Source organism: Cygnus atratus, chromosome 4 (assembly GCF_013377495.2).
Source record: "Cygnus atratus isolate AKBS03 ecotype Queensland, Australia chromosome 4, CAtr_DNAZoo_HiC_assembly, whole genome shotgun sequence".
Lineage (NCBI taxonomy): Eukaryota > Metazoa > Chordata > Aves > Anseriformes > Anatidae > Cygnus > Cygnus atratus.
The window spans coordinates 34,162,633-34,396,360 of NC_066365.1; the positions used below are offsets into that span (position 1 = coordinate 34,162,633).

Sequence of the window (233,728 nt, forward strand, 5' to 3'; positions counted from 1 at the left end):
ATTTGGAGGGTGCAGAAGATACCTGAGCTCCACCTGAACTAGTGCAACCTCTTCTGCAGGTGCATGAGGAAGGGAATGGCTGAAAGATGGTTTCAGTCCCAGCTCCCTTTCCTCTCCCCTGTCTTTCTTTTCACTTTAAGAACCAAGAAAGAGCTCATGTTGCTTTATTCAAAGCCCTTCAAGTCAGCAACCGGCTGTTTATCTATCAGGAGCCTCAATGCTCTGACAGAGGAGATGAGTGAAAACTGCCACCATCCTCCTATTTCCTTTAAAACCTCCACTTGAGGCCCTTCCTGATCAGAGGGAAAAAAAAAATCTAAGTACTCTGAGCCACAACACTCCATTTGAACAGCTCCCTTCAAAGCCGCGGTGTCTTTTTATACAGCAAGAGACTTTTCTTCATTTAGAAGAAACTGCTTCAGCTCCAGGAAGCAATAACAAACCTTTGTCCCATGCTGCTTCCTCAGCAGCACTCAAGCTGGGGCTATTTCAGCCCCATGGTCACCACTGAGCCTGCAGGACTTGGGGTGGCTGGGGATCACTGCCAAAGGCCAAAAACAGAATCCAGTGCAGGACAACTACAACATCCCTCCCATCCAGCATGGGCACCCATGCATCCTGCCCTGTGGCTTATAATATTTGAATAATCATAAATCTCTCTAGATAAGCTGTTATTTAGAGAGCCTTCCTCCTTGGCTCCCTCTCCAGGTTGCTGCCTCATCCCCTTCCCAGCCACTCCCTGTCCAGATACTCTGGGGGCTTCCTGAGACAGCATCGGCCCCAGTGATGCTGCAGACACCCCGGCACAGGTCCTGGGCTAGTCCCCATGTCCTGAGAGCCTTGCACGAGTGAAAGGCTGTGGGATATTCTCAGATGCTCCTGTACACTGAAAATAGTTTTGTTTATCCCTAGGAAAATATTTATTATTATTCAGGTAAGCCTTCCTTAATGCTTTTGCTCCTCTGTTTGCCACTTTAAAAACAGCAAACTGAATTAAACCCTTAGACATCTGTCGGAGAGGGAGAGGAAGAACAAACAATGACTTGTACCTACATACTTCATAAGGACACGACTTTTATTTTATCAGAACAGCCTTCCATTATTCAGCCTTCATAAGTCTTGATGATTTAAACAAAAGTCTGAGTCTGCACCACTCCTGTTTCCCTACCTGGTACTTGAGGAGGGCAGAAGCCTTCCACCCAGCCCTTGACCCACAGTATTTGTTCATCATCTCTGATTCAAGCACACAGAGGCAAAGCCTAAAAACTACTAGCAGAGTCTTTTTCTAGATACTTCCCATAGGGTCCATGAAGCATGGGACAACTAGTTCAGCAGCAGAGGACACCGCAGAGCATGGAGGTACCAAGAACCCTGAGGAGACACCCCCCTGAAGACATGGGAAAGTGTTGTGGTTTAGCCCGGCTGGCAGCCAAACACCACACAGCCGTTCACTCACCCTCCCCCCTCCCTCTCCGGGATGGGGGAGAGAAACGGGAAAGTGAAGCCTGTGAGTTGAGATAAAGACAGTTTATTAAGACGGGAAAAATAATAACAATAATAATAATAATAATAATAGTATTAATAGTAATAATGTGTATGAAATAAGTGATGCACAATGCAATTGCTCACCACCCGTTGACCGATGCCCAGCCTATCCCCGAGCAGCCGGCCCCCCCACCCCGGCTAGCCACCCCTATATATTGTTCAGCATGACGTCAGATGGTATGGAATACCCCTTTGGCCAGTTTGGGTCAGCTGTCCTGGGTCTGTCCCCTCCCAGCTCCTGCTGCACCCCCAGCCTGCTCGCTAGCAGGACAGAGCGAGAAGCTGAAAAGTCCTTGGCTTGGTGTAAGCACTGCTCTACAACAATTAAAACATCAGCATGTTATCAGCGCTCTTCTCATCCTAATCCAAAACATAGCACCCTGCCAGCTACTAGGAGGAAAATTAACTCTGTCCTACCTGAAACCAGGACAGAAAGCAAACAGCCACTCATGAAGAACAGGGCCCAGCCACTGCGAAGTCACAGGGCCTACCTCAATGTCCTCATGCCACTGCCACAGCCCACATGGTGTAGGAGGCATGCAAGTGTTTCCTTGTGAGAACTTTCCCTCATGGGGCAGCCGCCATGCTGGGTGTCTCCTCCTCCCACAGGCCCCTGCTCTGGACAGCCATCCATGGGTGTTGGCTTTTGCTTCAGAAGCTGAAACGTTTCCTGAAAGGTTGTCAAAGCTTGTCATCACCAAATAAGTCAGACTGGCTGGAGCACTGCGTTGGCTCTTCCTGAAACCCTGCCGATGTGTCTTAACCAGCAGTGTTTCATTCGCGACCTTATTTTGCCGTGTCCAAACCCAAGCCGTATTGACCAAAAAAAAAAAAAAAGTTAACTCTGAAGCTCACTCTAACTTTTGTCCCAGCATGGCTTTGAGCCAAAGTCAAAGAGTTAGTGCTTTAATCCATTTCACCATCTATCCCTCTGGGGGTTCATAACTCAGCCATGAATGTTTGTTTTGAGCTGAAACTTGCAGTGCAGGTTCTCCACCAAAGAGCAGCAGCGGGGCGGCGGGCAGGCACTGACTGCAGGCCCCAGCGAGAGTGTGTCTTTGGGGGACACGGGGGAGAGGAAAGGCAGGAAGGCAAGAAACACAGCAAGGTGTGGTGGGGAAGGTGAGGGAGGGAAAAACTGCCAGACAAATCTGTGATGAAACCCTCATATTTGGCTGGCATATTCTTGCTCTGCTATAGTTTAGCTGTCTTGACTTTTTACTCTGCAAGCTGTCTCCACAGTGGCTGGGGCTTTCTCCTGATCCTGATTAGGCAGTGTTGGTGTCAATAGAATGCTATGAATCATCATAATAGCAATTATAGCAATGTCACTATGACTGGCTCTTATTTCTAAAACTAAATATTTTTGTATTTGTAAGCATACACTTTACATCTTTGCAAGCTTTATGCAGATTTTTAATGCAGAATAAGATTCAAGTGAACAATACATTTTATCTGGAGTCCTATGTTGTGCTGCCTGAATATATCATGATTTTTCTTTTTTTTTCTTTTTTTTTTTTTCTTATAATGCCCTTGCAAAGAGTAGAAATGCTATCTCCATTTTACAGAAGAGGAACTGAGGTACAGAGAAGCTAAATGACTTCCCTGAGGCCATGTGGGATGTCTCAAGCAATGCAAAGAATGAAATTGTTTCATAGCATTCAGATCACTGAACTACTGCGGTGGATCCCCAACCACGGAGGCACTGAGATGTGCACTACGACCTTTACTGGCTAAAAAAATAAAATCAGTCATCTTATCAGAGCACAAATACTTTATATATGCCATGTTTACAGATGGATTTCCTTAGTTTCAATTTCTGAAGTTACATGTCTAATCTCTGTAATACAAAGCTTGTTGGAATTTTATTAATAACGAACCTAATGAAAGATTTTCCATTTCTAAAATCCTTTTTCTGTTCTGACATGCACCTTCAAAGCACATCTTATTGAACTGGTAATAGGTAGCTACTCCTTTCTTTAAAGATCTTTCCATGGGTAACAGTTAGTTAATTTAATTTCACTAAATCTGAATTTTGAAATTCCAGAAAGTAAATAATCTTTCTAGCGTACTGTCATATCTGTATGGGTATACATACCTCCATGCCTGATCAAAAGTACACCAGCAAAAGATTGTTATGGCTGTAAACATATGAAACAATTTTTTGCAGCAGCCCGATTTTCAGCCTCCCCTAGCACTTGCTACACAGAAGGTCTGTGTGAAGCTACAAGCAGGATATAACTGTTCCCAAGCTGGTTGTACAAGTCGTACACACACTAGCTAATGTAGCAAAATTATCTGCTGGGTACCCTCACTCCATTCAAGGACCAGGATGCAGAGGTTTCACCACACAGGGACAGCCACCCAAGCTGTGGATTTTATGACAGAGTTGTGATTGATTCGAGCAGTTTTATTTGCAGCAGGGACCAAGCTCCAGTACAAAAGTACATGGGAAAAAACACATTCTTTATCAACTACTGACGAGTCAGGGTAAGGATAAGCATGACTAAGCAAGTGCATGAACATGAATAGATGAAAAGTTGAGGTGTTCTTGGAAATGCAGCTCTCAGCAAGCAATGCTGCACAAAGATCTGCCCACTGAATTCTGGCTGAGAGAGCATTAAATGATCAGTCAACAGCTCACCCACACAGCCATTTACCTTCAATAGAAAAAGGGACAGAGCTTGCATGGGAAGAAGAGCCACTTAGGCAGTTGCAGAAGGTGGAAAGCTGAAGGATGAGCAGTTCTGATGAGAAAAATGTATGCCAGTTACCGGTGGTACCTCAGGATAGTCTGTGAGAAGCTGTGTCAAACGGGATGATTGACACAGCCTACATAGTTATGTGCTTTGTATAGGAAAATGACCACAAAAAGGTGTCAAATGAGCACAACAGTCATGGTCAGCCACCTGCACAGGCTCTTGCAACAGAATATAATCACTAGATTGGCAGTTCCTTCTGTTGTAAGTCTACATCGTGCTCCCATCAGTATGCAAATAGTAGCACTTCATGTGTGGCCACACTAATGAGGCATGTCTTATTGGCCATCCAGCTACGTCCCTGACTTCCTGTCATCAACAAGCCCACTCTGGCCAAATATGTTGCACAAGAGTGGCTGTTGCCAGATGCCATTTAGCAGATCAGAAAGACAATAGGTGGTCACTCCCAGTTCATGAGATGTTGAGTCATTAACAGGAAAAATAGAGAATGATTCACCATATATGAATGAGATATGTGCATTGTGGCAGCTATGCTCTGTCTTGTAATGAGATATCATGTCACTGAGAAAAATCAATGCACACTTTCCAAACAGTATTTCACTGTATACTAGTATTTTGCTATATGCTAATACATTCAAGATTGGAAAGTTTACTGAGATACCACCACTGATGTCTACAGATGACCCACAAGTCTGAGAATCATTACATATTGGTACTTTGCACTTCAGGCACACACACCAGTATACCATTAATAAATGCAGATGTGCAAAGGAGACGTAGTTGGGTCATCCTAGCTACATTAACCTAAACTTCTCAAAAAGACATGCTCACATATTTCAAGCACGTCTGATAGCTGTGAATGCACGACTGATTTCTCTTGTAGATCTTGTACATCTTACCATGTCCCATTCACGGCATTGCAAAAAGTGGCTCAGCATTACCCTGTAATGTATTCCACTCAAGAATCACCAGTCCAAGTAAGAAACAGAGCCCACAGGTGGGCAGAATAAGACATTACTGAGGATTCTTTCTGAGAAATTAAAATGAGCAATCATCAAACCTAGTGATAATGCGGAACATCAAAAGACGCCTCATCAGAGGTCATGCATCCTAGATACCTGTCCTCTCATTTCCAAAGCCAAATTAACACACACGTTCTTTGAAGTACCAGTTTTTACCCAAGAGCCGTTAGATCATTGCTGGGTACTAGTAAAGATATAATGGCTAAGCAAAAGCATTTTCCACCTTCTACCTGTGCATGCTGCTTTGCAAAGGTGCATCACTAAATGTGCTCTAGCCTGCTGATGACCAACTGCACTAAATGGCTTGTGGCTCACTGAAGAAAAGCCCATTCTGGACAGCATTCAAGACTCAAGTTCACATGCTGGCAATGACCTACGTGTCAGCATAAGAAATATGTCACCTGCTCCTTCAGGTAGAGAAGAAATCAACCAAAAAAAAAAAAAAAGTAGTCCACAAGCAGAAATCAACAACAAGACAAAACAAAACAAAAAAAAAAGGTTTGAGACAGACAGGAAAATGATCCTGTCTCAGCTCTCTTATTCATGGGAACTGGTACTTATTCTTCCAGGTGGCTTTCTATGAACATGGCAGGATCTGCCGACATAAAGTAGGGCTTTGTGCTCTGTTTTTTTCAGTGTTTTTCTCTTTCATATTGTTGATTATTAAATGTGTTCACTTCTCAGATATTTCTCTTTTTGCTCTAGAAATAGCACAGAAATAATATTTCAGCTGAATGAGAACACGCTGACTTCTGATGTTTTCAACAATAGATGGGTTGATGTGAATATGAAAGATGATGTACTTGATTTGCTTCATTTTTACCAGCCTCTAGAGAGTTTAATCTATCCAGAAAAGAAGTGTCTGTCTGATTTTTTTTTTCCTGTGTGACTGTCAGTTCATCATCTTGTAAGACAGAGTTATTCTAAAAACAAAAAAGTAGAATTCATAATGCAGTTTGATCATGGGCCAGATCCTATCACTTTTACTCATCTTATCAGTAAGTCAAACTCCTCTATGAGATTATGTTGAGATATCAACCCACTGTCATCAAAATGGTGACACCTGGATTCAGTGCCCAAACTTTGAAAGGAATAGTTTTTCTGAATGCTTATCAATATTTACTGAATTGGAACTGTCAGATTCAGCTTTACATAACTGGCCTAAAGCAGCATATGTTTACTTACACATGTAAGCTTATTTTGCATACTTCCTAATATTTATTTTCACTCATTTTATTTCCCAAAGGAAGGAAGAAAAAATGCTTCAAACATTACAATGCCAAGAAATATTTCTCATCTCCTCACACGTGGAGCCCCAGTCCTTTACCTGCAGGAACAGTTGCAACTCTTCAGCTTCAGGTTTTCCATCTGAAAAAAAAAAAAAAAAAAAAAAAAAACCAAACAGAAATTTGCTTCCTGGTACCTCTAGCTCAACTTCTGGTAAAAATGTCCTTTTCCTGCATTTATCAGACACATGAAGCTCTGACTGCCGCAAAAATATGTAAGGGCATAAAACAAATGGGTGTTGAGCAAGAGCTTCTGCTTTTCTTCTGTAGTCATATAAGGATAAGGTGACATTCAATTACATTAAAAATTGGCAGCTTTGACTAAAGGAGGTCCTTTTTCACATGATTAATGGATGGAAGTCCTGGCCACAGAATGTCATTGAAAAGAAGTGTTCCTCCTTGACTTCGATGAATCTGCAGTGATCTGCACACACGTCAAGTCTGGCCCTGGAACTTCCCAGAACCAACAATCTGCAAGATCCAAAGATGACTCTTGGAAGGGATTTTGTAGGAAAAGAACCAGAGAAAAATGCCACCTTTGACATGTCACTAAATGGTTTTTACATATGACATCTGTAGAGCAATTGTGAAGATTTAATTCACCAGCAATAACTACTGGCATTTGCAGTTTTTCACAGCCAGTAATATACTGACAACTCTGCTAGAGCTAGCAGCTTCATCACTAATGATTTAAGCATTAAATGTGATTAATACTTTTAGACAACACTTATTAGCCACAAAATCATAAGAACTTCTACATTCTCATTTCCGTTATAACCTGCATTTTTCCATTGACTTTGGTGTTTACCAAGTTAGATTTGACACCCACTTTGAGTAGTTCTTTGGCAAAAATAATAATAAAACAAAGATCTGTCAGCTGAGCATTTTTCAGAGAAATACTGAGTATAACATAGGACTTGGGACAATTGTTAAGTTGGTTCATTAGCTACTTGTAACTTTTTGCCATGCTTTTTAACAGACATATTAAGCCACATCTAATTGCATGATAAAAGTAGCATCTTCAACAGGTTGTAAATCACTCATGAACCAGTCTGATTCACCTCACCAAGACATAGAATTGTATAAATTGAATACATTTTACAGTTACACAATTGCCTTTCATTTCAAGGTTTGTTTATAACAGAATGAGGTGCCTCAAAGGCTGCTTGCACTTAGGCAACCAATGGGGAAAATGCATCAACAGGTGGAGCCAGCATCTGCCCAAATGTAACGTAAGAGCAACAGAGATGTTGACAGGGAGTCCTCTTCAGAGCATTTGAAATACCAGAATATAATTTAATTTTGCAGTTCTAATAACATGAAAGTACTGTACAGTGCAGGTTGAGTAAGAAGAGGACCACATTATGTGGGATATCTGTGCTAGGCACTGCACCTATAAAAATTTGGGCCGAAGAACAGTTTTTGCAGGTGAGACCAAAAATTCATCTCACCCAACATCCTGCCTCTCTCTAACTGCTGATCTAGCGAATGCCCAGGGAAGAGAAAGACAAGAAACAGCTCAAGTATATAGATGTGCTACTTTGTTTTACAAGACCAGCTGCTGAATTTCTGCACTTCAAAGTAAGTATTGGAGCAGCACGTTTGAGGACATTTCTTCCCTCAGAAATATTCATGAGAAGTAGATATACAAGCAGAGGAGTCATTCTGAATGCTGTAATCCACATAATTTAAATTAAGTACAGCTGTATTGGTAGTGGTTGAAGAGGATACATGATTATTTAAAAAATCGGCTTCACTATAAAATTTTCCTTATTTTCTTTGCTTTCAGAGGCTAAGATCATGATACTGTGGTCTCTCCTTTAAGAGACAGGCAGTTGTAGCTTTTTCTCCAGGCTCATTAGAGCACATGAGAAAACTGCAACCATTAGAGGAAGGGTGCAATGTGCTGTTACTTGCAATGCCAGTGGTGGGTACAATGACACAAGGCAACCCGAAAAAAAGACTTCGTCTTGGAGGTGTTTGTATCTTGAATGCGCTTGTCCTACTGGTCAGAGTACTCCATGCTCTCCAAATACCACCTCTTGCAAGAGTCTTGAGTGGTTATAAAAATCTCATGCTTATAAGAAGGAAGAGATGTTTTAGCCAAATCAGCTTCATATAATTTTAATTGATATTTGCACTTCATGGGGGTCCAACCCAGCACTTGAAGTGCTGAAATACCAAAATAAAATGCATGTTGCAGTCCAAAGGTCAAGATAAGCACCTCAAAGTCAGAATTTCCATGTGAATTAAAGCACTATATCTTTAGAGGTTTGTATCTCACTATTTATAGTACAGCTCTGTGGGGCCTGGTCTTGCAGCCCTTAATCATATGAATAGTCCCATTCACTACCACCACTCACGAGAACAAGGACTGCAACAGCATCTTTCTCTGCCTCTTTCCCCATCAGCAACTGCTAGCGCAGAGGCTGCAGAGCAGATGCCATTATAACCCGCAGCCTGATCCTGATCTCCACTTACAGTGGCACATCATGGGTAAAACCACTGCAGACACTGGCGTTACCACAGGAGTAAAACAGCTGTGAGCTAAGTAGGATCAGGATCAGATCATCTGCTTACAGCCTCATATGTTTCCAAAACATTCTCTGATGGGGCTGAAATTTTCCATGATTGATCTCTGGCCAAAGGCGACTCTTCTTTTTTCCTTTTTTTTTTCTCTCTCTCTCTCTTTTTTTTTTTTTTTTCAGTATAAGCAAGCCCTCCATTTTTGAGAGCAGAGCAGATTTTGGAAAGAGGTCAGAGCAGCACTGTGAGGAGCAATTCTATAACCCGCAGCCCTTTTGTTCAAGTCTTTACATCCCTGAAGTGCAAAATGTGATTTATTACTGTAAGATAGTTAATTGCTTAAAGAGGCCAGAAAAAAAAAAAAAAAAAGTGCTATTGGACAAAAATACTGTGTTTTTTTCCAGTTTCTTATTCAAACACAACTCCTGCTTATATTTTCCTCTATTTTTTTATATTGTGCAATAGCAAAAGCCAAAAAGATACCACCATACAGCTGGTTGCAGAAAGGGAACTAATAAACCTGACTACAAAGCAAATCAATCTTGCTCTGTGTGGTTTCAAGAGTGTAAAAGAATCCCACTGCTTCACAGAGCCTATGCAAGGAGCTAACTCACGGGTCCCAAGCCCAGGAGAAAGAGCAAGCTCGAAGCTGCTCATAAGAACAGAACCAGCAAGAGGGCCAGCTCATTTGCAAGCGAGCAGTTTATATAAACACATTGAAAAGCACAGACATTTTTTTTAAGTTTTATTAGTGTTAAAAATAAAAAAAAAGGTATGAATGAGTCTTCTACCATTTGCCTCTGGACAAAGCCTCTCTTTACTAAAGCGGAGCAGGAGATGGAGAGCCTGCTTTAGTTTCTCCAGGTTTTTGTTTCTGGCTCAGTGGTTTCTGCCTGAGCGCAGCCCAGATTCTCCGAGAGGTCAGCAGCCATTCAAAATCGCTCCTGCTCCCGAGGACCAGCCAAGGCTCATTATGTTTCTGTGCAAACATCCTCCTGAAATCACAGCTCCACTGACAAACAGTTTTTGCACAGTAGAAAACAACAGGGTAAATCACACGGAGCTAGAAGTTGTCACTTTATAGTTTCCAGCCAATCTATAGAAAAGCTTGTAATAGCGTTAGGGCACTAAGTCTTGAAATGGGACAAAAGCAGGCAGTGCCAGTCAAGTACATGTGTTGTCCTAAGGAGGATCCATGCAAGGGTCAATTTGATAAAATGGTCACATATTTAATAATTTTCAAACACACACAGTGAGGGCCCAGCCCTTGCTCAACAGCAGAATGATCTGTTCAGCAAAGAGGTTAGTCTACAGCAGGCATATAACACAGATGGGGAAAAAACTTACTCCACAATGGAAAGATAAAGAGCTGCTTGAAGGGGAGGTCTCGTCTCACACCACTGATGGTACGTGCTGCCCCACCTCCAGCAGTTCTCTCCAGGAGTTCACCTCTCCATCCTGCACTGAAAAGAAAAGTCATGGATTTTGTTAGATTTCCATTATTTAGCATGTATATATCCAAGGGCAGAAATCCTGTTACTCTCATGGCAGACCAAAGCCTGTGTGCCACTGGCACCATGACAAAGTGATGGTATCTATGAGATACCAGTGGAGCAGCTGTGAACCTGGAGCTTTGGGGCTCAGTTTCCTTATCAGTCACAGACTGCCTCAGAAATCATGGGCAAATCACTCACCTGTCCCACAGGACCACGGAGCAAGACTGTCTCGGATGCTTGTATCCCCAAATCCCTGCCCCACCACCATTTAAGTGCTGTTACAGTGCAATGCTGGGCTGTTTCAGCAATGCCGACGTCTTGTTCCAAAACCCCACACAAGCTTTTCCTCAGCTGCCCTGACAGCCCAGTTAGACACATTTCACATTAAATGAAGGAGAATGAGGATTTCCTTCCAATCCAGGGATGCCAATAAACACAAGGCTTCAGAACCGACCTCATGGACGTTGGAAATCTTTGTCTCTGCACCACATTGCTTTGGCAAAGGCCACAGGGAATGCAGCCTCCCCTAGTGCATGCTGGCTGGTCGAGGCTGTGGACCCTCGTCTCCATAAAACATGGGATGCTCGGAGCCCAAGCTTCCCGCATCAAGTATTCTGACCACTGGAGGGCCACCCAAAAAAAGAGAAGGGGTGCTGCTCCTGTGGTGTGGGTTTCTGCCAGAGTCCCAAAAGCATTACCCAGCCCTTGCAGCTGTAGTGATGATTGGCGGTCCTGACTCATATGAGTAAGCCAAAAGAGGACTTTGGTTTATGATTCTGGATTTCATCAAGAGTCCTTCCTCAAGCCCAAATTTAAGACTCTGCCTTCTGTTGGCAAGCTGGGTAGAGCTCCCTCCTCTGCTGTGGGGACTGCGCGCAGGGAGCGGGTTAATGCAGGGAGGCACAAAAATAGTGCGGCGATGGGTGACCACAGAAGCACCATAGTTAGACATGGTTTGTTTAGTGCCAGAAGTATGCAAGTCACTTTGCCAGACAAGAATCCTCCTCCCAGTGAGGCTCCCAAAGAGCCTATCATCAGTTTTTTTAAGTGTTTGCAGTTTGCTGGCTGAAGCTTTCCACTGGAGTTGGTCTTGCCTAGGGGCTGTACACTTGCAGGGTTGGAAAACACAGGGCTGATGTATTCTTGCCAAATCCAGCTTGTTCCTTGGATTGTTTCCTTTCTCTAATCACTGTTTATCTTTACACGGGCCAGATTGGCCCATTTCTTCCACTCTTTCACTAGTCTCTACAGCAGATATATGATCTCTGAAATTCTTCCTTGGCTGACCACAATTCATTCATCAGGGAATAAATTTATCCCTTTCTTGGACAGTCAGTAAGCACTCAGTGAATTTCCAAAGGCATTTCTAAGGCCTCAGCCACCTTGGGTGTCCCAGTGTCACATGAGCAGCACCCTCAGTGCACCCATGCTTTTCTCTTTTTAGCAAAGATCCTCCCACCCATAGCCTACAGACGAGCTGTATCTCTGGCTCTTGGAGGGGAATGAGCTCCTCCCCACTACCTCCATTTCGGCAAGTAAGGAGGAAAAAAAAAAAAAAAGAATGGAAAAAAAGAAGAAGTACCCAAAACCTGCCCTCTGCTGAGTTTCTAAGCAGGGAATTTCAGTGAGCCAGCCGTGTTTGTGATTTCTGCTCTCTTTCTCATGATATTTGTTTTGATTCCATCTAACCACCTCTGTAGCTTCTATACTCCCAGACCCATTTGCTTAATGTTCTGTTATCACTGCTTATATTTCAGTATATGTTCTACTCTGAATAGGTGAGATGGATGAATAAAAGATTGTCATCCCTTTCTACAGATAGACAAGTGAGAGAGTGGAAAAATTGGGTTATTCCTCTGAAGTCTGCAGCACGGTTAAAAGCAGAGCCTCAGGCCCCCCAGCTTGGTACCCTCATAAGAATCTCTCAATTTTTCCCTCCAGACCTATTCCAGCTCCTTCTGTTCTTGAAGGGGTGGATGGACGTGCTTCAGCAGTACCTCTAGCTGCCTGGGACAGCATCAGCAACACTTTCACACCAAAGAGAGAGGAAGTCACTCGCCACTAAAGCACTAGGAGGCAGATTCAACCCTTACATAAGTGAAAGCAGCTCTGTTTTGCCAAGCCTGAATTTGCCTCTGTATCCATAGCATTGCATTTTTGAAGTTCTTCTGGCCATAATGAAAAGGGCTCTGGTAACCCAAAGAAACCATAAAGCCCAGCTCTGAACTGGCTATAACACAGTCAGCTGCCATCTCTGACAGCTGGAGATCATTGGGCTGCGGACGCAGTGCCAGCATGCAGATCCATCACCCGTTGCCCCCCGTGGGGATGCAAGGACCATCGCCAGACTATTCCCATCTTGCAGCCAGAACTGTGGGGCTGAGGCAGCTCTGCTGCCATCTCATGCTGTGCTGCTTCTGGCCTGCCTCCGTCGAGAGCCTGCTCTCCACCACCGGGAGCGGAAAACAGGGCTGAGCTCTGCAGTGATGCATGGGGCCCTGCCTGCTTCGCCGTGGGAATTTTCACACGTTAGCCTCTGCAGAACTCCCACTTAAAAATGAAAATCTCAAGTTTGGGGCAAAAAAAGTATTTGCCAACACACCGTAATTGGAAGTGTTTGAGTTCAGGTTCCCATTGGCTGCACAATACATTTATATACAATTTCTAACTTTTCTCCTCTCAGACATTTGGGCGTACAGATCTTTACAGAAGAAAAGCACTATGATTTTATAAAAGTCTTGGAAATGCAGCCTGTGTCAGTGCACAGGGTGGTGATGTCCAGGCAGCTGATGTTACTGGGCAGGTCAATGTCATTGCTAGAGTCATCTTTGTCAGTGATGAGCGATACTTCATTCAGAGTGGTGACATCAACTCACAGGCAGTGAAGACAACAAAGTTTGCTTGGAACTTCTGATCATGCTGTCTTGAAATACTTAAGCAATGTTATATCACTCTGATCTGTGTTTTTCTCCGTGTAAATAAAATTACCAAAGCCACTTTTTTAATAATCTTAGTGACCAATTAAAAATAAAAAACAGCTGATTTTTTTAAGAACTTTCACATAGCCCTCTTTCCATTTTCCACAGTGAGGCACAAATGCAGCATACACAAATACTATAGCCTTTACAAAACACAAAACTCGAGCAAACACAAAATTATGCCCCAGAATTACTTTGACTCTACACAGCAAATGAAAGAAACAAAAAAAAGGGTGCTTGAGCCTTGGCATGCTAAGGCAACAAAACCTCTCTGCTGACCTTGAGAAAGAAGCCCTTCCTGTCCTCTGCCCTACATCAGCATCAGCCACAGCCAAAGATACTGCAGATGGCAACATGCCCCTTGGCCACAACTCATAACCAAAAGACTACACCCTTCTGCAGTCATTATTCCAGTGGGCACAACGATATTTCAACTTAGGCTCTAGAGACCTCATGAAAATCAAGCTTGCTTGCTAAACATAAAAGGGTTCCTATGGCCCATTTCCACACTAAAACACCTGCACTACAGAGAACCGTATAAAAGGCCAAAGGTTTATAAAAAATAAAAATTAAAAAAAATCCAGTAAACATTTTCAATAAATGGTCTAATCGCATTCAGTTCCTTCAGAGCTTGCTGGAATAATCATGAACTCTGTCAGTGTTAATGGGGGTGTTATAAGTATCTGTGTAGGACTGCCTCTGTAATTCAGCATTAATTAGCTGAATCATTATTTTAGAGTGTTACTGAATTATCTTATAATTACCACCTAACTTGGTGCTTGTAAATGAGGCAACAGAAGGAAATGGCAATTCTTTTAAATGTACTTAAAGTTAAGAAGGCATAATAAACACTCCATTCTGTCCTTTTTAGAAGCTTTTTTATCTTCTGTGAGATGTAAGGCTAGTACAACGGCTTTCATCTATGCCTTGTAGATTTATTACAATCATTATAACAAATGGAAATGAATATTATTCAGGTTTATTACCCTATAGTATATCTTTATGAGCACACAGGAAACCATGTTGCTTCTTTATCCAGAGCCTATAAAGAGAATGAAAGACCCTGCCCTGGAAAGCAGAATATTGTGATTAAAAAAAAAAAAAAAAAAAAGATAATTTGACTCTCCTAATTTAACTGTTTTGCTAATAACTTATCTGCTCTGATTCCCAACACAATCAGGACTAATTGTTGCACACTAAGAAGCCTCATTACTGATTGACTAGGAAGGTAGTTAGGAAATACCACATATGTTTTGCTGTCACTGATTCTGCTCTGCAAGTGCTAATGCTGTGGTGCAAAGTCTACTGGACCACATCCCCCCGCCTGAAGCGTACAGAAGCAACGGGAAAGAAAGGGAGTATGTTTATCACTGGGCAAAACAGAAAAGCTTGTAACACCTGGCTGGCTCGGGTTCAGGCTCTAGGGATTAGCTCTGAATGCTGTGGACAAGACACTTTGCTCAGATCATCATGTGTTCCCGCGGGAACTGCTACTGAGAGCAAGATCTTCTGACGGCATAGGCACGTTTCTAAAATCATAAAGAAGCATGTTAAGTGAATCTCCCCTTATGCTCAGGGTTTACGGGAAGGTACTTTTCGTAACTTCTCCACTTCGACTAAAAGAGATTGTCCAGGTCAACAGATCTGAGGTCTGCTAGACCAAAGGGGAGTCAATGTTGTGCAACCAGTTGTACTAGCAACCAGACATTTCTTGCATGCTTTAGTTTCTCAGGGTGTATTCAGAGATTTGCAGCAGGCAGTTACAGTCTGCATTCTCTTACTTTTACCACATACTCCTCCTGTGGGAGTCACAACATACCTGTAGCCTCCATTTTACCCCTATTTTGCAGGCAGAGCTGGGGCATGTTAGCACTTGACTTGTTTAACTGCTAAGTGATTCTAAATATGAAACAAAAATCAATATGCATATATGAAGAATGAAGATACTTGAAAAATCTTTGTTGTGAACAGATTTTCAGCCTGACTATTCTCAAATACATTGCTTCCTCAACACTAAATATTATATGCAGTTTGAAATAATGTAATAGTTTACTGTGGATGATTGCTGGTAGGATGTTACTGATACACCTAAGATATGAAACACTAAATCACACTTTACTTCTAAATCTATGAGAAGGGATGATTTTCATATCCTGGCATGTTTATTGCTCTGAGACTAAGCCTGTTATTTATTAGGGTTTACTCTGTAGTTCTAAGAAATGGCAGAGTATTACTATTGTGATTGCTCTTCTTGCTAGAATCACGATGGCATTCACTCTTCATACAGAGCAGTTTAAATCACAGCAAGAATTCACAGTACAGTTAAATAATTTGGTGGCAAACATAGTCCACAAATAACCACAACTTACTTATACTAGAGTTTTACAGGTACATAGGAGAATGTTCTTCTTTACTTGTCTTTCTCTGCCTTCCATACCAAGGTCCACTGATTAAAAATGTGTGTCAAAACTGTTCTTCAAAAGCAGCATTTTAAATAGAAATTAGTGGTCCATTATTTGGATATACAACCATACTGAAAACTAGAATATAAAACACTTGAATGTTCATATGGTGAAAATATGAACCATGGAAAATTTTTGGTTGGAAGGAACCTTGGAAGCTGATCTAGTTCAACCTCCTTCTCAAAGCAGAACTAACTTTAAAGCTTGATCAGGCACCTCAGGACCTCACGTGAGAAAATTTTGCTTACTTCATGAACTTTCCGAAGCTCCAAATAACAAAATGTAGCTCTTTGTTCAGTTAACATCCATAAACCCACTCATTTGGAGGCATTTAGATTTGTTATTCTTACCCACACCATTAGTATCAGCACAAGCGGTAGTTTTAAGTGTTGGTATGGTTGCCAGCCAGTTTGCAGATCCTACTTCCAATTATTCATAACACTTGGAAAAACTATAAAACATTTCCACACCGAGTGGATTCTTGACTTCATTTTTGTTTTAAAATACAAATTTCAGCTGAATTAGCTCTTGTGTTTCTAAGAAGCAGACTAAGGAATAAGCTTTCTGCTGAAAAAACTAGTGCCCTCCCATAACTTTAGAGCAAGGACAAGAAGCTGTGCCAAAAAACAGCTTCTCTATGTTGTTTCTGTGCAGGTCCACCAACATTTGGTTAGAGGATGAGCCTTATAAAAATTGTAATTGAACACACTCGGTATAGACTTGCTATCCTTTAACAGATACCATCTGTGAGGATACCAGCCCCATGGAAATGAACCTTTTGATGAAAATAAGCTGTCCTCACAAGGACTGTGGCCAGGCTGTAAATGAAAGCCAGAGAAGCCTTACTCTCTGGAGCTGCTAACGGCTGTGCCTAATCTGCAGGGTGAGGGAGTGCTTTTCGGGTCTCCAGTGGGGGCAGATTGCAGCTGCGTGCTAGGCCAGGACCTGGGCACAAGCAAGGTGTATGCCAACCCATGCGCCAATCCCCACTGCCAAGGGAAAGAAAGTCTGGGCTGAGGGAACAGCTGGGAGGTTGCTGTCAGATGGACGGCGTTTGGTGCAGGACACGAACACTGAGTGGAGGATGATGCCACATGCTGTGGATGGCAAGGGGCTGTGGCACAGGAAGGATGGAGGCTGGGACAGCAGACTGGGGACTGCTGCTGGAGGGACCAGAAATGAGCAGACCACAGATTGGGATGCTGTCAAGACAGAAGGGTGATTTAGAAAGTTACGAGAAGGATGAAACAGCAGGAAATATTATTAATATGTTGCACAGTGTGCTTAGTTTCCTTCACTGCTACAGCACCTCACCATTTCAGTTAATCTGCATATCCAACTTACTCCAGGACAGCCAGGACCCAGAGAGCTCTTAGCTGCGTCTTCCCTGCTCCCACTAGCACAGACATCGAGCTGTCCAGAATAAATCTCCCAAGAGATGTTTTCTTCTCTAGCCCACAATTAAATGACTTCTTTGCTCTCTTTTCCTGTTTATGTATTCCTCCTCCCCTGTGATTGGGCTTGGTGGCTGAAGAGTCATGTATTGCTGCACGGAGTGGCAAGCGTCCTTCCCTCCCTCTTTACAGCTTCTCCCTTAACATTTCTCCTGTGTATCCTAATTAGTGCATTGCTGCCTTTGGGCTCCAGGTCACTTTCTCCAACTTAAAGCCTACTTAATGTACCATTATGTAACTTTGCACATTATAGAGTATGAAAGTATGCAACAATGACAGCTCATTTTAAGGTTTATTCTGTTAAACTTGAAGAGATTTTCTGTACCCCACTGCATTAAGTGTCGCAGTACATAGACAAATGCAAAAGGATACTTAAGAATGAGATTGTTCACACTACCCAGTCGGCGCCTCAGGTTGTTAGATTAGGAAAACCACCTTGCACCTGCCCTGACTGTAGCATCAGGAGGTTAACTCCAGTGTTCAGGCATTAGCTTAAATGCAAACAAAATGTGTTTACTTAGTTCAGTTTGAACATGTGCAGCCTCAGTTGCCTGATAGCCTACATGATACCACAGCATTTGCAGTTGTGTTGATTTTTACTGCCAGGATAAATCTTAATACTCTCCCTTTTGGTTCTTTTGTGTGTGTATGTGTATGTGTGTGTAAATGTGGAGGGGAGGGTGAAGGAAAGCAGATGCAAAAGTACTATATATTTGCGTTCTCTTAGGTTCATCCTGAGCTCATTTAAAATTATCTTATTTACTCTCAGGCTTTTTATTAAGAATCCAGTTTCAGGAAACATTTTACGTCAATTTCACACTCTTCCAGGCACGTAACTATTTGCCTGGGAGCTGGTGCCAAGACCACAAAATACATAGTTTCTGATGATCATTTTGTTGGGATCTACTGCTGGCAGCCATCGCCCATCCCAGCACACCACTTTTGCAGAGCACTGGCAAGGTCAGCTCCTTGCAGCCCACCAGGAACAGGCTCTCCAGCAAGCTGTGCCCAGCGTTCACCATAACTATGGAACAAAACTCAAACAACAGTTCCTCTAAAAAGTTTGTCTGACAGCTCACAGATCCGGATACGTCATTTCTTGGCATCTATCTGTCAAATTATTTGGCAGTTCTCTCTATATGAATTGTAGCAGTTTAGCTGCAACAATTTCCAGATCAAAGCTGTCAATCACTAGGCAATTCCCACAAGGACATGCAAAAGGACCTGACTGGGAAATTACCTGAAGCTGCAATAATCTAAAAGATGTGATAAAGAAAAAAAGCAAGATTTCCCAAATTATATGGACAGAAGTTCAATTACTGTTTTCCTTTGTACGGTTTAAGATGGCAAGCTATCATAGCCACAAGATCTGGAGGCAAAATCTAGAAAGTGAATTGCAATTCATCTATTTCCTTGGCATTCCCTCCCTTTCCAATTAAATATGCTTTTCTTTTCTTTTCCATTATTCTGAGGAGGCAGTAAACCTCAGTCTAAATGAGCATTTACATGAAAATCAGAGCTCTCCAAGGCATCCACTGAAACTCCTTTAATACAATATTTGCGTTAATTTGATTTTCTGTCTTGCCTGTGGGAGAGTTTCAATCACATTTGGTATGATTTATAAGTGTACTCACCCCTCTCCTGCAGAGGTCATTCCCTTTCCTAAAACCGCATCATTTGACCACTAAGAATTCCTTTTACGAGTAAACAGCTGAGTAACCAATATCATCCACAGACAACAGTAAGCACAGTCCAGTTTTTATTAGGGTCTCTCAAATGTCAAAAAGCTCACTTTAATCTCCAAGAAATATAATCTGTTTACATCACCTGCAGCCTCTTGGTTGTCTCCTTCATAAAGACTGTTTTCTTGGGCTCACTGACTAATCTCTTCTACCTTATCTTATGAAGAATCCAGTCTCATCATACATATTTCAAGCAGTCTTTCCCTTCCCGAACCCAAGTGAACCAGGGAATTGTAGTCAGTGATTCTCATTTATTTATCTCGCCTCTTCGGAATTTAAAATCACACACAAAGGGTTAGGATACAAGCACCTTCTTAAAGATATTTAATCTTGCTCTCAAGATATCTATCTCACTTTGTTTTATTAAAATAATCTGCCACATGCTATTGAAACTGTCTCTCAAATAAACAAATACTTTTTTTAAGAGGGTACATTGAGTAAATGTATTGCTCAAACTATTAAAAACAGCATTTAGTATTGTATACATGGATTTATTAAGCCTTTATCAAACATGGAATGATGTGCAACAAAATAAAAGCTAAAGTCAGTGGCAGAACAGTAAAATTTATTAATAATCAATATAATATTTTTCTATTGTTAATCTATCCTAAGACATGCCAAAGTACTGCCACACCTGATGTAATACTGGACCCAAAGTAATTTTTTTTTTGTTAATCTCTCTGTCCGTTCTGTCCCCACATTTATCTCTGTGGCTTCACAGTACTACATAAACTTATCAAGAATTTGTACATACATAGAGAGAGTAAAGTAAGCATCTTGCCATGTTTGGATGTTTATCTTCTGCTTGGCTATGTATGTGTGGTTGTGTGCTTGCTGATCAGCCATACAACCCTAAAAAATTAGTGTCATTCAGTCAATATATATCTTCAGGATCTTGGGTTTTGAATTTTGTGAGATTCCTCTTTCTTGCAATCTGAAGCTCTTACCAAGTCATTATTTATCTCCTCGGCCAACTTATTTCCCCTATTCACCTACATCAGTTTCAAGTCTCAAAGCTGTGGAAAAACCCAGAAGATTTCTACGTGCTTGTTTGGCTTCTTTTGGGGAACTTTGTCTTGATTTTAGAAACAGCATGCATTACCCAGCCTCAGGTCAGCTCTTCCATCTATATTACCAGTTGGCTTAAAAACGTTTCCTCCCCTACACTGCAACAGACAGAAGTCTGCCCAATTTTTCTTCTCTTCTTTGTCTTTACAGACTATCTTTACAAGGAAGATAACAAACTTTGCATGTGTGCATTGCATGATAACGAGCAGTGCAGAGGCAGCTAACCTATCTCCAGAAACCAGGTAAGGGACCAAAAGTATGGTACCTCCTGAGTTAACATACCTGTAAAATAAGTTAATACGCGTATCTGTGATGTATGTACTCCAACTTGTTTTACTTGCTTTCACAGTGGCTATAATCCAGCTGTGCACAAAAAATATATATTTACACATGGCTTGCAAGGGCCATGCAGCTTCGGTTGACCGTGTTGTTAAAGACAAAGCAGAAAACCACAAGGAAAGCCTGCCAAACACTGGGACAGGGTAAGCTTTGTGGCTGTTCAGACTTGAGAAGCTCACATCAGGGGACATTCCCAAAGAAGATCCATGCACATCATCTGCCTGAGAGTTTCCTCAGCAGAAATCCCCTGCACCAGGCAGGAAATCCTACCTGTCTGCAGCAAAAGGCCCAGAGCTGTTGGCTACCTGAAGGGTGAGTGAAGCTCATGCACACCGTGCCAGAGACACTGTCTTACCACCTGGTGTTTAGTGAGAGGCTAAGCCCACAGTAGCTCTCTTCCTGGGTCAGTGGCTTTTGGCTGCACTTCTCTAGATGACAGGGCTTAGCCGTCATGTCACTGGTCACAAAATCACTTGTTGGTCTCTGCGGGTAAACAGTGAGAGACCCCAAAGTACATCATCCCAAATCACAGCTGGGTACCAACAATGCCACTATCCATACCACTACCCATCACTCACAGAAGTTATGGTGTCAGCGGACTAATGCTGATATTGAGGGGAAAAATCAGAGAAGTGGTATCTACCAGTTCTCTGGGCCACACATTTTTATGGGTCACTGCCTGTCCTCATAATGCACCCCAAAACCTAATCCACCTGAGCTGTGGGATTTACCTAATGCTTTGTTAAAATTTCAAGTCCAACCGAAAGCCTGTCAGCCTGCTCAGTTTCCCACTTGCAGAGTGTTCCACCATTTCATTACCGTCCTAATAAAATGAAGCTTCTTGTTTCTAGATGTGTCTACAGTCCTGATAGCATGAGGCACCCCAATGGGATCTGTGTACAAACTTAGGTGTTCTGTGACCCTGTGCTGCTGCCGTACAGTAACTTCCACTGTGTCTTTGATTGACTTTATCAATGTCTTTGTGGTATTAAGCTTTTTCCTGTGATGTGCAATACTTTGAAGAGTGCCCATTTCAATGTACAGGCATTAGCTATGGGACAAATCTCCTGTTTTTTCTCTCATGGAAAACCTGTTGTCTCTGAGAAGAAGATATGCATTCACCTGAACCAAGGATAATGTCAAAGTATTATTAACTTTAAATCCAACAAGTAAAAATAGCAGGGATGCACAGCAATAACTGGAATCAGATTTAATATTACATTCTAGCAAGCCCTGAAGCAACATAATTATGTGGCCACTGCTGCATCAAACAAGGAATAACCACTGAACACTTTTGAAGACATACACTGTCATTTACAGATGATCTTTGGATAAGATTTGTAACGTGTGTCTGCAGCCTCCCTCTTCCTTTTAGATTTTACAGAGGTGCAGGGAACTGGGGAAGCAGAGGAAAAGGAGGATGGAGGAGATATATTTCTATGGTTTTGACAGACTGTTTTATCTGTCACTTCAAACAAAGGTTTCTCTGAACAGCTCTCCTGAATGGTCCACAACAAGAGTGTTATGTCTTATTTCTTACCAAGGCCACTGGGACATAATCTGGGAGGGCTTCAATCCTGGCTATGAAGACACCTGACAAGAAATACCTTCCTCTTTCTTCATGTGTACCATATCACATCACCTTTCCACTTGGGGATCAATCCATCTTTGCCAGCCCTTTCCAAACTCCATAGAAATGTATTTCAGTATCAGAGTTGTGAATGATTGCCCCCCTGTAACAATTTCGAAGGCAAAAGTCAAAGACTCCTAACAGTCTCTGCCCACCAAACCATAACCCTGAAGTCAAAACCCAAACTAGCTAAGGGGAAATTGAAGGAGGTGCTTCATATGAAACACATTTCTGCTGCCTTCTTTCTCCAGTTCCATTTCTATCCTATTTATACACTATTACTGTCCTCAGCCCTCTGCCTCCCTAGAACTGTGTCTCGCCATTGACTCTCTACCTGCTGCAGATGAAGGTGCCTCACAGGGAGAGGGGCCAGCTGAAGACCACAGACACCTCCCTGCTCTCCTGGCCAGGGTGCTGAGTCTCCCCACACCAACTTCTTTTTTTAAAAAACTCAGTTTCTCCTTCCTGAGGGAGTGTTCCAAGTCCCCTATTTCATTGGTCCATTTCCGAAAGACTTGTGGTGCCTCCCCAAGTACTGCTGCCCACCTTACTCAGTAGATAGCATCACTAAATCCTCCACAAAGACTGAAAAGGAAAGAGAAAATGACAGGCTTTCATTTGTTTACTTCAAGACTTTGATACAGCTGAGATGGGTGGATGAGTGTCCCTCTGCACCTTACTGCTGTCAACGAGGAGATACCATTGTTCTCCATGACTGCATCCACTGCCTTCTCCATTTTACCTCTACAGCCTAAATTGTAGTCACCTTATAATGTCATTACTGGCGTGAAACCCATCTTGACAAGTTTCATGCACTTTATAAAGGTCATAGATGGCCATCGTTTTATACCACAGCTGCTTTTAATTCTCAATTTCACAAATACTTACTACATTTTATATACATGTTTTCTGGGTTATTTAACACCAAATGAATTTTTAGTGTCTCTTAAAAGGAAATGCCTTCTCCATACTGCACTAAGTACTTAAGTTCTCATATCAATCAACACCTGAATTACCTGTAAGCCCTCCTTCTCAATTTTCATTTTACAGGTTATCAAACTAGATGGGGTAATTTTGAACTCAGTATCTTTTTCACATGTAAGAAGACAGGAGGTCACATAATATCTTTTAGGAATTATTCCAGTAATTTGTGGATTCAGAAATGTCTTGCCTGTGTCACTTTATCTCTCAGATCTGTCTTCTTCTTTATTTTAATCAGAATTGGCATGGCAAAGTGCCTTAGGCTTTTTTGACCCACTGCATCTTCAGTCCTTCAAATCATCTTTCTGACACATTTGATTAAAATGGATCAGTTAAAGGGGACACTGCCATTCCTTGACATAAACTCCTCACTTTTGGTCCCATTGCCTATTCAAGTTCCCAAGAGGCATGGCACCATTAGAGGATTTTCTTCTGTAATCAAACTGTGATAATTCTTTTCATAATGGTGCAATTATCTACTCCTTTCTGGTTTCACCTCAGAAAGCTCAGTGAGTCATAGACCTTTACATCTACTGCATCTACGCCCACTGATGATCAACAAGGAGCGACAGTCCCCGGGACTCATTTACTCTCCACACTGGTTTACAAGGAAGCCCCTGCTTGGAACTAGGCACCCTTCAGTATAGGCTTTGACATAAAAATGACTAGTTCATTTATTCATTTTTGATGACTCCCAGCAAAAAAAAGGCCTAATCCTTTCTGTCTTAACGATGTAAATCATGTTACAATCACTATTGTTACAATTATATAAAAGTAGCATAAATGCTGCAGTCCAGCTCAGTTCCTTAAATATTCCTGTGCTTCCTTTCATTATTTTATACATTCCTCTTACTGAAAAGAGCAATGCTCAGGACATGAAAAGTGAAGCTCATCTGCAGGACGAGTATCATGATGGAAGCTGTCCTTTGCCTGGAAGAGAACCAAAGAAAGTAGATGAAAAAATCAGTACCTAATGTTACTTTTAGAAGTAGCCATGTCTTATGCATAGCTGTCTAACACAAATGATTTCATATTGGCTCAGTTCTTCAAATTTTAAGTCATGCATAGAGAACAAAACTGAAACATGCTGGAAGAGCAGTACTGGTTTGCTAAACTCTCCATCATTCCTGCCCTGGACCAACTTCGACTCCTAAATAAACAAGATTTCCTTTGAGTCCTGGCTGATCTTCCTTTAGAAGTCTGGAGAGGGATACATAATTTCTGCTTTGCAACTGTCTAGCCAGAGCTGCATACGTAATGCAAAATAAATAAATAAATAAAAACATTTTAAATTGCTTCAATTTGGCCCCCTTCCTGCCTCTTTTGTGTTTGCTTTCAATGTATATATGAGGGACTGAATTTTGTTGTTGGAATTACTCATGAAAAGCAGAGTTCAAAGTGGCAAGAGCAAGAACAGCATGCGCAGAAGCCAAAATGTAAATGTGCATGTACAAGAATTCATGCCAGAAATTCTTGCACATTTGTGGAATGTGCCTCTTCTGACAAGGCTCGAGCAGGCAAGGTAATGTCAATCTTCAGGGGCTGCTGCTAATCCATACAGCAAAAAGCCCTGACAATGTGGGTTTTCTAAATTCATTTCGATAATGAATGCATTCAAACAGACCACGGTGTGTTTGCCTTCCCCAGACAACAACCAAATGTGTTTTAACCATACGTCATTAGTGCTCATGCAGCAAGGATGGGAAGGCAATGGCTGAAAAGGAAATCTGGTCCTGTGATGAAAAGCAGGGAGCTGGGATTTGGGAAGCACCAGGCTTTGTCATTGCCTCCTGAGGTGACCTCAGATAAATCCTTTGTTTCTCCACTCCCTGCCTATGAAATGGGAACAATGCTTCCCTTCTCTCCCAAACTCGAAAGAAATACATTTGCACGGTGACTGGGTGCTGCAGGAGCCAGGATTGTACAAGCACGGACACACCAACAGCATCATTTTTTGAAACCACTCTGGTGACCATCGCACTTGCACAAAAGAGAATAAACCATAGCCATGCAACTGGGTTGGTAAGGATACCTGCTCTCATGGGCAGGTGAATCACTTGGTTTATTTGCATGTGTCTGGGACTATCAGAGACCAACCCATCAAACGAGGCAAAATTTCTGTCATACTGAAACCCTGTCCTGGCTTGTGGGACAAGTATCAGAGGGCACAGTGGGAAAATTTTGCAATGCATTACTTTGGGTTACCAGACACTTAGTCTAGGCCAGACAAATCCTGGTATGACCTTCGTCTTCAGAGTTAGGATACTTTCTTAGAACACAGCTTCATTGCATCACTCTCTTCAGGCTCTTCACTGTACGTGTCATGGAGAGCCCACCAGAAATCTCTCTTTTCCAGGCAGGAAATAAAGGTTTTTAAGAATTTAGAAAACAGATGTCTTTTAATTCTCAAAGTGAACATGATCATGCAGATAAATACCAAACCGTCCTTCACTGCACAATATCTGAGAGCAGGTAATTTCAGGATTATGGAAGAATCTGGAAAATTGCAGAAGGATTTTCCTTTTGCTATCAGAAATTCAAAGCTGCACCTTCATTTAATCAAGAAGGTAATTTCCTCTATACAGCGAGTTTCAAATTCTACTTACGACCTTGATGTCATGACAATTTTGGTACTAACTTGTTCCTCGGTAAGTATTTCTACAAGAACTGTGAATAATCATCAAAATTAACTAGCCTATAGAGTGATTAAATAATTTCCTCCAATTTGCATTTGATATGTTTATTAAGTGCTGGAGGGTGTTCTTTGCTCTCTTATTTTTACTGCTGTTAAACACAATGTCTGGATTTTTGGCATAGGTGCAGTACTATTATGGTTACTACAAAATTTTAATCAGATTACGGTATGAGTTACCATTTGATACTGTACAAATGCCAGTAGGTAGTAGATAAATATTAAGATACAATTAGCTGCCACTACCTTTTATTGTTGGAATTCATTAATATCGAGGTAAGTCTGAGTTCTATGGCAGTGACAATGTTTCTAGTGTGCTGCTTTTTACAGGTTGTAGTTTTGAACAATAGTGCAGGTAGTAAACAAGCTAGAAGATGAATATAAACAACATAAATAGATACAGCAATGTTAAAGCTACAAAAAATATAAATTCCTGCCTGCGTGTTATTACCTGTGCTTCATTTACCCTACCATTGTCAACGGGACCCATGATTCAAGACATATAATTCCTTGTGAGACATTTTCATTTTGAACCAGATGAAACTATCAGTGCTGATCATCAATAAAAACTGTGATTTTAAACGTATTGGAAATCTGTGCTTTCAAGTGCATGTCTTGGCCCTTTACATAAGCAAGTGGTTGCTAAAGCCAATATGCATTAGAAATGCAATTGTACTATACTTAGATGTGGTTCAACCATGGTTATAACATGGGCCATTAAGAAGCATTAAAAATTAAAAAAAAAAAAAAAAGAGAGAGAGAGAGGAAAAAAAGAGAGAGAAAAAAAAAAGGAAAGGAAAGGAAAGAAAAGAAAGAATCCAGGTTAAAAGGGAAAATGTTCTGTTGCTCAGCTAAAAGACTTAACTATAATTAGAAAATAAAATTGTTCAAAATTAGTCCAAACAGATAAAATATTGATGTCTGGGAAAACATGAGCATGCCATACAGAAAACACATTTACTTACATTTTCCCAGGGCTTGTGAAACGTTCTCAAGACTTTTGCTCAGGAAGATGGGATGCCATTAACTGGAGGGTTAGGGGAGGCTGTAGGCTCCTCTCTCGGAAAACTCGCACCTTTTGAACAGGGAAAGTAACCCCTGCCCTGTCATGCCCACCATTTCCCCAGGTTAGCAGCGGTCTTCCCAAAATGTTACCTCCCAGTCAGCTATAGTAATCAAAAGCACGCAAGGCAAATAGCATAAAACGTAAATATCCAGTGCATAACATCAGTTAAAGGACTTAGATATTTGCCCATGTGGTCGCCTGCTTTCCGAGGCTGGAGCTGGAGTGCAGTGGGAAATGCCCAGCTGCCTTAGTTGGAAGCGACTCAAAACTTCATCCGCTTTGGTTCAGTTCTCAAAATAGGGCACATGACCTCTAAGCGAGACAGTACAGTAGGCTGCTTTTACAACGCACCGCTGCTCCTGCAGCCCCTGATACAAATTCGCTCGCTTTCCCGAGCTTGGGAGGAGGTAAGATTTGACACTCGCCGAGCTCCAGCCTTATCTTGTTTAGTAATGCATTATCCACAGCAAATTTGCCACTATCTTTAGGAGCAGAGATGACATCTGCTACAGAGTGGCTTACACTTGTCTGTCTGCTCCTTTCAGTGCCACGTGTCTGACATGAGTTAACCTCGTCTAAAATACAAGGCAAGGGAAGAGAATTGCTCGTCGGAGGTGTCCACGCTGTTCCTCTTGACCTACTTGGAAAACCACGACTGAAACTCTTTGCATTTTCCCCATCACGACACAGCTGCAGAAGGCAGCAAGGGGATCACTTTGAGCAGAATTCGAAACGCGATATATATATATATATACATACACACACATTTGTATGTGCTTAAACAGCATTATTTCCAAACCTCACAGATTCCATGTGTTATTTTATTGAGCCCACTGTAGGTCCTTTTTTTTTCTTTTTTTTTTTTTTATTATGGAATAGGCACAATGAGAAAAGATAGCCTTTTTCTTTTGTCAGATAGAGATCCAAATTGCATTTTATAATCTGACAATTATGTAGTTTGATTTTTTAAATAAAACAGATAATCTCCCTTCCCCGTTCAAGATGAGATCTTAGTTGTTAGTGACAGCTGTTAAAATGCTGCTAAAAATAGATCTAGTGTCAACCACTAAAAAGCTAAGTGCTCCTGTGAACCACAAGCAGAAAACAAATGAGGTTTCTACTGAATTTGTGGAAAATCTGTGAGCATCTTGCATGTGCTGGGAAGGGTGCTTTATCCTTCCAGCAGCCATCTCTGGGTGTAACACAATGGGAAAAAAAAAATCAAACATTTGGTATATTGGATATATTCCCTAAACTTTATTTTCTCCCTCCTTTCTGCTCATCAGCAATAATAATAATCATGCCACGCTAAGGCTGAGACTGCCTCCAAGCATTTCAGATGCCTTTTTCATTTACACCTTTGCCCTGAAAAAAAAAGAAAAATAAATAAATCAAGCACACAAGAATAGCAGGAAGAGTAAGACAAAAGAAGCGCAACCCATCAGCCAAACACCCCGCTCCTATAAATTGCCATAAGGTAATTGTGCTCAGCATGGCAGCTCTCAGAGCAGCCGAGGTGCTCGGGTGCTTTTGGCACCCCTGGGATTTGCTTTGCGTGGAGTTGTGGGGAACTTTCCTCTGCCCTGGGACTGCAGCTTCCACACCACCAGAGGCAGCTCTGCCGGATTAATAAATGATCTGTGTTCCAAAGCAGCTGTATGACACAAAAGGAGTAAAAGGAGAGAGAAGAGAATTGTTCGCATTCTGTGTTATAATACGTCTCGGTAGGTTCCTCCTTTTTAGCTACATTCTGGCTAAAAATAGAGCGCTAGTGTAGGCACAGTGAAATATGATTTGCTTCCAATAATATAGCAAACTAATTGTGAAATTAAGCTACTGAATGCGCCGTTATCTCGAAGTCTGGCCTTAGCAGCACTTTATGCTTCCCTGTTTAACATTTATCAAGTTACCCGCAAACTTTGACGGATGCAAACAACAGCTGAAAAAATAATCGCCTTTTTTAAGGCCCCGATGCTACCGAGGCTTTGGCACAGGTAGAGATCCCTCTCCGCGAGCGGTCCTTTTGCATGTTTAAACACTTCACCGAGGGTATTAAAACACGGCCAACTTGCCCTCCCTCCGACGCTTCATTTTTTTTAAAGATGCTTCAACGAAGAGACATTTAAAGCCCCGAACTTCAAAATAATCGGCATTCAGACATCGTAGCCACAAGCGAAATATTAATTTAAGAACCCGTATCGATGTTAGCGCTTTTTATTTATTTTTATTTTTTTAATTAACGGGGAAACGTTTTTCTACGTGCACATTTTTCGCATTCTTTTACGAAATCGGGACGGATTCGGTGCTGCCCGGGCTGACCCCGAGGGCACGCCGCTAGGGGGGGGACAAGGAAAGGGGGGTCCCCGCGTTTGCCGGCAGCCCGGCGGAGGGGGGGAACCGAGCGCGGCGGGGGGTGGGGGGGGGTGGGGGTGGGGGGGCTCCTCCGCCGCCGCCGCCGCCTCCGGGGCCGGGAGAGCCGCTCGGCCGGGGGAAGGGCGCGGGGAGACACTCCTCCTCCCCCGCCGCCCGCCCTCCTTCCCTTCCTCCGGCGGCTCCGCGAACCAGGAACCGCGGCGGCGGCGGGCTCCGTGCGTGAGAAACCCCGCGGCGCCGCTCCGCCGGGAGCCGCCGGGAGCCGCCGGGAGCCGCCGAGTGCCGCCGGGCCGGCCGGGCGGCGCGGGAGGGGGCGGCGCGGCCGCCGGGCGCTGCGAGGGGCCGGGCAGCACCGGGGAGGGGGGGGGAGGAAAAAGTTTACACCCTCGCCACTCTCCTCCCTCCTCTTCCTTGGTGGCGCAGATGGGAGTTTTACCTGGAATGACATAAGTTTGGCTTTTTTTTTTTTTTCCCCTCCCGTGGCTTTTTTATTTTTTTCTTTGAGGGTGTCTCTCTCCCTCCCCCGTCCCCCCCCACCACTTTTTTTTTTTTTCTCCTTTCCTCGAACCCCCCGCCCCCCTTCCCTGCTCCTGGATCCACCCCCCGCTCCCCTCCGCCGGCGGGCGAGGGTGTGACCCGCGGGAACACCCACCCACCTAGGCGTCCATGGTGGGAGCTGTCCGCCCGGCCGCGCCGAGCCGCTCCGAGGGCACCCCGCCGCCTGCCGCAGCCCCGCTCCCACCATTTCCTCCGCACACTTTTTTTTTTCCTCCCCCCTCCCTCTTTCCCCCCCCCCCCCCTTTTTTTTTTTTTCTCTCCCCGGTGCCGGTGCAGGCTCGCTGCCGGATGGTTCGCTGGCAGTAGCCGGGGGCCGTGCCTCCTCCCGCCGCGCCACCATGTCGTAGAGGAGGTGAGTGCGGCGCGGACCCTGCGGGGGGCGCGGAGCGGGGCGCCGGGGGCCGGCCGGGCGGCTGCCACCCGAGCCGGCGGATCCAGGTCACGGCCGGTCCCGTCCCCGGCGGGGAAAACTTCGCAGGAAGGGCACGGCCATTGCTCGCCGGGGGAAGCGCGGAGGCAGCCCCGCGGGTCTCACCGCCTCCTTCTCGTCCTCCTCGGCCGGTGCCCGATTTCGGGGCACGGCGCGGAGATGGGCGAGGCACGTGAGCCCCGAGCCCGGCCGTGGTCGCGCCTTCGCCGCCGCTACCGAGTGCGAGCGGAGTTCCTCGCTGCTCTCAGGGGATGCGCGGGGGATGCGAGCCGGGGCCGAGGTGCGCGCAGCCCCGCGGCAATGCGCGGCCCCCGCCGCCGGCTCCGGGCGGGACGCGGGGGTGCGGAGCCCTCCTCGGGGGGCGTGGGGCGCTGCGGGGGCGGGGGGCGAGGGCTTGCGGAGCGAGTTGGGACCGCGGGCTCAAAGTTTGCTGGGCGCTCGTTGGGGTTTTTGGTTTCTTTTTTCGTTTTTTTTTTTTTTTTCTCTGTTTTCCCCGCTTCTCCCCGGGAAGGGGGCACGCAGCCCGCGGGACGCCGTGCCGGTGCCGGCAGCCCCTCGCCGGCGGAGCGTGGCGGGACGAGCCCGGCGGCGTGCAGAGGACGAGTCCTTGAACCTCGGCGCTTTTTTTTTTTTTTTTTTCCCCTTTTTCCCTTTTTTTTTTTTTTCCTCCCTTTTAACCCATCCCCGCACCGGCTCTGCATGCATATTCATGCGCTGCCGACAAACGCGGAAATCCAGGGCCGGTGCAGAGGCGATGCCCGGCCCTGCGGGAACCGGGCGGGGGCAGCCGCGCCCCGCGCACCTCCACCTGCCCGCGGGGAGCCGCCCCGCGCCCCCGCCCCGCGGCGCCCCTCGGGGGCGCGGCTCCGCGCGGGGGGACGGCTCCGGCGGCGGCCGCGGCGGCCCCTGCGGCTTTAAGGAGCCGCGCCGCGCCGCCTGTGTCGCAGCAACTTTGTATCAGTCATGTCGCCCGGCGGCTGAGTGACGGCGCCGGCCGGCCAATGGGGAGGCGGGCTGGCCCCCGCGGCGCGGTGGGCGGCCAATGGGGGCGCGCGGCGGGCGGGACGTCAACTTGAATTTATCTGGGCATGTGACATGTTTTTAAAGGACTTGGCACCTGGGGCCGTCCCCTCCCGGCTGCCGCGCCGTGTCACCGGGCGGCGCGCCGCGCCTCGGCCGGCCGGGCAGCGGCAGGGGCCGGGGCAGGCACCGGCACCGGCACCGGGGCAGGCACCGGGGCCGGGGGAGCCGCCCCGCCCCGCTCCGTCCTCGCTCCCTCCTGGCAGGAGGAGGCGCCCCGCCGCAACAGGTACCGAACCCGGGGGGCTCGGCCGGCCGCGGGACCCCCGGGGCAGCGCGGCCGCGGGCTGTGAGGGGAGCAGCCCCGGCGGGGAGGTTTTGGGGGGTTTGGGTTTTGGTGGCGTCCTGGCCGCCGGGCTTCCCGGCGGGGTAGGAGCGCAAATGGCCGCCCTCGGGGGGTGCCGGGGGCAGTGGGGCCGTGCTCGGGGCTGGGGGAAGCACAGCGGAGCCCCCCGCTGGGACAGCCCGGGGATGGGGCGAGCGGTGCCCGGCAGCCGCCGTGCTGCGCCCGCGTATCGCCGGGGTGCGGAGCCCAGCCGAGCCCCGCGAGGCTCTCCCGGCCGGTTCCCGGTGCTCCGGGATGCGCTGGCCGAGCGGCGCCGCTCGCTCCGTCAGCACGGGACCGGGCGATTTCTTTTTAATTCCCTCCCGCGGGTGACCCAGATCTCGGTCTGGTAAAGTTTCGAAGCGTGCCTGCCGCTCGGCTCCGCGTCAAGTTTGAGCTTTGCTGCTGCTGCGTGAGGGATCGCCCGCCGGGCGCTGCCGAGCTCATGCACCGGGGTCGCCTTGGGCCTGTCCCCGGAGCTACCCCGTGCACCGAGCTGCTGCCGGGGCTGTCAGGGTTAAAACTCACTTGCACCCTCCCCTTAAGCCTTATAACCGAGTCCCCCGGTTTTCAGAAATGCTGGTCACCCGCAGCTGCAGTTGATTTCTCGAGGAATTAGGCTTGCTCAGCACTTAAATCGGGGGTAAGTGATTATCCGGGAGTGACTTTCTGTGAAAGCAGGCACTTCTGGCTGAAAATTTTAGGCTAGAGGGATGTGATTCGGTACACACGATCATCTTGTAATAAAACTTGCCCCTGAGAGGAACGTAGGTATAGGGACGTAGCCCTAAGTAAGGGCAAAGAACTATTCCAGTCTTTCTCTTTAAGGGTTTTTTGTTTTATTTTTGTTGTTTTTCTTTTTTTTGCGGTTTTACTTAAAAATTCTTTATAAGTAGTGTTAAGGCGATGAAATGCTGTTAAAATTAGAAAATTAATACTTCTTGAAAGGGGAAAAATCTTTGCATAATGTTGGTATCACAAATAACGGCAGTTAAGTTTCTGCAGTTTTAACAATATGATGATGAACTAATTCCTTTCAAGAAAAAAAAAGAAAAGTTGCTGTTACCTGTACACAATTTTCAGAATAATGGAGAATATTTTCAGAGTAACGCGTGATCACTCAGAAAATGGGCACGCATCTTGCTCCCTGCCTAGGGAGAGTGGCGTGGTGGGTGGGAAGCTTTTTTAGGGCCTTTTTTATAAGAAGGTTTACCTTCCTTTACGTATTCCTCTTGCTGTCTGCCATGGAGGTTGGTGGAATTACGGACCCGTTTATTAGTCCTGCATCCCCTTCCTTCTGTGGAAGAAACTTTTGTGATGCTTTTCTCCCCGCTCAGCCCATCCTTCTGCGTCCCCTCTGGTGGCCGTGCAACAAGCTTGCGTGGCTGTGTAAGGGCAGGTCTGTGCCCAGCCCCGCAGAACTGCTGCTTTCTTTCAAAGCATCATTTCTAGCACTGGAGGATAAAGAGAAACCCTTGTAGCTCACCAGCCTCTCCTGTTTTGGCATCCCTACAACATGACAGTGTGAGGTCTTTGGTGGTGCTGCTGGCACCGGCCGCAGGGTTGTGCTGGTGCTGCCCAGCTGTGCCTTTCAGGGCAAGGTGAGGGCAGGAATTGGGGTTGTTGCAGTCTGTTGGCTCATTTTCTCTCTGAACCCATAGGACTGTTGTATCTGTGACACCTTCTCCCTTGGTTTGATTGAAACTGGACAAATGGTTTGAGAAGTGATTGATGGGGCGGGAAGCGGGACTGGCAAGCAGACGGACGGGGATAGACAGAGTAAGCGGATACGCCTTGTTTCCTTAGGAAATTAGGAAATTTCCTTAGGAAATTGCACTGTCCTGTCACTTATTAATTTTACTTTTTTGTGTATGTCTTGTCTAGTTATGGAGACAAAAGGATACCACAGCTACCCAGAAGGCTTAGAGATGGAGAGACGGTGGGGTCAAGTTTCTCAGTCTGTGGAGTATTCTTCTCTAGGTGCTGGAGAACAGGCTGGTGACAGTAACTATATGGAGATTGTAAATGTAAGCTGTGCTGCTGGCGCTTTTGCAAACAGCAGCACTCCAGGAAACAACAAAGAAAAACCCGAGCTCCTCTCTTGCCTGCAGCAAGACGGCCGTCAGCCTGGTGTTCTGCCCTCTGACATCAAAACTGAAACAGAGTCGAAGGAACTGTCGGCAACAGTGGCCGAATCTATGGGTTTGTATATGGATTCAATACGAGATGCTGACTACCCCTACGACCAGCAGAACCAAGGCAGCCCAGGAAAGATCTACCAGAATGTGGAGCAGCTGGTGAAGCTCTACAAGGAGAACGGCCACTGCTCCTCTCCCCTCCATGGCGCCGGCAGGCCCTTGAGGTCCTTGATGTCGGACTCGGGAAGCGCTATGAACGGTAGTGCCATGCACGCTATTGTCAAAAGCCCGATCGTGTGTCAAGAGAAAAGCCCTTCGGGCTGCAGTCCTCAGAACATGACTTCCTCAGTGTGTAGTCCTGCTGGCGTTAACTCTGTGTCCTCAACTACTGCTAACTTTGGGAACTTTGCTGTGCACAGCCCCATCGGCCAGGGAACTCCTTTGTCACGCTCGCCTAATGTTGAAAACCGGGGGTCGATGTTGCACAGTCCTGCACATGTTAGCAATGTAGGGTCTCCACTTTCTAGCCCTATAAGTAGCATGAAATCACCAATTTCTAGTCCTCCCAGTCATTGCAGCGTGAAATCTCCCGTCTCAAGTCCTAACAATATCACTATGCGGTCTTCTGTGTCCAGCCCTGCAAACGTGAACTCAAGAAGCTCTATTGCCAGCCCTTCCAATGCCAACAGGTCCACTCGTTCCAGCCCAGCGGTTAGCACTGTGGGATCTTCGATCTGTAGCCCCATCAACAGCTCTCTAGGATTCCCCACTTCCAGCACGCCGGCTGGACCTAGCAGAAGCCAAGAGACTGTTCCCAGTCCAGAAACAAAAGACAAGGGTGCTCAAGAAATCCCATTTCCCAAAATGGAGGAAATGGAGAATGCCATCTCAAACAACAGCCAGATGAACCTCGTTCAGTTCATAAAACCCGAGCCAGATGGTTCGTTTGGTAGCGCGTGCATTGGAGAAAACAGTAAAATAAATCCTGATTCCCCTTTTTCAGTACCAGTGAAGCAAGAGTCCACTAAACATCCTTGTTCCGGTGCCTCTTTTAAAGGGAATCAAACAGTAAATCCTTTTCCATTTACAGATGGCTCATACTTTTCTTTTATGGATGACAAAGACTACTACTCTCTTTCTGGGATTTTAGGACCACCTGTTTCTTCATTTGATGGAAATTGTGAAGGTAGCGGTTTTCCAAATCCAGGCCTCCCTGTGGGGATTAAGCAGGAGCCTGACGATGGCAGCTATTACCAAGACAACAGTATACCATCCTCTGCCATTGTTGGTGTAAATTCAGGTGGACAATCCTTTCACTACAGGATCGGTGCCCAGGGCACGATATCTTTGTCGCGGCCGGTTGCAAGAGAGCAGACGTTTCCGCACTTGAGCTCGTTTCCTCCCGTCAGCACGCTAGTGGAGACCTGGAAATCGCATTCGGAGCTGGCATCCAGAAGAAGTGATGGCTACCCAGTTCTAGAGTACATTCCAGAAAACGTGTCCAGGTGAGCAAGCAAGTTATTGCTTTTTTTTTTTTAACACGTTTCCGTGTTAATTAAACAAGATGTGAATTAAAATGGGGGCTGGGGTGGTATTTCTCAGGCTGATGTGTAATTCTGTGTTTGCATTTCAATTCCTATTGTTAGATTGGCTGGTTGCTTGCCATATTTTACTATGGCTTTAATAAAAACAAAGTGATCGCTTTAATATTTAAAAAGAACATATTATATTCTATTGTTATTAGGTTTGAAAGTGTAGCTTTAGTATGTTTATGAGCTCTTACTACTACAAATGTTGCTTTTCCCATAATGAGAGCTTAGCAAAATTGCTCTCATGTGTCCCATAAAGGGTATTCTTTCTTAGCTGGTGCTCAAATGTGTTGTACCTCAGATGAAATGTTGAGATGAGTATGAGATGGTAATGTCAGGAATCCATTTTTTCAAGGATGCATGGTTGTAAGTTTGCGCCAGGCTTCAAGTGGTTAAGTTTAAAAACTAAACCTTACAAGCCTGTGGCAACGTATTATTTCTGTATTGTAACTGTAGGAACATTTGGTTTGTATATATAGAAAAATGCCTCCAGAAGGAGGAGGGCTGTTAAAACTTGGCGCATTTGAAAGGGATAAATGGATGAACTGATCTCCTCACTTTTGGTGAAAGAAATATGCAAGTGTCCTTTGATTTTGTATCTCTTGGCTGATTCGTGGAAGCATATACTTCTCCAACAAACAGGTGTTCATGTATTTTATAAAGGACACTTAGTTACATAAGCTATTTAATTTCACAGTCAATTTTACAAATTATTAAATGCATCTGGCAACATGACTGAGTTACAGTAGCTACATAGCCTCTTCATGTGTCAAACTGGCTGACCCAAGGTTTGTGCTAAAGCTCAGTGAAATAGCTGGTAACAGAATTTGCATTTACCTTTCTAGGTCTTTTTTATTTTTTTTCTCTTTGAAAGATACACAGCTTCTACCTTATTCTTGGATTGGGGTGAAGAGGATGTGTAGCTTTTTCTATTTTTGTACGATTTTAAGTATTTCTGGAAAAAATAGTGTTACAATGAAAAACATAATACCTAAAGTAATGGTGCTGTGGGGGAGGGAAGACAATCTATTGACCTAGAGTTCACAGGAGGAAAAAAATATTTTAAATATTTACATTTTATTCTCAGACCTGTCCAGTTTCTCTGCAATCTGCTTACCAATTTGCAAGCCGTACTTTACTTTTTCTCTGTCTATTTCAAATATCATCTGTAGAGAATATACTTTTTAATACGCCTTTCTTAAATTGAAAGGGTTGTATCCCACCTTCGTGCTGAACTTTGCACATAGCTGTATATTTGTTATCACCTGTGCTTGGATCAAATGTACTTTCTGGATGAAGGAAGATGAAGTTATTGTTTTCTAGTTATTTTGCCTGATGAAATTTTCATAAATTGCATTATTTATATAGCGGGAAAAGTTCAGCAGAAGACTGATGGGTTGTCTGAAAACAAAGGCCCAGTGTTTAATTGCCATTGTGGATGAGCGCTGTCACTTGGGCAACTAGCTCCTGCCACCCGTGAGAGCTCTCGTATGAGTGAGTGCTGCTCAGGTTGAGTCAAGGTTGTCATCTGCTGCAGGATGTCAGTCGCTGCACGGTAAACAGGGAAGTACTGGTAGGAGCAAGGTCATCAATAATTATGTTTTTAATGACAGTTTCTCATAAGGCTTTTGAAGGAGTACCTTCTGATCTGACATAACTCCATAGTAGCTCTTCTCATCTAGTTTGCCTCTGGACCAGTAAATGGATAATCTGTCATCAGGCTTGATGTGACTGTACTTTCCTACCTTTGTTTTCTAAGCTGATACCTTAGTAAGATATGCAGCTGAGTGTAGTTGTTGCTTTTCATGATTATAGTCCTGAAATTTTTAGCGCTCAGAGCGATTACTGCATGTGTGGAATTCTGTTTAGGTAGTGGTGATCTGCAAGGTTGCAACACGTCAGACATCCTGATCTGTGTTTCAGATTAGGACATGTGTCATCATTTCAAATCTCTAACTCAGCCCCATTATTTTATTAAATGTTACTGTTAATCTGCTTGGCAATGGCTTTCTGCTAACAGGTGCAGCAGGGGACCTGTGCGAAACCCTTTCATGTTTCAAAATAAATTAACGTAGAGGTCATCTTAGCAGTACAGATTTGAATGTGTAGGTGCCCGTTCAGATATTTGTCTACTGACAAATCACAGAGGCTTGTAAAAGCTCACTCTTCCTAATGAGCCTCAAATTCATCTTCACCTTTCTACTTATTCCTGTGCCACGTTCCAGCTAAAGCCAAGGAAATCATGTTCAAGTTTGTTCATCCTCCAAAGTGCTGTAATAAAACATATATAGTTTACAGCATGTATTTCAGCTGTCCCATGTCAACAGGGTATTGGGATGACAGTAAAGTCACTTTGTCTTCTTTTTTTTCCCCCCACCAGCTATGCTTTTCCTACAATATAAATTGCCATAAGCAAACGCTAAGATGAAGGGGGAAAAAATAGTCTACGTGGTTCTCTAAAGCCAATAGATGATCCACATTGAATATATTTCATTTTGACAGCATTATTATCTGAACCTCAATATTGTACGCTTTTTGATACACTTCTGCCTTGCAGCTTACATGGTTGAAGGGCCTGGGTGACCAGGAGTGAAGAAGGTTTTTCAAAATGGATATTTAGAACGTTACTAGAAATAATTCTCTTTTCCTATTAGAATATCACCTGTTATTAAATTGGTGCTTTCTAGAGTCAATTATATTTGCTGATAGTTGTCTAATAAACATAGTTTAGGCATTTAAAATGTCTTGTTACCTTATTGAACAAATACCCACTGTGAAATGGAACATTATTTTTTTTCTCCTTTTAGTTACTTTTATTTGATGTGGGCAATTATGGTTATTTTTAAGGTGGATGGTGGTAACTTTGTTTATAACATTGCAATTTGCAATGTTTGGGGAAGGAGAGCTTCTTAAGCAAAAAAAAGCCCACATTCCCCTATTTCTTTTGACATGTTTCCTATGCTAATATGTGTGCAGAACATATCTTTGTCTTTGAAAGACTGAACATGTTTTATTTTTAATAGAGGGTGAATCATACCTGTGTGTCTGTGTATGTAGATCCCCCCGCCCCAACCCCAATGAATGACATTTCTAAGAAACAGTGGTTTATAAAACAAATAATAGCAAAGTGGGCTTGAGAAATAAGGTATGTGAGACCATGTGATGTCATTGACGAAAATCTGCACTAAGAATCCAAGTAAGATTTTGCTTCAAGGTGATTGCTCATCTGAATCAGGGTATGAGCCTGAGACTCATGATCATGCCAATTATGTAATTTTCAAAATGGCCCAGGAAAATGTCATGGTTGCTTGAAACAACAGTATAAATTGAGGAGGATGACCTTTCTGCTGCGTTAGTTCTTACCTAAAGCTTTTTCTGCAAATGTGCCTTTTCCCTCTAATTTCCATATTAACTCTTGTATGTACAAGTACATACTCACTTTTTGCAGCAGTTGTAGTGCAAACCAAGGGCTGATGTGCTTACTGTGGAGTCTTCGTGGCAGTTGCAATTGGATAGTTTTGAAATTTGGCTAGAAATCAGACTCTTTGGTGCCATTACCTGTTAACGTTTCCTTGCACAGCCTTGCCATGCATCTTCCCCAAATCTGCTTTCTTCCCAGGCCAGGAACAGGAGTAGGGTCCCTGCCAAGGAGGGGAGGACCTCTGGAGATGGGTGCATCTGCATGCTGGGGAGGTCTGGGAAGACTTTTTCCCTATTCCCATGTGTGATGGCGATGTGGGGGCCACTGCAGATGCAAGGTATTGCTTGCTGAGACAGGTAACAGATGAAAGGGAATCACATGCTTTTTTATTTTCTCATGATTCAGCAACAGCTGTGCTCAATACCTTTCCAAACTTTCACGTTGCTTTTTTTTTTTTCTTTTTAAGTCCTTTTCCCCAATGGCTGTAGGGAATGTTGTACCATTTGCTGATCTGGCACATACTTTGTTTTGTTTTCTTTATTTTTTCCTATTAGTGTTTTTAGTAATAATAGTAAATCTTTCTGATTTTGATTTAGAAGCTAAACAAAAATGCCCCCAAACCTATTCTTCCAAGGTGGCATTTAACTACATGTCTTAGCTGGTAGACAGGTCAAAGAATTGAACTTAAAGTTGAAATCTACGCACGTAATTGAACTGACTGGAGCCTGGGTAGTCTGAAAGGAATTTAAGATACAAAGTTATACAGGTTCCTAAACAGTTGTTTCTGTTTGCTAGCCTGTTTATCCTGGTGAGGCATGAGGTGTTACTGTTTCAGCAAAGGTTCACTGGTGTGATGTAGTGTGGGATAATTCACACACTTACACCGTGTTGTTACTAAATAATAAATTTACTATACTTATTAGTTGTTAGGTTTTAATTGTTATCATTCAGACGAGGAGATATCGTGAAATAATGTATTGATATTCTAGAGTTTAGATATGCTAAAATCAGTTGAAAGACTGTCATTGACTTCTTAGGGTTTACGGTCCAATCTTTGATCAATGTTGACAGTGTTTAGGGACTTCTTACACCTATCTGTTCCTGAGCGATTCGCATGGATCAGGACATTTTTTTGGCTTTGGTGTGTGGTCCAGAGCCTGCAGGCTGGGCTGGGTGGTACATTTGCTGCTCAAAAAAAAGATAACAACAACAACATAGCCTTCATTTATGCGTAACCCTCACTGGCTTGAATGGGTGATTCGGTTTAAAATCAGATTTCAGGCTATTGCAAGTATTTTCTGTAAATAAACTTTTGTGTTAAAAATTATCTAGAATAGTCACTTATCAGAATGATACCTGCCAGAGAGATAAAGGTCTGGTAAATATTATTTTTAGAATTTATGATTGGCCTTCACCTCTGTTTATTTGCTGATGGACTTTATGGGAAAAAGACCAAGCTGTTAAAATATTCTCCATGCTTTGGTAGGGTTGTTTTCCCCTTTAGCTTCCCATAAGTTTCCTGTGCAACCTTTTTAACAGTGTTTCTTTTATCTTGTACACTATAACCTTAAATCTGTACTTTTCTTGTTTTAAATTTAGAACATAATACTTGTTTTTTGTAGTTTAATGTACAATTTTATGTAATTTTTAACAGTTCTGGGTGTAATCTTGACATAACAGGAACCTCTAAATGTGTCTTTATTTCTCACTTAAAAAAATATGAGCCTGCATTAATAAATCAAGCCAGAAGGTCTAAAGGTTCTCCTCAGCATACCAGCATGCATTTAACAGCCTTGTACTTCCTACAGCTTTGTTTATCCTTATTTTGTTGAGGGTGCTCTGTTTTGATTTGCTCATCTTAGTGAGGAGTTCAAAATCTGTATAAAGTATCTTTTAAAGTTACTCCTAATGATGCTTTATTTTTCTCTTAAATTATACACATAAATTGTCTTCTGTCCTAATGGCAGAGAGAAGTCCACATTGCGGGAAAACTTGTTCCATGAACGAGCAGATCTTTGAAATCTGTGGGGATAAGAGCTCTGTTCTCAGTCCCTGTGCCATTACCTGCAGTTTGGTTGTGTGGGGGGTGGGGCGTAAATCATGTTATATATTACTGAAACATTTATGTGGTCAGTTGATACTGCTGAACTTTACAAAACTTGGCTGTTAGAAATTGTTTTGTCATAGGAAACAGTTACCGACTATTAGCAAAATAAACTAGCTTTTACATCACTTTTGGTGATACAGAATATCACTGTGATATGATCTCTTGACTGCCCTCTGGAAGAGGGAAGGTAGGATCATCTTTGTGCACAGATGTTAAAATAAACAAGAAGAAGAAATTTTGATTATCCGTATTTTGACAGTATGGGTCCATTGCTTTTAATGAGCACTGGAAGACACTAATATCTGAAATATTACCATACAGTGAAATGTTCTTGTTCTATTGTATGGGATTTGCATCGCAGTTATGCAGGTGAGCATCCGTACAGATTGTTGCAGTGGTATCAATAATCATGCAGTACTCATATTGTCTGCAGAGGGAGTAAATTGTTAAGTTCTGATTCAATAACCTGTCCTTATTCAACAAGCACTTAGCATTAATGGAACTTAAACGTGCTCTCAAGTGCTCTGCCGGGTTGAATCAGATTTCTATGTACGTATTGGTGCTTTGCTGATCTTAGGCTTGAGTAGAGATTGCTGTTGGATGTCATCTGCGGTTGACCAATACATTGTTTTCAGTGACGAAACATACTGTTGGGCAATGCCCTGGAGTCTAGTCTGGTCTGACGCTGTTTTTGCCGTTGATTTGGGCATGGTGTGTGTGTTATATGCGAGAGCCAGATTGGTTTCCTGATCCAGTTCACTCTGAAGGTCTAAAAACTGGCGGGTCAATGCACCTCGGTGAGTGGCGCAGTGTGACACGGGCATGAGAACAAACTTAAGGGACAGAAAGGGAAAGGTGCCTATGAAATATCACAAGTGCATGTTGCTGCTCAAAGTTAATGCAATGTCATGCTGTAATCTCAGCATTTGTATTTTCAGGGTATGCTTTTCAAAAATAGCTTCTGTTTTTTAACCATAGATGTCTGTATATATCAATGTCTGTGAACATAGGTGTAGAAGCTGGAGTTATAATGGACTGATTTCAATCAAAATCCCTTGGAGAACCTTGGAGAACAGTGGAGTGTTGTGATTTCAGATTTAAGCCCTGAGAGGTCAGAAAATGCTACAGTGTAGGGTGAACATAGAACCTTGACTTGTTCTCTGGCAAATATGTGTGACGATATGGTCTGCATAAGAGTGATAAAGATGTCTCAACAAGGGAACTAAAAAGGGACTATGAAAAACAAGTATTAACTATGCCTAAGTTTAGTAATTTTATCTGCTTTCATGTGTAGCAGGTCGCTACGCAGTGCTTGGTGCTCAGCATATGAATTACCTGACTTCAGCTGCAGTCTCCTCCAGGTGGAATAATCTGTGGAAAAAAAGCAAGGAGCATTTCCATTGCATGCAGCTGTCCAAGTCTCTGCAGCAGTTACTGGGCATATTTGAATGCACCCTAAACAGACCCTTACATGACTTGACTTCTGCCCTGATAGTGCGCAATGCAAGGGAAGATCACCGCTTACTGGAGCTATGCTACAGCCCCCTTCTTTCCTTTCCTGCTGGAACCACGTTGGTTTTGCTGCTGGAGGAGACATGCTGACCTTGGAGGAAGGCGTGTTTTTTTTTTTTTATTTATGCCACAGGGGAATGGCTTCATAGGCCAGAAAGTCCCTGAGCCATGCCAGCAGATCTCAACATGGTCTGCTTCAGTACCACTACTAGCAGGAGCAGCAGCAGCAGCTCTTGGCTTTGTGCCAGGCTGTGCCTGTGCTTAGGAGTTGTCTGAGGACTTCCCATAACACTTTGAAGCAGGGTGCGTGCACATCTTTAATAATATGCATGCATCTATTCAGGAGCTGTTTTACAAATTCTTAAGAGTTAATGTACTTACTGGACAAAGTTTTCAAATAAGTTGCCTCTTTAAATAGGAAGTTTAGATTAGTATATATATTTATTTATTGTAACTGAGATTTATTAACAAGAATTACCAGTGCTTAACGATGTGTTTTCTGAAGGGATGTGATCTGGGTAGTCTCCCTCTGCTTTACTGAAATTATTGAAGTAGGATTAAAAATAAATAAATAAAATGGTGATTCTGGATTCTTAAAAGAATATCTAACATTGGTTTTATCTATTCAGTATGTGAAAAATATTTTTCAAGGCAGTGTTTCTTTATTGAGTCGTGTTATAACAGAAGTTTCTAGACTGTAGGTAGATCACAAGAGAATAACTTGAAGTTGAATTTTATTTCTTTATCTTAAACTGTGAATTACAGTCCTGCAATTACATTAGAATGTGTTGTTAGCTGCTTGCTAAATTAAATCTCCGTGATTCTGCAGTATGTAAGCAGCAGTGCTGTGCATTTACTTCAGGGGAAAAAAAAAAATCTTAGACTTCATATTTGGAAGTGAGGTAGCTTAGGGCTAATATATCAAGATATTTCTTTAAAAGGAGAAAAAAAAAAAGTAAGCTTCAGTTGGAATATCTGAACAGAAACTTAATCCAGTATTTGTAATTTTACATACAAGAATTTGTATGTTCTCGGAAGATGCATGGTAATGCAGCTGATTGTGGTTAGTGATAATTAATAATAGATCAAAGAGTTGTAGCCCTGAGGTTGAAAAGTAAATTTCAGGCTAATTGCTGAATGTTTCTGATGATTTTTGTATCTCTTCGCTCATTTACATTCTCTTTTCTACATGATACGTTTTGCATGAGTATGGAGGTGTAGTAAGTTTTTGAATGGACTTTCAGACTGAAATTTGGAATGATAACGTTCATCTTTTCTATTCTGCTTTTCTTTCCTTGTCTGTTTTTGAGAAGTAGTGCCCCAAGTTTTGAAAAATGATAGCTTTATAAACCACTTTCCCCACAATTTGGCTTCTGAAAAGGGGATTAAAAAAAAATAAATCTACCATTTTCACACATGTCACGGTGGTCTGTTCCGTGTGCCTGTTGCCTGTGAGTGAATTTTGATGCTAAACTGGTGATAATCTTCCCGTGTAATTAAATAATGGTAACAAATCTGAGTAACTGGGCACTTATGGGTCTGTGGTAGGAAAATGACGCGTTGAATTACGAGTCCCCCAAATTGGTTTGAGCAGGCAAGGCAGCACTTTGCTCAATGACCTTTCGGCTGTGCCTTGCTTCTTGGTGGCAGGTTGATGCCACGTACGAGACAGGGCAGCCGCTAAGCTCCGCCGGCACTGCCCTGCCTCACCGGCGGCTGCGTGCACCCGCGTGCATCCCCCGGAGCTTGCGCAAGCCAGCCGCGGCCGTGTACCTGTGTGACTGCGTCACCCCGCCGTGTCCTCACCCAGTCCTGTGCTCCCGGAGCCCTTGGGGAACTCGGGTTTCGCAACCCATGGGTCCTGGTTTACTCTGGCAGCGTCTGGCCATGGAAAACCAATCATGTTTGTGTACGTGGCTCTCCGTTGGTACTGCTGCGGGTCAGGGAGTGGGGAGGGGGCTCTTAGGCACCCAGTTAGCAGCGCACCCTCGGCCAGCAAGGCTGGAGGCCAGACCCAGCCTTCTGCATACGTCTCACATTGACACCCTCAAACTGGGAGCAGGAGAGCTGTCGCCTCTGGAAGCAAGCCTTGAGGTTGGGGCATCGAGATGGGGGCTTGAGTTCAGGTAGCTGCCCCAAAAGGCTGGAGGCCCCACTTCCAGCACCACGGAAGGCTGGTCTCCAGAAACCGGTCGTGCACATCAGGTGTTTTGAAGCCTGTAGTGCCAGGGACCTTGTAAATGAAGGTGGGTGGGAAACTTGCCCTGTTTCCAGGAAGGCTTTATGACCTGTCAGTTTCGGTATTTTAAATTAAATGAAATTCGTGCTCCAAGAGTGCAGCATGTGAGAGTGGTTAGTGAGCTGTTCCTCCAGTGTTAGGTAAAGATCTACTTTGCTACCTCTCACTTTATTACATTTCAAAGCTGTTTGGATAAATAAAATTATTGATAATAATAAAAATAAAAAGACTGCACAGATGTTCATCCTGCGATGTGTGAAAACTTCCAAAAAAAAAAACCACCAAGTCACATTTGAAGACAATAAATATAGGATTAAGGTTGGTGTGTCTAAGGATCAAGGTCCATTTCTTTGTGTGTGTCTTTTTTGTTTTGTTTTAATTTTTGAATAGAAAATAAACACACATCACAGTTCTGGCCCATTGGGCAGGGGATGCTGTAGGTGTTTCTTTCCGTAGCTGGCAGGAGCCGGTGTCCCAGAGCTGGGCAGAGTCCTGTGTTACGTGCCAGTACACGCACGAATGTTTGGCAGTAGATCTGCCCTCTGGAGACACCTGTGTGGATGGGGGAGAGGTGCCATGCCCAGGGGGTGTCCCTTGGCTCTCCAGGCCCCCACAGCCCAACAGGGATGCCGGGGGGATTGTCCCCTCAGTTCTTGGGGACTGCCCCCCTGTTGGTCACTTGTCCGCTTGGCTTTAGGGTGGGGGAAGGCTTGCAGCATGTTTTGCTTTTCTGCTTTTGCTTTAAATTTGTTTGTTTGTTTATCTCTGGGCACTAAGGCTTTCTTAAGTTAATAATTAAAAACAAATATTGGCAAATAAGCATTCCTTAAGGATTATATAGATTTAATAAATGTGACTGGCTTGTCAAAATTCAGCACTGAAGCTTTGTTGTAGGCTGTCCTGCTGTAAAATGCATCAAGTAAAACAAACATTTCTGTCGGATTAGCTCTGCGAACCCTTTAGGATGTTACCATACTCTTCCTTCAGATGCACTGTAGGAAAATTGAATCATCTAAATGGACTCAATTAGAATTTTAAAATTCTTATTTTAATCTGAATTCGTGTAAACTAGCTGGAAGATGAGCAAAGTGAGGGTTAGACATGTCAGCTTCTACTCAGCGTATGGAAGTAAATATTGGAAATGGTCCAGAGCTTTATGACTGCTGCCAACTAATGACATAAGATAATGTTGCAATGAAACAATGTACTTGATTTGCACTTGTTTCCCAGCTAACCTTTCTGTTTCTTGAGACTGTTTGGAATTTATGTTTTTCAAGATTTGACAGTAAAAAGTAGATTAGGCATTGAAATTTTTGACTGATTAAATATGTAGTAATGACAACTTCAAACTGCACAAGCAGATAATGAGATAAAGGACTGTTACTCACTTCATATTAAACCCATTTGGTGGAAGACGCAAGAAGGATGAGTGTTTTGGATGGACATATAATTTTAAAAAAGGAAAAAAATTAGAGGAGCTAATTTATATAGAAACACAAAGTGAAAAGAGCAAGTTGCTGATTTAATGTTGTTATTTTTTTGTTTTGGTTTGGTATTGCTGGGACCACAACTGCAGCCATTGTAGGCCTGCAAACAGTCCTGTGTTTCCTTTCTAAAGGACAAGAGTTAACTGTGTGCAGAAGGCTGTTAACAAATTTGCTAGACACGTGTTCGCATTTTTATTTGGATCAGAAATGTACTTTTGAAGTGAATCTTCCAGTTGCCCCCATTTTGTGTGGGGTGGCTGTGGAGTGAAAAAAAAGAGACTTCTTAGAGAGCAGTGCCTGACAGAAGTGCTTCAGGAATTGCTTACGGCCCTCCAGACCCTGATGGCTTCGGCCTGTGGGACCCTACTGAAGCTGCCATGGTCCCCATCCTGCAACATGAGTGGTGTGGGTGGAGGATGCTCAGCACCAGCCTCTCCTCTCTCTAGAGCTTTGTATTGCACCATACTGTCTACTAATGGGGATGCCGACAGTATGTTTATTGCGGTTTTCACCTGCTAACTCAAGCATTTGTAATTGAAAAAAGATTGAGTTACAGGCAGAGAAAATCATTCCAGAGAAGAGTTGGAGGCGCTATTTTCAGCAGATGTATTTATGTTTCTGAGCTATATCCAGAATGACCAGAATACCTGCTTACTCTTCCTTCTCAGCCCTCCAGAAATCTTGGAAACAAGTAAATTAAATCCAGGAAGTAGGAAATGAGACTGAAGTGACAAAGACGTTCTATCCTGGTGTTGGTTTTGCTTTGTTTGTTTGTTGCTGAACTTCGCTTCTTTTGAATTCGTTGGAAGATCTAGATAAGGTCTGCAGATATTCTCATTTATTATATACTAATCTGCAAAGGGAAACGCAATTGTTTTTTATGGTAGACAGTTTAGTGAAGTACTTCCAAGCAACTGTAACTTATGCAAACTAATTTAACAAGTTAGAATTATGGTTTCAGGAAAAATTCTTTTTTTTCCTTTTTTTATGTAAAGCAAACTTTTTGATTTGCAACTAATTATATATTGCAGATGTCTGATAAATTAATTTTAATATAAGGCTAACAGAGTCAGATAGGTGATGTATTAGTGGCTTGTAAATGACTCACAGCTATTAACTCTGTTTATAAGATAAATAAATCAGTACCATAATTCCAGGATCTAGATGAGTTTTGAACTCATTCACCACCTTACTAAGAGGATCTTCCGTATTTATTTTTTTTCATTCCCTCTGTACTATGATGAACAAGATACTTCATGTCCTCCAGCGTTAATCCCTGTCCGTCCACTTGTATTAGCCCTTTACACGATCTCAAGTTACTTCAGGTTCTACTTGCTTCAGTACATACACCTGATGTTGTGCTTATTAAAAGGGAGATCTCGCTAAGGCTCAAGCGAGGTGCATGAAGCTAACTCTGGCGCAGCGTGGAAGACAGGTCTTCCATCTGCCAGATGGATGTTCAGAGTTTGGAGGCCTGAAGATATGTCAGCTCTAGCCCTGCTTTTGGGTGGTAGTGGTGATAATGGGGTTGGTGGGTGTTCATGGGGACTTCCCTATGCCAGCCCCAGCAGTGTCTATCCCCTGATCAGAGTTAATGGGTATTAGCTTTTTTTTTTTTTAACATCATGAAGTGTACCCCAGACTCTGAGGTGGTATTGATGTTGGCCTCACATCAGTAAGTCAGTAGAAATGAACGCAATTTTCATGCTGAGCAGAAAAAATATTCAGGACAAAACAGGAACAAGCTTGAGATCAGGAATGCAGAAGTGTTAAGAAATACAATTTAATGGAAAAGAAGAGTAAGATTGTAGGAGCAAGGAAAAAAGCAGGTATTGGTACAAGATGATGTAAGCTTAATACTGTGCACCAGATCCTAGGAAAACTTATGGTTTTGTCACCAGCACTAAAAATTGAGAATATTCAACATCCCATTACTTCAGCTTAAATGGGATAATTTGATTGATTTTATAGGTGTATTTCATATAATCAGGTTGAAAGACAGCAGTAAATACACACATTTCACATTTAGTACAATCTAGCCTTTGTCTGACACTTCACACGGGCAGACTAAGGTGCCATCTACCTCTGCACGAGGTTATGAGAGCTGATGATGGAATACATTAAATAATCCGTTGTTCAAAGGACAGAAACATAACTATCATCTGCCACTTTTAGAAAACCTTGCATTAATGATTTTTTTCATTAGGTGTGCAGAAAAACAAACAGTAGAGCAGAACTTTATGTTTTTCTCTGTTTCCTTGTCCGCGCTGCACGGAACATCTAAAATACCTGCTCATACAGGTTCTGCAAATGGAAGGTAACTGCATAGCCACAGCTTAATCGTGTTCCTTACGTATTATGTTAGGTCTGCAGATTAAGAAGGGGAGATGACAAGAGTAAATTTAGGCTGGGACTTCTCCGCCAAGTCCTCAATGCTCCCACCAGTAGCACGATGAATTAGTCTGTTTCTTTAAAGGCTTGAAGTAAATATTGAGTCAGGTTTCCTAGCAACAATTGTAAGGTTAAGTAAAAATCAAATTTGCCAGGTATTGCTTCCAGAGCATGCTAAACTTTTTCTTACAAAATTTTTGCTTTTGGTGCATTATCTGCAGTATGAAATGCTCAATGAAATCTGTTAGTATTGTAAATAAAGAACTTCAGAGAGTGATATGTCCAAGGACAAGTCACCTAAAATATTATTCTTACTTTGGGACACAGATTTTCTTTAGGCACAGTACAAATACACAGCAGAACTAATGAGGGCTAAGCTTAATGTGAGTTCTGCAAGTATTAGCTGTGTGTGTATAAATAACATAATAAAAATAAAACCCACTACATATCTTCCACTGTTCAAGCCTGCCAAAAAAAAAAGTTCTCATTTATTGTTGGTTTTGTCAAAGTAAACAAAGCCGTGATATACAGGTCCAAACTGGATTTGTAATGACAGGAGAGAAGATCAGCACCAGTACTTTCTGAAGTGACATGAAAGCAAAGGATTTGTATTCTTTTAACCAGTTTAGTAAATTTCATGCAGGGACCTCTACAGGTGCTTTGGATTTTAAGGTGTGTACCCACCTAAGACAGACCTGTTCTGGATAGAATGATTTCCCCTGGAGATACATGCAGGCCTGGAATTTAGGTTAGCCCAGGACAGATAGATAGATAGCGGAGGGGAGCAAGGAATGGAAAAATTTGGTTGGCTGCTTCCAGTCCTAAGTTTTTGAGTCTATAAATAGAGTCTATCAGAATATTTCTAGTTAGTTCTGGGGAAAGTCAGCTGCTGTGCTGGGGATTGGCTGTGCTCCCAGAATAAGGAGGAAAAAAAAAAAAGTATGATAGGAGGCCTATTGAAAATCTACCAAATGACACCAGTGAAATCAAGAAATTGGACAACTCCTGTATTTGGGCTTCAGTTTATTTTTCTTCAGCCTGTGTCAGCCTGTTCATACTCATACAGTATCTCTGCCCGTAGCTGCGGGAGGTGGGTCTGCATGCAGCCCGGCAAGGGGCTGTGGCTCAAAAGCTGGGACCACAGCCTCATTAAAAGCGACCTGGAAGCAGAAGGAAGTGGTATATTAGACCTGGCTTTTGTGCTGTGTTGTCCAGCTTGCGCAGTCTGTCCTCTGTCTGGATTAGATGCATTGTATAAAGGGAAACAGCAGAATGCAAGCAAAAGATGAATTTTAAGTTAATAGGATTAAGTTATCATGTAAGTTGTGACTTTTCTTTCAAATAGAAAAGAGAAATGTCTGCTGATAATTTAATGTGCAAACTCGTTGAAGTATGTTATGATACCAGAAATAGACATTTAAGGGAGTCATGATGAGTTTTTCAAACACTTAAGGTGCTTTCTAGGAAACATAAATTATATGCTTGAAAAATACTCTGAATTGAGGTTTAATTACGTTGTATAAATAGAGTATAAGTAACAATTTTTTAAATTATTTTTATAGTATTTTTAAAGGTTCTTGTAGTTACAGTAAAAGGTTATCTTTTACTGTAAAAGATAATCTTTTACGGTAACTAACCACCTAAAAGCAAAACTTTTTCCCACCCAATAACTGCAGAAGGATGATCCTTCATACTGTAAGTGGTCAAATGAATAGTGTTATGCATGAAAATTGGACCAGACTACTCTGACATGTGAATAGATGCTCATCTGAATTCATAGGAGCTGAAATTTATCCTAACAGTAAATGAGATTTTTTTTTAGTACTGACCTAATACCAGGAAAAAAAAGTCTTGAAAATAAAACAATACGTGACAACTGTATTGCTGTTTAGGCTTTGTTGGCATCTCAGTTTTCATTTATCATATTCCAGATATTGGGAAAAGTGGTTATACTAAATGTGTATGGCAGAAGGAGAAAGGATGGAGCATTGTCAGTGCTTTTAAGAGTTCCATTCTGCCTTTTGATGTCTGTAGGTATCACATATCAGTAAAATGCTTAAATGCTTCTTCTAGATTTCCATAAACATTAAATAAAGTCAAACCAGTATTTAAGTTTTTTAATCATTTCTCAATAACTTTTGTTTATATTTGTAATAAATCATGAAACCTATAAGGCACCATTATCTGTTGCATCTGTAGGTACTTCAGTTTCTTTATATTAATTAAGATAAGATCTTGAGCTAACTGATATCCTCAACTGTCTTATTAAATGTTTTTTATTTAAGTATTCATAACAGTAGAATTTCAGACATTCTTAAGTAATTTTAAATGGGCAAGTGGTAGGTAAAACTTTCTTCAGGTGCTCAACGAAAGTGTTTTCTTTTTAAGTAAATGATATTTATTAATATGTTGTTATTGACAGTTCTTGAAAAAAATGGGGAAAAATGATGAACAAATATTTTATCTCATTAAGATGTGGGGAAACATCTCTTTCAAAAACTTGTGCTGTTAACATTTGAATCAACAAGGAGGAAAATCTGTCAGGGGTTGAAATCCACTCTCATTAGAATCGATGGCCCTTCTCTGCTCACTTTCTGTAGGACTAGTATTTCAATAGGTATTTCACCAGAGGATGACTGTGGGAATTAAAACTCTAATTCATTCTGACTGTGTGTGTTGCCTTGGAGAAATGTTGAGGAATATCTCATCTGTGGAGGGAGGAGGGGAAAATAAACTTACGTACAGCCAAGGTAGATTTAACTTGGAATAATACACCAAGTTTTGAGGGGGAAAAAAAAAGTATCAGCTATGTGTGTCAGTAAGGCTCCAGGAATATTTCAACTTACAAAGCCATTTGTCAAAAACCAAAGTATTGGAAAAGGAAGATAAACAACTTATTAATATTTTATTTCTTTTTCAGATCATTTTCTGTCATGTATTTGGAAACTTTACTGAAATATTAGTCTCATTTGAGGAAGCAGCTCAAAATTCATGTTAACTATTAATTGTGCCGCTTCACAATTTAGATTATGCAAACCTATTTGACAAATTGATCTTGAATGAGATCAGAATAGAGATCTAAAAAGGTGACTGTAAGTAAACCTGATGGTAGAGGATATTTTTTTCTTTGAAAAGAAGCAAAACATTTAAGATGCTTGTCACACCCCACCCCACCCCTACCTCTGCAAAAAGCTGCAGCTCTGGATTTAACATTGCTGTATCATCCACATTTCCTGAATTAGGGTCTGCTCAAAGTTTCAGAAGCACACAGTTGTGCTTTTAAACTAAGGACTTGATCAATTAAAGCCCTGATGGCTTTGTGCTAGCGGCCCCGTTAGAATCAGTGGGACTGGCCATATACAAAGGCTTTGCTTAAGCCTCTACAGATTGAAAGTTTTCAATGTTTCTAACTTACATCAACTGTTTTATATTATGCTTTCTTTCCTGAGTTGTTCTGGCACTTTGATTTGTGTCATGCACAGCGTGCATCTTTTCACACTTTCAAACCCTGACTGTGATGGCTTGAATCCTTCATTATTTTGTGATTAATTGTAGAGATACAAACATTATCAAATCAAAATCCCCGAAAGGCCTCTTTTAAAGGATCTGCCTAGCTTTTGATTTAGCTGCCCCACAAATTACTTACTGGTGGCTGTGTGGTTTTTAACATCCTGCTAAATTTGGAATAAATCCATTAAATACTTTCTGCAATGTCTGGGGAATAGAAAGCTTGATAAGTTATTTCGTCCATTGCTTGGGTCAGACCTTTCAAGAGACAGCAATGCTGAGTGTTGAATCCATTAGGTACGAATCAGTGGGTGTGCAGGATCATAGTTTGTATTGTCAGTTATTATATTAGGGTGTTCAGTACAGATTTAAAATTGCTAGAAGTCCAATTTTGTCTTTCAGATACGTGTAAATTCATAAACCACAATTGTAGCTGTATAGGAGAAAATTGTGATTCAGGTGAGAAAATAGCACAGCAAGGAAAGCAGTTTGCATTAGCTATTTTATGCGTAGCTACATGTGGTGGTTTTATAAAACCGATTTTGTCCATTGGGATCTAATAAAAGGCTAGAGACTTATTTGGTTTATAAATCCGTGTGGTATATTATTTAGATATCCAGAGAGAAAAGGTTGAAGTCTCTTGTGTTATCAATTCCTCCATGGGAAACTATATTAAAAACTAAAAAAATATAATAGTATATAATTTAGAAACGCAATATATAATGTAGGTTGAGAGACAATTACTGTGTTTTCCATTTTACTGAATGCGTTTCAGCAACAATTGGGTTTTGGCTGTAATGCTATTTGTAGCAGTTTCATGAAGCTGCACAGCAAATTACTGTGGTATACCAGATCAAATCAGCTCTTCACTTCATTTGTGAAAGTTGCATTATGAAAAACTCTTACTACAGCCTTATGTAGGTAACAGTGGTTTTGTCCATATTTATATAACTTTGTGTATGTTAGCAGGAAGTTCTAAAGTAGTTTTAAGATGGACATAGCTTATATAGCTTGTCTGACATTTTTCAGCATTTGTTCATTTAAAACTGTCTGAGTTGTACAGAAAGTGCAGAAAGTGTTTTTCTCACAAAATCCTGTCACCTGGGATGCAAATACTGAAGGAACTGGCCTCATGTATCTACAACTTCAGCGGCGACACCTGACAAGAAATTGTATGCTGGTTATAAGTGTTTAACGACAAAAATATTTACTGCCATCTTCTTGGCATTAGCATTCCTGTGTACCTAATTTGATGCATATTTTCCTGCTTTTGATGACCTACTTTGGAGTGCTAAATGGCTCACACCAACATGTAAGAAATGTTAGGCAGACTGCAAAAAACGAAGTTCTGTGTGGCTGTTAGGTGGTAGCTTATCTCAGGAGCTTGGGAGAGCATCACTACTAGTATGCATCCTGAACTAACTGCTTACATGGGGTTTGCAACAAAGTCGATTGCAGAAAGAGAGCAAAAAGACTGAGTATTGGCAGAAAGGATTAAGGTTTGCTTCAAAGAAGTCAAATTAGTCCATTTGGAGAAATTAGGAAGAGGTGCTAGCCGTCCATTATGATGGGATTTTTTTTTTTGTTTCCATTTTCAAATGTCTACTGCTTAACATTCTTGTAGGAAATCTAGAAACAGGCTGTGTTTCCTCAAGTTCATGGGGGGCATTTCTATGGACATGCTGAAGGAACTTGCATGGTAATGGTGGACCCCCCTCCTCATCCTCAGCACCTATGAGAATGTCCTGATGATGGGCTTGGATTAATGGACAATGTTGCGTTTTTTTTAGCTGTAGGGTGTTAGTGGCTTGTGGAAATATGTGAGAAGGGGGTTTGCTCCACCTGCTACTTAAAAAAACTTCTGGAATGCCCAGAGGGGTTTTTGGAGCTTACTTCTGGGGGAAGCAGAATCTCTAGAGACAAAGAGTGAGTCTGGAAGGTGGCGTTCGGGTCTTGTTTTCGGCATGCAAGATGTCATTTAAATTTAGGCGAAGGCACTGTGCTTCTTTTTGATGATGGATTTGAGCATGTTTTGGCTCAAGTGGGCAAACCAGATATCTGAGGTCGATAATGACTGTAAGTAGCTTGGGATAAATCATGCTGAAATGGAGTCTGTATTCTCTGATCTGTATCCTGGAAATCTACCTTTCATTCCTGTCTCATTGCATGGATTTCACTTTTCTTTCTCCCTGTTCAAAGCAGCTGTGACAAACTACCATTTGATTTTGATACTGTTGGGGAGTACTTGTGCCCAAGTATTCTTTACGCTTGCATTGTGTTAAGAAATCATAACGGAGGTCAGGATTTCAGAAAATGGGCAAAAACTCCTAGGTGCCAACACTGCAGTCATATATGCTGTTAGGGCCAAGCACCAGTTCACTGCTTCTATGCTTGGAGAAAGAGCATTTTTTTTAGGATGGCTCAATATAGGCTCCATCAAGCATCCTGAATGAGAATACCCGTGGGAAATATCTGAAGAGTGATTTTTAACATAAGGGTGTTGGTCTCTTTCATTTAGAGTCAGTGGAGAGAAGGAGAGGGGAGCTATTCAGAGCAGAAGTTTAATTTTGGTGGCTGAGAGATGCCCTCAGGAGGAGCCCATATCCTCTACTGCATGAAGGAAGAATGCAAGGGGACACTTGGCCAAATATGACCTTTGTGAATGCTGTCCCTGTATTGTCATCTTCAGCTAAGATTGCGTGTGTTCCTGCATGTTGTTCCTTCAGGTTTCACTACTGGATTAACATCCTGATGGCCTTTTAATAAGACCAACAAAGAACAGGTCTGTCCAGATTTTCAGGTCTCATTGGGAAGGCTTTAAAAGACTTTCTCTGCAGCAAAAGCAAGCTTCTGTACATTTAATTGCTGTAGTAGCAGCAAGGGCAGAGCACTCCAATCCACTGAAAAGTCTGTTTGATCCCCTATGGTCATTTGCTGGATTTTCAGTCTCCTCAGTATTCTGGATACAAAAAGTGATTTATTTATTAAAAAAAAAAAAAAAAAAAAAAAAAAGGCAAGAGGTTCTACTTTAGTGTGTATGTCTTTGAGAGATGTTCCTATCTGATTTTTTTGGTAGGAGTGGCCTGGGGTGGGGGTCATTCCCCTCCCTATTCCCTTGTGCAGAATCGCTCCAGGTCAGTGCACCTCATTTCTGCCACTGTTAGCCTGGCACTTCCCCAGGCATGGCAAATGGAAGTTTTAAGGTGGCAAGTAAACAACTTTAGTTCCCACTAAACCAGACATTGTTAGATCATAAAATCAACATTTGTTGTGTCCTAGGACTTAGTTTTCAGTTAGAGTGGGTTAAGATTGGTTTTGCTTCCACCTTTGCTTATATAAAGTCAGCGTGGTAATGCTTGCAAATAATTTTCTCCATTATGTAAACAATTCTTCTTGGCACTTTTGGCGATACTGATGGTGCTACAAAACCAAGCCTGAGTGGTAGAAAAAATTTTCTTGCACAGTAGTTTTCAATTTTTCTTGGTAGTCAAGGTCTATTTTATCTTCTATCCAAGGACTATTGGAGAGCAGTGTTGTCTTTTTCTTTTAGGAGCTGCTAGGTTTAATTTAGTCAAATCAATACTTTTTGAGAGCATTTGGTAAGAGTTTGCCTGTTAATTATAAGGAAATGCATGCTCATTTTGATTTTTTTCTTCAGGTTTACCATGTGTCATAAACTCAAAGTACCTGAAAATTAGCATGTATTTTTAGTATGTAGCCTTTTCATTGTCTTACTGCTCTTTCTCTGCCATGAAGGCAACCCTTTTTGGATTTTTATAATCCTTGGCATCACAGATGACACTCTTCCGTTTGTAACTAGAGTTCAGGAAGTGGGTATATTTTTGCAAGGGGAAGTAGAAAGGTGGAAAAAATGGTTAACATCAATTTTCATTATTTTGGTAGAATAAAAATGAAAAATGTATAGAGCACATACTAAATCATTTCAGATCTGTTCTGTTCTTTTTTTATTCCGTTCTTTACCAGCATTTCAGTGCAATACGCATGCATATTTTCACTAATGAAGTTTTAAATGTGGAATCTTCCTCAAGTTGTTGGCCACAAAATAGTAAATGGGTCTTTCTTACTTCAAGAAACTATTCTAGTTAACCTCCCCCATGGTTTTTCCAAGTCCACAGCAGGACATAAATGTCTATGATCCCACAGAAGAAAAAATTAAGAACTGTGGATAATACCAATCTAAGCTTGTCCTGTCCTTACGGCTCTGTATTTCTCCATTAAACCCCAAGAACAATTTTATTTATTTGCTAGGGATTCAGGAAGCGTACTTAAATGACAGTTACAGCATAGAAGTTATTTTATGGCGCTATCACCTTGTTTGAACTCAGTGAGTTTCTTTAAGAAAATACTGAGCTAGAGTGAGTTGCTACTGCAAATGAGACAGGAATAAAAATTACTCTGGCTGGCCAAGAAAGAGATGCAGTTGGTTGAAAACTTGTGTGTGTTTGTGCGAATGCTGGAGCAGATGAATGTGGACGCTTGGAATACCTTCAGTAGAGAGATGGTGTGTAGGGACCCAGGCTGGAGATTGTGTGAACAAAATTGAAAATAAAAAGTATGACAGAGCCATTAGTTTGTGAACATAATTTATGTTTTGGAAAACACAAACAAAAGCCAAAGTTTAGACGAGATTTGTCCTTGAATTGGTAATAGCATTCAAATGGAAATCTTAACAATGTGAGGTTGCTCTATGGAGCATAAGAGGAGCTCCAATGAATAATTAAACAAGTGATAGCTAATAAAATATACAGCACAGTGCTTCAAACTTAGAAATTGTAACTGTGCCTAAGGGATGAATGTTTTTCATTACTTTTTAATTGTTGCCAGCGTTGACCTTCAAGGTCTTTTTCTGGCAGATAATTTGTTATGGTAAGGATGAGATCATTAAGTATTTTAGCACAAGCCGCATGATGCAAATAGTTTCCTAATATTATAGAATGCTGATGTGGTAAGAGTTTGTTTTCTTAGGAATTTGTTCTCCATATTTAGTGATTTTTCAGATCATATCTTAAAAGAGCAATTCTACTGTAATCTTGCAGGACAGTGGCTGTAGGTAGTACAGTAGCAGATGTCAGCAGTTTTTGCTGTGAGATTTTTGTGGCAGGTTTTGCATTGTAATAAAAAAAGTATTACTGTAAAGTCTTGGTATGATTTTTTTGGCTCCTAATAATATTTGTTTATACTAAGAACAAACAACGGCTTTTCGCGTTTGCATGATTCATGAAAGCATCTACATGGGAGCCTGCAGGCTTTCCCGTGCTGAGATGAACCTCTGTGGTGTATGAGACTCTGGGGCCTGTATTCAAGGAATTAAGTGTTACTAAATTTTGTTGTTTTTATACTGTAACTCTGTTTTTACTATTTTAGTGCTTGCATAGGTAGGCACTAAAAATATGTATTGGGCAAATACCAAATACTGTCAGGATTTGAGTTTACAAGTCTTAGAGTAAATTTTCTCCAGGTAGATGTTTTATTATTCATCTTTTTGTCAGACAGAAGATATGCCTACTCAGAGGTGAATGGTGGTGCAGAGAAGCAAGCCAGTGTATTACTTCTTTTCTTTGAGCTCACTTGCCATTATTATTTGTCGAGTCTAAGATGCTCAGAACAAACTGGGATCAGTTGTTTGTTCAAACATTTGCTGATAGAAATGTTTATTGCTCGTGTTGATGCTGACGGAAGATGAGCAGAGCTATTGTCTTGTGTTAATCTGTGCTGTAGGCAGTCACTTGCAGGAAGTCGATAAATAATTCTTAGGATAAAATTTACCTTGCTCCGCTTATAATCTAAAGCGAAAAGCCTGCAGACGCGTGGATGCAGGGCAGAGAGCTTCAGCATGCAGCGCACCTCTCTGCCAGCAGTCTGCAAAAACGACTCCCAGGTCTGGCCGGCTGGTTCCTAAGGAAAGGGTGGAAGGAGTAGAGGAAGGGCCGTGAGCAGAGCATGTACTCAGATGGATAGATAAGGGTGACCAGCACCGGCAGCTAGCACTGCAGTGACGGGGGGAGAGAGACGGCTGCAGGACTGAGAGGCGACTGCAGAAAATACCCTGCCGTCTCCTGGCGTGGTTGGTGCTGGGGTCCTTCTCTGGGCACGCACTCATGTTTGGGCTGTTGTACATCAGGAAGAGCCCTGGCAGGGAGCGGAGTGGACTCTCCCAGCTAATCCTGATTTCTTTTATTCTGATGTGCCCTTAATGAGCCTCATGAATAGCTCTGTTTTGTGGAAATGATTTGGGTTTTCTAAATTTGCAGCATCCTATAGATCAAAAAAATAATAATAATAATTGCTGTGAATTACATTCATTTGGCCTTTGCTAATCTGTAGACCCAATAATTTTCACTTAAAAATATTCTTCCTCTGCTCTAATGATTGAAAATCCAGCATGTCATTTTCTGTCTCCTTGTGAAGAGATACCAGCATCAAGTCTGTCATTCATGCTCATGAGTAAGCCCCATGTTCTGTAGGGAGCTCCGTGTTCCCAAGTCAATAAAGTTGTAACATTTTCCCCCAAATATTATTTCAGGAGACTATTCCAATTAATGTAAGTGGAAACAGAAGCCTTGTGATGGTAACCATCAAATATATTTTAGCATTATTATTCCAAAGATAATGAGTTAATGAAAGCCTGCGAGGTAGCTGAGGGAGTAATTCAGCTGTGATAGTGGTTTGTTTTTTTTTTTCCAGGGGGACCTGGTGCGGTCCATTGGTGTAGCTGTGGCACCCACAAATATATATTGAACAGTGTGAACATGGAGAATTGAAGCACATAAACTTGGCTGGTGATTCCCCTGGCAGTGGGGGACCTCTCCACTTGCCCAAAGTTTGAAGTAGCGTATGCCCCTTTTCACATCTTTGTGGTGCAAAGGGTTTTGGTGGATGTAGGGGACATGGGGCACAGGTGGGAAACAAAGCTGGAGTTTTCCAATGCTCAGATATGTACACAAGTAAAGGAAGTTGATTTGAACATGTAAATTGTTTTGTTTAGTTACATCCAGTTTAGTGATTTCCCATTCATGTTTACCACAGGTAATATATGTATGTACACACATATAGCTTCTTTATGGTCAGGAGGAAGACTAGAATCCTTTGGACCATCAAAATTATTGATAATATTAGAAGAGGAAGCAATGCTGATCAAAATGAGCCCAGTTAGTTACAGAGGTCTCTGACAAAGGAGGGATTAATGCTTGCAATGATACCAATATGCTGTATCTTTTTGAGAAAGGTAGGCCATTTAGTCACAGAAATATGTTGCATGTAGTGGAGGCCATGCAGGTTCCCAGCTCCTTTCAAGGTGTCCCACCTCCCAGGGGGCTGCAGGGAGTTCAGCAGACCATCCGTCTGCTATCATGCATTTCTGTCACAGCGAGTGGCTGCAGCTGAGGACAAGGGGAAGAACTGGGAAGTAATAAGCTCCCTGTAAAGACTTGCATTGCTCTTTGTATGCATTACTTGTCATACCATCCAAGCTTTTGTTGTTGCTGTTGTTGTTTTTTTTTTTTTTCTTCAGCAGGGTTGTGTTCATGATCTAAATATGACGTGTATTGTTACGCTCAAACAAGGATGTGCGAGTCCATCAGAAAATGTTCTTTTTGGAACATTCACCTCAAAAGAAGCCAAATGCTGAAATTAAATAAACTTGTGACTTTGAACCCAAATTAATCAAGTGTTTTGAATAACATATTGTGGAGACATACTTTCTTATGTTGACAAGGAAAGATACTGCATGGCGCAGCATCCATAATGATGATGAACCAAAGGAACTATCAGGAATGCGGTCTCAGAGCACAGGCAAAATTAAGAGTTGTCTAACCATGTTATACACCCTGCAAAACAGTAGATTAGAAGTAATGATAATTATTATCAAAGCTATCATTGGATTAAAAATAGTATTAACTCCTTAAGAGGAAGCACTGTTAATCAACTTGTACTAGAACAGTGAATTCAAAAACACTGGCAGATATTTTACTTTATTACTTTTAGGAAATACACTATTGCAAAAATCCAGAAGCATAAAGATAATAATTTATTATAGATTTGTATGTGATAGAGAACTTGGATGCCTTTACTTCTTGCTTAACTTGAAGTGCACTTTATAGCAATGAAATTCCATGTGATTGTTGAATTTATTTGGAGGTAAAATTAAAAAACACTTAAAAAAAAAATCAGACCCAAAACACCATAAATGACACCTGAAATGAAACACCTTGAGAAAATAGTCAACAGCTGTAAAAATGCCCGATTGACATGTAAAATAATCCCCTTTACATGTGAAATTCTTCAGTTATACTGTTGACATTCTCTACTCTGCTTGCATTTATTTCTCAAATGCTGCAAAAAGCATTGCAAAATCAAAACCATGATTTAGCATACTACAATTAATTTCTGTTATAGTATTCATATAAAATGAAGAAATTCACCAATTGTGTATTGACTGGAGCTGTTACACAGTATCTTCTTTGCCTGTGGCATTGTAGGGTGGTTGTCCCTTATATTTGTCTTCTGAGCTTGGTTCAGCTCCCTACTGCCTACTCTTCGATTTCTGTCCCTCCCCTTCTCTTAGTGATAAATCAACTTAATGTGTGGCTGCAGTCTAACAAGAGAATAGAAATCTGTTTGAGAGGATGTAATGATAATCCCCTTTTATCATTTTTTTGCAAACAATTTATTATTTGTTTATGAAATGAAATTAACTATCCTAGTGTTTACTTATATACATGCAGACATATGTATACATAGATACCCAATGTCTGTGTGTGTATATCTATGTACTGTAGCACTTAGGATTTTTTTCAATATCTAGAGTTACATGTGTTTGTTCCCTGTTTGTGTAATCCAATAGTGACTTCTAATAAATCACAGACAAAATGCAGTGTGACAAGGGAAGAAGCCGCAGCCTCTCTGGAGTGCATAGTATGTGCTTGAATTTCTTCAGCATATGAGTAGCCTGCAGAGCAAATTCTTCACAAAGTTGCTGATTCTCAATCTCTTGCATTCCCCTTATTTTGAGCCTTGGGTGTTCACAAGGTGATTGTTTTTCTTTTTTTAATTTTTTTTTTTATTTATTTTCCTGCCTGTGCTTGTATCCGTAAAGTGGGTGCAGGGAGAGCAAATGCCTGAAGTATCAGGAACTGAAACGGGATGTCTGAAGGCTGGCTTGGGGCCAAGATGAAATACATCTCTGTTGGCAGCAGGGGTGCTTGAGAGAGCCCTGTGATACCGGATAGCTTATTTTTTTAATCAGTTAGGCTCATCCCTACCTCAGCTGACCTCCTTTACCGGGCAGCAGGCAGGTCCTTGTCCCATACTCAGCTGCAGGGTCCCTGAGCATCCCCACCGGTGTGGCAGGAAGAGAAGGAAGAGGGGTGCAGAGGAGCAATGTTCTCCCTGCCTATGGTGGCATTGGTTAGAATGTCCACATGCCCCAGGAGGAGCCAGCCCAGCAGAGATCACAAAACCTACCATTGTCAGAAATTGCTCCTTCCTTCCTCGCCATGCATGCTGGAAATGATGCCTGCTGGCTTTGTGGTGCTACCCTGACTGGCATCCCACAGCATCCCCTTGTGCCACAATTCCTCACCCCCATCCCCTGGTGGGCACCCCCAAACCCCATGCCCGGCTGGCCGGGGTGCTTTGGTGTCTGTAGTGGGTGGCAGCTGCCATGGTGCCTCACCCCATCCTCGGGACAAGAGTACGCTCTGCTCGATCAGCAACGCGTTTCAAGCATGTTTTGCATTTTGTGCCAGAGGCAGTCAGTGAGGAATATGGTTCGGGTCAGTATTTTCTTAGGGGCCTTTCCAGAGAAATGCAGCCTATGGCTGCTGGCCCAGAGGAGCTGTGCAGCCCATTTGAGCTGTGCAGCTGTGGGGAGTGGTGTCAGGCCCAGGAAGATACTCCTATGGAAAGGACTGGTGAGAAAGTGAGGAGAAGCAGCGGTTATTGACAATAAATGGCTACAAAAAATCTTCTATGAACTCTTTTTTTCTTAGAAGTAGAGCTGAGTGTCTGGCCTGTGTGCTTGGCATCCTTCCTCTCCAAGCTGTGGAAATTTTGCTGGAAGTTGATGCTTCTACTGCTGCTTTTTTTTTCCTTCTTTCCTTCCCCCCCCCCCCCCCCCCCCCCCCCCCCATTTTCTAGTTCTGCACGTGGTGCTGGTAGGGAGTGGGGTTCAGGTGAGAGCAGGGAAGCGTGCAGGGTGACTGCTCACGGAGCCACCTTGCCTGGTGAGGGAGCGTGGTCATGTCCTGCTCTGCCTGCGTGGTCACAGCTGGTTGGTGTGTGCACTGATCCACCCCCTCAGGACTGCGAGAGCTTCACCTCGGTTTTGGAGGGACACGCCATCTCAGTCTATGGTTTTAATGACAAAAAGACATGGGTGGGTTAGGGTATTAATCAGCTAGTGCCTTAAAACATTGATTACTTACTTGCTGATTTTAAATGAGTTTTTAAATAAAGAAATACCTTAAAAGTAGTTGCTGCTGGTACCGTGCAGCATATTCATGTACTTCATAGAACAAATTATCTGGAGAACCTAATGAGTATATTCAACTGAAAATTTGGAAACTTTTACTTATAGCAATTCATTGCCTAGGATGGAATGAATGGCATTTCAAAAATTATCTCATGAACAGTAATAATTAGTGATGTAGTAAAAGAGTCAATGTTCTAAAAAACTTCTCTTTGGTTAATAATGATATATATAGTAGAATACTACAACTGTTCTACTATAGCAAAATATACATTATTGTACTGTATAATAGTACGGTTGTATAATAATGTGGAAGTTGCATCATTATTTAAAGTTTCCAAATACTATATTTTAAACTCTAGCATTCCTTCTTGGAGTCCTACGGACAAAGATTACCAGATTGGAACAACTTTTTTATTTTTAAATAAGTTTTGCAAACAATTGAACACAAAATATTTCATGTTTCAGATATAGTACAGATAGAAAGCTTAAGAAACAAAGTTTGCTTTCATAGAGGACACTGATTACTTGAAATTTGACAGAACAAAAGTATTCTGGTGTTTTGTCCATTAAAGTAACACTTCGCTTTCATTTAATTGACAAAAGGCTCAGGCAAAAAGAGAGGTGCTTAACTTGTTGTGGGATAATGAAAATTGCAAGCTGGCAAGATGAAGTATTTATTGTGTAGGTTATTTGTTTGTATAAACAATAGTGTGCTGTTATAGCTGATGGCACTTTAAAGAATCCCAACCTTGAAAAGAGCAGCAAGAGTTTAAAAATCAAACAACAAACAAAGACCCCACCCTGATACCGTGCATGTGCATGAATTAACGTACAGTTCGTGAGGCTACGCGGGGCAGTTTTCTGACAGTTTTCAGAAGCACGCTGAAGTTAACTGGAAGTCGGCTGTTAATTTCTACTATGTTTTGGATCAGAGCTCTAGTGAATTCCTTTCTTCTTTGTTGGAGACAAGCACTGTGTCAGAGTAATTAAAAAAGAAAGTATTTGCAAGATTTATTTTATTTTTGATTTAAGCAGCGAAGGAAATCTGTAATTGGATACAGTAATCAAAATATGTAAAAATGGTGCCTAGAAATATGTTCTTATCTCATATAATTGCTTTATAATTGTCAGGGAGGGGAATCAGATTAGGAAAGATAAATATTTCCAATGCTGAAGTTAATACATTTTTGCAAATGGTGGCTGTAAGTCTGCATTCCTTGAAGTTGGTGGGTGTTTAGGGGTTTTGCAGGATTGGAGCTAGTTTTTGCAAATTTTCAGCTTTATGTAAGCACATGTGGTCTTTTTTATTTTATTATTATTCCTTAAAAAAAAAAAAAAACTTTTAATCAAAGCTTTCGTTTATGTTTAGAGTCTGTTTATAAGTAGGACGTGTTAAACTTGAAGGTATAACTTTTTTTCTTGACTTCTCTTTCTCTCCTACTCTCCATTATCTCATTTAAAAATAAAATACAAGAACGTTTCCATGAAGCTTAAATATTGGTGACTGCTTCAACTCTTTCATGCACATGTTGAAAATGGACTTTTTTTTCCCTCAGGTGTCTTGTTATGAGACTCACTAGGGCTTGCTGCATTTTGTACCTGAAGTTAAAACATTTGTGGGACATTAGGAAAACATCAAGCAATTTTACTACTTTTAAACTAAATTTTGCATACATAAAAATATTGTCACGTTGTCAATAACTTTATTATAGAATAGAAGAATTTTTGAAAATGCAGAAAGTCTTTAATGCCAGTTACTTTCCTGAACTCTCCAAGGATAAAAAGAGTATGTAAATGCATCAAAATTTGTGCTGTGGGCTATGGCATAGATGAAGATTAGAAAGGTAAAAACTGACCTTCTCTGGAAGGAAATTGTGCTTCCAAATCAGTGTGGGACTCCTGAAAAACATACCCCAAATGTTTTGTTTACATGCTACTTCCAGGAAGGAGGTCTTCCTGTTTTTTTTCCCATTCTGTGAACGCAGACATGGAGACAGGGAAGTGGTTTGCTGAAACCACCCTGGGCTGAGCTGCGGGTTAGGGGTGGAATCACACAAGCAGCGTGCGTGCACCCGCACCTGGAAGATGCGTGGCGGCCAGGTCTCTGGGGAGGGGATGGGTCCGGTTGTCGGTTCAGAAATCCCAGCTGGGGAAAGCATTGCTCAGGCTTCTTTACCCATGTTAGGGGTGGTTTGTTCTGGAATATTTCTGTGTTGTTGTTGTCTGCCTGTGCAGTCTGGGAGGGAATCGGTCGTATGATATTCAGAATTTATGCTCTGTATTAAAGCATTTTTACTGTTAGTTTCTTAAATTTTTGGTGTGAAAAGGAAGCGTGCTTATCCTGTATGCTAGATTTGCCAAAATAAAATACTTTGTAAAGCAAGATGCATTTCAAACAGTGATCTTAGTATCTCACCTGAGCCTAGTATAGGCAAACTGTACACCCAAGTACAATCTTCACTGGTTTCACTCAAGATTGGGATCCAACATGAGAAGTTTATTAAGATGTGAAGGTCATTTAAACGAGGCTGTTTCTGATTTGCAGTAGTTTCTGATTCTGATTTCTGGACAATTTTACTCTGGGGAAAAAAATAAAAAGAATGGCAAGAACTTGAAAATGGGTGTTTCAAGCCCTTCCAGGACTGGAAGGAAAGCTGCCTGTTTATTCGAAAGCTACAAATGCCACCGTTTTCTTCTGTATACGTTGAAAATACAGTTTTAGAGTTGAGAGACTACAAGATATCAAAGTTTAACTGATTGAATACCGTCAAATATAGAACTAAATTAAGTGTTTAATTTTTGGAAACTGGGTGTGGAGTATGAGAAGTCAAAGATTACTTCAGTTTGGATAAAGAAGAGAACCCTTTTCTGAAAGAAGAAATTTTTTTGGAAGATGTCCTGAAGCTTCTGGGGATAATGGAATGTTTCCAACATAAAGTGAGGAGGGTAGAAGTGGTCAGAAACTGAGAGTAGGTTGCAAGGCCACTTAATAAAAGGAAGGCACATTACCTGAATGTTCACTTCATGTAGGTGGCTTGCTGTTCCTGTTATTTTTGTTTAAATTACAGAAGGGTTGCTCAGGCTGTACTTACAATCGTTGATCCCTGACTCGCCTCCATATTCACTGTATTTAAACATGCGTGCAATTTTCTTTGTCCTTTAACAACTTGTTTCCTCTTCTTTCATGCTTTCATTCAATTCCTTTTGGCTCTCTGTTAACCCTAGCCTATTCTAATTCCCTCTCCTTGCTTCCTTTTACCCTGTCCTTCCTTTTCTCCCTAGCCCTTAATTTCCCCCCCTTTCCTCCTGCTCCTCCATCCTTCCTGCCTCCTGCCACTGGGTCAGATGCTTTCGAGCGATGAAGGTGTGGGAATTTTTCCATGTCTGTAGGGTAGAATATGAAAATGCACTGAAACTTATCCTCAGAAGTCTGTCTATACAGATTTCAGATTTCCTGATTGTAACTTGCTGGCAAATGACTGCCTTCGTATACTAGTAAACCCTTGAAGTGAGCCCCCAGAAGACATAGATCCCCGAGCTCCTCTTGAAAGCCTCCTGTGTAAGTGGGTGCTGGCATCCCTACAGCTTCTTGAGTATGAAACAATAGAGTATATGCACTCGTGTCATGGGTAAATATGAACTGAAGTACTTGACCTAGTACCTTATATTTCTGCTGGAGCAACTTGATTTAATAAGTTAAAATGTTAACACTGTGACTCCAACACGTCCATTTCCTTTTTGTGCTTTCTTTCTGAACATGCTCAAGGGCTTTTAAAAACATCCACTAAAAGAAGGAAAGACCATGAGAAATACAGTCTTAATTGCACACAGTTTAATATTCCTGTGCTCTGTTTTGAAGGGTACGCTTGACACAGAGAAAAGCAGCAGCCCCACACTGAATCCTTTGTCCTTCCTGCCGGGTGAAACAGTAGATAGCTTACTGTAAATATGGCCGTCTGCCAATCCGTGGCGCAGATTCTTTTTTTAATACTGTAAACTGGCAAGAAATCAAGAATCGCTGTTCTTCCTTTTATTTACTTTCCCTTCTGTATTGAGGAGTTCAGTAAATAAGAGAAAGTTAAATGTTGAATGAAGGTTTCATATTGATTAGTTGTTGAATAACAAAGAGTTATCAGCTTGTTTTTCTTTTGCCTCCTTTTTCCATTTCTTTTTGGTGAAACTAGAAATATCAGTTGCTTCATCTGGAATAGATTATAGCAGTGAAAAGTCTGTGCAGAGTTTGAAATGAGGACAGCGCAGAATGCATCCATCATGTGTAGTTTAAAATAATCTGCAGGGCTGCTGCTGATTTGATCCATAGATGTACCTCCTCATGATTTCTTCCAAACTTGCGTTAATAATGAGTACTTTGTCTCTAGAAAATACTTTTTTTGTAAAGCGTACCCCAGCCTCTGCTTGTAAGTATTTTCTTATTCGTACAACTGAGCTTCCTGAAATAGCTGCTGAGTTTTTTGTTTTGCTGTTATATATAAAAGTGGTAGAGAGGGGTGTGGAGTTCCTTCTGCTGCTTTTCAAACACAAGGCATGCCTTTAAAGCTGTTTTGCTTTCATGCTAGAAAGAGAATCGGCATTATTGCTTTTCTGACAATTGCATTGCTAAATTATTGGCAAAATTATCCTTGCAGAAGATAAGTAATTATGGTGATATTTAGATTGTGCACATTTTAATGACTTATCTGGAGAGAAATGCATTTCTACATGAATGATATGGGAGGTCAAATTAAATTTAAAAATTCCTGTTGCTGTTAAATACTAATTTAATGTGAAAGATCAGCCTGCAACAAAATGTTCTAAATCCCAAAATGTACCCTGGTTAATTCAGAGATCTGTCTATCTATCTTAAAATATATTAAACATTTATTATATCAATGTATATCTGTTTCTGACTTGATGAAGCTTAGAGCATACCATATAGGTCACGTATGCACAGCTCTATTCAAGGTTTTGTCGAAGAAAAACATGGATTTGTGTTTCTTACCTTCTATAGTTTATGGTTAATTGAAAGTTAAGGTTTCTGGAAATTAAAAGGAATATTTTTGTTTTTTAAAGCAGTGGACTGTGACAGAAGAAATCTGGACTTAGTTTCTCGATTTGCCAGATTTCTTGAAATAACTTGGTCAAGTCATCGCTATTTTTTTTTCCTGAGTTTTTCATTCGTAAAATGAAGATAATCCTGTTCCTTAAAAGATGGCAGTATGGTAAAGATAAATGCATGAATGTGTGTGAGACAATGCAGTGGTACTTAATGGGTTCAGTATAAGTATTCACATTAATGATTCATGTAAAAGAAAAATTGAAAAACTGCATTAACTTGAGAGTTTGGAGTATGTTCTCCTAGAAGCAGAGCATTTCTAAGGCTTAATTTCCAATCTGCAATGCCCAAACGAGAGACACAGAAAATATTTATGCACGAAACTTAGTAGTTTACAAGTTTCCTTCCCTTTAGTTCCTTCCTTCCTTTAGTTAGATTTATTTTTTTTTCAGACTTGCAGGACAAGCCTTGATTTCTGGAGTAAATTTTTTTCAAATATGAAAGGAATGGCACATTTTTTTTATATTTGCACAGGTATCTTGGAACAAAAATTAATGAAATTAACTATTTTAAGATAATTAAATTTGAGAGATGATCCAAAGAATAAAATAATATTTGTAAGCACAATGTATAAAAAGCTCTCCTGCAAAAGCATGGATCAGGAAATAACCCCCGTCTCAATGATAGCCATCAGAAATTTTCCCTCATTCTAACTTTTCTTTTATCTTGAAACTAAATCATTCAAGATATGTAAGGAAGACTTATTGAAAAAAATGACAAATAAAGCTATCACTAACTTGTTACCATTTTAAGGTTGCTGGATGAGATGCATAATTATCTTGAATACAGTTTCAGTTTTGCTGCCGTTTCAGTGGAGCATATCGCATGAAAACTAAAATTCATTCTTTAAGCACCTCTGACATCAGAAGGAAAAATAAGTAGCTGATGATTTTGTTTTCAGTCGTGTTTTACAGTCTGACTTTGTTTTTGGTAAATGTGGTAGTTTAAGTGGAAGTGACATTACTTTCATCCCTGTTGAGCACCCACATTAGGGGAAAATTAAGAAATATCTCTACAGAGTTTGAGTTATAATGTGGCCATGTGACTTTAGAGTACGCTGCTAATATATTTCTTCTTTGATACCGTGAGCAGATTATCTTGAATAGCTAGCAGATGTCAGTATACATTTTAAATACAGGAATAAGTGCTTGATATAAATATTACAGTGACTTGCTTAACAAAGAACAGTGTTAGGACTGCAGAGTGACTCTTACCACTTTCAGGTATTTCTCATGTGGATCTGAAAAGCTAGATTTTTGAGCTGCTTTAAATTTATATTTGGAAGAAGCAGAAGACAGCTTTATCACTTGCTTCTTACTGACATTGTCAGTCCTTACAGTAACAATTTTCCTTGGCTGTTGCAGTGTGTGCCAGGAGCTTGCAGGTTCTGTGTCTGGCTGTAGACCCAATGCCTCAGATGCTGCCTTTTATCTGATACACCAGTAAGACAATTACCATGAGTCAGATGAACCCTCCACCCGAGGTTCCTCCTTATGGGTCAGGCCAGAGCAGGACCTTTTCTGATCAGGGAGCCAGTCTGTGAATTAATGTCAGTGAGAATTACTGGTAAAATCCCCAGTGATGGCTCGTGTCCAAAATCAGTAGCAAGACAGGCCATTTAAGTGTCTGCCCCTTCTGAAAAGAAAAAATACTGCTGGCGTCTCATTCTTTCTCTCATCCTAACAAGGGTTATTTCTGATTTGTCCAAGTAAAACCAAGTAAGTAAGTTGGAGGAGGAGTGGAAAAAAAGAGCGTCTTCCTCCTTCCCTTCAGTAAGTCTGCGTTTGTCCTCACCAGCAGATCTTCCACCCTTGTTCCCCAGCTCCTTAGCCCACAAGGGGAATGTCCCACTGATCTGCTCTCTTTCTCTCAACAGGTCAGGGCATAAGCTGCTCTCTGTTTTTATTCCCCTGGCGAGGCCACATTGTATTCACTCTTTCACTTCCTTTGCCAGGTCGCATCTCATTTTCTCCTTTGTAACAGGGCTTAGACCAACCACAGTCCTGGCCAGCTCCTTGCTCCCTTCTCAGAGCTGGGTGCTACCCTGTGCAGAGAGCAGCTCACGGCCCTCTACTGCACCTTCACCTTCCTCTCTTCCTCACCTCCACTGCCGTACCTGCAGTGGTATCTGCCGCTAAGGGATTTTCTTTATTGTATTAAGCATGTGAGAGAAGATTTAGTAGGTGTGCTGCAGTGCCATTAGCCTCCTGTGACCCTGTGGCTCAGCAAATCCTTCCATGGGTATGAAGAATTTGTTTTGGGTTGAGTAAATTCATCTTGAAGTATTAAAGCTATCTGGGGGGAATCGGCTTTCTCTACCTACAGTGCCATTTTCTTAAATCTGGGTGGTGGGACCTGCTAGTATTTGAATCATGCCATAATTGAGTAACATCCAATCTGGCAATGGGCATAGAATACAGTTAATTACCTTTCTTTAAATCATATGGTCATGAAATCTTTTCTGACTTTTACACAGAAATAGAAGTGTTCTGTTTGTGGTAATGTTCATAAAAGATGCTTCGGTGTACTTGGTGCAAAGTAACATCTCAACTTCTGGAGGATAATCACAAAATCTATTTAAAAAATGTTGCCAGATATATTGACAACAGAAATCCATCAAAGTTGGCCTATGGTGCAAACCAGTTAACAAATTCTTTCCCTACACGAAGGAGTAGCGTGTATGCATGCAACAGCTTGAAATCTGTAAAGAATTTAAATGCTCTTTTCTTCGATGTGAAGTTTGCTTTGTGACACTTACATAACAGGGATGTCAGTTAATTATTATGTTTATTACAGGTGTGGCTCTGTAGCACACTAATACTGTTTGGGTACATGCATGGAACACGTATCTGTTGTACTTGAGCCACCTTCGGATCAGGTGTGCTCATGATGAATAGCAGAGAACATCTACAATCCTTCATGTCCTAGACAAAGCTCTGCAGAAATGTCAGGGAAAAAGATCCAAACCTAGTATGAAAGCAAAATCAGATTTTAAGGTGGGATGTGGTTAGGACTTGGGAGCAGCAGTAGAAAAATGAGATCTGAACTGGCAGGTTAGTCTTCTGCCAAATTCCAGATGACAATACCTAGAAGTGTTTTGGTTTCTGTTTTTTTGTTGTTGTGTTCAACAAACAACACTGTTCCCTCTTTGACTGCTGAGTTGTTTTTTTGTTCTGTGAATTGCTCGGTCATCATATCAATTGGATTGGATTTCATATAAACATATTTGTTGAGGTTGCTACTTCCTTTAGAAAAATCACTGAAAAAAGGGGGATAACATACCTATGCTACAGTAAGAATTGTTGCATAGTATTTGGGGTCCGAGGTCCAATTACTGCCTTTGCTTTAGAGCATTCAATCATCTTTTCACAGCTGAGTGTTCAGGGGCTAGAGTCAATCCCAGAGCAAGTGTACGTGCCATCTTACTGAAAATAATTCCTTTTGACCCAGTAAATCTTCATTTATCTCAGGCAGAGACAGAGGCTTGCTAGAGCCACGCGATGAGGAAGGTGACTCATGCGTTCCGGTTCCTATTCCAAAGAGCATTCATATATTTGACATGCATTAGCAATTGGATAAAATGTCGACCCTAAGTGGAAGGGTGTACTGTTAAGATGGACTTTATTGCCAGACACAGGAAGGATTTAAGACTTATTCTCAGCATTTTTCTACTGGCAAAGATAAAAACCTTTCCATTTCACACAATAAACTTGGGGGATCTTACTCTAAAGTTTTCATTCTCCTCGTGCATAGTTTAGGAAGACTGTGAATGCAACTTTTGGTTATGGATGATCATTGATGGAATATAATGTTCTTTAATTGCAGTAATCAAAAGGTCAAATAATGTTGTGAATTGGTAGGTATTGCTTCATCTACAGTACAGTAAATATGGTTCCTGGGGTTGAAGAATGGTGATTGTTACAGTTCTTTTACCATCTGGCACTGTGACAAAATTACCCTATCTTCTGTTGCTCTAGCATGATGAAAAATGGATAAATAAATAGAATTTACGAGTGTTCTTTACAAGGCTTTTCCACAGGGCAACTGATTTTATTTTAGTCTGTACTAGACAGACCAAGATGAGAGAAAAAAAAAAAAAGTATTTCTTTCTTTCTCAGATCCAGTTTAAATGAAACAAGTCTGATATGTATTTACAGATCTTTAAAGTACCTTAACAGTTGTTATTTGGCTTTCTGAAGGGAAGATTCTGGTCCTTTATTGTTAGTTACTGCTGCAGAAAAAATAGTTTTCATGCCCTTGGGCCCTGTTATGCAGAACTTCATAGTAGTTCATGATAAGCACCGGGCACAAAGCTTTTGGGGATGGGAACCTTTCTTTTTGATTAGGTGGCAGGTAACACAAAGATTCAGCTCTGTCATGTTAATCTGTTGGAAGTTTCTGCAGTGACTTTTGCTATCAATTGTGCATTCCGTGTCAAGGTCAAAAGTGTCATTGTATTTCAAAAACGAACACACAACCTTTTGTTTAAGGAAGTGGTAGTCTGCTTTGGAAAAGACTTACATGAAAGATTAAGCTGGTAGAATGAGGAATTCAAGGTAAATCAAAAGGCTTTTTATACGTGTAAAGACGTTCCATTTAATATGCAGTTGAGGTTTTCCACATCGCATGATTAGACAAATGGAAAATTAAATAACAGAAGTCAGAATCAGATGCATTTTGAGAGTTTTTAGGGGTGATTTTTTTGTGTTTTTTGTTTGGTTGGTTTTTGTTTGTTTTAAATGTATTGTTCGTTCCAGGATAATATGCTTTGGGTAGATATCAGACCTGTCTGTAAACTGCAAAATCAGCTTGTCATCTTACTTAAAAGGTACCTTTATATTAAAGACAATATACTGTCATAGAAGTAGTGTTTGCCATGAAGAAAATTTGCAGTGTAATAGTATATTTAACTACTTTGTGGGAATTGAGCTGCTGTGATGAGAGAATTTCAATAAAGTTTCTAATGTAAAACATTTTGCAAGTATATGAACTGCTTAAATATCCACAACTTGGAGTTACATATTGGTTGGCTATATTTTGCCTTCTTGAAAGGTAGCATGGATGTCTTTATTTTCAAAATTATGAGTAGAATTGCACGTTTTTTATTATTAGAAAGGTACCAGTTCTATTTTTTTAGCATATAGACAGATAAAAGTTGGTATCAGTATATTAGCCATGACAAAGTAGTATGTATGTATATTTGTGAGGTGAATGGTTCTTTGCTTTAATAAAGTAACTACAGTTGGAAAAACTGCTTCCTAAAATGTGCAGTAGAAAGCCTCCTAATGTTGGTAGCTTCATGCTTAAAGGACTAATTGTACAATTGTACCAAGAGAGCATTAAGTAGAGTGGGATGTAGCTGGGAGGATGCTGCAGGACCAGTCCTGTAGCAAGGCTCAGTTTGGTCACGGTCACCCATTGGGGCACCTCATGTTCAGAAGCGCATCTGATGGATTTAGAAGGGTCAGTGATTCAGGAGAGCAATCAAGTTCTCAAGGCAAGTGCTCCAACAGTTGGGCACAGATATATCTGCATGAGCATTTTGGTTTAGGCCAGGAGCATGTTTCAGAAGCAAGTCCACTCATTGTTCCTGCTTCCTGCAGACACGCGTGTGTTGCAAAATGGCCTCCGAGCATGCAAACAGGCTTCTTTTTGGGTGACACTAAACCAAAAGATGTTTTCAAATAGGTAATACCCATCTGGCCTGTGGGATCAGACTGGCTCCAGCTGAAAGTGACACCATCTGAGCGAAACATGGATACTGGGCCCCCACTACCGTATGTTTTGCTCTCTGGATTGACTCCTACAGCGTTGTGCTGCTGTTGTTGTAACCTATTCTGTCTCTGCCAGCAACCAGGAGCAGATGCCATGGGAAGACTGTAAAAGGCAAGCACGTAGTAGTGCTTTCCCAGTATATTTTCCCAGCTTTCAGCAATCTGCATCTCACAAACTTCCTGAAACAGAGATGGTATCTTGGGTTTAATAGCCCTTGATAGATTTTTCTTCCATTAGTTTGTCTGATTGTTTTTAAATCCATGTGCACTTTTATCATCCACAATATCCTGTGCAGCGAGTTCTACAGTAGAACAATGTATGTGTTAGAAGTGCCTTCTTTTGTTTTGAACTTGCTACCTGATAATTTCATTTGATGCTTCTTTGTTCTTATAAGAGACAAATGATCCCTTATCCACTGCTGTTAACGCTGCTCTGTTTATCACAGATGGCTTTGATACCAACTTGGTCGCTTGTCTTCCAGGTTGGAAATATCCATATCTGTTTAGCTCTTTGTACAGGAGCCATTTCATACCTTTGATCATACTTGCTGTTCTCTCTGCCTTTCCTAGTTCTGCTACATCTTATTTTGAGACTGGAGGAATGCATGCAAACTATACAACGTAGTGTGCAGTGCCTGTCATTTAAATGCTGACATGGTATGTTCTGTGTTGTTCTGTGATCTTGATGATTTTTAACAGTATTTGATATTTGACTGCTATTGAAAGTAAGCTGACATTTTCATAAATAGGACCCTTATAAGTGTCAGATTGCTCTCTGTGGTGGTGAAAGCATATCCAGAACCTGTATTGTATATTATAGGGTTAGGGTTGGTTTCTTCCCCACCCATCCTCACCACCATTCCATGCAGTTCTTTATACCCGTCAACATTGAATTTTATTTTCAATTTTTACTATTTATTCCCTTCTTATGTGAGATTATTCATAATTCTCTTACAGCTTTTTTTTTGTATTGATATGAGTAACTTAGTATCAGCAGCAGACTTCTGTACATCATTCTTCCCCCTCTTCTAACCCGTTTACTCAACTGTGTCCCATCAAAACTCCTGTGGAACGCCAATATCGACCTGCTTTCATTAAGAAAAAAACAAATGCTTAATGCCATCTTTTATTTCCCATCTGTTAACAAGTTATTTGCTTGTTTGGAGATCAGACTAGTTTATTGATCATGCTTGTCCTCACATACATTGATTAGCTAGCAATGCTAACAGATTTATGAGGCAATTCTACAAATGCCATGTTGACTCTTCCCCAGCATGTTGTATCTAGCTCTGTGTTTAAAGAATTCTATTCTTCCTAACAGTTCCTATCAATTTGCTCAATATGTACATCAAATTAATTGTTTTGTAGTTCTCTGGATCCCCCTGGGAGACCTATTAAGAGATTGATATTGTTTGCTCTCTCTCATTTTTCTGGTATGGAGATGGGTTTAAACAAGATTAACATGAGCAGTAATAGCTCATCAATGCATACGTGAGTTCCTGCAGAGCTTGTGGGAACGTCATCTCATGCTTGTGATCTGTTACCTTTCATTTTGCCCATATTTCTCCTGTGTCCTCTGTCATTGATGCTTAAATTTCATACTGGTTCTCAACCCCCAAAAGGTGATATTCTAGTCAGAGGATCATCCACCTAACCTCTTCCACAGTGAGCATAGAAGCAAAAAAAAAAAAAAAAAAAAAAAATTAGGTGCTGGTGTTTTGTTGTGTTTTTTTCTTCCTGTTTTGGTTTATTTCTTCTTTCTTTCTTCACCTGCTTCTGGAGTGGGGTAGGCACTGTGCTGAGACTTCATAAATGATGGGGAATTAAAGGTCCGCTCAGAAAGAAAGCAAAGGATCTACAGAAACTGTATGGTGCTACATTTGCTGTGATGAACTCCATAAACACGGTATTTGGAGTAAAAGGCAAGAGCTGTTAAAGCTTTAGAGTCTTCAAGTATCCTGAGTGGAAGAGAATGTGAACTGCACCATTATCTATAAAAGTCTTCATAGGAATAGGGAAAGAAAAAGCCTTGACACCATTGTGGGATGGTATGGTCATCCTGACAAAGAAATGAGTAGCAGAGGTGTTCTCTGACTTGTAGGACTTTGAGGGCAAAGAAGTGCCCAAACTAGTCACCTGGGCAAAGATGGGGACTAGACTTAAGACAGAAACCAAAGTTACATTTTGCATAACAGGGGTCATTGTGCAATGCACAGGATGCCAAATTTCTCATGGATGCTTCCAAGGAGGGTATTTGTGCACTGGGCACATGTGAATGAATGTATTTACAAGCCTTGACAAGAGAAGTGCTGGTCTTTCAGGGAATGCTTGCAGATCTCCACAGTTATTTGAAGTCTCAGAGACTAATTGAACATTTTATATTTGTTTAGTTAATAGGGACTTGTAATTTCTGCACTATATCAATGTTGATGGTTAATTACTTGTACATTTCATTAGAAAAGCAAAATGAGACTGTGCCTGTAAAATCCATGGCATGATCTGTTTGGTGTTGGCTATCATGTGGAAGTTAATATTACTCATGAAAAAAATCAAGACATTAAATGAAGCCAAAGCATGTGAGACTGCTGGGCTTTGAGTGATTCTGAACAGCTCCATGCTACCTTTGCCCACTTCAGTCTTAATATTTTGTTAATTCTGTATGTGGTTCTTTTGTGGCTCAGATATTTGAATTGTGATGGCATTATTTTTTTTAAAAAATTGTCCCATATTCATAACTCAGCAGTGAGTAAATGGTCCATAGATCCATTATTTTTCTGTCTTCTGTCATTTTCAAGTAATCCCAAGTGCAACTCCTTTATAATATGAATGGTATATATTTCCAGTTGTGACTTAATGGTTTGGATAGTGGCGATGGTAATGAGCTGAAGAACTCAAGTTGATGATCTCATCTTTCACCCTGCTAGCTGGTCTGAAATTCTTAGCTAATCATTGCTCACACATGAATACACACTTACCTAGAATATTTCTTGGTACTTAAAATTTTTTAATATAAACCAGGGTGAGTTTGATAATGGATGAAATGTGACTTTTATTATCTGAAAGAATTTGCTTTTACTTTTTTAAGGTAAATGAATTCTCTCCTTTGTTCACTTCCTAACTTCAGAGAATTTCTGAGTGCTGAAACTCAGGCGTAGCATTTGACCAAAAAAAAAAAGTTCATGTGGGTGATGTTTATATCTGATTATGCAGAACAGCTCACAGTGCACTAAAACTGTTGGATAGCATATTTTGTAAAAGTAGTATTTGAGTAAAGGAGGATTTTGGATGACACTGCTTTTCATCGTTGTTGAGAAACAGTGATTCTTGTTTGGGTCTAAGCGTAACAGAAAGTGAGTCAACGCAGATTTGTGGAATGAATGTTTGTAGACTCAGAACTAAGTTTTCAAGTACTTGTGAGGGTTTTTTTTGTTCTTGTTGGGTTCTTTTGGTCATGTCCCCCTCCCCAAGCCAGAGTTGACTGAGAATAATTGGTTTAGCTCTGCATGTAGCACACAGATGTTTAGATAGGTATGTTAAAGGTTGGTGTTCATCCCACAGAGGGATTTCTGGACTAAACTGAGACATCCAAGTTAGCAATGCAGCTGTTGCAGTCTCTATCTTCAAACCACAGAAGCAGAAAAGTGCTGCCAAAGGATAATTCACAGGTGCCTTTGTTTCTCTTTTCAGTGCGGACACTATCAAGAGAGAGCAAATTCCTTCCCTTCCTTTTTAATTCTAAAGTACAGTCATCTTTTCAGCAGTGGGGTTTGGCATCCTACCTACAGAGAGCTTTGCTCAGTCACAGCCTGGTCTGTGTAGGTTGCTGTTCTCATACTGTTGTTTTTTTCTTGTTAGAGCTTTGATACTGCGACTGTCGGGTTGGTATCTCACTCTGTTTTGTATCTACAACCAGCACAGCTTCGCTTTTACATCCCTGTCGTGTACTAATGAACCGAGTCTTGAATTCTGCTGCTGCTCCTTGAAAACTAAGTGCCAAATTTGTTTCCACACAGAGCTCCTTCACTCAAGATGTGAAGTAGATTCAGATGTGCTAGTGTATACAGTTTGTAAAGTCTGTGTTTGGTACTGTCTGGCTACTGATGGAAAGACTTGATTGCAATCCACTTGCTTGCTTTGCAGTCTTCCTCTATAGAGAAGTTTATAAGACTGATAGAGTTGCTCTTTATCTACACTAAATATTTTCAGTAGCATATGGCCATATGGCACTTAGAAACCTTTAAGTATAGAATAAAAACTTCAGGCAGATGCCAGCATAGAGAGATATTATCCTCCAAATAATTTAGCATCAGTTTGGAAATAGTAGCTTTCAGGAACAATGTCTCTACTGATTTCTTTGTTGCAGTATGCTTTACTGGCCTGACCATATGACATTTGTAATATGACTACTGCAATTTTGCTGCTCTTTCTAAAAATGAACACTGAAAACACATTACAAGAGTCTGTAAATAGTCTTGCTGTTATCAAGTGATAAGTTCAGTGGCAGTGTATGATAAGTATAAGCCTTACATGATGCTTTTAGAACTAGCTGTGGAGGGGATGACATGGTTTAAGGTAGTCATTTTGGATTAATGTGTTAGAAGAGTCAGGCTACAGACTACAGACCACAGGCAGGTTTTGGAAAGTTGGGCAGCTGAGATCCGTTTCAAGGGCTACATAAATAATGTGGCTTCAGTACTTCAGTGGAAACCTGGTGCTGATCCTTCAGGATCTAGCAGAATGCCCATTTTTTCCCCCCTCTTACACATACACTTATTATGTTTGGTTTAGCTAAACTAGCAGGTTAGTGCTGCCTAACTTTTGTCATCACCAACCACCCAGAAATACTTAACAAAGAAATGCAAGTGCAAAGTAATGCTCTCCTTATGCTGCCTGTGTTATTTATGATAACTTTCTCAATATCCAGATTTCTCTCTGACTGCGTATCTGTAATTATTCATAATTTTATCAAAATGAAACAGCAAGACGGTGCTAGTCTCAGGTGAAGTAGTCAGACCATTGAACAAAGAAGTCTGCCATAAGGCAAATTATAAAGCTTTTGGGTAGAAGATTGTGGTTTCTCAAATGACTTCCTAGTCTCAGTGTGAATGGCAGAAAGGACTATTGCGTAATATAACTGAGAAAATGTTGTCTGTTGGCTTGTAACTGATGAGGTTTTAATGTAGCCCTTTGATAGGCAGAGGGATAGAAGGCTTTATAGATTTTAAGATGGAGTTTTATCTACTTTTATAAAAAGGATGACAGGACAGGCCTGATTACCTGTCAGGTCCCATCCTAGCTAGAGGAGAAAGATTACCTGCCTTTGTGAAGCAGGTCCACATTGTCACCAGAGAGACATATAAATAGGGAAAGTCCATGAGAGGAGTGCATTTCTTTGGAGAGAAAAATGGACGAGTTTTTGCAATTCCCTATCTGATCCATATTAATGTACATTTGGTGTTAGTGAAAGAATTTTCATGATTTTATAGGGAAAATGATATTTTCAAATATTTATAAAGGCCATTTTCCATCTATTTGTCCAAATATTCTGCCCGTATTAGTTTGTAACTCACTGTCACAGCAAATACTCAGTAGAGAAAGACTTGCCAGTGCAGAGAAGGATCACTTGGAAGATCAAGAAAGAGATCTAAATCAGATAACAGCCAGTAGAAATAAAGTTTAACTGCACCTCACTTTACATAATAAAAGGTTTGGGGCTTTTAAAATATATTTTTCTGTCTTACTGTTTTCCAAGGATGTGTATTTGCTCCTAGATTTTATTCTTCTAATGGTCAGTGAAATACCAAAGATATACGGTTTGATAGACATGGTTCTATTAGGTTTGCTGTACATAAGATGTAAACTTCAAAGGAAAAAATGTTGGTTCCCCTATAAAAGTAATACTTCCCACAAATGGAAGTTTTGTTTTTTGACTTTAAGGGACTTTGATTCTTTCCATTAGCTTATTAGTCTTCATCCATTCATTTTAATTTTTTATTTTTTTTTAGTTAGAGATAAGTTAGGAGCTGAGTTTTGCCTTGAAATTAACAACAACAAAAAGTATTTTGAGTGGTGTAGATTGGAGGATTTTTTTTTTAGTATTATGTGTATCCTTGTATATTCATACGTATTTTTTGTAATTTCAATGATTTCTGCAATAAGATAAAAATGCACATTTCAAAGAATGCAAGACTAATGCATTTCAGAGTTAAGAATAAACCGTGTGCTCATCGAGTAAAGGCAGCAATATGATGTGATACTGCTGTGTATATAAAATAGGTATAAAAACTTTTAAGCAGTATTTGCACTATTTTTATTTCACTGGAATCTCAAGTTTTCAAAGTCCATAATATTGACCAAAATGTTGATCTTAATAATGAAATGCATTTGTATAGCTTTTAGTATTTGTTCTTTATCCCATTTAATACTATATTTTTAAATGAATAGAATACAAATGCATAAGTATGGTGCACAATCAAAATTATAGGAAATACTACTTTTCTGTGTAGGATAAGAAAATACTTGAATTCTCCAGTTGCCAGCCATCACCCTTTTACCAAAAAGATGAAAAATATTATTCGCATCGTTGTATTTTAGTTGCCAATTTAACACATTTTCAATTAAAATAAAAACAGATATTGTGAATCTAAGAACTTTAAAAGTTTTTACGAAGAAAACATCACATAACGGTTAGTGAAAGTATAGATAAGATATTAGTTCATAGTGGTTTTTTACGTGGTGTGATCTCAGGTATCCTTTGATAATGAGAGAAAATAATAAAAATAGCCAATCTTGAACTTAAAATGAATGAAAATACAGTTTTGCTCCTCCCAACTTCAGTAAAAGCTTTTATAACAGAATCCAACCATTTTTTTTTCTTCACATAGCAAAGAGAACCTAAGATATACTTGGAGGCTGATTCGTTTTTCATGGCAGAAGCTAAAGTTGAAATAAATATTTTGAAAAATAAGGGACCAACCACTATTCTTGGGTTTCATATGAGTTATTTTGGTGTACATCAGCTTACTTGTAGTTCAGGTTTTGCTTTGTAGTTGAGTCTCACCTCTTCTAAATCATGTTCACTGTTACTTAGTAGCTGCGATGAAAGCTGTAAAAGTTCAATATACCTTCACAGGAGAACTTGTTGGCAAAATAATACTGGTCTTTGGCTGAAGTCTGATTCCCAGCTGTTAAGTCATATTTAAACTCATCGCAGGAAGAAATTTGAGGTCAGTCATCAAACTGAAAAAAAAAACATGTTAGTTGAGGTTTTACTTGTCTTTTAATCTTTTGAAGAAGGCACATGCTTTTGAAAGGGTTGGCTTCTTAGGATCTGCTTTTGAAACATATTTATCAATAGAAAGATGTAGAAAGATACTTGATGTGTTTAGTTTTATTGCTGTATTAAACACTTAACTCAAAAAGAAAGTCCTGGAGATAAAATACCAACCAGTATAACATTTTCATGTCATTTGGTCCCTGTATGTGTTAGGCATACAGATACTGCTGTTAATCTGGTTAATATTTCTAACTTTTCAAAATGTAATTTAGATACTCCTGTAGTATTTTCATTTTTTTGTCCTGTTTCCTCTGCCTAATCCCATGAGATATGACGTAGAATCACTAGTGTAAAGTTTGTTTTTCTAGGCTTGGGGGCAGGGGGACAAATGGGGGTTAGTAGCATTTCCTTAGGCATTGTTAACTATGTGTTTAATATTGAAATTGGGCCAAGAAATTCCAACTTGTAATTACATTTGTGGTTTAGTGGCAGAATGTAATACCACTGCCTTCAATAGTGTGTGTGCGTGCACACAAAATTATAGTAAATCTATTTGTAAAGGACAGACCTCAGCAATAAAGACCTGGTTTTGAATTTGAAAATCACATTCCTACATTTATTTTCAGTGCCTAAGGGAGATAATAGGACAAATTGTTAATTAATAAATTAATTGTATGAAAGATTGATTTAAATATCATAAATCTTAATTACAAAATAATTTAGATTAATAATAAAGAGAAGGAGGACTTGTTACAACAGGTCAAGTTGTTGACTTTCAGGTTAGTTCTTTATTATTTAGACAAATAAAATAGCATTCTTACGAGTACCAGAATGTGTGTTCACAGCAGTATTCTTGAGGCTCTGATACTATTATTATATATTGAAACAAGGAGTATTTTCTCTTTCTGTTTAATATCTGGACATTGTAATGCATTACATTTCGTGTCTCTAGCACAACAGCTGTAGGGAACATAAAATGGCAAGCCACCAAAAGGAGGACTTTTCCTGCATTTAATGTAAAGAAATGCCACTCTGTGTTTAGTAGGAGTCTCTTAACTTTGAAATTAAGAGCTGGAGTTTTGGTCTGGTGGCAACCTTCAGGAAGGTGCTGTAGGAGGAGTTCCCAAAGATGTTTTGATCTAACTCACCCTAGAGTCAGAATTCTTCCCTGACTTTTTCTGCGGCCAGTAAAAATAATAAATACTTAATGAAATACTGAGAGCTGGACAAAAATAAGAAGTGAAATAATTTGCTCCTGCATTGCTTGCACAAGTCAACTAGTCATGGGGGGAGCTCAGCTGTACCAGGAAGAAGGAATAGGTAGCTACTCTATTCCTTATCCTAGAGACCCATACTAGAGGGAACCTTCCTACAAACAAAAAGAGTGGTTTTGTCATGGCATGTTCCTGTGCCGCGAGGGCACAGCCCGAGATGTAGCGTGAACCCAATGCAATGGAGAGAACAGAAGATTTAGTCATATTCACAGACTTACTATATTGGGCGTGGCTGATGAGTTCATCTTAGGTAGGACAGTTACCTCTACTGTACTATGGATTAGAAAGTGTCAATTAAATACTTTTTAAGTGTTAGAAAATATTTTTTTTGATATGGGTGTGCTAGTTTTATTTCTGTTCACATGATTAAACAAATAATTTTCACATAACAAGGAGGAACTTAGCACCATACCAAGATCATTAATTATTATTATTTTTATTATGTTGTTCATTATGTGCCCAACTCAGGCAGCTGAATGTCTTTGCTTTCACGTTCTATATTGATTCTGCAGCAATCTTCATCACCATTGTATCCAGGGGTGAAACCATAGGATCTACGTTTTCAAGGCCAAAACCTGCAGCAGATGACAATAGTCTCCTGGTCCAGCTCTTTAACAGTACATATGTAGTGTAGATGGGCTCATTAATAGCTAAACATCTGGCCTGCTTAGATGTTTTTATTAATCTAGCTAATGTCTTATATACATATTTTCAGGTATTGAAAAAATAATGAAAATACAGGCTAAGAGGCCCTGTAGAAACACATTAAACTTTCTAACCAATATCTGTTTCGTAGTTCATTTTCCTTGAGAAACTGCATCAGTATTTGTACCTCCCAACCGATTTGGCTTTATTTTGTGAGGTTGGCTAGATGAATCTCTCCCCATATGAAATGGATGTTTTAGTCTGAACATAAATTTAGTTGGGAAACCGCAAGTTGCTATTGAATTTGAGGCATATTTACCCCAGCCTGGGCTTAATTCAGTACGTAGGTAAGCACATTTATAACTTTAAGAATATGAATAGTTCTAATTAAATGAATGGGTCTCAGTGCAGTTCTGTGACTTTGTCTGAAATGGACTGTATAGGTTTAGGACCTTAGAGTTCATTTTTGTCTGTATTAGAAGCATTATCCTACAGTAAAATCTCAGAATTAGTTAATATTGATGTTATTAAAAACAGATAAATGCCAGTTTGTTGTTGTTTTTCTGAAGACTTTTACCTATTTGTTTTTATGAGCAGTTAGGAAAACAGCCCTGATGAGTCATAATTGAATGTATTTTTGTAGTTTCAAGTCTGCCACATCAGTGTTCTCCAAATGAATTTGGTTTGCAGTAGACAGTGCATACTGTAAACTTTTTCTGAGGCAATATTTAAATGCGCTTCCCTGGCAGCGTAGAAATATAAATAAACTTGCAGTGTTAACTTTGAGTATTATTAATCTGAGTGAAGTTCAAAAGTAGCTTAAAGAAACTGTAGAGTTATTTTCGTTGGATTTCAAAGTAGATGTGCTGTACAGATAGCAATGTTTTATCAATCACACAATGAAAATAGAAGTAGAAACTATATTTGCTAAAAGCCTTGTAGATTTTTGTACTGATGTGCTAATCCATTTAAATTTTATTGTTAACATCTGTACTGAGTGATTGGAAGACTGACTACATTAGGAGCCCTTGAGAGCAATATTATTTACAGTTGTGTAAAAAAAAATTTGAGAAATACATGTTAGAATATAGAGAATTAGGCATATAAATGATTAAGAAAAATAAAATAATTTTAAATGTGAGATATTAGTGCTAATTCAGATAGTGTTCCAGATAAACATCGCCATGTTGTTTAGCTAGAGCTTCTCCATTTATTGAATGATAATCATATTTGTAAAGAACAACTAAGAGTACATTATATATTAATTAGCTGATTATGACCTTCCTCCTTCCTCCATTTTAACCAGCTGCATAAATTTGCTATTGACACCTATAAACACCATCTTTGCTGCTGATACAGACCTCCTTGTGTTTCGGGGAGTTTATGGCACTGTTTCAATGGAATTTCCCTACACATGGTGGCCGTGTGGCAGATCTCATGACATAGAAACAATACTCCTATTTTCTTTTTTGTTTGATAAGCCACAGTATAAAGAAGTAGCCTTTTTGGTATGTTTTGTGTATGTGTTTGTGCTAGCAGATAAATAAGGTGGCAGTTGTCTTTGTTTTTGCAGTGTGCAAATATAACTCTTCTGCCCTGCTTAATAGGAATGTGTTGTTGTGATGCTTCTTTGTTAAGAGCATTATCTGACCGAGTAAGTTAGGCTGAAGGTGATTAATTTGGTAAATATTTCAAACGTGCATTGTGTTTTTTTTAATGACAACGGTATAAAATCCTTGAGTCTCTATAGAAAAAAACATAGTACTGAAAATCATTGGGTAGAATTCAGAATTTCAACACTATAGTTTTGCACATATGGCGTTGGATTAACAATCTTTGCAGTGCATTAAAAAAATGCTTAATGAAATTAATTGTAAAAGCTGTCAAAATTGCTTTTTTTCCCCACTGAGACCAAATATTTTTGCGACTTTCTCCACTGCTTTTGACTCAAAGACCTACCTTACTGAAATTTTTAAAATAAAGCAAAAGTATCCAACTAGTGCAGAAAATGTTTATTTATGCTACGTATGCTTTATATAGAACAGTACATCTCTTCTTCAGAAGGTAATTTCTACAAAAATTCTTAAGACCCTGATATTTGTCTGGGTCATGGGTTGGCATGGAGGGACCCCAGGAGCTGTGACCAGCTGTGCAGCTGGGAACACACCTCATCAAGCAATGCTAGAGCAAGGCGACCGGTGTGCCCAGGAGGCTCTTTGCCAACAAGTCTGTGCCTGACCAGAAATAATTGCCTGTAACACAACAGAAAGTGGACCAAAAACTGAACGGATTCCATCAGCAAGTCTAAGTTACAGTTATTTTTGCATAGTTTTTATCTGTCACTAAAAGTCTATTTATGGAGCAATCAATACATATTTACAAAATGAGCTTTATTAAGAGAAAATGACCATGGCAAAATTGAAACTCTAGGTTTGAACTGTGACAGAAGCTCAGCCTACTGATTTCATCTGACACCTCCCTTTGAAAGATGTATTCTAACAACAGCTCCCCAGCCAAGAAATGTGGTCTTTGCAGTATGACTGTTGTTTTGTTTGTTGTTGTGGTTTTTTTCCTAAATACAGAAATTAATGTATTTGTGCATGGTTTTATACGAGGATGAGCACCCACATGTGCCTTTCCTCAGAAGTCTTCATTGTGGCAATACGAGAAGGCTGTCTGCATTGTACTGGAATACAGTAATGCAATGTTTTAACAGTCAAGTTTGGTCTCAGTGAGAATATCAACAGAGTAATCATTTTTGCTGTCTACAATTTATTTCCTGTTGTCTTTTCTTGTTAAGATATTATCACTGTCATGTCATTTAGAAGTACCAATTGCTTTCATATGGTAATATGGAAAAAATGTCGTATTTAAATAAAATGCTTCTTTGGTGCTTACTTTTGAAAATACATGATTTTGCAATTCCTAGGGAAGTTTGAGATGTGTTTTCAGGTATTTTATTTTTCTTCCTTTTCTGCTCTGGTGAGCATCTTAGTAACTTTCTGCTCTCGCACCCTCCTTTTGTGACCAGCAGTGCTGTAGGTCGTTCCTCATTCCATGCACAGTTGTGTTTCAGACTGTTGTGCAAATGAGTTTGCTTCCCATTCTCTAAAGAGTATCCTAACTCCAGGAATTTCCAGCCGGAATGTCAGCAAGGAGTTTTGAGAACATTAACACGGAGTATCAATCAAAAGCATTACCAAGGAGTGTTTGGAGTTGAGAACCTTTCTTTTCGGAAGTGTAGAGAGTATGTGTCCTTCTACTTTCAGGCAGAAGCTGAGACAGGGGAGCACCAGTTTCTGGGGAAATATGGGGAGCCTGGCATCTCTCCCTTACCCCCAGCAGATGTGAGAACTGCGCACACAGTAAGGTTGGGGCAGAGCTCAGTAATCTGAAAATGTCTATCCTTAGTTTTCTTGATGATACCTTCAACTTCTCTTAGTTCTCTGTTTACCAAATGTATAGCTGTGGTAGGTATCTTAAAGAATGAGCATCTTGAAAGTAGGGCATACTTTGCTTCTGGACAGATTCCTTTGTGTATGTTAAGGAGCAGTGTAAATAAGTCATGTTGTAAGTTCAGTATTGAAGTTAGCTGCCTAAAATATTACAGACAGTTTAACAAACTACCAAAAATTCAACAGCAAAATATATAACTGGAAACATTACACTTTTGTGCACCTGTTTTTATATGAGGATAAAGTCACTGTTTTGAAGAGTGTATGTCTGTAATTTAAATGCAGTATGTAAAATTGTTTTCTATTAAAACCATTGCATTCTCCTAAACTGTGCATGTTGCACTGGAACCCTGAATAAGCCATAATTCACAGTTATCCCTAAAAACTGTGTCATAAGAAGTCATAAAAGGTATCCTACAAAAGTTTCACTTGGCAATCAAAAGTAGCTCAGCTAGACTATATTTTGCTTTTAAGTTGTTATTAAAATGCATGTGTATGCCTGTGTGTTTGTAGCATATGCTATAGTTCAACTGTATTTTTAATAGCCACATAACTGTTTTCCTCTGTACTTTGCCAGATGAATTCTTTTCAGTTTGAAAACTGTTATGCTTGCATTCATCCCAAGAAATTATTATTTTGGGAAAGGTTGAGAAAATGTGTTTCAATATTCTGTGAATAAAGTAATCGATTTGACTTTTTAACAGTGTAAATGAAAGCTTCAAGGGAAAAAAAAAATGAAAGCATGAAGTCTCCATTCCTCCTGGGATGGGAGGACGCGCTGGGGATGAAACACAGCAGTGCATGTGGCAGAGCTTCATTACGCACTAGGGAAGCTCTCTGGAAGCTGTTTTGGGACAGACCCTCACTCCATCAATCCTAATTTCCAGTCTTCAGAACAGGCCAGGAGTGGTAATAGCATTTTGCATAGCATGGGTTTAAAATGAATTTATCCTGCCTTGTTTGGGCTGAGAGCAGTGAGGAGAGACCCCTCACTGCAAGCATTTCTTGTTTTGTGTGCCGCCATGAAAGGATGCAGGAAAAACCTTCAGGAATCCAAGGAAAATGTAGTAGTTTAATAGACATGAACAAATAAAACTTTTTCTTTCCTGAACCAGCCATAGTGGTTTTTTTTTTGTTTGTTTGTTTGTTTGTTTTTACATATTTAGAGGACGTGCATTTATGACTGTATGTAGTCAGGAAAAGTGGCATTAATTTCCATGGGATTTAGGCACCTCCTCCATGAAGGTTCTTTTGAAAGCCGATGTCCTTGATAGTACCCTCAGGCACAACCACACCACATCAGTGCTCTGAGCACCAGACAGCGTAGGAACAGAATCCTAGAGTCGTCTAGGCTGGAAAAGACCTTCAAGGTCACCAAGTCCAATCATCAACCTGACTTACTGAGTCCTGTCACTAAACCATGTCCCTTAGTGCCACGTCCACACATCTCTTAAATCCCTCCAGGAATGGGAACTCCACCACTTCCCTGGGCAGCCTGGAGCATGGAGTGTGGTTTGCCATGGTGTTAATTAGGCTTAAGCAGGAAAGTCTGTGATGTATACAATGATGAAAGGACTTCTTGTTACATCCCATGGCTTTAGATCAGGTCTGCTGTCAGTCTATTTCTATTTGATGCTTTCAGTATACTTTGAAGAGGAGGGGGGAAAAGAGTGTGGCTAACTGAAAATAGACTGCATAGGGGAGACACTGTATTGCAGGAGCAATTGCTTTCTAAATAAAGGTTTTCTGTATCTCTTGAGAGAAATTAGGAAAAGGACCATAAAGTTTCTGTTAGCCAGCAGAAGAGAACCATCTGCTGGAGTTATGAACAGTTGGCTGCGTTTAACAACCAGTGGTTGATGGTCTCTGCTCAAACTAGGAGGAATTAGTTTATTCAATGCAGGTGATTGAAAGTGAAGAATAATACAGCAATGTTAAGGAAGGGAGGGGAAAAAAAGGAAAAATGGAAAAAAGCTGTTTAAAAACAAAGTTATAGTTCCACAAGGACAGTATTTTTCTATTTCAGGTTTATATCATAAATTTCTCAAATCATTAAAAGGCACTGTACATGCCATGTAATGATGTTGGTGATTCATTAGCTTCATCTGCAGAGAGAAATACATTTTGGCACTTCCTTTTCTTTTTCCTTTCTTTCTTTGTGGTTTTCCATTTCTGTTCTGCAAACAGTTAGGATGAACTAAAGCATTCTCTGTTTTCCATTAGGTCTCATTTGCTACAGCTTTCTGCCTTTAAATTACTTCTGAACCACAGAATCTGGCAGTGCTCATTGGAAGGCATTTGAGGACAACTACTTGATCTGGAGTACAGCCATGCACGGTACTTGAAGGCATAGAACAAAGCAATATAAATTGAGATTATTTTACTAAATGTTTATGGTTCTTCCAGTGCAGCCAGTAGAATTAAAGAAAAAAAATCTTTATTAGGGCATAGTATGTAAATACTCACTTTTTATTGCATCAAGGAATGCTTTTACCTTCTCTGTCTGAAGACAAAGGCCTTTTTAATGTCTTTCCCTTCATAGTGTCACTAATCTAACATTCCTTATCTAATTGTTGGAGATTAAGTACATATAAAGAATTGCTAACATCAGATGTATTGAATAACTGATTTAAGGAGGACTGGCTAGGTTACAGATCAATCATGCTTCCACAACTTTGCAGCCCAGTTTAAACTCCATACTGGAAAATGCAAATATACATTTCACTAATATCTGATTGGAGCCAATTTAAACATTTTGGACCAATTTGGTTCTTATATATATTCTTGCAACCTTATTAGATCATGTAAACTACTGTTAGGGACTGCAGGTATATGGATGCAAAAACAAAGCGAGTACTTCCAGTTTACTTTAATGCATCCAAAAAATGACATAACTTAAAGTAATGATGACTAGCAATATATTAATTATCATCAGAATAGAAAATATTTTACAGTGTACAATAAAAGAATGCCGTCTTTGGAGAAAGTGAGGCAGTGGGAAGTGAGGAAATGTGGAGTTCAAAGTTGCAAGGGAGGCTGGGTTTAGGAGATCTGAGTTACACCCTCAGCTTCCGCCTGTTCTTCTAGACCATGCCATCCTTCCCTAGCACTTGACTAGTTAGTCCTGGGGGCACTGTGTTCAATGTAATTCTGAAAGTGTGGCTCACACAGGGAGAAAGAGCATGGTAAGTAGTACAGCATAATGTAAAATAACATTCCTGCTAACTCATTTGGCTCTTATGCGACAGAGGAATTCCAGCCATGTAAACTGTTTTGCAAGGTGTTAGGTCATATTTTTTTCTCTTACCCATTATGGTTTATGTTCTTCCTGCAACAATCTCTTTGTCTACTCAAGAACTTGGAATATTTAGAAGCATGTTTTAAAAACTTGGCTGGTTACCTGAATTCAAATAAGGGTGATGAAGGTCTTTTTGTACAATTTTCCATGGGAAAAAGAGAGTGCCCATGCAAATTGTGTAGATTGAGTTATTATTATGTGATTTCTTGTTTGCTTGCATGTTACAGGATAAAAATCATGAATACAAATGGAGATTGGCTTGAACTCTTGGGGAACTTTGATAAATAGTGCTGGTTTTTCTGTATGCAGCTGTTATTTCTTGTAATGAAGGAAAACATACAGAGTTAAGGACATTTGAGATAGATGGAACGTCTTTGTTTTTAGTATGAAGATGTATCTGTTGCTGGAAACAGTATGTTTATACTTAAAGCACAGTATGGTTTTAGGTCTTACCAAACATTGCAGTTATTCAGGGTTTCAATTTCACGATACTCATTCTGTAGTTTTGTGGCTTCCTTGCTATTGGTAATAATGCAGTAATGAAAAAAATACGTAGTTTGAAAGGTTAATGTTCCTGGTTTGATTAAAATAAAACAATTACACCTTGGAGGCAGATGCCAGTCATTTATTTTCTATGCTTTCTTTGTTAAGTTTACTCTGCTCCAGCTGAGGAAATGCTTGCTTGTGAAATGTGTTGTGAGTATCAGAGCATCCCACCCTTCTAGTCTTAGTGTGCCTTGCAAGCTGGTATTTTTGTATATTTGCCCCAAATTAAAACAAGGGCCTGTTACAGGATATGAGTGCTTTCTCATATAGTGGCGTTAGTGCAGACAAAACAGTATGCAGGACATCAAATAAGCACCCGATGAACTCTCAGTATCGTGTCCAAGATCACAAGAGGGCATTGTGAAGATTGCTTTCTTTGAAATCGCAAAGATGCTTTTCATATACCCCTGTAGAAATGTTTCATTTGCAGAAGACCCTTAATGAGTGTTTTTCTTTTGTTTTCTTTACATTGTGAGCTCATGCCAAAGGCAAATAGTGCTGTGATAAAAAACACTAATGGAAAAATATAAAGAAATATTGCTGATTTGAATTACTAGCCATGCTATTCTGGTTTAATATTTGCATGCCATGGAACCGTTTCTCTTACGCATCTTGTAAATGAATAGAATATTCCCCAGAGAAGTGGGCTTTAGTTATCTGGTAGCTATCTTAGGCTTAATTAGCCTAAGGAAAATTACCCAGAAATTACTGTTGTATTGATATTATTTGAAATAAAGCAAGGGGTAATAGGGAAGGGAGTCTGATTTAAACTATTATTTTACTAATATCTTAGAATGCTGTATTTATTCTCTCCTGGAACAGGTGGAAATCTCACCTCTTTTACTTTAATGGGCTGAATGTAGAATTTATTTAGATCTCAATCAGATACAGTAGTAACACGTTCACTTTGAGCTGTATGGCATTTTCCTGACTACTTTAAGTGATGCCAATTAAGCTCACAGCTACATGAGTCACTTCAAATAAAAAGAGAGGAAAATGACCAAAAAAGCACATAGCCGTCTTTGTGTGCTGAAGATTTAAGAGGTGGGTCTGAATAGAAGTAATACATGCAACATTTTTGATTTTACATTCTACAGTGCCAATTGAAAATGCACTGATGAAAACTGCTTGATTTTAAAAGGCAAATACCAAATTTGGCTATATTCTAGCAATATTAGAGAGAGGACACTTAATTGCATCAGATTTGTTTTTATGAAACAGAAAGGAAAACACCTGAAATGCAAAGTTTTCCAGAGTAGTTCTTGCTTCTGTACATGGTGTCCAACAAACTGTATGTAAAAAGAATTTATAATAACCGTAAAAGTTGCCAGGGGTGGTTCACCTCTTAGTACAAACACTCTATAGAAAATTCTGAACATTACATTCTAAGTTTATCATAAAGAAGAAAAGTTTAGCAAAGAACCTTTTCCTTTCTGTCCCAGTTCAAAATTCACCTCATATGCCACTGAGACTGACTACGAGCTTTTCTTTGTTCTGCTTCATGTCTAGCTGCCCCCATCTGCTTAGTATGGCATCTCTGTACTTTGCAGAAAGTAATTCTGCTTGGTACAAAAGTGTGAAGGTGGTTTCTACAAATCTTTTATATATACATATATATATATAAATGAATATATAAATGAATTATTTTTTTTGGTGTGTGTGAAAGAAGAGAGCTGTTTAAGTGCAAGGATGAACTTGGCAATGTTCAATATGCTCCTTATTTGAGCTCAGCAGCAGAAGAATGAGAGGAAGAATGGAGCAATACAGTGGTATTATTAAAGTTATTGTCCTACCATTGTAGTATGATACCGAATCAGTGTATGATTCGGTGTTAGGGAAATATGCATGAAATTACTGTATTTGGTGTGGTATACAGTCTCGCAACATGTAGATACGTTTCTATGTGTACTTGCAAAATGTGGACATAGGTTGAATGTAACTGTAAGGCTACAAAGAGATATGCAAAAAGGGGAAAAAAAAGATACTAGGAATGGAATAGAGGAAAATAGAAATGAAATGCAAAAGTGAAAAAGTTTCTTGTAGTCTATGATAATCTCAGAAAGGGTAGGATAGAAACACCGTAATGGAGAAAGAAAAGGTTCATGGGGTTTAGTGGTGACTGTAAACTCGCGCATACGGACATAAAGGTAAGAACTGAGTAGAGAAACAGGCTGGAGAAAGGGAATTCCAGACAGATGAGGCAGCACATGCTGAAGGGCAACCCCAGCTGCGTGATCATGAGGATGGGATGGTGAGGAATGCATGAGTGGGCAGTAATTGGATGATGGACACAAGATTAGAGTCAGGGTGGAGTGGGAGTGGGGCCAAGAGGAGTTTTTGAAAAAACAGGATGCTAAATATAAATAGGATTCAGACATTAACTGTGTAATAGTGACATAATTGTGGCAGTTACATTGTAGTATTCTCTGGGAGAATGCAGACACAGTCCTTAAGGTTTTAAGTTACTGGGACTGGGGAACAAACTAAAAGAAATAAATTGTATGAATGGAGGCAGGAAATGACAAAAACATGAGTGGTGATGTAGATGGAGAAATTAAGTAAAAAATAAATAAAAATCCAGCTTTACTTATTAAGTCAGTTTTAAATTTAGAATAATTTCTAAACACTCCAAAATAAATTATCAACCTTTTTATTCATTCATTTTATTTTTAATAAAGCTGATGACGTTGTCTTTCGGTGGTAGGTGCTATTTGCTAACTAAACTGTGTTACCTTAAAGTCCATTAATTCATTTTTTAAAACTGCCATTTAGATTGTGTTGTTGAATGTGTTTTAAATCCCCAGATAGGTTTATTAGGAGAAATTGCATTTCAGATCTTGGACGGCTTCAGAGTTAATGTGCATCAATCATTGTCTTGTATTTATTAACTGAAGAAAAAAAAAAGTTGAAATAACAGATTACTACTGTTTGAAAAATGTACCACTCTAATTTTCAGGTGGTAAAAACGTACTCATAATTGGAATTTAAGCCTAGTTTAGGCTCTTATGAGGTTACTGACTTTTTCCATCTGCATACATTGTGCAACTAATGAAATCACTTAACTCTAATATTTTGTGATTTTTAGCCTGCATTCACCTTCAGATAACTTTTTCCTGGACCACGTTCACAGATGTCTTACACTTCTCTGCCAAGGGCTTGATATGTTTATTTTTTTAAACTTTTCCTTTTAGCTGCAGGCACCACAGGCCTTTTCCTAGGCCCTCAGTGCTGGCCTGTGCCCTGTCAGGGGTGGGCTGGCTCTGCCTGGTCACGGCTGCAGCTGGGAGGAGGGTGGCTGCGATGGCCTGGGCTCAGTTACCACAGCTGTGGGACGGAGCCTGAGGAAGGAGGGAGCTCTCCTGGACCCGAAACAGGCGGCGGGGCTGGGAGCGGGAGCGCTGCCAGGGGCGTTGCTGAGCGGTGGAGGTCAGGTTAGTGGTCTGCTTTCTGAAGGAAGGCATTGAGATGATTTTGGGTCTCTCTGGGCTGCAGCAGGTGCCCACAGAGCAGTGGTCTGACCGAGCGGGGAATGCACCACGCCACAGGTGAGGCTCCGTCAGGCTGAAGCCACCATCTGAGGTGTTGGAGGCTCAGGAGTTGCCACTACTTCTGCTTGTACTGAGTCCCTGTTCTGTGATGTGGCAAACTGGGATGGAGGTGGGATTTTTGGTCAGCTCTTGGCATGGTCAGCACTGAAGCTGAAGCACCTTGCCCCTGTGTGGAGAGCAGCTCCTCATCTGGGAGCTGTGGCAGCACGTCCCCCCTCACTGCAGCGGCTTTGCCTCTCTCTAGGGTGGCAGATGGCATGATCTCCCATCAGAATGAAGCTTCCAGCATTATATGGCCGGGGTTTTTTTAGCAGTTTAAAAAGTGAGTGCATTGATGTATTGATCCACTCAGCAAATGCTGCGGGGAAGCTAAACAAAAGGTGGAAGAAATTGCACCTGGGACTACAGCACTGGGTTGTGGTGTGAGGCTTGCTCCCGGCCCCGCTGTGCAGCAATGCTGAACCGCTTTGTAGTACTTTACGTTCTCCTATGCTAAGGTTTTATTCTGGTTGGGAGCTTAAGATACAGAAAGTTTTTTTTTTTTTATAGGCTCTTAGATAGAAAAACAAAATCGAATGTGGCATAATATAGCACTGAGTTCACTCAGGGGCCTCAGGCTCTACTGTATTACAAATAACACTTGAAAGTCACTGAATTCCGGTAACCTGACAACAAAAAAAAAAACTTGATTATTCTGTACCAGCCTCTACACTAACAGAATTTTTAACTTGTATTTTTGGTTTAGAGGTGCCTTATCGTTCTCTGTTAACCTGCTGAAAGCTTTTACTGATGAGAGATAAGCATACCTGATAATTTGCACTGCGTCTGTTCTTCATGTAGCAAAGACACTTTCATCTATCCATATAGATAAACTTTCCCAAATCACTTCAGTTTTTTCAGACAGCGATTAAATAACTGGAACAACGGCAAAAATTATGCCCTGTCCATGCTGTTGGTTTCTGCTGTGCTGTTTGCTCTGTTCTGTGTCAGTCCCCCCACTACTTCACCCCCAGGCCGTCTGAGGGTAGTCGGTTGAGACTGAGAAAAGCAGGTGAGGGCCTGGTCCTGCAGGAGGACCAGGAGGAGGTCATGGCTGCTAAAATAATAGAAGCGATGTTTGAATTGGCATGCTAGGGCCTCCACGATACATCCATGACAGTGCCTTTTCCCCCCACCCCTCCTTGCCATCTCTGTGGTTCTGCCTTTGTTTATTTTTCAATCATCTGCAGGTGTGTACAGCCAGCAACTAACTGCTGCCCTCCTTCCCCACACCTGCTGTGGTCTTTGGATTTTGATTAACTACACCCATTGGTGCCAAAATATTAACCTCTGCTCAATAACTGGGCCTCACTTTTTCTTTCTGAATTTCTTCCCTTGGGCTGTTTTGCATGTTGGCAGTGATCAGCCCGGTTATTGTACATGCTTTGCTGCCAAGAGTTGTGCCATAGCTGGATCTACGGGAGGACACTGGTGCTAGGCAAGAGGTTTGGGCCTGGTTATACTTTGAGCTGCGTGGGGAGTGTGAGCAGCCTCAGAACAATACCTGTAGTGAGTGCAAATTATTTTTTAAATCACTGTTTCATTGAAGCCACTATTGCTTTGCTGGTCTGCTAAACAACCTTTAATTCTGTTTCCTTCTCTTCATCGGTGATGCTAATTTGGAGATGCTGTTTGGTATCTTGTATTTTTTGATTCATGTGCTCCTTGCATGTATGGATCAAAAAGTACGATTTTCGTGCAAGGAAATGAAGCAATGAACAATAGATTGCTCACATCACTTAGGCTGCTCACATCTTTGTTTAGAGTCCCTTCTACAGTATCACTTCTTCAGTGGCTAAGGCAGCTTTAACTTATATCTCTTAATTTTTTTTTTCTGTACCCTGGCATGTTAAAAGAAGGGAGGTTGAAAACCCAGGAAAAGCTACTAATGTGCAGATGAATGTGAATGTCTTAATCTGTACGTCCAGCACTTAAAATGGAAACAGAGAAATAAGCTCTTTGGGATATTACCTGCCTCTTTGTATTTCTTACTCAGCACTGAGGCACTTAATGACATACTTGAAAAAGTGAGAGTATGTAAGTATACATAAATCACTGTGGCTTGACATACAAGGCTACTCATGTCTTTAAGTTTGTAAATATGATTTATATTATGTTGCAAAGGATCTGAAAAGACCTCCCTAAGCCAAAAAATGAACAAACCATTGGCATCTGCAGTTTTTTGGCTCATCACAGCACTTAATAATACTCACAGTTTGGAATATTACGTGTTAATGGTTTCACGTGTATGAAATGCCAGCAAACTTGCTCTACCGTTAGTAGAAAAGACCTCAACATTGGGTATTTGATTTTCTTGTTGTCTGAAGGATGGCACTGTTTCTCATGGGTGTAAATTCATATGCTGTTTGTTTCACTGCAACGTGTGCTCCATCCAATAAATTGTGGCTGGATCATGACAGAAAACAAAGCGGGTGAGTCAGCCCATCCAGTTTTCTCCATGAGTCCATCTTGCGAAGGCTGACATGTCAGTGCAGTTATTGCAGAGCATTTCAGTAGACAGTCTTGAGCTGGAGTCATGAAGTAACATTCGCCTCTTGACACAGTTTATAATAATGGGCTTAAAAAGTGCGTGACACCTATTCAGGGCTTTAAATCACTGCAAACACTTCTAAAGGCAAGTTGGCTAGAGTTACTCTTATTGCATGTGATGTGCCTTATGTCTGGGTGAGTGTTTAGTCCTGTCCTCCTGGCAGGAGGTCAGTTCTTAAAATGGCAAAAGGTTTTTTCTCATTGCAGTATTTTTAGAATAAGTAGTGGAAAAATCATGTGTAAATGCACAGGAACACTTTGGGAACTGTTGGCTTTGTAATATCTTATTTCTTCAGTCTGTGTTTCCTGCACTGGGGGTCCCAGTCTTGCTTCTCACTGTGGCAGCGAGCTAAAGGGTACATGTCCAACCTGACAGCAGGAATCCTGTCTTAACTTCACTTAAACACAACCCTTCTGCAACTGGGTGTGTTCTGGAAAGCAGCCAGCCAGCCAGAAACTGGTATGAAAGCAGGAGGAGGACCATTCATCAGTGTAATTAGATGAGAAGGCTCAGCCTGGTTGCTCATACAAGAGCACGGGACTTCCAGGAGCACTCAGTTCTGTGGCCTGAGCAGGAGAAACAGGAACATGTTTCTTTTAAGGATCTGCAGGAGTCAATAGCACAAGGATACAGTGAGCTTTTTGGAAGTACACCCCTCCTTCTGACAAATTAGCTGTGACGAGGCTGGTTTGGGGCTGCCTGGCTTGTGAGAGTGACTGCGGCTGCTGCAGCTTCGTGGTGGTGCTTGTGGACTTCTCTGAGTGATGGAGCACGTGGAAGTAATACAGGTCACGGGACTTTGATGGGCTGCCCAAGTGTGGGGAAAAACAGGCAACTGAAACTAGACAGGGTTGAAAAAGTAATTAAGGTGCCTGAGCATGTAATTCTGCATAGGATAGGATTTCCAGAAACACCCACCATTTCAGATGCACAAACAAGTTACAGTTCATCAGCTGGTAATTGTATGTGCATTATTAGCCCCTGGCAAAAGCAGGGTCACTTGAGTTAAAGAGTGTGCTTGTGCAATTACCGTGTTCGTCAGTTGACTCACGGTAACTTGTTATCCCACAATAATTCTACTTTACTTCTTTCTTTCTTTTTTTTTTTTTTTGGTCTTTCCTGACTTTCAGCAGAGGCAGTGGTATTTTAAAATTACAGACTCTGCATCTTCAGACACCCATAAGCCTTAGAAAACCTGGCCCAGTGTGGGTGCTGCACCAGGAGGCAGGGAGCTGCAACCCTGTCTGCTGCCTGAGTCTCACCAAAATTATTTCTAGGAGAAAAGTCCGCAACACTGCAAATGGATTGAAAACTTCAGCTAAAATAGATTTGATCACTAGATCTATTTTGGAGCTATTGGGAAAGGTGCTCAGATGTCAGACATAGCTTGTTCATTATGTTGAGTTGCAGAGTGTCTTTGGCTCGGGTCTGTATCTGCTGGAGGGGTGGGAGAGCATCTGGGATGAGGCCAGCTTTCTTGTGTGGGTTTCTGGATTAAAAGCATTCTTTATCATTTTATGCACGGAGATTGGAAAATAGAGGAGTCTTTCATTTTCGTGTCTGAGGAACTGTTTCTGAATGGTTCAGGATGTTTAATGCAGAGCACCTGGTCTTCTCAGTCGCTTTCTGTTTTACACCTGGCATTTTAAAAACACCTTCAAAACCAGTGGGAAAAGCAGCCACAGTGAAAGTAAGTTAAACTTTACTTGGAGTACAAATGCTTTTTTTTCCTTCTTTTTTTTTTTTCCCCTTTCCCTTTTTTTTTTTTAATCTGGATTTGGGTCATTGCTTTAAGTGGATGTTGCAGTGCCAAAGCCAGGGCCCAAGGGCTTTGCTGCCACCATTCAGCAAGGTCATCATGGGGCTGTTGGGCGAGCTGGGGCTGTTGCTGGATATGGGTCAATATGGGGAGTAGGGTCTGCCAAAAAGGGGTGCAGCAGTGGGTGCGAGGGGACAGCAGCGTTGGGGCACGGTGGTGGTGCCTCCAGGCCAGGCTCGTTCAGAGCCAGTGGGTGAGCCCGTACCAGTGTGCAAAGCCAGGCAGATATGCCTGGGTTTGGAGATGCTGTGCATCCCGTTTTCAGTCCCTCTTGACCACTCCATGGAGTCTGTCCTGCTGCGGAGAGCCCTGGGGATGCTGTGAGCAGCCAGCCTGTGCTGCCTCGCTTGTTTGATACCCTGAGGGAGACTTTGGCAGGGGTCACAGGCAAGCAGCATTACCCTCTTTGCATTCTTCTCTATCTTCCATGCACCATGGCCACCTTAGAATGGGGTGGCTGAAGTCTCTGAGAAACATGCCTTATGGCTGAGGGTAGTTAATCCTGCTGATGATTCATCAAATTCAGAAAGGTTGGGTGAAAGCTTGAGTAACACGCAAAGTCCTTCTCTGAGTCTTTTTAGCATCCTTAGGGGACTCCAGTAGGAGTATCGGCAGAAAACCTGGCATGAAGGGTGAAAGTTTGTTACTACAATTGTGTAAGAAGAATGCATTATTATGTATGTGGGGTGTAGAAACATGTTGCATCGGGATGTTTATGTAGCGCTCAGGGCAAGAGTCAGGCATCGGCATTATGCTCTGGGGCCCTGCGGGAGGGTTGTCCCTAAAGATGACAGATCTGAGCGTGGTGACTCCACTCCCCCATCCTTCTGCTGCTCCGTGGGGCTGTTTGGGTCCCCTGCCTGCGTCCCAGTTCCTCCTGCTTCCCCTGGTGCTGCCTGCGTGCAGCCTGGGGCTCTGTAGGACCGGAGGTGGGAGCTGGCCGGGTCTAGCTGCTATTCCCACCTAGATCTCTGTGTGTTCTGTACCTCCAACTTCAGGTTTTAATGTTGTTTGGGAGGCCAAGTGGATGGGAATTAGAAATGATGCTCCTGCCCCTGCAGAGGCGCCCCTGTTGGAGCAGCAAAAGGTCTGAGAGCATGGCTCCAGGGCTTTCTGGCTGTGGCAGTAGCACAGGCTAACAGAAATAAATGATAATCCAGTACTGGCCAGGGTTAACATCCAATGCTGGCCCAAGTTGAAGAGCTTCTTCATTTGTTCTCTGTCACAAAGGGAGTTTAAAAACAAACAAACAAAAAATGTAAATTGGAATTTTTGGTTAGAAAAAAATTAGGATTGACTTTTTTTTTTTTTTTTTACTTGACAGGCCAGCAGCAGTCTTCATCACAGCCAAAACGAGAGGGAGGATTAAAAATGAAAAGAAAACGAAGTATTATGTAATTGCTTTTCTTTCTCTGTTGAAAGTTATTTTGTTTTGACATCTCTGAAAGCAGGGGTATTTTATCCAAGCTTTGTTTGGTTTGCTAGAAATATATAAAATGAGACCTGCTAGAGGAATAGAGTGATTTATTAGAAATACTCTAATGACACCATGCTAAAAGTAGTTTGTTTTCAGATCAGTGTTTGTTACCTACATAACAAACATGACAAAGCTCACAAGCACTTAAAATGAGCTTCTTGAAGTGTAACATGCAAACGACTGGATTGAATAAATCTAAGTACTCAGTACCCATGTGGCTAGCACCTGGTCACTGGAGCGGCGTGTTGCAGCAGTGGCCAGGAGTCAGCCCTGGTGCACGGACCTCCCCGCTGCAGAAGAGGCGAGCACCGTCAGCAGAGGTTGTGCAGAGGAGTGGCTGCAAGCTTGCTTTTTCCGTTCTTGTGCTGGAGGAAAATCTGAAAGGCTTGTGCTGCTGGAGGGTAACCGGGGTGAGGTGGTTTTTGTGGTGAGGGAGGTGGGTTCCTCACCAGTCCTGAATGAAAAGGGGAAGAAAAGGTCGTCTTCACACACAAAAAATGTTTATTCTACAGTTTACCTCAAATCTGTGCTGGGCCATTTGTTAAATAATCACTGTAAATTTTTGCATTTTTAGAGAATTTCTGCTTTTTGGACTTGTTACTCCCATATTTATTCTCTTTCAGTTATTGATGCCTAGGTTCTTGTTGCATATTTAAATTAGTTTCATACTCTGTTTCCAAGGACTTGCCTTTGTACATCCCAGTCCATTTGGCTGCTTCACTTTGCAAATTAATGGAAGGCATAAATAAGGGGGTCTTAAAAGGCTCAGCAGCACACGGAAGAACAGAGCTTGTAAGATCCTATAAAAGGCAGTAAGAAGTGGTCTGCATCGGGTAACCCTTGATGATTTACCCCTCTCATTTAACTTCTTGACTTACTCTCCTTCAAAAATAATTGCCTAGGCACAATGCAAGTGTTTGTTGAAATAGTAATGTCAATCGTTTCTATAGCACCTGTGGGTTTGGCCAAAGTATGTGAAGTTGTAATTATTTTTGGCATTCTAATTTAGTTTCACTTCCACCTTGAAATAAAACTGTGAAAAGGTTGAGTAGGCTTCGCTGTGTACTATTCATTGTGTAGGAAAGAAAGTAATTAAGCTGATACCTTTTACTTCTGGCAATACTTCTCAAGATGACTTAAGAGTACTTAGACCCCCCTTTCCAAGGTATCTTTTAGCGTTGGAAGAATGTTATACGCAGTATTGCTTAAAGTGTTATGGGTATACCTGGAATGAATGTTTTATAGGTATTAAGAACAATTCTGTTATTGCTGGAGATCTTTAAACTTCAAAAATACGCATAATGAAGACGCATAATAAAATGAAAGTCTGAGGAGGTTGTATTTTAGCGGGGGTTCCATTATACTGCTCAGACACCATGGCAGCGTATAATTTGCTACTATTTATGTTGGTATTTAGTCACATTTTTGGAACTCAAAAAATGCAAGAGAAAGACAGATATATACTTACCCACCAGGTAACGAGCATAGAGTTAGAAAACCAGAATATACGTGAAGTTGCAGAGGGTCTCATTTACTTTGTTTTAACCCCCATGCAGTAATTTCGTGTACAGGTTCCTCAAGCTTCTTTTGAATTTTTGCAGTATAATTTCTGCCGTATTCCTGACTGTTTGGCCTTTTCAGTTTGTCTTGGCTTCTCTGAGTTTTGTTTTTGTGTGTTTAATCTTCTTGGTTAAAAGTTACCATTTTGCCGCTTGAAAATCACAAGTTAGTTGGACTCCAAAAGTCCATTTTTGGCTTTGTTTCGTGTCCAACACCCTATCCAAGCTGCTAGGTCTGGGCTTTTATTTTATTTTATTATTTATTGAGGAGAAGGGCAGGAAGGTTTACAACTAAACAAAGAAGTTGTCTTTCTGTTTCCAAACGCTTGCCTCGGGAGGGAGGCCTTACAAGTCATTGCAAAAACAGGATTTCAGGATGGTACTGTCACTGTACTGAACACTAAACTGTAAGCAACCTTTGTCCATCAGGGAGGTTACTTAGGTTCTGAGTTAAGGAGATGTAGAAGCAGTGCAAGACAAGATGCAGAAAGATGGAAGCTGGGTTTATTATTATTATTCCGATGAGTTGATTGGGTACTTAATATTTAATTCAGTCAACATTTTCTTCTGAGGTATGTTTAGAGGATATTGTGAAAATGAGAATGGCAATTACATGTGGTTGCAGAAGCAAAAGGGAATTTTCTTTTGTTTTATTTTCAACTTTTTTTGTAAATTGAGTTTTGTAGACAAAAGCGTAGCTACTACACAGTGGAAACTGCACGGGCTATATATACAGAAAACCCACAAAGCAAAGAAAAAGCTGCAGAAGCCATGCTCCAGTTGGTTACAATTCATGCCAGTATAAGGGAAGCAACTTATAAGCTTTTTGAAGGAAAGCAAGAAGTGCTTTAATTTTACTCTGAATTATCTTACACCTTCCTGACACTGAATTTTTGCTACACTTGTAAAACAAACACCTCTGTAGCCAAGTTCTGCCTCCTCATAGAATTTGATATCCAAATGTAAAGGTACATGAGATGCTTGGATCCGTCTGTGCATGTGTTTCAGATCACTTTTATTAATTCACTCTCGTAACTGTTTATGCTCCCAGTATTCTTGCCAAACTATTAGCTTTTTCTCTCTTTTGGTTCCTTGTGTTAGTATTATACCAATGACCAGTTCTGTAAGGATCCTCTCAGAAACAGCAACTGGAAACAGACCCTCTCAGAGCTGGCCTGTGTTACGGCTGTGTTCTCAGGCTTGCCCGTCACCTCTCAGTCTGCTTCCCAGTCTGCTTTACGTTTGCTGATGCTTTTTTATATTTCCAGTTTCTTAATCAAGATGTTGTGCGGAACTGAGTCAAGTTCCGTACAGAAGTAGCAGATCTCATCAACGCTTGTCTTAGTAGCTAAAAACAAGTCAAAAACTGAAGTTCTGTCAAAAAAAATTAATTAGTTTGACAGGGCTTACTTTCCATGAGCTTGTTTGATATTAATTGCTTTAATTACTTGATGCTTATTAATTAAAGGCTTTATTAATACAATCCTAAATCAAACTTCTGATTAGTTTATATGGGCTCAGTATCTAGATGACAGGCTATCATAAAGTTAATCTCCCCAGTTACTCATTCCATGTATTGCCACAACCCCAGTTCTCTTGCAGGCTTTTGGAGCTTCCCAAGTGTTCCAGGCATTGCAGAAAAGGAGCGTTATTAACTCGAGTAAAACTCATGGATGCTTTTGTTACTTTGGGTACAAGTTATTTGGACCTACCAATCTTAAGTAGTCAAATCTTAGTCGCTGTTGTCTAACATTGTCTATCTGTTCAGATACAGAACAAAAATATGTTGCATGTCTCTGCTTTTCTTTTTTTCTTCATTATTAGCAGCAGTTCACAGTTTTAATGATAATTGATCTCTTTTCTTGTTCCAATAAAATTTAACAAGCCTTTTTATTGTTTTGTTCATAGTGATGATGATTAGTACTTTGCCTTTCTTATCTTGTAACGCTTTTCAGTCAAACTTTGTTATCTTCAATTTTTTTCCACAAATGTACCGGGGCGGATGGGCTTGAGAAATGTAGTTTGGAGCTGCCTTTCCTGCTACGCTGAGCAAAGTTTTCTTTCTTAATAATTTTGCAATGCAGTGTGTAGTATTCTTAAAAGTTTTAAGTTACCATCTGTACTTTCAATTATTTCTTCAACTGTTTTGTCTCAGAAGGGTTCTAAGTTTTACAGAACTGGATGTGGTAAAGCACAGGTATACAGTCCTTTACAGTATGTGAGGACTTTCCAGCAGCTTTCCCTGTGCCCTTTTCCACGTTCAGAATTGGGCCTTTGGGCTGATAGAACAGAATGTGTAAGGATTAAGACTCAGGATGATGGGAACTGACTCGATGTCCTGGCCAAGAAAGAATTTTGGTACTTTTTTTTTCCCCCCATATTTATATGCATTTCCTATTGGAAAAAGATAGTTCTATTTTTTAGGTAGTTTTCTGTATGTATAGCAAGCAGTAAATCCCTGGGTAATATTTTTTTTTACATGGGTTGTTTTTTATCTGTATGTGGAAAGAGGCACTTAAAATATTCCATACAGCTCTCAAACATTCAAAGTTTTGTACTGCAAACAGCTAAATTTTGGAAATAAGCTGAAAATGGATTGACACCATCATCTGACATTTTTAAAATGAGGTTTACCTACTGAAGAAGTTAATTCCACTGAGGTACAGAAATAATTTTCCTGTGTCTGTTGGGTGCCATTCATACCCAGGTGAGTCTGTGGTCCAGATTCTGACAAACCCTTGCAAGCTGCTGCAATTCTGCCTCTGAAACTACAGCAGAAATCTAAGAGGATGCCACAAAGCAAAAGTTGACATTGTGCAGTGTCCTGCAAGGTCTCTGTTCTGAAATCTGAAGCAGGTTTTTTCCATTTAAAGTACCTGCTCCAGTTAAAAGGCCGTAGTTGGTCCCTTACCACTGGAGTTGAAGGGCTTTCCAAGGACTAGGTGTTTTGGGGGTGGGGTTGGAGTGCTGAGGAAAGCTAAGCGAAAGGTGCTGTAAGACTTCAGAAAAGTCTGTTGCAACCTTGATTTATGCTAATGCGAAGTATATTAAAGGAGTAGAGAATATATTAATTAACATAGTTGATAGTGAGGAATTGTTTCCCATAGCTCCCATGCCAGTCAGATATGTAACCACCCTGCCAAGCAGGAGCCTACGTAGAAAATACATTGTGGGCATCTCGGCAAGTTTCAGGGTGGTGTTTTGGGGGTATGCCTGCATCTGCTTACCATGCGTCTCTGAAGTATATTTGCTGGCACAGACAAAATTGAAATTTGTGTTACTTAAAAGATTTTTATAGCTCTGAAGAGAGCATTGCTGCTGTCCTGTGCTTTCTCAACTTCCCAAGGCTTTTGTATAAATATTCTCATGTGGCCAGTGGTTAACTCTTACTGTGTTTTTTTTCTGTGTGACTGACTGATGTCAGTTGATAGGCGAAATATCGGTCAGTTGTATTTCTCATAAATGCAGAAATGTATATCCACAGCAGATGTTCAAAACTGCTCAGATTGTGCAGTAAAGAATAATTTACACTGAGGCAATATAAAATTTTGTCCAGGTCACAACAGGAGGATTTGACTGTAAGTTATTTATAGTGTATTCTAAAATGATAATTCACATTTAATGATTCATCTGCTTAAATGCTTCTGTCCTTTTGAGAGACTTTCTCATCGTTCCAATCTTTTCTACAGTAAGTTCTCCTCAAGCCATCGAAGCATATGTAAGTGACCTATATTTCCCCATTCCCATATTCAGTGGCTGAAGAAGGCAAATGAAAAGGTACAATTTGTCATCTTTCTTTCAACTTTTTTTTTTAAACAGCTGAATACTAGAATGCTTATTGTATGGAATATGACGTTCAAATAAATCCTCCAAACTAAAACTATCTTGCCAAGGTTTACATATTTTCCTTTAAAAAGAAAAAAAAAAAAAAGGCTTAGTATTTTTTTCTGTTGCTGCCATCACCTTAGATGACCTGTCAGCATCATGACTCGGAGCATGATGGTGATGTAACTTGCAGATTATTGAGCAAATGTGTAATTTAATGTGAAGAGCAAGGGTTCTCACTTTTTCAAGCCAGAGCTTTTGTGGTTTAAATTCACGGGGCCATTCTCCCCTGCACCGCACAGAGCCGCAGGAGCTGCCGTTCCCCCGCTCCACCCGCGATGCCACGGCAAGCTGCTTTTCCATGGCCTGGCCACCCACCCCGTGGCAGTGCCGCGGGGCTGGGACGTGCTCTCCCTTGCTGAGGAGGAGGAGGGGGTTGCAGGCAGCAGGCATTCACAAGCGCCTTTCCTTTCCTAATTCCACAAAGTGCTACCCAGGTTTCCACCTCCGCTGTGGAACTGAGGTTTTGCAAAAGCAATGGGCAGTGGGAGATGTCAGGGTGAAGTAGTGCCTGGTGGGTCTGCTGCTTGTGAAAGAAGTGACGCGAGCTGTAGATCATGCTGTGTGTGCTCAGAATGCTTTGCTGGGATGTCCTAGGCTACCTTTAACACTTAACATTAAGGGTTTTTTACAGGCTCACTCTTGCTTTATACATACATGTAAGCACTGTGAAAATCCAGCATAATTCCACTTTGAAAACGACCAGTGAAACTACACAGTGTTAGCTGTTTCTTTCATTTTGGTTCCACTAACTTAAACTAGTTGGGAGATGTTTTGTTTTGTTTTCTTGCTGCAATCTGATCGGAGGTCAGAAAGGCAAGTTTCCATCCTGCAGATTGTGCTGCTTCATCAGGAATAGAAAATCTGTAGATGAGTCTTGTCCCAAGTCACATCTGCACAGCCCTCTGCTCTTCCAACTGGGCTGGCTGAGACCCGCCGTGCCACCCTGCTAGCTTCAGTATCCGTGCATTTGAACAGGTATCTGGATCTGATGAACAGGCTTCTTGATGTGATGCTCTTCCCAAGTCCCAACATGGCATTGGCCAACTAGAAAAAAAGACGAGGTGTCTTTGGGATTATTCCCTTTTAAATCTACTAGTGAACAATGTAATTTGTGGTGCCCCAGGAAGCTGAGTTGCTGGGTTCAAGGTGTTTTTCCCTGAAGTGAGACTTCTGAGATTGTACTACATTTGATGTATGTGTGCTTATTTAATGCATATAGATGTGCTTTATTTTGAGAAAGTGTTGGCTTTAAATTAAAGATTAGCAGTTAAATATTCCTTCTACAGCAACAACTATGCACTGGCTGCGAGTGTTACTTGCTGATACTCTAACACCAGCAGATCTCAGCCACGCAGAGGAGGGGATTAACCCACTGTGGCTTGCAGGAGCTGTTGGCAGAGTGATGAGGAAAGGAGTGCTGGTTATCTGTGGGACAGAAGTTTTAGTGAAAAACTTGTGGACTCCTACTTAAGAGATCTGTCCCTAATGGGATAATATCTGTATGTTGATCCCATTTACTGTAAAGATGCTTACAAACTGAGGCTCTGCACGTGGCATGAGCACTGATAGGGCTGGCTGCAAGCTGGTGGCTGGTTTGAGCAAGGCTACGTGAATGCCTCTTGTTCAGCGTCAAGAGATGTTGCATGTACATGAAACATTGTTCAGTGAAACAAATTCCTCTGTGTGACAGGGCTTTGCTTCTGTAAAACAGCGTTGTGACGATTTGGGGAATCAGAAGAAAATCAGGAGCAGATAGTACTTTGTAAATTTTTAGCTATTTGCTTGTACATATTTATTGTATATTTAATCTTAGATATTAGAGAGGGGAGGCACTGTGAGACTTGGTAAGTTCTCAGGTACAACTGGAAGGCTTTCCACTAAGGAAATCTAACTTCAGGGGTGTTTTTTGTTGTGGTTTTTGTGTGGATTTTTTTCAGTGGAAAGCTTTGGCGTTCTGTTATAAATTATGTTTGAGATAGCTGGGCATAATTTCCTTCTTAGCTAAAGAGAAAAATAAGTAAGTCCATTTAAATGAACGATTACAGAACAGTTTCTGCTGCTAGTCATATTAAAACTGTTTTGTTTCGAATGGAGGGTTCACCGCAGCGCTGCCAATAGTGGGGATTCCACCAAACTCAGAAATGATTTTTGAATATCCTTCTGTTTGCCTTTAGCATTGTGAAATAAGCTCATTTTTAACATGTTTCTTAATGCTGTCTTTGGAAAACCGAGTAACAGTGAACAGCAGTGCAAAGTTAAGAGTGTTTTTTCTCTGCATAAATATTTTTTGTAATTTGCTTCAGTTTCTTGAATATTACATTAACATTAAATATGGTCCTGTAATATGATTTCCTCAAGCATGAGGACTGTGGAAATAGCAATACTGCATTCATTTTTCTTTAGTCATCTAGTGGATAAACGAAGTAAATAATAAATTAGGAGTTGCCTTTTTCTTTTATATATATATATATATATATATATATATAAATATGTAAAGCTGCAGAGCATGCAGCTTAAGCCAGAAGAAGCTGTCGCCTCAGTAATATTAAATGGGTTTCTAAGTCCTGCAGAAGTCAACTTTCTGAAGCGAGATGGTGAACTCCCAAGACCAAGTTGCCAGCAGAAGGCATTTGGGAGCAGGACAGGAGGTGTGAACTGAACTCAGTGCTGTGTGCTCAACTGAAGCATAACTTCTTTATCTGAAGTATCTTCCAAGTGAGACTGTATGTCTTTTTTAGAATATAATAAAAAATGTAGGATCTACAGCCTCCATACCCAGCTTGTTTCTGTGGTTTATTACCCTGCCTGTTAAAAGTGTTTCTCCTGATTCAAACACAGCCGTTTTTTTAAAAGCTCTTTCTAAGTCCTTTTAGTATGCACAGTCTCTCTTAAGAAAAGTGAAGTGACCTATTTTTAAATTTTCTGTTATATTTGGTCCTTGAATCATTCTTTTCTGCACCTCTCCCACAAATTTATTAGCTTGTGGACATTTGTGTTGCGAATTGCATGTTAGTTTGCTTTCACTCGTTTCATAATTCAGTACTCCAAATGAATTCATTTAAGGTTACCTCAGTCTGTTTTACTCCAGCAGTTCATGGTGAGCTCCCATTGAGTCGTGTATGTGCTCTGGCCCATTGCAGCCACCCTAGAAAAAGACAACAGTGCTACAGAAGGAGAGGTGCTCCCATGGGCTTGATCTCCTTTCTTAGATAAACTTCAACAGGCAAGTTTTTTAAAAGGTGTTTGTCGAATGGGTTTACCAGTCCAGAGCACTGCCCTATTAATGCCATACCATTTGCCAGTCTTTAAATTCATGGCTAATCAAATCTTCAGAAAAATATTAGTGATTTGAAAGTAAGTACAGCACAGTGCCAGGCCTGGACCTGACTCCTGCAGAGCCAGGTGCAGCGCCACGCAGTGATGCTTCCTCACCTGCAGCTGCTTTCAGAGACAGCAGCCTCTTTTTAGTCTGTGTTCTGGTTTCTCTGGTTTATACACTGATAGTCTAACTTAAAATACCTCAAAGAATAAGAGAAGAAACCTTGCAGAAATCTCAAGTCCGTGTTTACACGTGACCTTTTGTCAGCTCAACTCGGCCTACATTGCTAATGGATTGTGTGCATGCACTTTGAGACTTGCCTTCCCAACAGTCTGAAAGGATTCCATTACATTTCTTTCTTTTTACTGGCTCTTTCCAGAACTTATTTAAAAACTGTATTCTTCAGGCCAGATCTCTTATTCAATCAAACTCCTGAAAATGAGCTTGTTACAGCCTACTCAGACTTGCTAATCTAAATATGCATATCCCTAATAGGCGTAAATTAGGAGGATGTTTAAACAACCAATGGGCTGGAAATTATTAATCACCCTCCCATGAAGCAAGCCTCTCGTTCTGAATCTAAGTAATCTGCTGCTTTTTTGCTGAGTGTTTCTGTCTTCTCTGCATAATTATTAAGAAAATTATCAAGCAGATAACTTTGGGTCTCTGCTTTTGGGGTTTTCTTGGGCTTTCCAATCTTGTTGCTACTTTTGTTCATAAACCATGTCATTTGGAGAAAATTGGCCAATTGGTCTTTATTTTTCCTAATGAATTTCCCATTTTTGTTTTATCATTTGTTACTGGGTATTCTTTGTTTTTCTGCTTGGCCTCTCATTTCTTGCTAGATGAGGGTGGGCTTTTGCCCAAAGTCTGGGGCCTTAGTTTGCAAAGCATAGATGTGGATTGCAGACCCTGTCCAGCTAATGCCGAGCCGGTTCCCCACCTCTCATGACTTGCCCACTGGCACTGCTGCCATGGGCACAATGCTTGTCAGAGCAGGTCTCAGATGTTCTGGGGAGATTGCCTCGGCTGAGCATTACAGCTGCATTACATGGGGAAATGTCTTGTTTAGACTGCCAGTAGGATTTGGGTGGCGCAGAGGACGGAGCACTTTGATGTTGTCTGGAGGTGAATAGCTGCAGAAACATGAGTGCTGAGGGGATGCAATTGCCAGTGCACCTATTGGCAGCTGTAAAGACTTTTACCTCTCCCCTTAGTGTTTCATTATAGAGGGGAAGCTACAAAGATGTCAGTCAGTTGAGTGTAAGTTTGTATGCTCTGTGTGTGTGTGCATTCGTGAGCACACGATACTGCTTCGGAAATGGCCTCTTCCCATACCCAGTGTGGTCCTGGTTGTACTGTGGATGATTACCAGTTAATAGTGCAGTAACTTAGTTGCTTTGCTTTTGCACGGGAAAGCAACCTGTGCGTTTAGCAGCTCAGGGGACTTGTTACAGGCTGTAGGAGGCCTGCAGCATAAATCTTCAAATATGAAGATTTCTTTTTCTTTTCACATATTTGACGGCTGCTTAGTCGATGACATCCATTCTCCACTACAGTCTGATCACGGGCTCCACTGGGTACCCCTCAGGGCTGCGTGTGAGTGGTTAGCAGGCTGATCTGCCTAAGTGCAAGAGCGAGTGAGTGATTTACTCATTCACATATGTAAAACAGAAAATCAGGTTTCATGTAAAATGTTGTATTTGTCTCCTAACGTACAGGAAGGACAGAAACAGTAGCTTTGTTAGGCATGTGAATTATCCCACTGTTTTTCAGTAGTGTTGTTTGTATCAAATCTTGTTCTACAAAGCAAGGATTTTCATTTAGTTTTCCCTTTTAGCCAGACTTCCAGCATCAGTGTATAACCAAATGGAGAAGGGGTGTGGAGAGACTTGATAATTCCTGCAGCGTTGTTTTGTATGCAGCACATGGTTTGTTGTGCCATGGCTGTTGTCTTCAGCATAGTGTCCAAGCTAGACAACTTACTCCGTAGCTGGAGAACTCCTTGCCACTGGAGGTGCACGCAGAAGACGCGTGCTGTACTCCAGTGCAAAGCAGTAGACTGTGGATTTCGGTAAAGAAAAACAGCAGACCTCACTCCTTCTCTTAATCTTGAGATATAAATGGCTGCGTTTGTACTGCTCCTTTCCATGCCCACACTTAAAGAAGTTATTTAATATCCCCTGTTGCAGTTTTCCTTTTCAATTTTAAAAAAGAAACATTTTAATCACTTCCATGCATGTGCTAACTTGAAAGGGTAAAATTATTGCATCACTGTTTTATAGCACTTGGCAGAGATGCAATTCTTGCTAATTTTATCCCAAATCATACCAACTTAAAGCACTTTTCATGCGATCTTGGTTTTCAGTACATTTTTTATACTTAAAGCACAATTTATATGCTCCCTGTAAAGTTTCGGAAGTCTAAATGACCTTGTCCCTGTTTGGATGCCCTTCGTTTTATCTGGTGCAGATCATCAAATGCAATATGGTGGCCCTTATGATAGAGTAGTCCCCAAAGTGATGTCTCTGTGAGAAAAATACGTCAGGGTGATAGCGGTGTATGATAGAGAGAAGGAGCTGATTATAATATTTCATACTAAAAAATGCCAAATGGCCCCTTTACAAATCTGCTCATAAAAAATAGTTGGGAGAGGGAGGGGGAACACGCCTCTCCAGGAATTGGTTTGTATTCATGAATTCAGTTTTGATTTGCTGCCTTTTTTTTTTTTCTTTCCTGAATATTGCAGAGGCTTTTCCAAGGAAACATAAATATTTGCTTTTAATAGTTCAGGAAGTAGCTACTAGTTTGATAGAAAACATGGCAAATTTCCCTGCTCATCTGAATCTAATACAAACCCTGACGCTTCCGAGGTATGAAGGGCACATATGCATAATCAGTCTGCTGTATGGTTTTTTTTGTTTGCCTTGAAATTTACTATTAGCCGTTGTCCTTTCCCTTTCTCAGAAAGGAACTTCCCTATCGTCACTTATTTAAAACCTGCTGTAAAGACCAAGTAGTCTGCATCCCGCACTGTTTGGATCGCACGTTGTCCAGGCAGACCTGGCTGGTTTCTATCTGTGCACCAATTGATGAAGATCCAAGGTGGAAGTTCACTAAGTTTGCTAAGCAGAGAAAGTTGCTTTCTCTCAAATTTATTCTTGCTTTCATTGCTTGTGAATGAGGTAATGCAGCTTTTTATACACAACGAACCTATGGGTCTTCTTGGTTTTGATAGAGAAATGAATTATTTTGGGGAGGTTTTGCAGTATATTAGTGCTTCAACGTTATTTCTCTTCATAGTCAGATGTTGTATTTCTGTTCATTTCTTACAATTGTTGTTTCCAGTTTCAAGTATATTTTTAACATAAACATTTTATCATATGCAGAAGAAAATCCTGTGCCAAATAGAAAGTGAGAGGACTTGCATTTGAAGCCTAAAGGTGTTTCTGCTGCTGAGTGTGCTGTCCTGCGCAGAAAACTAAAAATGGCCATTTTACCACTCAGATACTGCAGCTCATATACTTACATTGTTAAATTTCAATTGTTAATAATGTTTGAGTGCTTGTAAACAAATCTCAGGCATGAGTTAATTTAGTCAGTCAAGTGATAGAATCTTTTACTGCGTCTTTTCCTGAGCATAATGCATATTGCTGCATATCTCTTAAAAGACATATGAGCACAGCTATTTGTATGAACTAAAAAACCATCTGTTCAGAATTCACTGTCTGAAAACTTGTTTCCTGCAATGGTTTTTCATTCTGATTTCAGAACCTGGTATATTAAATATTTGCATTTGGGGGGGTGGGGGGAAAGGAATTAAAAAAAAAAAAAAAAAAGTGTCTCGCTGGGGAAGTAATTCCTGTGCAATTCACAGATCTTACTTCACTGGAGAACAGAATTTAAAAAATGTTGTGTTTCTTGCCTAGGTCAGTAGCAGTTAGGAGTGAAACAGTTGCCCTTGTATGCTTTTAGGTAATCTCCAAATATGGTCTTCGTTACTGAATGTCTTTGAAACAAAAGTTCCAGGGGATGAAATTTTTCTTTGAAGAAGTGTAATGAAATATCGATTGTGGTAATTCCTAGGACGGCTCTTTAATTTGTCCTGACAAAGTTTTAGGAATCCTGGCAGGCAGAAGCCTTCATATTGCACCAAAACCCGTAGACATGATCCACTTTTGATTCAGCCCCAGATGGGCAGCAGAGGTTTCAAGTTCCTGGAGAGGCTTATTTCATTAACAAATATATGAAACCTTTACCAGGAAATATTAAACTTCGAGCTACAGTATTTGTCTACGATCCGTAGTGTGCAAAGCACCAGAATAACATTTGTCAGAAAAGTAGGTAGATGCAAAACAATTAAAACAAAATGTTTGCCAAGAGTCAACTGTACCAGACTAAGGTTAAATATCAGTGGAGCCCTTGGCAGAGTGGCAAACAAAATACACATCTCTGAACTAGAGAGAAAAAAATAAGTAAATGAATTAGGTGTTGGATTGAGACTGTCTCACGGGGAGACACAAATCAGTTGTGCCAGAGAATGCTTATTGGTAGATAACAACTGGTCTTTGTCTTCTGTCATTTTCTTCTGCTTATGGCAACAGCTAAAGTCGAGGACAACTAAATGCAAGATCTTGCGTTTCCTACCGTTGAGCATCATCCCACTTCTATAATTAGGTAGTCAGTGCCTATGCACAGCTCCGATCCTTCTCTGTGCTGAGGCTGATCCTCAACACTGTGCTAAAGGAGCATGTCTTAGCATTACTGTTTTTATGAAAATGTAAAGAACAAAGACTTGGGATGCTGTTAGACCACATATAGATACCATTCTGAAAGCAACTAGGAGCATACGGTAAGGATTGTATGATGCTTAATAACAGAGTTCAGAGCTCTGGAGAGCCCATCCTGTGTGCATGCTCAGGAGAAGAGCAGCCTGCTGACAAAGGGAGACTGGTAAAGCGTGCGGTGTCTGTCTTAGGGAAAGGAAGGCTGAGAGAATATAGGGGTGGGTGTGGCAGGGAGCTTCTTTGTTATTAAAATAAGGCTTTTGGAGGAAGGATTGTTAGAAGTGATTTTATTTTGTTAATCACTATTTTTAAGGTGAAGAATAACACTGGGACAAGGACGAGTGCCATAGCTTGGGTTGAACAAACTTAACATGGAGATTTAAAGGCTTCTAGTTATTGGAGAGGCAATCTTCAGATAAAAATACTTGATTAGTTTTGAAATAAGGTTTGTCAGTTTGTGGAAGAGAATTCAGTTATGGGCAAAAATGTTTGTGGTCTAATGTCTAAATGCAACTTGCAAGCCATAGAGTAAAATCCTTCAAATAGTCATAATGGACAAACTTACAGACCTCCCAAATGAATTTAAATAGAATTTCCAAATAGATTAATGATCGTTCTATTTTTTTTAACTTCCTACCTATGATTAATACTTTTAATCCCAGACTGAACAAGGTAATTTCTATATCATTTCATAATTACTTCTAATTTTACAAAGGCAGTATGTGAGTAGGCACTACTTATGTATTGAAGCAGCATAGCTGAATCTAATGCTTAAGTTTTGATTTCAGAAGATTTCTTTTCCTGGATTACTGCAATGACCCAGCATAGATTGGAGGGAAAATGATGGATTCTTTTCATTCATTTTACTTCTCTGTTTTCTGTGGCAGTAAATTCTGTGGTTTTGGCTGGGTGCAGGAACATGCAGAATTGTATTTCTGGCTAGATTATCAACTTTTTTTTTCCAGTAGCAACTTGAATTCTAAAGAGGAAACTTTTAAAGATATTTGAGGAGCAAGGTTGAATGTGTATATGAGAGTCTTATTTTTCTGCAATGCAGTTAAAGGGCTGTGCAGAGAATGTGGAAAACCTTTGGCAGTATTTTCAGAGCAGAGCACTCGTGCTGAATAAAAACTAAGCAGTCAAAAAAAAAAAAAGAACAAGAGAATAAAAAAAATTACCTTCCAAATAGAGTCTGGAAAGCTAATGAGTGTATGACATCATTTAACTAGTTATAAAAAGATTACAGCTCCTCTGATCCAAGAAACAGACCCTCAAGATTTCTGATGTGCCGTAGATCAAGGAGGTCTAGCTTTGTGCTGCTGAAGGTTGTCCTTGCCAGTAACAGGGCAGAGCACTCGGGCTCTCGTGTGGTCTGGATGAGTGGTGTCCCATGGTGGCCAGGCTGGGCACAAAGCAGCGTGGTGCCAGCTCTGCTTAGGAGCAGCACCCCTGCTGGGGACGGCAGCAAAGCCCTGCAACTCATCCCAGCTGGGACCAACAACGGCAGTCTCAACTGGCCAGAAATAGTCATCTGCACCCGGGAGGCCTCTGGCTGCGCTTGGCCACCGGTGGTGGGGTGATCTTCCCCTTTGGTGCCTTCCCACCAAGAGCAGCGGGAGCCTGGCTACGGGGTCACCCTGTCTTCTCCTTGTGCTGGATCTTCAGTTGAGTGTGCTGCTTGTGCCAACCTATGGAGGCCGAAAACCCCAGTTGGGTGGCCTCTGTTCTGGCAGGATTTCAGATAGAGGCCAGAGCACTGGTTTGTCAGCTCTTGATGCTGTTCATCTTCTCCTTTCTGGTGGTATGTTGCTGCCCATGTTCCCTCCTTGCTTCCCAGAGCAGCTTTCTTGCGAAGGCCTCCCTGTTCCAGTCTAAGAGCTAGTACAGCGGTGGAAACATCATTTTAATTCTTCAGTCTTTATAATTATATTTCAAGCTAAGGATGTATTTTTAGGAGGAAAGAAGAACTTATGTAACTCTTGATTTATTGCATTGGCTTGAAGAGCTAGCAAACCTGGGATTTTCCTCTCCTGTAGCTTTGCTGTAAGCATTTCCCTTTATGGCAGCAGGGAGGCCAGCATATGACTCCGTTCTCAAGAGCAATTCAAACTTTTTATAAATCTGCTGAACGTGTTCCTCTCCATCATGTCTAGATTGTGTGGTAAAGAACAGCAGAAGTGAACCACAGAGTGGAGACATACCTTGACGCTAAGTGAAAATTGTGAAAGATGGGGAAAAACATCAGTCCTCTGGGGGCGGAGGTGGTTTCAAGATGGTAGGCAGATTTGTTCTGAATATGAGAATTTGGAAATGAATTACACAGGAACAGGGCACTTATCTGTAATGCACGTGTGCGTATGGAGATAATTAGTAGTAAGTCTGCAGAGGAATTCTGAAAGTTGGAAAATGTGGTGGAGCCAAGAGTAAGAGAAGTGAATTATGATTCTACAAAAGTGAAATTACAGGTTAAGAAGTGTGTGTGTGTGACTTGTTGGGAATAATTTGCATAATAAAAACAACTTGAGAAAAGCAACAGAGCAGATAACATGCATTTCATCAGCTTCATCTGAGATTTACTTTTATTCTCATCCAGCAACTACAAACCAAAGAGAAAACTTTCAGTGTTCAGAGAAGGGACATGGCGGGATGGGGGGTGGGGGGAGCTACAAAAGACAAATAAGTACTGGATATAATTCAGAAAAGACACGCAATCAAACTGAACAGATTGCTCAGGAAAAGATCTATTCTGTTGCTGAAATCCAAGAAAATGGGGGAAAAACAGGAAATAGTGAAATCTGTTATCGACCATCTGCTAAGCCTAGGAACTTGAGAACCATTCCCATGACAAAAATACTAGATTGTGAACTTAATTTTATATTTCATAATACTTAAAGTACAGACATGAGTCCAGCGGAGAGTCTTGTATTACTAAATGTTTGAAAGATATTTAAAATTACATATACATACATCAGCATTAATGCATTTGAATCTTTTTTGCAAGATCTTTATTGATGGATTTAACAGATAGTGCCTTGTAAGGACAAGGCAGTCTCTTCTGAACATGCTTTTGAACTTTCAGGAGGAGAAGGGAAATGAGCAAGCTGAATTTCCTTTGGAAGGAGGTAATGGTCTTTCTCCTCCAACTTCCATCACTCTGCCCCTTTATTTCTTCCGAGTGCACGTTGCCACATCTGTGGAAATGAAGCGATGGCCTTGTAATTGTTACCATCTGATGGCAGATCACATGGACTCTCAGAGGGAACTGTTCGCGTGCTCTGATGTTCAGGAACTAAGTGCTTCCCTGTCCTAGTGCTGCCCTCATGGTAAATAGAGTGTTTATTCTGGCCCACTCCGTTCTTGCTTCTCCTTTTACATATGGGTAAGAACCAGAGAAAATGTGGTCCAGAGTATTTTAAACAGCTTAGGGTGCTGTAAGCAAGTCGTAAAACCTTCTGGACTCCACCGATTTCATTACTCCAAAGGTGTAAAGGTGTAAATAGGGTTTTCTGAAAGCGTTTTCAAACTATGTAAATGGATTGTAATTGCAAAAGGCTGTAATCAATGTGGCTATTCAAAGGCCACATTGTTCATTACACTGTCGGTATTAATGAACTCGAGCACAGTTTGCAAATCATCGTAAATGTGGGCTATTGGCTAGCTTAGCTTTTGGTGGCTTTTTTTTTTTTTACAGTTCAAAGATGAAAGTGAGAGAAATCTCTGGCAAAAGTGTGTGTTTTTATGAAAAATACCTAATATATAGCATGCAGAAAAGTTAGGGTAAATTCAGTTCTACATACTGATGTTGTACTGCCTTAACTCAGATCAGTCTTTTTCTATGTGAATTGTTTGGCCTTGTTCAGGAGGCACAGTGTCCTCCTTAACTACAAATTTCTCAGAGTATTCTTGAAGTTGCTGCTCCTCCTTTGCTGTTGCAGTTGGACTCAATGATCCTTGCCCTTCTGAATGAAACTATTCTATTCCCACATTTCACTTATCCTGCTCAGGAAGCAGAGTTGTAGTAGAGAAGGTTGCACACAGTCACAAAGCTGTACAGTCACAAATACTTGAGGAACCTCTTAAAACCGGTGATGTAAATAAATGCTATTTCATGACACAGGGTTGGCATCCATGTAACTTGTTGAACCTTAGCAAAAGGAGCAAGGTCCGTTTTTAACAGGCCTTGTAGAAAGAAGCTGTAAGTCGTAAGGTGTAGCAGGATGTGTGCACTGTCCCAGAGTCTTCTCTCTGCCTAATTCCAGACTTGTGTCTAAGCAACCCTGTCTTTCTGCCCACATTGCTGCAGCCCTTTTTGCTGCTTTTCCCAATAGTCTGTCCCTTCCTTTATTCTTCTGCTGTCCTCTGTCTCGGCTGACATGTTCTCCCCTTGTCCTTGTAACACTCCATTTACATGTGCTCATTGCATCCCGATCTCATTGTGTTGGGGCCTTCCCTTTGCGTCCATTCTGCGTAGCAGCAATACGTGCCATGTCCTTAATCTCAGTTCAGGTGCAGCAGTCCACAGCAGCAAGAACGAGCAACTGTACAGAGAGGGGAAGGGAGAAAAATGAACTTTGTTCAACCCCCATCTACAGTTTGCTCAGTGCAGATAAAATGTGAAAAGAATACTGCTGCCAAATACCGTGAACCTCTAGTGAGTGCATACAAACAGTGCTTTTAGGGAGTTGGTTTCCCCAGGCTGGAAAAAGCATCACCTTTGACTCTGAGGTTAAGGCAAAGTCTGGACGCTAAGACATGGAAATAGTGGTATGCAAAGGGTCAATTGTAGGAAATTTGAAAACTGTCAAAACAATGTTTTCCCCTTGCTTTGGTTTTTTAAAAACAGCTATAGCACTTTTTCTGAAAAACAAATTCTTTCAGACTGAAACACACCCATCCTGGAAAATGTTAATGTTTAGTTTAAAGCAAAAACAATAACAAAACACCAACAACAACAACAAAGAGAAAGCAACCCTTATTTCCACTTGCTTGCAGATGGAGTGCTGGGCAGTTTTAGTTGTAGCTGACATTCCAATGATGTTACTTAACTTAGCCGCAGAATTAAAAAATGCAAAACAGGTTACAGGAGTAATTTATTTATTATCCTCAACATTTTATGGTATTTTTCAGTTGTAGCTATAGAAGCAGTAGTCATCCTGGACATGTACCAGATGTTAGTTTCATGAAAGCTGATTTTTTTTTTTCCTTTGAATACTTTTCAGCTGACCCTAGTGTATCATATGCTATCCACATGAGGGCAGTCAACCGCACAGGGGCGACCAGGGGAATTGCTGATTTGCGAAGGGTGACTCTGTAATGTAATAACCTTGTGTGGCGTTTCGTAACAGCATTATGTAATTCTCCTGTAGTAGAGCCCCCGCACAGCTCGTGCGTCTTGGTGAGTTTTGTCAACATCCGAGCACCGATCACATTTAGCTTCTGGCGTCCAACAGTGACAGCCTTCACCTTCGCTGAAGGAGTGAACTCTGCAGACTGTGATTTGGTGATGTATCTGTGTGTATGCATACGTATACATGCATATAATTTTAAAAAGGGCATAGATGTAGTTCATGTTCAAGCTGTGTCACACTGCAAGTGCTTGCTTTGCTGCTGTCCTTGCATGCAAGCTGCCATGTCCTTCAGGGATGTGGAGTAGATGGAATAAAACATCCCTTGGCCTTTCCTTATTCACTGCCCAGATGTACAGTTATTATGGTTCTTCTCTGCATGCTGTAAGTATCACAGCTTAACTATTCCCTAGTTTCAGATCCTATTGAATTGTGTCTTTTAAATAAACCTATATCCTGCAGCTAGTTCAGGTTTGGTGGCTTTGTTTGGTGTTCTTTTGTGAGGGCACTCTAGTTTAGATTGTGCACAAAGGTTAAGGAAGCAGCTGTGTATTTGGTGGAGGTGGTCTGCCTAGATAGCCAGAAGGTTAGGGGAAAGTCCATGCTTGGATCATGCAGAAAACTTCTGCCAGAAGTACACTTGTCCTAACTGCTTGAATGAATGTTACTGAGGCTCTCTTTGTCTGGCTTTGCAGCTAAAATTTTCTGTGGACTGGTTTAAGGTGAGGATAACTCAGGTCAGTAGCTGCCCTGGCTTGCTATAGAAATCATGAAGTGAATTTCAGGCCCATGTTGAAATCAGTAGGTGCTTTATCGTTGTTCTCAATGAGACTCAGATCTATCGAGACTATGAGAGCAAGACCTTAATGCTCACAGCTTGCTGAATTCAATTAAATTGATTCTTCATATTTAGGTTGTACTTTTTCTTACATCAGAAGTTTTTCATATGATTTTTTGTATTTTTGTCATATTCTAGCTTTGTAGTTTGTGAACCCTGACAGGTCGAGAAATGTGCCCTCTGGATTTGCATGGATATAGAGCTCTTACAAATCATGCTGTCTGAGCCTGGGAATTTAAAGGCTAGCATGTTTGGTTTTGTTTCCCCCCCTCAACTCTCCTGCTTCTTGTACAATTGCTTTCTTCCATTCATGGTACTTAAACTAGTCTCACATTCAGGCTAGATGCACAACTCCTCTGAAGAGGATTGTCCTTCCTTCAGAATTCACAAGTGCTTCAGAAGGCAGAACCACTCCCTGACCTGCAATTGTTTTGGCTTTCTGGTTTTGATTTTTGTGTCTCCAAGAACATATCAGGGAGGTAGCAAATGAGGTGGCTCTCTACAGCATCTGGGCGGTGTCTGCCACTGGATGAGATCTTTGTTTCAGGTTATTCAGTGCACAGACTGAGACAGAATAAGTGATAAAGAAATAAGAGTATATTTTCATATATATATGTGTGTGTGTGTGTGTGTGTATATATATGTGTGTGTGTGTGTGTGTGTGTGTGTATATATATATATATATATAAAATTCATTTTTTGGCTTGCAGTATCTCTTCCTGAACTGGAAATCTTTAACTTCTGCAGCATTCTCCCTTGTTAATTTTTCTGTTTGTCTCCCTTGAGACAGCCAATGTGAAAACATATTGATTTTTTTCATATATTAGTTTTTAATTCTTTTTATTTTTAGTATGTGGTCAGATGCTCCCCCTCACTGTCAGGTTATCTGTTATCTATTACCTGCCTCAGGAAGATAAATTCTTCTGGGCATGGTTGTTTCTGTGCAAATACAAGTTCCCTATAGTAATGTGACATTTTGTTCTCTCTGTGTTTGATGTCTGTGCATTCTAGTTTAAGATGGAGGCTTAAAAATTGAGAAAGGAAACAGACCTATATTTTATAGCCACTTAATTTGATGATTACTTATATAATTACAAAACGGAAGCATTAAATTTATAAATAGTGGAGAATCGTGTTGTTCTAAGGGATTGCGTCCGCTATTTATCTTCAAGGAAATGAATAATAGAAAGGAAATATTGCTGTGTCCCAACCGTCTCCATAATTACTTTTTTTTTGGTATTATATTTTCCTAACTCAGTTGAGACCTAGAAATAAAACTGTACTGTACGCTTAAAAAAGTACTATACAGTTTTGTATCTTTTATACCCATATTTATTTCTGTATGTCTTGATTTAATAATAATTATTTAAATGTATGCATATTTAAGTCTGGGTATTTGACTTGAGAAACTGTGGTGACTCAGCCTGCAGTGCACCCAGGACAGCCTGGTCACACAGAACCATTTCACAAGCCCATGTGTCCGATAGTGCAAAGCCCTCCTGATGATCCTCCTGCCAGCTGGGACTCCTAAACTTCTGGAATGGCCTTTTAAGTTGCCACAACTTACAGCAGGCTTGAGATGGCTTTAATCTGTGATTAGAGCTAATACTAAAAGTTACCTTGCCACCCTCTTGCGTTAAAGAAGTCAGCTGGAAAATTTGGCTAGCAATTCTTCAGCACATTCAGACTTCACTGTTATTAGGGGTCATTAAACTAAAAGCACTGCAAGTAATAAACTGTATGTTAGCATGGCTAACTACAGAGTTGTTGGGATGACATCAGAACTGATTTTTCTAGTTTTCTGAATCTTCAAGTACTATTTTTTAGTATGCGAGTGTGCAAAATTTTGACCTTGATTTGTGTCAGAAAACTGAGCTGTCAGCCTTCATTCCCAAAGAAAAATATGTCCAACTATCCAAGCTATTTTTTGAGATATATGTACATCAGCACATTTACATTTAACATTGAAAGATGTGAATTGTGAAGAACTGACAATACCTTGAATATTGCATACTGATAGAAATACTGCTTTCTGTGTGGCTATGTGAAAAACAGTGCCCACCGTGGTGACCAGATCGGTTTTAGATGTACTCTGTTGGGAATTTAGAAAGTGTTTAGAAAGAGAAAAAATGATGGAGGGCAGGAGTTCTTTTTCGCTATTCAGAAAACCGATATCCTAACTTTTCCATACTAATCTTTTAATATTTGATGTGTTTTAACTTTTGATCATTCTGCCTGGAGATTGTCCTATTTCTTATTCTTCTACTGAAAGTGAAAAGGTTGGCATAATTTACTGAAGCCAGTCTCAGTTTGATCAGTGTAACATTTGCTAGTATAGGATATTTTTTTCAGCTCCAGCTCCAAAGAGTTTTCTTTACTTAAGTATCAAGTTGTTAACACAAGTCCAACAGGTGCTGCTTCTGAATTATGGATGATTACACAGGCACTTTAGTTTGAATAAAGGTCCAGGATAAAATGCTTCGTGTTATTCACTGAAGTAAGTTTCATCAGATACCACAAACGCCCAACACTGTATTTTTACTTCAGCGTCAGCATTGCATATATGATTTCTGACTGAGTTGGGAAGAGGAAAAACTAGTGCCAAGTTACCTGTTTTGCATATTACACTATGAAGAAAGCTAGATGAAGCCTGTGGGATTGTATAGAAAAAGATGAGTGTATAGTATAGTATATTCAAACTTTAGGATCACACACTGTAGCAAAATGGTTTTTTGTCCAATGAATATAACATTTCTAATTTCACCATAACCAATATTATCAAGATGGCATTGCTAATAGAAGAGAACAAAACTGGAAGGTGAGTCTCAGCCACAAATACACTTACTTATCTTTGGAATAGACTAATGTGCCAGTTCTGCTCTTAAAGGGAAGATAGTTTGCATACCTGAAATCTGAGCCCTTTGAATCCTAAAGATGTGTTTAGCGTGCAGAAGAGCAGAAGGAGAAACCTCTGAATATTAAGAGAAAAGCTTGAGGAAATAAGGAAGGGAATACAAACTAAGGTAGTCACAAGGGAAAAGTTATTGAAGTGAAAGCTTAGAAGTAAAAAATGTGTGTAATACTTCTAGTCTGTCTAACATAGTGAAGTTTAATACCTGAGTTGCAGTATAACACGGCAGAATGGGTAGTTCAATATGAAGTAATTAGTGAATATTGACCAAAGACTGAGGAGAGAAAAGGCTTAAAAGATTTTGTGTATTCATCCTTAGACATAATAGATAGGGAGAAGGAAAGAGAGCAAAGAATTGTTTGTGATCTGTGAATTCTGCTCAGATTGTTTGAAAATTAACTATAAAATGAGTAACTATACAGTGAAAAGAGTGGCTTTCATACGTTTCAATTCATACATACATTTCCAGCAAAAGTTGCGAGCACTTCTTGGAATGCTGTACAACTTCTTGTGAGACATTTGGTCTCTTTCTCAGCTGAGCAGTGTTATTCAACTTCTAGCACTTGCAGAAGTATTCTGCGTGTCAGGGTAGCACAGTTGTTGGTCTATACACAAAGGTCTTAATAGAGCACACAGGTGGTCTCTCCCTTTTTCTCTGTAGCCCGTGGAACCAACAGCCTTGTCTGCACATTTCTGACATGCATTTGGAATTGCCCCAAATAAATTTAATCCTAACTGAATGGGAGTTTTGTCATAGACTATCATGAACTTTTACAGATTTAGTATTTAACATCCTTTCAGAATCTCACTGTTAAGGAAAAAAAAAAAAAAAAAAAAAGAGAGACCATACAAATTGCATGAAGTACTTATTGTATAAAGGATAAATGAGTATAAGCATATGGTACCTTTCCAGGAACAGACTTGCATATGCACAAAACTTTCTTTAGAAGTTGCCTTGGAAGCATGTAGAGCTTCCAATATATCATTCAGACCACTAAATTAGACTTTCTCCTTATCCCTCTCCCCCTCTATGTTATTGTAAAGTGACAAGAGATGGGAGTAAATACTCTCCTCAATTCCTTCCTTCCCTGTCTTATCCTTCCCCTCTCCCCAGAGATTGCGGGGAATCGTTGTTAAACATTGATACTCATTCTGGCTCCGTGATGCATAAAATGTGAAGCAATTACCTTCATCTAAAAGGCAAAAAGTTAGAAAGGAGAAAAGTTACAGAAAAATACAGGGAGAGAATAACTTTATAAATAAACCATCTGTTAGAATTTTAAAGAGTTTATCACACATCTCAACACTAATTTTGTTGTACTGGGAAACCATAAGAGAGGGATTTTTTTTCTTTTAGTGGGAATCTGTATGACCTATTCTCTATTTCCTTATTCCTGTATTTCATATACACTCCTTGTAGGGAATTAGAGAGGTTTGTGGTGGGTGGCAGGGGAGGATTATCCTTCTTCACGCACCTCTCTTGTCCTCTCCTCAGTTCACTCCCCTCTGCAGGCTGACGGCAGCCCCTCTGCCACAAAGCTCTAGAGCAGCTCAGAATTGCCTTTCTGTATCTAATCTGAGATGGGTTTGGAGTGGATAGTATTGGCCCTACGAGGAACGGAGTGAGTAGCATATAACAGCTAAAAGCATCATTCCCTGGCTGAGGTAACAGGCTAAGTCTCAGTATTACTATTTGTTATTCTTGCATATCATTTTATTTTTTGGTGGCATTCTTTATGGGCATAGAGAAGAGGGAGGGGGGGAGCAGAGAGGGAAAGGAAGGTTGTTGGACCAACCACCAATATCCAAACTTAGGCTCGTGAATTGGATCATTAGAGTTGTTCTCGGAGATGTGGACGTGTGGGCGGGTAAATGTTAAGATCAAGTGTGAGCAGTAAATTAACTTCTGAGTATTAGTAATTTATAACAAGGTTTTGCACTTACAAGGTTCTTGGGTAATGTGTCCTCATGTAGATTGTGATTAATCACATGCTCTGTTGCATTAAAATGTTGTTCTGATGATCTCGCAGCAGGGGAGAATGCTGCAAAGTAAAGCGAGGGCTTGAGACAGGTAAGCATGCCAGACGGTGTTTCAGATGGGCTCCATCGCGTTATCTTCCAGGAACAAATGTGTGGGATGCAGTAGTATTTTAAGCAACAAGCTCATTTGGACTAACATAACTATATGCATTGGAAACAACTGGGTAGAGAGTAATTTAGAAGGTGAAGTTCAATGACAATTTGACAGGTAGGGTTTGGTGTCACTCATCAATCTGATAATTTCGTTACAAAATATTTTTGCGCTTTGTCCAAAATATCACCGTCAGGTACAGCACCAGATAAGATAGCTTTTTAGGTACTTCTCATAAGGAACTTGTGAAAAATTGGGAGTGAAGGGCACAGCTTCAAGGAAAAGTGATTGTTTTACTTGCAGATGTGAATTTCTTGGAATGCTTGAGGGCTACAGTAAGAGCAAATTGATGTATATCACTTTCTGTACTATCAGCAATAACCAGAGCACCTCAGAAGTGACTGGTTAATAAGGATAGGTCAGGACAGGTTTGCGTCCCACCTTAGTTTCCATTCTGCTTAGCGTAATCAGAAGAGAATCATTTGTCCTTTCTTCACTTAAAGTAATTTTTTCCTCCTATCAGAGGGAAATAAAGAGAAAAATACAGGAGTTTCAGATTTGGAGTACCGAGTTATTCCCCTCAGCATTTTGGATGTAAAGGGAGGTCTTGGCAAAGGTTGTGTCTTACAGGAATTCACCTTGAAGTGCAGTACCCAGTTCCTGCTTCCCTTCCAGCTGTCAGAGTGCACCTCGTTTCTGTACGAAAAGCAAGTGGAAGCGTATGCATGTGCTGGGTGCAAGGTCACGGCAATAAGAGACGGAAAAGATCTGCAAGGCTATCTTAGCTACGTTTTTGTCAATGAGACGTTGTTGCCTATAATACAATCTTAAATACTTTGTTCATTAAAATTTTAAACCACTCAGCTCCAGAGTAAAAATGCTTCTGTTCCTTTTCTCCTTAAAAAATAATGTGCACATGTCTAGTGAAATTGCATTGTTATATTTAAAAATACCTTAACGGGCTGGTTTCTAATGAGCAATTCTTTTCTGATAGCAATGCACTTTTTCTAGAGCAGTGGAGCAGTTCATAAATAGTTAATTAGAAGGATAGCCATACTTGTGCACTTGAGTAACAGTCTTCATGGATAGCTTCTCAGTCGTACACACAGACGCACTGCAGCTTTATCAGGAGCAGCAACAGCATGTCAAATTTTGAAGAGGAATGGGGCTCACCAGCAGACTTTCCAATTTCATTCTTATTGAGTAAAAAGCTGAAGCATATTTGCTTAAGACAAAAGTATCCAAAATAATCCAGATTTTTTTTTCTGTAAACATTTTTGTAGGACGTGATACCTAATACATTAAACATGGATTTAAGCTTATATAAAAGATCCTATGTTTCTTTTGCATTGTCTAGATTTCAGCTGTTCAGTATATAGTTTGTCCCTGTCATCTGTTTCACAGCATTGGAAATTAAATATGCATATCATATTTTGTTAATAATATGGCAGTGAAATGAATTACTGTATTTTTAATGAAAACTTTGTGGGTTTAATGAGCAAAGAAATAACGTAAAATACAATAACCTAAGCATTAATATTTTCTTGATCACAAGTCAAGCCTTCTATATAATTTATTAAAGTAGCATAATGTCCTTAAATTTGAGGTCAATATTTTGCAGGCTTAGCAGAGATTTTTATGCATAAGGGAAAGCTGAAACTTTAAAAATATTATTTCAGCAGTTTCATAATTTAGGATTGTGACCTCATGCTCTAAGAATAATTATGGCACATCACCATCAGCCAGGTTATCAATATTCATTCATAAACTTCTTAGACTCTTCAGATCATATCTTTTTTTCATGCAACCATAGTAACTTTAAGACAGGTAGTAGATGCCTTAAGAAGCTCAGCCAGTTGCATTATTTATTTTGAGGAACTCTAACGAGTATCTGCAGTACTTGCAAAAGCCCTTTTTATTCTATTATTTTCCTGTATTTTTTATTTTATTGTTATACCTTCTGCTGCCAGTTGGGACCAGTGTTTATGGGAGCTGGAACAGTGGCCACAGGCAGCCCCCTTGAGCCTAGAAGCTCCTCAGCTATGCGTTGACTATGGCCACCATAAGTTTGCAGTGGCTGCATGAGCAGTTTTTGGAAGAACGTGGGGAGTGGTTTACAGTGTTGCTACATTGGCAGAAAAGGCATGAGAATTTATGCAGGCTTCTATGACTACTTAAAACTAGTCTGTGGCTTTAAATTCAGTGGTGTTGTGTCGTTCCATACTCAAGATGGTCAAAAGTTGAGAGCCAACTACAAGGAAATCCTAAATCAGTGGCTTGCATACTTCAGTTTATTAAAATGTCCATCTGGCATCTCTGATGAAGCATTAAATGAAGTTCTCCAGCTACCCACTGAAGAGCAGCTGGCAGTAAAATAGCATGAACACTTGTATCTGTGCTGTAAGTACTGCAGATATGGGCAGCAGGCACTTGAGGTGCTCCTGCTGGAGCGTTGGGTCACAGGGCACCACCTGGCCTGACCAGGGCACAACTGCTTAGGGCCACCAGGGACAAGAAGATGGTTCCTCAGAAGTTCAAGGATGCAGACACACAACTGTACAAAAAGAATGCAATTCATGCTCTAACAGCTCATGCTTTGGGAACTAGTGTAATCTGTCACTTCTTGCAGGAAAAAGAAACTTCTGCTGTTGCTAGAGTAATGGCCAGCAGACCCGGTGGTTTGGTTTGGTTGAGGAACAGTTAATGCAATTTTGCAGCCAAGGAAATCTCAGAAAAGCTGAGAATAAAGGCCTGTGTATTGTCTTTGTCAAGTAAACCAAAGCCTGTAATACCATTAATCTCAAGGGTTTCTTCAGGCTTCAGCAAAATTCAGCTGTTGAGGCAGACTCGTGAATTGGCAGCTTTGGCGAGCATTTCCGATGAAGGCAGAGCATCAGAGCTTTTGGCTGTCAGAAGGGCATGAAGCAGGGCTTCGTCCTCACCCTCACCACCCTTGGTATCACGTAAGCAGAGCTGCTTCTTGCCATGTTTGAAGTCTGTGGCAGGGGAAACTGCACTCCGTGGTAGATGCTTGGTGGAATTTTCTGCTTTCTGCAGTTTTCCGTCAAGCCAAGGTCATGCAGCTGATAACCTGCAGCCGGCTCTCTGCCAGCAACCGCGTGTTGGTTCCCAAGAGCTTGAGAGCCGGGAGGAACCGACTCTCCTGGCCACTCTGCCAAGCAGCTTGGCCTGAGCACTTTCATAAGGAAAACCGAGGTTCTGCTTCAGTCTCTGCTAGAAAACGTGAGCGGCACAGGCTTGTCGTTTGTAGGCAATTTCTGCTCCTTCTACAGCAAGTTGTCTGAGTGCTGCGCTTGACAACACAGTCACGAAAGAGAATAACAAAAGGCAGAGCAGCATTTGGGAGATTAAAGCAGTGTTTCTGGAATGAAAGAAGCGCTGAACTTCAAACAAGTGCTTGGTATGCATTTACTTTTATTAACATTCCACTGTGTGACTATGAAATTTGGATAACAGCCTTGTTTCTTCCAAGCATTAACCAGTTCCTCTTGGGCAGTCTTTGAGTACACAGTTGCTGGTGTAAAAGACCTGGGAAAGGGTTTAGGTGTTGGGTTCTTACAAGCCTTGTCAAATACTCTACTGCTTCAGAAGAACTAGATACTTAGCTTCAGTCATGAAGAATTAAGATAAAAAAAATGTACGAAACAAAGCAGTGTTTGGCTGTATCTGGTCTGTTTGGGCCACAGTCTTCTGGTTTCCAGCAGAGGAGCAGGAGTCTGCCCATGGGCAGCGTTAATGGAGACGGACGGGGGTGCAGAGGGCGTGCAGAAGTAGGCAGCCGGCGGTGTGCTGGGCCCAGAGGAGCTGCAGGGTTTGTGTCTCTGCATGGATGGGTGCAGGGTGAGTAGGTGCTGCTGGTGGGTTGTGTGCTTTCATGAAGCAGGGAATGCTTTTTGAATAACCAGGTGTGTGTGAGATACCAAAGCTTTAAAGCAGTGATAGCTTTTTCCAGCACCTTTTGCCATCAAGTTATTGGTTATAATAACAGCTCCAGCAGAACCAGAGACAGAGGCTGGCTTCCCAAGGAAATCAAGTTTTATGTAACTGAGCTGTCTACCTGTTCCCCGCCTAGTAAGCTGTGAACATCAGCCAACTTCAGCCAAGGTTGACAGCTATTACCTTTTTTTATTTTTTGCTGTTACCTTTTACCATTAGAATAGGTGACGGGGTGGAAGAGGGACGCCCAGGTAGCGTCACCCCTAACTGTAAGGTGCTGCTTGGATTTTTCTCCTGCTAAATGTCATAGATGTCAAGTGTGAAGGAGAAGGCTTTAGTATACAGAGTTTCATTAGTCCTGCTACTTGTTGGTCTCTAAGAATAACAACTAATCTTTTTATTTAAGAAAAAAAAAGCACATAGTTTTAACTGGTTCATACACTTTGGAGCTATACATACACTGGCTATATTTTGTGTTTGTCTACTGGGGATATGGAAAGCAAATATGTAAGTAAGGAAATGTTTCAAGTCTCATCACAATTTACAAGCACGTGGCAGAGCTGTGGGCTCCTGCATCAGGGACTATGGACTGGGAAGGGGTGCAGTGGGGGCAGCAGGGCTTCCTGGGCTCCTTCACAAGGTTACGCAGCTGCCTTACGCCGTGACTGCTGTGGTGTTTGAAACTGTGCAGCCTCAGAAGTTGCTCTTTGTTGAGTTGTCTCCTTTCTTCCCTAAGTGCTTATTCTGCATATTGTACACCTCTTTATAGCAGAAATGATTTCAGTGGCTGCAGGGGAAGGATTAAAAAAAAAAAATGTTTTAGAATAGGCAAAAATTGTTTAATGGAGCAAAGAATGTGTGTCGTCAGGTTCTTTCTGTTTGGTTTTAATTGCACTCCATGTGGGACCTGTTGTGTCAGTGTGCGATGCTGTGCTTTAACAATGAATGTAAATATCACAGTCCTTGCTATGGAAAATGGAAAGGCTGTGCCACAGATAGGCTCCATGAATAGGATTGGGGGGTGATGCTTTCGCAAGTAACGATGTTTGTTCAGTCTGCTACACACCTTGATTACTATATAAATTGTGTAAATTTATGCATAAGCACATAATTATGCACACTCAACTGTCAGTTTGCCTCTAAAGGAACATGCTTCTGCGCATAAATAGTTAAACATAGTTTTCCTGAAAGGGAAGAATGGTGGTATTTTTAATTATGGCACCAGCTCTTATTCCCACTGAGGTTAAATGCAAGCTGCCTTCCAAAATCAAGGCCCACTATATATTGTAAGAGTTTCGAATGTATATAGAGGGGATTTAAGAGAGACACTGTGGCTGTGCTAGTTGCAGAACATAACTTCCTTGGTTTGTGTTTTGTTTAACGCTCCCATTTTCTTCTTATCTTTGCCATATGAGCCAGAGTGAGTGGTAGGTACAGTATTGCGTATCATTAGTATGGAGCAGTAGAATGAATTTCAGCTGAATAAAAATGAATTCTTTGACTTGCAATTGTGAACATTTCTAGTTTGCCTTGACAATCCTGTCAAGACAAATTTGAACTTTGTCAGCAATTGTGATTGCTTGTGGGAGAATTACCAAAAGTCTTTGCTCTAGGTATCAGTCAGTGATTGCAACCCTCATCTGCTATTTGACCAAAATTTTCCATGGCACTCATCAGGCTATTACTTGTCACTTTGACATATTATGGAGGGATATTTTAATTGATTTAAAAGTAAAAACTACAGTTATTTAATACAGTGTAACTGTATTACATGTCAGCAGTTACACTTTCTGTGGAAAAAAAAAAAGGGAAAGGGGAATTGAAAGATTGAAAGGGCTTGGGTTTGGGAATATTTTAAAACTACACTTAACAATTGATTTTATCTGCTACCTCTACTGATTGTCAATAGAGTTCTTACTTAGTTAATGGAGCAGAGATTTCCTGTTGTGTAATTACTGTGGATTTTAAAAGGATTCTTGGAAGTTAGCTGTGCACTTGGTTGCTAAAACCTTTATCTTCCAATGCTCAGTAGTACTTCTGCTCCAAAGTCTTCACTTTTGTGAGGCGCTCTGGTGCTGGTTTATGACCTGAACCGCTCCTCTGTCATGATCTGCCGGTGTCTAAAATAGGTATAATTCTATGCAAATCCAAGGTATGTAAAATTAAAAATTGTGACTCACTCTTAGGCTGTACAGCATGGGTACAGTTTGTGCATTTACAAGGGCAGGTTACATATATGCTGGAATATGATGTCAGTTGCTTTAGCAGTACTGTCTTCCCAAGTGTCTTTCTAACAGGTGATGATAAGTTCAAAACATCTTTTTCTATGCATCCATTTCAAAACAAGCTCTTTTGCAAGAAAGAAAATGAAGAGGCGAAGGCACTACAAAGATGAGTGGCTCCAAGTTGTTCAACTTACCTGTCAGAGTTAGGAAGAAGAAAGGAAAGAAGCTGATGGGTGTGAGGCCCACGTCTGCCTGCCCTGTATTGCCTGCTCAGTGCAGGCACATCATGCTCACCATATTCCTTGCATGGTCCTCTACATTCACGACTGGCTTTTCTATGTCAAATAATATATTTTTTTTTACCTGTTAAAAGGTACCAAAAGGCCACAAAGGGGATGAACGGGGAATAGCAAAGGAGATAGAAGCAGAAATCACCCTGGCTTTTCCACCTTCTAGTTTTAAGAGATGTATTATTAGAGTTATTAGGCCAGGAATGTGGGAAATACAAACATAGAAACTACCCCAAAAGCTGTGTAGTTCTCCAGCCTAGAGCTGCAAGTCATCTTATTTCTTGTATCAAGTAATAATTGTATGCATTAAAACAGCATGAATAGCTTGCATTTCGTAAAATGAAAATATGTTGGTTAAAATGAAGTCTTCATTACTTTAAATAGTGACTTTAGATGTGGCAGGATATATTTGAAGAAGAAAAAAGTGACTATTAAAACACCTGTTAATCAGAGGTTGTGGTAAAGTTGGAGTTCTGCTTTTGCTGTACTGCCTGAAACAAGTGCCAAGCGGGACACTTCTGGTACAACATCAAGCACTAACCCTATCGAGGGTTAGTGCCTTTCGACTAATAAGATCATCTCCAGAGGACTGTTTCTTTCTCCAGCCTTCCTTTCGCAAACCCACAAAGAGCTGGGAGCACGCTGCAAGGCGCACGGAGGCTGCTCATGCCAGGGCTTGAGCCCCTGAGAGGATCAGAGGCGTTCCTTTTACTCAGTTCTGCGTCGCCACCTCGTACTGCACAACCCTGCCAGCTGCCCGCTGCCTTGCCTTTCCCCTGGGTCTTGTGTATGAAGTGTGGATTGCTGTGCAGACTTCTCTACCTCTATTTTCAGTTCCTGTGTGGAATTAGACTCTAGCACGTGCTGCCACTGAATGCTAATATGCTTTCGACATAAGTACTAATTTTGTCTTGTTGGTCGTGGGGGCAAAAGGGAGCTGAAAGGGCAAAATCCCCCCCATTAGAGTCTTTCAGTTCAAGTAATAATTACACGTGTTGCCTTTGGAAGCCTGTGGGATTGCTCTTAGGAGTAAAGGTCTGCCATACTGGGGCTTTTATTTGACAAGTTGGAAAATAGCCTTTGTTCCCATGGTAACCTTTTTTGTGCTTTGGTGCATTTTTTCCCTATGGTTTCATGGTTGCTCTGGAGGTTTTTCTATTGTGGTATTTTAATCCCTGTTAGACTGGGATGGCAGTTCGGCTCACTTTTTGCTATTCTGAAGTATTAATTTTTCTCTTTTATTTGAATACAGAACTCTTGTAAACTTTTTATATTGCCTGGTTAGGGCATAAATGGCACGGTGGCTTTTTCTGTACGCATATCATGCACTCGGCAGATAAAGCACGTTGTTTCCAATAGGCGAGTAAGTGTGATTAGACCAAGCTGCTTCTGTTTTAAGTTAGTACTGTTGATAAAATTCTTCGGACTTGTATTCTTTTAGGACTTAAGGTGCCAAGCCCAAGGGTGTGGTGGCAGATGAACCGGTCAGATTTCTGACTTGGCAACAGAATGACACTTCTTCAGGGTGAAAATGGTCAATACTCTGGTCTTTAATGCCATTTCAGGTTGCTGCCATAAGGGTTTCATGTAATAAGGTTTTCAAGGAAAGGAAGGTATTTGTGAGAATTGCTTGGTTAGACTCTGAAGGAAGAATGTGAAAGAAGTAGTGAGCTTTATTTTGGAAAGGGGAGACTTCTTATTAAAGGGTGTTCTTATTACTGGGAGCATCTCCCTGCATCCCTGACCTCTAGGTATATTTTCCTTCCTTCTTGTTTGTTCAATTTTTCTTTGTCTTAAGAGTCCTCAGCAACAGAGCAAAGTTGTCATGCAGTCTTGTCTTGCATGTAATTCCTTATGGCAATGATTTCCCACTGGTGCCAGCATCAGCAGGAGAAATTCACTTGAATCATTGCATTTTATGCAGTTTACAAAGTATTGCTGACCAAGAAGGCAGCAGAGCCTTACCAAGTAAACACGACTGTGCTCTCCTACAGGAGTGATCAGGATGCTTAATTAGTTGAAATATTTTTCAGTGGCAGAAGATGAGATGGTGCTATAAGAAATGGGATTTTCAAAGCTGTTTCATTCCCTTTGATCATGACAGGTGAGCAGGTACAGGAAAAGGGAGGGTTAAATGCCCCCCCCCAACTTTCAATAATTAACTAGATCATTTGCCAGATGAACCGTTCCTGCCTTATCTTGCTATACAATGCATTGCAATTTATAATGAACAGAACAAAAACGAACACTGCATGCATTTAAACTGCACTAATTCTATAAGTGGACCAAATATTAAAAGTTAGAGCAAGCGTGCTGCTTGATGTTGGTCTGCAGCTTCCAAAGGTGGAGATTGGCTTCTAAGAGTAAACTCCCTACCTAGGTCAGCCATTCCTTTTCAACAGAAAACTATATTTACGAACAGAAAAACTGCAGAACGAGTGAGTTTTATTTCCCTTGGGGCATTAGATCTTGTTACATTGTGACAGTAGTTAGAGCAGAAGTGCCTTTCAGAAGACTAGGTGGAGGACATTACATGGCTCTGATCACTGGATCAGTGGGCAAAAAGCAGATTTATTTCCCTAGGAGATAGGCGCTGCTCGGTTTCAGTCCACCAGAACATGCTTTTATTTATGCTTAAGTTTATGTTTTTCTGTAGTCAACAGATTACTTTAAGGTAAAAATTGGATAGCTGACTGTAGCTGCTACCAAAAGATCTCAGAGGAGAAGGTCGAGGAAAAGTCAAAGGCTTACAGCTGGATTGGGGAAAGTGCTGGGTCCTGTCAGCATCCACTGAGAGAAATGGAAATTGAAGGGCCTTACTACACTTGCTTCATTTTGTAAAATCAACATATGCCTTAAGGTTAAGCTAAATACAGGAACCTATTCACTGGTGGCTACAGTACAAGAGAAACCATCAGCTTCTATCTGCAGAATAAATATTGTAATTCATTTTTTTTATTATTTTTTTTTTAATCATGAGTGACTCCTAGATTTGCAAGCTTAGGAGAAAGGTTGGAGCCTTTTCTGTTACCACTGTACATCAGAGTTTACTTTTTAGCATAATTAAGATCCAGGTAGGAAAGTGTCATCTCTGACCCCTAGGCACTGCTAAATAAAGTAACTTGATGGGAAGGCTGGAGCTGCTGAGGGAAGAAACCCTGTGATCTCATAGCTTTCTCTTAACTGTATGTGCTCTCCTCTCTGATACCTCTTTCATCATACTAAGCATTTACGAGGAAAAAAGTATAAATATTGGATTATTTTTTTAATCTATGCCCTGTATTAGAGTTGCAGTATTTGAAGTTAAAACAATTGAAAATTTCTTCTATTGGAACAGAGTGTGTCTGTGTTAGAAAAAGAGATTGACATGAACTGCTAAATTAAATGTAGCTTAACAGCTACTGCATTTATCTGATGCTGTTGGGGTTTTTGTTTGTTTTCTGTTCTTTTTAAGTTTCTTAAAAATACATCTTCCAAGTCATAGGTGGCAAAACGCATTTATTTTGGTGAGATACTGATCCCTTTTTTTAAATTGCGGTAAGCAGTAGTGGATAGCATGAGTTCTTCATCATTAGCGAAAACAAAACAAACAAATGTGAATAAATGGTAATCCGTGTAAGAGCTTTGAGATTCTGAATTCCAGGAGGTTTCAAAAATAATTGATTTATAGGCCAAGCAGATACTAGTTTTTACAGGTTGTTGTTCTTCCTTAATTGAATTTCCTGAATATTTCACTTGAATGGAAAAATGTTTTTGTTATCTTTGTTACCCTAGTAAAGAGAAGACATTTTAAAAAAATGTCTTTCCCTAGCTGCTCATATTACTTCTGGTCTGAAACATTACTCCAGATGTCAGAGCAAGCATGCACTGCCTCAGATGTTATGCTTGGTGCCTATCATCCCTAATACACACTAAAATACAGTTACCTGCCCTAAAATATCTACATCTTGTTTGAGATTTCTGAGACTTCAAAGGACATTGTTTTCTTTTAAGGCTAGGGCTTAAAAGAAAAATACTTCACCTTTTTTTAGAGGTATAAGCGTCAGTATAAAGGTATAAGGGTTGGTAGTGGCCATATGGGTCCTGTTGTTTTATCCAAGGAAACATAACAACTTCTGTAATGTCTATCTTCGTCTTCATAGGAGCAAGATAATGCCCCAAGAAACTCAGCAGAATGTGCAGCTAGGTTATTTGGCAGTTTGTGTGCCTCTGCCAAAAGGTAGAGGGTAAATGTTGGTCTGAGGCTTAGGGGTGGTTTGGTTTCAGCGTTCCTTCTTCAGCTCCACATTCACGAGGTCCCACGTGACTGCCTTCTCCTCCTAAAATCTGATTGTTTCATCTCTCTACCTTTTCACTTCTCCATGCTTTCTTGGTCTGCTGACAAGAAGATTGGTTTATGTAGTCTGACATTTTAAGAAATACTATTTTCCAGTCTGCTAATCTGCTTTATGCGAGTACTTACAGCAGAGAACCAAGGTACATTCCTGTAGTGAAACTTTTTAAGAAAATCAGGCTGCACGAGGCAGAACATACATTGGTAAAACCTCAGTATTGACAAAATGGTGCGGAGCAAAATCCGGGGAATGGTACATGCCACTGGTGGAGGTTGTGGTCAACATCCTTGTGTGGTGGTCAAGTAATCTCGTGGACAACTTTTGACCAGCTTAACATTTCCTAAATCACTACCGGAATTATCTTGGGCAATGAAATTACTGTGTCTGTGTGACCACACGCAAAAATAGCAGAGGGAATGGGAAGAGAAGGTGCTCATGCTGTGGTGACTGAGCGAACGATGAGCTACAGAAACAAAGAGGCTAGGAGAGCTGAGCAGAGGAGCAACGAGTCAAAGCAAGCACTTAGGAATGCAATGCTAGCTGTAGAGACCAGGAAAGGTTGAGAGGAATATTTGGAAGGAGAAAAAGATACTCTACAGGGTAGCATAAACTTTTGTCTGGGATTCATTTTGTGGCTTGTGCTTCTTTGGAGTACTTCATTTTATCATCACAAAGGTGGCGTTTGGTTAAACTGTGCTCCTGTATGACATCTGGTTTGAAAATCATCATAACCTATATAATCAGCTCTTAAAATGCTGGATTATCTGTGGTTTTACTGACTCTTCTTTACAAAATCTGTTAGTTCTAATTAGTTCTCCATATAACTATTCCTAAAGCCAACTTGCAAAGACACAAATAAGCTTGATGGCAATGGCCAGTCAAGGTCAGTATTTAACTGCCAGCATTTGCACTGTTAAGGATAATAAATCAGGCTTATTCCTAATCACATACCCTACAACGTGACAAATGTTACCAGAGCCATCTAAGGGACCATTTTACAAATCATTTAGAAGATACATTTGGCATTGTTAAACTGATCCATGCTGCCCTTGGCTGTAAAATTGTTGTGATAAAATATGTATGCTGTGTTAGATCTCTTCTCTGCATCCTGCTGTGTAGGGTTTTTTTTTGTTTGGTTGATTCTTCTTCACGTTGGAAATGTGACAGCAGCATGAAAGTAATAACCCCTAATCAGACTATGGAAACCACTGACTTCTAAAAGCAAGGATGAGTAGCCAGCAATGTGGCATCTCATCTCATCGTTCTTGTGTTTTCATTTTGTATTAAAAATAGATTGCTGGCTACCAGAAAGAAATCCAGGTCAACAGTAGCCCACTATCTGAAAGCTTAAAAAACTGTGACTAGCAGAGCAATATGTGTTAGTATCTAGTTTGGACTCGTGCAAATGTATAAAAGCAGCATTTTCACTTGCTCCAAGTATTAAAAGCCTCAATCCTGCTGTGGCCCGTAGGTGTCATTAGGTTTAGGGTGTCATTCCAATAGACTTTTGGCACTAGGCTAATTGTTGTCCAGGGAGTCAGTTGTAAAGTTCCCAGTCTTCGTTTATAGTATCAGTTCTTGGTTGGATTTTCAAAAGAGAGAATGATGGATTTCCAAAATGGTCTGGATCGTTGTAACTAAGATTTTCATCTGGAGCTAAGACTCAAATTGAGCTTAAAAAAAAAAAAAAAAAAAAAGTAGTAAAGCCAAAATAATTTATATTGATGCATATATCTGTTATAATCAACATTTAGTTTTTATTTATTAAGCATTACCTACCAGTAAGTTTTCCCAAATTTCATTTATGTTAGCATTACTTAATAGAAACTTATGGGATGTTTCAGTGCAGAAAATAATGAAAAGGGAAATATTTAACTCAGAGTATACGTGAAAAGCATTTTCAAAGCAGGGGGTTATTTTAGTCTAGTGTTTCTCCCTATACAAATTAAATGATATACAGCTATCCTGATTAATTAAGTAATTCATGTAATAAAAGTAAAGAATAAATCAAGTGTGTTAGTGTCATAAAAGCTGGATATCTGGCCTTGAATTGATGGCAGAGAGAGAATTTGCTCTCCAGTCAGGTCTTGATGCAAATCTTATTCACTGTGGTCAAGTTTCTAAGAAAGGAATGACAGTGTGAATGTAAGAGATTCATGAGGAAAAGGTGTAACCATCCATGCGTACTTTGTTGAGAAAAAAATAGCTTCCATGGAGAGAATGATTTAATTTGAGGTTTAGCAATATGATTTGAGCATATTTTCAGAAGTCAGTATTTTATTATTTTCAGGTGTGTACAAACACCACTGTAGCTCCTGTATGAGATAATGTAACAGCATTTTAAATTAGGAAATATTTTGGTGTAGCATGGATGAAAGAGAACATAAGGCATCTTAAAACCAAACAAGCAAAACATTGTGCATTAGAAGGCAATCATAGCTTAAGCTGGCACAAATTGGAGGAAATTTGAGTTCTGACAGCTAATATCAACGTTCCTTTGTAGTGGAGTATTTGAGAATTGCTCCATGTTGGATACTCCTATTAAGAATGAAAATACCTCATTTGTGTTTTAACCTATTCCACTTTTAAACTGATTAAAAGGATGTATGGGAATTAATTAAATTTTTTTCCAGAATGTTAAGTTTCCACCTGTGGTGCTGTGGCTGAATAGCTGAATACATGCTTTGCATTCAAGCTGTACCTTCACCTTTCGGCTATATTCAAGCCCTTTGTCTAGATAAGCACTGTATAAAATATTCTATAGATAATGTCTTAGGTAGGCATTTAATAATAGTCATGGATCAAATGGTGTCTCAGTGTGTCTACTGGCTTTTTTTTTTTAAACCCACTAATTCTGTGTAAGTGGAATTTTAAGGGCAGCTCATATCTTAGAAAAAAAAAAAGCCTCTCCTACCTTCTGCAAATCCTACATGACAATTTATTTTCAACTGAAAAGAAGACACGTATATGTATGTGTATACAGTCATGTGTGCATGTATAAACACACTGCTGTGATACTCTGGGATCCTCTGTTTCTGCACAATAAGAGCTCTCTAACAGAATTACCTTTTTTAGATATTAAAACAAAAATACCATGACCTTGTCCAGGGTAGTAGGACTATACAACACAGTAGTCATATGGTTGGAAAATTTTTGCTAGTCCTATGAAGAAATGCGAACATGCAAAATTACAAATGCCCTGAGATATTTTGGTGGTATGTCAGAATTGAAATGTTTCCTTTTTCAGACAAAATACCGCAGTTGCAGTGAAAGAGCGAAAAATGAATTTTCAACGAGGTAGTTTTCCAGGTTATTGACATTTTCTCTCGAAAGCAGACACCTCCTGAAGAATTCTGTTTAATGAAAGGCTTGATTTTTTTCATGCAGCGTGCTAGAGGGAGAAAGGAGTTTCTACCCGAGTCCTATTCATTGCCTAAACAAATCAAAATGCAGAGCTGAAATTCAGAGTTGAATAACAGCACAGTCTTGGTAAATCCTGAAGTACCTGCCTTTCCTTCCAGCTATGTTCATCCCGTGTGCATAGATCTGCCTGGGACTTGAGCAAACAGAACTTTCTGTAACGCGGATCTGGCGATGTTTTCCTTTATCTCTCTGGCAGATGAGCTAATGCCATCACCTAGCAATTATCAAGTAGTGTTGAGTTATGTAATGAAAGTATAAATAGCACAAGGAATAAAACTAGTAAACCTAACAGACTAGCAAGCAGACAAGAAATACTATTTGGAACATTTTGATTAGCATCTGTACAGTGTCATTTGAAAAGCTGTTTGGTTTGGATGTTAAAGTAAAGCTGCAGGCCAGAAGACTTGGGGTCCTTAATCTGGAGTGACATTCCTGCTGTGCCCCTGGATAAATCGTTTGGCCACTGCATAGCTCTTTAAAGGAAGATACAAAGTGAAAAAAGGCAAAGGGTGCATCCTTGGAATTTCTTAAGCGAGCTGGTTATCTTAAATTTGAATTCAGACTACCTGTGAACTTTGTTTCCCAATGGCTGACCAACAAACAGCCCATGATCTGCAATTTGAATGATCAGATTGTTTCACCACCAGTGTAAAATTTTCCAGGGTTGTTTTTGTAGTTGCTTGACAGGCTTCAGGGAGATAACGTGTGAAGAAATGCAAGAGGTCATGTTTACCTGGAGAAGAGAGACAGTATCGAAGGGAAGATTCTCCCCAGCCCTTCGGAGGTGTGGGAGGGATCCAAAGCTCTCATCTCCTCCGGTATCTGGCACGTTTCTCTGAGCGTGCCGATTATGTTAGGGTGGCATTTCCAGTTCCCTAGGGAAGAAAGGAGGGAGGAGACTCGCTGCATCATGAAATTTGAGTTGTGTTTTGAAGAGCACTGTATTTTAGGGCTGCCAGTGGAAAATACTAACTAAAGATATTTTCAGAGAGTCACAGTTGAGAAAAACCCAACAACAAAAAAATGCCCCATGTTTTAAGCATGTGGTAGATGGTTAAAGCTGGGTTTGCAAGATGCATTGGTCTGCAAAACTTCAGAATGCTTTCTAAACCTCCAGGGCTGCTTTCCTGGAACCTACAGTAAAATAGAAGGATATTTTACACTTGCAGAATATAAAAAGGCTTCAGAACAACTTTGGAAGTAAGCTGTTCAATTACAGAAATATAAGCGGCTCAAGGGCCAATGTAGTGGTAAGCAGGAACGTGAGCAGGCAAGGGCATACCATTTTGCTGTGCTCCTTCATAAAATGGTCTTACTGGTTTTATTACAGGTGTACCTTAGCTATAAGAGCTTGAGACAAACAAACAGAAAGAAAATTTATAGTTATCTGGGCACTGTCAGAGTGGTTTGTTTGTTTATTTTCAGTTTTAGTCATCTGCTACCAATAAATTCCACTGCCCTTGTGGTAACTTCTCACATTAACATTGATGTATTATGGGTGTTTTAAAACAGACAATAAAAATATTTCATCTACTAATTAAAGCAACTCATGTATTCAATCAGGCACTGAAAGAAAGAGTTGTGGTTTTCTAATTGTTAGGTGCCTTGAGAAATATACCTGTTATAAATTCTTAATTGAACTTTGCATTGTGGCCAGTGTGATTTAAAATATTCATAACTGTTTCGTTTAGTTTGTTGTTTTCTTTTTTCTTTTTTTGCTCCAGCTCTTCATTGAGAAGTGTATCAACCGGTTCTTCGAGACCTTCCAAAGTGTGTTTGGTGTGCGGAGATGAAGCATCTGGGTGTCATTATGGGGTAGTTACATGTGGCAGCTGTAAAGTTTTCTTCAAGAGAGCAGTAGAAGGTAAGAAGGCAAAATAAAAAACATCAGCAAAAAAGGTCAAGGTAAAATGTCATCAGTTAATTTTATATAGAAATACATGTATATATATACACACGTGTTTTTCCTGTGTGTTTTCTGCTGTTGATAAATTTCTGTGTTAATCTGAAAAAAAATGTTGAATGGACTCCAATTACATGTGATATAATCTAAGTAGAATATGCCAGCATGTTTTTCCTTTTTGCACCATTTTTTAAAGAATGCCTTGTTTTACTTTATGCTACTGCTGTAGCTTTAGGTCCTCCAGTTCTCCGAGTGGCTTTTTGTAATTTCTATTATACATGAACACAACTGATGTAAACATACTTCTGCGTCTCCTGTACTGGAGGATGAATAGGATTGTCTCATCATTTTGACATCCTTATATGACAGTACAACTCAGGTCAGTTGTCTACCTTCGGGTACCTCCAGGTCTTTGGACTCAGTAGTGCATCATGTTTTATCTTTCAGCAAAAGAGAAGTAAGCAGCTTTACAGTACTGTGGTAGATTGATGAGGGTGCACAAATTGATCATTGTGCGTTTCTTAGACATTGCAATGGTCATTTCCTTCATTAAGGACTAGGACTTTTCATGCAGTCTATATTTTGAGAGCTTTGTCATCGCAGAAGTATTTAGCTGGCCTCTCCCTGTTTTATGTTATTTATGGTGTAGCTTGTCTTTCCTGGGCACCTTAATAGAAAGAAGTTGGTATTACTCAGAGTGCTGCAGGATTTCTGGTAGGCTTGGGTTGTTAGGATATGTAAGAGCTTTAAAGAATTTGTAAGCAATTTCTTCAAGTGATAGAAATCAAGTTTTTAGTACCTGGTTAAGACTTCATGGCATGCAAAGGACATAAATATTGCATAGGTTTTTTTGAAATCATTACTGATAGTAGATGTTCTTATAACCACTGATGAAACAAGCTGTTTTTAATTACTGATTTATTTTGATGAAGAAAAACCTAGAAGGAAGAAAATAAACTCTCAGTATGGTGTCCAGCTTGTGCTGAGAAGAGTGAGGCAGTGTATCATGTGATTAATTACTTCTGTTGTCACTGAATCTGCTGCTGGTGGCTTTGAGGATATAGCTCACTGTTAAGTTGACCTTGAGAGCTTGTGCGTCATTGAAGTCAAGACCTCATGTAATGCCTCTCTATCAATGTGTTTCTCCATCTATCATCAAAAGGTGTCAATTTGATTGAAATAAACTTCCCAAAGTTATAAGGACATGGAAAAGACATCCCCCCCTTCTGAAAGCATTTTCTCTTACTGTTGTGCAGTAGCTGACCTTGAAGTCTTCATTCTCTAACTTCTTGTTTGAAGTTTTAGTTCCTTAATGTAGCACTTGAACTGGAAAACTTGATGTAGTTTCACTAAATGATTTCCTCTGTGTGCTTCCATGCCACATCATGGATGGACATTTGCATATCCAGGTCTAAGTTTGTGAAATTTGAATTGTGAAGGCATTTTTTATTGTGGTGGCAGTGTCCTTTCCGACATATTTTGATGGATATCCCTATCCTCCCTATCCTATTTTAGACATTTATGAAAAATTATGGGGGATTGCCATTAGGATTTAACAAAGCAGTGAGACTGCATTTCCAAGCCTAAGAAGCCAAGGTTATTAGGAAAGGATTACTCTGTAATCAGACATAAAAACACATTTTTAAAATGTAGTTATCAGTAATTATTGAAAGTTTACAAGTTAAACAAAAAAAAAGCTCAAAAAAAACAAAAGACAGAACAAACTTGTCTTCATTGAAGACTGGAGATGGGAGATTTAAATTCCCATAAAATATATTTTTAGAATATATTTTTAGAATTATTATATTTCCATATGGGTTCTTACATGTGGTATCTGAACACTGTCTGGACTTCTGCTTGGTAAGCACATGACTGTGAGCTCTTGATGCTACCAGTAGCGTTGTTATGCAAACACTACAAATTTGTCTCGTACTTTCTATGTTTATATAAAAGTGCATAGAAGTATGTTGTAGCGTATTAGTCAGAAGAGGTCATAGCAAAAACAGAATATACATTTTAGCTGTAAACATCCTGAAACTATCAACATGAATAAAAATTTGTGCAGGTAGGTTTGTAACAGAACAAATATTTGTTAAAGTCATCCTAAATTCTTCAGTTGGGTGCACAGCCAATAAAACCACTCATCTTGAGGTTTCCTATTTTAATTGGAATGTTTGTAACAATTACTGTGGTGTACCAAAAGTTCATGAAGATGTTTTTAAAAGTATGGTAATTCGGTGCATGGTATAAATCAAAGTGGAAGCACTACCTTAAGTGTAGATCTTGGGCATACTTGTCTGAGCTCTGAGCCACAGCTTTGTTCTTTCCTTAAGTGCCTGCATCCTTGCCTTTATTACCAAGAAACAGTAATACTTCCTCTGTGAACATAGAAATAGATGCAATTTTCTGGGATATTTATAAATACTGTGGCTTATTTATTTGAGTAAAAATGAATTGTTCCCTCCCTAAAAGATTATAGTAAAAGAATAGAAGAGATTCCTCAACTTTGATTCACCCTTTCCCTGTAATCCTGTGTATTGACTTTTTAAAAAATTATGAATATTTTTCCAGTTATTTTACACATTTTATGTCCACACATGCATGCACACACAGGCATGCATATTTATTATTTGGTCTACTGAACATTTTTCAGTAGAAAGTGGCATGAGGAATTGTATTCTTCCAGAAATGACCTCTACCTCCAAATCTTATTAAAAATGGTGCATTTTTCACAGAATCATAGAATGGCTGAGGTTGGAAGAGAGACCTCTCAACGTCATCTGGTCCAACCCCTCTGCTCCCGCAGGGGCCACCTAGAGCAGGTTGCCCAGGACCATGTCCAGGTGGCTTTTGAAGATCTCTGAGAAGGGAGTCTGGGCAACCTCTGCCAGTGCTGTGTCACCCATGCAAGAAAAAGTTCAGAAGCTGAACCTCCTCTGTTTCAGTTTTTGCTCTCTTTGAACAGAGTAACTCTTTCCTTGAAAGGGAAGAGGCTTTTTGTTTGTTAGATTATAATGAATAAACAAAAGTTTTACTTAGTTTAGATTAAAAAGTTACATACTTATAGTCCTTCAAAAGATGTAGTGGGGTGGAAATCATGGGAGAGACCAATTGGTGTTCAGGTGAAAGAGCTGGCAGGGAGACAAAATGTGTCAAAAAGTATGGAAGCAGGGAGGAGGAAGATTTGGAGAAAGGGAATGTGGCACACCATCCAGCTCTTATGGTATCAGCTGGAATTGCTGAAGTGTTGTGAGCCCACCTTGAACAGCTTTTGAGTGCCAATTGGTTTGTGCTGCTAAGAAAAACTATAAAACAGAGGCACTATAATAGGAAAAAAAAAAAAAAAAGCCTTGAAATTTAAAACAAAGTCCACAGCAACAAAGAGGCTGAAGCTCACATTTCCAGTTATGTCTGGTACTCAGGTTCCCAGTCGATCTTATTTTGGGGTACTTACAGGAAAAGTGCAATGAATTAAAAAGACGGAGAGCTATAGACCAAAAAAATACTAAAATGGCTTCTTTGCTGAAAGTTCCAAAGTAATTTCAGGTTCAATTCATTATGGGGATATAAACTATCAAAGAGCAAAATTTTGGTATCAAGTAGCATGAACTTTTTGCTGGCTTACTTGATGAACAGGACTCTGGACTGGTATGAAGAAATGTGATTGTGTTATTAAAATAAATTTGATCTGCCTTGCAAACGCTAAAACACCTTAACCCTAATAAAAATGTTGATAAATTGTTGCTGTAAAGGTTGAGACGTGTACTTATGATACATGTTCATATGGGATAACTATACTGTATGATTTTCTAAATTGAAGATAGGGCCAATCATAGAGTTATTTAAACTTGGATTTATGTTCATTAACAGAGTCATATGCTGAATATGTACTGTACTGTGAGGGAACCTAAAGCAAGCACCTGGCCAGTCTTCTCTTCTAATTTTCCACTGAACCAGCTTTCTCTAAGGAGAGTAAAAGGCATGAAGTCAGAAATCACAGCTGTTCTTGCGTATGCTTTGCATTTTCAGTCTTCATTTGTTCAAGTTCCAGACAAGTATGAGGTAATCTGTCCTAAATCAAAATTATATCACTTCTTAAGTTGCTAAAGTTAATCTTTCATTCTTCGTTTGGCTTGAATGTAAGAAAAAAGGAAGGCATTTTTCATCTCCAAATGGTGGTAAAGCCAACAGCAAAAATGACTGTCATCCAGTTATTTTGCATATTTGCTGAGAGACTTTTGGCTACTTAAAATGGAAGAATTAACAAATTACATCCTATTAGTTATAGGGAAGCTTGTCCTTACTTTTTTGAATAGAAAGATGTGATCTTCAGTCATTTTCAGATTTTGTTGTCCAGAGGGTTTGCCTTAGACATAGTTCTGCTATTTTAGGTCAGAAATGTGTAGATCTCTTGCCATATTTGAGGTAGAAACGTAGTCACAGCAACAGAAGTTTCTAGGCTTCCATTTATTTTTCACCTGATCATTTATTATTTGCCTATTTAAAGTAGAGGGAAAATTGGCTGAAGGAAATTTTTCAAATTCTAATCTGTTAACACCTTACTTAAAAGCTTACTGACTACAGTGACTGGGCTGTGCACCTCAGCGAGCAGCCTAGCGACTAAGAAACCCTCCTAAGAAACCCCAGAGGGGATGAAATGTTGTGTGCAGCAATCTGTAAAGACTCTGCACAGCTGTGGGAGCTAAGATTGCCTCAAAGCTGAGGTGAGGGAAAAGAAGCGGCATTCTTCATCTCCCTTTGTGCCCGGCTGCTTTGAAAACACAGGAACAAAACAGCTGGGGCCGCAGGATGAAGGGTGCAGCCCACCGGTCCCGGTCAGCTGGGGTAGCTCTGAGTCTGCTGTACCACGCACTGAGGCTGGTCTTACTGCCACAACCGAAGTGATCCAACAGCCTTCCACAGACTCATCTTAGCACGAAGGATTGCAGGCTGTCGCCAGCCTGAAAATTCAGTGGTAGATCCATTTTTTTGGCAAGCAAGGCACTGTGCAGCCATTTAGCAGTGGGCCAGATGTGTGATATCCCAGTGATAGTCTTTTTTTTTTGGAAATACTCTATAGTCTCTGTTTCCAGAAGGCCACACAAGAGGAAAAGTGATAGGTTATGCGTAATATGTTTTTTCAGAAACAGGTAATCTTCCCTTGGCTTTCCCATGCACTGTACATGAAAGAACTTCCCAGAGCTCTACACCTCCAGCTAGAAAATACAGAGAAACTAAAGCCTCTGTGTGTGTCTCCAAAAATTTTTCATTTGAATTGAGGCAGAAAAAAATCAAGGTATGAAAATTTAAATGCTAGAATATGTAGCTCTTGAATAATTTGCTTAATTTAGTTAGTATTATAAAATATTACTGCTGAACAGGAGAGGCTATCTTATTGATAATATGAAGAAGCAGTATTTTTTTGCTGCAGAAGCTGAATTTGATACATTATAGAAAGGCATTTTCCCCACCATTTTGCAGTACATCCATGGATTTTATACGTCTGTGTCCCTAGAATTAATTATACATACAGTTCTTCACTCTCCACTCTTCTGTTCATTCACTGTAATGGAGTCAGTGTTTTTCCGTCACAGGCTACAATTTTCCTTTTATCCACTTTCATAAGGTCAGTGACTTCTCTAAATTCAACATCACTCAGTATAGATGTCCATATGTTTTCGCAGAGATTTCTAAGTGGGATTTGAAGTTGACTCTGTTCCTGACCTGTTGCAAGAATCTGTTTTACAACCTATCAAACAGAACTATTAGGTGCAGAGCAAGCAGATGGGTGATCTGCTGAGGGCAAGTGAGCTGGTCAAATTCATGTAGCAGCTGCTACTCTACTTGATATGCTATGGTTAATAGGTGTAAAATAAAATTTAAATAATTAAGTCATCATAGGTTTGAAGCTGCCTCCAGCCTTCCGTGCTCTCAGAGACATGAAAAGGACTCTTCCTATTTTTCACTCTGGCAGGCGGTATTGCTCAGTAAAATGCAGTCTGATTTCCTGCTCCCATGGTTGACTTTAGTAAGTAAGAGCTCAGAGTTTAGGAGGTTGGTAGAAGGAAAGAGCTAGAAATATTTGCATTGGGACCCCAAAAAGGGGAAAAAAGCAAGCAGAGAGAAGTATGACACACACACACAAAAATTAAGAAGGATTAATTAAGGATAGAACATATAACTGAATATTTGAAAGGTGGGGAGGGGTGGAATGGGAGGAAGAGATTTCCTTGTAGCTCTCCGGGTAAGTGCCCTTGCATGACAAACTGATTGAAGCTGAAGGATAAATACTGGGGATGTGTTGAATGGGGAGTGTAATGCCAATACAGCAAACATATTCTGGTAGCATTTCAGGAAGGAAGGAAGAGGTTTGGGGACCATCGCGGTGGTACAGCATCCTGGTTTTAAAACAAAGAATAAGGTCAGCAGCTGCAGTGCCACAAAGAACCACAAGATGGTTAGTGGCTGGAAAAATGCTTTGAAAAATTGTTTTTACAACAGACAGCTAAAACTCTGCACACACTCTTTTCCAAAAACTCTTTTACCTGTAGAGAGGGAGAGACAAGGACAAGGATGAGAATTTAAATATTGGCTGCTGTCTAACGCTGAAAAACGCACACACAGTGCTAGAAGGTCTGAGTGCAACTTTTCTGCTCCTGCACTTTTTCATTTGTTTTTTGTTCTTTGTTTTATGAATACTAATTTCTAGACTGTTTCAGCTATAAAATACCATAGTCAGTATGTTATAGCCAGCCTGCACAGGCACAGTCTGCAGTAAACAGAAAATGTATGCAGTGGCAAGATTGGTTCATCTTAGGTAATGGTCTTCCATCATCACAAATCCAAGCATCATGCAGTCTTTCAAGCACTTACTTTCTGTGTCTTTATTAGAGAGAGGTAATTTTGGCATTCTTCTGATATAACAAAGATCTGAGTTGCAGTAATTTGTATTTATTTATTTAACACATCACAGAGTACCATCATTATAGATCAGAATCTTTGTAAGTGGGATGGCCCTGTGAAGGCGTGGTGGCTTAAGGTAACCAGAAATATTTTGGCTAATAGAAGATCAAATGTCATAGCCATTAGCTTAGTGCCTTCTTGAATACTTCAAGCTTCCTTTTCTTTAACAAGAAAATGTTTGTTTTTTTTTCCTGTAGGTCATATAGGGAAGGTAGATAGAGTATTGCTTGGAAATTTTGTCTTTCAAACAGTAGTCCCAAGATGGCTGAGCCATTTGTGTAGTATATTTATACAAAATCCACATTTTGTAATATTCGCTGTCATGGTATAAATGATGGAGTATTTTGTATGTCTCTGGTCACCAGTGTGTTAGTTTGATTCAGAGTCAGATAAACACATTAGGAGAGCTGAAATGATCTGAGGAATAAAAATTTATTTTATGTCAGGTGACTAAATGCTTTTAGCTTTTTTTAGCTTACCCAAAAAGAGTCTGGGTTGGGACATGATTGCTGTCTATAAATATTTCACAGTGGAGGAATAGACAACTGAGAGGGAGAAGAATTTATTTTGAACTAAGAACTGTACTGAAATAACAGCAAATGGGTAAAACTGACATTAACTAGTTTGGTATTTTTGAGTGCTGCAAACCGTCAAAAAGAGGGACATTTAGGGACGTTCTACTAAAGGGAGGTGGTAGGATTTAAGTGCCGCTTTGAAATGGAGTGTAAGAGATGTACCTGTTGTATAATGTGACCTTTGGTAGTAAGGATAAGCCAGAGAGGTCTCTTCTAGTTGCCATTGTGTCCTGCTAAGGCTGGAGAGTTGATCTGACTGCAGAAATGAAAGTAATTGGAGTAGCAAAGGAAAGGGTGAACCAACTAATATATTGTAGGATATTCCACTTGTAATGGTGTTGGATACTCAGATACTAACAGGGGTACAGGACTCCAGTTTTTAAAAGCTGATGTAAAGTGCTCAGATCCTGTGTAAGGCAGAGCTGCTTTCTCGTTGTAGTATCAGGTGAACGTCTGTCTCCTGAGATAACGTTTTTCATTTTGAGTTCACAAACAAGCTCAAAAGAGTGAAGTCCTTTTGAGATAGTTCTGTGCCATCCAGCTAAGCCTCTGCAGGTACCTGTAGATGATGTCAAGTGGCCTCATGCTTGGTTTTATTTGCTGATAATTCCCTCAAGTGAGAGCCTGGCTATTGAGAAATCTTCTATGATTAGCCTGACACTGTTATTTGACACTGTACTGCTGGTTCGTGCAACCTCAAGTACAATATGACTGTAAACGGGTAACAGAAAGCGTGGACCACCGTTGAAATTGGGGTTTGCAATAGGCCATAAATACACGTACAAGATTCTTGATATCAAACAGCATAAAGCATATCAAATACCATAAAGCAGTCAGATATTTTAGCTCCTTACAGCTATGGTACTGCTTCTGAAGAGATACCACTTTATAAAATGGTGTTATCTACCTGCCTTGGCAGTCTATCGAAGCAATGTTATAATTCACACTTTTATAGCAAATAGCACTTCTCTTCTGCAACCCTTGAGGTTCAGAAATTTTTTAGAGCCTGAACAAGCTCTTCCAGGTGAAGTAGTTAAGAGCCAAAAGGGGATCCTGCAAGCTACCTTCAACAAAACAATGTTAGAAATAAGAAATTTGGCAATGTTGTGGCTGAAAGAAATTCTAAACAAGTAAAACTTCAAGATAAATATAAAAATGCATAAAGCCAGAAACAAAGCATCTTTTTGTATCTACTAATCTCATTTTAAATAAGAGGGTGGGAAAACAATTTCCAGACCCAAAAAAAAAAAATAAAGTGAAATAAAATGTACATACAGATCTGTCTGGTATAGACAGAGGGAACAAGGCATCTGCTAGCATCTTGGATATAAATAGAGTGGGAAAAGGTAATGGCAAATCTCCCATTGCCTTAAAAGAAGCCAGCATTTCAGCCTTTTTTTTTTTTATAGCACAGTTTTAGGCTGTTGAAGGTTGGAACTGCCTCTGCTAGGTTTGAAGCGTAGACCTAGTCTGAGGCAGCTTTGTCAGTTTTTTAGAAATGACAATGACACATGGTCAGCTTTGAAGTCCACAGCTGTTTGTTATTTAAAGGGAGACAATTCTGTTACCTGTTTTAATATGTTTTTAATGCAATTGTTTGGTCCTGTCTTTCATGGTTGAGTTTGCCAAACCCCAGTCCATAAGAAAGGGAATGTGGGTCAGTCAGGTCATTCCCACCCATTTCAAGGGTGATGATGATGATGCGGGGCTTTTGCATGCACCTTGTCCCCACTAGAAGAGCAAGCATAAACAAGCAGGCTTACAGTCAGCCTCCTCAAATGTCAGGTGAAAGGATGCCAGGAGCTGCTGGCACTGTAACAGGGAGCTCCGAACTGACTGCAGAGTTGCTGCAGAGGTTTGGACAACCATTGAAGCAGCTGGTACGTGAACTAGTGTGTACATTGCATGCAGCTGTGCTTGTGTCTGCAGAGTAGGTGCAGCCGAAGCCTAAAGTCTGTGTTACAAAGAAAATAAGTAGAATTTATAAGAAGTAATTCTGGACCAGCAGCTTGTGTGTATTCTTTTGCAGTTGTGGTGTGTGCGTTAATAAATGCTGCATGTGTGCTGGGTTACTGCAGGTGTAACTGGCGGGGCTGTTTGGTGCACACAGGGCAGAGAAGGAGTTCACCTGCGTTTGCTGCTCTTTGGTTGTTGAGCTGAGGGGCAGACCTTTTCTCTGCCTGTTTCACAGTTGGGAGTGCGAGGGCACCAGGAGGTTGTTCTCTCCTTTACCACCCTTATCTGCAGCTCTGTGTGGGCTTCTATATGAGGTCTAATGGTGAGTTTCTCAGTTCTTGAGCTGCTTGCTCTTTTCCAATTTTCTTCTTAAAAATACATTATGGGGAGGGGGCGAGGGGGGGGAGGTTGCAAAATTGCAACTAAATGTGAGAGTAATGAATACTAGTGGCTTGCATGGTCTTTATTCATCTGTACCACATGTAATGCTTTCTAATTCAGTCTTAATGACATGATCACACACAACTCTTACCATGAGACCTCTGCCTTGCTTATTGAACAGATTGGATAACATTAAATTAATGAACAGCTTTTCAATAGTTTGTATTCTTCTCCTTGCTCAATGTATGGTCCTGTGCCTTCACTGCTGATTGCTATTCATCCCTTGCTCAGAAGACTTAATTGCTCATTTCTTACAGAGCTTTTCTATGGTGCTCATCACTATAGTGTCCCAGCGCCTCATAAATATTGTTTAATTTGTCCTTGCAATACCAGATAAGATGAGAGGTTATTACCCCTGTTTTACAGTCAAGGAGTTAAGATACAGATTAAGTCCTGATGTATCCTCTGATTTGGGGTTCCTGATTTATGATATCTAGAACCACAGGGGGCAGAAGTACATGTCATTTTATAGCACTTAATATGTCCGAAGTGCAATTCACATTGATTTTAGTTGCAGCTATGATTGCTTAAACTACTGCAAATCAGACTCTGGATCTCAAGTTGGATATTCAGGAAATGAATTCAGGGATAATATAATTAATGATTTTCTTGCTTATTATTACAAAATAAATCCACAGCAAAGAAGGAGATGCAATCCAGTTCTCTAGGGCACCATTCAATTGCCTCAGGCATTGACTTTTTCTCATCTCTCTCTTTCTGTCTCTTCTTTAAACCTCCGTAATACTTTATGTACTTTTTTTTTTTCTACTAGCAAACAAACATGGATTTGAAGGACAGGAGGCCTCATGCCTTAGTGGTCCTGATTCATCCTCTGTCATCATTCACATTGTCCACAGGGCATGCTACAGGTCTGGCAAGTGAGGGAGACTTAATGGTATAAACATAAAATATAATGTAGTTAGAGGCTTCTGTTAATGCATTGTGGTGATCAAAATTCAGGTTTTGTGGTGTTCAGAAGTCTGGGACTTCTTACATGTTCAGCAACTGCAACCTGAGTGAGGTTCTTACATGGTGGTCTTGTGCAAGAAGTATTAGTGATGGTGGTTCCTCCTGAGGAAAGCTACATGCAGCTAGGTAGTAGCAAGTTTCCTCAAGGTCTTAGGAAATGTGCTAAGCTGTTTGAAGGAAGTGAATCTGGGAAGATGTAATCCAGTTTCTTTAGTACATACTGATACTTGCATTAGAGGGACTTTATGGTAGGGTTCATCAGACTAATCCTTCCTTATCTTTTTTGTTCACACAGTTTAATACAGTTCATACATCCCAACGTTTAATATTACAGTTTAATCTTTGCCCTGTATAAGTTGCTTGCACAGGTTACTGTGACACATTAGTAAGATGTGGTTAACTTAGGGTCTTTTCTGAATACGTTGCAGATGTTTCACAGTACATTTTTTTCTTTTTAGAAGCTGTACCGAGTGTTCTGTTGTTTTGTTTCAAGCTTCCTTGTGTAACACTTCATTTACTGTCGTGTATATCATTTCTTTGATATGGAAGGTGCACCTTAATCACTTTGTGCCTGTAGGACCATAAGAGACTGTGCATAGGTTTATGAAAAGAGCGTCATTTTGCATGGATTAATTTTGTCCAGATTAGAGAGCATTATCATGTAATTGTAGAATCACTGAGGTTGGATGGGACCTCTGGAGATTATCGAGTTCAACCCTCCTGCTCAGAGCAGGTTGCTCAGCTTCATGTCCAGCTGGGTTTTTAGCATCTCTAAGGATAAATACTCCACAGCCATTCTGGGCAACCTGTCCCAGTGTTTGATCAACCTCATCATAAAAACGGAGATGTAGAAGAAAGAAGTAATGGTTATGTCCTTCCAGTCCTTGGGAGCATCACTTGATTGCCGTGACCTTTCAAAGATAATCAGATAACCTATTAATGATACCAGACAGTTCTCTTGATGCTTGTGGGTGCAGCCCATGGTGTTCTGACTGTTTAGATGTTCCCTAGGCTGATCCTATACCTCCCAGGGCAAGTCTGCCTTGCTCCAGAGTTTCCCTCCACTGTTGCTTTTCAAAGCAAATGGATCTGCTTTGGAATTAGTTGATTCTCATCTAGAAAATGTCTCTGATTCTGAAGGATTTTTGCTCTGTGAAATTGTTTTGCTTTCTGTTGATGGGCTTTGTAGTCTTTTAGTAGAAAAGTAAATGGCTCGGTCCAAAGGAAGTGAGTGCAGAACAGCCAAGAGTTACCCCAATTAACTGTAAGAGGAGCTCGACCTTCTGCGTGAATCTATTGAACTGACTCATGCAGCTAGTTAATATGTGGTTGCAAAAGGGAGAAAAAGACTAAAGGGCTCTGTCAAGTTTAAATGATATTCTGCCTCTCTCAAGAGTGACTCCTGTGTCTCCTGACAGATATTTTTTTCTGATTAAAAAAAAAAACACAACTATATATATATATATATATATATATATATATATATATATAAAAAATCCATCTACAGATTTTCTTCAGTGGTACATCAGATGACCAGTAATAAGAGCAGAAATCTATAATGTAATTATTGTTTTAGGCAGTAGGCTTTTATGTTTATTGAAACTATTCAATGACTCTTGCCTGGTAAAGAATATCTGAAGAAATTCAGTACTAAATAAGTGCCTCAGAAAATAAATGTGGGAAGGTTATATTTTAGAAATTTGTTTTACAAGTTTAGAATGTAGGCTGACTTTAAAGTCACAGGGGGAGAAAAAGTACCAAAATGGAAATAACCACTGCAATATAAAGGCAGATGTATTGTTTTAAAATACAGCCTGATGCCCACAAAGCAGAAAACAGTATAACATTGCATTACAAGAAAATTGGGATTCTTTGAAACATTTGGTACTGTTCTTGCAAGATGCTAACAAAAGTCATTGTTGTTGATGTTGCTGACTATTCTGAGAAACACAATATTGTGGAGTATAATTTAATGTTTCATACCTTTTCCTAAAAAAGATGTAATTATTATCAGCATTAATTCATTTGCTTGTAATTCTTTCTGATTCTTGCTGAAATCCATATCCACTTATTTCCAGTCATTTGCAGTCATTCTGACTATTACCAGGCATAAGAGCTAGACTGCAGTTTTCCCATGTGTATCCAGCTATTCGTTTTACTTCATCTGGAAGTTGGTTTATGTTGCGTTTTAATAAAGAAAAGAGCTGGACTTAGTGTTTTATACTTAAGTGTCGCAAAGCCCACTCCCTCATTTCTTTACATGTAACAAATAAATAATGCAACTCATGTATTGGGGTAGAAAGCTGTGCTGGAAGTAGACATATGGCAAACAGTTCTTGCAACGTCAGAACAGCACTGCTTATTACAGAGCAGGGTGATGGATGATATTAAAAAAGATATTGTTACTTTCTTAGGGAGAGACTGTATGATACTGTGTGTGGGAACAGATCAGAAAAATGGAGCTGTAACTTCTTCTAACAGGAATAATTTTAACTGCAGTTTGAAGGTTTACAAACCTTTTGCATGCTCTGCACAAGTGCTGTGCTTAGGCTTTTCTTCATTGGGCTGGGACAACAGTTGTAATTTAAAGCTAATGCCTGTGGGGAAGAATTGCAATAGTCCTGTACTTTCAAAACTCAGGCCTTTATGTAAGTTTTCTATAAACATTTTAGGAACCTAACTATATCATTCCATTTCTGAAAGGACATTTTTTGTCTCTGGTATTTAGCTGTAGATGAGTATTATTATATGTATTTTCACAGACTTGTGCTCTAATTTTTTTTTCTAAAAGTAATTACATATTTGGAGCTAAGCATTCAATTATTTATTCATTCATTTTACCACGTGGACTTAGCAAATGGACTTGTGTTAGCCTATACACCATATCATGCATGCAAATTCCACTCTTAACAATGCTGCTTGAAATTATGTAAGTGATAGGTGCTAATTTTCTCTGATACAACAGAATGATAATGATGGACTATTGGGAAAAATTAATAATAAGTACTTCTTATGTTGTGTGTACTAGCATACTAAACTATTTATAAAATTTAAAAAAAAAGGAAGAAAGACACTAACCTATTTAACAGTAATGTCTTTTACTTGTAGTCTTTTTAGTAATAACAATATGACATTATTCCTGCAATGATGGTGTCATATTCAAAAATGAAATTTTCCTTGAGGTTGTACATTGATTTGTCTGGGGAGAGGACAACTGTTAAGAACTTACAAGTTGCACACTTCTAGAATTCTAGATATTCAAGTGCTTTATAGAGCCTTGGAACTAGAACTGATATTTTATATTCTCATACTTTTGCAGTGTCATCATGCAGGTACTCTGTGCTGAATGTAGGGCAGCATCCAGTCTGTCAGATACAGCAGATATGTGTAGTACAATTGCATACAATTATGTGAATGTTTCAATACAGCAGCATTGCATACAGCTTTATGATATAAATTAGGGTGCTGGAAAATAGTGTAAGCACTTGGATACAGTGGTTACTCTGAGCTGCATCTTTACTTCTTGCACTTCTATTTTGTGAAGGAATCCAGTCCCAAGCCTAGAAAGAACACCTACCATTATTCCATGTTAATTATTCATTCACAAGCAGGATGAGGAAGTATGACAAGGAGGAGATCTTTGACTGTTTAATAAGAAAAGATCATTTGTGGAAAGCTTATGAAAAGGTGAAGGACATAAAAGCACAAGCAAAACATATGTACTAGTACATGCTCAAAGAGTTTTGTGATAAGACATGACAGGGTTTTTGAACAGTATTTGGAGATCCTTGCTTCACTTTAGCATCCACTTTTCCACAGGTTAGAAAATGTTGCAGAAATAGAGAACTGATGGACAACATCATGTGTCTGACTTTCATATCAGCTCTTCCTATTGCCATTCTTGCTCTTACTGTGTTTTCTATTGCCATTCTACTAAGAATTGGTGGAAGTACTTGCTTCTGTCACCATTCTTTCTGTCCTTGAAGTCTTCAATAACAAATTCACCATTCAAGAACAAAAGGCCACCAAGAAAAGAAGTGGAAAATGCTATGTGTGCCTCTACAAACAAAAGTGCCTGCTTAGATTCAGCAGGTAAAGACAGAGCTGAAGTATTGCTTTACAGGTAGGGTAGGGGTATTAAGTCCATATGCAAAAATTAGTATGCATGTGAATTTCTTGGAGGCTTCACTTAAAATGAAGATTGTCTGCCAACTGAAGGAAGTGAGGGATATGCTTAGAATTTAAACTATTTCCACCTAGATGTGGGGCAAACTAAGATTTCAGCTGAAACCAGAAACATAGAGGAGATCGGCCTCAAGCATCCAGAAAGGGGCACAGAGTAGGCCACAAAAAATGTTTCTCCTATCTCCCATGTTTCTCCTGGAGCTGGAGGTGACTTCTTAAAGTGAGACTTGCCTAGACCAGTAAAGGAAGATTAGATTTAAAGTAAGAGGAGGATGCTTGTTCAGAAAGACGCATGGTGTTCAGGCCCATCACAGAAGGTGCTGGCATGTGCTTGTGTGTGTTTTGCTTGTGTTTTTCTCCTGTGCGTTTACCGTTTGCTCTGCACGTCTCCTCAGCTTTCTGGCTTGAAGGGTCTGGTAGGAGAAGGGTTTGCAAATAGCAAACCCATCTGAGAATGTGAGGAATACGTGTGATAAGCCAGGCACTGCCAAAATTCAGTCTAAGGGACACAGGGAGCCATGTGGCTGGATCTGCAAAGGAGTAAAAATAGCAAGCCTGTCTCCAGAGGAGGGCAGTCGGAAAGGATTCGGGGGACAAGGGGTCTGAACAGGGTAACCTGCAGCAGTGCAACAGCTATTTTGTAGCACGTTTTAGTAGACTGCTCATAAACTTGGTGATGACTGAAGTCAATCTGTTGCTTCCCTTTCTCTCTTTAAGATGTGAACTTTTCTCTCTTAATATATGCACTGCAGATACTGTGTTTATTCACTGTTTGGTCAGATTTATCGTATGTATCCATTTTCATTAATCAGCCTGTCAGGTTTTTTTCTTTTTTTTTTCTCTCCTTTCATGGTCTGTAAGCATACTCTACCTTTTGTTTGCTAGGAACCCTTGACCCTCAACAAAACCATGGCTTCTCAGTGCTTGATTAGCTGGGTTAATTTCATTTTGCACAACTATAACTAATGGCCTTTTACAAGTGCCAGCAGCCTGACGCTGCGGGTGCCTCCTCGTGCCTGACTGTATTTGTGAGCAGCGCATTAATCACCACTCCCTGTCATGCTTTATTGCTTGATGATGAGGGTGAACTGACCACTTCCTTTTAATGAGGAAAAGCAGAGGTCAGCAATCACAGGCTGAGCAGAGAGAGACTCTCTTGTCACTTGCCTCAAACCCGCCACCGACACAGAAGCTGCCTCTTCACGGAGTCTGCCCCCTCGTCCGCGGGCAGCAGCACGTGCCCTCTCTACCACCTAACATGAATGCTTATCTTTAAAGTTCATCTTAATTGTAGATCAATCCATGTCACAGGTTTACCCAGTCAAAACAACCAAAACCACTGAGCCAGTCAGCCAATTAAAGTCAACGTAGTCATATGTGCAGGAAGACATTGCCAGGCTTGGCAGTCTGTTCTAGGAGCGTAAGGTAGCTGCGATGCGTGGCTGCCGTGCAGGAGCTCCCCAGACAAAACATTTTTGTGATGATTTGGTAACCCCTTCTGACCACTGTAAGCTCCATGTGTGTGGAAAATCATGCTAGTGGCCACTGTGATGGCCTGGGCTACCCCCTGCCCAAACAGGATGGGCAGCACCAGCCAGACTCCCACCAGCTGTGAGGTGGGCATCCCACTGCCCCTGGCTTCACCGTGTGGAGACTGCGGGGGGCACCTGGGGAGTGGGAGCATGGAGCACGTTTGGGACCTTGAAGCCTCCTTTCCTCCTCCTGCAAAGCTTTAGTGAGGTAGGCAATGTAAATGAAGTCACTGCTGTCTGTTTTCTGAAGTAAATATTTACTCAAACTCCTGAGGAAGAGCTGTGGGTTATGAGGGAGCATACCAGGTGCTGCGGAGCTGCTGCCATGACTTCTGTTCTCCCTCCCTGGAGGGGAGGCCGAAGGGGCAGAGGTGAAGTACTTGACCGATCACTGTCAGGTAAAACAGCCATCTGGTAAAAGCAACCTGGGGGACAAACAGTGTATTTTGGGGGTCTTTCTTGCTTCTGTCAGCCTCTGTGGCTGCCACCAGCCATTTTCCCCATGTCTGAGGAGAGCAGCAGAGGTGGCAGCAGGCCTGCTTCGTGCTCACCCCCTGAGGCAGCCTCAGCAGAGGAGGTCCCAGGTGCTGTGACAGCTCATGGGCAGAGCTGGAGTGACAGGTCAGGCTCAGTGCATTAGTAGAGGCTTTTAATATTTTTGGTCTTATTCTCTTTTGACTTCAGTTTCCAATCTGTAAAGTAGAGACGGCTGTGCCATCTTCTAGGGGGATTAAGTTTTAGGTTACCTGGTTTCAACCTTAATGGTGTAGAGAGAGGTGTTCTCTTGACTTTCTGCCCCCAGGTGGTTTTCCTCGCACCTGCTTCTGTTTATCTGGTTACCAGCCATCTGCATCCTGTCCCTTCTGCTTCTAGCCAGCACTTGCCTCTGTTTTTCCGTGTAATTTTGTCCTCCTTTGGTCATCGGCTCCCACACTGTCAGACTCTCCTGGCCATTCTCCATTGTCCCACTGCCTGGCTTTACTTTTGTGGGGAGGCTTTCTCTTTCCAAGTCTACTACCTTCCCAAACTCCTTTCCTCACTCTTCTCAGCTCCTGGTGGCTCTTTGCTCTTGCAACCTGTGCCTTATTCCCCTTCCCTCTGAACATTTCCTTTAGATTGCACCGAGAGCATGATGGAGGTTTTCTGTGTGGAGTCCCCATGCCGAGGCATCGCCTGGCACCTGGTAGAGATGGCTGGAGCTTTGCTCAGACCTTCTGCCCTGGTCCGTGCTCTTTGCAGAAGGAAGCTTTGGAGGTTGGCTGCCAGGCTTCACCAAAACCTTTGCAAATCATATCACGTACAAACTGCAACTTTTCAGTGTTTTATACTGTGATCCGTTATAATTTTAAGTGATAATGTATGAGATGGCAAAAGGCACATCTGTGGTATCAGAGCAGTGATGCTTCAAAGGGCCTGTCTCAAAGTGTGAAGGCTCTTGAGCTTCTCAAATATGTCTGCGAAAAATGTAACACGGGGGAAAACCAACATGTTTCTCCCTACCCTTATTCACAAACTTACTTTGCACTAAGCTTAGTACTTCTAGCTGATACTTTCTTAAACTCGCAAAATGAAATTCAGCCTGAGGCAGACATCCAGCATGGAAAATTTCAGCCCTAACTGCTACTGTGTGGTAAAGTTATAGGCAATAGAAAATGAGGTCTTAAAATGAGAAGTGTCAGGCAACCTTAACTACATGTAGTCCTACAAGACCCACTGATGATAATCTGTTTTTTGACAGATTTCATCCAATTTGCAGATTCATTTTGGCATATACTATACAAAGAAAAGAAAAAAAAGTCCCTGGAGTAGGACTCTCAGGCTTATATATACCACCTTACAAGTAGTGAAAGCAGTGTTCAACCATGCAGTCATTTTACCTTCTGCCAAACCTTTAAAACTGTACTGCAGAAAGTCCATAAAAAATAGTAATATAAAATCAAGGCACTGATGCACTGAAGCTGAGAGCTGTTGACTTCATGCCAGTTCTTATCTCATTCTCATAAATCTTAATGTAGGTTCCAGGTAAATGTTGAATTATAAAAATATTGCAGAAATTGTAACATAAAGCTTGCATAAACAAAAGCCTAGGACAGCATGCCATTCAGATTTGCATATTTAACAATTTTAGTAATAAATATGGACTTTCCTGTAAACGCCACAGACTTCTGTCTTGTTCCAGTTCTCCCTCTCCCATAGTTTTTCTTCTGTTTATGAGCTAAAAATCTGTCCAGGGTATTTCTCCTGACTGGAACTCTAAAATTTGTTTATTTGAAATACCAACAAGAAATGAGTTTAAGCTCAAGGTGGGTGAAGGGGGCCAGGATCAAGGAGCGGACGTGGTTATCCTTAAGATCACATCTGTGGGAGGCCTCACCTGTTGGTACAGGGGCTTGGGAATCCCACGTGCCCAAGCATGGCTATAGGCCTAGTATGTTGTTTGGGGATTAGATAGCAAGCTACATCCAAGCAGAGCTTGTTTGCAGGCTGCCTGCAGCTGAGGCTTGGGGCTTTTTTGTTGAGATTACATGCAAAACCTCTGTGGATGGTGATCACCCGTTCCCTCGATCAGCCTCTGACAGTGTCTACATGACTTTTAAAGTGTCTTTCAGTAGAGCCCCGCTGACAGCTCAACAGTTATATAAAATGCTGCCTTTCTAAAAATCACTTCTCAGCAATGTCAGCGTGTGAGAAGCTAGGAGAATCCAGTTACTTTCCTGCTGGGTTATCATTCTTCATTTTCAGAACCGTTCCACCTGGTTTACACAGTCCAGGGAAAAAAGGCTCACTTAGGTCCCTTTACCTTGATAGGACCACTTGGTGCTACATGTTTGTGACAAAGACTGCTAAGACTTACATACATGAATACCCATATTTGTTTTGAGTAGTCCTGTTGTCTCACAGAAAAATGAACTTTGGACACTTGAATAAGTATTTCTATTATCAGCAATAAAATGTAAAATTGCAGGCAATACAACCTTCTTTTATGGTAGTTGTTAGGCATAAGTCATTCTTGGGAGGATTTCACTGGTATATAACCTCTTTTTTTTTTTTTTTTTTTCCTTACTTAATCTTATTCTCTGCACCAGGTCAAAATCTTCATGTGTTCTTTATTCTTAAAACTAGGAAATGCTTAAGCGCCCAAGGCGTAAGTGCTTAAGGCACATGACTGAATCAAAGACTTGAACTAGGCTGTTATCATTTCCCGTTTTTAATTATCAGAGAAGTTACAGACGGGTAAAGGACTACTTTAAATTTTCTTGGTAAATCACTCCCTCCGGCTTCTAATCATTTCCGTTCCACTTCTCTGGACTTCCTCCAGTTTGTTTATATCTTTCAGTAATGAAGTGCCTGAACTGCATACAATATTCCAGGTGTGGCTGCAGAAGAAATGCATAAAGAGAGCACTGTTATGCCAACCTACTCTGTTGTGTAATTATCCTACAGAAGGAACCAGAGATGTTACAGGCATTTTGTTCTCTTCTGTGTTACTTGTTACATCTAAATTGTCCTGTTATCTCGGTGTGTCTCAAAGTTGCTGCTTTCCAAATTTTGCTGTATTGTTCACTCTTTATTTTGAATTACTCCCTTGGTACATACAGTAGCATTTTTCCAACTGCAATTTTATTACTTGTTTCACATCTTTGCTTCTAATTTCTCTATAGCCTTTTGTATTATTTCTCTATCCACACTTACACTGGCAACTCCTCCTCCTCCCTTCCTGCTTCCAATGAAAAGATCAAAATAAGCGGTAGTCCCTCTGATACTCCACAGGATGTCTTCCCAATGTGATAAACTATCAGCATTTGGCGATATCTTAATCTCAGTAGGAATTGGCTGTAGAATTTTTTTTTTTAATGGCAGAACTGGTATAGGGTCTCCTCACCGAGTAAATCTTGCCAAGTAATATCAATTAACTGGATGTTAGATTTCTTGCTTACTGTATAAACAGTATTTTTCAGGTGAGGAATTAGACTTTAGTGGATGGGAAATGTAGTGGATAAAATGAACTGGGCATTGTGCATCAGTGAATAAATAAAATAAATTTCTTGCATGAGTGCATCTCCAACAGTATTTCCATATCTCTGTATTTCACCCTCTAAAGTAAGCATTTCTGATCTGTTGGCTGGCTCAACATCTTCAGGGACTATTACCTTAGAAATAACAGGGGTCCTGATGCTCCTAGAAGCAGAAAGAGGATGCTGTGCCCAGAGGGAACTGCCAGCGCTATTTTTTTTCTGCAAAGAAATAGCAGGTTTTTTACACTTGTGGCCTGATTTCCCCTTTTACTTTGTGTAGACAATTACATGTGGGCAAAATCGAGGTAAAGCACTGTCATTCCTATCCTGCAGAGCCTTATGCTTGCTTTGTACAGGTATAAATGGCCTTGGACTCCTGCTCTAGTTTCAACTCTGTGTTGCTAAAAAGCCTACCACAGGAGAAAGCATGTACCTTCAGGCAGTCTAAGAAAGCCTGTGGGGCTGATGGTGTGCCTCTCTCAGTGGCCGGAGAAGCACCATGGAGGTGTCATCTAGTTGTATGCTCTCCTGACCAAAACCTACGTGCTCTGCTTTCCAGTTTTTCTGTGCTCTCCTTGAACTCATGTTTTCCGTGCTCCTCAAACATTGCAAGTTTTATTCTCTCGCTGTGTTTGCTGGGTTATGTGATTGATGAGATAAACTCAAGACCAGGGCATAGGTGATGGCTGGAAAAAACAGAGGTCTTCTGTACCATTTTCTCCAGACTTAGAGGAGCTGTGATGGCAAGGTAGGTCAGGTTCAAGTTATCCTTTTGTAGTATCTATTCTGTTTCAGAAAGTAGTTCGCTTCTGCACTTTATCTTTTATTAGAACTATTTTAACCTTGATCTCCTGGTAACTAAAAGTCCGTCTGCCTCTTGGAAAACCCCCAAACCCAACAATGACCGATCTTTCCATGTAATTTCTTAATTATTTCTGCATGTGAGTTTTGGCAGTGCTCCAACATTTGAAATCATTATGCTGCTTCGGAGTGCAAATAAGTGGGACTGGATTAATAAATTGTATGAAACATGGTGCCACACTTCATTATAATCCACTTATCAAAGTGGAAAAAACCTTTTAGTACATAAAGTGCATCTGCTTTTAATTTTCATTTTGATCTTTTCTTTGTGTGTTTTCAGACACAAGTGTACCTTTTCAGGGAGGCTTTTAATACTGCTGCCTGTCAGTTTCAAAGTTGCTTCTGAAGATGGCAAAACGGAGCTTGGAAACTCAGAATGCATTAGGAAAAGGAAAGGACTGGACTATCCTCTTATAATAAGAAATTGGAGTTCAGTACATCACACTGAAATCTGGCATGAGTAGAAAGCAGATCAGATTTTTGATGCTAGTGACCTTTTCAAAACTTCCTTTTTTTTTTTTTAAATTCAAGTTTTATCACCTTTACTTTCAACTTATGCTCCAGACAAGTGGAATTTTGCCTTTAGTCATTATCATTTTTCAAAGATGCAGCAACTGCTTTTGATGCTGCTAGTGAAACCTGCCATTTGCTGCATACAAAAATACGTTGTCAGCCCAGTGAAACTGAGGTAAGCTTGTACAAAGGCTTTGTACTAAACGACCACCACCCTCAATCATCCATTCGCTTTGTTGACCTCGCTTTACCATCTGGAGATGATGGTTGCTGCCAAAGAGACTGGGCTTTGGTAAAGACTAACCTGTATCTCATTTTAATAAGAAAATTACTATATTTTATTAAGGTTAACCCAAAGGATTTTCATGCAGTCCATTCTCTTCTTTTAAGCAATGATGTCTCAGTTCACATGAGTTTTTATTAAATAGCCCATTGCAAGAAACAAAAATTAATTCAATCTGCTTAATACTACCGGAATTTTAATTCTTGAGATTGAATTAGAACTGTAAAAATCTGTGTTCAAACATGACTCCTGTGAGGTTAAATGTGAATAGATTGAGGAGGGTATTTTTGTTGTTTTTTTTTTTTTTAAATGTGAATGCAAAGGGTAAGGATATATACCATGAAGGAGCAACTACCTTAATTCATGGGTGAATTCTGGATATAAATTAAATCCTAATTGGTCTTTAGTTTTTACTGAGCAAAACAAATTTTGCAACAGCAATTATGTCAATTAGGCAGAATGATCTTTGAAAGTAGAATGGAATAATTCAGTTTATGCCTTGGTGATGCTGTAATTATGCCCTGTGATGACTTTTATCCTGTTGGTCTAGGTCTGTTTTTTCAGTTTTGTTTCCAGTGGCCACTGTCATTCGGGCTGAAATTTGTCATACTTGTTTTTACCTAAATATCCCTTTTCTTATTGTGAAGGGAAGGCATGATCCCTTTTAAGATCCCACTCTGACGTGCAAATTGTCTGCAAAATTTGGTATGCTTTAATAGATGCCTTTTTAACACTCAGTAATGACTTCATAGGCATTGAAAATGATACAGCATGTGAATTGAGTTATCCATAGTTTTAGTTATTCAAGCCCTGAGATGATTCCTGTGCAAAACATCACCAGTGGGTGACACCGGGGCTTGCTGCCTCAGCACAGAAATGTGTTTTCCCTGTAGCTTTCCCCCAGCTCGCTGATTCTGGTGCTGTAGTCGGATCCAGCTTGGCTGGCTGAATGGGATCACAAGAGCATCACCAGCAAGATGAAGGGAGCTGTGCTAAAATTCGAGATAACTGCTTGAATCAAAGCCTTGCCTGTGTTTTTGCTGGTGAATGAATTCTTGCTCAGCCTCTCGGGCTGGGGTGAATAAGCAGAGGGTGAAGTAGCAGTTTCCAGGGCCACGGGAGGGATGCCATGATCCATTCAGAAGCTGCTTTTCAGGGGGCTGTGAATGATGACTGTGGGCAGGGCTACCCAGCAAGCTTGACCTAAATTCGGGGGAGAGAGGCCTTGGACCCATGGCTCTCTGGTACAGCAGCCTGGAAATTCTGCACTGGCTGCAGGGGGTTCTTGCAGAGACCCAGTCATCTCCTTACAGATTAAAGTAGGTATTGTGATCAGTGTAATATCCTTTCTGGTACTTCATTCTACTTCTGGTTTACGTTTAACAGTAAACATGTTGGGAAATTTCATTATAATCGTCAAATGCTCTGATATGCCCTCATCTTCTTTCTTCTGACTATATCTTCAGCCTTACCCAGAAGAACACAGAGCTGAGGTTCCTGGTAAAGATAAATAAGTGCGTTAAGTTTCTCGATAAATCGAGAAAATAAACAGGAATACTTTTACATATTTCAAAGGGATAAAGCAGGCTCCTTTTTAAACAAGCAAACAAACCCAGAAAACTGTTAAGTTCACCTCAGTGAGCATCTAATAGTACTTTGGTCAACATTTCTGTGTTTGTGATCTCAAGAGATTCTGTTAAAAGCCTCTGACTGTATTGCTTTCAGCCTTTAAAAGAGAATTATTAGTGACCAGGGTTCCAGAGGAAGAGATCTGTCAATGTATGTGCTGGCCATATTTTAAATTGTTGCCATTATTCATAATCATATTCATTTTTATGGATTTAGCATATTTCCAGTCTGATCTGTAGTAAACTGTACATGAAAAATGGAAGAGAAAAATATGCTTTGAAGATAATGTGTCATTCACACAGAATAAAATTTATAATCTGCTGAACATGCTGACTTCAAGAACATAGCAGACTTGAACTTCTTTGTTTTTGCAAACAATTTGGGTAGTTACTTTAAAAATATTAACAGAATATTTTCACTGAGATCAAGAGTTGGGAAAAGTTTTACTGCAGGAAAGAAACTATCTGTTTTTCTGTATCTTATATAAATACCATGAATCTCATTGAAGGAGTCTGCCCAGAATTCCAAATTACAAAATGGAATTGACAAACCCAGGGTTAACACTGACTGTGTGCCTTGATTTTCCGTGTCTGCCCTGTGAGAATAGAAGCTCTTTCTTAGTTTGCCCTCTCAAATGATTGCTGCAAAGACAGTTTGATACATGCCTGAGTGTATCAGTAGGATCGCGAGGCAGACTAAGTGGCTCGAGATAGAATCTCTCCATTCAACTCCCAGGGCCTGTGTACACTTAAAGTATGAATATTTTTATGGAGGTGAATATTTTCAGTAGCGTATTCACCTCTGGGAGCCATACCATCAGCTACGCATCCTTACGTTACGCAGCAGTGCTGCATGTTCCAGAATGCAGCCCCCTCCTCCCCCTTAAACCTTTCCTTAAATGAACTTCATATTTCACACAGATCTTATATCACAGCGTGTACTTCCTAAAATCTGGTTGTAACAGTGAAGCTTAGTGAGCTAGTTGTAGAGCAAGACACAACATCATGTATGTGAGTGCGGCAGAATAGTTGACAGTTTGTATCAGTAAAAGTGGAAGGACATTTTGGTTGCAGTTTGGCTTTCAAATAAGCATCATGCAAAAAAGCATTTGCTGTCCTTCAATACCGTGTCTTGTACATTGAAATTTTCCATCAAAGTGCATGAAAATTTGTAGTATGTCAAGAATGCCTTATCAGATTTTTAGCATGGGAAAGCAGTGGTAGGCATCGTGCACGCAACATGATCTCTTGTAAATCTACCATACATACTGCTCTGCAGATAACAGGATTTAGAGACTTCAAAATTAGTCTTCATTTAAAATTCAAACCAAAATAAGAAATTGGAAACTTGCAGCAGAATAAAATGCTATAAAATATTAGATATCTGAGTTTGTCAAAACAATATCATCTGAACCTTTAATTGTGACTCTGTCTTACTGTATCCAGTATAATCTAAAATCAAAAACAATTGAAAAGAAAACTGACTTCAAAACAGAAACAAATGATTTAGCTCTGTAACAGGATATTTTGGTGTTTGTAGATATTTTTCCTTGGTTTTCCTCCTAACCAGATTTCCAATGCAGTGTGATTTCACTGGATCTGAAATGCTTTGCAAGAATCAGATACTTCGCCTATAAAATATGTTTTTTTTTTTCCTCTTTCTTTTCTGTGCTATTTAGTATGATTCAACATTTCTGCATAAAAAGAGAATTACCGTGTAGTTAAGCTCCTTTTGCAGAGCATCCACCATGCTGCATGGTCAGGTTTAAACTTTGATCATGCTGAGCCAAGAGCTTTGTTGGCTGCTCTGGGCTTCGGGAGGCTCCAGCTCTCCTCCTCACCCAACTGTTGGTGTGGCTGCTTGGTGCAAACTCTGCATCCATCATGGAGATGCAGGTGGGACCCCGCAGCCCAGCTCTCAGAGGAGCCCCAGGGATGGTTGCAGCCCAGGTTTTCTCCAAGTTCCAGCCTGGGGCATATCTTGTGCCAGTGGTTCAGTCCCCCTGGATAACAGGACAGCTGGAACTCCCAGGCAAAGACTTTGAGAAGCTTTCCAAAGTTGTGCAGCATGTTCTAAGCGTGACACAAGCAAATGCGTGTGTCTCAAATAATATAAATTTGTGTGTGTTTTCTTTCTGACTTGTCTCACTGTTGTTAATAGAGTTCATCTCTGCTGGATGGTTTCTCCTGCAGAACACTAGCCTCTTTTAGGCTACATCCCAGGCTCCCTTGCCAAATTTCCTCTCTCCTTGATCCCTCTCATCGATGCCCTTTCAGTCTGCTTAAAATAGTGAGTGAGAATGATTTTTATAACTTCTCATCTGCTTTGCCAGGATCACCAGACGTACCAATTGTTTGTGTTAACCTGGTCTCAGCCCAGTGTGAAAGCAAGTTTCCTGAGGGGGAAGCAGCAGGAGACAGTCTCCGTATCGAAATCGCCAGAGCACTGAAATCAGCCCTCTTTGATGTGCATGGGGAGAGCACAGTAGTATGGCAACTTGAAAACTTCCACGTATCATATTTCCCAAGTTGTTGTATTAGGTGTTCACTGATGGCTAATCCTGGGGAAAGCATATTCCCTGTTTTGGCTGCAGAGATTTAAAGTAGACGTTTGCATGTAGTCTCTATCGATAGGCAGCTGTGATGCTGTAAAAAAAGCACTAGAGGGGACACAGCACTCCCTGCTTCACTTCCAGAAAGAAAGGAAATTGGCTTTATATCCATAGTCACCGTGGGTGGAAGCACTGGTACTTCACCTTTCCTTTCAAACTTCAGCTTTCTGGAGGAAACGTGTGGTAGTCCATGCACAGGGTGTTTGATCGTAATGTAATCCCCACCTGAGAACGACCTGCAGCTCTTTCTCTGGGATACTTGGAAAGAATTGGCAGCATGTATTTCAGTCAGTAGCTTGTATAACATGGTAATGAGAAACAGTAGTTAAACACAAGGTATAAAGCATATAGAAAATTTAGAAAAATAGTGTGTTGCTGGAGTTAACAGACTGTTCTCACTGTTTGAGCACCAAGTAACTGATGTGCCCGTGCTTTTAAAAGCGCCCTAGCTGGATTCTGTAGACCCCGCAGAGAGCGATGCTGTTGAGGCTGTGCTTTTATCCATATCCCAGCTGGTTTTGCACTACTTTGCTTGGGTGTATGAAATGAGGTGTAACCTTTGACTGCAGTGTAAAAACGCCCTATGAAATGACTAGTTACAGGTTGAATGGAGGAAATGACACATTTGGAAGGAAATGAGCAACCTGAAGAAACAGTCGTGGAACAGGAGAGGGGTAGAGCTCTAAAGATGAAAGTAGATAAGGGAGAAGGATAGGTGAGAAAATAAACTTTACTGAAGGAAAGAAAAAAAGGGCGGGGGAAGGAGAATTACAAAATTATAACAAAAAAATGTAGATAAATGAATGTAGATAAATGTAGATAAATGAATAAAAAAATCCCATCCCCAAAAAAATGGGGAGGTGTCTTGGGGTCTAGAACTGGCAGGAGAATGAGAAGCGAGCAGGGAATATCCCAATGTGGTGAATATTTTTCCAAAATCAAAACAAATCTTAATCAAGTCTTTAACTTAATGGAAGGAAAGCTCTAAATTCATGCTTCAGAGAAGGATGTAGACTATACCTATGCAATAAGCACAATTGGTAATAATTACCATAATGGATCAATATTGTTGTCTTGAGCAATTGACAGATACAACTTTTGTCTGCAGCCGAAAAGCGTTTGGTCTGGGGTGGTACGGCCAGAAGAGTAGACCTGTGGAGTGATGAAGGAGATTGACCCTGAAGTGGGTCTGAATTTTGGGAAACCCTGAGATCAGTATCTGAAACACAAACCATGAGCATTCACTGTATAAAAAGAAGGGGCAATATTCATATCTCAGTTCTGTACCTTGTCTGTGGCATTTATAAGCTTATTCTGCATTACTCATAAACCTTAGCATGAGGAACTGAGTTTATTAGTTTACCATGGTCAGACCGGACTGGTTTAAGCAGAGCTGAGGAAGTTAATTACCAAATGCTTCAGGTAGGTCTAGCAATGAGTAACCAACCGCGGAGAGGGACCCGCCGCGGCCGCAGCCCCGGGAGCTGCAGTGGGGAGGAGGGGGCTGCGACTGCACTGGGACTGCAGCTCGGGAGGGACTGCCCTAATCTGTTTCCCAGGTTGTTCGAACCAGTTCAAGAGCAGTAAAACAAGGTTATGTAATTGACATGTGATGTAGCCTAAAATAGTGACTGCAAACATAGGCTGCTGTTGCTGGGCAGTTGTCAACTGCTAAAAAAAAAAAAAAAAAAAAAAACCTCAACTGTGTTACAAATGGACCTTTTAAATGAAAATGCAGTTCTGATTTCCATTGAATAGCAGGCTTTTTACTTTACTTTTTTTTTTAATTGTAAGGAATAGAGGCTGTGGGAAAACTGAAAATTTTGAAAGAGATTCATTTTATTGTACTTATCATGCTGATTTATTTGAGAGTACCTACTGCAGATTGTGAAATAAAACCCTCAGGTATATGCAGTTTGTTTCTTCAAAGTGCAATATAATTCCTTTGAAAGAGAAAATCCTTTTTTTCATATGGGAAATTATTGTGACAAGTTTTAGCAGGGATTTTATTTACATTTGATCTATAAAAAGAAACAGTTTATTTTTATTAATTACAGCAGCTTATGTGGATTACAGTAGTAACAACAGTTTCACAAAATATGCGAAGGTCTCAGAGCTGGCTGAAAGGAGCACATCACATAGCCCCAAGAGCATGGACAAGAGGCTGGGATGTGCAGGATATGTGTTGCAGGAGACAACCCCCTTCATTAGGGCTATGCCAGCAAGCAGGAATTCACGACACGAAGTTCTGTTTGCTGACCAGATACTGCCAAGGTGAGAGGCATCCTTTCCTCCTGCTGATTATCTGCCGCAGGTTTTTTGTGTTTCCTTCAGCAGAGAAAAGTAGCTGCAGGGGCCAGGCTTGTGCCATCGAGGGGCTGGTGGGTAAAGGGGAAGGATGGAGATGAGCAGTAAAAAATGCTTATGGAATTGAGGGAGCTCATAGTGTAGAAGTATAGATATTGAACCCAGATTTTTTTCTTCCCATCATTCATAGGATAATGGGTAAAATGGGTGATTATGCTAGCAAATGCCGACAGAAGCAGCAGGAGGGTCTTCAGATGAGCTTCCCTGTGCTGAGGAGGCCAGTAATAGCATTTAACACCTCTGTGCACCTGCTCGAGCCGGTGTTGGTCAGCACTCAAAGCCTTAAGACTTTTATTGTGTCCTTGTCGTCGTGGGCAAGGGACTATGGGGACATCCGAGCCCTGGTGCTAGCCCAGAGGCTCCAAAGGGATCGTAGCCCTGATGGGCAGCTCCGGGCTGTGGGGCTGGAGGGGAATTCTGGCTCCTTCAATCCCAGGCTGGCCTCTGCTGCAGGAAGGCAACTTTGCCTTAGTTTTATGAGTTAATGCATTAATTCTCTTTGTGGATGGAGAAGGAAAGTTTGTGAATTTCACATGCGTTTTGATATGCTTCAGTGAGATGCTATTTTAGAAGTTGAGGTTTTTTAAAGCTTGTTCTGCTTTGTTTGCTCCTTAGCTGCCGCTCCTGTTTTCTCACTTTCCCCTCCTTTTGCGAGGCTTCCTCAATCGCATCTTTGTTTTGGGTCCCAAAACACGCTGCTGTTTCAGAGGCCGGCTTTCGGACTTTCTCCTTGCCTTTCCCAGGGGATGCTGCAGTAGCCCCAGCCGAGGAAAGAGAGCATCAGCTCCCGGGTGAAGGTGGGCAATGCCTCCGGCACAAGGCAGGGAACGAGGCAGCAGGGCTGCAGGAAAGGAGCTGGGTAGCGGAGCGGAGCCCGAGCGAGCATGAGTCAACCAGGCAATGCAATTGCCAAAAGACAAATGTGGTGCAGGATTGTATTAGCAGGAGTGTTGTGTGCAAGGTGCAGGAAGTAACCATGTTATTGTGCTTAGCGATGGTGAAACTCAGCGAGAGAAACGCGTCCAGTTTTGGGCGCTACGTTTTATGAAAGAAAGCAGAGAAGAATAAGAGGAATGATGACAGATTTAGGAAGCATGACCTGTGAGGAAAGATTGAGAGAACTGGATTTGTTTAGTCTAGCAAAGAGATGGGGAACATACATTTTTCGATAAGCATGAGATTGTTGTAAAGGAGATGACAGTCTATTACTCTGTGTGTCTTGGGGGGAGTGCTAACTTCTCTCTCTGTTGCAAAATATTCCTGTTAAGCTTAACTGCAAAGGGAAAAAATACAGCCTAAAGGCTCACTGATCACTGGCCTAGTCACATAGTTTGCAGGGAAGTTGCAGAAAACCTTTCCTCGGAAGGTTCGTAGGCAAATTTAGAGGGGTGAAAAAAATCTGCCTGAACTATGAAGCTAGTCTTATCTTGCTTCTATGAGTGGGCTTGAATTAAACAGTCTTTGGATCCTCTTCCAGCACTACGCTTTTTTCTTTTCTTTTTTCTTTCTTTCCCTTTTTTTTTTTTTTTTACGTTTAACACTTGATCATAGTAGTTGCCATTTTAACAAGAGAGCAGAAATGTAGAGGACTTAGTAATGACTTGCAGTTCCTGACTTAGACTTTGAAAAACTTTAAAAAAAAAAAAGGCAGCAGCGAGAACATGTGGAATATTTCACAAACTGCTGTAATTTTCTAATTTTGCCATAGACAGTAACAGAAATATTACTGGCAAGAAATATTTAGACCCCATTCCTACTGCGGACTTGCATGGCTTGATGTATCATGAAGAGTGCAGTAGCGCTCTGCCCGCATATATGAGCTCATCTGAGCAAGTCGCTTTTTGGGACTGGTGGTTCAGTCATTATGCTGGAATTTTAAAGTGGAATTTTAAAGCACAACTGATGCTGCAGGTTTCTGCTGCAGCCTTATTTGGGCAGTAATTCATAGGCCAGATAAGAACTGCTTTTTTTCCTCCCTCCTTCTGAATTTTGCTTGTTCAAGAAAATGTAGTAAGAGGATAAGACTCAAGTTCATGAGTACTTCCTTTTTGTTTTCGTTCGTAGTCCTATAAAATTAGGGAATCGAAGACTTTTAAATGCTTTTCAGTTTTCTCATCTGTGAAATATTTTTGTGTGTGGTTTATTTTGTGTCTTCCTGTGGGATATGGTGACATAGTAACCTGAAAAGTGCAAACTCAAATATTCCTTCAGCTGTACCATGAATATAACAGACCTTTATTTCTTCTTAGTATGCAACAGTGTAGTACGTATTCATTATTTATTTTGAACAGGAAATTTTCCTGGCATCTTTTGTATCTATGTATTTTAAATGGAATAGGAATTACCTCATATAAATGCACTTAATGAGGGCATATATAAAAATCACTTTCATCTTAATGCATTAGCACATGGGAGATGAGAATTTGATATCTACTCTGTCGCTTTCCAGCCCACTTGTGGGTGATTAAACTGGATAAAAAGAATAACTGGGTTAAGCTAAGTACAAGCTACACAGAAAGATCAATATGCTTCTTGAGAGGGTTAGAGATCTAGCCACCACAAAAGCAACAGCCTCCTTGCAGGATGATCTCTATCACCTCACTGAGAACCTGAAGAGCCTGGGAGGTCTTGAGAGAGTCACATCAGTCTCAGATGTGTAGGTTTTGTTTGGTTTTGTTTTATTTTGAAGTTTATGGGCATGAGTGAGGATCATGCTGCAGGAATGGAAGATTCTGATTCATTATGAGAGTCTTTGCTTTACTAACTTATTTTTCAGAATCAGTTTTATTTCAGAAATAATATTTTGATTGCATGGAAATCTGAAGCTTTTTTTCATAATAGGTGATGATAAAAAATCATTTTCAGGTGAAAATTTTTTCTTTATTATGTGATACTATACTATACATAGAAGGTTTGCCTAAATACTGTTCTCTTCTCTTTTTTAAGGGTTTTCAAGTTATTTTCGTTAATGTAAGTTTTAAGATGGCCATGGTTATTTAATTAATAAAGAATTAAATTAATAAACAAGAAAATAAAAGAAATTTGACGATCTCTCTGATCTACAAAAGACATTTGCTTACTAGAAAAACTACTTACAGATTTTGTACCATATGTTAGTATTCAGAGATACACGATTCAAAAACTGAGGAGCCTTTACTAAATTATGTTTTCTGAAATTATTTAGCCTAGAGTTGATGGCTTAGAAAGTAATAATTACAGGATACCTAAACCATTTGAAGGGTGACTTATGGAAGTACTCAGCTATAGTGGGAGGATTCCTTATGAAGTCACCATGTGACAGTGATCGAGGCAAATAAACGTTTCTACAATATTTAAGAATGTGACCCAAGTAATTATCGTGGAGTACATAAATGTTAACCTCTTTTTATTAAACTCATTAGCTTTTGAAAGCAGTAATGAAAAATGTTGACTTAACAGGTGTACAGTTTCGTAGAACAAACTGCCTTCAGGGAGATTCTGCAATGGGGTTCATTTTGCAGCATTAGAGCTGACTTGTCATATTAATAGCCTGCACCCGCCTGTGAAAGCCTAAAAATGGTATTGCAGTACTCTGTGATGTACAAAGGACATTGTAGGAGCACTGAACAATCGTACTTACATTCCTCACAAAAAAATAACCGTTTTTCCCTTCTCTCCACAAAATCAGTATAAGAATCCAGATACCAGTGTTTGTAAAGGTATATAAACCATCTTTATGCTGTGTATCATTATTTTAAACACTTGTGTTTTCCATTTTAATTTCACTTTCATGCTGCTGCTTCTTTAGGAGATGTGTTCAGTACGGAGCAAAAATGCAAATAGGAATTAAGTACATTCTTCTCTTGTGTATCTGGTTTTTGTACAGATCACTCCATACTATAAACATTACGTGATAAGCAGGTTTTCAGTCTCTGTTTAGCTAAGAATTTTATCTTTTTATTATTTTAGCAGGCCTACTTAAAGATCAGCTGATGGATATTGATGCTGTCACTAAATTATTGTTCATCTTGAACTTGTCTGGCATAACTTCATGAGTTTCATTTCATGAATTATCTTGCCCATGTTTTATTGTTTTTCGGCAGTGCCACGGTGCTAGGTGAAGTCCCTTAATAAAAGCACTGACTTGTCAATCTGCTCGGTGGTTAGACATCTAAAACGTTATTATCTAAGTGACAATAACTTTGTGGTATTACAGTAACACTTTGCTTACTCAGATAAGGTTGAACCAATCTTTGTGTGAGATGCTCAGTGAAGAGATGCAAGAAATAGCCCAAATTTGAGTTCACTGTCTAAATAGATAACGTTGACTAGGGGTGAAAGGAAGTCAGATGTAGAGATAGAAAATTACTTATCTGAAGTTGTAAGGCAAATTCCTGAAAGAACCTAAAATAGAAGCCAGGTCTCCTGTGTCCCATGAATATTCTCTTTGACTTTCCCCGAGGAGGCATTTGTGTATTGTGGAAAATGCCTTGGCAAAAATATCTTAAACCTCTTGTTCTGCAGCAGCTTTGTCCCCTTATTGAGCCTATGTCTTTGCTTCCTCTTCCCTGTATGCACCAGCCTCTTGCACCGCTGTCACTTGCTTCAGTTGTTGGCATGGACATTCATGCTCTTTGTCCAGTTCTTGGTTTTCTTCACATCTCATCTTCATTTGGGTTTTGGCTTAGGAGTCTCTCTATTTTGTTCCTCATTGGTGTAACTGCAGTTGCAATCCTATTTTTTTCCTCTGTCTTGTGCGTCTTTGTTACTAACTTGTGTTTAGCTTACAGACTAATGAGTTTCTTACCTTCTTTCTAAAATGCCTCTCCCCAGGGCTTGGTGTAGTTCTTACAGTGCCAGCTACGTACACCTGCAGCACACTGTTGTATTTTACACTGGACTATTCTCTCAAATTTCAGGTGCTGGCAAATCCTGCAGCATTGTACTTCTGTGAGCTGCGTCCTTTCCTTTCATCCTTCTGGAAGCTCTTTGTATCACTTTTTGTCACATCTGCTGCAAGATGCTTGTTGTGGCCTCCCTGCATCCCAGTGTGCCATCTCTGGATTCAGGCAGCTCAAATAATCTTCCTCTTTCTTTTCCTGTCATGCTGCACTAACCCCTTGTGGCTTCCTTTCTTCCACATCCAATTCAAGCACCTTCTTTTGAAAAGTCCATGTATGTGGTGCTGCCCTTGCCTGGCACACCACATCCGTTTGCTCTACCTACATTACTCCCACAAAGCAAAACTCCTTTCGAGTCTTCAAGTTGTTAAATGCCAGCCTATTTTCCTTCTTGCCATGTATTTCCCTTCTGCTAAATGTTGTGTATTAAATACCTGCTGTCTCTTCATGAGTGTTTCTGTGGGGCTTTGCAGAACTGAAGTAATATGTTGTGATTTAAACCTGCTTTGGTAAACCCTTCAGAAATCTGCTATATAGAAGAAGGTATTAAATCAGAAATCAAGCACTCTGTGAACTGGTTAAAGAAAATAGAGTGTATTCAGAACATCAACCTCCACCTGGCATTTCTGCCTCAGGTTGTGATCTTCTTTGACACGAGACTGGCCCTTGGGTTTATAACAAAGAGGTGCTGAGCTGCTTTGTGGTACTGCACATATAAGGATATTTGAAAAAGATCAAACCATTTGTTGTATCAAGAAAAAAAAAAAGTGAAGTCCTGCTTAGAAGAAAGAGCTCTTTCCCAAATTAAGCAGAATAAAAGTTCATAGTAAGGCCCGTGATAAGTTACCAAGGTTATTGGGAAGACCAAAGAATGGGATTGGGAATTTCTGCATTAATAAGAAACCCAAAGTGACTGCACAATGAGAGGAAAAGAAATGGGAATTATTTAAATACATACTCTAATAAAGCATTTTGGTTTTTGGTTCATTCAGGACAGCACAATTATCTGTGTGCGGGAAGGAACGACTGCATAATTGATAAGATTCGGAGGAAGAACTGCCCAGCCTGTCGATTACAGAAATGTCTGCAAGCTGGAATGAATCTAGGAGGTAAGTAGAATATTAATAGTTTGGTCTCTTAATTTGATTAGGCAAAAATATTGGAAATGTGCAGCCTTTTTATAGTTCTAGCAGCTGCATAATCTCAGAAGTTTAAGGTGGAATTATCCTGAAGAAGTGCTTAATAGCTAATAAACTATTGTCATTCTAAATCAGCTTTTGGAGATATGTATTCTATGGCTCAGAAAAAAGAAAAGTGGGTGTTTTATGATGACAGTAATTTTACTGGAATCTCATATAGCTAAAAGTGTTAAGGCTTCAAGGCTTGCATAATTTTTTTTGGTGATGAGCATTCTCTAGAATACTAAAAAACATTTTATACCATCGTGAAAAACAAATGCACACACAGTGAAACCTCTCAACTTTTTTTGTTGATGCTTATTCGACATTTATATTGATTCATTTCTGCAGCTGTTTGTATATGCAATTACTTTGATGATGTTACTCCGTCATTCATATGCCAATAACAAAAGGCAAAAACTTTTCTTAATAATTAAAAGTATCTTGAAAACTGTATTTTAACAAAACTTATAATAGTTTTTTCCATTGTTTTAATTCTTCAATTACAATGTCTACACAATTCTGGCTGTGCTTCAGTAGGCATCTTGTTACGAGTCATCTCCCTGAGCAAATTGTATTATAAATCACTTTTTCCCCCAACTCTCAGGTTTACTGTAGAGTCTGTGACTGGGGGTTTGGGTACTGTTACAGGTCCTTTCCCTGATGCACAGAGTAACCATTTCCTTAGGATGTTTTTACTGTTCCAGAAAGTTATAACATGGTCACATAATTGCTCCAAATTCTTTCCTCTCAATTATTTTTTTTATCCACCTGGGCCTATTGTTAGAACTGGTTTAGTTTAGTTCTATAGACACATTTAGCTGCTTGTCTTTCATAGGTTCTATGCAAAATGCAGGCTCATGTGTGCTTCCTGATGCCTTTTCTACCTCCCCATCTTCTTTTTTGTGCCTTATCTTGTGGCAGAAATGCTCAAGCAAGCTGTTCCTCACTCTTTGTGGAGAGTAGCCCTACCTTTTTCTCCCATCAGGACCTTTTTCACCCCCCTCTGCCAGTTTTGAGATACTGCATTGCCCCCTAGGCCCCTTGTTTCTGATTCCTAAAGAAGAAGAGGCCAAATTGCTGGGCATAAACTTAGTTTGATGGGGTTGCTTTTTGCACTTGCCAGAGTGCTGTAAATGAGGAATACATGGAAAAATCTTCCCTTTTGTTGGATCTTGGTAGTCTGCTGGAATTTGTTTGCAATTACTGATCTTCATTTAATGACTTAGGAGGCAGAGCCTATCTCTACAATGCAGTTGTAGAGGTGTGCAGATGAACTTTGTGGTTTTAGCTGTTTTGATGATTTCCTTCACTTAGAGAAACTAAGATGAAATTCTCACTCCTGATTCAATCCCTTTCTGCTACATAAGGGAACTTAAATGGCATAAAACAGTCCTTCCATCATTGCGGTGGAGGAGATGGTAGGGACATGGCTGCGGATAGGGATGCAATATGGTGCCTTGTGCATGGTCCAGTAGAGAAAGGCCAGGTTGGAGGCAGGGGGAGGACTGCCAGAGAGAAGGTGCCTGCAGCCCAGAGACAGGGCTGCCAAATCATGCTAACAGACCTTTCAGTCTTTCAGCTGGCCCCAGTCTGGCAGGAAACGTTGATGGCTTAAAGCCATTAGCAGCTTAAGTCCTCCTTCCACGGTGGTGCACTTTGCATTGGGCATCTTTGGAGGAGCAACACAGCATCTCAAACTTAATTTTGGGAACTTACATGTGCCATTGCAGGGGTTTCTGATATGATGGAGATCATCATGAAAAAAGACGTTGAAGTGGCAAGAATAGTTATTAATGCAGATTTGAAAACAGTAATTTTCTTTTCACAGAAATTTCCAAGGTTTGGTACTAAGAAACAATTTTTCATAATTAACTTGAGTATACAGTGTGTGTTCATATTATTATGAAGATACATGATAGCTTGTAGTTTCATCAGTGGACAGCCTACTTTTGCCAAGGATATACACTACTCCAATAAAAATTGACTTTTACCTCTTTCTAGTTTGAACTTATAACAAAAACATGCAAGTATTTTGTTAGGCATTGTGAACAGTAAAGAGCTGGAGGAAAATGAATTTATAAATGTGATTTAGTTTAAAACCTATTTGCAGCATAGTACTCTCTCTAGCTGAGTCACACTGCACAGTGCTGTGCTCTTTGTGCGGTAGATCTAATTTAAGCTCTCACTCTCCAAATAGAAGCAAAGGTAAACACAAAAAACAAACGGCATTGGAGATGCCTATGTGTCTGGTTCATGGGAAAAATAGCAAGATGATATGCAAAAGGGTCATAAGCGTAGCTCAGGGCTGAGGAGTGGGCAAGCTGCTGAAGCCATGGACGTTTCTTTTCTACTTTTGGATGATTACAGTGATTTATGCACTCACTTTGATGGGGGTATAAAGCAGTTGATACAGAAGAACTGTTGCTGTACAGAACAAGTTCCTGTCTTCCATGGGCTGGAAAAAAATTTGACTCTCTTTTGCATCCCTCTCTGTCTACAGGGAGGTTGCACCCCAGGCTGCCACCCAGCTCCCAGTTACCACAATAGGGTGTTTTAGAAAGCAAAGAGAAAACATCTTGTAATGTGAAAATTTCTGATTGTCTTCCTACTGTAACTGAAGCTACTCATCTCTGTAGTGGAAAACTGGAAATCAGAAAGATTTTTCCATGTTTCCTGCAACATGTTTTTGCTCAATCTCTGATTAATCTACTGATCTTTCTTGGTGTTTTTTTTTTTTTTTTTTTTCCCAGTTATATTCTTTCTCAATTTTTCTAATGTTCTTTCTTTTGTTTACTGTGCCAAAGTGTTGCAGGTTTGTTTTGATCAGATATCTTCAACTTCCCAGCATGCTAACTGTTTTTTCTATACAAAAAAATAATATTTTGATGTGTGGCAGCATGCCATGCTTTAAGCACCTTTTACAAAAATACGTGTAATTCAGTGCTACAAACTACACCTTTTTATGAATGCTCAACCAAATTAATGTAGCAGTTTTATTGTTTACCTTCTCCTTTTGTTTGTTGAAAAATTGTAGAGTTCTCCATGCTCTTATCCTCTAATAGTCTTTAGAGAATTATTCATCAAGTCAGCAAATAATTTACCTAATTACGTTCTTTTCTCGATTTTTGTTTTGATTTCATAAGAAGCATCTGCAACCTGTAATTTCTGCGAAGCTGAAGTTGCCAAATACCAAATTAATTCATCCTACTCATTTCTAGAAAGTGTGCCTGTGCACTGCAGACAGACATATCCCTTCAGCAGACAGGACTCTAAAACTTTTTTGGGAATCATAGTTTGTTTGTTGTGTGGTTGTTGTTTTTTTTAAACTCCAGTGCCATATGCTAGACTTAATTATTGGAAGAGATTCAGAGTGAGCAACTGCACTATGAAGGTATGCTGGCCCATTTTTGGTTTATGCTCTTTTCAAGATTCTGTAATTAATTTTCAGTTAATTATGGACCAGAATGACTTCATGAGTTGTGAAGTTTCTTCCAGCATACGCTGTGATCAGATTTGTCGAGTCTCTCACTTCCGCACGAGACATTTTCGTTCAACTTCCACCTCGCGCTGTCGTTCCTTACTCACACCCGGCCCCACAGCAGCCCGGGCAGGTCGTGCTCAGACCCTGTAGCCCCACACAGGTGCTCAGCGTGGCTTCCTGCACACCACCAGCTGTGCCCAGCAAGGCAGCAGCCTCCCGGTTTCACTCTTGCTGCACACCACGCTCTGTGCTGAAAAGCTGGAGAAGGGAAATTTTGTGTGATGTGGCTTGAGAGGACCCCATCCCACCACTGCCCCTTTTACTGGCAGGTTCGTCCTTGCCCCTCTGGCGTGACCTAGTGACCAAGCAGCCCTCCTGCTGCTGCTGCGTGAGCACTGAAGGTCCCTCTTCCGCTATATGATGCGTTATATATGCTTATACGACAAAAAGGTCAACACCTTTTTGGTGTAGGACCACAATCCCTTCCTGCCTCAGCTCCCATGTAAAGCGGTTCTGAGACTTAGCAGCTCTGCTCTCCCACAACAGTAAGCAGAGAGCTTGCTGAAGTACCCTTCAGATATTGAAGGGAAATAAAGTAGATTTCACCTTGCAAATTAACATAGTTCATCGCTCTGTCTGCAGAGACTGCCTGTGAAATCTGAATCTTGGTTTTGCATACATTTACATATGTAAGACACTTCATGCACAAGATGCTGTGTGTGATTTGTAGTCTTTGCTTGCACATCTCCTTATTTTTTATACATTAAAATATTTCAATAATCTGAAAAATAGATTAAATGAGAGAATCAGTAATAAGACAGTATTTCACCTTTTTGCCCAGCTTTCCATTTTCTGTTTAATAACTTATACTAGTAGAGATTTGAAACTACGATATTATTTTCAGTTACGGCAGCTTATGTGTTTATATTTTTTAATATCTTTTTGAGAGAAAAAAAGCAGTTGGGAGAAAAGGAAGAGAAAAAAAATACAAGTATAAGAAAAATGAAAACTAAGAAGAACTTAAATACAGCACCTCTTGGTCTACCAGCTTACAACTAACCAAGGTTTCATAAATCTGAAAGGAAAAAAAAATCCTATGTGTAAGAAACCATAAAGCAATTTTGAGTACATGTATAGTTAATTTTTATTTTTCATTTAAAATTTAACTGCAAAGCATTTTGAAATGCCAATTAACTTCAACTGCATTTTTATTTGTGTTTATTATGGAGCATTTTCCTCTTAGGGAATCAAGTCTTTTTTTTTTTTTTTTTTCAACCTGAAAATTCAGCTGGATTCGTGTTAGTTCTTCTGAGAGACTTTTACCAATATACAGCAAAAAGTTGTTCATGGTTTTTGTAAAGCCAAACCTCATGTTGTCAATTTTTCTTGGATTTTAGCTGGACCAACCTGATTGTGGTACCTACTGTTGTTTCGGCTGTCACTACTATTGTTTCAAAGAGCATTCTTTCTTTTCTAGATGCTACAGTTTAAGAAAACATTTGTGTTAGAAATCCCTCAAATTATGAGATTGTGTTAAAATCTGTGCTTTCTCCTAGCAGAGAAAGTGCCACTGATTTCCCTGCTTTTATTTGCAGTGTCTGGTGTATTGAGCCCAAGTCAGTAAAGAACCGTAAGAGGTTGTAGCCTGCAACCATACTGCCTTGTACTGTGATTTTGTTAGGTCTCATAAATTTTGCCTGTGCTCTAAGATGGTTCAAAGGGGAATATCCATGTTGCTGCACAGAGTCCATGTTGGTGACTTCAGAAGAGCTCTTCCTGAGTGAGGGCCAGCTGCACTTAAGGCAGTGCTGTTGCTGTACCACCTCCCCACCCTGCTTTTGGTGAAGATACCAAAAAAAAAAAAAAAAAAAAGAAGCAATCTTCCTCTTTGGGATCTTGTAAGAAACTAATTTGTTCAGCAATGAGTTTTTCCTACTTTGCATCTGTTTTCATCCATGTTACAAGATACTGCCCTTGTCCTGCTCCTGATGTGACCCCACTAAGGTTTCATCTGAACCATCCTCAAGAATAGTTTAGGTAACTATTTGAACAGTCACTTGAACCAACAATTAAGAAACTCTTTGGGAATGATGAAAAAATGCAGAATTTTGAAGAGAGCTGGTAATCTCTCAGGCATTGATTAAAAAACAGTATTGAAAGACTGTTGTACTTTGCATTTTGCTGACGATTTTGTTTCATAAATGATGTCAGCTCAAGAAGGCACACTGCAGCAGTCCAAAAGCACACAAGTCACATGCAGCAATACATAATCAAACTCATAATCAGGTTCCTGTTCTCAGTCCCTCTTTGTTTTTTCAAGTTTTGCTAGTTTCAGCTCTGCCTTCTGACTCGCATCCAGCTGCCAGCTCTGTTTGTCTTTCCTCCAGGAACAGCCTTTCAGGCTTTTGGCAAAGGCCTGCTGAACTCTAGACTTCCCTGTTTCATCTGCTGGATGCTCCATCACGCCATTCATGGCATAACGCCCTCGGCTGCCAGCTTTGCAAAGGAGTTGCAACTTTTCAAGTCTCCTGCTGGGAGTACGTGCCCCGGCCTGCTTGGTGTCACGTGGCGGCCCTGTGCATGCAGGCTCTCTGAGGTTTTGTCTGATTTCAGCAGTATACCTCTCTCGATGCATGGGCTCAAAGGGTGCTCTGTCCTGAGCTGGCCATGTTGCGCACTTGGGATTTTGCTTCGGTTAGAACCAAAAGGCTAAGAGAGGCAATCAGAGCCTTCACAGAAGAAGGTTTAGGTCCTCCCAGGAAAGGTGAAGAAAAATCCCCAACCTTTGTGCCGTTATGCGATGCAACTGAAACAAAGCAGTGGATCCTGCTTGGGTGCTATCTGTCAGGTGTTGGCTGACTGTCTTTTGTGGATTCAGACTGCAGTGCCCATGAGCTCTTAAACTTTTCTGTTTTTAGGGCTTCACCTCCAGAATGCTCTCAGGATAGAAGACATCTGTGTCTTCTTTGCTCCCTTGCACCAAAGTTGACTCCCCTTTTCACCCGCGTCCTGGTATAGTACTTCTCTGCCTTGTGGGGAATTTAAATTTAACAACCTGTTCTCCAGCAGATCCTGAAGTGAATTGTTGTTTTTATTTGTCACTCACAAAGATGCATAAAAGCAAGCAAGCAAGCCCATTACACTTCTGTTTATTCTTTTGTCTCATTATGCTGGAGCAGACCAGAATCCCCTTAGCTATTTCCAAAATTCTCTTTGCACAGCTCTTGATATTTTGTTTTTTCCTGAATCACCATATTATTGCATTTCCTTCCACAGTGTTGTGAGTCCATTTCCTTTTCACTCTTCCCCACAGTAAAACAGTAGTCCCTGCTATGAAAGTATGCCTGTGTCTCCCGTTCCTCTTTCCAGAGCTGCTGGTTATCGCCAGAGCCCTTCTGAAACCTCACCCTGCGGTCTGTGATGGTGTGTTTCCGTTTCTCGCTTCCCCTTCACTGCAGAAAGCTGTAGAAGCAAGAGGAACTTGTCCTTTTAGCTTCAGCAGAGCCATTGCTTCAGAGTTTCCACCTGAGTAAAAAGATGTGAAGGTTTGACTTGCTGTTTCTGACACTACCTTGGGCAAATTATACTAGGCTCTCTGTGCCGAGCAGCAGTTTTTGTTAAAACCCTCAATAGTTTCCTACAGGCATGCTGTGGGCCAATTTGGAAGAGCCTACCGTAAAACAATGAGAGTGACCAGCAGTCTTAAAACCTTGACTGGTGGAGACAGATTGAGTTAGTTGGCATTGTTTAGTCCAAAAAAAGACTGAAGGGAAGGTTGAAAAGAAGAAAGATACAGGTGTCTTCAAAAACATGAAGTATTGCTGAAGAGGAGGAGGAGATGATCTGCTTTCTGTGTCTGTGAAAGGCAGGGCAAGAAGTAATGAGCAGCAAGGAAGATTGAAGTGAGGAAATGGAAAACTAGAATAGTTAGTCTGGGAAAGATGTGAGGTCTGTCACTGGGTGTCTCAAAGACAAACATTTGTCAGAAGTGATGAGGCTGCAGCTGGTCCTGGTCTGAGAAAGAGGATGGATCGTACAGCTGTCCTACATCTCTTCCAGACTATGATTAATGTTAGGTAAGCAGACCGAAGTTAACTAATTTGTGTGCAAATCAAAGAAATATGAAAATGTTACTTCCATGTGACAAAAAGACATTTGAGATTCTCTATCTCTGTCCTCTGTGTGACAGCATGTTTTGAAGAAGCAATGATGCTAAAACTCTGCAAATTGTGTGCTCTTTCTTGTGACGTTGTGTTGCTTTTTCGATTGTCTGCTACTTTGGCACTTCACAGGTTTCAGCTTGACTCTAGAGCTGTGGTTTACTCCTGTAATGTCACAGAGAAAATTATTCAATCACAGATTGTGCCTTAGCACGTGAATTTGTTGTTCTTTCTCCTTGTTCTCACATATGTAGTTTGCTTCAGAATTACCTTAGTAACTTGTATTTTGTTTTGAATCCTGTTTCTTTCTTTTTTTCCACCAATTCCCAAGTGCATGGCTTTCCATTTTTAGTATCTGTGTTTTGCTAAACCAAGTGTGAGAAGTAGCAAGGATACCTGGCTCAAAAAGCAGACTTTGGAGTTAGATGTTAGTAGAAGGAACAATCCACGGTGGGTTTTGAAGGAAATTTAGAGCAAACTTAAGTCTTAGAAGTACACAAGAGGCAAGAAGGTGGTGTTTAACAAATAGGAAAACAAAGTGAAGGCACCAGTCAGCATGTTTGTGAGCCACCCAGTACCACACAGTTTCCTGCAAATTGACGTGGGTGATTTATGTGCTCTGGGTGTAAACTTGGGTAGCTCTTCTCCCCCTTCCTCCAGTGCCGTAATGTTTGAGTAATGGAAATCTTCCCTGCATAACATCCCTGCAGAAGGAGCAAGAGAAGGAAGACATGGTGAAACATGAGCTTACAAGACCAGTCCATCCCCAGTGAGGAGATTGGTCAGTAAGGAACAGAGGAGATCCCAATGTGGGATGATTCTCATGCCTCAAAGCCATGCTGTTGTCATACTGGAAAGAAAGCAAGCTGAGGAAACTTGTGTGGGTCTGCAGGTGGCCCAGGCACATTCAGGCATGTCATTTACATATCTCTTCAGAGAGGCATGTGTCAGTTGTAGTCATTATTGGCATTTCATACACAACTATTTCAGCTTTGGGAGAATTTAGAAATGTGCCACACTGTCAGTTGTGAAGAGATACTCCGGTCGTATGATTCAAATCATACTTACGGGTAATTTTGCAGAGTTGCATTTTCCCTGGAAAGGTTGTTAATATCACAAAGTAGTACATACGGGACGTTTTTACAAATGTTCAGGGTGATTTAGTAAAGCAGGTGATTAACATGGTTATATTCTTTTTTATGACTAATCATGAACTGATGAAAAATATGGTTGATAAGATTGCAGAAGATAAACATCCAGCTTATATTTCATAGATAGGATTGCTGTTCTGGTAAGCAGGGCAGAGGATTTCTAGAAGATGAAGGACAGACCAGCAGCAGTAGAATCTATAAGAAATAAGGTCATTTGAGAGAAATCATTTGAGACTTGATGAAAACAGAGGATATGGAAATCAGGCAGGTGAGGAGACGTGTCTCAAAAAGTTTTGCTGCTTGGGAAGAATACCAGAGGTGATGTGCATAATGAAGTAACAAGAAAGACCACAAAGGGAAGTGCAGCACTTACGAAGTTGAGCTCTAGTAGTAGTAGTGAAGGAATGAAAATGACGTATTTAAAGCATGGTGCACTCTAGCATGAAGTGGAAGCATGAGCACTCAAGATTCAGAATGAGAGGTGCTGTGAAAGTGTTTGCTTGTTGATGATTTTGAAAAACTCTGAACATGTTGTTGAGTAGCCGTGTCTCCAATGTAGATACAAAGAGGGTATTTGACACACAGTAAATGTCTATAGGACTGTATCAGGAGCAATCGAGATGGCTTAGTGTTATGATCAGAGTGAAGGGCACATAAATCACAGAACAGGCTTGGTATTGGGTATCAACCCAAATAAAATCAGGAGAGAAAACTTGGATGAGGAACGCCTGCAGAAGGTTGGATGAGAATGGGTATCTTGGGAGGGAGGTTGTCACTTGGCACAAGGCAGAAACCAGTGATCATAGCCAAGAGCATTCAGTCTGGTACATTGGAAGATTTCAAAATCTGTTCTCCAAAGTTTCACTAACTTCATTTTTAACCAAATTATTACCAATGCCAACAGCTCAAACTGCTATCGTATTGTTGCTGCAGGTGTGGAGCTGTAGGTGAAAAGTGCTGGAAATGTAAGTGACTTATACTTTGCATTCTTTATTGGTATTTTACTGCTAGTCTTTAAATCTATTTGATGAATAGTTGAAACTAGCGATGCATTTAGTAGACAACAGCTCAAAAATCATAGAATTTGCCATCCATTTGATGAATGAATAAATAATCAGTAAAATATGAGTTATGGGAGTATCTGAAAAGGACTGATTAAGATTGGCTTTCATCAAAATTATAATTTTATTTTGTAAGCTTTTTTTAAGGCTTTGTTTGTGGGATGATTTAAATATTTAGTAAATACATTTCTTTTGAAATTAATGAAGAAGCACAAAAGGGAGTTTTATGTACCAAAAATGTTAGCTGTGAGGCTGTATTATGTCAGTTTGGGATTTTATATGAAGTATATGTGGGGGAAATTTTCATACTTTAGACATTTCTCATTAAAAATCTTTATCAAAAACAGCTTGATTTGATTTTAACAGGAAACCACTAATTGGCATTTTGTAAAAGTTGTTCCCACACGGGGAGTAGTACCCCTATGAAACTGTTATTTTTCAATTAATTATCACTTTGAGGATTGCTGAGAAACAAGCAAATGTGTTAGACATTTTCCCTGACAACCTAAATATTCCTGTAAAATGCACTTTGGAACTCAGCTTTCTTTTGTCACTTTTGTCCGTTATCTCTTCATAAATGCATAGCCCGAAGCTCAGCATAGCTTAAAAACGGATTAATTCCTCCTGTCTTCTCTTCCTAAACCTTCCCCAGTGCCTTCTCTTCTTGATTGCTGGGGACAACATCACTGTCTCATCAGACAAGTACATAACCTGAGCTTCATCGTTGGGTCAGACCTCAAAATATGCAAGATTTTATCTGGACTTTCACGTTAATTTTTCTGAGAGGCAGCTATGATAGCTTCTGTGCTGTCTTTGCAAGGCTGCTTCTTTTATCAGTGCTCCAAAGACCATCCCTGCAAGCAGATCTCTGTGGCTGTGGATCCACAGTCATGAATCCTGCACACAGTGAGCCAATGAGAGGAACTTGTCTGTTCCATAAGATGTGTGCAAGCGTTGTTATGAAGTGCCACCTCCCTGTAGGTTTTTGTATTTCACTGCTCGATTTCTCCAGCCATAACTATAATAAGGAGGGAATGTAGAATTACCATCAAATTTTGCGAAGAATACTCATTAAGTGGGTGCATAATTATTTGAAATAACATTCTCCGAAAGTAGCTGTGAATGGTTTACTATTACGCTGGAAGGGTGTCTGAAGTAGGGTCCTGTTGAGGGTCAGTTCTGGGTCTACAACTTCACTAATTACTTGGATAACAAAATACAGAGTAAATATGTAACTACAGATTTGGAAGTTCTCTGTGAACAGAATCAGAATTCAAAAGTACTTTCGGTGCTAGTCTCTGAAATCAACAAGGTGGCATTTTCAGTGAAGTGCAGAGGGTTACACTGAGATTTCAGGCATGCTAGTATGAAATAACAAAAAGCAGCTGTTTTGAGAACTGCTGAGAAGAGCGAACTGTGGTTGCATAACATTAAATGAGTCAATAATGTAAAATAGGCAAATCTGATACAAAGGTATTATTCCCTTCTCATCAGAGATGGCAAGCGTGGGCCTGCTGACTGTGGTTTCAGTACTGCTGGTCAGGGTGGTGGGGCTGGGACAACCTCATGAATTGGTCACTTTCCTTCCTGTTCCAGTTGGTAGGATTAGTGGTACCTGTGTCCTTCTCGATGGGTATGTCTAATCTCTTTTTAAGATCTCCAGTGTGGAAGTCTGTGTTGTTTTCCTTGATAATCTTTTCCTGTTTTTCACAGACCTTTACATTTTAATTCCTGGCTCCACACAAGACCACCCAAAAACCAAATGTCTGAGAGCATTGTCCAAACACTTCGTGAACTCTGTCAGGCACAGTGCCATGACCATTGCCCTGGGGAGCCTGTCCCAGTGCCCAGCCACCCTCTGGGTGCAGAACCTTTCCCTAACACCCAGCCTGACCCTCCCCTGTCCCAGCTCCATGCCATTCCCTCGGGTCCTGCCGCTGTCCCCAGAGAGCAGAGCTCAGCGCCTGCCCCTCCGCTCCCCTCGTGAGGGAGCTGCAGGCCGCCATGAGGCCTCCCCTCAGCCTGCTCTGCTCTGGGCTGAACAAACCCAGGATCCTCAGCCGCTCCTCCCCTCTAAACCCTTTGCCATCTTCCTAGACCTCCTTTGGACACTCTCTAATAGTTTTGTGTCCTTCTTATATTGTGGCACCCAAAACTGCACACAGTGCTCGAGGTAAGGCCACACCAGTGTAGAGCAGAGTGGGACAATCCCTCCCTTTGACTAGCTAGCCATGTCATGCTCGATGCACCCCAGGGTAATGCTGGCCCTTTTGGCTGCCAGGGCACACTGTTGACTCACATTCAATTTGTCGTTGCCCAAAACCCTTGGATCCCTTTCTGCAGGGCTGCTCTCCAGCCTCTCATCCCCCAGTTTATATGTATGTCCAGGACTGCACCATCGCAGGCAGGTGCAGCAGCCAGCACTTAGCTCTTGATCCATTTCATGTAGTTGGTGATTGCCCAGCCCTCTTGTCTGTCAAGATCTCTCTGCAAGGCTTTTCCATCCTCGAGGGAGTCAACAGCTTCTCCTAACTCAGTATCATCTATAGAGTTGCTTAGTATGCATTTGAGTCCTGCATTCAGATCAGTTATAAAAACATTAAGAACTGACCCCAAAATGGAGCCCTGTGGAACCCCACTACTGACTGGCCACCAGCCTGTTGTAATCCCATTTGAGCTCAACCCATCAGCCAGTTGTTCACGAAGTTTCGTATGTTGTGTCTAGAGAAAGGTGTATACAGACTAGAGACAGCACAAGGAACATGGATAATAAGCTTAGGAAAAAAAAATTATTTGTAAGGAAGAGTTGAAGAAACACAATTTAAGTTAGTGTAGAAGAGAGAAACATATTCAGACTTTCAATTCAAAAAGTGGTATAAAGGATGGGACGGGAAAGATAATTTGTTTTTTATGGCCACTGGGGGGATGATGAAGAGAAATCAACTTCAGTACAGAAAAAATGATTTGGAATAAGAGATGTTGGGGAAAAACTGAGTAGTTAAATGTTGGAGAAAGATGGGGGATATTGTGAGATTGCCTTTGTTGGAGATTAATAACATAGTGGGCTGGGCAGAGTATAGTTGATGATCCTGCTCAAAGCAAGAGGATAAACTGCTTCACATGCATTGTCTCTGTGCTCTGCAACACTGTAGTGGGGCAGCATTACACTGTGCTGTGTATTGGAATCTGTTCCAAACGAGGCAAAATGCAAACATTTCTGAAACTGACATATAAGCAAGCAAAGTAAGAAGCAGTAAATATTTATTTAGTTACAGATAGTTTTATTAGTAGTTTAAATCAAACTAGAATAAAGAATGAAAAGATGTTTAAATGAACACAATGAAAAAAATGTACAATTATGCAGATTAAAATGTACTTTAGGAGCTTTTCCTTTTCCCTGTACTTTACCTCCCTTTTGGGTATACTGAGTGTGAACTAAGAGCAAGAGTGGCTGGCATTTATAGATGTGCTTGGATGTTTTTGTCTGGCCAAAGGCAAATAAAATGTGACATAGCCATAGATCAGTCTTCGTGCACGTTTATTCCTTGTCTTTAAGCTGTCCAATCCTGTCAGATTAAAGTGTTACTTATTAATTAGTAAGCAGTTGTGAATGGTGTTGGCAATGCCAAACTATGTCATTATTTCCGTTATGCCTACTGTTTCATTCTGCTGTATTCAGTCATTGGCTCTGATCTTATTCTCCACTAAAAGCATGCTTCTGCTGGTGGAGGATAAGAAAGGTATTCAGATTTTTTCATAGCTTTGTTACTTAAATTAAAAATTCTACCTGTATACTGATTCCTCAGGCTCACAGCAAGTGATGCAGTTTTCTATCACTTTGTATCTCCTTGGGGACAGAGCTGTCAGAAACAGCTTCTAAAATTTATTTTGCTCTGTAAAGGTGGGACCTTTATCTTCTTTCTCACCAGCTGCAGTCTTCCTTTCTTTGTATATTTAGATAAACTGTGTAGTCCATTCAGTGTATCTCAAATGCTGTTGCAGAAACCACCCTTGAAGGGCCACTGCTTTGCAAGTGCAATGTCCGTTTGGTACTGTCATACATGACAAATTTAAGTAATTTTGTGCTCTTCTTTTCAGTCCCTGTACAACTTGTCCTGTGCCGCTGTTGTTTTCTGTTTGCTTTCTCCCCTTGGTCTGCCCAGTCAAACTGGTGACTCATCCTCTTGGGCATGCGAGTCTCCAAGATTTGTACCCAGGTACAAATCCTCTTACGCTCAAGACAACACTCAGGTTCGCATTTAGAGGTTCTTCATCAACCACAGCTCTACTAAAAAGTAATACTTTGCTTTCCAAAGTGGGTAGTCAGTTTAAGGAAGCTTTAAGATCCTGTCCTTGTTGTTCCCTTCTTTGTTTCTTGAAGAATAAAATGTGCATGCCTGAATGCACTTTTTGTAGGACTAATACTGTACAATCTTGTTTGGATTATTGCTTTTCACTTTATTCCATGTGTGCGTATATATATAAAATGTCTATATTATTATCTAGAATTTGCTCAACTAAATCTCTTACCCGTTGTGCTAGACGCTTAAGTGAAAAATATGTCTGTACCAAGATAGCTCAAAATTTTCATATATGTCAAGATACAGCAGACTGGGGGAAGGGACACACTATTTGTGGTAGCAGTAAAATAGCTAATGAGAACAGATGTCAGCTCACTGAAGCAAGTGAGGCAAAGGCACCAGGCAAACATGATGGAAAGTTTCAAAGGAGGAAAAAGTGGCATTTTGTTGGCGCATTTATCTGTGCAAAGGTGGAAGCAAGCGATAAAGTGCATGTGCTTGGTGAGGGCTCAGGAAAGTCTTCCCAAAAGCTGTTGCAGCTGCATCAAAGGAGACTCAGCAGCTTGATCCTTTGGTGGCTGGTATAGAGCAGTGCCCAAGGTTGTGTTCAGAGGGGAGAAGCAGGCAGCAGGGGAGGGGTATGCAGGAAAGCTCCAAGACATTTGGTGTGAGGGCAGCGGGACAAAGCAGGATGGGTTTGGGGGCTGGGAAGGAGGCAGTGGTTGTAGCTCAAGTGCAGAGCTTGAGCAGTGAAGCTGGGACCTGGGTGGAGGAGCTCAAGTCTGTGAAATGCAGGTACTGCTGGCAAGGTGTGTGGAGCAGGCTCAGGAAAAGGCAGTCATAGATGATGGGCTTGAGTGAGGAGGAGGATTTTGATGATATTCAAAGTGCGTTTCGACTGCAGCGTCTTTCTGTCCTCACGCTGCCCAGATCACTGGTAGTACTATGCAAGTGGTATTACTTTGAAATAATCACAAATTGTACCAGGGAAAAAAGGATCTCTTACATTGTTTGAAGTGCCTCTAATGCATTTTTTCTGTTTGTCTTTTATATCTATTTACTAAAATGCCTATTTACTAAAATTGCTGGGTTTTCTTCTCCTTTACCTCTTTTTATTTTATTTTTTATTAAACCTCCATCTTCTTCTGTGCTGTGTCCTTTCATGTCCTTTTTGGTTTCACATTTCCTTCTGCTGATGTTCTCTGCTTTCCACCGGAGGTAGCATATGGTCTTGTAATGTGTTCTTGGTATCACTTACTGACTCAAATATGTTTTGCAACATAGATGAAATTAAGATCTGTTGGGTCAGGATCAGTTTGGTCCTGGCTCTGGCAGAGCTTTAGAAATGATAAATAAGGCTCTGGCTTAGTTGTCTGTATCATGACTTCAGCTTTACACATAACAATTGTTTTTAGATAGGCAAAAGGCAGGATCTGACTATCATCTCTTAAAGAAAAAAATCTGGTTCCAGGGAATTATCGGTTGCAAGCATTGTAATTCATATATACCTACACAGAACTATAGATGATTTTTTTTTATTTATTTATTTTTATTTTTTAACTTCTGATTTTTTTTTAGAGCTCTGGATACCAGTTTGAAATTAAGGATCATTTTAGATTGTTTTCTAAATTTAAACACTACTACAATTCTGCAGCCAAGATATTACCCTGTTAAATAACTGCTGAGTTATATCATAATTTATTTTTTTTTATCTACTATTGATAGCATTTTGTTCTTTGGCATTTTTGGATCCCATTTCTTTACCAACAATACTAATTTTGAGCCTATGAAGAGTAGATACCAGATTTGGGGCTGTTTGGAGTTCATAATTTAATTCACATATACTCCTTGGGGTAGAGGGAATAGATTAGCTCCCTCTAAACCCAACTTCTATAGCACATGTAAGTTTACTATGGTCTCATGTAGTAGCTTAGCAGTCTTGTAACTAACCTAAAACCTCAGACTTAACCTCTTAAAATTGGGAATGCTGTGGATTTGTAGCTGATGTTCGCATCAATTTTATTCAGAAAATAATTTACAATAGGTTAATATCCGGTTAATCTCCTGTTACGTGATATGCAGCTGCATAAATGCTGTAGATGACCAGAAGACTGCTGAATGTTTTATTGATCACCTGAAAACTCACAATCATAAAACCATAGGACTCCCAGCTTTGACTTTCTGACAGCAGTCTAACAAGTGAAAGGTCAATGCTCAGGAGCCAGCTGTCCAAATCTGAATCCACCCCAGTCCCCGTACAATAGCTGTTTTCAGATGATTAAGCCCAGTCTTTTTGCTGGATTGTAAGTATGAGACAGCAGTAAGATATCCATCTACTTTACAGTCTTACCAGTGCTTAAGACTGTGTTACAGTGATTTTTGTGCAGCGTCTGGCTTCCTCAGTGCCTCTGTGGGAGCACCACTGGCCCTTTGGAGGCAGGTGGGACTGATGCTGAGGACGAAGAACACCGATGCTCGAGGTGAGGCGTGCTCTCACTGAGGTTTCCGAGCACGTGGAACAACAGACGGCTTTGCAGAATTTGAAGGCTTTCCTTTGGACTTGGGCAAAGTTGGGCAAAGGCCTGCTCATGAAATCCAGGTAAACGTTTGCCTATTCCTTCCAGGGGAACAGAGAGTGTTATTTTCAGTCCGACCTGTTGCTTATTTATTTCTCTGTTATACTACAATTTACTGGTAGAGCTACAGGGAAGGTCTGTTGGACATGCCTGTTCAAAGTGCAACTTCATGACCTTTCAGCTGCTTCACCTTACTTCAGTATTTGATTGTAGTGTAATGTGCAAGACCTCCTAAAATACTTAACAAAAAATGTGTTGGATATTTAAGGTGTTAACCTCAGGTATACCTGTGGTTAGTCTTTCACTATTGCTTGCTTTTCTTCAGCTGTTACTCCAGCTCAGATTACTTAAAAACACAGGGGTTATGATATCATGGCTGCAGTAATGCTGGACAGAAGGGGCAAGAAGTCACTGACAGCACTGCCATCTCAGTGAAGGTCTTATCCCAACCCCAAGTACTTGACAGGTTTAATCTCTGCAGTGTGAATGCCCCATCCCTGGTCTGCATGGAGACCCTGCAACTTCTCAGACGTCTCTGCACAGAAGTCCTGATGAGCTTGGCTTTTCCCCACTGATTCAGAGGTGGCTTTGTCGGTTTTCTAGTTGGTACTCCAATTAGAGAGCAAATGTGAAAAACACTTTCACAAGGCAGGCTCGGAGTACGTACTTCTCTGCGCTTGTATTTAATCTTTACTTGTTGGTTTCTGTGGGAGTTACCAAACCAGTTGAGCTAGAGTGCTGGCGTGAAGCCAAATGAAAAATACAGTTTTCTTCACTGTAAACATGACTGTCAAACAGTAATGTTTTTCTCAGCTTCATTTTAAAGGCATTATAATGGAAGAAAATGAAACTAAAACACATTTTTATGCCAGTATTATACATGGAAGAATGCTATTTCTTTTTTCTTTTAATGAAAAACTCTTAGAGAATAGAACATAGAAAATTCTGTTTTAATAAATACGTAATCAGTTATCTGTGTTGCTAGATACTTGATAGAGTTGGTAAGCCAATGCATTTCTTATTCTGGTATAGTTATAGTGAGGATGCATTTTTTTGCCTCTGCAAACATGAAAGATATGTAAAGTTCTTTATTTTTAGTCCTGTTTTGATAACAGAAAAAAACATAGTGCCTGATAAAATTTAATGAATAACAACAGCAAACATTAATCTCTATTCACTCCTTTGGGCTTATTTTTAAACTCTCTTTTCAGTGGCCAATAAATCTGATAACTCATCGTCAAGTGTTCTGCTGAACTTGGCCATCGTTGCTTTGCTTTGGGGATTTTTTTATTTTTATTTTTTGAAAAATGTGGAAGTTCAGCTTTGCCTTTCTAAGATAAATGTGAACTATATTTAACGCTCACAGTGATTTCACCAGTACGTCATCCTGTAGGTGCAACTGCACCAAATGGGGAACAACAGCATTTTCACTTACTTTTCAGAATTAAATTTAACATGGTTGTCTGCATCGCCTGTCTGAAACTCCCCCCGTTTTATTTTGCAGAGTGAGGAAAAAGCCTTTTTAACAAAATGTCTGATCAGCTGCAGCTTCGTAAAATGGCTTTTTGGGTACTAAGAACGGAAATTACATCTTGAAGAATGGATGTCAGCATCCACGTAACTTGATGCACCAGAGGATGAAAAATCCTTCAGTCGTGTTTCATTGTTTGAATGAGCTTTTTTAAGAGCTTAGTAATAGAAAAGTAAGAAATAGGATTGGAAGGGAGGCTGAAGGGTCTTCTCATCTGTCCTGTCTCTTGAGACAGAAGCAGTTTTAGTGAAACCTCTCCTGACAGACATTTGTCTCACCTCTTCCTTATAACCTTCATGATAGTAACTCCAGTGTTTCTCTATGTAATCCGTGCTAATACTTAAGATAATTAGGAAGTTTTTGTAAAGTATATGTGCATAGTTGAACAACAGAATTTTAAATTAAATTTTATTAGCTCTAGCACATTTTTATTTGCATATCTAATCCTTTTATTAAAAAATTCAACCCACACCAGTTGGTCTGGATATTTGCAGGCATAGATAAATTAAGAAATTATTGGAAACAGAAATACATGCTGTAGACGAGTTAATGAAATGGTGTTCAGCTCTCTGAAGGAGAAGTTATGAAAGTTACACGAAGATCTCTGATGATCTCTGCAGATCTCCTGGCTGTGTCGATGCTGAAATCAGCCAGGAGAAACCTTCCCTCATTGTATGATGGAAATGACACCAAACTGATGTTCAGATTTTGCACTTCCTGCTGGATTCAATACCTCCTGCAGCAGCAAAGGATTGTGTTCATGTTTTGACGATGACAGTCAAAGAGCACCTGTTTGACAGGGCACCCTCAAGATCCTGCATATGAGTGGGAACACTGCTATTTTATGTAGCGGTCTCTTGGGTTTTCCCTAACAAACAAGCTTTTCTTTTGGATCTTGGGATGAGCCAGCTCCTCAGAGTTCAAGGTACCGTGCCGGTAAGGAAGTGTTGGAAACAACAGGCTATTGTTGCGCTTGGGTGTGCATTGTCCTGAGCGCTGGGCGTCTGTATCCTGCCTTGCAGCACAACGAGCTCAGGCACAGCCGGTGGGTCTGGGCAGGCAGCCCCAATTTCAAGGAAACAGTCAAGCACTAATGGCCCCCGGAACCAGCAGCAGTCTCAGGACAGCAGCAGTGCTGCCATTCGGAAGGTTTTTCTTAAATTCTGGGTTTTGAAGAGTCCGTAAAAGGGTACTGAGGTAGTTCTGTGGGTCTTTGTGGGGAATCTGGGGCACTGTGAAAAGCAGCAGGGAGCGCTTGCTTTGAACACTTAACAGGAGGGAGCAGCACGGGGCGCTGAGCTGGAGTGGAAGTAAACATTTCAATAATGGAGCAGAGAGGTGAGGCGAAGTGGAGGCTGCTCAGAAAGGATCCTGAGACTGCAGTAAAGGAGCTATATTGAAGGAAAGAGGCATAGGAATTGATGATGGAGGGGAAAAAGACTTGAGAAGATGGACTTGGGACGAGGGATGGACTAAGATGGGTGTTTTCAGAAGGACCGAGATAAACTTGTATTTACTGATGCCAGCAAAAGGGATGTTGTAATAGTTAAGACAGAAGGGTTTAAGAGTCCAGACAAGAGTTTTAGCTGTGTACAAATAGATAAGAAAGAATGTATTTGAGAGAACTTACTCTGAAAGAGCTGCAATCATTTATATTTAATTCATTATTTATTGACTTTAAAGATTATTTTACTTAACGTTCCCTTGTCATTGCTCCATGTTCAGTCCACCTGAATGTACAGGGAAAGCTTTCAGTTAACTGATACCTTACACAGGGTTTTAAATGTGAGGCTGTTACTTTGTCTCCACGTTGCACTGTGTTTAATGTGGAACTTATATGTATGACCTGTGCTGGTTTCGAGGCAAATCACACGATCACAGTGATCCTGTCTGCCCTAAAACCCCAAGCTGTGCTGCTGGGCAGGGCACTGTCTCTCTCCTCCTAGTTGGTGCTGGGAGCAGAGACAAAAGGAGCACCCCTGTTGAGAGATTCTCTTCTTCCTCAGCGTATATCACTGCTGACAATTCCTGTTTCTCCAGATGTGAGCTCTGGGCATGGAAAACAGCCAAAGTCAAAAAGGGAGTTTGTTCTAGTGTCACATAATGCGGCTAAGGCGAGCTTAGCCTCTGGGGTTGACACTGATTGCACATAGAAACCATGAAAGTGAAGGAGCAAATGGAACAGGGTAGGTGATGTGAAGCAAGCCTGCACTGCCTCTGCTGGATATATTGTACACTGAGCAGGAGAGAAGCATTGTGCAGAAATATATTTTTATCTGGACAAAAGTTTAACCTAAAATATGTTCAGAACATAAAATGAATAAATATTTTAACTATCTATAGAAATCAGTGGGAAATACTGCTCAGACTTCAAAAAAATTAAGAACAGTCAATGAGCTATTGGAAGGAAGTGGGTGATGGACTCCTCTCCCCCCCCTTTCTTTTTTTTACTTAATTGTCTTACGTTTATTCTTTTATTTCTTGTTCTTTCCTCACACTGTAGGATAGTTTTGCTGGGTTGGGAGCAGGACTTTCTGCCTACTTAGATATTTGTGCTTCATGTGGCAATGTTGGGAAGGCAACCTGCAGGGTTCGCCTGGCATCTCTGCCAGGAGTGGAAGCACACTAGCTAGAGTTGTTGTCTTCCAAGAATACTCAGCAAAGAAAAGTAGGGAGGGATAGCTTTAAAGGGGAAAAAATAATTAAAAAAAAAAAAGAAAAGAGGAAGGCTAATCATTAAGAGAAATGTTGATAGCAGTGAAAGAGAAGTGTTGCATGAGGCTCCGTGTTTTTTGTCTAACTAGGTGCATATTTGTAGCATTGTTTCAGAACTAGCCAAGAGAGAGGACGAGGATCTTAAGAAAGTATCAAAGCAGCAAAGCCAAAGGGATTTGACTAGATTAGGTTGTTCAAAATGGATTGACTGTATTTCGAGTTGAGGCACAGCCAGGGTGTGTACAAGGACTCAAAAGCTTAGGAGAGCTCCAGGTCTGCTAATTTTAGGCATTGACAGGGAGGTTTCTTTTGATTAGCAAATGCAATGCAGAACATGAATTGCAAACCTGCAGGTGATAAGTGATTCATCTAAGCTATAGTACAAATAAACTTCTGAAATGTTTAATCAGCACCTACTGCAGTAACTGGGGTGTTTTATGCATATCTGTGTAGAGACAGATAGAAATGCAGGTTACTGGACCCTGACACTTGTAGATGCACACTAAAGCAACAACAACAACAAAAGAATTTAAATGTTTCTTCTGTTCCTTTTTCCAGTGTAACAATGCTGCAGGCAGTGAGGTATTTCCTAAGGTCCTGGTGATTTCTGCGCACATTTCACTTGCAAACTTTTGAGATGCTACTTGTGCTTTGATTTCCTGTCAAGCCAGGCTTATGCTGGCTTTTCACAGTTTCTACACTGACTTGTTTTTTGTGCTGCTTATCTTCACAGCCCGAAAGTCCAAAAAACTGGGGAAATTGAAAGGGATGCACGAGGAACAGCCACAGCAGCGGCAGCAGCCGCCACCCCAAAGCCCCGAGGAAGGGACAACGTACATTGCTCCAGTAACTGAGCCCTCTGTAAACACAGCACTTGTCCCCCACATGTCTGCTATCTCACCAGCACTTACTCCCTCTCCTGTTAAGATCCTTGAAAGCATTGAACCGGAGATTGTGTATGCAGGATACGACAGTTCAAAACCAGACACAGCAGAGTACCTGCTTTCCACCTTAAACCGCCTGGCTGGCAAGCAGATGATTCAGGTGGTAAAGTGGGCAAAGATACTTCCAGGTAGGACCATGAGGTATTTGGTGAAATTTCCATTAAGTCTTCTAGATTAATGAACTATTCACCTGACAAATTGCATCTTTAGTCTGTGGGCTGGGTTGAAAACCCTCATGGGGGGAATGACATCAACATCTAAGAGAAGATTGTTGGTTTTTTGATTTATGTAATGTTTGTTTCATATGGTTTTGATTGATATTTTAAAAGCTTTCATTTTGAATAATAGCCTCTTAAGAAGAAAACATGTTTTGTCACTGGAATCAAAAATTACGTTTTCGTTTTTTCAGAAATGTACTTTGTAGGATTGTTGCTCTTGTTCTTGACTTTAATACTAGAAAAATACCAAGTTATGTATTTTCAGTGCTGGTTTCACCAACCTTTATAAAGCACAACATAGTTCATGGGTATTTTCTGGTTTGATCTCTAGGATTTAGAAACTTGCCTCTCGAGGACCAAATTACTTTAATTCAGTATTCGTGGATGTGTCTGTCATCGTTTGCCTTGAGTTGGAGATCATATAAACATACAAACAGCCAGTTCCTCTACTTTGCTCCAGACCTGATCTTTGATGAGTAAGTATTCCTTAATGGTCCTTTTCAATGCAAACTCGAAGGATTACTCTTCTTTATTTGGTTTTCAGTCTAAGAAAATTTCAGCTAATCCCAGTTTAAGAAGTAGCTAAAAAGATTTTTCAGTGACTCAGTTTTCAATTGGCAAAGCTATGTTAGCACCGTCCTCTTCTTAAGTATATGGATGCATTCACAAACTGGGAACAACGTGCTGGCTTGAAATATGACTGATATAGTACCAAGATTTATAGAAAAAAACATTTTTCGGTATCTACTGGAGCTTGGAAAAATATCTAGCTTCAAGGAAATGTGAATGTTTAAATTGCCAGTTTTTTTCAGAGCAGTCATATAATAGTGCTTTTGTTAAGAATATACAGCTGTTCAATGAGTTTTCTTGACAGTCTTAATTACCCTTCTTTGCAATCATGAAAGAAGCCAAAATGTTTTTTCAGTAATGAAACATAACTTCTTTTATGATACATTCAGAGAAAAAGAAGGATCAACCAAGGAACCATTCCTTCTGAGTATGTGTGTTCCTTCATATTTTAAGTTTGTGTTTTAGTGCTTTGCCTTTGATGAGTATAATTTAATTTCTGTTCCATTCGCCTAGTGTTTATTCCAAGACTGTAAAGTCATAACACAAATGAATACACAGGCAGTCAAACTGCAGTCACGTCATGTGTTCATCCCAGAAGGTATTTTTCCTAGAGGTAAAAATGAGACACAATCAATAGGATATGGATGCTCTTGAAGGAAAAGCAAAACAAAACAAGAATGAACAAAAAAATAACTTACCACTCAATCTCCTGAAGCATTTTTAAGTGTTTACTTCTTGGAGAAGATGGTTTGTCTCTGTCCATCTTTAACATTTTTTCATTCATATAAGAATTTCTAAATAATTAATGTATATAAGATGTGGTCCCAAAGCAGAAAGATTGTGAGTGGTTTTTTTGTTTGTTCATTTTTTGTTGTTTGCTTCCGTCCCTGCCCCCCCCCCCACAATGAACTGACAGTTCACTGCATGTGGTTGAAAATATATTGCCAGACCATTTTCCTTGTTGAAAGCATTTCCACTATGACTTGGGACATTAAAGAATTACCACAGAAAAAAGTATCTGTAGCTAAAGCTAACTGAAAACGTGAACTTTAAAGAGTTCAATTCTTCCGGGAAAATGCAGACCTAAAAGTTTGAACACAGAACTAGCTTTCCCTCTTCTGAAGAAATCAGTTGGGGGGGGGAGGGTTTATTGGACAAGGAAGTCAATCCCACTTGGAAATAAAAGTGTATGTACATTGCTAGTAGTCCTGATACTTCAGCTAGAAGCAGCTTCCAGAATTTGAGACCAATTGTGAGTTTTGTTTTGCAAGACTTGAAGTAGGTGCCTGCAGAATTATACTGACGCTGATATTAGGATCTAGTCAGGAAAAGGACTGCAAGAAAGAAATTTCATAATAAAATGGTGAGATAGCTGCACCAGTGCTCACAGCGACTCTGGAGTCTCTATCTGTGGTGATCTCTAAACTTTGACTGGGCAAAGCGCTGAGCAGCAAGCCTCCAGCATTGCTCCAGGCATTAGCCCTGCTGCGAGCAGGGGGCTGACTCGAGAACTCCAGAGATGCATTCCAACATGTTATTTTGTGATTTTAAGTTTAATAAAAGCAACTCTTTCTCAGTTTTGACATAAGATCAGAGGAGAATTACTGGAATCGTACATGTCAACCAACACAGTTCAGTATAGAAAACATTCAGGTAAGCACAAAACCTAATAAACAATTTTGAAAGATTGAAGATTGAGAACAAAAGTGTCATGCAGTATTAAAATATATATATAAATATTCTTGTATGGAATTCAGGGTCATTTTGACAGGTTAATCTCTCAGGTGAGCAAAACAAGATTGAATCTAGCAAACTCGGTAAAACATGAGCAAGTCTAAGAACAGTGTTTCAAACAAGCAGGGCAAAAAGCATAAGTAGTCAATGACAATTCCAGTGCAATTCTTGTACAAGTGCAATTGTACAATTGCATCTTGTAAAATTTTTCAGTGCCCATGTTTCATTTAGTTTTATTTCATCTTCAATATCACTACTTTAGGAAGTAGGTTACCTCATTTTTTTCACTGCATTTACCTTGTCTGTCTGTAGTAGGGTTTAACCTTACTGCTTCATTTTACATCTATTCCCGTTTGTGAAAATAGACTGGTTTGAAGCTTTGCTCTGGAATTGCTGAAGGCTGGTCCTACACAGGCCTTTATTTCTGTGCTGCAAGGTTTAGCAGACCTCCCTAAAATTCACCTGATGTAACTTTTTGAGTATTTTATCCCCACTGGCGTTTTAGGACTTCTATTAGTTGATGCAGAATGAAAGGGAGATGCTTGAAAATTACTTTCCCTTCTGCTGGCTTGAGAGAATCGTGTTTCTATTAACACTAGGCCAAGATTTTCGTGTTATTTCTTCATATTGTGTCTGGAGAGGTCATTTCCCGTCCCTGGGCAAGAAGTAATTAGGAGGGTCCCTTGCCAGTATGCTACCCAGAGGGGTTCAGCATTTTTCTTCAATGAACAGTTAAGAAAGAGTGAAAGTAGAGGTTGGCATTAGCAGAATTATGTTGCTTTGTTTTGCATTAAATGAATTTTCCGATTACTCTTAACTACTGTGAATAAAAGGAAGCCATAAGGTTTCTGGAAGGCCATGATACATTATATTGTTTTCTTTCTTGTTCTGAAGGCCTGTAAACAAGACAAGTAACAAATGAGAATCTCTGCTGCTAATAGCAGTTAAAGGCACCTCTGACTGCGTAAATGCAGAGCAAAATGCCTCCCCAATAAATACACAGTTTGACTTCCTGTTAGGCGTATGCAAGGCTGGAAATATTTGACCACCTTCATTTGGTCAGGTTATATATCTAATTAAGTGTACTGTTTGTCTTCATGGATCATGCATATGTTCCATTGCTTTAATTGGGTTTAAGCAAACGCCAAGATGTGAACTGAGGGGTAAGAAAATGGCCACACAACCACTCAACTGTTCAGCTTATTGCAGAAATGCCAAAAAACAGGCTGAAGGGGGGTATACAGTAAACCAATGTATTTTATGTTGTGTGTATGTAAGTTACCATATGTGTTTTTTTAATCCATTACTTTCATGGCATAGTAGTTGTAATCAAAGGTAGTATTCTATAGTTACAGCTTGAGTAAGCTATATCCGCGGTAAATAAATCTTTAAAGCTCTGTCATGTATGTGACACCACATAATTCCTGTGACAGGTAAACACTCTTATAGGATGAGTGTTGTATATGTAATAACACTTAAAAGATGCTGCAATTACGTTCTTAAGGTTGCAAACCTAAATTCTAAAAGTTGCAAAATCCTAAAATTAAGATAGTCTGTATGAAATCGTAATTTGAGCCCTTTGGGTCCATGCTTTAAAAACTGTATCCAAAACCAAACCTTTAAGTTGTTATCCCTTATTTTTCCCATGTGATTTCTTCCTTTTGTATTGATCGGGTTGGATGGGTTGTAGGGATGATAGAGGATTTTGTAGTGAGAGATTTGGATTTTTGCTTCACTTGTTGCAGTTGAAGAAGTGATCTAGGGATTCAGGAGAACAGAGAGATATTAATTGGGAAGATTTTCTTAAGACATGGTAAAAGACTGCCTGATCCAAGACCCTAAGTTATGAGACATTTCAGGTTCCTACTGCAAAGTAACAGAAATCCCACCAAATAAATAAATAAATAAATTACTAGTGTTTATTTAACTCGAAGGGGAAAAAAATCTCTCAAGACTTAACCAAAGACTTCTAGCTGAAGTTTTCTAATCTAATTCAACCTGAGGCAGGCATATGCATGAACAATTTCAGTCCAGAACATTAAATTTGTAAAATTATACACAACTGAAAGCAGGAAACTGAAAGAGTTCTGCTTGAAACGGGTGCAAGAAGCAAGAGATGTATGTAGCAAAATATTTTTTTAACTCTAAAATTAACAGCTTCCTATGGGGAACAGCCTAAACATTATTTTTAAGACATGATCATGGAAGGTGGGAAAGTTGGTTTCAAATTCCCTTGGTATATCCCTTACTGAATGTATTAATCACTGAACTAATAGTTAAAAGAGCGTTCCTCTGGCTGCTTTCTTTTGAAGGAGAAGTCCACAACATTTTGGAAAAGAGATGGCACAACAGTATAGGTCCTAGAAGAAATCTAATGAGCTGAACCTTTAAATAGTAGGAGTTTGTACTGCAGAAGTCAGATGCCTAAATCCCAGAGAAAAGCAAGGGATGCTCCTTTTTGTGGCCATTTCTGTGACGGGCTTGGACAGTTTCTCTTCACCGCTACATTAAGTTAAGGCATCAGCTAGCAAATTTTCAGAGGCTCAGTAAGGAAAAATAGCACTGACAAGTACAGCACTGCCAGCAGAAGCCCAGCAGGAGCTGAGACATGGTGTGGCAGGGATCCTGCCTCCCATAATGTGGAAAACCACTGGTAGTGCTGGGATGGGAGCTGCTTTTGAGGCCACAACTTATGCTCCCAACAAGTCCCAGAGGCCAGAAACTGCATTGTTCACAGCAAGCTTATCCACCTCTTTTCTTAAGGAAGGGAATGTTGGCATTTTGTGTTTGCGCAGGGCAAAAATCCTTGCTGATGGCATTGCTGGTGAATATTAAAGATCAGGCCATGCATCCTCTTTGGCATGTTGTACTGCAGCTTGTTGGTTTCTGCTGGTGTAAAGAAACCAGACCTGCTATGTGATGCTGAAGGTCTGCTGCAGTTCTTTATGCTTCTTTCAATTTGAGGTTTTACACAGTCTCTTTGTAGAATTCTAAATTCTTGAGGTCTTTTGAAGAAGGGATTCAAGCTCCAAAATATTTTACTATTTTTAAGAAATCTATTCAAATTGTCATATTACCATTCCAGCCTTATCTACCTGTAAAATGGCAATGATATGGAATAATGTGAAAGGGTTCAGTAATACTGAGACATCATGATGAGACATTGTTGTATGTTGAAGAAAAGTATGGCATCAATATTTCAACAGTATTTTGCAAATGCACTGAATGACTAATGTTGTGTTTTCTTACTCCTTTGATTTTCTTGGTTTGTCATTTGCAGCACCAAGAGTAAGTCATAGGTGCATAAGCATACAGGTTTTGAATTTTCTAGCCATTTTACTTTGTTCTAACTGTCGTAATATTTTTACAGATTTTTACATTTCTCAAGGACTTGAGTTCTTGCCTGATTAAAAATAGCACTAGGCACTGCATAAAGTACCCAAAATTATTAAAGTGAACTTGAAAAACCAAGTCTAAAAACTGAGGAGAGTTTTCATGAACATTTAGATCAGCAGTGTCTTTTCCCCCAAGCCTCATCTCTGAAATTACTGTATTGTGTCATATGCAGTTCAGTCCCTTACAGTAAAAAGTTTTCAGCAGAGGCAGCAGTTTATTGAATGTTACAGACAAAACGTGAAGAGGAGGGTATACCGATTTACGTATTGGATGGTGGTTTTAACTGATAAAGAAAAACTTAAGGTTATGGATTATGAAGTAAGAAGTGGCTGTTGTTCCTTTTATTATTGCCATTTTGGGCAATTGTAGCGCTACTGGCTACTTTTCTAGGTTGTAGTGTGGTATCAAAGGCATTTTCATTGTAAAATTAAAACATCTCCTTCAGATATTTTTAAATAACCTAATGTATGTAACCCAGCCTTATGTACGTAATGCGGTTTAACAAACTAACAGAGGTTATTACAAAATAATATAAATCCTTCCTTTAAAGCACAAAATTTAGCTTTCTATAAAAATGTATTTTTTCAAGGTTCTTTCATGCTATGCCTTTGGTAATTCCTCCAACTGTGAAGTTTAAAAATTTAGAAGCAGAGAGAGGTTGATACTAGCAATAGAGGAAAAATAGAGAATATATTTTTCAAATGAGAACATTGATGTATAGCAAATGAGGTAGAGAGAGGTAGAAAAACAGCTTCAGGATGTGGGGATGTCTGTGAAGATTCAGTTCTGACGTTGTCTTGGGATGTGGATGGGCAGAGGATTTTGTGATGTTGAAGGAAGTCATAAAATTAAAGTAAGAGTGAAGATGTTGCATGGCTGAATAGATAAGATTTTATTTAAAATCTGCATTTATTAATTATGCATATTTTATTAGTAAAGAGCATGTTCATTGCATTTTCATTATGTTCTTAGTATTCTCTCATAATATATTTGTGGAAGCTGAGACCATTAGGGTATTGTGTTGCGTAATGAAGTGCGAGGAGACAGCTGCCTCTGTGTGACCTTTCCGTGCCAAAGCCTATGAGTCTTTCAGGTATTCTGATTTCTATAGTAACACCAGGAAAAATCAATGTAATAAAAAAAGCCGAATATTTAAGAACAACAGTTTTTTAACCTTATGTACCTCCAGGAGGATGACTCTTTAGATCTTCTGTGTGAGTTGATAAAGCCAGTAAGTAACTTTCATTGTGTACAAGGTGACTTTTTCCCATTCCCATTTTGCAGGATGATGCCTGTTAACCCTAATTGTACTGGTTTGGGTCTCTTTTGCGATCTGTTAAACCCGTCTAAATTTAGGTAGATATTTGTCATTTTTTCAATCTAGCAGTCTCCAAATCCCTCATTTTTAATTAGTATTGCTGCAGTGATTGTTGGTATGAGTTGTCAATGTTCATTCTTTGCTAATAAAGTGTATGTGTGATTGTTGATCTTGTTGAAAGGTCAGCAAGCACTCCTTGATACTCTGTTTTTTGCTTTTACATATTATTTTGAAGAGGAGTCCTGCATTTATACAATCTAAACTGTCAGTGCAGTGAGATGTGGATATCTTTATCAGTAATTTTTATATATACATTGTCGGTTTTATTTACTTTCTTGTAAAGTTCAGCTCAGTTTCCACCCAGAGATGTATATTGGAGGATTTGATTCTGTATACACCCTAAAATGCTGCAGACAGACAGAAATTTGAAAAACTACTGTCATACCTGTTACTGATAGATGTAACATGCTTCAGCTTGTTTTTTCAAAAGTCTCACTTTGCCTCAGCTAGTTTTTTAGTCTCACTCTGCTTTTTATTTGTAAACAGGTCAATGGTTGGGTAGAGCAGTAAATGCAGCCTCATTGTATAACTGTGTAAAAGCTTTGCCCTTAATGCCATTATCTAATCAATTCTTAAATTTTTAGAGTGCTTAGACATCAGTGGATGAGAAGCTTCTGATTTTAGTTAAAGCCATGAAACTATAAAGGAAAACAGGAGATAAGGTGGTTTTAAGGAGATCTCTAACAATTAAAAAATTGTCAGATGAAAGGTCCTTCTAGCCCAATTTCTCAATCTCTAAAACAGACAGTTGCAAAGAAAATGCGAGATCAGGACAAGGATAAAATGATAATTCTTCATTTGCCTGTTCCAGCAGTCAGCGATTTAGGTACTTCCTGAATGGGAGATTGCATTTGGACAGTTGTGCTTAATAAGCCTTCTGTATCTTTCTTCTGTGAATTTGCCTCATACCTTTTTGAATACATTTATAATCCTGACATCTAAAACGTTCTGTGGCAATCACTTCTGCAATTTAATTATGCATATTTGTTTGTTGGAGATGTTTCTAAAGCAGATACCTGATAATTTAACGGAGTACCACTTCATTCTTGTTTTTGTAGAAATAGTGGATATATTCCTTTTCATCCTGTGTATGCTATTTATCGTTTATAGATCTCTGTCAAGTCCTGTTAGTTCTTCTGTGAGCTGAAGAATCAGCTAGTCAATTTAATCTCCCCTTGTGAGTCAGTTGTTTGCTACCTCTGGCCATCCTCATCTTCTTCCTCAGTACTTATGCTGTATTAATTTTAGGAACAGACCAGAATAACATGTCGTGTTCAGAATGCAGTGGATTTATGCAGTGGTGAGATTTTGATTTCTGTCTTGCTCTTGATTCTTCTTCTCTCACCCTTTGCTGTTTCTTTTCTTTATTCTTTTTTTTTTTTTGTCCACTAATAAACACAGAGCAAGCATTTTCAAAGAACAGAAACCCAAAAAACCTGTTCCAAATTATACCTGGGTCTCCTTATTGTGTGATGTTTGTTAATTTAGAGTCAATTATTCTTTATGTATAGTGAGAGATGATTATACTGTCTGCATTGTCTTGCAATTAGTGATTTTCACCTTCCATTTTGTCAGCCAGCCAAGTTTTGCTAGATTTTTCTGCACTTCATCACAGGCAGCTCCCAAATGCATTGTCTGGAGTCATCAGCAAACTCTGCCACTTCCACAGGTCTGATTTTTTTCAGATGATGTGTGAGTACAGTTCTCAGCAGAGCCCCAGTGCAGAGCTCTGTGAGACTTGCCTGGTACCCTCCATCACCTGTGAGAAATGTCCTTTTATTATTACCCTTTGCCTCCTATTTTTAAGCTGCTAATAATCCATGAAGAGCCCTCCCCCTTATCTCTAAGCTCTCTTTAAGAGCCTTCAGGAGATCTTTTTAACAGCTTTAAAATCCACCTCTGCCGTGACTGCGTCCCCACTCACCTCCTGCTGCAGTGCGCGGTGTGCCGGAGGACCGAGACCCGTCGTTACCCATGCCGGCACACCAACAGACAGCACTGCAGCCCGTGCCCCAGCTGCGTGCCCCAGTTTCCTTTGTGTGGAAACCAGGGCAGAGGAGAGGAGGAGCAGAGGGTTGGTGTTTGCTTAGGTCTCACCCCATACGGACGTGGGATGCAGCTAGACCTGGCGTGTGCGAAGCATTCCCGTCAAGCAGGTGTTGCCTGCATCAACCAAAGCATCCTTGTGCTGTTGGCAGAGATTAGTGAGACGTGACCTCCCTTCGCCAAAGCTGCACTGACTTTCCTCCATTACAGTGTTTTTATTTACCTACTAGTGCCCCTCCTTCGGTCATTTTGCTGGATGCAGGAATGACACTTCCTAACCTTGAGTGCTCCCTCTCCACTCCAAGGTCCATTTTAAGACATCAGTCACATTTGTCACCTTGTACGCCTTTTATAAGGGCAATTTAAGCAATAAGCTGTGCATCGCAGTTAGTAGTTCAGCAATTCCATATTTAAGTTACTTTACAGCTTGTGGATGGATGCCATCTTGTCTTGGTGATTTATTACTATTCATTTTACTGTGTTTTTTTTCTAAGCCTTGTTCCGCTCATGCTTCGATCTGAAACTAGTTCTCACACTCCCTTGCTGAAAAGGGAGACTGGGGCAGAGCCTTCCTGGACTCCTGTATGGAGAACACTGATGCAAAGGTCTTACTTAACTTTTCTGCTATGGCCTGATCTTTCTCAAAACACTTCTTTTTCATCTGATCATCTGTTGGCCCCGTGGATGCCCTGGCAGGTTTCCAGCTTGTGATGTGTTCGAAAGGGTTTGGTTATTCGTTTTTATGACTTTAGCATGAAGACTTGCCCAGTGATTTTACATGTAACTTGGCATAATTATGCTCGCTCTCTGTCTTGTCTCAGCATGACTTCAGGACATCCACAGGGCTTTTGGGAGGGTGTCTTTTCAGTTCCCTTAAGGTCCTTGGCACGAAGGGTTAGGATAGAGAAGAGGTTTGTCCCTTTCAAGTCTCTGTTTGAACATGATGCCACTTTAATCTTTCTGCAGGTTGGTGAGTTGCTTGGTGGCATCTCTAAATGCCTTTCGTATTCATAGTGCTTCCCTTCATCATTCCCCTGGTAGAGTTAAATATTTATCTTCCAGATGAAAAGGCAAATTAGGAAGTAGTTTCTGCAAACTGGTATGAGAGGAAGGCATGCCTTGGCTGACTTCTAGAAAACACCAGGCTTTGCGTGACAGCTTGAACAAAGTCTTGATTTCTCAGATATTGTCGGTACAAGAAGAGAACTGCTGCTGCATGTGGAATAGAGCAGTATTTATGCTGACGAACCACTGCAAGTGACAATGAGCCCTTGCATAATGGATGTATGAAATGATACCAGTGGGTACCATTTCTAGCTAACGATAACTTTCTCTGATGAACTTTAAAAGTATTTATTGTCATGTGTATGTTATCATTGCTTGTTATTGAATGTGGTTTTGAAAAAGCATTTTGGTAAAGGCATAATTATGTATTTTCTCATTTAAACTGTGATTTGTCTCTTTCAGAAGGCAAATGCAAACCAAAAGAGAGTATTTGGTATCAGCGTTCTATTAACTGCATAATTAACTGTTAATTGCAGCTGATACTTGAGGCTTTTTTTGCTGTTAATGTGTTTGGAATTGTAGGGTTACATAACTGGGTGATTATTAAGTTTGATTTTAACACAAGTTTTCTGTTATTGATTGGAGCTGAGGCTCTTCCTTTGCAATAATTACCCACTAAGCTGTTGCCAGCTCCTTGGCTGATAGGCACAGAGCAGGGGAACACTTAGCTAAACCTTTAAAGCAGCTCTGACTCCTTTGTATCGGTTACCTGGGGTTATATTCTCCAGGAGCACCAGGAGGAGTTTCTCAGCAGAAAACTTTGATTTTCAGCATTGGCTCCTTTAAGTTCAGTGTAAAAACTGGCAAGTTTGTATTCCTGGCCGGCTATGTCTGTAGAGCTGTCTTCATGTGAAGTGACCTTCCTTGTCCACCAGCATTCAGCATTGTTCCTCCTCAGGTAGGGCATGGCAGAGGGATTTGGGGCAGTGGGAGGGGCTGAGATGACATTTGGTGGCAGGTCTTGCAGCTTACATTTATCCATGGCCAGTTTAGCCGACTGCAGGGTAAGAGCTGAACTCTTACAGCCAGGGGAGAGTGTCGGCTGCCTTCTTGGTCAGAGGGGGAGGCCACTGACAGTACCTAAGTTGGGGTGTTTTATTTTTGTTGGCTCACTGGCAAGTTAAAAGAAAAATGGGCACAACCCAAATTTCTGTGCAGTTGAAACTGATGACAAAACATTAATTTTAAGAGGATTGGTTGCCTGCTTTAGCTGTTAATGCAAGGTAACATATCTTTTCCTTCCTGGTGGCTCTAAAGCTGTATGGGTTGAAGGCAGGATGTTGAAGGGAGTGTTTTCATCTCTTTCTGCTGTGGCTTGCAGAGTGAGCAAAGGCTAGAAAGTGCTGAATAAGAAATAAGTGCTGAATGAAAAGTCATGATTGAATTTTGTCTGAATTCTGCATGTATTTTGGCTTGGATTTTGATCAGTGCAATAACTTAGTGATGCTGCTCCAGCACTGCTGACTTTGGTTGCATTTATAATGGCTTCAAGATGGGAAACAGGTGTCTGGGCATAGTCCACTGAGCAGAATGATGCACAGCGTGCTTGCCAGTGTCGCCGTACACAAGGCAGTGCAGTGATTGCCCCTTTGCATGGAAGAATAGGTTCATTTTGTGCTAGGTAGTATCATTGTGTTTCCACTGATTCTCATGATGGAGTTGTTGAAGTAAAATAGTCCATCAAGAAAGAATAAGTTGCTGTTAGAATACTATGTTTCTGCCTTTCTTACCGCAAGAATTTCCAAACATTTTCCAAACAAGGGAACCCCTCCAAAAGCAGGTAAGATAATTCAGTCCAAGGGCTTTTCTAATTAGGTGGCTCGAGCAGCTGAACAAGGGACTCTGTGAGACTATGTCCCTGGTCTTTTTCCCATTTATCTGCAGTTTGCCTGCCTTGCCAGGAGGGTGTCTTATGATGTTTCACTCCTCTCTCTGCCAAGTTCAAACTGACCCTGTCTGGCATGGTGGAAAGCATACCTTGCTTTCTGATGTTTCCAAACTTGTTTTGACCTTCAGGCCTTTGGCAGGTTTTCTTCTTGGGTTTGTTTTGTTTGTTTGTTTGCTTGCTTTTGTTACAGTATAATGTGCTGTCTGGATTTTCCTGAAACTATTTTAGATGATGGACAAGTTTCCAATGAGTACATTTTAGTCTAGCAAAGGAAAGGCTCTTGATTATAAAATTGGAAACAGTTCCTACAGGGAAAAAATGTAAAATCAGGAAGCACAAAGTGATCTTTGACATCAGGCTTTTGCTACAAGCATTACTAGGTCTTTTCCTAAGTCTTTTGTGAGCAGCAGAGGCCAAGGGACTAGCTCAGCCTGCATGTTTGTTCCTTTGAGGTGCTGTGAAAGGGGGATGTCTTTGCCCAGTTTTTCTCAGCATTATCAGCATGCCACTTGAGTACTGATGAATCTTCAAAATACCCTCCACAGCTTTCTTTGCTTCCCTGACTGGGAAGATGTGCAGTGGTTTTGAATAGAGTCTGTGAGAAAGTAAATAAAGCATGATTTCGTTTGGTTTGGGGCTGAGTTTTGCTTTTTTAGTGAGTATTCCTTGATGTGGGGGTTCTTCTATTTGGTTACAGTTAGTAGAGTTAGTTTCCCTCTTCAATGAGATTTACAATACTCATCTTTATGATGACTTCATAAATTATAAGTTATTTATTCATAACAAGTTCTAGCTGTACAGCGTGCCTGTAGTTTCACAGGTCTTGGTGTGGTTGTTGGGTTTCTGTGAAGGTCGCATAAAGACATTAATGAGATATATGGCTGGTTTGGTATTTAGGATGCCTTAAATAAATCATTTTCTCCTCCTTCCCAGCATGACTGCTCAAGGCCAGTGTCTCCATTGTAGTCGGGTGGCTCATCCTGAGGCAGTCTGGGGCATCGGTCCCATTTGTGTCAGCTGCTCACCCATTCACTTGCCCCTGTGCAAAAGTGCAGCTGTTTGCATGGAGCAGGGCTCAGAAGCAGCTGCTGGGTTCATTTGCCGTGTTCTCATTCACGTGTTCAGCTCTCTGTGGGTAGATGAAGATGAACTGGGCTTAGGTTTTGGGCTAGTACCATGGAAGTTGGTTCCTGCGCAGCTTGCCTACAGGAGGAAGGTAGGAGATCTCGAGTCATCATGGGATGGAGAGCAGCCGATCTGGGAGAAGAGGGGATGTACAGATGGCATGGGGTTAGGAAGAGATCGCAGATGAAGTGGATAGGGAGAAGGCAAACTCTTTAATAGAAATCAAAATGGCATGGGGGAAGTACCTGGGACTTTCTTCTTAGGAGCATTTGCTGCAGTTCATTGGGAGAAACCCAACAACAGCAACAATCTCCCTCTTCCTGCCAAGGCATTGGCAATGGAGGGTTTCTCCCGCTGAGGCACCTTCCTCATCTTCCTCCAGTGGAAAGGAAGGAAAAGAAGCTGCCTTCCCATTCCAGCGGGGACGTGGTGAGCCATTTTGTGACCGGTTAATACAGGGTATTCGTGACCAAGGAGGCTCTGCACAAGCAGACTGAGGTAGGGCAAAGCAGTGGATGAGGGGAGTTGCTGTGGTTGTGTGCGGCCGCTCTCGCTGCCCCCAGTGCTGAGGCCATGGGAGAGGTCAGGCAGGATGCAATCCAGGCATTACATTAAGCCTGTAAGGAGACACTCGGGGAACTTAAGATGGATTAACTTAAGGTGTAAAGTTTAAATCATATTATTATGAAGGAGGATTAAGCTAAACTGAGCTAATGACACCACTTCTGAATGAGTATCCACACAGCGGATTCAGAGCTTTGGCTCCACGCCTTTTATTACTTAAATGTACTTACCTTCTTGAATGTCCCCATAAAGATACATGCCCCTGTATTCCAGGCGTTCACATGCTCCATTTTCTGAGAGTAAATATGCTGTGTCAGAGGTAAATCTGTGTTTTGTTTTGTTTTTTCCCTTAACTAAATAAATATGTATTATTTTAGAAATAGGGCAATATAGGATTATGCTTCACGTTCTCCCCAGAGCTGTAAGGGCATTTGCGGAGACTTGGTGGTATTTATTCTTAGATAAGGCCTTCAGTAAGGAAGAAATAACTTTGCTCATATTATGTCAATGTGTCCTGATTTCTGTGTCCTTCATCTCTCTTAATATATGAGCTGTTTCTGGGCTGTATGTTGTTGTTAGCCTCATGGTATTGGGTTATCTGATGTTAGCATCCACATTTTCCAAAAGCTCTACACCCTCTTGTTTTACGTTGTGTGGATTAAAATCTAATGCAAAGTTAAATACTGTAAAGTCCCACAAAATGCTTATCTGACGTTAAACAGTCATAAACTGACATAATTTGTAGTTAGTAATAACTTGTAAATAAGTAATAAATCAACTAAATTGATTTTCAGGAAGGAAACTGACTTGAAATTTTACAGCTTTGATGTATGCTAAATAAACTGCTTAGTAACTAGTTCTGTGCATAATTTTCTCTCTCTACAAAAAATACCATCAGGTCTTCCTTGAGGGTAGACTAGAGAGATCAATATTTGCAAGTAGATAAAGGACTAAACATTTAAAAGACAAACAAAAAAGCACCCAAACACATAAAAACTGACTTTTACCAGAATTCTTCTGTTTAAGCACTCATTGCCCATAAAAGCAAAACAAATACAAAGAAAAACATCAGTGATCAAATGTAAAATGTCACAAAACATGCAGTGCAAGGTAAAAAAAAAAAAAAAAAAAAAAAAAAAAAGGTTTGAGTCAGGAGACTTCTAGGTTAGCTGTCACAGAGAGTGTTTTGCCTCGCTGTTTAGTGAAAGCATGAGAAACCTGAGACAAAACCTCAAAATGTTTCATTTTATTTGCTGTGTGGCTTGTGGTATCAGCTGAAAGCTCTGGTGCTTCCCGTGTCTGTGGAGGTCAAACGGGGGCAGAGGGTGGTGGGAGCTGCTTCGTGTTCTGAGGCCGGAGAAGCTGTCTTCTGTGCCTGGGAAAGTAACGGTGGTTGTTGTCTTGAATCCTGCTAGTCCTTAGGCTTCTGAAGTGTAAATTCATCCATATTTATAAAATACAAATGTCCCTATGGCATTTGCCTTTCAGCCTCACTGTGCATCCTTTGGAGCCTCGCAGGAGAGGTCAGTCAGGAGCCACGCGTATCAGTGTCCTAGAGCTGGATTTGGTTGTTCTGAGCAGAGGGAGGGGAGCAGAAGCAAGGAGATCACTCTCTGGGGTCTTTCAGGGTCTCACTGTGTGTTAACAGTGTTAAGAGTGCGAGTGGCATCTGTAAGCCCTCTGCAGCAGCAGCGGGGGCTTTTCTCCTTGTGCCTCAGTGGAACCAGCAGCGGATGCTCCTCTTCTGAAACTGAGGGCCAAGTGGTATTTCAGTCAACATTCAAAGGCTATTTTCTTCTATTTGTTTTCTTCCCTGCAGTCTATGATGCACAATAAAAATAAATAAACATGGCATTTACTACTACTATTAAAAAAAAAAAAAAAAAAAAGCTGGAAGTTCTTACTCCCAAGACGAGGGTGGAGCGGGGGAAAAGTGTAGAGCCCATATAACAATGGGGAGTCCGTTTTATTAGTATTGAGGAGGAAAATAAAATCTGCTCTGGCAGTAGTGAAATAAAACACCAGGAAGATTACGTAAGTCTTTGTTTGCACACAGTATGATTCTTCTCTTTCACCAGCCAATTTGTGTATTTGAAAAGCCAGTTGCTTGGTTAAAATAATTAGCTGAACTTCATCCAGTTCCTCAATTGTGTGAAAAAAATGTTTGCAGAAATACAGACAATTGTTGTTGAGCAATTAAAATAATAAAAAAAAGTAGTGGTCACTGAGCAATTATAGCACCTCATCTAAATACCCACATGTATATCTTGCTTTCAGAATGACACTGGCAATTCTCAGTGACTCTTTGCTTTAACTCTTGTGGTTTGGGATAGCATATTTAAAAGTAACAAATTCTGCCTGAAATTTGTGGTGGATAGGTTGGGCTGGAGCTGCCTGTGAGAAGAGTTAAGAGCTGAAGCTAAATGTATCAAAGTATACTGAAAGAAAAAAAAAGTAAACTGAATACAAGTCATGCACCCTCATTATTTTATGATGTGACATGTAGAAACCTGTACTAATGGCCAAGATCATCTTATTATATACTCCTTCATTCATACTCAGATGATTATTTTGGAAAAATCGTACACAATTTTTATTGCATTTCAGTGTTTGAATATGAGACTATTGCAATAATTTGTCTAATAATTCCCTCAAGGAGGTCCAGGGTAGTGCATTAACAAAAACTTCAGTGGCTGGAAAATCATTTCTCCTTGTTCCTGCATGTTTGTCCTTGCAGCTAGACCTCATGTATTTTCGGGCAAAATAGTAATCAGAGATTTTGAACAGAGGTTTCTCGGGAAGGATTGTGAGAGTGCTGCTGGCTGATGCACTGGTCATCCCAATAGCTTTTGACTTCAGCCTCCTCGGTGGATATGAAGGCAGTAATGTCATGCGTTGTTCTTCGCTTTTGCTAAAACGCTTCCCCATTTTCCAGACCCACCCGCTGTATCTTTGCAGGACTGTCATTCAGGTAGATGAGAGTCGCACTGTTTGCTGGCACGGTGGCGACCTGGATCGCCAGGCTCTGCTGGCTGGCGGACCAGGCGTGCATCAGCCAGTGGAGCCCTTTACCATGGGTTCTCAGCGCAGCTTTCTGCATCCTTGGTGGCTGTGGCTGAGGCTGTCAGCCCTCCTCCACCACCCTCCTCCCCCAGTTCATCTCCCCACCAGACACTTCCAACACCCGTTTCCACCCATATGTGGACAGATCTGAGGTGTTTCATCAAAAACGAGCGCAGGTTCCCGTGTTGCACTGGCTCTGACCCCGCTAGCAGGCTCATCTCCATGTGCCAGAGCAGAGCTGAGCAAAGGCTGGCACTTCCAGCACACCGTAGCCACGTGCAGTGGCGTTTTCCGCCAGTGCGGGAGCAGGCGGCTCCCTGGGGCTGGCGCGACTCCAGCTGTGTCCCCAGCTCCCTTACCTGACCTGACCTGAACTTTGTGCCTGCAGTTTGTCTTGCTGACCTCCGTGACCAGTGCTTGGTTTCCAGGTCACGTCTCTCTTTCCTAATGCTTGGGCTGCCGCGTACCCTTTTTGTCCTCACGTGTTTATCCTCTGGATTTTATATTTTTTCTCTCTGCAGGGAGCGGATGCGCCAGTCTGCTATGTTTGAGCTGTGCCAGGGGATGCACCAAATCAGTCTGCAGTTTGTTCGCTTGCAGCTCAGCTTTGAGGAGTACACCATAATGAAAGTTTTGCTGCTGCTGAGCACAGGTAAGTTAGATTCATAGTTACATGGGAATACTTGAAAATTTTCCAACTCACAAAGAGGTGCAGTGGTTTTAAATGGTATAACAAAAGAGCCAGATTGTTTCCAGCAGGGCTGCGGGAACAACCTGTGTATATGTCATAGGATTTACCAGCAGATCTCTCTATCCATTAGCATGGGAAGGGTCTTTGTACTTTGAATGTCTCATGTGGATTGGAAGGGCAAGAGTGGCAGGACAAAAGGCTTTGGCCCCCTTCTCTATATGGAAATGGCTCGATTCAGCCAGGTATACCAAGAAAATGCAACTGCTGCCTTGTCCTGCACTCTGGGGATTCAGGATAAGCCCTGACTCGACACTCAGAGCCACTGGTTTGGGTGACTTAACAGCACCTTCAAGATCAAAAGATGTACCGAATTGAGAGTGGTAAGCCCTTCTGTAGTGCTCTGAAAGTTTAATAAATGAGAGTGCACGCTTTATTTTTCTCTCGAGTGTCATGCTTTGAGGTTTTTTAAGATAGGAAATTACATCTCGGTGTTCATTACAGCACCATGTAGTAATTAGCAGATCATTTGATCTTCTCATGCTAAAAATACTGAAAAAATCCCAGTCCCAGTACAATTGTAGAAATACACAGGCAGTTTGTATGTTACTTTTCCATCAGTCTTGATGAAAAAGCCAGTTAGTGTAAACGAATTTTCTGTCCGTATAATCACGTTCCTTTTTTTTGTGGGATTCACTCAGTGCCATCACCACGAGATAACCTATCAGTCTGACTGATGGGCGTTCGTGATGTCACCTCAGTGAGCTCACTGGGCAAGAATTCCCCTGGGGGAGTGAGGCTGGATGTGGCCCTGAGCAGGGATGGGAAGAGCAGGAGATCAAAGGGGCTGCTGCCCTTACGCTTGCTTTCACTTGCAAGCTATCAGCAGCAGGAAGCAAGCCCAAGGGTGCCGTCAGCAGGGCCAGGGGATGTGCGGGCTGTGGCTGCACAGAGCAGCTCCCAGTTGGCGGTGAGCAGAGGCCAGCACACTCTCTGAGATCCTGTTGTCTTCTCCCACTGGGTTGTCACCCCACTGTCCGCCCCAGCAAGCTGACAGAAGAAACAAATCGCAGGCGACACTTGTCAGTGACGTTGGAGGGTGCACTGCTGGAAGGCTCTCGTTGCCAAAACCACTAAAGGACTCAAGAGTGGGTTGATGCAGCAGCCGATGCAGACACCCAGGAGTGTCCTGAAGCCCCAGCAGTGGCATGGGCACATTGGTTGCAGGCAGAGTTAGGTGCCTGTGAAGGGGTCTGTGGCATCCAGCCCAGATGAGTGGCAGCCCCTCCAGGCAAGGCAGTGGGACGGGCACTTTCTCCTCTCCGTCAGACCTCGCCCGTCCCACCCTGCCAGTAGCACTGCAGTTAAAGTGCTTGCCTTTGAAGGAGGACGTGAAGCTACAGTTCCCGTCCCGGCTGGAAGGGATTTGGATCCACTAACAGAAACCTCCTGGGGCTGTAAGTTTCTCGGGCTCGGCTGTCTGTCTCCCTCCCTCCCACTGAAGCCATTCCTGCTCCCCGGAGTGGGGCAGTGACTGCAGGGGAGAGATGGCACTGCAGGGCTGACCCCATGTCCCCCTGCTGACTCCATGTCCCCCTGCTGACACGGATCTTCTGGGACCTGACGGTCTTTCAGGAAGCAGCTAGCAGTGCTTACCTTGATGTGCTTGGGGGATTTAGCTCCCAAAACTTTCTTGAGAGCACATCTGGATTGGCGATGTGGCCCTGCTACTTCTTAACCAGCCCTAAAGGGGGAGAATATTTAGAAAGAGAGCCTAAAGGCATTCTAAAAATGTGGCATCCTTTCTTTAAGATAGGTATTTATTATTCTGCCCTCTTGAGAGTGTTAAGTAATGACTTTAGTTATTCTGTGAAATCTGCTAGGCAAGATCAGCCTTGCCAATTAACTTTGTCTAGCTGGTTCCCTTTGAAACACACACGATGGTCACTAGAAGACCTACTAAAAATAATTTGTTTGGGGAGAATCGGGATATTTATGTTGAGGGAGAGAAAGAGGGGAGAACAAAAGAGATTAAAGCAGTGATAAAACCCAGAAAGTGCCATGTGAAGAGCAGCAAACCTAGTTTCTAACGATTGCACCTTGATATAATGTTATGACAGAAAACACCAGGTTCGTTTTCATTTTTTATTGAGCCATGTGATGAGCAGAGTACAAGTTATTTTGAAACTTTCATGATGACCACATCAAGGAAGTTTCACTCCATTTACATGTGGAAGAAACCACACATTACAACTCAATTGTTTTCTTGCTTTCCACAGACCACAGATTTTGGGAACTTTCCAAAAGCATTGCTGCATTTAATAAGTAAAATCAGAAACACTGGGCAAACCTCCAGAATTTCATGTTTTGCTTGAGTTCTCTTTATTTGTGGTCTTTCTTTCTGTCTTAATAATCTGGCTGGGGTGACGGTATAATAATTTTCAGACAGAGCAGTAAGATGCGTAGTAGTAGACAAAGAGTGGCTGTAGGGCTGTAGCAGTCTTAAGCAGCATTTAGGAATACAGAATTGTGTTAAAGGAACTGTAAAGCCCATGCATTTTGTGTAAGGGCCACTGTATGCTCCAAGGGCTTTACTCATTTTGATTGATGTCTCTGTATTCATTTGGCTTTAACTGAATTGGCACATCTGTTTCAGACAGTTTCTTTTTTCTGTCAGCCGAGCGACTGAGATATTTGGCATCTCGAATTTAAAATTTAAACAGAAAAGAGCAAAGGCAGTGTTTACCAAGTGGTGGGCAGGTTGGAGCTGTTACCTCCTAGGCTTTTTCTAAAGATTCCTCCTTGTGCCCCTGTAGAGCACTTGGTGGTCGCAAGTCCTTGCTGCTCACGTGGTGGTAGAGCTCCTCCTTGTTTCCCATTGCTAAATTGCTCTGGTAGATACTGGTGACAGAAGACAACTGGTGCTTTTTCTTAAAGCCTCTCCATTTGAGCAATTTGGGTAGTTGTTACATGCTTATTATGTGATTACAGTGAGATAGAAGGCAGTCTACAGGATTTCGAAGAGAAGGGAATGGACGATCGAGACAATTTCTGTCAAGATGTTAAGTCAGAGTAAGCTAAATTGGAAGATCACCCCTTTTTCCTCTCCTTTTTTAATAAGTAACTTCCCATTCAGCTTACTCTGACGTAGCTTTCCAGTTCACGTAGAAAATAAGCTCACTCCTGTACAGTGTAGTATTTTATTTTATTTTCCTTCCTTGGACTAGAATTAAGAGACACAGAGTATAAAAATATTTGATGGTTAAGCAATATTCAACCAATACAGGTATTAAAACATCAGAACATTTTGTGTAATGTTATTAATAACCTCTTAAGGAGTTTCCTAGAGCCCTGATCCTATAAGCTATTCATCTTTTTTTGCAGAACCCCCTAGAGTGCAAGAGTATTTGCAGTCTGTAAAGAAACCATGTATTTGCTTTTGTAATTAGCGTTGCTGAAATCAGCTGTAGTAGAAAGTATCAAAACTCTAGTTTTAGCCCATTTGTGAAATGATTCATTTTTCAGATGTACACTTTGACAGGACACCAGAAATGCTTGTGTTAAAGGCTGCAAATGTGTGTCTGGTAAATCCCTGGGTCAGGATGCCTGTTTGGAAAATAGTCTTCTGTTTCACGCAGAATAATGACTCTGTTTGTTCTAGGTGTTATGCAGACGCTTACTAACACTCAAAGAAATTTTAGATGGTACTTGATGTGACTTGTTCTAGCATTTCCACACGTAACAGTTGTAATTCTTCCCCTCCTCCCCTAAGTGTGGGAAATCATTCAAGAATGATAAATCACATCTTCAAATTCTAAAAAAGTATTCTTGATCCATCTGGGTTTTTTATGTTGTTGTATGTGTGTGTGGTTGGGTTGTATTAAAAACAGTTTCAGCATGAGGATAGCGTGTCATATTTCTAAGATGCTGTCCTGTGTCTCAGCTAAGCAGTCTGCAATCACAGCTCTGTAGAGGATGCCTGAATCACTTGAAAATCTGCATGATGTTGTTGATTCCGTACCAATGTCTGTAAAATTATGGACGTTACTTCAAGGTTTAATTCTTTCATACATTAACTAGTGTAACTTTTTAAGTATGCACATCAAAAGAATAAGCAATGCAGTTAATATTAATATAAGACTGTCTTTTTAATGACAGTTCCCAAGGATGGTCTCAAAAGCCAAGCTGCATTTGAAGAAATGAGGGCAAATTACATTAAAGAACTAAAGAAGATGGTAACTAAATGTCCAAGTAACTCTGGGCAAAGCTGGCAGAGATTCTACCAACTGACTAAACTCCTTGACTCCATGCATGATGTAAGTATAACTCCTCAGGGAGTGCAGACAAGTTAAGCAAAAATCTCTCCATTAAGGTAAACCAGTAGATTTTAATTGTGCTAACTCACAGGGAGGAAAAAAAAAAAAAAAAGAAACCACAACACATTTTTAAAGGAACATCTGAGAGAAGTTGTTAGCAGACAAATTTAAGGACAATTGCCAAGTAAAATAAGAAAATATAAGTCATTAAGGGCTGGGTCCTGCTGCCTGCTCCTCTGTTGAATGGTAGTGTGTTCTCCAGTGATTCACTGAAGGTCAGAGGCTATTCAACAGGAGAAATGGTGTTAGCTCTGGCCCAAAGTTAGACATGGTGCGAGTGCACCACGCAGAGTATCCCTGAGTCATTTCTCGCTGAAAGGTGCTGGATTAGTGTGTCACGCATCTAACATGCCTGGTGTGCTGATAAATGTTGAATTAATTTGCTGATCTTTTACAGCTGGAATTCTAATAATGATGACTTTAAAAGATATTTTTAGACTTTGAAGCCATCTTGTGTATTTGAAGCTTTAACTGAGCTTTTCAAGTATAAGATGCACGGTATTGTTAGGTTGTTATTACCACCCTGTCTCATTCCAGTGTGAGGTGTTTGTTTTGTATGCGTCGGGTGTGAGATGTAATTAATGACATGGGAAACTAAAAGTTTAGTCCCGAAATGACAAGGCTATTGGTGCTTCAGCAAAAAAGGACTCGGAAGGGTTGTGGTGGGTGCCTGGTGCTTGGGACCAGCTCGTGATTTCAGAGCACGTGTCTAACATTGAGCTGTTGAGCTGGGAACAACCTGTTTCTGGCTGATAAAGTGGTAAGTGCAGAATGTTGCTTCTCCAGACATGGAGAAGCATCCCACACCCTCCTTCAGAGGAAGCCAGTGGCCCAGCTCTGATGTTCTCCCCAACCTGAGGGGTCTCCAGTGCCCCACATGAGTACACATCCTCTCTGAAGCTGTGCCATGGTGCAGTGAGTGATGGGGGGCTCTTGGGGCCAGAGATGGAGCTTTAGTCAGGTCTGGGTGCAACAGAGGGGTTGTCCCAACAAGCAGAGGCTGAAACATGGTAGCATGCAGGGATGACCTCCCAGTAACAACTGGTAAATGGCAGCAAAGGAAGAAACTGGTCTGCTCCATCCTGGGTGGGCAGGAAAGTAAATTTGCTGCGTGAAGGAACTACAGCACTTGCTTTCAGAGCCTGCATATAAATGTACTTCTTTGTACTCGACTTAAATTTCATTTTTGTAGAGACAGTACAGTACAGTGCACTTCAGGTCAAATCTGTATAAGAGCCCGAGGTCTGTTTACAGAATGTACATATGGAATTATTTTTCAAATATTGTTCTGTTGTTCATTAAAACATTGAAAATCTTGGTGGGAGGCAGGGAGAGTATTATTAGTACTGCAGTAACAGCTCATTCTTCGGAGATCGGGTTTCACTTGCTCTGTGCCAGCAAAGGAAGTTGTAGTGTTTCAGTGGAAAGAAAGGGGATGGGTCAATCATTTGCAAGATGTTCACATCTGAACCTCAGGGCAGTTAACAAACCCCTGCATTTAGGTAGTTTTCTAACCCTCTTGAGCATAGGTAGTGTCTAGGATTTGGTTTTAGGTGGATGTGTTTGTGTGGTGAAGGTGACGGGCTGGTAGAATCACGCTGGCTGGGAATGCCACAGTGTCCTACAAACATTTTCCAAAACACAGCATTAACCACTGGAAACTGAACTAGCCAGAGGAGAAGCTCCTTCAGATTGTTCTTGTGTTTTGTTTAATCTTTAATTAAGCTATTTTTGTGTTACTTTTGTTTTAATAGAGCGCTCTATTACAAAGGACTTTGTAAAGAAAGTCCTACTGTCAGCATTCTCCTTTAAAAAGACCAGTTGTCTACACAACAGTGCTTTCTTTCAGAGGTGTTATTTGAGATGTTCAACAAAGACACCTGTTTATTTTTCCTCTCTAAAACTGATTTTTCGCTTCTCGGTGTTTGAAATCCATCAGAATACATTTAGAGAGGTGATAACATTAATGAGAAGTGAGAATTGCTCCTCTCCCCCCACTGCCAGGTAGTGCAGGATTTCTCCGTTCTGTCCATGTAAATGCAAATTTTCTGCTCGGTCCCTTCATATAGGAGGAATGCTTTTTCAGCCGTCACCTGTGTATTTTTAACTTACTCCATTATAATTTTAGAGAATCAGAATATATTTGGTGCTGAGCATTCTAACTGGAGCTGAAGTCCCGTGTTTATATGCAGCTGTAACTACAGCATTGGCATTTACAGCAGACGCCCGAAGGGACTTGTGCACAGTTCATGCTTATTCAGTCCTCCCGCTGCCTCCAGCTTTTTCAGCAGAGCAGAGCAGGGCAGCATCTCGCCATTGTGGAGTTCACTTTACCTGAGCGAGGCAGCCGACAATAAAGGAATACTACTTCTTTGCACCTTCACGCTTCCTTCTATCGACCTTATTTTTAGATAGACTTTCTGAGGGCTACGTGAAATGAACCACATGGGAATATCGGGTTACAGGCTTCTTGGCTTATATAACATGAGGAAGAAGAAAAAAAAAAAAGAAAAAAAAAAACAAGATGGCTTTATATCGCTCTGTGCTCTAAATCATTCATCCACATAGCGAACATATGTGCAGGTGAGAAAGCGCTGAGGTGAGGAAAAAAGAAATTTTCAAGAAGGCCAGGTAGGCACTTAAGTACTGGAAAAGATCAGCAGCTTTACCTAATGATCCATAGAGCCTCGAGGCGCCAAAAGCAAAACTGAAGTAGCAAGAGATGGAAATCCATCCCAAGCAGATGAGACAACTGCGGTCTCACACACATGCGTGTGCACACCCATGCTCAGCCCTAGGAGCATGTCTGCGGGCTGCGGCGTGCCCAGCATCACCGTGTGTCTGCATGGCGCTGTGTGCAAGCAGTGGCTGCTGACACAGCCAGTGCCAGCTGATAGCATTGGCCGGGTCGCACGGTGTGCCCTTCCCCTCCCTCAGCGCGAGATGACGGAAGTGAGGCTGTTGCCATTTATTTGCTATCGTGCTGAGGCTCAGCCATGCTTTCGTGGACGGACACAGTGTGGGTAGGGTCTGGGAGTGCTGTGGGCAATAGCACCATCAACCTCTTTCCTTTGTGTAGGGCTTGTGTTTCTTCTGACATGGCTGGCCCACTTTCATCATTCCACAAAGCACCATTAGGTATTGAGAGCCGCTGTGTAGCGGGGACGGCCCGTCTCTACCCAGAACAGAAAGATTTCAGTCGTGTGCCCATGAGGGCTGTGGGCATTTCAGCGAGGGGTACGCGTGCAGGGCTTGGTCATAGGTGAACTGCATTATGTGATCAGACGAATGGCATGCAGGAACATTAGAAACAGATGTACTGCACATGGTATCAAAAACTTCATTTGGATCCTCCTCAGCATCTCCTGTTGGCTTTGGCAGGAAGGGTTGTATCTTGCATGGCAAGCTTCATTTCATATAGAGAGTTTAGTGTATGGTTAGGCTGTTTGCAGAACAAAAGCTGAGTTTGGTTTCAATCTGGCTGATACTAAACAGACTTTGAGTTAAGAGGGCTTTTGTTTCGATGCCATGACATTAAACCCTAATGTGAACCTTCCCCTTGTCTTGGCAAGGCACAGCACTGCACTGTCATTTGCTTGTTGATATTTTCTGCCAAACAAAAATAAATTCTTTAAGGCTCATGCTGCTGAATAATTAATTTTTTATGGTTCCTGAAGGGAATACTTTATAGCTGAGGTGGATCTTTCCGTAGGCTGAGAGAGCCAGGATTACACTCGCTGAGAAAGCTGACAGTGGGAAGAAGGGCGCAACTCCTCAAGGGGCAGGTTTGCAAGGCACGCTGTGGTGGATGCAAATGTACCTCTGCAGGTGCTCGATCCCGCAAATACGGAGCCACAGATGAGCCCCTCAGCTGTTGCCAGCACCTTTGGGTGCACTTCTGCTCCTGACTTGCCAAAGTTGTGTCCCTCTGCTGATGAGCTGTTCAGTTCCAGCTCCTGAAGTCTGCACATCGGCATTTCTCTGCTTACTGAGAGGCAGGAGCCGATCTCCAGTCCCTTGTGTGGCCACTGCAACACCAGCAGTGATGTAAGAGTGCGCGTGTTGTAGCTAATAAGCGTCTGTTAAGTGACAGATTCGTTCCCAGATCCTTAATGGAAACAGTGGGCTGCTCTCAGGGTCGTCTTGCTCTGCTTCTCGTGGTCGGGTCTTTTCTCCTTTGTGGTACGAGGTGTTGGTTGGAGGGCAGAGCCCCCAGTTCCCAACAGAACAAGGGAGACTTGGCCCAAAATTTGCCCTGGCCAAGGGCTCGGGACACGTGGTGTATGATATTGTGGGTTTGCACACATCCTCCAGCTATGCAAACTGAGTTCAGCTCTGGTTCCTCCATGTCATGTCCAGCTGTCAAGTACTAGACTACCTGCAAGTGCTGTGGTTTCTGTGTGCGTGTTTATGGGGGGGGGGGGGGGGGGGGGGGGGGGGGGGGGGGGGGGCGTGGAAAGAGTACAGTTCCTAAATGAGATAAATGCAGCTGTCCAGGCAGAACAGGGTTCCGGTCTGCTCTGGTTAGATACTTTTAGTGCCTAATCCATATGCATTTTATCCTCCCTTTATTCTTTGCTGGCATGAGGCAAATGCACTGCATAGCTGGATGCAGAGGCTTGCTTCCTTGGACTTGCCTCACCTTCCCCCTGCACTGTGTGGGAAGTTTTCCTCTTTGGGAAGTTTTTGGAGTGACATTTTGGTAAGAGAATGCTGGGGTTTTGTCAGTAATAGCTGCAGCTAATAACAGGAAAAACTACTCAGCACTGTGTCGTTATCCTACTGGTGTCTTAATTGCTGTATCAGTAGGCTTCAATGCAAAGACGCTCCCGATAGGGAAGTGCTGTGGACTTTCATACTATGCTCAGAGACTGGGAGAGATCCTGAAGTCAGAAAACTTAGCGCAGAAATGGGCACCCTTGCAAATGAGACCATTCTTACCACTTCTGGAAGTATGAGGGCATGGTGAGATTGCCAAACTCAAATCGGTTCTTTTTGCTGTAAAAATTCTGCAAGTGCTCAAAGGTCACTGTAACTGTATTAACTTCAGGGACTTCATTAACAGATTCATTTTTCTAATTACGAAGAACAGTATGGGTGGAAAAAGTTAATTTTATGGAAACCCCACCCTAGTAACAGAAAATGAAGTTTGATTAACACTCCTGTTTCTCAGAGGCATTTAATACAGCACGCAAACGCAAAGACTTAAGTAAAACTCTCAGAAAAACCTTTTCAAGGCTGCAGCAGATCTGGTAGAAGTGCAGCACCCTCTGTGTAGGGCAGTGATGACAGGACGAGGAACAGTTAGTGAGTGAAGCGGTGAAGGACTGTAGCCAGCAGCTGATCCACATGCCTGGAAGCGAGCTGTCCTGCCTTGGAGCAGTCGGGGTGACGGGGATGGGGACGTACCAATTCCCAGCCGCGTGTCCGCACCCCTGCAGCCCAGCTCAGTTAGTGCAGCAGTGGTGGGGGCTCCGTCCTTGGAGGTGCCTGGCACCCGAGAGCTGCTGCCCCGACTGCCCCACGTGCGGAGGGAGGGAGGCTTGCTGCGCGTTCTTGCTGTCTCTGCAGAGAGTTGAACAGCCACGCACCAAAGTGGTAAGAGCGATGTCCGGGTTGCGTCTTGAAGAAATGGGAGTTATTCTAGTTGTGGTCTTAACTGCACTGACTGCTCTCTGCTAAGGCTGTAACTCTTAAAACATGCTTCGCTAACTGGAATAATCAAAGACTGTGAAATTAGGCAAGTTTCTGGTCACTGTCACAACAAGTTGTGAAAACAGCGGTGCTCTCGTTCACACCGCTGAATTGTAGTGGTGCCGTTCGGGCTGCTGTCGTAGAGGTGGTGTCAGCATTTCTTGCACAAGCTGCCAGAAGCAGAGGGTGAAAATGGTTTGGTAAAAGGCAGTCGGGAGCCCGCAGAACACCAGGATTTTACAGTGCTTTTTAGAAGAAAAATCAGCAGTATATTTGATCTAGAAAAATCGTAAGCCAAATGTAGAGGTGCCAGACAGCTTGCGTATCTTTCTAATTTAGAGACCACTTGTAACCTCTCATGTATCAGTCACTGTCACCACGCTGACAGAGCTTAAATCTTGGAAAAGAAAGCAAACTTTTCAGTTCCTTACAGAAGAGGGAGCTTCTCTTTTAAAGTAAAAGGCTAGCTAACTTATTTACCTGTTATAAAGCACACTAACTGATACAATAGAGTACCAGATGAATGCTGCAGAGGTAGCTACTGAAATTTCAAAACTAATGTTGCCTATGGAATCTGAATTCTTCATCCCTTCAGTGCATCTTCATATCAAGGCTGCTGGCAATATTTAAAAACACATGCGAACACGCATGCAGAAAAGAGCACTGCTTGCTGCTTGGTTCTCAGCCGTGCTACTCCCTTCCTTCAGTTACTACTTCTGCAGCCTTCTCTAGCTGACCTTTCCGTATTATATTATTATATGCCCCTGATTCTCTTGCAGTATTTATTTTTACTTATATATTACATGATGCTCTCATATCAATTCCTTTAAAAAAAAAAAAAAAAAGCCAACAACAACAAAACACCCCTACTGCTAGACCCCCCAAACCACACAGCTGCAGTTGTTCTAACCATAGTCCAGTGGTCCTTGTTACACGTGGTACAGATGCTTCAACTTGGAGTTCTTATTGCTGTTTTCTTTTGTTGTGGTTGATTGTTATTACATATGTTAAAGTTGATAACTTTGCTTAAGAAAGGAAATAGAGGACCAAAAATTTTAGAGGACTAACTAGATAGAGAATATATTATTCTTGAGGCTCAAAAAAAATTATTACATGATAGGGAGTTCTAGATTTTTGTCCTAATTGCTGGGTAATTTAACCTTTCCTCCCCTCTCTGGTGACAATCATGCGCTATGATTATGATAACTGTGATCATATCCTCTGTGCTCCCCGCTGGACAGCTACCTTATTTATTGTGTAGAACAGATTTTGCTCTCTTGATGTTATTATTTTTCAGTTTGCCTTTATTTCACATACCACCCAGCCATTCATGTATACTTAATTTACTACAGCTAAGAGCTAGCTATGAAGGGCAGAATTAATAGTTTCTAAGTAGGCTTTTCTGTGATACCCATCCCACTGCATTCAGAGGCATCACAAAAAAATCTTCACAAATTGGTGTGGTGCAGGAATTAGCTTAAATTGACAGAAGGTGAGCCATTGGCACAGCACAGCTGGTTGGCAGTCGGACAGTGATGACCCCAGCCCCTCTCTTAGGTTCAGTGATGTGAATGAAGTGCTTGTGTTCAAGTCATGGTCAAGGCTGTGGGATGTGAGGCTTGGTTTGCCTGGGTGCTGGTGTTTGAGGACACAGGCAGGAGATACAGTGGCTGTATATCGAGAGTTTCCTTCACTTCGTTTTTGTGCGTTTGGCCTATTTTCTGCATACGGTATAGGCAAGAAAAAAATTTGTAATGGCTAAAGCTAAACCCTTGAACATCAGCATTTTTCCTTGAAAACCAAATAATGTCTATGCTGCTTATTTAGCATGCATCTGTTCTAATTAATTAGCATTGCCTCATGACATGCCAGATCATCAGGAATGAACTACGCAATAGCAAACAGACTCTTGTAGTGCTCAATAGCAGAAGGTTGTGTGTTTCAGTGGTCCCAGCACTTTCTTGGTGGTGTTCATAAACTGTTTATATGTTTGCCAGAACAGCTGTGAAAGTCCTGAAACTAAGTAGTAAGGTATGGAGCTACAGGAAGGTAGTCTGTTGTTGCCTGTATATTTTTATTTCTTTTTCAGCCTTGCTGAGGTACACTTTTATTTGCTGCATCTTTAACTGGGGCTTTACTGCAGAGTACAACTCTACATGTTCAGAATTGAAACAACAAACTTGTATTTGATAAACTACATAAGCAGAAATGGTGTAAATCCTTTGTAAAGACAGAAGGCACTGCATCATTTTTGACTTTGCAAACATCAGTTTGCAATTTCGTGTGGAGACAGACAAAAAAAAAAAAACACACAATGAAAAGTAAAAATTAACTTTGATTCATGTGGTGTGGTTAAATTTCCCATAAGGTATAGACCAAAACAAAGACCTGGAACTGACAAATGAGAAGAATAAAACTGGAGATGAGGTAGAAGCCAGACTATATTGGTGCTTTTAAGACGTACATTGTTGTTTTTTTTCCCCCCCACACCAAAAAGCTGATGCTATCTGTATGCTATTTAGTGTTTTAACTTGCATTCCTGTTACTCTTGGAAACCACCTTTATTAGGATTACGAACAGCTGTCTGTTGCCATTTGGGACAACTATGGTATGGTTTCATGTGTGAAAACCTCTGCTGCCCAGAATAAGCAGAAGGGCTACTGCTGCTAAGTGTAAGGTACAGCTTTGTTCTGCTGGTGGTCCTACAGTAGTAACTCAGTACTTGAAGTATTACAGGAAAAAAAAGTTTCCTTCTCTGTCATTGAAGGACTCCTTAGAAATGTTTATCTTATCTTTCCAATTCTCAATATTATGCTTAATTTACTGAGAGAAAGTGTGCTGCTACCAAAAATAGAGAACTTTATTTCTGAAAAAAAAAACCAAAAAAAACTACTACCTCCCTAAATATTGCCTCTCTAGTTTAATGAGAAGTAAGCAGGAAAAAAAAGGTATAGTGTGTATGTATTTAAAATGTATTTATATATGAATAGAAATGTTTTATCAGATGAACACTCTCATATGGACTGTGATGCTATAAAGCCTGGAAGGCCTTGGTGTGACATGGCATTTGTTTCATTCAGCTGCTCTGGAAGTTTTTAAGTTGTGGCCCTTGGAGAGTACTCTGAAGTTAACCAAATAATTTGACTTAATGTACGTGTATTCAGCTGAAATGTAAAGAAAGATACAACAGTTTATGGTTGATCTTTTCCCTGTGGGCAGAAGGCTTTCTTTTCATAGACATTGAGTACCAATAGTTTACACAGTGGCCAGTTGCTGTTTAGTGAAATGCAAAGTGTAATAATGGTGAAAAATCAGATCTGTGGAGGTATCTGGGTTTCTCCGTGTTAGCTGATTTTTAAACAATGCCGTAGCACTTTGGGAGTTGAATATTTTTGTTTGCCTTTTGCTTTTTTGTTTGGAAATGGACTACCCAGTCAGAATAAGGTACCATTTCCTGGTGATAATCCATCATTATCAATAAGCTATTGTTTGCCTGCAAAGTTATCTGCATTTTTCCTAAGTATTGTTTCTTTCTGTATTTCAGCTTGTCAGTGACTTACTGGAATTCTGTTTCTACACCTTCCGAGAGTCTCAGGCACTGAAAGTAGAGTTTCCAGCCATGCTGGTGGAAATCATCAGTGACCAGCTACCAAAGGTGGAATCTGGGAATGCCAAGCCCCTGTACTTTCACAGGAAGTGATAGAAAATGTCTTAAATGGAAGAACTTTGCCTTAAGTTTCCCTGTGTTATTCCACACCCATGAAGGACCCAAGAAACCATATTTTAAACATGCTATTTACACTTGTTCAGCAGTCTCTGAATAGTCTAAAATCATACGAAGGGTTTGGGGAATGAAAAACGGTTGACTTGGATTTGGCAAGACCTAGATGTTTGGAAATTACCCCATAACCCTAAAGCATTTAGAAAATGTTCCTGTTCCTCTGGATGAAAAGCCATATCTAGTCAATAACTCTTTGATTTTGATATTTTAACAGATGGAGTTTTAAATATGCCATGTAGTTTCTGGTATTGTTTGCTTGTTTTAAAAGGGTTCAAGAACTAATGAGAACTTTTTAAAGCTTACCCTTGGTTTGCACATAAAACGTAAAGTCAATATGGGGCATTAATATTCTTTTCTTCTAAAAAAAATAAAAACAAACAAAAACTATATATATACACACACACATATATACACACACACACACACAAAACCCTAATGTGTAAAGTAATAACAGAACATTTGGTGTGGAATACTCTGTTATCCCCACCTGTGGCATTTGTTATCCCATGTTATCCCCTCATAGATGATATACACTGTGTTAAGTGTCCATTTACTATTTAATTAAGAAGGATAAGATGCGAAAACAAATGCCCTGGTATCAATTTATAGTATCTATTGTGCTGGCTTTACAAATAATTTTTTGCAGTCTTTTGCTGTACTGTACATTGCTGTATGTATAAATTGTGAAGGACCTGAAATAAGGTGTAAGGAACTTTTGTAAATGAGACAAAAAAAAATCTTTAATGGTTAATAGGATGAATGGGAAAGTATTTTTGAAAGAACTCTATTTTGCTGGAGACTATTTAAGTACTATCTTTGTCTAAACAAACAAGGTAATTTTTTTGTAAAGTGAAATGTTCTGCATGCATAATGAACCGTTTACAGTGTATTTAAGAAAGGGAAAGCTGTGCCTTTTTTAGCATCATATCTAATTTACCATCTTACAATATCTGTTGTAAATAACCACACTTAACCTTTTCAGTTGTATTTAAGCCTTTCTATTTTCCTCTATATTTTTTCTCCCTTTTGTCTCGCTTGCAAGTATACGTGACGAGCACATCTTAGAAATCGTGCTTCATATTTCTGTAGGAAACTACACTTGTTGTGTTTGCCACTTTACGAAGGTTTCATTTAACAAGACAAATTACAGTCTCTCCAAAGCTTTTGCCAGCTTAATGATACAGTAAGTTCTTGCCCTCTACTCCCTTTCTCTCTCAGGGGAAGAGGTGAATAAGACACTGAATGATTTTTCTTTTTTTATTACGGTTTCCCAAATTGTTTTTTTGTTTTCCTTTGAATACTGGATACGTAAAACATCTTAAAAGGTCAGATTATTATTTCAGATTGGGGAGAATGATTTCTGAATATGATGAAAGGAACATGCAGATCATTACAGTAAGTACATTGAACAGACTTGTACTGGTGAGAGGGATGGTAAGGTACTGATACGGGCAGATTAGCTGAGTAGAATTTTTAGTGAAAAAACTCCAAGCATATTTAATTTTGTATGAATTTTTGTAATAATCAGAATACACAAAAGAAAGATATTCACACTACAAGTTCAACTCAGTTGGTCTGATTTTGTCTCAAAAACATTTTCTCTAGAATAAGACTGCAAAGAAAAACTTTTTGAGGTGATTTTCACTATTTCACAATTTATAAGCAAATATGAAATTTTGGAGTAGAATAGAGGACAGGTGAACTTTTCTGAGGCTCAACTGTTGCTACCGTATGCTAATTTCAATAGAATAGTTTTTCAGAGTCCTAATCTATAGCGTTCTCTCTGGGTGACACTGATGTTTTTGAGCTATAATTTGTCCCCTGACCGGTCAGAATGTAGCATTTCTTTCCAATGGTGGTCTAATAGGAATTATACACCCTTTCTGATTCCAAATTTTGAGGTGCACTGAAGACAGTCAGTGCTACTTGTCTTTTTAAATGACACCTGCCTTATGCAATGGGTAATCTGTAAAGACTGTATTCAGAGAGGTTTTTTATATATAAATATATACATACATATATTATTTGCATTTTGGAAGTCTAATTCATAGGCAGATCTTTAAATACTGACCTGCACAGCAATATGAAAGCCAAACTTCCAATGTGAGACACACAGCATGCAGACTGGTTGTTTACAGTAAAGAAACAGTCATACATCCATCTTTTCATTTACTTTTTTTTAAAAAAAGTTTAAAATAGAAAAACTTCACAGCCAGGTTCTGGGTGAATACAGTCTGCAGCAGCTTTTTATATTAACAAAGTTACTGCCTCCTTTTCTGTCTCAGAGTAACTTTGCTTGAATAAAATAGCAAAGCCATATTCTACACTTCACTGTTAAATGCCTGTCCCAGTCCAAATTGTTGTCTGTTTGCTCCTATTTTTGTACCTTATTACTTTTAATCTTGGTTTGGTACAATTCATAATTCACAGAAACTTCATATAATTAAACACACTAAATTAGTTTTAAAAAGCAATTTATATCTTTATGCAAAAACGTATGTCTGTCTTTGCAAACAACTGTAAGCAGATTATAATAAATCCTTTACTTTAATCACCTGTTGTTTATGAAACCATTCATTGATTATTATTTTTTGCTAGAGATCATTGAAGTAATAGATACAATTGGATATAGATGTTGTAAGAGGCAGTATTCTCTTATCAAGGACACTTAAGCAGAATAGCCATCACTTTTTTTTTTTTTAATCTAAACCTGTGTACAGCAAAAAAAACTTCAGTTTTTAGCTACCAGGAAGTTAAATTATTTTGAATTTGTTTAGAATGAAATAGGCATTTGTCTCCTGCAAAATAAAAGACAAACGAAAACATCTTTTAAAAGTGGGCTCCTGTTCATTGAGCTAAATTATTTTGTTGTAAGAACGAACGGGGATATACAGCAAGAGCATTGTATACACAGTTAAAAATGTAAAATAGTGTTAATGTACTGCAGTGGGTATTTCAGGAATACTACACACCATGCGACTGACCAGTTGCATAAAATAAAATAGAAAGACTAAAGTTTGCAATAGCAAAATCTTATTAAAACGATGATACTTTACAATCAATAATGCAAAAAGCTAATTCACAGGGTGGTGTTTTTCACTGACTTGTTAAAACATTTATGAAATTAAACAATTCTACAGTTAATGCACTTTTAATTGTTTATTAAAGATTTGACTTTTTCTTTTTTTAGAGCAATGTTTTCAGCTGGAGGTCAATGACTCGATAAGATAGACAGCAGTTCTGAGGCCAGGAAGCTCAGAGGAATGTTTAAGAATTCTTGGAGTTTAAATAGATTCCTGGATGAAAAAATAAAAGCAGCCAGCAGTATGGTGTAAACAGTAAAATCTATGCATAATGATGCATTTATAATTAGGGGTTTGCTTCTGTATGTTTAAAGCTTTTTAAATAAATAGAAAATATTGTTTGGTCTTTATGTTAATGTCTGCAAGTACCTATTTTTCTTTTTCTTTTTTTTATACAAATTGTACAAATATACATGAATTAAACTGGTTTGATTGCAAGTATTTCTTGCATTTTAATCTTAGATAGCTGCTGGTGCAGTGATATCCTTAGAAACAAGGTTCTGCACACTTGGAAACAATATTAAACAACAAAAAGTAACTAACAATGCAATATAACATCTTCAGACATCTAGCAATTTGTTGTTATCAAGCTCTAGTAATTTGGACTATAATGCACATACAATGGCTTCAGCCAGACAGCAGCAGCTCACACTGTATAATAAGAAATGCCCAGCCTTGAGGAGTTTGGTTCATTTGATCTGGGTACTTGTGCTTTCCAAATGATGAAGTGGTGACACCGTTACATGCAAAAACCACATCCTGCTCAAAGAAACAAAACCAGCAGCCTTCACTAGCCAGACAAATTTGGCTTGAGGTAACCCAGAGCTGCTCTACCTACTGACCAGAGGTAGAATTTCTTCCCTGGAAATACAGATTGACTATGTTACATATACAAGGTTTCTCAAGTTAATAAATCAAATTGCCTTCTCAAGAGTCAGGTCTCTTCCAATTACATTAAGAAAGTTAGAAAAGGAAATAAAACTCGTGCTATGCTGGTTCGTTCTGGGCACTCCCTTGAATATCTACTGCAAAGTTCTGCATGAAACTAAGTCTGTGGTGCAAGACCACCACTTAATTGCTTTTTTTTTTTAATAGCACATTACACAAACCTTTTATTGTCAAAAATCCTTGCACCTGCCTTCTGTTTGCTGAATCGTCACCAGGAAAGAATAGTAGAGGATCAGCAGTGTTATGAAAAATTTCCCATATGTTTAGAAGCAGATGTATCTGTCATATGCTGTTCTAGAAATATAAAATGCTATCACTACTTAAAAACAAAATGAAACTTATATTCTGACCTCAAGCTGGGACACTGCTTTCTCTCAGGTATCTGCAGAGAATGGGAGTCTATGTTGCGTACAATATTAATAATAAGATAGAAAGTAGTGAAAAATACCCTTTCATTTCAAATATTTTTGTTAGGTAAAACATGCCATATACTGTAAGGTGTTAACACTTTAAATGTAATGTCAATAGGATGAAGTTTTATTTGGTGCTTACCTGTGGTTACTGGAAGTGCAGATGACGGCACGCTGCTGAATTCTCACATAGAAAACGACGCCTGAGGCACAGTCAGCCCAATAGGTGAAACTCCAGTGAAGATTTCCACTTAAACGTATTTAGCTCTGGTGCATTTATGGACCACACAAGCCCTCTGTCAGCAGTGGATGGAATTTTCTCATGAAATTGCAAACCAGGTAAGAATGGTGAAATGGGTTAAGAGAAGAAATGAAGGAACAGAGCACTGAGAAAGGCAAAATTCTCCCCAGGTCTTTTCTATGATGCAATTACAGAGG

General features: G+C 40.5%; 1 protein-coding gene across 5 annotated transcripts; it reads left to right on the forward strand.

Annotated features, from left to right (window-relative positions):
• The first annotated feature begins 30,030 nt into the window (after positions 1–30,030).
• Positions 30,031–231,403, forward strand: NR3C2 (nuclear receptor subfamily 3 group C member 2). 5 transcript variants are annotated; one of them, XM_035547923.1, is made up of 9 exons: positions 30,031–30,290; positions 33,658–35,416; positions 140,203–140,342; positions 175,155–175,271; positions 197,053–197,391; positions 197,813–197,957; positions 214,832–214,962; positions 219,157–219,314; positions 228,613–231,403. In XM_035547923.1, the coding sequence occupies exons 2-9, from the start codon at positions 33,660–33,662 to the stop codon at positions 228,766–228,768; spliced, it is 2,943 nt and encodes a 980-aa protein (XP_035403816.1). In that variant the 5' UTR covers positions 30,031–30,290; positions 33,658–33,659; the 3' UTR covers positions 228,769–231,403. The 5 variants fall into 5 exon arrangements, with proteins under 5 accessions (XP_035403816.1, XP_050566309.1, XP_035403822.1 ...); XM_035547929.1 differs by lacking the exon at positions 30,031–30,290 and adding an exon at positions 31,625–31,677; XM_035547935.1 differs by lacking the exon at positions 30,031–30,290 and adding an exon at positions 32,345–32,416.
• The last annotated feature ends 2,325 nt before the right edge of the window (positions 231,404–233,728 follow it).

Excerpts from the sequence above, each read along its gene's own strand:
- NR3C2 (XM_035547917.1), top strand. The coding sequence starts at position 33,645 with ATGTCTTGTCTAGTTATGGAGACAAAAGGATACCACAGCTACCCAGAA. Across the intron at positions 175,272-197,052 it reads AGCTGGAATGAATCTAGGAG|CCCGAAAGTCCAAAAAACTG; the intron begins GTAAGTAGAATA and ends TTATCTTCACAG. Across the intron at positions 214,963-219,156 it reads TTTGCTGCTGCTGAGCACAG|TTCCCAAGGATGGTCTCAAA; the intron begins GTAAGTTAGATT and ends TTTTAATGACAG.